This window comes from Tamandua tetradactyla, chromosome 2, assembly GCF_023851605.1.
Source record: "Tamandua tetradactyla isolate mTamTet1 chromosome 2, mTamTet1.pri, whole genome shotgun sequence".
Lineage (NCBI taxonomy): Eukaryota > Metazoa > Chordata > Mammalia > Pilosa > Myrmecophagidae > Tamandua > Tamandua tetradactyla.
In genome coordinates this window covers 142,874,910-143,163,267 of record NC_135328.1, presented here as the reverse complement: position 1 = coordinate 143,163,267, position 288,358 = coordinate 142,874,910, and the positions used below count along the sequence as shown (strand labels likewise).

Here is a 288,358-nt window from a genome sequence, read left to right as displayed (position 1 = left end):
ATTGCTGTTAAGCCGCTGAGCTTTGTGGGTTTATCTGTTATAACAGCACAACCACAACTATGCAATATATCACATTTAAAACAGAGAAAGCGGAAGCGCAAAAAAAAAAAAGATACACAGGTGATCCTGCAGGATTTATTTGAGAATATTAGAAAGTTATGAAGACTACATATAAAAGAAATTTATTATAAAATCATTTTTATTTTAAAAAGTCAAAAAATAAAACTGATTTGTATAGTGAGAATAACTAAAACTATCCATCCATGTAGATACATAGTTGGACAAAACATGAAGTGATAAAATATGAGGGGAATTATTTTTTTCCCTGAACCAGACACATAATACAACTAGCCCAGGAAGCTGTGGGGCCAGAAAGTATTCTGTCTGAAGGGACGCTAAGAGTCTCCATTCATCAAATAAGAAGATTTTGAGTGTATAGCTTCTCACAGAGAAGTTTCCCCCCTTTTTTTTCCCTTTGTAACACTTTCTTCCAGTGAATTTTATGGAAGCAGATATATGAAACAGGAAATTTGGGCACCACTCAGGGTAGAGTTGGGGTTGAGAACATGGCTCCAACTCCAACCTGTTCCTGGCAGTCCTGGAAAAACCCTAAATGAAATCCCAGCAGTTTGGGAAGCACACTCTGAAAGTCACTATTTACATTCATGCAATCTCAAAATTGGAGGTATGGCCACACAAACATCCCTACTTGTACTGGCCTTATCATCTAATTACTTAGAATGTAATTACTTACTATGTCCTTGCTATTTACCCGTCGACCTACACTTTCAGAAATTATTTAAATTTCCAACCTTCGGAATGTAGGTAAGAAATTCCATGTTCCTTTAATACCTTCTGCACTCATCTCTTTCTCCACCGTTGGCCTAGTCCAGGCCCATACAACCTGACTTCTTTGCCTCTGTTTCCCCCACCCTCCCAATCCATCCTGCTGGCATTCTCTTAGAGTCTCTCCTCTGACCAGCAGGGAGTGGTCTTCATGGATAGAAATCAAATCTAGTCAGTTTTTTGCTTGAAATCTCCCACTGGCTGCCTGTGTTGGTTTGCTAAAGCTGCCTAAATGCAATATACCAGAAATAGGTTGGCTTTTACGATGGGGATTTGTTAGGTTACAAATTTACAGCTCTAAGGCCAAGAAAATGTCCAAAGTAAGGCATCCAGAGAAAGATACCTTGACTCTGAAGAAAGACCGCCAGCGTCTGGGACACCACTGTCACATGGGAAGGCACATGGTGACGTCTGCTCGTCCTCTCCTGGATTCTAGTTTCAATGGTTTTCTCTCTCGGCTCCTGTGGGTCCTTGCTTGTTTCTCCCATGGTGTTTCTCACTCTAAGCTCTCTGGGCTTTTACTGTCTTTTATCCTCTTCACAAAGAACTCCAGCAAAGGATTAAACCCACCTTGAATGGGCTAGGTCACATCTCAATTGAATAGGTCTGCCCCCACAAGACTGGATTAAAAGAACGTGGTCTTTGCTAGGGTACATAACAGATTCAAACCAGCACACTACCCATCACACTTAAGAGCACAAATCCAAAGTTCTCACACTGGTTCCTGAGACCCTGCATGACCTGGTCCCTTATTCTGATCCTGTCTTGGTCACTCCCCTAAGGCTCTTTTCACAATGGCCTCCTTGCTTGTCCCTAAAGATGGCGAGCACCTCTCATCCCAGGGCCTGTACGTTCAGGGTTGCTTGGAGCTCTCACTTTCCAGATAGCTGTGGGGCTTCCTCATAGATTTCATCAGATTGCTTGTCAAACCTGACCTGCTCAGAGGCTTTTCTGACCTCTCTATCCACAACAGCCTCTTCTCCCTCCATTCTCCCACTCAGATCACTTCCTGACATTAAATCATATATGCATTCAATTGTTTGTCTCCCCTCACTAGATTATAAGCTCCTTAAAGATGGGGATTTTTATTTGGTTCATTGCCAAATCCTCAGCTCTTAAAATAGCACTTATTAGTCACTCCGAAAATAATTGTATAAATAAACAAAGGAATGAATTCACAGGAGAATTTGTAACAACTATTACTCTTTTCAGTTCAAAACCTTTCAAGTTCCCACATCATCAGGCCCCAACTTCGTATTATAGCCTATTTCTCTTTTCAGAGTCTTATGAGTATTGATACACAATGACATTGATAAATCTCAAAGCATTAGGCTGAGTAAAAGAAGCTAGTCTCAAAGGTTACATACTTGTAACCATATAATATGACTCCAATTATATGACATTCTTGAAAAGACACAACTGTAGAGACAGTGATAGACAGAGGTTATGGGTGGGGGAGGGGTGACTATAAAGGAATATTAGGGGGTTTGGGGATGATAGAACTATTTGTATTCTGATTATGGTGGTGGTACCTGAATTGATACAATTACATAGATTAGATAGAAAAGAAAAAAGTTAAGTTTACTGTATGGGTATTTAAAAGTAAAATTATATATATTTATTATTTTATTCTATATAATTGTATATAATAACTTAAGTCCTGTGGACCCTAAGATCCAGAAGTCTTTCGTTTTTGCTGTTCTCATACTTACTTGCCCGCTGCCCCTCTTCTAAACTCTCTTGTTTCCTTCTCTACCAGACTCTCTACGTTGAAAGTGTCCTACCAACAGAACTGCCAGACTGATTTTTCCAGAACATGGCTTTTATTATACAGTTTCCCTCCACAGCAAGTTTTGATGGTTCTGTATTGCCTACAGCAGCAGTTTGCAAGCTGTCTTCCTTTTAAAGCCAATGCATGTTTGTTCAGTGGAAGTCTTATTCAAGAGCTCAGTGTGCAAAACAGATAAATTTGGAGGTTCCTTCTTGGTTGACCTGGTTAATGTGGGGAGGGAGGTGTTAGGGCCCCACTAAAGTGCCTCCCTCTCCCTTCCTTACCCCTCAGCCCAGATGCCCACAGCACTCCTCAGAACCACCAGAGCTAAAAGCAGCACAGGTTGGAAATCTTTTTAAAGAGTGATATTTCTGATCTCTGGGGGACCTAACTTTGTCCTTAAGAATTCATGGGACCATAGAAAGGGCAGAGCCCTTGGAAGCCTTTAGGGGCAAACCTCAACCCAGCCACTTTCTAGTGTGTGAGTCTCTGATATCTCACGGGTGAAATTAGTATAATAATGTTTCTCTCTCATAGTGCTGATGTGAAGACATTCTCTTGTAAAGTATAAAGCATTTTTTCCAAATGTATGGTATAGTATGATTATCATGGAATGCAATGTAAGTGGTAGCAGAAAGTATGGATTTGTTATCTTCTACCTTAGATTAAATTCAGGCTCTGCCATTTGACAGTACCATTATATATGCCACAGGGAAGTGTCTCGATCTCTCAAGGTCTAATTCCTTGTGTGCAAAATGGGCCAAATACAGCATCATATCTGAATGCGAAAACCTCCCGAGGAAGAAAGTTGCCTCCTTCTATGAGCTTTTTAAAATTTTGGTAAAATATATTTAATATAAAATTTGACCTTTTAACAATTTTTAAGTGTGCAATTCAGTGGCATTAATTACAGTGTTCACAGTGTTGTGCAACTGTCACCATTATCTAGTTCTAAAACTTTGTCATCACCCCAAACACAAACTCTGTACCCACTAAACAGTGACTCCCCATCCTTCCCCCAACTCCCATCCCAGCTCATGGTAACCTCAAATCTACTTTCTCTCTCTATGAATTTGCTTATTCTAGATATTTCGTGTAACTGAATCATACAATATTTGTTCTTATGTGCCTTTCTGATTTCATTAAGCATAATGCTTTCAAGGTTCATCTATGTTATTGTAGTATATATCAGAATGTCATTCATTCTTACAGCTGAATAATATCTCATTGTATGGATGTGCCACAGTTCATTTATCCATTCTTCTGTTGATGGACATCAGGATTGTTTCCATCCTTTGACCATTGTGAATAGTGCTGCTATCAACATTGATGTGTAAGTATCTGTTTGAGTCACTGTTTACTTAGAGGTGGGATTTTTCCATAAGTTTTTTTTTTTTTCATGGGCAGCCACCAGGAATCAAACCCAGGTCTCCAGCATGGCAGGTGGGAATTTGCCTGCTAAGCCACTGTCACACCAGCCTTCATAAGCTTCTTTTTAAGGGCAAGGATCTTTTCAAGAAGGCGTCCAGCAATTTTGCCTCCCATTGGCCGGATAGCAGTCATTAGAAAGGGAATGGCACCAACACGGGGAAGAGCGCTCAAATAAGATGGCGGCTGGGACAGCAAGAAAGAGGGGAATGAATTTTGTATAATTATTCAACTGTGTCAGCCTCACAGACCTGTGTCCTGTTACGAAGCCAACTCTCCCCATAAATAAAAATATTCCTTCCTCCACAAAGAATTCCTTTAGCCTACAAGGTGAAATATTCCCGATGGATGTTTTTAACTGAAAATAAATAGTTTCTTTTGGTTCTTTCTTACAAATATAATATATTTGTATACTATATTCTATAATATATGATAGAATTGTATATATTCTATCATATATTATAGAAGCCATTTAAGATTTTCAAGATAGTTAAGCTTCCACAAGCATTTTATTATTTTTTTAAAGATACAAAAGACTGTCCAATTTTTTTATGGAATCACAATGGTAATTAGCCAATTATTCAATGCAGAGGAAAAAGAGTAAAGCATTCCATTAAGAAAAAATTACATAAACAAAGCAGGAAGTAGACTATTCTAAAGGTAAAATGCCACCTTGTGCAAGAGGAGTAATTAGGAGTGCCCTATCTTGGTGCATGGCATGAAACACAGGCAATTAGATCATAAAGTCATAGACATTTAGAACTTAAAAGGGGTTTACTACTTATATATAGGAACATTACATAGCAGAGTGATTGAAAACCAAGCTGATTAATTAATAGTTAATTAGTAATACAGCTAGCACTGGAATTCAGATGCCTTGACCCAAGTTACCAACTCTTTGAACAAAAACCTCATCGATAATGGAAGGAGCTGATGGACCTTTCCAAGGCTACAGTTATTAGGGTTTCAGCAGGAAATCCATTCCATTTGGGAACTGATGAGAAAGGACATAGAAATATTTAACTAAAGCATACATTTACAAATTAATATAATAAAATGAATTCTTATTTAGTTTTCTATGTTCTGTTAAATCAATTTATCAGTAATGCTATCAAAGATCAGGCAGGGATTGAAATAATTTATATGAACAGACTTTTGTATTTTACTAAAGTAGCAAAACACGATTTTAAATCATCCGTTTGATGGGAATAATCAGCCAGTTCCTCTTCATCAAATCACTTCCATCTGTTCACAAAAACAATTTCCCTTCAAAACAACCACCTACTGGTTTCCAGCTGCTTGGTGTCTTGAAACAATGAGGAGCATCCAGCCCTCTATTTCATTACTGGTTTTGCCGATGTACAACCCTCCACATGAATATTCTGAGAGAAGACTCCCCTCTCGTTATGGTGGTTACTCTGTTGTAACAATCTGTGAAATCATACGTGTCCAGTAATACTAAGTCTGATGATGGGCACAAACAATCCTCTTTTTCTCCCACTGCAGATCATTATTTTAAAACATAAAAGTGGTACCTAGCTGTTCATCTCCTTCCACTAAGTCATTAGCATATTAATGGCTCAAAATATCACTTATCACCCACAAAATCTCATAGCTCAAATTTCCATTGACAGCCAAAGCCACCTTGAAAAAGAAGAATGAAGTTGCAGGACCCATACTTCCCTATCTTAAAACTTACTACAAAGCCACAGTAATCAAAACAGCACAGTTCTGGCACAAGGACAGAGCATAAAACCAACAGAATCGAACTAAGAACTCAGAAATTAACTCTCATATTTATGGTCAAATGATTTTTGACAAGAAGGCAAAAACCTCTGAATTGGGAAAGAATAGTCTCTTTAACAAATGATGCTGTGAAAACTGAATCTCCATTTGCAAAAGAATAAAGGTGGACCCCTACTTAACACCATATATAAACTCCTAGAAGAAAACATGGGAAAACATCTTCGGGATCTTGTGTCAGGCAGTACTTTCTTAGACTTTAAACCTAAAGCACAAGTAACAATGGAATAAATAGATAAACAGGATTTCAACAAAATTTAAAACTTTATATCTCAAATGACTTTATCATGAAAGTAAAATGACAACCTACACAATAGGAGAAAATATTTAGAAACAATATATCCAATAAAAGTTTAATATACTGAATATATAAAGAAATCCTTTAATTCAACAACAAAAAGACAACCCAATTTAAAAATGGGCAAAAGACTTGAACAGATATTTCTCCAAAGAAGATATACAAATCACCAAAAATCACATAAACTATGCTCAATATCATTAGCCATTAGGGAAATGTAAATCAAAACCATAAGGAGATACCATTTCACATTCATTAGAATAGCTACTATTTAAAAAATAGAAAATTACAAGTGTTGTAGGAACAATCACACAGTGCTGGTGGGACTATAAGATGGTGTAGCCACTGTAGAAGATATTTTGGCAGTTCCTCAGAAAATTAAGTATATTATTACCACATGATCCAGAATCCCATTTCTAGGTATAGGCCCAAAAGAATTGAAAGCAGGGACTTGAACAGATATTTACACACCGATGTTTATAGCTGTATTATTTACAATTGCCAAAAGCAACCCATGTCAATCAACAAAAGAATGGATAAACAAAATGTGGCATATATACACACAATGGAATATCATTCAGCCATAAAAAGGAATGAAGTTCAGATATATGAGACAACATGGATGAACCTTGAAGAAATAATATTGAGTGAAATCAGCTAAACATAAAAAGACAAATACTGTATGATCTCACTGATTTGAAATAATTAGAATAAGCAAACTCATAGAATCAGAATCTAGAATATAGGTTACCAGGTGATAAGGTATGGGTAGGGGAAAAAATTCCATTGGTTGTATACTTACTTATTTTTTTAAAAGAATTTAATTACATGGCTACAAAACATGCTAAAAGCATAGTTATCTCATATGCAAAACCATAAATTGAGTACTGGAGTCCAGCAGATCTGAGTATAAATTCTGGCTATAATTGACTAGCCAAGTGGCATTATGCTGATTACTTGAAGTCTCTGAGACTCCCTTTCTTTATGTATATAATGGAATAAAAATATTTGCCTCTAGGATTTTTATGAGGCCATCATTCCACATTAAAAGTAAAGCACTTAGCATTGTGCCTAGTACATAGTACATCATAAATGGTATCTATTCTGATTACAATGTATCTGTATGTGCTTGGTATTCACTGATGATAAATAGCTATCATAAAAATTGAGAATATATGGGAAATAAATTTTGGGGAATTTTGCTTCTTACCTTTTTTTTTTTTAATTCTTTTGTAGGGTTAAGTTTCATATGAACAAACCCCAAGATTGGGGGCTCAGCCTATTGCTTTGGTTGTCCCCACTGCTTCTGAGAATATCAAGAATTCTCCACTTGAGGAAGTTAAATTTCCCCCTTATATCACCATTCCCCCAGGGAGACTTTGCAAATACTTTTTTATTCATTGTTCACATCCTTCTGGGATTTATTGGGGCAACACTCTGGACAAACTTACAAAATCTCATGCCCTACTCAAGGTTCTATGTACTATGGTGTTCAAGTAAACTGTCCACATAAGTTATATTAGTAAATGCACTAGTCAAAATATAAATTTTATATCAAATAAACATTTTTTACTTTAGTCTCACACATAAGTTAGTTTTAAAATATGAATTACCATCTATCTTCAACACCCTGCAGTATTGACATTCCTTTGTTCTTCCTCATGCAAAAACATTTTAAAATTTGTACATTTAGTCACTATCATTGTACACCCTAAGCATTCCTAGATTATACCATCTCAGTCTTTATCGTCTGTCTTTTCTTCTGATTTCATTTGTGCCCCCAGCCCTCCTCCCTCTATCATTCTCACATGCGGCTTTATTCAGTGTTCTAACATTACTGTATTATAGTTAGGTACTATTGTGGTATCCATTTCTGAATATTTACAATCAGTCCTGTTGCACAATCTGTATCCCTTCAGCTCCAATTACCCAATATCTTATCCTATTTCTATCTCCTGATGGTCTCTGTTACCAACTGAAGTTTTCCAAGTTCATTCACTAATGTCAGTTCATAGCAGTGAGACCATACAGTATTTGTCCTTTTGTTTCTGGCTAATCTCACTCAGCATAGTGTCCTCAAGGTCCATCCATGTTGTTACGTACTTCATAACTTTATTCTGTGTTACAGCTACATAATATTCCATTGTATGTATATTACCTTAATAACTCTCTCAGATCTCTCATTTTCAGAAGCTTTAAATTATTTTAGGATAAAAGATTTAAATAGAAAAAAAATCCAAATACTTTTGCATCAATTTCATTTTTAAAAATCTCCTAATGATAAAGCTAAGGACGACTAAAACTGTGTACACATGTGAAATCTTTTAATTCTTTTAAGGATCTTTGAAGGCACCAAGTTGGACAAGAGAAGATTAGTAGGGTTCAAAATGGAAAGACTACAATGTGTCTCTTCTATGTCTCAAAAAGCATAGAAATAAACTGTCATGTCATTTTATTGAAGAAAAGAAGGAAAATAGAGGGAAAAGGAGAAAAAGAATAAGAGCAGGTGTTCCAAAGGTTAAAATAAATTGAGTAGATTGAAATATTAGTGGTTAATGGGAGGAAGAGTTAAAGGGTATGGCATGTTATAAGTTTTTTCTTTTTTATTTCTTTTGCTGGAGAGATGCAAATGTTCAAAAAAATGATCATGGTGATGAATACACAACTATATGATATTGTGAGCCATTGATTGTAACCATATCAAGAATGTATATCAAGAAATCTGAGAATGAGCTGGGAATCAGCATCAAGGGATTGAGAAAAACCCTGGAATGAGCTGAGACCCAGCATCAAGGGACTGAGAAAATCCTCTCGACCAAAAGGGGGAAGAGTGAAATGAGACAAAATGTCAATGGCTGAGAGACTCCAAACAGTTGAGAGGTTATCCTGGAGGTTATTCTTACGCATTAAGTAGATATCACCTTGTTATGCAAGAGGAAATGGAGAGGCGGGAGGGAACTGCCTGAAAATGTGGAGCTGTGTTCCAGTAGCCATGTTTCTTGGAGATGATTGTATAATGATATAGCTTTCACAATATGACTGTGTGATTGTGAAAACCTTGTGTCTTATGCTCCTTTTATCTACCTTATCAACAGATGAGTAGAACATATGGAATAAAAATAAATAATAGGGGGAACAAATGTTAAAATAGATTTATTTGAAGTGCTAATGATCAATGAAAGGGAGGATTAAGGGGTATGGTGTGTATGGTTTTTTTTCTGTTTTCGTTTTATTTTTCTGTTGTCTTTTTATTTCTTTTTCTGAATTGATGCAAATGTTCTAAGAAATTATCATGATGATGAATATGCAACCATGTGATGATATTGTGAATTATTGATTATATATATAGAATGGAATGATCACATATTAAGAATGTTTATATTTCTTTCCTGTAATTTTTTTAATTAATAAAAAAATTTTAAAAAAGAATGTATGTCAAGAATGTTTGTATATTTGTTTGTTGTTTATAATAAAAATATTTAAGAAAATACAGCAGGTGTTCTTAACTGTTTTTGTGCAAAGGTCCCCTTCTCCAAAAAATGTTTAAATGGCTTAAATTATAAAGAGGAAAATTTACATTGAAATAGTTATCAAAACACTAAAATATAAATTTGTAATAAAGTAATATACTGTATGTGCTCATTTATTAGAACATTAAATAACAAAATCTAACAATGGGTGTAATACAACTCAGGGGAAAAGAGGAAACAATATTCAAGAGAGCTGATTGAAATGATAGTAATGTAAGAATATATGTGATTTCTACTAGTGACTATAGCACAGGTACTGCTAATACTGCTGAAGCTCGTGGCCCAGATTCAGAGTGGAAGGAAATGCTAAGTTTCCATTAGAGGTTGATGAAAATGTTTTCCCATCCATGTTTACAGGCCACCTGAATTTTATCTGTTGGTCCCCTTAGATACCAGTGTAAAAATTCCTGAGTTAGAGGCTTACAAATGCAATTTGTATCTTCTAAAATGTAAGATAGAATTGAAATATTAGTACATTTAAATCTTCTCAATCATAGTAAAAATTGGCTTGTTATATTACAATTAAAGAATTAAGGAAACACATATACTATTGCTTCTTTCCTTTAGTTACTTGTGTGCAATGTCCAAGACAATATTAAGTACATGGAAAGCAGTTATTTTTATTTTCTTACAAAGCTTTTTTTCTAGTGAGACTTTTCTACAATGCTAGCAGAATTTTATTTCTTGTTTTTCTACATTCTCTGAATTTTTATTTTATTTTCAACTTCACCCACTTTAGGATACACTTTTATGTTTTAAACCATGGTGATACTATGTTGGAAGAAAATTACAAGAAAAATTAAGCCAACAAATGAATGAGGACATAATCTTACTTTCATTGACTTTAGAGTGTGTTACTTTGGTAGACACCAGAATCCTAGCTCCAAATCAGTGTGTACAGTCAACAATGATAATATGCTCTGCCAGTTTTTCTTGCTGAAATCACTGGACTAAATAGTACAGAAGAAAAATCTGGTCTTTCCCTTGTGCCTAAACTTTGAATTATTCTCAAGCAGGGTTGAAAGTTATTGGCATGATTTGTGGTATCAATTTTTAAAAAATAAGGAGAAAAGTAATTCCCGTTCCCATATAAAGTAAGTACTCAATATTGAGGGTTTGGGTCTGTAAGTCTAAAGCAAACAATATTCTAGAAAGACTGGAATAATTGGGTGGCTTCAAATAATTAGCAGTACCTGAATCTTAATAGATATTAATCATCTGAAGACATCCATTTCAGCCTTTTTCATAATAGTAAAATTTTAAAATAATATATATGACAAAAGAAAATATATGGCCATACGATGAAATGTTTGCAGCCTTTAAAAATCACATTTCTGAAGAACTTTTAGCAAATGGGAAATTGATCATACTATAACATTGAAAAACTAAAATAGTATTCAAAAATGCATACATTCATTGGAAATCCCAACAGATACATTTCTTTTTTGATTCTGCAAATTCTAAGTGAGCTCTTACTTCATGTCACGCTTTCTGGAAGAACAGTGTCACCCTTCAGAACTCAATTTAAATAGCACCACCTCTGAGGTTTAAGGAAATATTTGAAATCCTGGATTTCATCATTCATCGGTGATTTGCTAAGCACTTAGTCTGTGCTCAATAGTGTGGAAAGCAAATCCCTAAAAGACAGCCCAGTCGGTGCCTGCCCCAAGAAATGTAGGTCTAATGGAATTCACACTTAAGAAGAGTCTCCCACCTGAACGTTATTCCCTTTTATTTTCTGACAGATCTGAATATGAAAGTGATGTTTTACTAAATAAACCAAAGAGGACAAATGTGATACACAAAGAAAGGCAGGCAGGAATGAATATGGCATAACAGATGATCTCTGATATGATGGCTCAGAGGATGTCAACAGAAACTTGGTAAGAAGAAGTATTTTCCTGTCTCTAAGGGAAAAGATAGGGTTTTATGGAATATTCCAGTTGCCACTAGGGGATGCCAGAATGCTAACATCTCTCACTATGACTCCAGCTTCCCCTGGGCTGGAGGTTAAATGTAGTTCAAGTTGACCAGAAATAATTTCTACTTTTCCAATAAAATCGGGAGAATGTGACTTAGGTCACACAGTTAATAGGAGACTGCAGACTCCAGGAACCACATTACGAGTTCCAGGCAATCAGATCATATTGCTATCCAAGAAAAAAAGTCCTCTATCCCTACAGCAGGAATTAAGTAGTAAACCAGAAAAACATTTTACAAAAGTAAAACGGCAGAAGCAAAAACAAAACAAAAACTTCAGGAGCTGGGAAAGTACTTCAAGATTTTTTTAATTTCAAACAGTATGATGTTGCTTTTTATATTTAGAATTTTTTTTAATGTCTATACATAGAGAAAACCTAGAAATACGTACATCAAAATCTTAACAGGGGTATCTGGTAGTGGTGGGATTTTGTTGTTATTGCTCTTTTGCCCCTGTTTTTTTCTTTTCTTATAATTTATGAATTTTCTACAATTTGAAGATATTACTTATTGCTTACCATAGGTTCAGGCATTATGGTGACACTTAGCTAAAAAGACATATATGTGTAGAAGCATTCAAAATCTACCCTTTTTCCCCCCCAATCCAGAAAAAAAAGAGAGAGAGAATGGAGAGGAAGGAAAGAAGGAGAAGACAAGTGGTGTGGAGGTGGGTTAGGAGGGAGATTTTGTGGATCACAGTTACTGAAAGTGTAAGCAGAGAAAGCTATGTAGGAAAATGGGTGGCAAAGCGAATTTTAATAACCCTGGATGGTGTTTTGGATCCCTGAGATTTGCTAGAAATGCAAATATAGAGTTTGAACGATGTTGATATTGCTTTTTGTGGCTGGTGTATATTTCTTTTATAAAGACATAACCCTGAGATTGAGCAGTAGTTCGTTTTGGCTTTATAAATGGTTCACAAACATCATTGCATTTTATCAAACACAAAAACTACCTTGAAATAGAGAGAAAAGCAGGATCACCCCAATAAATCTTGTCCATTTGCTGTTTAATAAGAAGGTAATGTATGAAAAAACTAAATAAATAAAAATTTAGGGAAAAAAAAACAAGATAAAAAATAGGAACATATTCTATACCGGACATACCAGAGACCCGGGTTCGATTCCTGGTGCCTGCCCATGCAAAAAAAAAAAAAAGAAAACATAAGAGGGAGGATGGCGGGAAGACAGTCTGACAGAACTGGCAAGAAATGTCTGAATAAACTATTTGGAAACTCTGGAGTCTAGTGGACCACTGTGCAGAAAACAAAGAACTGGAAGAAGCTGCTAAATTGTGGTGAATACCAGTGAATTTCACCTTCCCTGTAGGGGCTTCGTCCCGCATTTCCCGACCTTGTGGCAGGCAGCTACAGGGATTTCAGCTCTGAGTCTTGGTGCAGGCTTGCTGGTGCCACATGGGCTACAAGGACCCAGTCCTCCAGACTCCAGGAGGGTGTGGCCTGATCACTGATCATAGCTTTTGATCAGCTACTTCACACCATCGGAGGCCACTTCTGAGGGCAGCCATTGTTCCAAAACCCCCACACGTAAAAGCAGCAAAGGCATCTTAAAGAGAGTACCCTTTTCAAAACTATGGAAAAGAATTAAAAGACTGCAGTAACTGGTTTGAAATCAAGAAAATGACATTTCAAATGCCATAGCAGAAGCTCCTGATGCCCTTGCTGGCCCCTCCCCTACCCCTTACCTGGTGCCTGTGGAATTGACCTGTGTGAATCCCTGGCCTTGTACCAGAGGGAGCAGAGTAGCTCCTGTGCATCTACTGGGGTGCATGTATGCCAGTGCTCATCTAACTAGTTGAAGTCTGAGGAACTGAGGCAGGAAACTTGTCGGGGGCTTGCCCTTCCAGAGTTTGTTCTGAAGGCAGACAGTGGCTCGCAGCCAGCTGGGGCAGTGTGAGAAACAATGAAGCTGAAACAGCCTATGGAAAGGACTACCTGAATTAAGTCACACAATAGCACACACGGTAGTGGGCGAGAGTCTATTTTAAAGGAATTAAATAAGTCATTCCAACTCCTATAAGCTGTAAATGGGGGATTCATAGGATCACTAGCAAGCACAGGCTCAGGAAAGGAAACAGCGCCATAGCTCCACAGAGGCCCAGATTAGGAAGAGAGGACCCTGCAATTCACACTTTCCCTGGGCTATATAGGAAGCCTAAACGTTGAAGGAAACCACAAACCAATCCAGAGCCATTTGCAAAGACTGAAAGATGCTTTTTGCTTTGGTTTGTTTTGGTTAGCTCTTGGCACTCAAGATGATCACTCTCATATCATTAGCTGGATACAAATTTAAGGAACAGACAGCTCAGGGACTAAATCCGAGAGCTAATAGTTTAATATCAAAATGTGCAATGTACAACAAGTTATAGAACAAAGAAACAGGAAAGAAGGCCTGTCCAAAGGAACGAATAAAAATCCAGTCTGGTGAAAAGAACCAGACTTTGAGCATCTGACAGACTTAAAAAGAATGATCCTCAATATGCTCTAGGAGAGAAAGGAAAACACAGAGAAAGAACTAACAGAAATGATGAAAACAATAAATGAACAATATGGGAATGTGTTTGAGATTCTCTGTGTCCAGATATAGGTATGGATTTATCCTCCTGCTGTGAGAGATTTTATAGTCTGGTGGGAACCAGAGGAACCAAACAGAAATACTTGAGTTGAAGGCCACAATGACGGAAATGAAAAATTCCTCAGAGGGTTTCAACAGCAGATTGGGACTGGCAGAAAAAGAGTTAATGATTTCAGAAATAAGACAATTGAGATGATTCAAACTCAGGAGCAGATGAAAGATGAATTAAAAAACACAAACACAGTCACAGACACTTTGGGGACACCATCAAGCATATCAACATACACACTACGGGAGTCCTAGAAGGATAGGAAAGAGAAAGGGGGAGAAGGAATATTCACAAAAATAATGGCAGAAAACTCTCAAATTTAATGAAGGACAAATATGCACATTCAAAAGCCAAAGGAACCTCAAATAGGATAAATTCAAAGGGAATTTTCCCCAGACACACAGTAATCAAACCGTCAATGCCAAGGACAAGGACAGAGTTCTGAAAGCTTCGAGAGAAAAGCAATGAGAATTGTGTACACGGGAATCCTGATAAGATTAAATGCTGATTTCTCATCAAAAACCATGGAGGCAAGAAAGCAGAGGTATGAAATAAAGTACTGAAAGAAAACTATTGCCAACAGATTTTATATCTGGCAGGACTATCTTTCAAAAATGAAGATCAACACAGTAGAAAGGAGAGAAGAGAAAGCCATCCTGGGCAGAGGGAAAACTGAGGCTACAATGTAGCGTTATAGCCACAGGGAGCTAACATGGCCCATTAGATCCATACCATACTGAACCAGAACGGTCAGGACTACATACCCTGGCCTCCATGAATCACCCTGGGAAGGTATGACTTGTGGCATGTAGCTCTGCAGGTAAGGCAATCCCCAAATGTCCTGACAACTAAAGGACATTGTCAGAGTGTTGACAACACTCAGAATCTGGGCAGTTAGTTCTTCTCTTAAGGGGGATCAAGGTGGAACATCACCAAGGCCATCCAGTCCATCCTTTATCCCATTTGGATCGCTCTCCATACAGTGTGCTGGTTTGAATCTACGGTGGACCCAGAAAAACCATGTCCTTTAATCCTCATTTAATACTGCTGGGTGGGAGCATTTGGATTATTCCCATGGAGATGTGACCCACCCAATTGTGGGTGGTAACTTTTGATTAAATGATTTCCATGGAGGTGCGTCTCCACCCATTGAAGGTGGAGTTGCTTACTGGAATCCTTTAAAAGAGGAAACATTTTGGAGAGACTCCATTTTGGAGAGCCACAAGAAAGCCAGTAGACAGCACCATGTTCGCCAAGTGCCCTTCCAGATGAGAGAGAAATGTTGAACGTCACTGGTCTTCTTGAAGCAAGGAATCTTTCCCTGGATGCCTTAAATTGGACATTTCTATAGACTTGCTTTAATTGGGACATTTTCTCAGCCTTAGAACTATAAACTAGCAGCTTATTAAATTCCCCTTTTTAAAAGCCATTTTGTTTCTGGTATATTGCATTCCAGCAGCTAGCAAACTAAAACATACAGTCAGGGAGTAATTCCCCTGGGATTCCATCTGGTCTTTCTTTCTGAAGGAATCCTGCAAGAGTAAGCATATTGATACATAAAGCCACTACCACTCAGGTGGTCTTGGGGCCACAACTGATAATCATTATCTGCCACCTTATCCATTCTAGATTTCTCTCTACCCCACTTAGTACCTGTACTAATCTCAGGAGCTTACTAGGCAGAGTTTGCTGCTCTTGTCCATTTATTAACAAAGCTGGGCAGGAGAATATTGAGAGGTGTTGTGCTGATTTGAAGCTGTTATGTACCCCAGAAAAGGCCAAGTTCTTTTAGTCCATTCCTGTGGGTGCAGACCTATTTATTATAGGTGGGACCTTGTGATTATTTTCAATTGAGATATAACCTTCTCACAAAGGGCCCTTTGTGAGAAGAAAAAGGAAACACAGAAAAGGTCCAGAGAGCTTTAAGGAGCCCCAGAGAAGGTGAGAAACAAGGACACACCCACAGAAGTGGAGCGAGGAGGAAGCCAGAAGCTGAAAGCAACAAAACATGGGAGCAAAGGACCAGCAGATGCTGCCCATGCGCCTTCTCATGGGACAGAGGGGTCCCAGATGCCGGCAGCCTTTCTTCAGAGATGGTATTGTCTTATTGATGCCCTAATTTTGACATTTTCATGGCTTTAGAACTGTAATTTTGTAAGCTAATAAATCCTCATTGTAAAAGCCAAATATGAAAAATAAAAGGAGAGGAGTGACGTCATCAACATGGCAACATAAATAGCTACTGTAAACCTCTCCCCAGAAATTCAATGAAAAAAAGGACAATTCTTACTTGTTCAGAACTTTAGAGGAAAGTATAGACTGGAGAAGGATCCCACAAATGCTGCATCGAAGAAAGAAAAATATCCGATAGGAAACTACCATCCCGGAGTGGCCGGTCCTCTTCTCTCCCTGTCACTTGGTCCCACTCAGGTTAGGAATTTCCCACAGGCAGCAGACAGGATCCCTCCCACCTTCCACCAGACTATAAAATCTCTCACAGCAGTGACATAAATCCACACCTACATCTGGACACAGAGAAACAAGCCCAGAGGGACCCACAACAGGACTTCAGCTGCTGGGGAGGGCAAAATATAAAAGTGCAACAAGGAGGAATTTCCAAAATGGAGACTTAGGGAGGGAATGGCAGAATTTTTCCCCAAAGCAGCAAACAGGTCGAAGTTGTCTGAATCAACTGTTTGGGGACCCAGGGGACAGGGGAGGACATTTCAAGGCCCAGGTCAATGAGGGATAGAGTCTGAGAAAATGTGAACAAAAGACTGTGTTTCCAGCCCTGGGTCCTTGTGCTCATCCCCCACCCTCGAGGGAAACAGTAGCTGGAGGCCCAATCCTTGCCTGGGGGACAGCTGCAGACTGGAGCAGCTGGGGGAACCTCCACTGCAAGTGAAGTGAGGAACACAGCCCCACATTGAGCCAGACTTAGGCAGTGAAGTGAGACACAAGAATCTCACAGTTTTAGCCCCTCTGGTCAGACACTACAGAGATTCAGAAGGTAAACAGCTTCTGAGGATAAATAAGTAATGAAGAGCACCATCTGCTGGATAGACTGGAAAGTCCAAGGGAACTTCAGGGCTTTTTAGAGCCTCTCCAGACCCTATCCCAGCCCCATCTCTGCATAGACACCTGACCCTGTCATGGCAGAGAAATGCTGATGACCCATCAAAGCAGTGCTGAAATATAAATCCAGGCAAAAACTAAATCCTAGACAAGAAAGAAAGAAACTGACTTTCAGAACAGACCCACCAATAAAATCAGATGACCAAATATCAGCAAAATATCACAAGGCATACTAAAACTTGAGAGGAAATGGTCTAGTCAAAGGAAAATATCAAAAAGTCAGAAGAGACACAGAATCTGGAACAACTAATCAAAGATATGCAAACAAATCAAATCTTGAATCAATTCAAAGAAATGAAGGAAAATGTATATAAACGGACAAAGGATATTAAGAAGACATAAAGAAGAATTTGAAAGAATACAAGAATAACAGATATTATGGAAATTGTGCTAGTTTGAAAGTGTTGTGACCCCTGAAAAGCCATGTTCTTTAATCCTTGTTCAATATTGTAGGGTAGAAACCTTTGTTTAGATTGTTTCCATGGAGACTGACCCACTCAATTGTGAGTGTGACTTTTTGATTACATGGAGATGTGAATCTACCCATTCATGGTGGGTCTTGACTAGTTTACTTGAGTCCTTTGAAAGGGGAGACATTTTGGAAAAAGCACAGTTGGTTCAGGCTGACAGAGATGCAGACATTTGGAGATGCTTGAAGTGCAAACAGAGAAATCAGACACCTAGACAAAGATATATGGAGATGTAGAGTCCAGCAGATGTCACCATGTGCCTTCTCATGAGATGCTGAGCAGAAATGAGGGAGAGTTTAAAATACTCACAGATAATCAAAAGCTGAGAGAATTCATTAATACGAGACTGGCCCTACAAAAACTACCAAAGGGAGTGCTGCTGGCTGAAAAGAAAAGACAGGAGAGAGAGATCTGGAGGAAGGTACAGACTAGAAAAGTATTAATAAGGGCAACTTCAGGGTTAAAGAGAAAGAGAAAAAAAATAGATCTGGCAAACAAAATCCAAATTATAAGATGGTTGAATTAACAACTGTCTTTACAGTAACAATCTAGAATGCTAATGGATTAAATTCCCCAATCAAAAGATACACACTGGCAGACTGGATTTTTTAATTATGATCCATCTATATGTTGTTCACAAGAGATTCATCTTGGACCAAAAGATAGAAATAGTTTGAAAGTGATTGGATGGAAAAAGATATCCACGCAAGCAATATAAAAAAAAAAAAAAAAAGCAGGAGTAAACTATACTAATATTATATAAAATAGACTTTAAATGCAAAAATGTCATGAGATAAAGAAGGACACTATATATTAATAAAAGGAGCAATTCACCAAGGAGAAATAATAGCCATAAATATCTATGTTCCTAATCAAGGAGCCCCAAAGTACATGAGGCAAACACTGGCAAAACTGAAGGGAGTAATAAATGACTCTACCATATTAGTGGGAGATTTCAACACACCACTCTCTCTAACGGATAGACATAGAGGACCAATAAAGAAACAGAGGATCAATAAAGAAACAGAGAACATAAATAATATGATAAATGAACTAGACCTAACAGACATATATAGAACCCTGCACCCCAAAACAGTAGGATATACATTCTTCTCAAGTGCTCATGGAACATTCTCCAGGACAAACCATAGGCTGGGTACAAAAAGGGTCTTAATCCATTTTCAAAGATTGAAATTATACAAAGCATCTTCTCTGACAATAACAGAATGAAGCTAGAAATCAATGACAAATGGAGAACTGTAAAACACACAAATATATGGAGGTTAAACAACAAAATCTTAAACAATCAGTGGATCAAAGAAGAAATTGCAAGAGAAATCAGTAAATATCTTGAGAGGAATGAAAACAAGAACACAATGTATCAAAACTTATGGGATGCAGCTAAGGCAGTTCTGAGAGGGAAATTTATAGTTCTAAATGTCTACATTATAAAGGAAGAAAGAGCTAAAACCAATGACCTAATTGAATAACTGGAGAAAGAACAACAAACTAATCCCAAGCAAGCAAAAGGAAAGAACTAACAAAGATTAAAGTGGAAATTAATGAAATGGATAACAGAAAAACAAGAGAATCAATAAAACTAAAAGTTGGTTCTTTGAGATCAATAAAATTGACAAACCCTTAACCAGAATAACAACGATGAAAAGAGAGAAGCTGTAAATAAAGTCTGAAACTAGAGTGGAGTCACTACCCGAACCCCGAAGAAATGAAAAATGTCAGAAGAGGTTATTATGAAAAACTGTATGTCAACAAACTAGACAACTTAGATGAAATGGACAACATTCTAGAAAGAAAGGAACAATCTACACTAACTTGAGAAGAAATAGAAAACCTCGACAAACCAATCATAAGTAAAGAGACTGAATCAGTTATCAAAAACCTACCAACAATGAAGGGGCTTAGCCCAGACAGCCTGGTGGCTGTACTCTGGGGAGGGGGTGGTGGTGGGGGTTATTAGCAAAATACAGCACCGAAGGGCTGGCGGCCTCTACGTCCACTGCGGGACCAGGCCGAGGGACAAAGGCTAAGTTTTTCCATGGTTTGGCTTGGATATTGGTGAAACCCTAGTCAAACTGGTTTATTTTGAGCCCAAAGACATCACTGCTGAAGAAGAGGAAGAAGAAGTAGAAAGTCTTAAAAGTATCCACAAGTACCTGACCTCCAATGTGGCTTACGGGTCCACGGGCATTCGGGATGTGCATCTTGAGCTGAAGGACCTGACTCTGTGTGGACGCAAAGATAGGTGATCTTCGGCTTTGCAAACTTGACGAACAAGATTGCTTAATAAAAGGAATTTTCTATATTGACTCAGTTGGATTCAATGGACGATCACAGTGCTATTACTTTGAAAACCCTGCTGATTCTGAAAAGTGTCAGAAGTTACCATTTGATTTGAAAAATCCCTACCCTCTGCTTCTGGTGAACATTGGCTCAGGAGTTAGCATCTTAGCAGTATATTCTAAAGATAATTACAAGCAGGTCACAGGTACAAGTCTTGGAGGAGGAACCTTCTTTGGTCTCTGCTGCCTTCTTACTGGCTGTACCACTTTTGAAGAAGCCCTTGAAATGGCATCTCGAGGAGATAGCACCAAAGTGGATAAACTAGTGCAAGACATTTATGGAGGGGACTATGAGAGGTTTGGACTACCAGGATGGGCTGTGGCTTCAAGCTTTGGGAACATGATGAGCAAGGAGAAGCAAGAGGCTGTCAGCAAAGAAGACCTCACCAGAGCAACTTTGATCACCATCACCAACAACATTGGTTCAATAGCAAGAATGGGTGCCCTTAATGAAAACATTAACCAGGTGGTATTTGTTGGAAATTTCTTGAGAATTAATATGATCGCCATGTGACTTTGGGCAGATGCTTTGGATTATTGGTCCAAGGGGCAGTTGAAAGCACTTTTTTCGGAACATGAGGGTTATTTTGGAGCAGTCGGAGCACTCCTCGAGCTGTTGAAGATTCCTTAAGCGTTACCTGGGGAGGGGTTGCTGGAACCTTCCACAATGGGACCTGTGGACTTTTATTTTTTAAGAGACTTACTCAGTTTTATGATTGTGTACTTCTCAAATCAAAGTGAGAAAGAACAAATGTGTTTTTTGAAGTCATCAAAATAAATCCTTAATAATTCAGTCTAAACTAGTAACCAGAAAGGGAAAGATTAAATAACAAAAAAAGTGGACCATATCCATGACAGTGAGGATTTGCTGTATTTAAGTTTTTCTTCAGTATAGCACTGTTGACTCACTGTGTATTTTTAGAAGCTCAGCATCACTCATTGGAGCCACTGCAGGGGCGAGCTGTTCTGTATTCAGCAGCAAACTGTGGTTTTGTGTCCTGTGAATCTGCAATGCAACAAAAACTACTCTGTTATAACCTAATCAAAATTTTGTCAATATGGCTTTAGAGATAAAATCATCTGTGCATTACAGGTTTGCATTTTGCCTTTGGAAAAAAAAAAAAAAAAACCTACCAACAAAGAAAATCCCAGGACCAGGTGGCTTCACAGGCAAATTTTTCCAATTCATTCATTAGTTAATGAAGAATTAATACCTTTCCTGCTCAATCTCTTAAAAAAAAAACTGAAGAAAAGGGAACACTACCTAACTCATTCTATGTAGCCAAAATTACCTGAATACCAAAGCCAGATGAAGATACTACCAGAAAACATCAGTCCATCTCTCTAATGAATATAGATGCAAAAATCCTCAACAAAATACCTGCAGATAGAATTCAACAGCATAGTAAAGGAATTATACACTAGGTACACAAAAATGGTTCAACACAAGAAAATCAACTCATGTAATACACAAATTAACAAATTAAAAGGGAAAAAAACATATGATCATCTCAATTGATGCAAAAAAAGGCATCTGATAAAATTCAGCATCTTTTCATGATAAAAACACTTCAAAAAGTAGGAACCAAAGGAAACTTCCATAACTTGATATAGGGCATATGTGAAAAACCCATAGCTAAAATACTCACTGGTGAGAGACTGAAAGCTTTCCCCCTAAGATCAGGAACAGGATAAGGATGTACGCTGTCTCCACTGCTATTCAACATTTTGCTAGAAGTTTGAGCTAGAGCAATTAGGCAACAAAAAGAAATACAGGCCATCCAAATTGGAAAGGAAGAAGTAAAACTCTTGCTATTTGCAGATGACGTGATCCTATATTTAGAAAATCTAGAAAAAATGACAACAAAGCCACTTGAGCTAATAAATGAGTTCAGCAATGTGGTGGGATACAAGATCAACAAGCAAAAATGCATGGTGTTTCAGTGTAATCCAGTAGCCTTGATTCTTTGAGATGACTATGTAACTATATAGCTTTTATGATGTGACCATGTGATTGTGAAAACCTTATGATGGACACTCCTTTTATCAGTGTATGGACAGATAAGTAAGAAAAAAAAAGGCAAAAATAAATAAATAATAGGGGCAGCAGGGGGTATGGTATGTTTATTACTTATAGAGTAAATTAAAATGTTCAAAAATCAATTCAAGGACGAAGAACAGAGAAGGGAATAAAGCAAGGGAATAGGATGAGTGGCTCCCACGCTTGGTGGACAGCACATGTGTTCCCACTGGAAATCAAGTCTTCTACAGAAGCCTGTGAAGAATCAGGTGTCCAAAAGCAACCCTGTCAGACCTGGGAGAAATGAGAGCATCATTGGTCTTGAAGATGTCTAACAGAAGGAAATATTAAATTATGTGGGTGTAAATAACAGATGCCAGTATTAATTTTGATGGGTAATCTATATGTAATTAAAAAGCTCATTTTTCTGTGGATAAAAAAAATCAATTCAAAATCAATAGTGATGATGAACGCACAACTATATAATAATACTGTGAATCACTGACTGTATACTTTGGATGATTATGCAGTAGGCGAATACATCTCAATAAACTGCATTTTAAAATATCAATGGTGTTTCATATACTGGAAATGAACTATAGAAGAAGTAATCAAGAAAAAACTTCCATTTACAATAGCAACTTAAAGAATCAAATATTAGGAATAAACTTAACTAAGGATGTAAAGGACTTGTACACAGAAAACTACAAAACAATGCTAAACGAAATAAAAGAAGTCCTGGATAAATGGAAAGACCTGCATTCATGGACTGGAAGGCTAATTATTGTTAAATTGTCAATTCTACCCAAAGCAATTTCAGATTCAATGCAATCCACATGAAAGTTTCATCAGCCTTCTTTCCAGAAATGCAAAAGCCAATCATCAAGTTTATATGGAAAAGTAAGGGGCACCAAATAGCCAAAGCTGTCTTGAAACAGAAGAATGAAATTGAAGGATTCACATTTCCTCATCTTAAAATTTATTACAAAGCCACAGTAATCTAAACAGCAGGTACTGACACAAGGACAGACATATAAACCATGGAATTGAATTAAAAGTTCAGAAATCATTCTTCACATATATGGCCAACTGATTTTTTTTTTTTTTCACATGGGCAGGCACCAGGAATTGAACCCAAGTCTCTGGTGTGGCAGGCGAGAACTCTGCCTGCTGAGCCATTGTAGCCCGCCCTATAGCCTTTCTTTTATTTTTTTAAATAAAAGATTTTAAAAAATTCTTTTATTTTTTTAAATACTAAAAAAACACCAAACACTAACATTCCTATTTTGATCATTCCATTCTACACATATAATCAGTAATTCACAATATCATCACATAGTTGCATATTCATCATCATGACCATTTCTTGGAACATGTGCATCCATTCAGAAAAAGAAATAAAACGAAAATAGAAAAAAAAATCTATACATACCATATCCCTTATGCCTCCCTTTCATTGATCGCTAACATTTCAAACTAAATTTACTTCAACATTTGTTCCCCCTATTATTTATTTTTATTCCATATGTTCTACTCATCTGTTGACAAGGTAGATAATAGGAGCATCAGACACAAGGTTTTCACAATCACAAAGTCACATCGTGAAAGCTGTATCATTATACAATCATCTTCAAGAAACATGGCTACTGGAATACAGCTCTACATTTTCAGACAGTTCCCTCCAGCCTCTCCATTACATCTTTTTTTTTTTTTAATTTTTTTTTTATTAATTAAAAAAAATTAACTAACACAACATTAGAAATCAATCCATTCTACATATGCAATCAGTAATTCTTAATATCATCACATAGGTGTATGGTCATCATTTCTCAGTACATATGCATCGATTTAGAGAAAGAAATAGCACGACAACAGAAAAAGAAATAAAGTGATAACACAGAGAAAACACAAATAAAAATAAAAAGTACAAAAATATATAAGAGAAAGAAAAAAAAACAAAAAAAAACTATAGATCAGATACAGCTTCATTCAGCGTTCCAACATAATTACATTACAATTAGGCAGTATTGTGCTGACCATTTTTTTTTTAGACATCATACCATTCTACATATGCAATCAGTAATTCTTAACATCATCACATAGATGCATGATCATCGTTTCTTAGTACATTTGCATCGGTTTAGAAGAACTAGCAGTATAACAGAAAAAAATATAGAATGTTAATATAGACAAAAAAAATAAAAGTAATAATAATAAGAACAAAACAAACAAAACAAAACAAAACAAGAACCTATAGCTCGGATGCAGCTTCGTTCAGTATTTTAACATGATTACTTTACAATTAGGTATTATTGTGCTGTCCATTTTTGAGTTTTTGTATCTAGTCCTATTGCACAGACTGTATTCCATCAGCTCCAATTACCCATTATCTTACCCTGTTTCTAACTCCTGCTGAACTCTGTTACCAATGACATATTCCAAGTTTATTCTCGAGTGTCGATTCACATCATTGGGACCATACAGTATTTGTCTTTTAGTTTTTGGCTAGACTCACTCAGCATAATGTTCTCTAGGTCCATCCATGTTATTACATGCTTCATAAGTTTATCCTGCCTTAAAGCTGCATAATATTCCATCGTATGTATATACCACAGTTTGTTTAGCCACTCGTCTGTTGATGGACATTTTGGCTGTTTCCATCTCTTTGCAATTGTAAATAACGCTGCTATAAACATTGGTGTGCAAATGTCCGTTTGTGTCTTTGCCCTTAAGTCCTTTGAATAGATACCCAGCAATGGTATTGCTGGGTCGTATGGCAATTCTATATTCAGCTTTTTGAGGAACCGCCAAACTGCCTTCCACAGTGGTTGCACCATTTGACATTCCCACCAACAGTGGATAAGTGTGCCTCTTTCTCCGCATCCTCTCCAGCACTTGTCATTTTCTGTTTTGTTGATAATGGCCATTCTGGTGGGTGTGAGATGATATCTCATTGTGGTTTTGATTTGCATTTCTCTAATGGCCAGGGACATTGAGCATCTCTTCATGTGTCTTTTGGCCATGTGTATTTCCTCCTCTGAGAGGTGTCTATTCAAGTCTTTTTCCCATTTTGTAATTGGGTTGGCTATCTTTTTGTTGTTGAGTTGAACAATCTCATTATAAATTCTGGATACTAGACCTTTATCTGATATGTCGTTTCCAAATATTGATTCCCATTGTGTAGGCTGTCTTTCTACTTTCTTGATGAAGTTCTTTGATGCACAAAAGTGTTTAATTTTGAGGAGTTCCCATTTATTTATTTCCTTCTTCAGTGCTCTTGCTTTAGGTGTAAGGTCCATAAAACCGCCTCCAATTGTAAGATTCATAAGATATCTCCCTACATTTTCCTCTAACTGTTCTATGGTCTTAGACCTAATGTTTAGATCTTTGATCCATTTTGAGTTAACTTTTGTGTAGGGTGTGAGATATGGGTCTTCTTTCATTCTTTTGCATATGGATATCCAGTTCTCTAGGCACCATTTATTGAAGAGACTGTTCTGTCCCAGGTGAGTTGGTTTGACTGCCTTATCAAAGATCAAATGTCCATAGATGAGAGGGTCTATATCTGAGCACTCTATTCGATTCCATTGGTCGATATATCTATCTTTATGCCAATACCATGCTGTTTTGACCACTGTGGCTTCATAATATGCCTTAAAGTCGGGCATCGCTAGACCTCCAGCTTCGTTTTTTTTCCTCAAGATGTTTTTAGCAATTTGGGGCACCCTGCCCTTCCAGATAAATTTGCTTATTGGTTTTTCTATTTCTGAAAAATAAGTTGTTGGGATTTTGATTGGTATTGCATTGAATCTGTAAATCAATTTAGGTAGGATTGACATTTTAACTATATTTAGTCTTCCAATCCATGAACACGGTATGCCCTTCCATCTATTTAGGTCTTCTGTGATTTCTTTTAGCAGTTTTTTGTAGTTTTCTTTATATAGGTTTTTTGTCTCTTTAGTTAAATTTATTCCTAGGTATTTTATTCTTTTAGTTGCAATTGTGAATGGGATTCGTTTCTTGATTTCCCCCTCAGCTTGTTCATTACTAGTGTATAGAAATGCTACAGATTTTTGAATGTTGATCTTGTAACCTGCTACTTTGCTGTACTCATTTATTAGCTCTAGTAGTTTTGTTGTGGATTTTTCCGGGTTTTCGATGTATATTATCATATCGTCTGCAAACAGTGATAGTTTTACTTCTTCCTTTCCAATTTTGATGCCTGGTATTTCTTTTTCTTGTCTAATTGCTCTGGCTAGAACCTCCAACACAATGTTGAATAATAGTGGTGATAGTGGACATCCTTGTCTTGTTCCTGATCTTAGGGGGAAAGTTTTCAATTTTTCCCCATTAAGGATGATATTAGCTGTGGGTTTTTCATATATTCCCTCTATCATTTTAAGGAAGTTCCCTTGTATTCCTATCTTTTGAAGTGTTTTCAACAGGAAAGGATGTTGAATCTTGTCAAATGCCTTCTCTGCATCAATTGAGATGATCATGTGATTTTTCTGCTTTGATTTGTTGATATGGTGTATTACATTAATTGATTTTCTTATGTTGAACCATCCTTGCATACCTGGGATGAATCCTACTTGGTCATGATGAATAATTCTTTTAATGTGTTGTTGAATACAATTTGCTAGAATTTTATTGAGGATTTTTGCATCTATATTCATTAGAGAGATCGGCCTGTAGTTTTCTTTTCTTGTAATATCTTTGCCTGGTTTTGGTATGAGGGTAATGTTGGCGTCATAGAATGAATTAGGTAGTTTTCCCTCCACTTCGATTTTTTTGAAGAGTTTGAGGAGAGTTGGTACTAATTCTTTCTGGAATGTTTGATAGAATTCACATGTGAAGCCGTCTGGTCCTGGACTTTTCTTTTTAGGAAGCTTTTGAATGACTAATTCAATTTCTTTACTTGTGATTGGTTTGTTGAGGTCATCTATGTCTTCTTGAGTCAAAGTTGGTTGTTCATGTCTTTCCAGGAACCCGTCCATTTCCTCTAAATTGTTGTATTTATTAGCGTAAAGTTGTTCATAGTATCCTGTTATTACCTCCTTTATTTCTGTGAGGTCAGTAGTTATGTCTCCTCTTCCATTTCTGATCTTATTTATTTGCATCCTCTCTCTTCTTCTTTTTGTCAATCTTGCTAAGGGCCCATCAATCTTATTGATTTTCTCATAGAACCAACTTCTGGCCTTATTGATTTTCTCTATTGTTTTCATGTTTTCAATTTCATTTATTTGTGCTCTAATCTTTGTTATTTCTTTCCTTTTGCTTGCTTTGGGGTTAGCTTGCTGTTCTTTCTCCAGTTCTTCCAAATGGATAGTTAATTCCTGAATTTTTGCCTTTTCTTCTTTTCTGATATAGGCATTTAGAGCAATAAATTTCCCTCTTAGCACTGCCTTTGCTGCGTCCCATAAGTTTTGATATGTTGTGTTTTCATTTTCATTCACCTCGAGGTATTTGCTAATTTCTCTTGCAATTTCTTCTTTGACCCACTCGTTGTTTAGGAGTGTGTTGTTGAGCCTCCACGTATTTGTGAATTTTCTGGCACTCTGCCTATTATTGATTTCCAACATCATTCCTTTGTGGTCCGAGAAAGTGTTGTGTAAGATTTCAATCTTTTTAAATTTGTTAAGACTTGCTTTGTGACCCAGCATATGGTCTATCTTTGAGAATGATCCATGAGCACTTGAGAAAAAGGTGTATCCTGCTGTTGTGGGATGTAATGTCCTATAAATGTCTATTAAGTCTAGTTCATTTATAGTAATATTCAGATTCTCTATTTCTTTGTTGATCCTCTGTCTAGATGTTCTGTCCATTGATGAGAGTGGTGAGTTGAAGTCTCCAACTATTATGGTATATGAGTCTATTTCCCTTTTCAGTGTTTGCAGTGTATTCCTCACGTATTTTGGGGCATTCTGGTTTGGTGCGTAAATATTTATGATTGTTATGTCTTCTTGTTTAATTGTTCCTTTTATTAGTATATAGTGTCCTTCTTTGTCTCTTTTAACTGTTTTACATTTGAAGTCTAATTTGTTGGATATTAGTATAGCCACTCCTGCTCTTTTCTGGTTGTTATTTGCATGAAATATCTTTTCCCAACCTTTCACTTTCAACCTATGTTTATCTTTGGGTCTAAGATGTGTTTCCTGTAGACAGCATATAGAAGGATCCTGTTTTTTAATCCATTCTGCCAATCTATGTCTTTTGATTGGGGAATTCAGTCCATTGACATTTAGTGTTATTACTGTTTGGATAATATTTTCCTCTAACATTTTGCCTTTTGTATTATATATATCATATCTGATTTTCCTTCTTTCTACACTCTTTTCCATATCTCTCTCTTCTGTCTTTTTGTATCTGACTCTAGTGCTCCCTTTAGTATTTCTTGCAGAGCTGGTCTCTTGGTCACAAATTCTCTCAGTGACTTTTTGTCTGAGAATGTTTTAATTTCTCCCTCATTTTTGAAGGATAATTTTGCTGGATATAGGAGTCTTGGTTGGCAGTTTTTCTCTTTTAGTATTTTAAATATATCATCCCACTGTCTTCTAGCTTCCATGGTTTCTGCTGAGAAATCTACACATAGTCTTATTGGGTTTCCCTTGTATGTAATGGATTGTTTTTCTCTTGCTGCTTTCAAGATCCTCTTTTTCTCTTTGACCTCTGACATTCTAACTAGTAAGTGTCTTGGAGAACACCTATTTGGGTCTAATCTCTTTGGGGTGCGCTGCACTTCTTGGATCTGTAATTTTAGGTCTTTCATAAGAGTTCGGAAATTTTCAGTGATAATTTCTTCCATTATTTTTTCTCCTCCTTTTCCCTTCTCTTCTCCTTCTGGGACACCCACAACACGTATATTTGTGTGGTTCATATTGTCCTTGAGTTCCCTGATACCCTGTTCAAATTTTTCCATTCTTTTCCCTATAGTTTCTGTTTGTTTTTGGAATTCAGATGTTCCATCCTCCAAATCACTAATTCTATCTTCTGTCTCTTTAAATCTATCATTGTAGCTATCCATTATTTTTTCTGTTTGCTACTTTATCCTTCACTTCCATAAGTTCTGCGATTTGTTTTTTCAGTTTTTCTATTTCTTCTTTATGTTCAGCCCATGTCCTCTTCATGTCCTCCCTCAATTTATCGATTTCATTTTTGAAGAGGTTTTCCATTTCTGTTCGTATATTCAGCATTAGTTGTCTCAGCTCTTGTGTCTCATTTGAGCTATTGGTTTGTTCCTTTGACTGAGCCATATTCTCAATCTTTTGAGCGTGGACAGTTATCTTCTGCTGCTGGCGTCTGGGCATTTATTCAGATTACTCTGGGTGTTGGACCCAGCAAGGTTGTAAGATTTTTCTGTGAAATCTCTGGGATCTGTTTTTCTTATCTTGCCCAGTACGTGGCGCACGTGGCACACGTTTGTCTCAAGTGTTTGGAATGGGTCTCCCCCAGTCACCGATCTCCGTGGCCTGGGGATTTCAGATCCAATTCTCTCCGTTGGTTCAGGGGCCGCGCGTGGTGGGGGCGTCAGCTGCCGCGGCTTGAGGGGACCCTGTGGCTGGTTGCGGGCTGCAGCGGGCCTGGGGGATTCCCCCACCGGACCAGGAAGCCTCCCGTGGGGGGGGTTACCGCGGCTTGGATAGCCCTCCTATCCGAGACTCGTATCCGCGGACTCGAAGCAGAGCCTCGAAGCCGCCCGCAAAAGAGGGGTGCCGCCTGCCTCGGCTTGGGAAACTTGCTTCTCCAATACTCTCAGCCGGCCCGGAAAGGAGGGAGGGAGTAGCTCGGACCACCGCAGCTGCCGCTTGTGGAGAGCCGCCTCCCGGGTCTGGCCTAGTGGACACGCTGCGGCCTGCTCTAGAGTTCCCCCGCCCATCGAGTGAGTCAAGATGGCGCCCGCATCCTGTTTCCGCGTATGACGCACGCGCCCACCAACCCTGTCTTCCAATCACCTCTGTATACGTGGCACTAACCTATTGGGTTTGGGCACAGTATATAAGAGGTTACCCGGACAGGGTGGGTGGAGACGACTCACAGGGAGCCGTACCTGACGGCCGCATAGAGGTTGTCCCCCCGCGGGATATTTCGCCCGCACGGAATCTGCCTGAGAGTATGCAAGCTTGACTCCAGTAAAAGCCTGTGCTTACGACCGCCGTGTGTCTCGAACCCGTTTTTACCGCCCGAGTCGTTTTGTTTGTGCCCGTCTCTCTCCCCCTGTCTCCCTCGCCGGCCGGGGACCTGACGTCGAGAGGGACGGCTGCGGACAAGTGGTGGCCCGTACGGGGAACCTCTTCTGCTGCCTCTCCCCGAGCTGGTGAGGACGTGCTTCTCGGGTTCGCGGCGGAACCTCCACGCCTGATCAACGTGAGAGGGTAAGTGCTTTCTGCTACGTGAGAGTTAAGGGCTGTGGGCGTTCAGGTAGCCCCAGTGAATCGGGAGAGCTCCCCGATTAGTTAAGGTCCAGTGCCGACTGCAAGCATGGGGCAGTCAGGAAGTTCATGATTACAAACTTTTAAAAGAATTGAGGCAGGCCGTCCATCAGTATGGCCCCAATGCCCCTTATACCCTGAACATGGTTGAAAACCTCTCCGCCCTGAATCATACACCCGCAGATATTTTTCAGCTGGCCCGTGCTTGCTTACCACAGGGCCGATATATAGATTGGAAAGCATGGTTTGAGGAGCTAGCTGAGGAGCAAGCCGCGAAAAATGCAGCGGGGAGACATGGCGGATGGAATGTAGATATGCTGTTAGGGAGAGGTCTCCATTCCCAGAATCAAACAGGGTTCCCTCAGGAAGTCTACGGACAGATCTTTCGCTGTTTCGTGGGAGCCTGGAAAAAGTTAGCAGGCCAAGGAGAAGCTCAAACTTCACTTAGCAGCATACATCAAGGCCCCACTGAACCATTCGTGGAGTTTGTGGCCAAGATGCAAACTGCAGCTGAGAGAGTTTTCTCAGACCCAGGGGTAGCTGAGACTGTAGTTAAACAGATGATATTTGAACAGTGTAACAAAGAATGTAAAGTCATCCTGGCACAAAACAGAGGAAAAAGTCTAACAGATTGGGTTCGGCTCTGCAGGGACGCTGGTAGTCCGCTAACTAATGCAGGCCTAGCTGCCATGCTAGCCAGCTCCCTACAAGTAACTACTAAGAAACCAAAAGCCTTAGAGACAAGCTGCAACACACCACCCCGAGTCCTCCGCATAGAGGTCTAGTCCGATGGAAGGATGTCCTGTCAGGACAATGGCAAGGCCCTGACCCAGTGCTCAGCTGGGCCAGAGGCTCTGTTTGTGTCTTTCCCCAGGAACCAGGACGCCAGCCAGTGTGGGTTCCGGAAAGACTGGTGAGAACCGTGATACCGCCCGGGGGCGCCGAGGAACTGCTGCCTAACAAGTCAGCAAGTCTTCAACCTGAACCATCAGACCCGGTCTCCAGCTTTACTGATGCTCCTGGCGACACCCGCACCGTTGCCCTGTCCTCCCCCTCACCGTGTGACCCGTCTCGGCCACTCAGGGCGGGACGCTCGAAAGCAAGGTCTGCTGCAAGGCCCATGGCTGTGTCCCGGGTATAAAAGGCGGCACCAGCAGTCATAATTTTGGTCGTAGGCTGATCTCTTAGGCGAAGTCGCAGTCCTGGCCAGACTAGACTCCAGCCATTGCACAGAGACACCTAGCGACACTCTCGATTCTGGTTGCCGCTCTCCTGCCCCCCCTCATAACCCAGTTGCGAGGCGAAGCACTGCAGGGAGAGTCACGTGGTTTCCGGTTCACGGGCTCTCCGGTCTCTATATGAGGTGGCATTCTGGTTGGTGCCTAGCAAGCCTAGTCCAGACTCCCCAAAGCACCAAAACATGTAGTGGGCCACTCAGGCCCACGGGAGCACACTCATCAATGGAGACACTGGGTCAAAATAAATAAAAAAAGGGGAGATGTGGAGAGCCGCCTCCCGGGTCTGGCCTAGTGGACACGCTGCGGCCTGCTCTAGAGTTCCCCCCGCCCATCGAGTGAGTCAAGATGGCGCCCGCATCCTGTTTCCGCGTATGACGCACGCGCCCACCAACCCTGTCTTCCAATCACCTCTGTATACGTGGCACTAACCTATTGGGTTTGGGCACAGTATATAAGAGGTTACCCGGACAGGGTGGGTGGAGACGACCCACAGGGAGCCGTACCTGACGGCCGCATAGAGGTTGTCCCCCCGCGGGATATTTCGCCCGCGCGGAATCTGCCTGAGAGTATGCAAGCTTGACTCCAGTAAAAGCCTGTGCTTACGACCGCTGTGTGTCTCGAACCCGTTTTTACCGCCCGAGTCGTTTTGTTTGTGCCCGTCTCTCTCCCCCTGTCTCCCTCGCCGGCCGGGGACCTGACGTCGAGAGGGACGGCTGCGGACAGCCGCTGATCGGGAAATCGCGCGCCGCTAGGGGGTCTCACCGCAGCCGAGTCTCGCAGTCAGTCTAGCCAGCCTAGACTTTGGATAGCCCTCTGATCTAAGATTCGTAGCCGCGGACTCAAAGCCGAGACTCGAAGCTGCCCGCAAAAGAAGGGCGCCGCCTGCCTCGGCTTGGGAAACTTGCTTCTGCGATACTCTCAGCCGGCCCGGGAAGGAGGGAGGGATTAGCTCGGACCGCCGCAGCTGCGGCTGCTCGGCAAATCGCGCGTTGCTCAGGGGTCTCGCCGCAGCCAAGAGTCGCAGTCAGACTTGCCAGCCCAGACTTTGGATAGCCCTCTGATCCGAGACTCGTAGCTGCGGACTCGAAGCCGAGACTCGAAGCCGCCCGCAAAAGTGTGGCACCAGCCGCCTTGGCTGGGAAGCTTGTCTCTCCGAGTCTCTCAGCCAGCCCGGGAAGGAGGGAGGGATTAGCTCGGACCACCGCAGCTGCGGCCGCTCGGGGGGTCTCGCCGCAGCCAAGTCTCGTAGTCAGACTTGCCAGCCCAGACTTTGGATAGCCCTCTGATCCGAGACTTGTAGTTGTGGACTCAAAGCCGAGACTCGAAGCCGCCCGCAAAAGTGTGGCGCCGGCCGCCTTGGCTGGGAAGCTTGTCTCTCCGCGTCTCTCAGCCAGCCCGGGAAGGAGGGAGGGATTAGCTCGGACCGCCGCAGCTGCGGCTGCTCGGGAAATCGCCCGCCGCTCAGGGATCTCACTCACCGCAGCCGAGTTTCGCAGTCAGACTAACCAGCCCAGACTGGGTTACGCTGTGTGTCCATTCCCTGCTGTAGCCCCGGGAGCTGTTCTGTACTGTTTCTGTTCACCTATTAGTTGATTTGGAGTCGGAGGAACTAAGACGCATGTACCTTACTAAGACGCCATCTTGGATCCCCCTCTCCATTACATCTTGATTAACAAGGTGATATCTACTTAATGCATAAGAATAACCTCCAGGATAATCTCTCAACTCTGTTTGGAATCTTTCAGCCATTGACACTTTGTCTCATTTCACTTTTCCCCCTTTTGGTCGAGAAGGTTTTCTTAATCCCTTGATGCTGAGTCTCAGCTCATTCTAGGGTTTTTTTCAATCCCTTGACGCTGAGTCTGCTCATTCTAGGATTTCTGTCCCACGTTGCCAGAAAGGTCCACACCCCAGGGAGTCATGTCCCACGTAGACAGGGGTAGAGTGGTGAGTTTGTTTGCTGTGCTGGCTGGAGAGGGATGGCAACTGATTTTTGACAAGAGTATCAATTCCACTCAACTGGGAAAGAATGGTCTCTTCAATAAAGGCTGCTGGGAAAATCTGATGTCTGTTTACCAAAGAATGAAGATGGGCAGGCCATGGTGGCTCAGCAGGCAGAGTTCTCACCTGCCATGCTGGAGACTCGCGTTTGATTCCTGGTGCCTGCCCATGAAAAATAGAAAAGAATGAAGGGGGACCTTTACCTCACACCATATAAAAAAGCAACTCAAAATGGATCAAAGACCTAAATATGAGAAACCAGAACTATAAAACTTCTAAAAGAAGTTCTAAAAGAACACAGGAAAGCATCTTCAGGACCTTGTGTTACACAATAGTTTCTTAAACTTTAACCCAACTCATGAGCAACAACAGAAAAAGACGTAGATAAATGGGACCTCATCAAAATTAAAAACTTTTGCACAATAGCTGGATACAAGCTTAAAGAACAGGTACCTCAAAGTCTAATTCCAGCAATAATACATCAAAATATCAAAATATCCATGTTTCAACGAAAGAGCAGAAAACATACAAAGAATGAGGAAGTGATGGCCTAGGCAAGGAGAAAACTGAAGCATTAGGAATCATCAAAGACAAGGACTATACCTGGGACATACTTTTTAAAAATAGTCCTAAATATGCTCAAAGAGCTAAAGGAAAATATGGACAATGAACCAAAGGATCTCAGGAAAACAAGAGATGAACAGAAAGAGAATATTAAATGAGAGATGGAAATTATGAAAAGGAACCATAGAGAGCTGAACACAACAGAAACAGAAATTAAAAGTTCCCTGGAGGAGTTTAGCAGCAGATGGGAACTGGAAGAAGAAAGACTAAGTGAACTTGAAGATAAGCTTGAAATCATCTAGTCTGAGGAGCAGAGGGGAGAATGAAAAAAAGTGAACAGGGTCTGAGGAATCTGTGAGACAACATCAAGTATACCAATATACCAATATATGGGGGAGTCCCAGAAGGAGGAGGAGAGATAGGGGCAGAGAGACTATTTGAAGATTTAATGAAAAACATGAATATATACATCTAAGGTGCTCAACAAACTCCAGACAGGATAAACCCAAATAGACCCATTCCAAGGCATATTTTAATCAAACTATCAAATACCAAAGATAAAAACAGAATTCTGAAAACCACAAGAGAGAAGAAACAACATGTCACATGCATGCCAATTTCTTATTGGAAACCATGGAGACAAAAAAAAGATTGGAATAGGGCAGGCCACGGTGGCTCAGTGGCAGAGTTCTAGCCTGCCACACCAGAGACCCGGGTTTGATTCCCAGTGCCTACCCCTGCAAAAAAAAAGGATTGGGATGACAAATTCAAAGTGCTGAAAGCAAAAATCTTCCAAGCAAGAACTTTATATCCCACAATATTGTCTTTCAAAAATGAGTGAGAAATGAGGTCATTCCCAGATAAAGTGGAAGGAGTTCATCACTGCTAGACTGGCCCTACAAGAGATGCTGGAGAGTTTTACATGTTGAAAAGAAGGGACAGTAGATAATAGATTGAAGTCACATGAAGAAATGAGGATCTTCAGCAAGGACAATGACAAAAGAAACTACAAATGTCGGTATTATTGAATTTTTGGTTTGTAACTCTACTTTTTACTTCCTAGAGGATCTAAAAGGCAAATGCATAAAATGTAATGATAAGCCAGTGGTTGGGACTCATAATGCAATTTATAACTAACTCCACAAAGGTGGAGAGGAGAGGAGATAGGAATGCAATTTGTGGATGCCATCGAAGTTAAGTTGGTGTCTCAGCGAGTGAGAATGTCATAGATTTGGAATGTAAAATTTAAGGCCCAAGGCAACTACAAAGAAAGTATCAGAGAATATGAAAATTCAGAGACAAAAATCAAGAGTACAGGTTGCCAGGGGGAAAGGGGAATGGGGAGTTAAAGCATAATGGGTGTAGGGTTTCTGTTTGGAAAGCTGGGAAAGTTTTAGTAATGGAAGGTGGTGAGGGTCCCACACCGTTATGAATGTGAGTAATCTCAGCAAATGGTATACTTGGGAGTGGCTGAGATGGTAAACTTTATGTTGTATATAAGTTACCACAATTAGGAAAAAAAAGAGCAACTAAAGAGACAATGACAATTAAATGCAATTTGAGATCCTGGATGGGATCTATCAAGGGAGGAGAACAGGAGCATATGGGGACATAGGAAAAAATTGAAACATAGGCTGTACACTTTATATTCATATTAAATTTCTTGAACTTGATAACTACACTTACTTAAGGAGTTTACATAAGTGAATATCCTAGTTCTTAGTAAATATACATAGTAGTATTAAGTGTTCAAGGAGCGTGATGTATACAACCCACACCCAGATATTCAGCAAATGGTTAATATATATATACAGATAGATGGATAGACTGATGGACAAATAGAATGATACAGCAAAAGTAGTGAGATTTTAAAAACTGGTGGATTAGTGTATTTTATGGGGGGTAGGGAGACACTGAAGTTCTCTGTATAGAGTTTGTATTATTTTTGTAACCGTCCTGCAAGTTTGAAATAATTTCAAAGTAAAAAGTTTAAAATAAGAATAAAAGAAAAAAGAAAGAAAAGGAAATGCTTTTGGCAACATCTTTAATGCACAATGTTTCTTTATTAAATACACCTCATTTTTAACCTTCCATTCTTGACTTTCTCCCATTAGAAATATAAAACCAACAAGATTTTCAGTACAATTCATTTTATTATATTAATGCAGGAAAACATTTCCAGTTTATTTCCAATTGCAATTTGAGAACAAACTGGCCTAAAATTTATAATCTTTAATATTTGTGGTGATCACCAACAAATGTGTAAGAATATAAAAAATGAATTAACTCAGTAGTATCTCAAATTCAATGCACAAGAATCTTTTCTTTCTAAAATTTTCCATTTTTAAAAACTGCAGCGCAACCAAAAATCTGTTCATTGAAAACTCTTATGTGATAAAATAATATATTTCAGTTGATTAAAAATAGAATGCAAAAATATTACATTTCTCCAAATACCATTCATTTCATTCTGTTTTGTGTTTCCTACCATCCATCCACAGGTCAATCAAAATACAAATGCATGCAAAAAAAAACAATGTATTATTTGAAATGAAACAGAATTAAGAACAACAAAAGTCAGAGTCAACTTGAGGTAAGTTTTACTTTCAAGAGTAAACATCACAGTTGTAAGAAATGACTCTTTTTCCACAGTCATTAAAATGTGTATTTTCATGGAATCCTTATTTCAGGAGTCTAAAATCAAGTTAAAATTCCATGCTTTCTAGAATATTAAATACCATGCAGTATTAAAAAAAAAATAGGGTTAGCTAACTTTAAAAGCAGAATTCACTTATTTTTTGCTTTCTATCCAATTAAAAATAAGTTCATTAAAATCATTTGACATGATGCATTTATTCTGAAATGTTACTAAAACGCTAATATAAATGTAAGTATCTGTAATTAACTTAACCATTCATACCCAAATAATATATTGGCAAAATGTTCAAATAAAAGAATCATCCAGAGTATGTGTAGTACTAAGGAGCTAAGTTTCCCAGACCTAACACAGAGTAGGCCAAATAATGGAATTCACACAATGCTTGTCTGGGGAGGAAAAGTGTCATATCTTTCTCCAAAACTGAGAGTTCTTAAACTGAGTCAAAGTGGACCATCAAACTGAAATATGCCATATTTCCCACTGGTCAGCCAGCCAGGCTCAGAGGCTGTGAGCTTCTCGCCTTGCCCAGGCTGCAGGCCCACCTGAACCTCAGCCTTTAATGTTCTCACACTGCAGAGAGGGGCAGGATGGAAGCCATTCAGAGCCTGATGAAATGGAATCGTAAACTCCCACTTTCTGTCACCTGTCAACTTCCTATAATTCAAATCACCCTTGAATAAAATTAAATTGGCCTGCTGTAGTTCAGCATATAAGTCAGGGGCAACCTGAGCCATTGTAGAGTATTCATGAGGTAGAGTCCAAAACATGTGATCTTGGTAGACCCATCTACCTGTTCTGATATAGTTTTCCCATTCAGCCCCACACTTGGACATCCACTTATGGTTAGAACGCTTCATTTGTGCAATTAACCACTTAAAATCATGTATAGTAGTATCAGAAACAAACCATGGGATAGTTTTTCCATAAAAATGGATCTCAGTGGCCAGTTTAGAGGACAAGAAGAAGTCAGCTAATACTAAATCTGTAACAAGTTCAAACCCAGAATTATCCAGAACAATATCCACTCTAACAACAGATGTATTTTCTCTTATTTTCTTGCAATTGCTAAGCAATGACCAAAGATGTTCCACGTCATTCACTAAAACAAAAGGTTTTAGGTCTTCCAAAGAATTTATTATATTGTTCTTCTGAGCACTAGTTTCCCCTCCTGATAGTGATAGATCACACTTATTTCCCCACAGTGAAATCTGAAAAAGAAAAAGTACAAAACATTCACCCTTCTTTTGAATAAACAACAAAAACTCTATTTTGTATGGTGGGGGAATAAAGGGAAATGATCACTAAAAATATTCATAAAATTTTTTTCTATGAAGTGTTTAATATAAATGTCGACTAAATCTATACCAGCATTGGGCGAGCAACAGTGGCTCAGGAGGCAGAGTTCTCGCCTGCCATTCCGGAGATGCAGGTTGGATTCCCAGTGCCTGCCCATGCAAAAAAAAAAAAAAAAACTATACCATCTCTGATAATGCAAAGCCTGTGTTTACATGATACAAGATTAATGAGGTTAAAAAAAATGAAACTTTGAATTGCTCAGTTTGTAATGGACCTTTAAAAAATCGGTTTAGCATTCATATTGTTTAATCAGAGTTAAAGTTATTAGATATTAGAGCATCATCAGACACTGTGAAGACAGAGGTTTCAAAGATTACTTTATAATCCAGCAAGAGAGAAATAAACAGTTCCTTTTTTTCCTGCCCCCCCCCCACCATGCCCCAGTTTCTTTTACTAGCTTTCTAACAATAGGGCATGACAACCTGTGTGATATTTGGTGTTCTCACTTGTAAAATAAAGAAATAGAACAAAAGTACTTTATAAAGACCCTTCAAACCCTAATTATATTAATTTGTAGAAAATGGTATTGAGCTTTATTTTAAAACTATAACTAAAATTATATGTTTAGTACTGCAGGCTCTAGAGTCAAACAGACCTGAGTTCAAATCCTAGCACTTCCAATTAATGACCACTAGCTAATCTCTAAAGGTTCAGGTTCCACAAATGAAAAACAAAGACAATGACAGTATTTACCTCAGACCATTATTGTGATGATTAATTAAAATATGCACATGAATTACTTACCCAATTATGGCATGCAGTGAGAGCTCAATAAATGTTACCCAAAATAGCTCTATTCTCATGTTTGAATTAAAATGAGAGGAAAAGAGACCCGGGTTTGATTCCCGGTGCCTGCCCATGTAAAAAAAAAAAAAACAGAAAAAAAAATGAGAGGAAAAGGCATGTTTGAAACAAGAGTATTATTTAAAAAAGATAAATGAATGGATTTTTTAAAAGGTTAGTTCTAAATAATAATTAAAGTACCACTATAAAAATAATAGTAATAATAAATAAATAAATAAATAAATAAATAAATAAAATTTTTAAAAAAGAAAGACAAAAGTACCACTATAGCCAAGAACACAGAGCTCCCTTTCAATCAAAGGGCTTTCTTGCCAGGAGGAACAAGATGTCACTGTTTCTCATCTTGACCCCAGCTGTTGCTGAGACTAAGTCCAGGGTGACTGCGGTTAGGAGGAAGGTGGACTCCCTTCTTCCACCCAACCCCAAGGCTCTACCTTGAGGGAAGCACACTGAAAACACTGGGACTGCAGAGCCCTTCCCTTGGCTCATGAGGTGGTGGTTCCACGCAAGGAGAGACCAGCCAAGTAAACCTCAGACTGCTCCTGCCACACCTCTCCTTCCCCTAAGCACTCAGCTCCTGGAGTGGGAGTCTCACTCTGCAAGAAGCTTGTCATCACCTATGCTCAGTTCTGGAGTCTTGGCTCAGAGATTCTGCCTGGGATGGAGAAGCAGGTCATAAAACAGCTCCTAACAGCTTCCCAAATACAGAGTATGTTCTTCTGGCCACAATGGAATTGAATTAGAAATCAGTAGCAGTGAAAAATTTGGGAAACTCACAAATATATGGAAATTCAACAACACACTCCTAAGTAACCAATAGCAAAAGAAGAAATCAAAAGGAACATCAGAAAATATTTGAGATAACTGATGATCTCACCACAGCATCCCAAAATTTATAGGATACAGCTAAAGCAGTGCTTAGAGGAAATTTATAGTGTAAATGCCTATTAAGAATGAAAGATCTCAAATCAATAACCTAATCTTCTACAGCAAGGTACTGTAAGAAATGAGTAAAACAAACCTAAAGTAGAAGGAAGGAAGCAGTAAAGGTTAGAGTGGAAATAAATAAATTTGGAAAATGGGAAAACAACAGGGGAAAAAACAGTGAAACCAAAAGCTGATCCTTAGAAAAGTTGAACAAAATTGACAAACTGTTAGCTAAACTAACAAAGGAAAAAAAAAAGAGAGACCCAGAATCATAAATGAAAGGGAGAACATTAGTACTGACCTTACAGAAATAAAAAATATATATTATAAAGGGATATTATGAACAAGTGTACATCAACAACTTTGATAATTTAGATGAAATGAGCAAATTTCTAGAAGCACACAAACTACTGAAACTAACTTATGAAGAAACAGATGACTTGAATATAACAAATGAAGAGACTGAATCAGTAATCAGAAAACTACCTACAAAGAAAAGCCCAGATGAGTTCACCACTAAATTCTACCATTCATTCAAAGAAGAATTAACACTAATTCTTCACAAAATCTTCCTAAAAATAGAGGAGAGAACGCCTACCAACTCATTCTATGAGGCCAATGTTATCCTGCTAACAAAATAAAATACATTACAAGAAAGGTGAGCTGGTTTGAAAGGAATCAAAATTCCATTTCATAAAGGTAGAATAATCCTTATTCAATACTATATGTTTGAAACTGTAATCAGATCATTTCCCTGGATGATGTGATTTAGTCAAGAGTAGTTGTTAAACTGGATTAGGTGAGAACATGTCTCCACCCAGGGTGGGTCTTGATTGGTTTATTGGAATCCTATAAAAAAGGAAACATTTTGGAGAATGGGAGATTCAGAGAGAGCCAGTGAAGAATGACATAGCCACGGAGCCTAGAAGCCAGCGACCTTTGGAGATGAAGAAGGAAAACGCCTCCCGGGGAGCTTCATGAAACAGGAAGCCAGGAGAGAAAGTAGCAGAAGATGTGTTCACCATGTGCCCTTCTAGCGGAGAGAGAAACTGTGACAGTGTTCACCATGTGCCTTTCCAGATGAGAGAGAAACCCTGAATATCATCGGCCTTCTTGAAGTAAGGTATCTTTCCCTGGATGCCTTTGATTGGACATTTCTACAGACTTGTTTTAATTGGACATTTTCTCGGCCTTTGAACTGTAAATTAGCAACTTATTAATTCCTCTTTCAAAAGCCATTCCGTTTCTGGTATATTGCATTCTGGCAGCTAGCAAACTAGAACAAAAGGAAAATTATTTCTCTAATAAACATGCAAACAAAAATCCTCAACAAAATACATGCAAACTGAATCTAGCACCACATAAAAACAATTATACACCATGCTCAAGTACAATTTATCCCAGGAATGCAAGCTTGGTTTAACATCCAAAAATCAATTAATGTAATGCAGCTTATCAATAGTATACAGAGTTAAAATCATGTGATCATCTCTGCAGTCACAAAAAAAGCATTTCACAAAATCCAATAACCTTTCATGATAAAAATATTCAACGAACTAGAAATAGAAGAGATATTCCTCAATCTGATAAAGGGTATCTATGAAAAACCCACAGCCAACTCATACTTAATAGTGAAAGACTGGATGCTTTCTCCCTAAGACCAAGAAAACAAGATGTCCACTTTTACTTCTGCGAATCAACATTGTACTGGAGGTCCTAGTCAGAACAATTAGGCAAGAAAAAGAAATAAAAGGCACTGAGACTGGATAGGAAGAAGTGAAACTGTCTCTATTTGCATAAGATATGATCTTGGTATACGAAAATTCTAAAGAACCCACCAAAAACTATTAGAACTATTAAATGAGTTCAGCAAGGCTGTGGCATACAAGATCAAATACTATTAATATGCAAAAAATTAATAGTATTTCTATATACTTGCAATGAACCATCTGAAAATGAATTAAGAAAATAATTCCATTCACAATAGCATCAACAGGAACAAAGTACTTTAAAAGAAGCATGAAATTTATACTCCGAAAACTATAAAACATTGCTGAAAGAAATTAAAAAAGAACTAAATAAATGGAAAAGCATCCCATGTCCAAGATTAAATGACAACACTATTAAGATGGCAATACTGCTCAAACTGATTGATACAGTCAATGCAGCTCAGAATCCCAGCTTTGTACAAATTGGGAAGCTGATTCTAAAATTCATAGGAGATTTCTAGGGACCCACAATAGCAGAAACAACCCTGAAAAAAGAAGAATAAAGTAGGGGGACTCACACTTACCAATTTCAAAATTTACTACAAAGCAATGGTAATCAAGATAGTGTGGTACCATTGTGAATTGCTGAGTGTATGTGTTGGGGAGAGAAAAAAAAAAGATAAAAAGATAGTGTGGTACCAGCACAAGGACAGAGATACAGACAAATAGAATGAAATTAAGACTTTAGAAATAAAACCATATATCTATGGTCAACGATTTTTTTTTTTGGGGGGGGGAGTGGTACATGGTCCGGGAATTGAACCCGGGTCTCCCACATGGAAGGTGGGCATTCTAACTACTGAACTACCCATGCACCCTATGGTCAAGTGATTTCTAACAAAGATGACAAAACTACTCAAATGGGGAGAAAATATTTTCAATAAATAGTGCTAACAAACTAAATAACAACATGCAAAAGAATGAAGTTGGACCCTTATTTCACAGCATTACAAAAATTAACTCAAAATGGACCAAAGACTTAAATGTAATAACAAAAAACATAAAACTATAAGAAGAAAACACAGGACATGGTAAAATACTCTTAGATATGATACCAAAAGCATGAGCAGCAAAAGAAAAAATAGATAAATTGGACTTCATCACATTTGAAAACATTTGTGCTTCAAAGGACACCATCAAGAAAAGTGAAAAACAACCTACAGAATGGGAGAAAGTATTTGCAAATCATTAATCTGATAAGGGACCTATATCCAGAATTTTTAAAGAACTCTTACATGTAACAAAGTAAATTAAAAAATTTTTAAATTAAAAATGCACAAAGCATCTGAATAGACATTTTGCCAAAGAAGATACATGAAAAGTTGCTCAACATCACTGGTCATCAGGGAGATGCAAATCAAAACCACAGTGAGATCTATTTCACACCCACTAAGAGTGGCTAAAATTTTAAAAATCAGGTAACAAGTGTCAGTGTAGATGTGGAGAACTGAATGCTGCAGATGGGAATGTAAAATGGTCCAACCACTTTAAAATATACTCTGGCAGTTGTTCAAATGATTAAACTTTGAGTTACCAAATGACCCACCAATGTAGAAAGGAAGACTATGAGTAAAGGCAAATGACCCACCAATTCCACTCCTAGGTATAAACCTAAGGGAAATGAAAACACATAACCATGCAGAAACACGTACACAAATATTAATAGTGCCATTTCCACAACAGCTAAAAGATGGATACAATTTAAATATCTATCAATGAATGAATGGATAAACAACAGGTAGTATATCTATATAATGAAAGTTATCTGGCCATAAAAAGGAATGAAGTTGATACATGCTACATTATGCATGAATCTTGAAAACACTATGCTATGTGAAAGAAGCCAATGAGAATACTACTTGATTCCACTCTTATGAAATTCCAGAATAAGGAAATCTAGAGACAGAAAAGATGTTAGTGGTTTCTTAGGACTAGGGAGGGTGGGGAAGGATGGCACGAGAGAGGAAGAGATGGGGCGTGTTTGTAGGGAAGCACTAGCTAAAGGGTACAGGTCTTTTTTTGGAGTGCTGAAAATATTCTAAAAATTAGAATGGTGATGATGGCTGCATATATCTATCACTATACTAAAACCATTAAACTATACACTTTAAATGAGAAAATTGTATGGTATGTGAATTGTGTCTCAATGCTACTGAAAATAACATATTTTTTAAAATAAGAAATCAAAACTAAAATTTACAAGGTCACAATATTGATGAATAAAAACATATTATGTTCTATGTGATAGCATTCCCCAGATGAGATTAGGTTTCCTGTTGACCTGTTCCTTTATAATAACTATAGTTTGTAATTATATATTAATTTGTCCAATTATTGTTTTGTCTATATTCCCTCAACCTTACAAGTTCTACGATAGCAAGGATTGTTCTGTCTTCTATGCCTTCACATGCCTAGTACCTATAACAGTGCCTGACGCAAAAGTATGGAAATACTTGTATGTAAAGCAGTATATGGCTATGACTCCTAAAAACAGATCAACATTCCCAGCTGTTATAGTTTGCTAGCTGTGGGAATGCAATATACCAGAAACAGAACAGCTTTTAAAGGGGAGAATTTAATAAGTTACAAGTTTATAGTTCTAAGGCCATGAAAATCTCCAAATTAAAGCAAGTCTATAAAAATGTCCAAACCACAGCACCATTAAGAGGCTACCTTCACTCAAGTAAGGCTGATGAGTTCAGCATTTTTCTCTCCACTGGGAAGGCGCATGGCACAGTCTGCTGGTTTCTCCCCAGGCCTCTTGCTTCATGAAGCGCCTCGGGAGGCATTTTCCTTCTTATCTTCAAAGGTCGCCGGCTGGTGGACTCTGTGGTTCTCTTGTCCTTCTGTCGTGGTTCTGAGGCTCTCTCCCTGTTCTCAAAAGGCTCTCTCTAAACTGTCTCCTCTTTTATAGGGTTCCAGTAAACAAGGACCCGTGTAGTAATCAGGACCCGTGCAGAATGGGTGGAGACACGTCGCTATCTAATCAAGTTTAATACTCACAACTGATTGAGTCACATTTTCATGAAGATAACCTAATCAAATTTCCAACCTAGAGTGCTGAATAGGGATCAAAAGAAACCGTTGCTCCCAGAAGACTGATCAGGATTAAAATATGGCTTTTCTAGGGTACATAAATCCTTTCAAACAGGCACATTCCACCCTCTGGACCCTAAAAAACAATATGTTTTTCCATATACAAAATACATTCATTCCATAATAATATCAGAGAACCTTAAACCACTTCGGTAACAATACAAGTACAATACAAGGTTAAAACCAGTATAAAGTCTCATCAAATTTAGTTATAGGCATGGTCTGTTCTAAGGTAAAATTCTCTGGCTCTGGACCTGATACTCAAGCAAGTTATTTGCTGCCAACATACAAAGGAGGAACAGTCATAGGATACATATACCCATTTCCATAGGGAGGAACTGGAAGGAATACAGGGGTCATGGGACCCAAGCAGTTTCAAAAACCTGCAGGGCAAACTCCATTAGACTTCAAAGTCTGAGAGTAATTTTTTGGGGCTTTAGAAAGTGGCAGTTCCACCCTTTTCAAGAGCCTACACAGTGGCCCACTTCTCTCCAAATGCAACCTTGGGGGACACTGAGGAAACCATCTTTTTCTCAGCTCCACACTCTCCAACCATCGGGACCACACTTGGGCTCTCTGCCATCTCTGCGGCACATGCTCAACCCCTCCATTTGGTAGTAGCTAGGCTCTCCCCAGTCCCCAGGGAGTGTGCTGTATTCTCTCCAAGGCCTGAGGTAGCACTACTCTTCCACTGCAATGAGGTGAAACGCCCATCCTCTGCCTCTGGTGGAAACTCAGCCTCTCCATGTGCTTGGGTGGGTCCGCTTTCCTAGTATGAGTCTTCTTGACTTCAGGTCTCAGCCTCCATTGTTCTGCCTCTGAAGTTATTTTTCCTCCTATGTGTCCCTTCTCTGTCCCTCTCAGTCCTGACTGGCAGTGGTTTTCTTTATACACATCCTACAACACTCTAGTTAGCTTTCTATGCATTAGCCTAGGATTGTGCCCATCAGACATAAGGAGTTTCTACAAATCCTTCCTGGAGAACTCCATGTCCAATCCTGGCTTTCTCTGAAATGGTTGATGGGGTCCATATTTGGCCAAATCCTCATGTGGGGCACCATTCTCTGGGGCCTCCCTTCCTGGAAGTGAAGAATTTCCCAGAACATCAATTTCTGGTTTCTTTGTACCCATGGGCTCAGTTTTCAGGTTATCTCTTTCTTGTCACATTTCACAATAAGCTATGAGGAGAAACCAGACTGCAACATCCACATTTAATTTGGAAATCTCTTCTGCCAAATATCCAAGTTAATGGCTTTTAAAATCTGTCTTCCAGCTAAAGCCACTAGTCAATGTACCAGATTATCTGACATTTTAAAACAAGGATAGCCTTCCTTCCAGTTTGCAATAACATGTGCCTCATCTCTGCCTAGAGCCTCATCAGAGGTATCTTTAGAGTCCACATTTCTAACAGTCTTTTCAAAGCATTCTAGGCCTTCCCTATCAACTTCCTCACCACTCCTCCAGAATCTTCTGCTTATCCATTTAAAGATAAGAATCTTCTGCTTATTCATTTAAACAGTCGTTCCAGCATGTTTGGTATTTACAAGCTGCAGCAGCACCCCACTTCTCCAGTACCAAAATCTGTTCTAGTTTGCTAGCTGCCAGAATGCAATATACCCCAAACAGAATGGCTTTTAAAAAGGGGAATTTAATAACTTACAAGTTTACAGTTCTAAGTCCGTCTCCAAATTAAAGCAAATCTATAAAAATGTTCAAATCTAGGCACCATCAAAAAGTTACTTTCACTCAAAAAAGGCCGATGAGTTCCGGGTCAAGATGGTGGCTTAACAACGTGCGCATTTTAGTTCATCCTCCAGAACAACTACTAAATAACCAGAAACAGTACAGAACAGCTCCTGGGGCCACGTCAGTGACCGGACACACAGCGTACCCCAGTCTGGACCAGCTGGACCGGCTGTGAGCCCCCCCAGAACCGTGAGTTCCCAAAGCTGCAGCAGCCAGCGCCCTCCCCCACAGGCCACTTCCCCAAGGGGAAAGGAAAGGACTTTACCAGCAGCAGGGACTGGGCACAATCAAATGCCAATTGTGGAACTAATTAACAAATTCTGACTACTAAAAATAGGCCCCCAGCTTAGGTGAACCTGATCAAAGTGGAGGTTTCTCATTTTTGCCCCGGCGCCAAGGGGGGGCAATACTGACAGAAAAAGGGGGGAAAAAAAGAAGGAAACAGATGTTTTTGTGGCTGAGTATCTACAAAGGCTTGACTGCCTCTGGATACAGCAGCAGGACTTTTCAGGCTGCAACTGCCCCAGGCATAGGCAGAAGTGAGCTCTTTTGGGGGCTTATTTGGAGCCTGTGCCTTCCCCATGTGAGGGGTGAAGCCCCACCCAGGTGGAATCCCTCCATCAAGGAATTCAGACACCAGGGCTTGGTAATTTGAAGCCATTAAAACCAGCCTACAACCTCTCCTCTGTCCCCACCATGCCCCCAGCAGGGAGAGTCTGCCAAAATTAAAGGTACCGCATCATCTTAAGATGGTGGGACCTGCAGTCAGACAAATGCCACATACTGGGCAGGATAAGAAAAACAGAGTACAGAGACTTCACAGGAAAGTCTTTCAACCTGCTGGATCTCACCCTCAGGGAAAACCGATGCAGGTGACTCTTTCCTCCTGATAGGAGGCCAGTTTGGTCTGGGAAAATCTGGCTGGGGTCTATAATATCTAAGTAGACCCTCCTAAGTGTGTGTGTGGGGGGGAAGGCACCACACAAGCAGGGCAAGAAACAAGAAAACAAGAACTGAAAAATTCTCCTCTGTTAAACAAAACTTAAGCTAAAGGTCCAGGTAAAGCTGAACGGAATGTCAAAGAACAGACAGAAAACAAATCATCCAGCAAGAAAACCCTAGATAAAAGAAGTGAAAGCAATCTCCAGAATAAATTAATTAAGGTTATTAAATGCCTAGACACCAGCAAAAAATAACAAATCACACTAAGAAAATTGAAGATATGGCCCAGTCAAAGGAACAAACCAACAATTCAAATGACATACAGGAGCTGAAACAATTAATTCAGAATATATGAACAGACATGGAAAAACCTCATCAAAAACCAAATCAGTGAATTGAGGGAAGATATAAAGAAGGCAAGGAAAGAACAAAAAGAAGAAACTGAAGTTCTGAAAAAACAAATGACAGAACTTATGGGAATGAAAGACACAGTAGAAGAGATGAAAAAAACAATGAAAACCTACAATGGTAAATTCTGAGAGACAGAACATAGGATTTCTAAACTCAGGGAATTGAAAGACAATATGAAGCGCACGAATATACGTGTTGTGGGTGTCCCAGAAGGAGAAGAGAAGGGAAAAGGAGGAGAAAAACTAATGGAGGAAATTATCACTGAAAATTTCCCAACTCTTATGAAAGACTTAAAATTACAGATCCAAGAAGTGCAGCATACCCCAAAGAGAATAGATCCAAATAGACGTACTCCAAGACATTTAATAATCAGAATTTCAGAGGTCAAAGAGAAAGAGAGGATCTTGAAAGCAGCAAGAGAAAAGCAATCCATCACATACAAGGGAAGCCCAATAATACTATGTACAGATCTCTCAGCAGAAACCTTGGAGGTGAGAAGACAGTGGGATAATATATTTAAATTATTAAGAGAAAAACTGCCAACCAAGAATTGTATATCCAGCAAAATTGTCCTTCAAAAATAAGGGAGAAATTAAAACATTTTCAGACAAAAATCACTGAGAGAATTTGTGACCAAGAGATCAGCTCTGCAAGAAATACTAAAGGGAACACTAGAGACAGATACGAAGACAGAAGAGAGAGGTGTGGAGAAGAGTGTAGAAAGGAAGACTATGAGTAAAGGTAAAAAGAAGGAAAATTAGATAGGACATATAAAATCCAGAAGGCAAAATAGTAGAAGAAAGTACTACCCATGCAGTAATAACACTGAATGCTAATGGATTAAACTTTCCAATCAAAAGACATAGTCTGGCAGAATGGATTAAAAAACAGGACCCATCTATATGCTGTCTCTACTCAAAGGACACGAGGCCAAGGACACAAATGGACATTTACACACCAATGTTTATAGCAACATTATTAACAATTACCAAGAGATGGAAACAGCCAAAATGTCCATCAACTAGACGGTTGGCTAAACAAACTGTGACATTCACATAAGATGGAATATTATGCAGCTGTAAGACAGAATAAAGTTATGAAGTATGTAACAACATGAATGGACCTTAAGGACATTATGCCGAGTGTGATTAGCCAGAAAAAAAAGGACAAATACTGCATGGTCTCACTGATATGAACTGACATTAGTGAATAAACTTGGAATATTTCCTTGGTAACAGAGACCATCAGGAGATAGAAACAGGGTAAGAAATTGGGTAACTGGAGCTGAAGGGATACAGATTGTGCAACAGGACTGAATATAAAAACTCAGAAATGGACAGCACAATATTACATAACTGTAATACAATTATGTTAAAACACTGAATGAAGCTGAATGTGAGAATGATAGAGGGAGGAGGGCTGGGGCATAAATGAAATCACAAAGAAAGATAGACGATAAAGATTGCGATGGTGTAATCTAGGAATGCCTAGAGTGTATAATGATAGTGACTAAATGTACAAATTTTAAAAATGTTTTTGCATGAGGAAGAACAAAAGAATGTCATTATTGCAGTGTGCTGAAAATAGATGGTACTTAATAGTTTAAAATTTCAACTAATGTGTGAGACTAAAGCAAAAAATGTTTATTTGGTACAAATCTATACTTTGACTAGTGCATCTCCTAATATAACTTATGTAGATAGTTGATTGAACACCTTAAGTACATGGAACTTTGTATAGGACATGAGACTTTATTGGTTTGTCCAGGTGATGCTTTGATGAATCCCAGAGTGATCTGAACAGTGAGTGGAAAAGTATTTGCAAAGTCCCCTTCGTGGAATGGTGAGAACAGGGGAAAACTCAACTTCCCCAAGTTGAATTCTTGATATTCTCACAAGCAGTGTGGACAGCCAAAGCTATAGGCTGAGCCCCCAGTCTTGGGGTTTGTTCACATGAAACTTAACCCCACAGGGGATAGGTCAAGCCTACTTAAAATTAAGCCTAAGAGTCACCCCCAAGAGAACCTCTTTTGTAGCTCAGATGTGGCCTCTCTCTCCAGCCAACACAGCAAGCAGACTCACCACCCTCCCCCTATCTACGTGGGACATGACTACCAGGGGTGTAGATCTTCCTGGCAGTGTGGGACAGAAATCCCAGAATGAGCTGAGATTCAGCATCAAGGGTCTGAGAAAAACTCTAGAATGAGAGTTTTATGCTGAGACCCAGCATAAAGGGATTGAGAAAACCTTCTTGACCAAAAGGGGGAAGAGTGAAATGAGACAAAGTGTCAATGGCTGAGAGATTCCAAAGAGAGTCGAGAGGTTATCCTGGAGGTTATTCTTATGTATTAAGTAGATATCACCTTGTTATCCAAGATGTAATGGAGGGGCTGGAGGGAACTGCCTGAAAATGTAGAGCTGTGTTCCAGTAGACATGTTTCTTGATGATGATTGTATAATGATGTAGCTTTCACCATGTGACTGTGTGATTGTGAAAACCTTGTGTCCGATGCTCCTTTTATCTACCTTGTCAACAGATGAGAGGAACATATGGAATAAAAATAAATAATAGGGGAAAAAAATGTTAAAATAGATTTAGTTTGAAATGCTAGTGATTAATGAAAGGGATCAGTAAGGGGTATGGCATGTAAAATTTTTTTCTTTGTTATATTTTTCTGTTGTCTTTTTATTTCTTTTTCTGAATTGATGCTAATGTTCTGGGAATATGCAACTATGTGATGATATTGTGAATTGCTGAGTGTATGTGTTGGGAATGTGTGTGTTTCTTGTAATTTTTTTTTTTTTTTTTTTTTTTTTTCTAAAGGAAAGACAGAGAGAAGGAAGGAAGGATAGAAGGAAGGAAGGAAGGAAGAAAGGGAAACATCTTTAAACACTTTCTTGTTTTTATTGTATTTTGTTTCTCCGTTTTTGTTACATGGGCTGGGGCCGGGAATCGAACCGAGGTCCTCCGGCATAGCAGGCAAGCACTTTGCCCGCTGAGCCACCGCGGCCCACCCTCTTGTAATTTTTTTTTAATTAATAAAAAAAAAAAAGGCCGATGAGTTCAGCGTTTCTCTCTCAACTGGGAAGGCACGTGGCAAACATGTGACAGTCTGCTGGCTTTCTCCCCAGGCCTCTTGCTTCATGAAGCTCCCCAAGAGGCATTTTCCTTCTTCAACTCCAAAGGTTGCTGGCTGGTGGACTCTATGGTTTTTCTCATCTTTCTATCTTGGTTCTGCAGCTCTCTCCTTGTTCTCAAAATATACTCTCTCCAAACTGTCTCCTCTTTTATAAGATTCCAGGAAACTAATCAGGACCCACGAAGAATAGGTGGAGACATGTCTCCATCTAATCAAGTTTAATAACCACAACTGATTGAGTCACATTTCCGTGGAGATAACCTAATCAAGTTTCCAGCCTAGAGTACTAAATAGGGATTAGAAGAAACGTTGTTGCCAGAAGATTGATTAGGATTAAAACATGGCTTTTCTAGGATACATAAATCCTTTCAAACTGGCACACCTGCAAACTAAACCCCCCTGAGGCTTCATATTAGCCAGTTGCTCATTGTGAGCATTAGCAGGAGGCCACTTGGGCTTCCTGTCCTTGGGAGCATAGTGGCAGTTTGGGGTAATTTGCCAAATTAGGTGACAGAAAATTGATTTATATTCATTCTTCTTTGCAATTTATTATATTTATAGGACAAAGTCCATATTCATCCAAGAAGACTATTCACTAAAAGGGTCTGCTAGTTTGGGGTAAAGATCTGGCCTGCTCATTTTCTTTCCTTTTTTCTTAATTCCAAGCTAAGCATAAAGAACAGTTGAGAGGAAAAAGCAACAAGGTTCATTAGTTACAATATATTGACAATTTTTCTTCCAAATTCAAAAACACTTTTACCTCTTAATCACTCAGCTTACTCTGCTTGCCCTAATGTTTCATCAGGACTTTGTCACACACCACAACCCATCAGCAAATTCTGAGACCTCATACTTTCAAAGTACATCCAGAACTTGACCACATCTTACCACATATTATCAACTTGTTCCAAACCACCATCATCCCTCACATACCTGCCTATTTTCACCCTTGCCCCCTTCAGTCTATTTTCAGAAGTAATCCTTAAAATCAGCATATAGTGTTATACTGAAAACCCTCTAAAAGCTCCCCCTATTAAAAAGTCTTCATTTTGAATAGAAAGCAAAGTCCTTTCTATTTTTTTGCTTGTAAGAAGTTATGTGTCAGTTCTATGTGCTTAACCTTTCATCTCTTTTCCTATAGCTTTTCCTGGCACCTCAGCCTCAGCAGGAACATCCCTTCCCCAGATAAGCACATGACTCACTCCACCTCCTCCAGGCCACCCCTCAAGTCACCCTCAGCAGGCCCTTCTTTGGCAGAGCCCTACAGAAAACTGTAACCCCTAATGCTCTCCACTTAAACATTCCCGATTCCCCTTCCCTGCTTTAAATCTCTTCAGAGCACTTTCTATTAGGGCCCTGGGAAAGGGGAGTGCTGGGAATACTGTTATGTACTATACATTTTCAAATAATTCTGACCCTAATAATATATTTTAGAATGTTCTGAATGAGAATAAACTGAAACTTAAGGTTGATGAAGAAATGTACTAAAACTATATTAAAAAGTCCACCTGGGTCCGAGCGAGGACTTCGGGAGAAGATGGCGGCTTAGTAAGACACGCGGATCTTAGTTTCTTCTCCAGGACAGCTACTAGGGGAGTAGAAACGATACAGAACAGCGCCCAAAGCCACAACAGAGATAAAAAAGACAGCGTACCCCATCCTGGAACGGCTGGCTGGCTGAGAGAAGCCGCTCGGGTGAGATCGCCGAGGCGCATGGGCTTCACCGGGCGGGGCGGCAAGCGGCCGGAGTCACTCCCTTCCCCCTTTCCGGGCTGACTGGGAGAACTGGAGAGGCGGTCCCCTGAAACCGCGGCGGCTGGCGCCCACACCACGCTCCACCCCCCGGACCAACTGAGAGAATTGGATCGGAAATCCGCAGGCCGCGGAGAACGGTGACGGGTGGGGGAGGCCCCTTCCAAACCCGTGACTCCCCGGGAACGTGCACTCTCCCGGGCAGGCCGCTGCCGCTGGCGCCCTCCCGCCACGCTTGTCGCCCGGGCGACTAGGAAATTCGGATGGGCGCTTTCCCGGGCTGCGGCGGCCAGCAACCCTCCCCGCATTCGGACCCCGGGCCGGCTCGAACCCTTCCAAGCCGCTTCGGCTAGCGAACCTCCCGGACGGCAAGAGTTTTCCAAAGTTAAAGGTTCCACAGCACCTTTTACTGGTGGGACCCGCAGACAAACGTGTGCCACGAGCGCCACCTACTGGGCAGGATAAGAAAAACAGAACACAGAGATTTCACAGAAAAATCTTCCAAACTTTTGGATCCAATACCCAGGGAAATCTGTCTAAATGCGCAGACGCCAACAGAAGATAACAGATCACGCTCAAATAATTGAAAATATAGCCCAGTCAAAGGAATAAACCGATAGTTCAAATGAGATACAGGAGCTGAGCCAACTAATGCTGAATATACGAACAGAAATGGAAAACCTCTTCAAAAACGAAATCGATAAATTGAGGGAGGACATGAAGAAGACATGGGCTGAACATAAAGAAGAAATAGAAAAACTGAAAAAACAAATCACAGAACTTATGGAAGTGAAGGACAAAGTAGAAAAGATAGAAAAAACAATGGATAGCTACAATGATAGATTCAAAGAGACAGAAGATAGAATTAGTGATTTGGAGGATGGAACATCTGAATTCCAAAAACAAACAGAAACTATCGGGAAAAGAATGGAAAAATTTGAACAGGGTATCAGGGAACTCAAGGACAATATGAACCGCACAAATATACGTGTTGTGGGTGTCCCAGAAGGAGAAGAGAAGGGAAAAGGAGGAGATAAACTAATGGAAGAAATTTTCACTGAAAATTTCCGAACTCTTATGAAAGACCTAAAATTACAGATCCAAGAAGTGCAGCACACCCCAAAGAGATTAGACCCAAATAGGCGTTCTCCAAGACACTTACTAGTTAGAATGTCAGAGGTCAAAGAGAAAAAGAGGATCTTGAAAGCAGCAAGAGAAAAACAATCCATCACATACAAGGGAAACCCAATAAGACTATGTGTAGATTTCTCAGCAGAAACCATGGAGGCTAGAAGACAGTGGGATGATATATTTAAATTACTAAAAGAGAAAAACTGCCAACCAAGACTCCTATATCCAGCAAAATTGTCCTTCAAAAATGAGGGAGAAATTAAAACATTCTCAGACAAAAAGTCACTGAGAGAATTTGTGACCAAGAGACCAGCTCTGCAAGAAATACTAAAGGGAGCACTAGAGTCAGAACCGAAAAGACAGAAGAGAGAGGTATGGAGAAGAGGGTAGAAAGAAGGAAAGTCAGATATGATATATATAATACAAAAGGCAAAATGGTAGAGGAAAATATTATCCAAACAATAATAACACTAAATGTTAATGGACTGAATTCCCCAATCGAAAGACATAGAAAGGCAGAATGGATTAAAAAACAGGATCCTTCTATATGCTGTCTACAGGAAACACATCTTAGACCCAAAGATAAACATAGGTTGAAAGTGAAAGGTTGAGAAAAGATATTTCATGCAAATAACAACCAGAAAATAGCAGGAGTGGCTATACTAATATCCAACAAGTTAGACTTCAAATGTAAAACAGTTAAAAGAGACAAAGAAGGACACTATATACTAATAAAAGGAACAATTAAACAAGAAGACATAACAATCATAAATATTTACGCACCGAACCAGAATGCCCAAAAATACGTGAGGAATACACTGCTAACACTGAAAAAGGAAATAGACACAAATACCATAATAGTTGGAGACTTCAATTCCCCACTCTCATCAATGGACAGAACATCTAGACAGAGGATCAATAAAGAAATAGAGAATCTGAATATTACTATAAAGGAGCTAGACTTAACAGACATTTATAGGACATTACATCCCACAACAGCAGGATACACCTTTTTCTCAAGTGCTCAAGGATCATTCTCAAAGATAGACCATATGCTGGGTCACAAAGCAAGTCTTAACAAATTTAAAAAGATTGAAATCATACACAACACTTTCTCGGATCATAGGAATGAAGTTGGAAATCAATAATAGGCGGAATGCCAGAAAATTCACAAAGACGTGGAGGCTCAACAACACACTCCTAAACAACGACTGGGTCAAAGAAGAAATTGCAAGAGAAATTAGCAAATACCTCGAGGCAAATGAAAATGAAAACACAACATATCAAAACTTATGGGATGCAGCAAAGGCAGTGCTAAGAGGGAAATTTATTGCCCTAAATGCCTATATCAGAAAAGAAGAAAAGGCAAAAATGCAGGAATTAACTGTTCACTTGGAAGAACTGGAGAAAGAACAGCAAACTAATCCCAAAGCAAGCAAAAGGAAAGAAATAACAAAGATCAGAGCAGAAATAAACGAAATTGAAAACATGAAAACAATAGAGAAAATCAATAAGACCAGAAGTTGGTTCTATGAGAAAATCAATAAGATTGATGGGCCCTTAGCAAGATTGACAAAAAGAAGAAGAGAGAGGATGCAAATAAATAAGATCAGAAATGGAAGAGGAGACATAACTACTGACCTCACAGAAATAAAGGAGGTAATAACAGGATACTATGAACAACTTTACGCTAATAAATACAACAATTTAGAGGAAATGGACGGGTTCCTGGAAAGACATGAACAACCAACTTTGACTCAAGAAGACATAGATGACCTCAACAAACCAATCACAAGTAAAGAAATTGAATTAGTCATTCAAAAGCTTCCTAAAAAGAAAAGTCCAGGACCAGATGGCTTCACATGTGAATTCTACCAAACGTTCCAGAAAGAATTAGTACCAATTCTCCTCAAACTCTTCAAAAAAATCGAAGTGGAGGGAAAACTACCTAATTCATTCTATGAAGCCAACATCACCCTCATACCAAAACCAGGCAAAGATATTACAAAAAAAGAAAACTACAGGCCAATCTCTCTAATGAATTAGATGCAAAAATCCTCAATAAAATTCTAGCAAATCGTATCCAACAACACATTAAAAGAATTATACATCATGACCAAGTAGGATTCATCCCAGGTATGCAAGGATGGTTCAACATAAGAAAATCAATTAATGTAATACACCATATCAACAAATCAAAGCAGAAAAATCACATGATCATCTCAATTGATGCAGAGAAGGCATTTGACAAGATTCAACATCCTTTCCTGTTGAAAACACTTCAAAAGATAGGAATACAAGGGAACTTCCTTAAAATGATAGAGGGAATATATGAAAAACCCACAGCTAATATCATCCTCAATGGGGAAAAATTGAAAACTTTCCCCCTAAGATCAGGAACAAGACAAGGATGTCCACTATCACCACTATTATTCAACATTGTGTTGGAGGTTCTAGCCAGAGCAATTAGACAAGAAAAAGAAATACAAGGCATCAAAATTGGAAAGGAAGAAGTAAAACTATCACTGTTTGCAGACGATATGATACTATACGTCGAAAACCCGGAAAAATCCACAACAAAACTACTAGAGCTAATAAATGAGTACAGCAAAGTAGCAGGTTACAAGATCAACATTCAAAAATCTGTAGCATTTCTATACACTAGTAATGAACAAGCTGAGGGGGAAATCAAGAAACGAATCCCATTCACAATTGCAACTAAAAGAATAAAATACCTAGGAATAAATTTAACTAAAGAGACAAAAAACCTATATAAAGAAAACTACAAAAAACTGTTAAAAGAAATCACAGAAGACCTAAATAGATGGAAGGGCATACCGTGTTCATGGATTGGAAGACTAAATATAGTTAAGATGTCAATCCTACCTAAATTGATTTACAGATTCAATGCAATACCAATCAAAATCCCTACAACTTATTTTTCAGAAATAGAAAAACCAATAAGCAAATTTATCTGGAAGGGCAGGGTGCCCCGAATTGCTAAAAATATCTTGAGGAAAAAAAACGAAGCTGGAGGTCTAGCGATGCCCGACTTTAAGGCATATTATGAAGCCACAGTGGTCAAAACAGCATGGTATTGGCATAAAGATAGATATATCGACCAATGGAATCGAATAGAGTGCTCAGATATAGACCCTCTCATCTATGGACATTTGATCTTTGATAAGGCAGTCAAGCCAACTCACCTGGGACAGAACAGTCTCTTCAATAAATGGTGCCTAAAGAACTGGATATCCATATGCAAAAGAATGAAAGAAGACCCATCTCTCACACCCTATACAAAAGTTAACTCAAAATGGATCAAAGATCTAAACATTAGGTCTAAGACCATAAAACAGTTAGAGGAAAATGTTGGGAGATATCTTATGGATCTTACAACTGGAGGCGGTTTTATGGACCTTAAACCTAAAGCAAGAGCACTGAAGAAGGAAATAAATAAATGGGAGCTCCTCAAAATTAAACACTTTTGTGCATCAAAGAACTTCATCAAGAAAGTAGAAAGACAGCCTACACAATGGGAGACAATATTTGGAAATGATATATCAGATAAAGGTCTAGTATCCAGAATTTATAAAGAGATTGTTCATCTCAACAACAAAAAGACAGCCAACCCAATTACAAAATGGGAAAAAGACTTGAACAGACACCTATCAGAAGAGGAAATACACATGGCCAAAAGGCACATGAAGAGATGCTCAATGTCCCTGGCCATTAGAGAAATGCAGATCAAAACCACAATGAGATATCATCTCACACCCACCAGAATGGCCATTATCAACAAAACAGAAAATGACAAGTGCTGGAGAGGATGCGGAGAAAGAGGCACACTTATCCACTGTTGGTGGGAATGTCAAATGGTGCAACCACTGTGGAAGGCAGTTTGGCGGTTCCTCAAAAAGCTGAATATAGAATTGCCATACGACCCAGCAATACCATTGCTGGGTATCTATTCAAAGGACTTAAGGGCAAAGACACAAACGGACATTTGCACACCAATGTTTATAGCAGCGTTATTTACAATTGCAAAGAGATGGAAACAGCCGAAATCTCCATCAACGGAAGAGTGGCTAAACAAACTGTGGTATATACATATGATGGAATACCATGCAACTTTAAGACAAGATAAACTTATGAAGCATGTAATAACATGGATGGACCTAGAGATCATTATGCTGAGTGAGTCTAGCCAAAAACTAAAGGACAAATACTGTATGGTCCCACTGATGTGAACAGACATTCGAGAATAAATTTGGAATATGTCATTGGTAACAGAGTCCAGCAGGAGGTAGAAACAGGGTAAGATAATGGGCAATTGGAGTTGAAGGGATACAGACTGTGCAACAAGACTAGATACAAAAACTCAAAAATGGACAACACAATAATACCTAATTGTAAAGTAATCTTGTTAAAACACTGAATGAAGCTGCATCTGAGCTATAGGTTTTTGTTTTGTTTTGTTTTGTTTTGTTTTGACTTTACTATTATTACTTTTATTTCTGTCTCTATATTAACATTCTATATCTTTTTCGGTTATGTTGCTAGTTTTTCTAAACCGATGCAAATGTACTAAGAAATGATGATCATGCATCTATGTGATGATGTAAAGAATTACTGATTGCATATGTAGAATGGTATGATTTCTAAATGTTGGGTTAATTTCTTTTTTTCCGTTAATTAAAAAAAAAAAAAAAAAAGAGAAGGGGTCATTGGAGCTGAAGGGATACAGACTGTACAACGGGACTGGATATAAAAACTCAGAAATGGACAGCACAATACTACCCAATTGTAATGCAATTATGTTAAAACACTGAATGAAGCTGCATGTGAGGTATAGGTTTTTTGCTTTTTTTTTTCTTTCTATTAATGTTTTAATTCTTATTCTGTTGTCTTTTTATTTCTTTTTCTAAATCGATGCAAATGTACTAAGAAATGATGAATATGCAACTATGTGATGTTATTAAGAATTACTGATTGTACATGTAGAATGGAATGATTTCTAATTGTTTTGTTAATTCTTTTTCTAACTAATAAAAAATAAAATAAAATAAATAAAAAATAAAAATAAAAAAAAATAAAATAAAAAGTCCACCTGGGGGTGCACAGGTGGTTCAGTGGTAGAATACCTGCCTTCCATTCAAGAGACCTGGGTTCGATTCCTGGGCCATGCACCAAAAAAAAAAAAGTCTGCCTGACCATGCCTGGCTACCTCATCATGTCACCTGATGATGATAACAGCATCACAGTTTCACTTCATGTGCATGCATCTAGTTTAATTCTTACAGTAAATTATGAGGAATAGTCATCCTCATTTTACAGATGAGGACACTGAACCCAGAGAAATTAATTTGCCTCAGGCCCAACCACAAATGAACAGAGCCAGGCATCAAGCCTGTCAGACTGGGGCCAGATCAAATCACTATGAGGTATTCTATGAGGAATGGCAGAGATGAAAGTCAGGGGACTCTTGTGTTACTAAAATCATTTCCAGATGCACTAGAATAGACTTCAAAACTGGTTTTTATAGATAAATGGATTTTCATCTCTTGAGTAGCACTACTACCAAAATGATAAAAAGGAATCAGTTATAACCCACATGACAATATGCCCATGCTGTTAACTACATGCCAGTTTTTTAAAACTCTTTAAATAAACAAATAAATACACTTTTTAGATTGTCACATTTACCTGCAGAAATTTTAAAAACTCATTTTTCAGCTGATTTTCATCTAGGTCTTCAATGGTGCTCAACAACTCTTGCAGGTGAGTACATAATGCAACGATAGATTCCTGCGACTGAAAGAAACTTTGGTCTTTGGATTCTTTAAATACGTCAAAGTCATCGATTGGTGGACTAAAGCAGGAGAAAAAAATAAATAAAAACATAAGAGAAAAATGTAACTGAAGTACTGCTACAACCCTGTACTTAAGTATATTTGGGTAGTTGTAATTATTTAAAGGAAAGAGAATAATACCATCCAATCTCAATATTTAGTGGTAATGGGCAGTAAACATCACTAAGCATGACAGTACGATAGTCAAATTATTCAGGAATAAGTCCCCCAAACTCATTTGAATTATTTGTCAAACATTCTCTAATCAAATATCTTACTGAAAGAATTAAGTAGCTATTGTGACTATGTCCATGTTTATCTACTATTTTTCCCAGTAAACCTTCCAGGATTTTGAAGAAGAAAAAGAAGAAACAAAATTTCAAGATAAACACTTTAGTTCAACAAACATTTTTTGAGCACCTAATGTGGCAGGGTTCCAAGTAACAACCACATGAATATAAACAGCAATTCTACAACGCAGTGTTGTAACTGCTAACCATCAGACACGCAGTACCATGGGAACACAATGAGAATTTGAGATAATTCAGAGGCTATGATTATAAATTCTACTATAGTGATAAATTTAGAAAATTTATGTGTAAATTTTTTTGTCAATTTTTAATCCCGGGTTGACTCTGACCAAAGGTGATGTATGTGTCACTGTTATATCTTCATGCATAAGAGTTATTCATGCATAAATACTAATAATGGGTCTTTACAGAATCAAATATAAAAGACATTCAGGTGATCAGATCTTCCAAACTAACTACTTTTTCTGTGTTCCCTACATTAAGGTAAAAACAATATAAGACTGAAGTAATGGGATTTATTAAAAAAACAAAAACAAAATTAATTTATAGCTCCTGCCAGTCACTTGGGAAGATACTCCCTCATTTCACGATCGCTGCCATTGTAAAAGCACTTTGAAATTCCCATTGGAACTCTCTTCAGAGCCTGTGGCACACTACTGAATGTCCTCAGCAGTAGCCTATCTTCATCCTTTGGCATTAGTTTATTTTTGAAAACAGCTAAAAGTCACTCAATTTTTTCCTTGAATGAGGGGTGTAATCAAATTGAATAAAATATTTGCCCCAAAAATGAGTAATAACTGAAAAATAATTAGCCCAATTTTCTTTTAGAAGCTTGTAAACTGGCTCTGAAAGAATTAATAGATGTTTTCAGCGATGGCAGCACTGTTGAAACGAGTCAGTCTCTCAAGGTGCTTTAAAAGGGTAAAAATTAATTGGGTGCATAGATTCCAGCATAGGAGTCAGTAAATTATAGTTCAGGGACCTGATTTGGCCTGCCACTGCAAGCTAACAGTGATTTTTTATATTTTTAAATGGTTGAAATCAAATCAAAAGAAGAGAACTATTTTGCAATGGGAAATTCAAATTTCAGTGTCCTTTAGTGAATTTTCATTGGAACACAACCATGCTCATTCATTTAGGTGTGGTCTGTGGCGCTTTCCTGAAACAATGGCAGAGCTGAGGAGTTGTGACAGAGACCATCTGTCATCCATAAATCCTAAAATATTTACTATCCGGCCCTTTACAGAAGGTTACAGTGTTTTCATAACAAGTCATTCATTGGTTTAAAATCACACCTCAAATAAAAGGGGAGACTTATTTCTTGTACTTAAGACAGTAAATTCACATAGCTACAATCTCTCATTTTAAAATGTTTGCTATTTTAGAATCTAAGCTGTATAATATACATATAGTATGACCCAGTGATTCTTTCCTAGGCATATACTCCCAAAATATACACATGTATTTTCACCAAAACCATGTGTTAAAAATGTTTACAGCAGTATTCTTTATAGTCATAAACTGGAAACTACTCAAATCTTCATTAACAATAGAATAGCTGAATTCAACTGTGATACATTCACACAATGCAGTAAGGACGAATGATGTACAATTACATGCTATGATATGGATGAATCTCACCAACATAATGTTAAGTGAAAGTCAGGCACAAGATTACATACTACGTAGTCCCAGTTAAATAAAGTTTAAAATCAGGCAAAGCTAATACATGTCAGAATAGTGGCCATCCTGGATGGTGGTGATGGTGGTGACTGGACTGGGACATAAGAGGGGCTTCTGGGGTACCAGCGATGTTCTGCTTCTTGATCTGGGCACTAGGTTTATAGATGTGTTCTTATAAAATTGCACTGAACTGTACACTTAAGACCTATGTGTTTTTCTATATGTATATTGCACTTCAATAAGTTTTACAAGTCTGCTATTTTCTCCATTTTTATTATCTGAAATATATTTATGTAGCATATTTAAATTTCATATGGCTAACACTTTGAATCTTAGATTTGAATCTTAATGTAGACTTGTAGACTATTCAACTATTTAACACTAATAAATACCAAACAAACATCCTGACAAAGAAAATAAACAGTATGTTTCAGAATAAGCAGCAAAAATCATCAAAACATGTCTTAAAGCTAATATGTGCTTGCACGTCCTACAAGTTAAGAAGATCCTTTCTTGGTCACTTTAGAGTGGTTAGGAATCCCCCTACAAGGACCCTGACAAATTGGACATTTAAAAATAACTTCACCGCTGCTCTCACTATAAAATGGCTCTTTCTTTTACTGATCTAAAACCTACCTGAGTTCTAAAATAAGAAAACACAAATCCCCAGAACTCTAAATATCTGCCACAGATATCCTTTAGGAGCGTTTCATATCCATGAACTCTCTAAACATCCAACCCTCCCAGTTCTCTGAACTTCAAGCTAAGCTTTTGCTCTGTTCCTCTGAACAACCATTTTCTGGATCAGTGTTTTAACCCAGGCTGTAAAGCAGAATCTGCCTAAGGCACCTAAAGAAAAACTGATGCCTAGACTCTACCCTCCAGACTGATTAAAAATTATCATTTATTTATTTTAAAATAGAACTTTTAATGTTGTAATTTTTTTTAAAAACCTACCCTTGTCCCAACTAGGCTGTTAACACACAGCCAAATTTGTGAAGGTTCACCCCAGATTTTTACTGTGAACCCAACTCACCTAGAAGATTCACCTTAGAAACAGCATTCCTTTTACCTCCCCAGTGTTGAAACTTTCAACTTCCAAATCTGTTCAGTGTGCCACCCAGTCTTTCAATGCTTCAGAAGCTTTGGGTAATACCACAGATACTTTCTAAAATTATGAACCTGTCACCCAGTATGTGTTAACTACTCTTAAGCCCTTGACAGGCACCCAAATCTAACTCTTTCTTGTGGGTAGGCTGATGAGGGCTCTGATCTGGACTGACAGACCAGGGCTCCAATCCTGGCTCTAAACAGCTTAGGAATAGCTCTACCAGCTAACTCTGGGCAAGGTATCAGTTTCTCTGAGCCTTGGTTTCCTCAACTGTTGGATGGGAATCACAATACCTACAGTGCACTAGGCAGCAGAGTAATGGGAACAGAGCTAGTTTTCAACAGATGATAACTTTTATTACGAGCTAGTATTTTGCTGTGCTAGATTTCTATTAGTGTGTTTTGTTTCTGAGGCAAGTTCTAACACACATTTATTGAGCAAAAACAACTACAGCAAATTGTGATTTTAAAAGATATCTTCTAAAGACAAAGTTTACAAATACATATCTAACGTTATGCATGTTTCCCCAATAATTTTTTATTTTATTATTAGTGCTAGTTGATTGATCACTTAAGATTATTCTATTCTATTTTAAGAAATGGACACCAAAGGATCCCTCTTACTCAGCAGACCTGTATATTTGGAATCTGTGAGCTAAAAGGACAATCCACATTACCTTTTCTTTTGCTGTATAAATCAAACTCTATATCTAGATGTAAGGAAAACCAAATTAATATAAATAAGACTATAGAAAGTTATTTTTATAATGCTTCTTTTGAAACTTTAAAAGGTTACATTTTGAGATAAACACTGGTGGAAACCAGAATTCAGATCAGTTCAGCAAATATTAATAGCATGATTGGACATTTTGGTAAATGCAATAGATGCTTAGTAATTAAAACTCAATTGCCTAGATAGACATAAAGAGTGAATATCTGAAGTATGAACTAGTTATAAAGTTTCAAAAGAAACCCATATTTAACTTTTGGTGCCTTTTTCTAATTTAGCCATTAAAAAAAGGCTAAACATTCATTAAGATAATGCATAAAATAATACAGTGATTCACTGTTCTGATGATTCCAATTAATATAATATTAATATAATATACCAAATTAATTGGTATATTATATTAATACCAAATTAATTCTGATACATTACTTATTTTGATAAATAAAACATGCTTACTTTGTTTCATCTTGATTATTTTATACATGTAATTACTTCAAATTAACATTTTTGCTTAGTAAACATAATTCATTTTACTCCAGAAGAAAAATAAGCTATTTAAAAGAATTTATAACTAGTTCATATTTCAGATATTCACTCTTTATGTCTATCTAGGCAATTGAGTTTTAATTACCAAGCATCTATTACATTTACCAAAATGTCCAATCATGCTATTAATATTTGCTGAACTGATCTGAATTCTGGTTTCCACCAGTGTTTATCTCAAAATGTAACCTTTTAAAGTTTCAAAAGAAGCACAAAGTATTCTAAGTATTAGGTATTTTGATGGTTATATACTTACCTCTGGATAACTGCTTCATGAATTCTGCGATACATGTAGCATTCTACAAACAACCAAGGTGAGTGAAACCACCTTGGTTTTCCATCCCTTTCATTTAAAAGACTCTGTTGATAGTCTAGGTACTGATTCCATATGTCAGTATCAACAAATTTCTCAACCAAGGGGATAATTGGTTTATCTGTTTGTAATTCATTCCGTAGTTTAGAAAGAAGAGAAATAGCTTTCTTTTCAGCTTCCAGGCCTTTCTGGGGAAATATATAAAAAGAAAAAGAAAAAATTATAACTATCTCAAATACTCCTCTAGACAAAAGTAAATATAGCTTTTACAATGTGACCATGTGATTGTGAAAACCTTGTATCTGAAGTTCCCTTTATCCAGAGTATGGGCAGATGAGTAAAAAAACAAGGACAATAAATAAATAATAGGTGGGGAATAAGGGATAAAAAAAATGGGTAGATTGAAACATTAGTGGTCAATGAGAGGATGAGGTAAGGAGTATGGAATGTTATGAGTTTTTTCTTTTTATTTATTTTTTCTGAGTGATGCAAATGTTCTAAAAATGATCGTGAATGTGATTATATTGTGAGCCACTGATTATATACTTTGGATGGACTGTATGTGTGTGAAGGAGTTTCTACAAAAATAGAAAAAACAAATTCCTCTAGGGTGACACATTTTTTATGGACCAAAACATAAGAAGGACAAAAAAAAAAAAAACAGTTTAAGACTATATTTTATGTCTTTCACACACCATTACAAACATTTAAATTTATCATTTTTAAGTTGAAAATCAAAGAACACACAAACATCTCATATCAGCATAATCCTACTTTATCTACCCTCTGCCTTTCCCCCACCCCTTTTTTTTAAGTTTCATCTTATGAACTAGAGTATCAGCCTTTCCTATCAGGTGAGATGACCACTACTGCTAAGGTCATGTTTTTCATGCTTCCAACTATATCCTTTCACCAGGAACACTACTAGAAAAGGAACACTGGCCTTCCTAAGGTTTCTCTTGGCAGCTCAAAGTGTGTTTCTAATTCCTTTTTCTCCACTGAGTTGCAACTAGATGAGATGCCCTGACAAGCAAGGTGCTACATATCATCTCACCTAACAGGCCAGTTGGAGAGGGACAAATGATATGGGATCAGAATAGTATTAAAATGACACTGACCTCTTTCTCCGCCGGCCCGCCGCGCGGCGCCCACGCCCCGCAGCAGCCGAGCCGCCCGCCATCCTTCTCCCCTCTCTTTCTCCGCTGGCCCGCCGTGGGGCGCCCACGCCCCGCAGCAGCCGAGCCGCCCGCCATCCTTCTCCCCTCTCTTTCTCCGCCGGCCCGCCGCGCGGCGCCCACGCCCCACAGCAGCCGAGCCGCCCGCCATCCTTCTCCCCTCTCTTTCTCCGCCGGCCCGCCGCGCGGCGCCCACGCCCCGCAGCAGCCGAGCCGCCCGCCATCCTTCTCCCCTCTCTTTCTCCGCCGGCCCGCCGCGCGGCGCCCACGCCCGCAGCAGCCGAGCCGCCCGCCATCCTTCTCCCCCTTCCTCCCCCTCCTGCTCCGGCTGCTCTCCAACCACCACGGTGCCCTCTTCCCTCGCCTTCACTGTGCTCCTCCGCCACCAGCCTCGACAGCCTTGCCGCCCTCACCTTTCCTCCTCCAGAACAGCTACTGGGGGAGTGGAGATAATACAGAGCAGCTCCCGGAGCCACGAGGGAGATCAAAGGGACAGCGTACCCCATCCTGGAACGGCTGACTATCTGGGAGAACCAGCTCCGGTGAGATCACCAAGGGGCACGGGCTTTCCTGGGTGGGACGGCAAGCGACCGGAGTCCCTCCCTTCCACCTTCCCGGGCCAGCTGGTAGAATTGGACAGGCGGTCCCCTTAGGCCGCGGCGGCTGGTGCCCCCACCACACGAGGCCCCCCGGAACAACTGAGATAGTTGGGTCGGAAATCCCCAGACTGCGGAGAACAGTGACCAGGGGATCCCTTCCAAACACGTGACTCCCCCGTCGGCTGGGAACAGTGCACTCTCCCGGGCTGCGACAGCTGGCGCCCTCCCGCCATGCTTGGTGTCCCGGGCCGACTGGCTAATTTGGCCAGACGCTCTCCTGTGCTGCGACGGCCGGCGACCCTCCCCGCGTTTGGAACCCCGGGCCGGCTGGCATTCTTCCAAGACGCTTCGGCTGCCGAACCTCCCCTACGGCGAGAGTTTTCCAGAGTTGAGGGACCCACAGCAACTTTCGCTGGTGGAACCCACAGACAGGCGTGTGCCACGAGCGCCACCTACTGGGCAGGATAGGAAGAACAGAACCCAGAGATTGCACAGAAAAATCTTTCAACCTGTGGGGTCGAACACCCAGGGAAATCTGACTAAATGCCCAGATGCCAGCAGAAGATAACGGATCACGCTCAGAAAATTGAAAATATGGCCCAGTCAAACGAAGAAACCAATAGTTCAAATGAGATACAGGAGCTGAAACAACTAATGCTGAATATATGAACAGAAATGGAAAACCTCTTCAAAAACGAAATCGATAAATTGAGGGAGGACATGAAGAAGACATGGGCTGAACATAAAGAAGAAATAGAAAAACTGAAAAAACAAATCACAGAACTTATGGAAGTGAAAGATAAAGTAGAAAAGATGGAAAAAACAATGGATACCTACAACGACAGATTTAAAGAAACAGAAGATAGAATTAGTGATTTGGAGGATGAAACATCTGAATTCCAAAAAGAAAGAGAAACTATCCGGAAAAGAATGGAAAAATTTGAACAAGGTATCAGGGAACTCAAGGACAATGTGAACCGTACAAATATACGTGTAGTGGGTATCCCAGAAGGAGAAGAGAAGGGAAAAGGAGGAGAAAAACTAATGGAAGAAATTATCACTGAAAATTTCCCAACTGTTATGAAAGACCTAAAATTACAGATCCAAGAAGTGCAGCGCACCCCAAAGAGATTAGACGCAAATAGGCGTTCCCCAAGACACTTACTAGTTAGAATGTCAGAGGTCAAAGAGAAAGAGAGGATCTTGAAGGCAGCGAGAGAAAAACAATCCGTCACATACAAGGGAAACCCAATAAGACTATGTGTAGATTTCTCAGCAGAAACCATGGAAGCTAGAAGACAGTGGGATGATATATTTAAGTTACTAAAAGAGAAAAACTGCCAGCCAAGACTCCTATATCCAGCAAAATTGTCCTTCAAAAATGAGGGAGAAATTAAAACATTCTCAGACAAAAAGTCACTAAGAGAATTTGTGACCAAGAGACCAGCTCTGCAAGAAATACTAAAGGAAGCACTAGAGTCAGATACAAAAAGACAGAAGAGAGAGACATGGAGAAAAGTGTAGAAAGAAGGAAAGTCAGATATGATATATATAATACAAAAGGCAAAATGGTAGAGGAAAATATTATCCAAACAGTAATAACTCTAAATGTCAATGGACTGAATTCCCCAATTAAAAGACATAGACTGGCAGAATGGATTAAAAAACAGGATCCTTCTATATGCTGTCTACAGGAAACACATCTTAGACCCAAAGATAAATATAGGTTGAAAGTGAAAGGTTGGGAAAAGATATTTCATGCAAACAACAACCAGAAAAGAGCAGGAGTGGCTATACTAATATCCAACAAATTAGATTTCAAATGTAAAACAGTTAAAAGAGACAAAGAAGGACACTATATACTATTAAAAGGAACAATTAAGCAAGAAGACATAACAATCATAAATATTTACGCACCGAACCAGAATGCCCCAAAATACGTGAGGAATACACTGCAAACACTGAAGAGGGAAATAGACACATATACCATAATAGTTGGAGACTTCAATTCCCCACTCTCATCAATGGACAGAACATCTAGACAGAGGATCAATAAAGAAATAGAGAACCTGAATATTACTATAAATGAACTTGACTTAACAGACATTTATAGGACATTACATCCACAACAGCAGGATACACCTTTTTTTCAAGTGCTCATGGATCATTCTCAAAGATAGACCATATGCTGGGTCACAAAGCAAGTCTTAACAAATTTAAAAACATTGAAATCATACACAACACTTTCTCGGATCATAAAGGAATGAAGTTGGAAATCAATAATAGGCGGAGTGCCAGAAAATTCATAAATACATGGAGGCTCAACAACACACTCTTAAACAACAAGTGGGTCAAAGAAGAAATTGCAAGAGAAATTAGTAAATACCTAGAGGAAAATGAAAATGAAGACACAACATATCAAAACTTATGGGACGCAGCAAAGGCAGTGTTAAGAGGGAAATTTATTGCCCTAAATGCCTTTATCAGAAAAGAAGAAAAGGCAAAAATGCAGGAATTAACTGTCCACTTGGAAGAACTGGAGAAAGAACAGCAAACTAATCCCAAAGCAAGCAAAAGGAAAGAAATAACAAAGATTAGAGCAGAAATAAATGAAATTGAAAACATGAAAACAATAGAGAAAATCAATAAGACCAGAAGTTGGTTCTATGAGAAAATCAACAAGATTGATGGGCCCTTAGCAAGATTGACAAAAAGAAGAAGAGAGAGGATGCAAATAAATAAGATTAGAAATGAAAGAGGAGACATAACTACTGACCTCACAGAAATAAAGGAGGTAATAACAGGATACTATGAACAACTTTACGCTAATAAATACAACAATTTAGATGAAATGGACAGGTTCCTGGAAAGACATGAACAACCAACTTTGACTCAAGAAGAAATAGACGACCTCAACAAACCAATCACAAGTAAAGAGATTGAATTAGTTATTCAAAAGCTCCCTAAAAAGAAAAGTCCAGGACCAGACGGCTTCACATGTGAATTCTATCAAACATTCCAGAAAGAATTAGTACCTACTCTCCTCAAACTGTTCAACATAATCGAAGTGGAGGGAAAACTACCTAATTCATTCTATGAAGCCAACATCACCCTCATACCAAAACCAGGCAAAGATATTACAAAAAAAGAAAACTACAGACCAATCTCTCTAATGAATACAGATGCAAAAATCCTCAATAAAATTCTAGCAAATCGTATCCAACAACACATTAAAAGAATTATACATCATGACCAAGTAGGATTCATCCCAGGTATGCAAGGATGGTTCAACATAAGAAAATCAATTAATGTAATACACCATATCAACAAATCAAAGCAGAAAAATCACATGATCATCTCAATTGATGCAGAGAAGGCATTTGACAAGATTCAACATCCTTTCCTGCTGAAAACACTTCAAAAGATAGGAATACAAGGGAACTTCCTTAAAATGATAGAGGGAATATATGAAAAACCCACAGCTAATATCATCCTCAATGGGGAAAAATTGAAAATTTTCCCCCTAAGATCAGGAACAAGACAAGGATGTCCACTATCACCACTATTATTCAACATTGTGTTGGAAGTTCTAGCCAGAGCAATTAGACAAGAAAAAGAAATACAAGGCATCAAAATTGGAAAGGAAGAAGTAAAACTATCACTGTTTGCAGACGATATGATACTATATGTAGAAAACCCAGAAAAATCCACAACAAAATTACTAGAGCTAATAAATGAGTACAGCAAAGTAGCAGGCTACAAGATCAACATTCAAAAATCTGTAGCTTTTCTATACACTAGTAATGAACAAGCTGAGGGGGAAATCAAGAAACGAATCCCATTTACAATCGCAACTAAAAGAATAAAATACCTAGGAATAAATTTAACCAAAGAGACAAAAAACCTATATAAAGAAAACTACAAAAAACTGTTAAAAGAAATCACAGAAGACCTAAATAGATGGAAGGGCATACCGTGTTCATGGATTGGAAGACTAAATATAGTCAAGATGTCAATCCTACCTAAATTGATTTACAGATTCAATGCAATACCAATCAAAATCCCTACAACTTATTTTTCAGAAATAGAAAAACCAATAAGCAAATTTATCTGGAAGGGCAGGGTGCCCCGAATTGCTAAAAGCATCTTGAGGGAAAAAAACGAAGCTGGAGGTCTCGCGCTGCCTGACTTTAAGGCATATTATGAAGCCACAGTGGTCAAAACAGCATGGTATTGGCATAAAGATAGATATATTGACCAATGGAATCGAATAGAGTGCTCAGATATAGACCCTCTCATCTATGGACATCTGATCTTTGATAAGGCAGTCAAGCCAACTCACCTGGGACAGAACAGTCTCTTCAATAAATGGTGCCTAGAGAACTGGATATCCATATGCAAAAGAATGAAAGAAGACCCATCTCTCACACCCTATACAAAAATTAACTCAAAATGGATCAAAGATCTAAACATTAGGTCTAAGACCATAAAACAGTTAGAGGAAAATGTTGGGAGATATCTTATGGATCTTACAACTGGAGGTGGTTTTATGGACCTTAAACCTAAAGCAAGAACACTGAAGAAGGAAATAAATAAATGGGAGCTCCTCAAAATTAAACACTTTTGTGCATCAGAGAACTTCATCAAGAAAGTAGAAAGACAGCCTACACAATGGGAGACAATATTTGGAAACGACATATCAGATAAAGGTCTATTATCCAGAATTTATAAAGAGATTATTCAACTCAACAACAAAAAGACAGCCAACCCAATTACAAAATGGGAAAAAGACTTAAACAGACACCTACCAGAAGAAGAAATACGGATGGCCAAGAGGCACATGAAGAGATGCTCAATGTCCCTGGCCATTAGAGAAATGCAAATCAAAACCACAATGAGATATCATCTCACACCCACCAGAATGGCCATTATCAACAAAACAGAAAATGACAAGTGCTGGAGAGGATGCGGAGAAAGAGGCACACTTATCCACTGTTGGTGGGAATGTCAAAGGGTGCAACCACTGTGGAAGGCAGTTTGGCGGTTCCTCAAAAAGCTGAATATAGAATTGCCATACGACCCAGCAATACCATTGCTAGGTATCTACTCAAAGGACTTAAGGGCAAAGACACAAACGGACATTTGCACACCAATGTTTATAGCAGCGTTATTTACAATTGCAAAGAGATGGAAACAGCCAAAATCTCCATCAACAGAAGAGTGGCTAAACAAACTGTGGTATATACATACGATGGAATATTATGCAGCTTTAAGACAAGATAAACTTATGAACCATGTAATAACATGGATGGACCTAGAGAATATTATGCTGAGTGAATCCAGCCAAAAACTAAAGGACAAATACTGTATGGTCCCACTGATGTGAACGGACATTCGAGAATAAACTTGAAATATGTCATTGGTAACAGAGTTCAGCAGGAGTTAGAAACAGGGTAAGACAATGGGTAATTGAAGTTGAAGGGATACAGACTGTCCAACAGGACTAGATACAAAAACTCAAAAATGGACAGCACAATAATACCTAATTGTAAAGTAATCATGTTAAAATACTGAATGAAGCTGCATCTGAGCTATAGGGTTTTTTTTGTTTTTGTTTGCTTGTTGGTTTGTTTGTTGTTGTTGTTTTTTACTATTACTACTACTTTTATTTCTTTTCTTTATATTAACATTTTATATTTTTTTCTGTTGTGTTGCTAGTTCCTCTAAACCGATGCAAATGTACTAAGAAACAATGATCATGCATCTATGTGATGATGTTAAGAATTACTGAGTGCATATGTAGAATGGTATGATTTCTAAATGTTGTGTTAATTTCTTTTTTTTTCTTTCCGTTAATAAAAAAAAAAAATAAAAATAAAAAAAATAAATAAATAAAATGACACTGACCCTTCAGTTTCACACGAGCAAGATTCTTGCCCCATAAAAAAAAAGAAAGAAGATTTAAGACACATTTAAAATAAGATACAGGAAATGAACATTAAGCCAAACTGAACATTTAATCATTATTACAATGTTGGTATTAGGGTATTTAGTCCCTAATTTCAAACCTTATAATTTTCTAAACAGACATCTCTCCAACCTTTTCTTTTTTTTAAGTGTAATCTCTTTTGTTGCTAGAACGAAAGGCTGAAGCTTTATATATTCTGCAGGTTCAAAAATTGAGGAAAAGAAGCTATGAAAAAGTTATGGGAACTAAGCCCAAAAAGAGACTCCTAACATGGATGACTCTCTTATGAGGTAGTGCTCTCCCCACACAAATGTCTACCCTAAATTTTTATACCTTAACTGATTAACTATAAATTCCAACAACTGAGATACATTTGGGAATATAAGCATCTTCTTTTTTAAGAAGCAAATACCCACTAGGGCTAATGGACTCACAATTGTGTCAATGTCAGTTAGTCTGTTAATTTGCTTTGATTCAATCCAAACATTACTGAACCCTGTGACGTGGCAGACACTGGCACAAGGCCAGAGATGGCGTTGAAAGCCTACCTTCAAGGGGCTCACAATTGTCAAGTCAGGTCATCTAAGGAATGGGCATTTGACTACAGAGAAAGTTCCCTTTGGGGCAGGGCTAGTAGTGCTATAATTGAGAGATCAGGGAGGTACGAGCATACATGGGACCTAAGGAGAGTAACCTCAGATCTGAGAGGCACGAAAAATAGAAAGAGAAAGGGTACCAAAGGCAGACTTTACTTACAGCAATGTTTTATTAGGCCTTGTCCTCTACCCAGGAGAGTATGAAAGGGGGTGAGCAGGGTAGAGGAATAGACCCTTCTTTCTGCTCACTCTTGCCTATGACTGCACATAACCACACTGACGTGACGAAGAGCATAAAAGTGAAATAGCAATATAGTAAAACTTGATTAATTACTGTATTTTGGAATTCTCCAGTCAAAATACAAATGTGTTACGGCAATTTGCTTCAGTGTGTGACCAAATGCTCAAGTCAACTACCCACATTTTGTCAAATCATGCTTGTGTGATAAATGCATGCATTCATCAAAGCAAAATCATTGACGAACAATGGAACATTTATCAACAGAAGTGTCAGTGTCTAAGATGAGCTGGATCTTGGGAATGAAGAACAATAAGAGATCCCTTTATTATGCCAGGATTTGTGTCAAAGAAGATAATATAAAAGAAGTTGAATGAAATATGACATTGAGCTCAAATTGCCCATCTGCCGTCTTGCTCCATTTCAATTAGGCTAAGAAATGACCACCACTTCTCTAAATCTTTGGTGTAAACTGTGTCAAGTGTTAAAATGAACTGGTTAAAATGAACTGCACGGCTTTTTACAGTGATATGTACAACAGAAAGATTACTGGATTTGGAAGTTTAAAGGTCTGCATTTACAGAAATATAGTTCTCAGGATTTTTCCTCATCCTTTAACTGAATGGACCAAGTAATGTCTAAGATCTTTTTCTGCTCTAAGACCTAATGAGTTTTTCAAATCTTTAACTCAGCATAATGTGTCAATCAACATTCTCAGTCTTCATCTTTGAGTTTTGCACAGCAGCCTGAGCTTCCAGCACTCAGTTCTCAAATTAGTTACATAAATACTGCAATTCAGCTAAATTCAAATTTAAAAAGTTTTTCCTGAACAAGTCCACAGCCTAAACACCATTTATAACATTGTATATACTAGAGAACATGTCCTTGAAGTCCAAATAACTGACAGGATAAACTGTTGGGACCTAATTCTTTTGTAAATTGGAGATTGGCTATTTTACCCTTTATTACTGCATGACTGTATTTCCTCATTATATTACACTAAAAGCAAAAAACTATTCAATCCATGTATTCATTTTAGGATGAAAATCAAAACCTTCAATAACTGCTTTTTTTATTGTGTTTCTATTAAAGAGTTAAAAATTACTTAAAGCACAATTCTTACCTCTCCATGTTTCTCAAAAAATTCATTTTTATGTCGATGCAATGTATCAATAGCCTTAGTTAAGATCTGTGGTATTCTGTCTTTAATTGTAAGATATGCAAATGATCTAGAAAAGAGAGTCACATACATTGTATTACTCTTAGTAACATTAACTCTAGAAGAGTGCTATCTTTTAGTTTCTAGACTATCACATTTAAATTAAAATTCCCTTCCATATGATTTTTAAGAGACCAGAAAATGTCCACTATGATATTAAGACATGGGGACATCCGAAAACTTCTCTGTTGACATGGAAGCTAAGTAGTATTGTGCCTCTAATCCCGAATTCTGCCCTAGTCTGTTTAGCCATTCTTATGTTTCCCATTCTTTTTTTTTCTTTTGGTATTTTATTTTCCAGAATCAAAAACTAAAATGTGATAGGATAGTAAAAGGAATAGCTTAGAAATCAAATTGGTTCTAGACCCAAGTCTAGTAAGTAAACTCTACCAATTATTTACTAAGTGACCACCTACTTAGAAGGATGGGGCAATGAATGTAAAACTGTCTTAAAAACATTAATATGCTGTTGTAACACAAAGCATTTAAGATATTTTAAATGTTCTAAGAAATGATGAATATGCAACTATTGATGATATTAAGAATTACTGATTGTACATGTAGAATGGAATATCTTAATGTTTTGTTTGTTAATTTTTTTAATTAATAAAAAAAGATATTTTAAACTCACTTCTTTTTTTCTCTACATCTTAATTCTTACTCAATCTGAATTCTTTCAAAGATTTTGCTTGCCACCTTCTCTACCTGTACTCCTTCCATCCTATTCTACCCCCAAATAAAATGAATGCACATGAATCAAATTTTTAAGGAAATGCATGATTCAGTTAGGGGATAAATAGGTTTCATTAGGTGGTGAAATTCTGTGTTTTTAAATATAGAGCACTGATCTTAACTGATTGATGCCCCATATCTTCAGATAAACAGAAAAAATTAAAACCAAGAAAGTTGATCAAATACTTTTGAAAAGAATAGTTCTGACCAAATCACCTATTCTAACTTTAATTTTTGGGTCATCATATTTCTAAAAATGCCAACTTTTAAAATATTCTTTTTTCTTGCCTGCCATGCCAGAGACCTGGGTTCGATTCCCTACCTGTACACTACCCCCCACACACACACACCCCAAAAATTCAACAAATGGTGCTGTACTAATGGGATAGTCACATGGAAAAAAAATGAAATGTGACTGCCACCATATAGCATACTATTTATTTTACAGTGAGTATTTCCTCAAAAGATTTCCTCAAATGATAGCTATAAAACTTTAAGAAAAAAAAACAAAAACAAACATTAGACTCTACGGTGCCTTACGTATACTAAAAATAGTTATTAGTCGTTTTTTTTTTCTTTAGTTATTAGGTTTTAAAACGCATAGTAACTACTCTGACCAAATTCAATTTTCAAAAAAATCTCTACTAATTCCCTTGGGAGGAAGCACAGAATCCTTGAAGGAAGAGAAGAACTTAAACCAATTGACCCTCGAATTTTCCTAAAGCAGCAGATACAAAGAGAGGGGACAGTGCTTTGAAGTTTGGACCTTAATTAGGAAGTATCACTATTTTTTTTAACTTGTAAATTTCCTCAGCCAGAGGCCTGCATTTGCAGAGAAAGACCCAGAGCCAGGATTGCGTAGGGCCCCAAATTTAAATAGGTTCTCGGCATCCGCACCACCAGGAGAGGGAGTGAATGCATCCTGAAATTTTGGGTCCTGGGCGCCTCTCTTTCCTCACGCGAGGTCCCGGTCCCAGTAAGGTCATTTCTTCTAAGTGTTCCTATTTGGTGACTATCTCGGGGTAAGGACTTGTCTCAAATACAAACTTGGCCATTCATGCTAACGGATGTTATCTTCATTTTACGGTCATCCATAACTTTACCTGAAATCTAACACGATGTCTAAAACATTTCTTTTAAAAAACTACAAACATCGTAAAATTGTGGGACTATTAATTCAATACATTAAACAATGTTTCCATATACCTCAAAGTCCCAACATGTCTTACGGAGACTTTACCACCACCATCCCCCAAGTGCGTTTATTAACGCGAGGAAACATTAGGAAAGCCTCGCTCCGCAACAGCCCGAAAGGGGGCGGAAGCGGGTAAAGTCTCAAGGAAGGCATGCGGGCCAACACAGACTCCTACATGAGCGCGTTAGAACGCCGGAATGGGTCACGTGGCGGGTTTGGCAGCCGTTTGTCGTCCTTTGCGGTGCAGTCGGGATTGCCCCTGGCAGAGGGCCAGGGCTCACCGCCAGCCGGTCAGTCCTGACCAAGCAGCGGCAGCAGCGTCCACCCACTGCCGGGGGCCTCGCTGTGGCCTCCACGCGCGTCTGCGAAGCCGAGGGGCAGCCCTGCGAACCCGGCGGCCGGTGGGTTCCCGTCCCCACAGGTTACCGACAGGCCCGGTACGGCCGAGGAGAGACTGGATGGGAGAAGCAGACGAACCCTACGTCCTGGCCGGAGAGGGACTTCGGAGGCCCTGCCATCCTTCCGCGATCCCGAACCCACCAAGCTGGGTTCGCCGGCCGCAGCCAGAGAGGCAGGCGGTCCCGCCGTGAAGGAGTTGCTGAGAAAGGGAGGGATGCGACAAAAAAAAAAAAAAGATTAAAAAAATGCTTTTGAATGCAGAAACTTTATTCGGCGTCTTAAAGAAACCGACAATGGGCGGATCCGACAAGGCAGAGACTTCCGGGGACGAAAGCGGAACCTGGCAGCGGGCGGGAGGCGGAGCGGGCCGAGGCCTGGAAGTCTCAGGGACTCGGGAACCGAAGAGGACGCGACAGCGGACCTCACGTGGCCGGGTGGTCACGTGGCCGGGGCGGCTCGCGCTCCCCTGGGCCCGGAGTTCTATGCGCCTGCGCGTTGGAACGGCGTACTTGCGGGCGTGATCTTAGCTCAGCGTGTGGGCGTCTGCAGTGAGAGTCAGTTCTGTTCGCTGCGCTTCCATCTTTTCTTCCGGCGAAAAGGTTAGTACATTGCCTTTTGCTAGCCACTAGTGTGGTCCCGGGTGGATCTTTCGGCCTTTGATCCCTGCTGCCCTAGCCTTCTCACGTCGCAGGTGTCGCTGGGACCGCTCTATCCCCTCCCTCTTCCACCGATCTTTGGTCGATTTAGCTGGGAGCGGAAAGCACCCAATCAATAAACACTTATTGAACCCTATTTCGAGCTGTAAGGTAATTGCAAAGTTAAATAAAATAGTCACGAGCTTAAGAAACTTGAAAATATGTTCCTAAATATAAATGCCATTTGCCTGTTGAATCCTAGCCTGGCTGATAGCATTTTCTTCTTTTTAAAAATATTTTTTTATTGTAACAATAAATTTTTCCATTTTAACCATTTTTAAGTGTACAATTAATTATATGTGCAAGTTTGAGCTGCCATCATCACCGTCCATTAACAAAACATTTTCATCACCCCAAATAGAAACTGTACCCATTAAGCAGTAACTCCCCATTCCCTTTACCCCCAGTCCCTGGTAACCTCTAGTCTACTTTCAGTCTCTGTAAATTTGCTTATTCTAGATATCTTATATAACTGAAATCATACAAAATCATCACTGTCTTGATAATGCCCTTTGATGCACAATTTAAAAAAATTTTTGATCTATTCCTTTTTTGTTGTTTATGCTAATAGCATTTTCTTAATCAATGTCATTGTTGTTTAAAAGTTGACCTTGTGCCAGAGAACTGAACAGCTACCTTGTCTTTCATTCACAAAATATCAGTTAAGTGCTTACTCAAGTGTTAGGCCCAATTGGAATCCAGAGCAAAAAAAGACAAAAAAAAAAAATCCCAGTCTTAAAATAGTTTACAGTCTAGAGGGGAGAGACAGACAAAAGTCTCCTATTCTGTCCTTCCTATTTTTCCCCCTTAGCATTTATTCACGGTCCAATATATATTTTACTGATTTACCATGTTTATTGTTTATCATCCCCAATGTACTTCTTTAGACTCAAAAGAGAGGAACTTTTGTATATTTTCAACTGCATTATCAACAGCTAGGGCAATGCCTAGCACATAGTGCAAACTTAGTTCATATTTGTTGGATGCATTCATAAATAAAAAATACAAGGTATGCAAGTGATGCTAAATTCAATGGATATAAAGCGGAAGAAGAAAGAATGGATGCCAGTTGTGCATTTTAATTGACGTGATTGAGAAAGATACACTGAGTAGGAGAAACTGGAACAAAAACCTGAAGGAAGTGAGGGAGTATGAGCTTTACAGATACTGGAAAGAAAAGCCTGAGAATCAGTAAGGTCAAAGATCCAGAGGCCAGAGCACCTGGAGGAAATGAGCAGGAGAGAGAGCTGTGGGAGATGTCAGTGTTGATAAAGGGCCAGATATGGTAGGGCCACATGGGAGGTTGCTAAGGGCTTTGGCTTTTTTTGTAAGTGAAATTTGAGACCATTGTTAAGTTTTGAGTAGAGGAAAAATGTAATCTGACTGAAATTTTCAAAGAATCACTTTAGTGACTGTGTTGAAAAAAAGGCCGTGGTGCAGGCCAAGAACAGAAGCAGGGAGACAAATTAGGAGGCTATTCCTGTAATCCCTGCAAATAACAGTAACATGGCCAAGGGAGGTAACAGTATTGGCAATGAAGACTAGTCAGGATAAACCCAGTGGTATTTGCTAGCAGATTGAGGAATGAGGAACCAAGGCTGACTGTAGGTTTTTGGCTTTAGCAAACGTAAGGATATAACTGCTGTTTTATGAATGAGGAAAATTAGGTTTTGTAGGAAGAATCCTGAAGCTTGGTTTTGAGCATATTACACTTGAGATGCATGAGAGTGGCTTAAAGATAAATGTTTGATATTCATCACTGTATAGATGATATGCAAAATCATGAAGTTGGGTGCGATCATCAAGAACCTGAGAATAGAGCAGAAAAAAGGTCCAAACACCAAACCCTGGTGCTCACCTTTCTTACCAGGATGAGAACGAACTGAAGAGACCACAGGTGCAGCTGATGAAGTAGGAGGAAACTTAGCTGTGTTACACTGGAAGCCAAGTAAAGGTGTTTACAAGAAGAGTTGGCATGATTAACTGTATCTCGTGTTAAGTAGCGTGAAAATGACCATTGGGTTGAGAAATTTGGAGGTTTTTGCGATAAGGATGATGTGGAGTGTATGGGTATTCAATGCCAAAAACATTACATAATGCTGTTGGGAATTAAAAATCTGTTATACTTTTTACCTCTAAATTTAAGTTCACTTTGTACCACGAAAATTTAACTTTCTTGTTGATGTATGTCTTCTGGTTTGTAGCAAAGCCTGAAGAGTCTTGTGTATGTTTTGGACACCTTAAGTGCTACACCTCAGACTTCTTTCTCAGCAAAGAGATAGACAAGACATATTCTTGTTTTATCAGTGGCTTTTATATCCTCAGTAATAGTGCATCTTTAGAATTAAGATTAAGGCAGTCTTTAGAATTTCCTAGAAGACAATGAAAGAATCAGGTCTGTATTCACAAATTTCTAAAAATCTTTATAATTAAACCCATTGGTTTAACTGGCAAGAAATAGTGCTCATTAAGGAACTACAATAACTAATTGAATCAGAACCAGGCACAGAATAAAAGCTTTTGAGGATAGTTTCACCACTGGTAGGGATAGAAGAAGCCTGACTGAAATAGGTTAAGAGGAAGTTTGAGAACAGAGTTGGAGACAGTGAGTAAAACTCCTTTTAAAAAAGTTTTATTGAAAAAGAGCTCGGAGAAAAGGTGTGGCATATGAAGGGAAATGGAGTTAGGAGAGAATTTGATTTTTTTAAGATGAGCGAAATTAGAGCATATAATTGTATTCAATAACAATGTTCTGATAAAGAGGGAAAAATAAAAGACATGGGAGAGAGGACAGTAGTTTAGTCTATTCCTTCAGTTGACAGGAAGAGATGAGATTCAGTATGTAGAGAGAAGATTTGGTTCCACATAGGATTGTGGACAGCTCATCTGTGGTAGCAGGAGAAAGGCAAAGTACAAGGGCAGCTAGGTGGTAGTGACAGCTTGTGGAAGTTTTCTTCTGACTATTTCTAGTTTATCAATGGCAAAGGAAGCAAAGTCATTATTGAGAATGAGAAAGGAGGAGCCACTGAAGGGTTGCGAAGAGAGAGAGTAAGCTATAGTAGGACAATGTAGTAAGCTTATTGAGCAGCATAAAAGGCCCACCTGAGTTTCATCGTGGTGATGATAAAGTGAGACCAGACCGCATGGTTGGTTGGTCTGTCAGTCTTCTCCAGCCAAGTACACCTGCAGGAGTACAGGCACAAATCAGGTCGAGTTAATATTTGTTAGGGTTGAGGTTTTGCCCAGTGGGTAGGTATCTAGAAGAGAGGGGTACGAGGGATTAGGGATGTGTGGGACAGACAGATTATAATAGCAGACCATGGCATATAAACTGTGTGTGATGGAGAGTGAAAGGGTGGTTGAATCATCGAATTATAAGTCCTGTTGGAGTTGAAGAATTGTTGGAATTGGGTAATAGGAGTGAGCTGGAACTATAGAAGGTGGTATGTGGTGCAAATGTGGAAGTGAGATTATGAAGGGTGCCAGTTACTGGTGAAGACAAGGTCAAGAGCACCACCTTGCAATAGAAACATAATGTAAAGCCACATACATAATTTTATGTTCTAGAAGTCACATTGATAAAAGTAAAAGTGAAATTAGTCTAAATAATGTATTTTATTTAACCTGATATGTCAAAAAATATCATATCAAGAAATAATCAATAGAAAATTGAGAAATGTTATTTTCTTTTTTCTTTTTTGTGCTGAGTCTCAGTTTGTACTAGTATTGCCACACAAACCCAGGTAAACTGCCCGATGTCCTCAGTGATCAATCCTGAGACACCAGGATTTCAAAGAGAAAAAACCTTTTATTTCAGTTGTGCAAGGCAAGGAGAAACAGGAGGTTAATGCCTCAGTTCTGTCCCTCTCTGAATTGGAGAAACTTGGGTTTTTATGAAATTCAAACAGAGAGGTGGAGATAGTGACGTGGAGATACTGGGACACTTAGATTGATCTGCTCTTTTGAAAATGTGCTAGTGCAGCTATTTCAAAAGGCTAACATAGATCAAGGGTGTCAGTTATTTGTTAATACTTTTTTACATGGGCAGGCACCAAGAATTGAACCTGAGTCTCCGGCATGGCAGGCGAGAACTCTGCCACTGAGCCACCGTTGCCTGCCCTATTTGTTAATTCTTAATACTAGGTTTCACTGGCCACATTTCAAGTGCTCATTGACCACATGAGGCTGGTGCACAGTCCAGAACATATGACTGTGGTAAAGTCCTTCGGGAAGGGGTCAAGGAACTCAGGAGACCAAGGTATTGGAGGAATCATCCCCACCAGTGGTCTATGTGAATATAGAAACCATCAAGAATTACGATAAGGGTGATGTGGAGACTATGGGTGCTCAATGCCAAAAACATTACATGTTGCTATTAAGAATTAAAAATCTGTTATACTTTTTACCTCTAAATTTAAGTTCACTTTGTACCACGAAAATTTAACTTTCTTGTTGATGTATGTCTTCTGGTTTGTGGCAAAGCCTGAAGAGTCTTGTGCATGTTTTGGACACCTTAAGTGCTACACCTCAGACTTTTTTCTCAGCAAAGAGATAGACAAGACATTCATGTTTTATCTGTGGCTTTTATATTCTCAGTAATAGTACATCTTTAGAATTAAGATTAAGGCGGTCTTTAGAATTTCCTAGAAGACAATGAAAGAATCAGGTCTGTATTCACAAATTTCTAAAAATCTTTATAATTAAACCCATTGGTTTAACTGGCAAGGAATAGTGCTCATTAAGGAACTACAGTAGCTAATTGAATCAGAACCAGGCACAGAATAAAAGCTTTTGAGGATAGTTTGAAATACCCTTGCCGCTCATCCCATGTCTTTAGAGTTCTGAAGGGCGGCAATATAGAAAGTAGGTAAGAGTACCTGTGTTGTCTTTGGAATTGGAAAAACCTAGGTTCAAGTTTCATCTCTGTACCTTGCTATGAGCAATTGAATTAGGTTCTGTAAGCCTCAGTTTCCTCACCTGTAAACTACCTAGCAGGGTTATTGTGAGGTATAGCAGAGCACTTGGTATGTCAGAGGCACTAAGAAGCTTTTAAATGTGAGACACTAGATCAAATATATATTTAAGAAACTTGGCTTTGATGACAACAAGGAGGAGGGGTTGAGAGAGACTAAAACATAACTTATCACCTCCCCCTACCTATAGAAACTCTTTAATATTGTTTACAGATCTTTTGGTAATCTGCCCACTGATTCCTTTGCAGTCTTTTTCTCCTGTAGCTTGCTCCTATCTCCCCAAAGTTGCACATGGTTTACCAGGAAAAAAAAAGAAACAATACTATGTACCTGGGCTGTTTGAGGATACCTCTGCCTTTTTAAGACCCAGTTTAAATGTCACCTCTGTGAAAAGGCTCCATCTACCCCTCACCCCCACATACCCCCTTCTGTGGGCACCAAAGCAGTATGTATATTTCTCTGTTTTGAAACTTATCACATTATTCTATTTCCCTGCTAAATTTTAGATTCTGAGATTATCAATTCATATTTATATCTCCAGCACTGAACACATTATTATTTTTTTAATTATTATTCTTGATAGCCTGCTTTTAAAAAATAGATTGTGGTCCTATAGACCTACTCTTTTTTCTTTTTTTCCATTTAAACAAGTTTGTTTGTACAACACGATGCTTGACTTGAAGGGAAGACCATCTAGAATTCATTTCTTTTAGGATAATTAGTCCTACTTAAAGATTGTAACAGCTATGTACAGAAAAGTTGTAAACTTGTCCTTGGTTTTACAGTGATAAATGGGAAACAATTCTGCAATTGAACAAGGTATACACGGTTTCTTTATGTTGGTTTTTGTTAAACAGTGAGAGCAAAATAACTTACTGGCATATACAGCTATTAACTGCTGAGAATGCCACTTATGGGGAAAGAGAATATTTTTACAGAACCAGTATTTTTCCCCATCTAATCTCCATTTGGCATCAATCAAAACATGCCACTGGCCATTTTGTTAAAAAAAAAACAAACACTGGGTTTGTGCACAGACACCAGTTGCATTACGTACAGTAAAGCAGTGGAGAGGGGGAAGGTAAAAGAATAGAGAAAAACTGTATGGTTGTAGTCAGGATGTAGTGGAACCAAATTACAGTTTTTGTAATTGAGAATGAACTCCTAGTGTGTAGAAACAGAGTTCTGGAGTAAAGTAGCTGGCTCCCTTTTTAATATACACCTCCTGTCTGCTGCGGAAACACATCAAGTGTATCTTCCTCCCTTTCCAACTGTGCAGGTATCTGTGTCATTGATTAGCTGTCCATCAAGATGGAATCTGATCTGCCTCATTGATAAACCATGTCATTCACAGTGGGCTTTCATCAGTTCACTAAGTCGCCTATAACTCTTAAACTGCACCACAGAACTGTCCTGCCCCTTCACTCACCAATTAATATGATCATTGTACTCAGTCTTGACTCCTTCCTTGGGACTTTTATTTGGCAAGAGCCAAAGATTCCCAGCTGCCGCTTCATGGACGAGGTACCACATCCGCACTGACTTAGCACACAGCTGTACCAGGAGTATCAGAAGGAGGAGGTGGCAGTAGTCTATAACCTACTCTTAAAGAACAAGTGTTTTATGCTGTAAATAAGGGGGGAGTTATCTGTTTCCTTTGTCTGGAATGTGTGCATGTATGTGTGTGAGAGACAGAAAGACAACCCTTATATGCATGCTCAAGCTCAGCCCCAACTTGAAAAGTCCCTTCCCCGTCAAGAAGGATGGACCCTTTCCTGACTCTTGATTTAGGACAGGGTGAGCTCCTTGTGTGTTTCCTCAGCATCTGTACTAGAGTTCTGTGTAGGGTCCTGTCTGTGCACTGGAGTAAAGGAGCAGCTGAAAGCCTGCTTCTCCCTTGGAATACTGTCACATAGATCACAGGGACCCTGTCCTTTTCATGGATACATCCCAGGCCCCAGCGCATTGTTTATCTCATTGTAAAACCAAATAAATATTGGATAGAGGAATTAGCAAGTATAAATTCTAAAGGTAATTGATACACTGATGAAGTAAATGAGGAGACCCCATCACTTTATTTATGTTTTAATATCCTTGTCCTATCAACATCTTTGCACTCTTGTAGTCTTCCAGAAAGGAGGCTAAAGGTCAACTAAAGGAAAAGTAGAAGCACTCATTTAATTTTTTGATCTCGTTTTTTTTACTAGGCTTTAAGAGATAATGTGTCTAGCAAATATTTACTGCAGAAATATGCCTATTACCTAAGGGGAAATATTATATTTTATAACGGTGACAACAGCAACAAAAATTTGAACTTTGCCTTATTTTTCTTTCAGCTTGGAATGTGGTAATGACAGTCAGACTTCTCAGAGCACTGGCCGGATCTCACTCTGTATTATCTAAAGCTCGTCTTTGCCAAAGATTCATCCATCTAACATTAAAACCACCTAACAAATTTGAAAATATAACATGCAGCACTCTGACAATAAATCAGAACTTGGATTCATTCTTTCCAGCAGCCTGTGGTTTGTATAAATCTCAGATCCTGCAAATGGACCAGAAAATACCAAATACAAGTTCATTGTCTCCATTAACTGTTCTGCACTGCCGAGATGGAAAAGCATACTTTCTACCTGTGAAGTCTTTTGGAACTCACAGGAAAGTGACTCCCAGGCCTAATGTTTTGGGCTCAAAGTGGTTTATAAAAATACTGGAAAGGCATTATTCGTCTCTATCAACTGAAACTCTTGTTCCAAAACATGACTTTCCACAAATCAAGAGACCATTGAAACCATCCAGGACCAAGCAGCCGTCCAGGACCAACCTTCCAGTTCTGTCTGTGAATGAGGTAAAAATAGATGTGATTGTGGCACTTCCATTTAGTGATCATCGCTCACTCTCTAAACCAGTGGGCAGTGCGCCTCAGCCTTTTGCTAATGTGAGAGAACTGGAAACCAACTCAAAACCTTTTACTTCAGGATCTTTAAGGCTTAGTAGGAAAACATAATGTCCAAAGGGAATCAAAATCTTAATTTTTTAAAAAAAGACCAAGACTTAATGCTGGCAATAAAATATAGAAATGGAGTTTATGAAGGATTTGTTAGTCACTGCTTAAGAAAACTTCGAAAAGAGGACTAGTGTTAAGTCCCATCTAGCAATCTGCTGTTAAAAAAAAATCTTTTAATAAATCAAACTGTAGAAATTCTTTATCAGATTAAACAAAGGTTTTAAACACTATACAGAGAGGTAAATAAATATTCACTAGCCTGCAGTAACTGGTCATGGGATGGGATGATGAATCGACAGCTCAAGGTATAAAAAAGCAGCAGAGGGTTTTGTTCTTTTATCCTTTGAAGGTTAAAGGGAATATTTTTATTCACTATTAAGAGGTTTATGGGAATTCCCCAGCATTTCCCCTCTAAGTGATAAACAGTTTAAGGAGTAGGACCAAGACTTATTAACCGGTGTGTCTTTCATAACGCCTAGGACTGTGTCTTGTGCTTAGTAAATGTTGATTGAATTGGAAGGTTAAAAGGCAGTAAAGGAAGGGAAGGAGTCAAAGGGATGTCTGTAGTCATCAGCATTAGAAATAGGAACGTGGACTATTTAAAACTTAATTAGGCCTTCTGAATCTATCAGAACACAGGTAGGAATGAATATCTGTCTTTTTAAGATCTTGATTCTTAGATGTGGACCCTAAAAATGTTTAATTTGACTGCTTTTTTGCTGTGTGGTTGACTTCTTTGAAAAGCCCTTCATGACTAAGCTTCAGATTATGAAGTTAAGAGTTAATCGATGGTTTTTATTTTGGATTCTAGCTTTGTTGAAATTCTCACAGTTTTTCTGAACCCAGTATGTAAAAGCAGAAGTGTCATGCATGTACCATCTTACCCCTTTCTTCTTCCTAGCTCCTATTTTTTTTAATTATATTGTTCAGCTCATTGGTAGTCTGGGAAATTCAGTTTTCACATGACTAAGATGAAGTTAAATGTAAGTAGCTGACTCATGGCAGATGCAAAGAGGAGAAAGATCAACTCATTTTTAATTTTGTAATCGCCATCGGCATAGTGTATGGTCGAATTGTTACGGAGACACTGTAATGATCAGAGAATTTTCTTTTTGGTAGTTATTGGTTGTAAATTTATCAAAGAGACATTGTTTCTTTAGCCTGTCCTTAGACTTAGAAGCAATTTTCCTGAATTCTGTTTTGTTTTCCTTCAGAATTTCTTTTCTGATTCCTTCTAGTAAAGTAGATTTTCAAAATTCAGGACAGATTCAAATGAGATAATAAAAGCATTCACATTTAAGACGGCAAACAGTTGGCAGAAATGGAGAAAGAAACATGATTACGTACCTGCTATGAGTAATGAATCTCACTGAGCACTTAGTTCTAAGAAGCCCAATAATTAAAAAGTGGGTAGTTTGTTTCTCATCTGATAGGGGGTAAAAAGAAAAACATAAAATGTTTTAAGAGAAGTAACTTTTTCCAGTAGCCATGTTTCTTGAAGATAATTGTATAATGATATAGCTTTCACAGTGTGACTGTGTGATTGTGAAAACCTTGTGTCTGATGCTCCTTTTATCTACCTTGTCAACAGACGAGTAGAACATATGGAATAAAAATAAATAATGGGGGGGGGGGGTAAGAGAAGTAACTTTTTCCAGCACCAAATTTAAGAAACCATTTATTTCATGGGTTCTCACATGGAAGATATTTTGTAGCATTATAAATAGTGAATTCAGTTGGGATTTTGCAAAAAGCAAGAACAGTATGCTGTCTCTATAAAAGCACAGAAAAATCATGTGAAATCGTATGTTTGTGAAAGCATTCCAAAAGTTATCTGAGGTGATATCATTTTGAAACGTTTCTGAAACATTTTTGATGGCCTTAATTTCATAGGAGAAAACAGTCTTGAAGACAGCTTTTATTTGCCCCAAATTGAGGGCCACTCCATTTTCACATGGGCATCCTGAATCTTTTTTGATAGCCTAACCCCCTTTTTACCACTCTTGACAGAGACAAAGAAAGGGCCCTACTCTCTCTGTCAGAAAATGAGTGCTTTGTATGGTCTCCACACGTATTCCTGGGTCCATCCTTCTACCCTTACCTGTATGCACTCAGAGTTGGCTGAACGTGGTGGAAATTGTCCTCTGCATTAGAATTTCGTCCACAGAGATCAGAACCTACTGAATAGTCACTCGCATCCTTTTGGCCATAATGTATTAAGACCAGCAACTGTGCTTCCTGCAACGTGCCATCCCTCAGGAGTGCTGGAGGATGCTCATGGCTGGTCTGGGTATAGGGAGATGAGATGCAGGATGGCAGGCAGGGGACAGACCATAGCAAACTATCCCGTTGTTCATATTTTTGGGGGGAGGTGGTGCATGATCCGGGACTCAAACCCAGGTCTCCCACATGGAAAGCAAGCATTCTACCACTGAACTACCAGTGCACCCAGACAAAGAACATTTTTTTTGCAGGGTCCAGCAATCAAACCCAGGTCTCCTGCATGGTAGGCGAGAATTCTACTGAGCCACCCTTGTACTGCCCTCATAGTTTTTTGTTTTTGTTTTTGTTTTTTTGGGGGGGGGCATGGACAGGCTCCAGGAATCGAACCCGGGTCTCTGGAATGGCAGACAAGAATTCTGCCACTGAGTGACCGTTGCACCACCCCACCCTCATAGTTTTTTAAAGGTGAAATAGAATGGAAAATATATCAGAAGCATTGCTCATGGTAAAGGTAAATATTATTTTATAAAGTTTTGTTTCAGTTATTGGGTTAGTACATATACATATGTACTATGTATATGAAATGACTTCTCACCACGAGTTGTCCTTAAAAAAAGCTTGAAAGCTGATGCATTATATCAGTGATATACAGGGTGTCAGTGTTCTTTACCTTTTTTTTTTTTTTTTTTTTTTTTAAAGGAAAGACAGAGAGAAGGAAGGAAGGATAGAAGGAAGGAAGAGAGGAAGAAAGGGAAACATCTTTTTAAACATTTTCTTGTTTTATTGTATTTTGTTTCTGCGTTTTCGTTACATGGGCTGGGGCCGGAAATCGAACCGAGGTCCTCCGGCATAGCAGGCAAGCACTTTGCCCGCTGAGCCACCGCGGCCCGCCCTAACCAGTACATAGCGGGGAAAAAAAATACATTTTGCCCTTAGTAGTATAGAGGCAGCATTGCTGTATACATTAATTAAATAAACGTCTTGATTTTAAGAAGAGTGTTCTGTCAGAGTGTGTGATGCCATTAAAGCAAGAATCATACGTAGTAAAATGTATGCTGTTTCCCCTTTTCCATAGATATCTAGCCCCATCTGCTGGAACATGTCTTTTGTGGTTAGAAAAATGAAGCATATACTGAAACAGTGGTTTTGTCATCTTTTTTTTTTTTAAGGCTTTTTAAATAGGCTTAAATTTCAACCTAAGTTCAGTAACTATTTTAGGATAGTTTGGCATATTAAGGACAAGGTGTGGGTTCCCAACTTAAAACCAGAAATTAGCTTTCACAAAATAATTAATACTTAATTAGTAATGATTTACTTTAAAAATCCAGAAAAAGATATAAATGCAAATAGAAGCTTTTTACAAAGTACCAGCATCTTTAAGTAATAGGGAAAAAAATGCAAAGACAAGACACTCCATAATCCTCTTCCCTTTTACCAAATGGGCTTAAATATAACTTGATATTTAAAAGCAAAGGAAGTAAAACCAAAAGAAGAAATGTCAAAACAATTAAATTAAAAGACTTTCTGAATCTTTTATTGATAGAAGACATAATTTAAACAGAAATACATATTGAAATATTCAAGGAGGACACAGAAAGTAGTGTGGAGAGCCATATATGCTATGTGTTGAGTAGAATTTTGAGCCAAACTAAATAGGAAATGCTGAGAAGGAGAGGTGATTGTCATTAGAAAGTCTACAAAGAAGTTCCTTGGGATGGTTAAATAAAAACAGATTGTACTTGGGTGCATGGGTAGTTCAGTGGTTAGAATGCCCACCTTTCATGCAGGAGATCCGGGTTCTATTCCTGGGCCATGTACCCAAGAAACCCCACAGTAAAACAGATTGTATTTAAAATGTATTCTTAGTCTTACTGTGGTGCTCAGAATGCATTTTCTCACAGAAGTAATGATCGAATGCCTTGCCTTCTATTCTTGAGTACAAAAAAATTAAAATTTTTGAAAGGTAAATTCAAATGCCTTCATTGGCCTTGCCAGTAATGTAAATGTTAATGGGACAGGTGGCCACAGGCAATGCAAGAGCCAGAGACTGCGTGGGTCCAAGAACCCGAGCCCTCCGCCCCCCCCCCCCCCCCCCCCCCCCCATTTTCTCCTTGTCTGTTTTTGATCTTCTGATGAAAGGTAGTGGCCATCTGGGCGTAACTTGAAATCCCTCAATTTATTGTTTACAGTTAACTCAGATTTTCAAAACCCTGTGCAAGTTGGAGAGTTCTCTGGGCTGAGTCTAGCAACCAAGACAGCCTCTACCATATTCGGTACAGTTGTGGGAAGATCCTCCATTGGACTAGCTTTTAACCTCCTGCTTATCTCCTTCTTTTGGTGTCTCTTCCTCTTCCCACTCTGGCCCAAACCAAACATTGGCTGTAGCAGTCCCTTCAAGAAGTAATTCTGACATCTGACCTTTTATATTGTGGTTCTCCTTAACAAGCTTCAGCAAACTTGGGTGGTCAGGATTCCTTCCTTTCAGCCGGCTAAATCACTCTATTCCTGTCATGGAGCCTTGAAATAATAGATAATGCCTGCAGTTCTAAACCTTAAGCATCTTATGGGTTCCTATACTCCAGTTACCAACTATACTTGGACTTTATCAGTCCATATGTTTTAATTTTGGTGTATTCTTATCTTCATGTGTGACTACAGGAATTGGCTATCAAATCTGCAAAAGGAGGGTACAGCCTCCATTTTATCCTCATTTTCTTCATATCCTCATATTCTACTTGTCTGGCTTTTACCTTGGGTTTTTTGTTTTCTAATTAAATTAAAATTGTTTGCTTCTGAGAGGACATTTGCTTAATTTCAGATTTTTTTGGTTTGTCTATGTCCTTTGTTTATTCCTCTTCTTTTCTAGAGCCATATATTAAAATAGCCTATAAGATTGAGGAAAAGGCAGAGCAGGGTTTGGCTCTTTCTTGACAAAGAGCCAGGGATCAGGTAATAAGTGTTGAAGGAAATAAGGAATTCATGTACTGCTTCCAATGAGGAATTTCCTATGAAGATGCAACAGAAAGGGAAAGAATTTGGGCACTGAGATGGTAAGTCTGAGGAATAAATATTGATTTTAGTAATTCATAAATTTCTTTTGACCAATGGTAGACCAGCACACCATATTTACTAAAAGATAGTAGAATCACGGATATTTAACCAGGGTGTTAAAATGCAAAAATATAAACGTTCAGATATTCAGATGTGACTTCTAATAAACTTTTAAATCTCCCATAGATTTTGATTGTGTAAGCATACTTGCATCAGCACTGATAATGACTATTATCTGGCAAATGTTGGACATTTATGCCAGTCTCAGTCCTCAGCACTTTGCTTTTCTCAACTTGTTCAAGCTTCACAACAACCTTGTAAGGTAAATACTACTATCCTGGCTTATGAGAATTTTTTTATTCAGATTCTCTGCCTGGACTCTTAACTTCTATGCTAATAGTTTTCAAACTTTTTTGATCACAGCCCATGATGAGAAATACATTTTACATTGTGACACCCAGTATCCATACATATATAGACACATCTAAGTGACATATCTTTTGTAAAATAGTATTTACTCTTACTATAAATAGTGCACTGTAAGATTTTTCTTTTTTTCTTTTTTTATTAACAAAGGGAAAAGTTGGTTTTGGTCAACTACATTGACATCAAGACTCACTGGTGGTTTGGAAAAAATACAGTTCTGTGCCCTAACTGCTTGCTGTGGATGTATTGTAGCACATCAGCCAAAGCAATAACCCACATCCTCAGGTCTGCAGACTTTTTATTTAACATTAGCAAAAGTAAAAACACTGATTCTCTTTATAGATTTAAAGTAATTTTGCCTGGATAAGGCTAGTGACAAATTATAAAATGACTTCGAAGAATAATGTCACTGTGAAAAAGCTCCTTGTTTTAAATTTTGTTCTTCATAGGGTCTTAGAAGCTCAGTATTGAAGAGACTTTAAATATCGCTCCCTCCAGGCCCCATCAGGATGCCTTAATTCCCTCTGCATCTGTTGTTCAGCCTGTGCTCAAAAGATGCCAGTTGGGGAACAGCTTCCCCTTCAGGATAGCCCATTGCATCCTATTTGCTAGCAGTTGAAAATTCTTTCATAGATTGAGCCGAAATCTGTTTACCTTAACATGTTTCTGTTCATTCTTATCTTATCCCTTGGATCATCAGCCTTTGAGATGCTTGAAAAATCTCCCTCTGTGCAAAATTATGTCCTATCAAGTGAATGCAAGCTGCACGGACGTGACAGCCTTTTACTAACCCATGTGTGCCCATGTTGCTGAAACAGGACCTGATGCACTGCACAGCATTTGCAACAGCAGACGAGTATCATCTGGGAACTCTATCTCAAGATTTGGCCTCCCATGGTTATGTCGAAGTAACAGGTTTGCCTCGAGGTACATCTTGAACCTGGCCAAGTATGTTAACATGTGTTAGAGGATAATTTTCTTATGATACTGTCTTAAATTTATTTTTTCACTTAGTTTTTTAGTTGAAGAATTATAATATAAAAGTGGTATTGGATCTCTTCATATAAATTACATATACAAGTAAGAATCCAAAATGTGTTCACAGAGAATCTGGTTCTCATGGATTAAAAAAAGCACTATATATTTTTAAGCTTTATGTATAGGATCTCTATTGCTTGGGTGATCAGAGTCCTGTGTCATTTCATTTCTGCCATATTAAAAGGTCATTTTAGTATGGAATTGGTAGAAATGTTGAATAAAGCCTTTAAAAAAAATTACCAGTAAAATCCAATGCTTAACTAGCAAACTTAGTTTAAATATGAAATGAGCACAATGAACATTGAGAAGAAAATCAAAATGAACTTAATTGGGAATTTCAGGATAGGATCACTTTTCAAGAAAACAACTTGCTTTGCACTAATAAATAAATAACTTGAAACACTTCAATGGAAGATAATTTTACACTGAAACTCAATAACTGGATTTCCCAATACCCAGAAATTTATTAATTTAGCTCAGATTAACAAAAATAGCGGGGCGTAAACCTCCCTGCTACGGTTCAATGAGGTCTGTATTCCCATAAGATAACAGTGGAAATATCATGGTGTATTTTTAGACGTGATGGTCTGAATAGATTAATTTTGCTGTTTGATGCAAAACAAAGCAAAGTCAACAGAAATACAGAGCTGTGTCCAGAGTCCCTATGATGAAAACTTGATCAGTGGTGTCCTCAGACATGAAAGGCTGCCATCAGTATGGCCTGTGCATTACCTATTCGGGGAGCTTCCTATATTGTGATCACAGCCCTAGGTCTTTTCCATTACAATTTATGTTGCTTTTTTGGCTATGTAGGTGACCTCTGTCTTGTGTAGAGTGTAGTACTTAGGGAACTGAGAGTTCACCAACAGAATGTAGTTTAGGATTTGGTCTTTAATTTGAATCCCCTTCCCCTACCTCCCAACCTCTACCAAAAATTCTAAAGTTTTGAGGATCCTAATTTTCGGTTTAAAAATACATATATATATATATATATATATATATATATAACTTTTTAACATACTAATTTTTATGTACAAATAACGTATTTGTAATTTAAGTATATAATAATTCTGTACTATACTTCTGTGTATTAAGTACTTACTAATGAATATCTGTATACTTATATGTATTTTTAAGTTTATTTAATATTTAAATTGTTAAAATATTTAAGTAGTTATAGATGACTACAGTTTTCACAAATAACCTTGAAATCAGGTCTGTTTTGAAATGGCTAGAATCTTTATTTCTGCGTATTTTCTGTTGGGCCACAGTTTATATAATACACTTTAAAATGTAGCAGAATGAATAATCTAAGAAGTTCTCTTACAATTATTAATAAAATGATCTTTACAGGGAGAGAATACATTAATGTTTCTTACATCTTTTAGATTAATTTCATGGAAATAAGTTAATTCTTGAGCCTTAGTTATATGGAAACTTAGCTTTAATATTTATTAATTATACTAGTGATTACTGAATCAAACAGGTTGTGTTAGTGTTTTGTGAGGGTGATTTCTTATGGCCTTTTCATTTTCTTCTTTTAAATAGTTTCAGACACCTTAGCAAAAAGATAGGCATTGTGTCATTAAGCACTTAATAGCACATAGAGATGTAGTCATAAGTATTGAAATGTTTATTGGTAACTCTTGAACATGTGTCACCTTGTAACCTAGCTTTTCTTTCATTTATTTTAAATTGCAGATGCAGCAAATATTTTGGTGATGGGTGTAGAAAATTCTGCAAAAGAAGGTGATCCTGGAACAATGTTCTTCTTCAGGTAAGATAAGAAAGAAGCCCATTGGAAGGCATGTAATCGTGGTCTTGAAATGTACAGCATACCACTTTTAATAGGAAATGAGTTCAAGATATTATTTGTGGTTTGAAGTTTTGTCATTTGATTCTTATTTGATCTAGGAGAATTTGCCAGTTTTAGGAATGTTTCTGGTAAATCCTATTTCTTAATAAAGAATCATTAAAACAAGTAAAGAATCTTCTCCTGCTGTGTCTCTATTTGTGAATCTGGATTTTCATTCACTAAGTTTATGTAAAGCATCTTCAGTGCCCTTCATCAAACTCCTGTCGCCTCCCTTGCCATTTCTTTCCTTGCCTGTCTTCTCCGTCCGTAGCACTTTATCTAAAGCTAACCACCCCCCCACCCCCAGGGACTAGGACACTGACTCCACACATGCTCTTTCATTTGAAGGGTTTGGTACCAAATTCTACAGAGCAGCTGATGGGAAATAACAACAATGAAGGAAACCATTATTTTAAATAACCTCATAGTACTTGCACAATGACATTACTCTCACAGTGCAGCTGAGGGCCATGGGGATTAACTGGGTTACCCGTGGTCACGTGATCAGGAAGGGGCAGAGCTGGCCCATGTGGGGTGCCCATGAGAAGCCACCTTGGTGATGGCTGGAAGCCCTCTCTCTACCTTTCAGTGCCTCATCTTCCTTTGACCCTAAGGATAGAGATAACCAAGGTGAAAGCATTTAGTCCACATAGAACAACAGCATCCCCTTGAACCAAACAGGAAACTTGGATTTCTGAAGATCTGAAGACCAGCACTGCCCAGCAGCAATACAATGTAATTCACAAGTGCAAGTCTCGGAGGTTCTAGTAGCCACATTTAAAATTGTTTTAAAAAGCAACAAGGTGGGCAGTGCGATGGTGGCTCAGTGGCAGGATTCTCGCCTGCCATGCTAGAGACCTGGGTTTGATTTCCAGTACCTGCCCGTGCAAAAAAAAAAGCAGCAAGTTGATATTAATTTTGAACAGCATGAATACTGATTTTGCAGCTTGCCTGAAATTAATTTTAATAGTGTATTTAACCCAGCATATCCCAAATATTATTTCAGCATGTAATCAACATAAAATATATAAATGATGAGTTGTCTTACGTTCTTCTTTTCAAGCTAAGTCTTGGAATCTTGTGTGTACATTAGCCTACATTCATCTCAGTTTGGATGAGGCACATTTCACTAGCTCAATTGCCACATGGCTTCTGGGTCCCACAATGCACAGAGTAGCTCTAGACCAAAGGAGGGACAGCTCATTGGACCTCTTTTCTGCCTGGAAGTGCTTCCCTGTGCCAGTGCTCTGGCTGTGGCTTTAAATACCTCCACCTCCATACACTCAGGCTTTCTTGGACTATTGTGGCCATCTGCTCATGGGTCTCCCTTCCTGCCTTCTGACCTCCCACCAATCTGTCTTGTAAGCAGGGTCATCTCTTCTGCTTAAAATTCTATGATTTTCACCACATTCCTTATCCCATTCCTTCAGGGTCTGGCCCCTGCCTGCCTCACTAACCTTGGTGCCCACTTCTTACCCAGGTCCGCAGCTCCTCTGAGGGCATGACGTGGTGCCCTCCCATCCCTTCCATGAGCCCAGACTTTGAGCTTGCAACCGTGCTCTGCTGTGCCGTCTCCTCTCCTCTTCTCATTAGGTGCTCTGCTGCTCTTTTGGGATGGGTGTCACTCTCACATGCATCCTGTAATACTCATGGCATAATTGTCATAGCGTTCATCGCACTGTATTGTAGTCGATGGGATAATGTCCAGTCTCTCCTAGTTCGGGAGCTCCTGAGGAACAGGATCTAGACCACGCTTACATTTGTGTCCCATGGAAAAAGCACAGACCCAGGCACACACTGGGCTCTTTACTTAAGGGTGGGGCCACTGAGTTATACCTGCCATCTCCACCCCTCCTTCCTCCAGTGCAGTAGCCCATAGCTGTAACTCCTCTTTTTGTTTACTACCCAAGGGGCTTAACACGTCCAAGTTCAGAAATCAGATAAAACGTGTCCTATTTTGGTTTTTAGATCTTAAATTGTGCGGAAGCCAATATCAGATTCCTGGGGCTTCCTGCTGCCCCTTTCCTAAGCACTGAAGGGTGGGTACCGTTACTCCGTGGGTGCTTCCAGCCTTCAGAGGCTTCACTTCCCCTCAGGCTCTTCACTCCACAGTGACTACAGGCATGGTCTTTTACTCTCTTCCCATGGCAGAGTCTGCCTAATGAGAGCTAAGATGTGATCTCAGAATTTCCTTATTCTCATTTCTTTCTGTTCATCAGAATTGAATAAACCTACATAAATGTACAGTTTGACAATAATAGTTATTTACTCTGCAAACCACGTGAGAAGTCATGAATTTTGGAGAGGTCAGCTTTTGTCAAGAATCAGAAAGTTAGCTTTTATTTTAGCACATCCATCCAGAGACCATAATGTCAAATTAATAGATAAATTATACAATTATAATTGACTTCTGGGTAGATACCAGAAGTTACCTAAGCATGGCTTTATGTGTGACCCGAAGTAATATATTCTGCCTTTGACTTAGTTGATTCTTTCATTCTTTTAAATCAGGGAAGGAGCTGCTGTATTTTGGAATGTGAGAGACAAAACTGTAAGTATAAATAAAGTATAAAAATTCAGTATCCCGAGAGTAAATTACACATTGTTAAGTGCAAAATAGCTCACAACAATCTGAGCTATTGGGAGATAAATTAATAGATGGTTCCCGACTTATTTGCTCTATATTACATGATATTTATGTTAGCAATTTCATCTTCCAAAACATATTGTATTTTGGCTTATTTTTAAGTTTCCTACATTTTCTATCCTCTGGGCCCACACTAATTTGTAGGGCTCAGAACCTATCCTAGCTACAGTGCAAGCAGAAATATACTTTGCATTTTGTAATCTACAAAAGGATAATGTATCCCCAGTTACTTGGAGTGTATTGTACTGAGTATTCTTATAAATCAAGTTTCTAGAACTTTGACTCAAGGGAAAAATTTTCTTTAATATTCAAATAAGAATTTGTTTGATGCAGCCTCTTTAAAGGCAGTGTGATTTATATTAATCAAAAGCTTGGTATATAACTGAGAATATTACACCTAGAACACTATCCAAGGGAAATCATCATGAATTATGTTCTTTCCAGACATTACTTATAATAGCAAAAATTAGAAATAACCAAATATGCAATAATGGAAAGTTTATTAAATACATCCATAAGATAGAATATCCTGCATGTTGAGAAATTATGTGAAAAAAAATTATTCCTGGAAAATTGCTTATGTATATGAAATAGTTAAATTAAAAGAACAGGTTACAAAATATAACCAATATCATACCAATACAGGTTTAAAAATATGATTCATGTGATCCAGGTTTGACTAAAAGGAAATACAGGGCATGTACACATATACACACACAGGGAAAATGCTAAAGAAGAAATACAAATAACTGATAAATATAAGAAAAATTTGTTCAACTTTCTAATCAATAAAAACAAAGACGAAAACAAAAAATTGCTGTTTGGAGTGGCAAAGATTTAAATGGCTAATACCCAGACTTTTTTAAGTGTACTCTTAATAAATGTTGTTTGGCTTCCAAAACTGGGGAAAAAAAATACTATTTTAGGGAGCAGTTTTAATGTTTACCAAAGTTATAAGTGTGCATGTCTTTTGATCTAGCAGTTCTTAAGGAAACATTGCCATGAGGCCACAAGGATATGCCTAAGGAGGTTCATTGCAATATCGCAGCAGTGAAAAGTAGAAATCATCCCCAACCAATGGACATTTAGGATGGTTAAATAAATTGTGGTTCTTCCATTGCAGAGAATAATGCTGAAAAATGTTCATAAAGCATGATATGGTCCCATTTTATACAAAAAGCAAAATAAATATATGCACATATACACGTAGAAAAAAATGTCTGGAAAGCTATGCACCAAGTTTAATGATGCCTACCTTTGGGGATCAGAACTTCAGGAGAGCAGAGGGGGAGCTTTTCTTTCTACACATCTGAGTTTGATTTTTACAAGTATGTCACTTTTGCTTTTTTATTTTTTGAAGATTTGAAGAAAACAAACCAAAATATTACTGGTGCTCTTTGGGTTGTGGGGTAATGATGATTTTTATTTTCATGTTCATCTGTGTTTTTCAAGTTTAAAGACAATAAGCATGTCATCCTAATTAGCTTCATAGTATAGTGCTTAAGTTTATATTAAGTAATATTTAACTTGTATGTGTATTATGACAGTGAAATTGCCTATTCCTTAAAAACTAAGCAACAAAGAGGTATAATTAAATGTAGTGGAAAATGTTATGAGCATGAGCCATAGCCTGCTTTGTATGGAAGCATCAGTTCTCATTTCTGGTTAATTCTCCTTTTCTTTTAGATGAAGCATGTTATGCAAGTTCTAGAGAAACATGAAATCCAGCCCTATGAAATTGCATTAGTACACTGGGAAAATGAAGAGCTTAACTACATAAAAACAGAGTGAGCAACTTTTTACCAAATCTTTGAAAACAGCACTTGGGATGTTCTAAGAGGGCGTAGGGAGTGATCTCAGAATGGGGAATGATCTCAGAAAGGCACTTGTTGATGCATGCTGCCTGACACCATTCTGAGGGAAGATATATGGTAGGCTATGGACCAGCTGATTGCCCTCTTAATCTGTGTCAGCAAGAGACAAAAATGAAGAGAGATATTGGGGTGGAGGGAGAGACAGTATGAGCAAGCTAGAAAGGGCTTTTTTCTGTCTAATGAAATACAGAAAGATAAGTCTTTAAAGGTCTTAAGAAAGAAATTGATGAAAGCAGAGCTTTAGGAAAACTTGGAAAAGACACTCACCCTAGAAAAACCAGATGAACGAGGACGTCTGTAACCATGGCCAGTGCTAATTTGTGCCAAGCTGTCTAGTGGCTTCCATGCATTGTTTAAGTTTATCCTCACTAAAATCCTGCTTTTCAGATGAGGTTCAGAGATGCCGTACCTTGACTAAGTGCACCTGACTAGTAAGTGACACCCGGGCCCAGTAATGGTGGCACATAGAAAGCAGGGGTATGAGTCTCAGAGATGGCAGGAAGTGAGGAGCTAATGGAATTCTATTAATCTTATTAATTATTAACAGCTTGGCCTTCTGTTATGTTCCCTTGAGTTCCCCTCTCTACTTCTTCCTCTACATCCAGATGAAGCTATTGCTTAATAGGCTCTCCCACTGCACCCCACCCACCCTCAGACACAAGCGCACACTTGAAAGTCTGAAGAAGTACTGTCCTCAGCTCTCTGGGTCCTGGGGTCAGCTGTTTGGTTTCTCATCAAAAAGACAGCATGGCTGCCCCTTGCCCCACGTGGGGTGTGAGGGCTTTCTGAGTCCTGCCTGTGGTTTCAGGCATCTGCTTTCTCTCCCAGCTCTGGGCCATGGGCCAAGCTCACCCAAAAAGCATCTTGGCAGCTCTGCTCTTCTTTCTGTCTCTTCTTTGTTCTCCACCTGTGGTGGTCAGAGCAGATTCTGCCTCTCAGAAAACTCCCCACCCCAATCAGGCTTCCTTGTCCATCTCCCCGTATTTTCAACCCTGAATAATTCTTTTACCCTATATATTTTTTTCCGTCTACATGTGCCATTTGTAGTCACAAGCCTTTCTCCCATTATCAAGTCCATTCTGAATTCTCTGCATGTATTCCTTAGTTTTTTATAACTTTCAGCTTCTCTCCTCATCCCTACCTTATCAGCCTGATTTTAGATTACACTGTGAATATTTTTTTCACTTAGCAACTTGTTGCCAGCATCTTCTCTTTCTACTAAATATCCTTCTAAAACATGCTTTTTAAATTTTGTTTTGTGGGAAAAAACATCATTCAGCCCATATCTTAGTGAACATTTAATTTTTTCTTAATTTTCTTTTACTATTAAACATCTGCCCTTAAAATGTCATCTGTACACAACACTTCTTTTGTATCTGATTATTTCTTTAGGATAAATTTCTAGAAATGGAATTACTTGGATCAGAGGGTATGAGAATATGTATTTTGAAATAAATTGCCCAAATTTATGCCCAGATTGCCTCTGGAGTGATTATCAGGTAACTTTCAAAAGAAAAACTGAAGTGCTGTTTAAAATTTAGAATTTCTTTTCCATTTTTACAGGGGGCAATCAAAACTTCACAGAGGGGAAATCAAATTAAATTCAGAGCTAGATTTGGATGATGCCATTCTAGAAAAATTTGCTTTCTCAAATGCTCTTTGCCTTTCCGGTAAGTTACTCCTTATTAGAGATGGTATTTCAAAGTTTCATTTCATTGAGGGAAGTTTAAATGTTTAGTAATGGTTAGGCCATATTTTCACAGGATGCTTAACAAAGCCTTAGCACTCATTATCCTTTTTGTTTCTCGCTCCAAGAGAAAATTTAGTATATGATTTTAAAAAAATAGTATCTGTGGTGGAATAACTCATTCTTTATTAACTTTATAGATAAAAGCCTTACTCTCTCCTAAAATATTATTTTATTATTACCACCTTTGTTTCCTGCTCTTCTTCCTGTGTGGTTCTTATTTGTAGGTAGTCTGTAGTCCATACTGTATGTTTGGGCACAGGCCTCTGGTCTTCTCCAGGCCTGGGAGCATCACAGCTACTCCAGGTTTTTCCTGAAAGAACCATGTACCTGAATAAATCAGGCTAGGTGTCTCCAGGTCTGTACATGTTTCCCATGTGCCACAGCTCTGCATTGGGATGCCAGTGATGCAGCCCCGCCGTGTCACACTAGGGGGCGACAGAGGTCCTGAGCTTCCTCACAGCCCCATAAAGAGCAGGGCCAAAGTCCCACTTTTTGCTGGGTCTGCAGAGGAAACTGCCACTGGTGCCTGGACTGCAGAGCTGCAGCCTGTGGGTTTCTGAGATGTAAAATTAGACAGTTAAGGATTCCGCCAAGCATACTTTGAGTTGCAGCACGGCTTGGAAATCTACTCAGTTTCCTCTATTTTTTCCCCCATTTTGGTGCTGTCATTATAATAATAATAATAATTAATTATTGTTAAATTTTAGTTTAAAATTTTTAACACCTTGGCTTTGCTTCTTATACTGTTGTTGAAATGACAATGAAGATACTCTGCAATTCTGCATTTTTATATAAATATCAATATGATGATAAAACATATTCCATTGTTAATTCTGCCTCCCCAGTGAAACTGGCTATTTGGGAAGCATCACTGGATAAATTTATTGATTCTATTCAGTCCATTCCAGAAGTAAGTATATCAATTTTATGCTCATTTTCAAGGAGTGATTTCTATTTGGGAAAAAATACAAATTTCCCAATATAACAGTATGCTTAAGAGCACAACAATAAGACTAAACACTATGAAAGCAACACTGAATTAAAGCAAAATAGAATCTACAATTACATTTAAAATAGTAATTCTATTTCATATTGAATCTTTTGATTTTTAAAAAGTTAAGATTCAATTAACTACTTTTCTCTAATAGTGCAATATTTTTAATGTAACTGAATTAAAAGGAAAAAAGTGAAATGTTGCTTCTGTAAAGGAGATTATGATCACTTTTCTGGACTGAAAAAGTGTTTTGCTATATTAGAAACTTATTGGCTAGAAAAATACATATAGTTATATTGACATTTCAAAGTAAATAAAAAAATCTTTACTGTAATTAATGTTGCTTTTATTATGATGAATATTCTAATTATACTTGGGAAGAGAAGTCCTGCTCTTTCCAATAACATACTAGAAATGTGTATCATAGGAAATACTTGTGAGAAGGGATGTGAAAAACAGGGATTATGAAATTTTTGCTTAGTAAGATTTTTAAATCAGGGCAAGTTAAGAAATATATCTGGGAGGTAGACATCCAAGAGTATTATTTATATGGAATCAAAAGTAGATTGCTTTAGAATACTATTGGAATATTGAACACTTTTTTTTAATAGGCTTTAAAAGCTGGGAAGAAAGTAAAACTATCTCATGAAGAAGTTATGCAGAAAATAGGTGAACTCTTTGCCTTAAGGTAAAAATTTTTCTACAGATAAAATATTTTATAAATTTAATCTCAAGAAAACATTCCTTTAGTTCTGTAGTAAGAGCAAACATGTATACCTTTATGTGATTTACAGCTATTTACATTCCATATAAATGTAAATATGATGATAAGCTAGCAGAACTCTTGCCTGTTCAAAGCAATTGGGCTGTATTAAGACTCTATTGGAAGAAATTCTGCATTTACAAAAGAGGTCGTAATTAATCTACATTAAACTCACATCAGAGAGCACAGTTTATGTTTTTTGAAGGTAGAAAGATATGTTCTAGAATTTGGTTAATGGGAGTTCTCAGTAAAAATACATGTCTATACATCAAATGCTGTATAGACTCTATAATTATCTAATTCTCCTTTCCCCTCCTTCACCTGGGGAGGAGAGGGTCATTTCTCAGAGCTCAGGAGCCCTCCCATTCAGGGCACTGACAAAAATAAAAGGTCATCATTCATCAGGAGCATCCCGTAATTTTTCCTTTCAAAGAAATAAAAGCGTGAGCTCTGAAAAGTAAGGACAGAGATTCTTCTCTCTTCTGGGTAATGCAAGCAGATTCGGATATAGTGAGTTATGGTACTCAAAATTCAGAGTGTGCTTAATTTGGTGAATAGTTTCTTAGGCCTACTTTTCTGTCCTTAGTTTCTCTTTACCTTTGCAATAAGAACACTTATGGCCTGTTAAAATGAATGTGGTAACTATGAATAGTATCGTGACAATTTACAGTAGTTAAAAAGTTAAATCACAGATTATATATTATATTCATGTAAACAAAAAATTAATATTCACATCTATCTCATTATGTATACATGACACACGTGCATGTGTGTGCACACACATGCCAAGAAAAAGATCTGAAGGACACGTCAAGGTGTTCATAGGGCCCACCTTGGGGAGAGTAAGGGATTCGAGTTGTGTGGAGGGTGGGAGGGGCCACCACTTTTCTGTGTTCTCTGCTGCTTGTGCTTTAAGCTCCTTACAATGAATGCTATTTGTGGGTTACCTTTTTTTTTTTTACATTACTTAATTTATTTTGGGGGGGTACATGGTCTGGGAATCGAACCTGGGTCTCCCACATGTAAGGCGAGCATTCTACCACTGAACCATCCATGCATCCTTTACATTACTTTTACAACTTAAATTTTCATTTAATTAAATTTTTTCTACCATAAAAAAGGTAGAAATTAAGAATGTGTTTGTGTGTATATATTTACTTGTCCGGTATTTGCATAAGGAGGCAGAGGAAACTAGTAACAGTGGTTTTCTTTAGGGTGTGAGAGAGGAGAGATGGAGCCAGGAATGGGAGTGAGGTGTGTCAGTTTTGCCCTTTTTTGCATCTTTTTTACTTCTGAACCATGTGAATATATTATCTAGCCAAAACATGTATACATGTATAGTTCTTTAATGATTTCATGACAAAGAAACAGGCCTAGAAGTTTAATATAAAGTGAGAGGCATTTTTTTTTCTGTCTACCTAATAAATACTTGTATTAAAGATTGAATTACTTTGGTTGAGAATTTTGAGATTCTTTTATGAATGTTTTTATTTGCATGTTTTTCAAAAATATTGCAAAGATCGCTATTAAAGAATAAGTTTTCATAAAGCATCATGTAAATATGAAGTATAATAGATAATTTTTAAATTCAACCTAAAAAAATTTAAAAACAATGCTAATTTTCATCTTTGTTTAAGACACCGTATAAACTTAAGCTCAGACTTCTTAATCACCCCTGACTTCTACTGGGACAGAGAAAACCTGGAAGAACTTTATGATAAAACCTGTCAGTTCCTTAGCATTGCTCGGAGAGTTAAGGTAAGTATTTGCACTTTTATTGAAAAAGAAAGATATAGTGTTCCCCATAATTTCATAAAACTCTGTGGAGACAACTTTTTAAACTTATTTATTTAAATTAAATAAATATATTTAACTGCTTTGGGAGAAATACCTTGTTTGATTTCTATTTGGGTCACTTTATATTTCCCTTTCCTCTTCTTGTCCTGTACACAGACTGTTTTCAACTTTTCACATCAAAGGTTCTTCTGTTATCTGTTCTGTATACTAGATAAGATTGGTGAGCACTTGGAGGCCCCACGGTCCATTAGGAGGTTCTTGACAAGTCTCACGGAATCATGAGCTGTCATGGTGACAGTGGGAATGGTGACAGTGGGAATGGGGTTGGATTTAAGAAAGACAGCTATGGAATGAACTTCGGAGGCCAGGGAAAGAAAGGGCTAAGAATAGCTGGCGTTTCGCCTCGAGGCAGCGGGTGGAGAGGTGGCCCACATGAATGGGAATGGGGAGGCATGAGTGCATTGAGGACTTGTTGACATCAGGGTAGCAAGATATCCAAAGGAGGGTTGTATGTCGTTTCTGCTAAAGCTGTCAGAATGCAATATACCAGAAATGAGTTGGCTTTTCAGTGGGTGTGCCGGTTTGAATCCATTGTTTACCCTAGAAAAACCGTGTTTTAATCCTCATTCAATCTTGTAGAGGAGACCATTTCTTCTAATTCAGATTCAAAATTGCAGGGTGGAAACTTTTAATTGAATTATCTTCACAAAGATATGATGCACCCAATTGTGGGTGTAATCTTTTTTTTTCTTAAACTTTTTTTATTGTATGATATAACATAAATACAAAGCAAAGAAATAAAAAAAACAATAGTTTTCAAAGCACTCTTCAAAAAGTGGTTACAGGATAGATCCCAGAGTTTGTCATGGGCTACCATATGATCCTCTCCTATTTTTCCTTCTAGCTGCTCCAGAATATAGGAGGCTAGAGGGCTTAAATACTTTTTTATCATCACAATCCACTTTTTTTCCCTCGTTTTTTTGTGAACAATAACATATATACAAAAAAGCTATACATTTCCAAGCACAGCACCACAATTAGTTGTAGAACATATTTCAGACTTTAACATGGGTTACAGTTTCACTATTTTAGGTTTTTACTTCTAGCTGCTCTGAAATACTGGAGACTAAAAGATATCAGTTTAATGATTCAACATTCATATTCATTTGTTAAGTCCTATCTTCTGTGTATAACTCCACCATCACCTTTGATCTTTTCATACCTCTCAATGGGGTTGTTTAGGCTATAACAATTCTATATTTTTGATATTGGAAGGGTTTGTCACTAATATGGGATAGGGAGATGAAACTATCTGATGTTCTAGAGAGGCTGAACTAGGTTTCAGGACTTTTCTGGACCAGGGACCTATGTGGAGGTTATAGGTTTCTGGCAAGGTACTCTAGTGCCTAGAAACCTTGTGGAATCTTATAAATTGCCCTAGGTGTTCTTTAGGATTGGCTGATTCCTGGATGGGGGTTGGCTGGTTTTGATAGGTAGCAAGGTCTACCTTGTGTAAGAGCAACCTGCAGAATAGCCTCCTGACTCTATTTGAACTCTCTACCACTGATACTTTATTACAGTTCTTTTCCTCTATTTGGTCAGGATGGAATTGTTGATCCTATGGTACCAGGTCTGGATTCATCATTGGGAGTCCTCTCCGACGTCACCAGGGAGATTTTCACCCCTGGATGTCATGTCGCACATAGCGGGGAGGGCAGTGATTTCACTTGCAAGGTTGGGCTTAGAGAAACTGAAGCCACGTTTGAGGAACAGCAGAGGTCCTCCAGAAGTAACTTAGGCATTCCTGTAGGTAGTCTAAGTTCTCCACTATCTACATAAGCTTCACAAGAGTAAGCCTCATGATCAAGGGCATGGCCTATTGATTTGGGTGTCCCTAAAGTTTGATACATATCAGGGGATTCCCTGATGGTAACGTTTAATAGTTCCAGAGTCTTTCTCCCTTCCCTCGGGATTTTGCCAGTACTTTTGGGTGTAATCTTTTTTTTTTGAGGGTGGGGGCTGTAATCTTTTGATTAGATGGAAATGTTACTTCACCCATTTTAGGTGGGTTTTGATTAGATGACTAGAGTCTTTAAAAGGGGAAACATTTTGGAGAAACCTCAGAAACAACAGAACCAAAAGAACTTCAGAGCAGAGCTGACACAAATGCTGAGACTTGGAGAACAGAGACATAGATGTTTAGAGATACTTGGAGCCCAGCAGAAATTGCCATGAGATGTTAAACAAGCCATGACTGGAGAGAGCCAAGGGAAGCCAAGAGATGAAAGCCAGCCCTGGAGAAGCAAAGTGAGGAACCCCACAGGAACAGAGGCTGAAAGCAATGGCACCCAGGAGCAAGGGACCAGCAGGTGACAGCCACATGACTACCCAGGTGACAGAGATGTTCCTGACCCATTGGCCTATTTTGAATTAAGGTATCTTTACCTGGATGCCTTAGTTTAGACATTTTTATAGGCTTAGAACTATATACTTGTAACTTTTTAAATTCCCCTTTTTAAAAGCTGTTCCATTTCTGGTATATTGCATTCCAGCAGCTTGTAAACTAATACAGAGGGGACTTATTAGATTACAAATTTATAGTTCTAAGACCATGAAAATTTCCAAAGTAAGGCATCAATAAGTGGATACCTTTCCTGAGGAAAGGCTCATGGCATCTGGGGTTCCTCTGTCAAATGGGAAGGCACATGATGACATCTGCTGGTCCTTCTCTCCTGGGTTGGTTTCAGTAGCTGTCTGTCTCCTTCAGAGAATTTTCTCTGGATTTCATCTCTTAGCTTCTCTGAGCTCTCTCAGTTTTCATCTGTATTTTATCCTCTCCTGCAGGACTCCAGAAAGGAGATTAAGACCCATCTTGAATGGTGTCACATCTCCATGGAAACAAGCTAATCAGAAGGTCCCTCCCACAATATGTCTACACATACAAAAATGGATGAAAAGAACATGGTTTTTCTGGGGTACATAACAGATTCAAACTAGCACATACGCCAAGCTGAGAAGCAAGATACCTGTGTGCAGCTGAGAATGGAGGTCGATGAAGTCCCGTGGGAAAGGAACTTGAACAGGAGCACACAGTAGAAGCCAGCGGACAGTGTCTACAGCACAGAAGGGAGGGGCCTGGGAGAGAGGCAGAGAGGAAATGCAGAAAGGAAAGTACATTACACAAAAAAGGGTCACTTTTAAAGTGGGGTGCTCACTACCTGACTTTAAGGTGTATTAAGAAGCTACAGTGGTCAAAACAGCATGGTACTGGCATAAAGATGGATATACTGACCAATGGAATTGAATAGAGTGCTCAGATATAGGCCCTCTCACCTATAGACAGTTGATCTTTGAAAAGGCAGTCAAGCCAACTCACCTGGGACAGAACAGTCTCCAATAAATGGTGCTTGGAGAACTGGATATCCACATGCAAAAGAATGAAAGAGGATCCATTTCTCACACCCTATACAAAAATTAACCCAAAATGGATCAAAGACCTGAACATTAAATCTAAGACCATAAAACTTTTAGAAGAAAATATAGGGAAATATCTTGTATATCTTATAATAGGAGGCGGTTTCCTAGATCTAACACTCAAAGCACGAGCATTGAAGAAGGAAATAAATAAATGGAAACTCCTCAAAATTAAACATTTTTGTGCATTAAAGTGGGGTGCTCAGCAGTGTATGATGTCACAGCAGTTGTTGACAGATGGAAGTACTGTTGGGTTTGGTGGTTAAGACTATTGGAGGTCTTTGAGAGTGCTTTCTGGGGACTATTATGGAAATTAACAATTACAAGGGATAATGGAAGATAATCAAGTGGTGTGTGCAGGTTTTTAAAAGCATGGAGGTAGTAGATACAGACTTTTTTTAATTTGGTGGTTTGGAAGAAAGAGGGGGCTGATTTTGTTTATCGGTGAAGTGACATGGCCCAGAAAGTGTGTGGCCGCCATTGCCGCAGTTGTGATCGTTGTTTTAGCAGAAGTAAGGAACCCGTGAAGCAGCTGAAGGTGAGAAGTGCTGTGGGGGAAAAGAGTAGATATGGGATGGAGCAGGTTGCAGTTTCATAAAACGTACTCAGGGAAAGGTCTTCCCAAGAAGGTAAGGCACTTAAGACCGGAAGGAAGTTAGGGAACAGTCAGATGGCTTTCTGAGGCTGAGCTAAAGAGTGTTCTAGGAGAGGACATGGCCACTGCAGAGGCCCTGAAGCAGGAACCTGCTGGGCTGGTTCAAGTGTCAGTGAGGTGGAGCCATGGAGCCGAGTGTCTCAGCAGGAGCCTGCAGGAGGTCAAGCCGAAGTGCTAAGGGAGGCCAAAACACAGAGTGGGTGCGGGGGCCTTTGGGCCATTGTGAAACTTCAGCTTTTACTCTGATTGATGTGGGAAGTGATTGGAGAGCTTCGAACAAAGAAGTGAAACAGTTTGGATTAGATTTCTCGACCTCTATTGATAAATGATCCAGTTGAGAATTGGACATGGTGGGTCCAGGTGACAGTGGGAGAATTGGTAAGATGGGGTCAGATTCTGGATGTATTTCTCAGGTCTAAATTATAGAATTGCTGATATGTGTAGTGTTGCATTTCAAAGAGAGTAATTGAGGCTGAGAGTTCAGCCTGAGCAGCTGTCATTTCCAGGAAGGCTATGGGAGGAGTATGTTTTGAGGAAAGATTAGGAGTTTGTTTTTGGAAAAGTTCAGTTTGAGATTTTTCTAGACAGTGATGTCAAGGAGTGAATTAGATATGAGGCTGGAGTTCAGGGGAGAAATTAGGCTGAAGGTATAATCGGGGGCTGGAGGGTGGGGCTGTCAACATATAGTAAGTTTTTAAAGAGACAAGACTGCATGAGATCACCAGGGAAGTGAGTATAGGTACAAAGGTCCAAGTTCTGAGTTGTGAGCGCAATACCAGTATTTAGAGTTTGGAGATACAGAGGAGCCAGAAGAGGAGATTGAGAAGCAGCAGCCGCGGAGGCAGCAGGACAAAAATCAAGTGAGTGTGTTGTCCTGGAAGCCATATGAAAAAAGTTTCACCATGTTTGCTGTTTATTGTTGTCTAACAAGCAACCCCACATCTTATGGCTTAAAACAACCACTATTTGCCCACGATTCTGTAACTGGGACAGGACTCAGTGGGGACAGTTCATCTCTGTTCTACATGGTGTCTGCTGGGGTGGCTTCCTGAGCCATGTGTGTGGCGCCTCAGTTGGGATGGCTGGTTTGCTCTCCTCGTGGCCTCTCTACATAGCTAACTTGTGACTTCTTACAGCATGGGTGTCTCAGGGGAATTGGCATCCTTACAGGGCAGCTGGTTTCAGAGCAAACAACGGAAGCTGCCAGGCTCAGAATTCCAGAATGCAACTTCTGCCACATTATTCATCAAAACCTCATCAGAGGTCCATCCCAGGTTCAAGAGAAGGTGTGTTAGTTAGATTCAGTTGTCAACTTGGCCAGTGAGCATACCTAATCTTGTTGCTGCGGACATAAGCCAATGGTACGTGAACCTCATCTGTTGCCAATTACATCTGCAGTCAGCTAGGAGGCGTGTCTGCTGCAGTGAGTGACGTTTGACTTAATTGGCTGGTGTTTAAAGGAGAGAGTGCAATGTAGCACAGCCTAAGCAGCTCGGCATTCCTCATCTCAGCACTTGCAGCTCAGCCCAGGCCTTTGAAGATGCAGAAAGAAGTCACCCCGGGGAAAGTTGTTGGAACCCAGGGGCCTGGAGAGAAGACCAGCAGAGACCATCCTGTGCCTTCCACGTAAGAAAGAACCTCAGTGGAAGGTTGGCTGCCTTTCCTCTGAAGAACCAACAAAATAAATCCCCTTTTATTAAAAGCCAATCCGTCTCTGATGTGTTGCATTCCGGCAGCTAGCAAACTAGAACAGATTTGGTACCGGAGAGTGGGGTGCTGCTGTGGTTTGCAAATACCAGATATGTTGGAACAGTTTTTGGATGGCTAAAGGGAAGATTTTGGAGGAACCGTGAAGAGAATGATGGAGACGTCCTGGAGGGTTTGAAGAGACTGTTGGTGTAAATGGAATTACTACCAATCTTGACAAAGGAGGACACAAAAGGGAAAAAAATGGAGTTTGCAGAGTAAGAACCATGGAAGCTCGGGTCTGAAGCCAACAAACCTGGCCAGGAGAGTGGACCCACCCATATACAGGGAGAGGGTGAGTTTACCCTGAAGGGCGAGGATGAGTCTCCCCTCTCATTGCAGTGGAATAGTTGTGCAACCTCAGGCCTTGGAAAAGGTGTAGCATGCTCCTTGGGGGACTAGGAGAGCCTGGCTGCCACCATGTGGAGGGGTTGAGTGTGTGCCCCAGAAATGGCAGAGAGCCCGGGGTGGCCCTGATGCCTGGAGAGAGTGGAGCCCAGAAGTGGTCTCCTCGATGTTCCCCGAGGTTGATTTGGAAAGAGGCGGGCCACTGCATGGTCCCTCGGAAGGGGTGGGACTGCCACTTTCTAAAGCCGAAGGATGAATGACTTTCAGACTTTGAAATCCCACGGCACTTGCCCTGCAGGTTTTACACCTGTGTTTCATCCAGTTTCTCCCTATGGAAATGAAAATCTGTATCCTGTGAATATCCTCCTTTGCTTATTGGCACCGGACTTGTTTTGAGATTCACAGGTCCACAGCAAGAGAATTTTTTACATCTGTGTAAGGTGATGCTTGAAGTTGCCAAGTTGACAAGGGGTGGACATGTGTTAGATTCAATTGTCAGCTTGGCCAGGTGAGCATACCTAATCTTGTTGCTGCGGACATAAGCCAATGGTACGTGAACCTCATCTGTTGCCAATTACATCTGCAGTCAGCTAGGAGGCGTGTCTGCTGCAATGAGTGACGTTTGACTTAATTGGCTGGTGCTTAAATGAGAGAACGCAATCTCTCTTAAATGAGAGTTACAGCCTAAGCAGCTCGGCATTCCTCATCTCAGCACTTGCAGCTCAGCCCAGGCCTTTGGAGATGCAGAAAGAAGTCACCCCGGGGAAAGTTGTTGGAACCCAGGGGCCTGGAGAGAAGACCAGCAGAGACCATCCTGTGCCTTCCACGTAAGAAAGAACCTCAGTGGAAGGTTGGCTGCCTTTCCTCTGAAGAACCAACAAAATAAATCCCCTTTTATTAAAAGCCACTCCATCTCTGGTGTGTTGCATTCCGGCAGCTAGCAAACTAGAACAGAAGGGCACACAGTTTAAGATGGGGATGGCACGGTCATGCTGCAGAAGAGCATGCAGATGGGAGATTATGTTGCAGCTCTCTCTGAAAACACTCCCTAACACACCTGGAGAAGGGATGGTCCAGTGTTCAAGTGTGATGCCATAGGTCAAGAAGTTGAGGACTGAGAACTGTCCATCCGGTTTTGTAATGACTGTGCAGCCCTATCGTGGGAGTGAAACCCTGCCAGGAGTGGGTTTCAGTGAGAATGGGAGTAGAGGAAATAGAGAAAGCCCTTCTAAATGGTGCCACTGTAACTTGGGAGCTGAAAAATGCACAGGAGTTGGAGAAGGTTGTGGTCTCAAAAGGTTTTCTTTATTTTACTTTGGGAGAAATTGATAGTGTATCAATATCCTCGTGGCAGTGATTCAGAGAGGAAAAATGTGATGTTGCAGTATCTTTTGAGTAGGTAAGAGGATGGGCTCTAATGCCCATGTGGAGCATTTCCTCTTAACAGCTACTGCACTGTTTTGTGGATTTGAGCTCATCCATATGCCTGGCTGCCTATTGGATATCTCTCACCGGGTAGTCTATATCCCAGACCTGCTCCTATCTTCCCTGACTTTCTTAATAATGCTGCTATCTACAAAGTAACCCACGCCAGAAACCTCTGCATCCTTAAATCTTCCTCATCCATACCCCACAACCAGTTATATCTCATGTCCTATAATTTGACCTCCTAGAATAGTCCTAGAATATAGTCTTTATATCCTAGACTATTTCCTCTGCGTTTTCGCTCCCTCACTCACTCACCAAACACCTATCTGTTAGATGCTGGATGAGTAGTAAAAATAGATTCTGGTCCCTACCCTAATAAAATCTCCAGTCAAATGAAGGAGATGGACATTCAGTGTACACAGAAATGCCTGGTGAGTATGTGAGCATAGTGATTCGGATGGGAAGTGGGTTGCATAGATTGAAAGAGTTAAAGAAGACCTCTTTGAAGAAGTGACCTTTAAGTTAAGGTTTAACTTTGAAGCGAGTAGGATTTAGCCAGGTGCAAAGTGGGGGGAGTGTTTCATTTGGAAGGCCCTTGAAAAAAGGTTTGGTGCCAATGAGAAACTGAAAAGAAGACATAGTGACAAAGAAGACAACCATTGGAGTCGAGAGGGTTTAAAAGGCAGATTTATAAAGGACTTTGTAGGGCATTTTAAGGACTTTGGGTTCTAAGTTGTAGTAGAATGAAAAGCCCATTGAGAAGTTTAAGTCAGAGAAGAACATCCTTTTTTAAAGTTCTCTGTGCCTTCTATATGAAGAATGGCAAGCCCTCACCATCTCTTGCCTATGATATCATAACATCCCTTCAACTTATTTATTTTTATTTTTATTTTGAAATATAAATTTGCAGAAAAGTACAGAGAAGTTCTGTGTATCCTTCACCCACTCGTTCCCAATGCTTACATCTATATAACTGTTTTAAGATATCAAAACTGAGAAATTGAATTAGTACAGTGCATGTTTACAGTTCTAAGCCATTTTGTCACACCTGTAGGTTCAACTCTCCATCCCCCAGTCAGCAGTCCAGAGCTCATGATACAACTTACCATGTATTTTTGTGTTTATTGAACTATTCCATCACCTAAAGATTTCTCTAATGCTTCCCTTTTCTAGTCATACTCGCCCCCCTTCCTCTCTACCCCTTGGCAACCAGTAATCTGTCCTACATCTCTATAATTTTGTCATTTTGAGAATGTCATAGAAGTGGAATCATATAGTATGCAACTTTTGAGATTGCCTTTTTTTTCATACCACATAGGCCCTTGAGATCCATCGAAGTTGTTGCATGTAATCAATTCCTGCCTTCCTGTGGGTTTCCTGAACATTCTTTAGAATCCTTGTTTGATTTATTTATAGTGTTTTTGATGATATAGATTTTTTTTTAGTGGTCACTCTAAGTATTCCATTATACATACATAACTTAACATTGTCTACTGGTGTTGACACGTTAGCAGAGTCAGTGAAATACAGCAATCTTAACCGCTATGCCCCTTTACCTTCTCCCATTTATAATAAAATTGCCTTAAAATATTCCTTCTCCAGACACTGAGAATTATATCAGACAGTTATAATTTTTGCTTCAGCCATCAAATTTAGAAAATGTAGAGAATCAAAATTTTGATAAGAAAAGTGTTTACCCATATTTTTACTCTTTCTATTGTTCTGTCTGCTTTCCCAGTGTTCAAGATTCCTTACTTTATCTTTTGTGTTTCAAGAACTTTTAGCCATTCTTTAAGGGTAAGTCTGCTGACGCCCCATTCTCTTAGTTTTCCTTCATCTGAAACTCTAAATTTCTCCTATATTCTTTTTTTCCTTTAAGTCAGTTACTGCTTTTTATTAGCATTTGTTTTCTAGTCACCCTGAAATGCAAATTTTTAGGCCATCTACTCCCTGTATTTATTTTTTTTCTTTTTTAGAGAAGTTGTAGTTTTACCAAAAAAAAGTATAAAAATAGAGTTCCCATATTATTAACTCTTTGCATTAGTGTGATACATTTATTATAGTTGATGAAAGAATATTTTTAAAATTGTACTATTAACTATATAGTCCATGGTTTATATTATGGTTTACTGTTTATATAGTATAATGCTATGAAAGTTATTCAAGTTACATATATACAAACCTAAAAGTCTCCCTTTTAAACACATTCAAATATGTAATTCAGTGCTATGAATTATATTCACCATGTTGTGTGTCATCACCACCATCCATTACCAGAGCTTTTCCATAACCCCAAATAGAAACTCTGTATAATTTAAGCATTAACTTCCCATTTCCTACCCCCACCCTGCCCCTAGTAATTTCTATTATAATTATTTACTCTGTGAGTTTATTCTATTATTTCATATCAATGAGATCATGTAATATTTCTCCTTAGGTGTCTGGCTTATTTCACTCAACATGATGTCTTCAAGGGTCATCCGTCTTACTACATGTGTCAGAGCTTCATTCCTTTTTATGAGTAGTGTTTCATTGTATTTATGCATTACATTTATTTATTCATTCATTGGTTGATGTGCACTTGGGTTGCTTCCATCTTTTGGCAATTGTGAATAATGCTGCTGTGAACATCAGTGTGCAAATATCTCTCCCAGTCCCTGCTTTCAATTTTTGTGGGTATACACCTAGAAGTAGGATTACCGGATCATACTGTAACTCTATTCTTAACTTTCTGAGGAACTGCCAGTCTTTCATAGCAGCCACACTGTTTTACATTCCCACCAACAATGAACAAATGGTTCTATTTCTCCATATCCTCTCCAACACTTTACTTTCAGTTTTTTAATAGTAACCATTATTTGGGGTGTGAGATGGTATCTCAATTGTGGTTTTGATTTGCATTTCCTTAATGGCTAATGATGTTAAGCATCTTTTCATGTGCTTTTTGACCATTTGTATATCTTTGGAGAAATGTTTATTCAGGTCTTTTCCACATTAGTGAATTGGGTTATTTGTCTTTTGATAGTTGAGTTGTTGGATTTCTTTATATCCTTTATATCTTTATATATTCTGGATTTTAAACGTTTATCAGATAATGTGGTTTCCAAATATTTTTCTCCCATTGTATACATTTTCATTTTACTTTCATGATAAAGTCCTTTGATGCACAGAAATTTAAATTTTTGATGACCCATTTATGTATTATTTTTCTTTTGTTGCTTGTGCTTTAGATATAAATTTGCATGATATGTGGCCTTGAATAGCCAAAGCTATCGTGACAGTGAAGTTGGAGGACTTATACTTCCTGATCTTAAATAGTAAATCAAAACAGCCTGGTTCTGGCACAAGGATAGACACATGAATCAGTAAAATTGAAATGAGAGTTCAGAAATCAACCCCCACATTTATGACCAGCTAAATTTTTGACAGGGGGGTCAAGTCCACTCAATTGGGGAATAGTCTCTTCAATAAATGTTGCTGGGAAAACTGGATGTCCATTTACAAAAGGATGAAGTTGGACCCTTATCTCACACCATATACAAAATTCAACTCAAAACGTATCAAAGATGTAAATATAAGAACCAGAACTATAAAACTCCTAGAAGAAACATAGAGAAACATCTTTAGGACCTCACGTTAGGCAGTGGTTTCTTAGATTTCACTCCTCTATATTCTTGAAGGATTTTTTCACTAGATAGAAGATTCTGCTTGACAGTTCTTTTCTCTAAGCACTTGTAACTGCTGTGCTACTTCTGGCCTCTGTGGTTTCTGATAAGAAATCCACTGACATTCATATTGCTTTTCTCTCATTTATCTCATTGCTTTCAAGATCATTTCTTTGTTCTTAATTTTCAGAGGTTTGATTATGATGTCTTTTAGCATGGATTTCTTTGCATTTATCCTTTTGGGGCTTGTTTACCCTCTTGAATCTGTAAGTTTACATCTTTTGCCAAATTTAGGGATTTTTCCTTCTAGGTGTCCTGTGATATGAACGTTGGGTCTGTTGTTATGGCCCCACAGGTTTTTCCTTTTTGGTTTTGTTTTTTCATCTTCTGTTTCTTTGCTAGACTATCTGCTTTTTTTTTTAACTTTTTCTTGTGGGGAGGGGCGGAAGGGTGTATGGTCCATGATTCAAACCCAGGTCTCCTGCATGGAAGGCAAGCATTCTACCACTGAATCACCTGTGTACCACTTCCGCTTTTCATTTTAATTTGTTTCCTACATCTCCATAATTGTTTATTGAAGCACTTTATGATGACTCCTTTAAAATCCTTGTCAGATAATCCCAACATCTGATTTACTCAGTGTTAGAATCTGTAGATTGTCTTTTCCCATTCCCTCTAATTTTAATACCTCCATTTTCCTCATTTCCTAATGCATAATGTTCAAGTATTTTTCCTAGACATACAAGGCTTCTCATATTCTATCTTTTCAATGAGATTGAAAAAATGTCCCCCACATTTATCCTGTGCCCCATAAAAATAAACACATTCAGAAATGCACCATGGCTCTTTGGCTGTAGTGGCAGCTCTGATATATAGTCTCCAGGCCAGACTCTCTCCCCCATGAATAACTATGCTGAAGGTATCTGCAGTTGTCACTGATCTTGATACCACCTATTCCTGTGTGTCTTCCAGCACAGGAAAAGGGAGATTGTCAGCAGTGGTCAGGGAATGAGGGAGAGAATAAATCCCAAACTATGTTGCCCTTAAAAGACATAGAAAGATTGACCTATGATGCTGCAAAGAATTTAATTTCAGTGGACTTCATCAACACAGCTTAAGATACCAAATGTCTGATTAGACCCTATTTGACAAGTCATTTGTCTGGTCAGACATGAAGCATTGTACATTCATGGTTGTGAACTGTGCATACAGGGCAGGATCCAGGGTGATGTGAAAAGAAGACATTAAAAATTTATGTACATAGGAGGTGTCCCTTATGGTTGCATTAGCTAGCTATGCTGTTTAACACATTACTCAAAATTTAGTGGTTTAAAATAATACTTGTCCCACAGTTTTCATGGGTCAGGAATTCACGTATGGCATAACTGGCTTCTCCAGCTTTGGGTTTTTTATAAGGCTGCAGTTACCTCAGGGATCTATGAACTGGGAAGGATTCACTTGCTTCCTCACTCATGTTGCAGCTGGCAGGATTTAGTTTCTCTGATCCTGTTGGGTGGAGGCTTTAGTTTTTCGTGAGCTGTTGGCCAGAAGCTTCCCTCTGTTTCTGGACTCATAGACCTCTCCATAGAGCATCTCACAACATGGCAGCTGGCTTCAACATAAGCGAGAGAGCTAGCAAAATGGAAGTCACAGTGTTTCGAAGCCTATACACAGAAGGAGCATCCCATCACTTTTGCCATATTCTGTTAATTAGAAGTAGTCACTAGGCCCAGCCCACACTGGGAAGAGGAGATAGTACAAAAGCCTTAATCCCAGGAGGTAAGGTTCATGGAGAAGCATCTTAGAAGCTGCTTTACAGTGGTTCTGAAAAAGATGGAGAAAATGCTTGTGAACACTGACCCACACCCTCTTTACACCACCAAATTACTTGAATGATTCCCACCTTCTGGCCACAAAGAGAGTGGAACCATTAATGGCCTCATTGTCTTCAGAATCGTCCATGAGCCAACTACCACAGCCACTTTTTTTTTTTTTTTTTTTTAACTCTTCGGCTGAGCTGTGCTCTTTTTTGTAGGCCTGGAAAGGATCTGTTTCCTTGCCTTTTCCAGCTTCCAGAGGCTGCCCGCATGCCTTGGTCACGGCCGTTTCCTCCATCTAGCAAGGGCGAGTCCTCTTCACATTGCCCGCTTCTGCTTCTAAACAACTCTGCAATTACATTGGGCCCAACCTGATAATCTAGGGTTATTTTCTCCCTTTTTTTTTTAATCTCCCTATCTTGAGGTCAGCTATTGGCAACCTTAAATCCCCTTTACCACGTAACCTAATATAACAAGTTCTGGGGATCAAGCCATGGCCCACCATACTGCAATGCAGTACTTCTTGCAATCTCATAGAAACCTTTAACTTCACTTCTAAGAACTTCCTTTCAGGTTTTCCACAAGCCAGTTTTCCTTGCCTCCATGCTATTACCTCTGCTTGAAATGCTCTCCCCACTGCCCCCCAACCCCACCCCACATTTTCTTCTTGCCAACCACCTATGAAATCCTAATTATCCTTTACCACCCTGTGAAGCCTTCTCTTTCCTTGCTTCCTCACCTAGAGCCCTACTTCAGGACTCAAGAGCTAACAAAATACAGAGCATGGTTTAGGAAAGGTCTAATTCACACATGACAAGGACAGTTTGAACAGTCTTGTTTGTCACTTCTTACTGGCTTACATGACTGAGTAGAGAGGTCAAATGTGCTTAGAGAATGCAACGGGTCATTGGGACCGTTTCCTTCTGTTCTCTGGCCGCATCTTTTCCTTCTCTGCAGTGTTCTCTGTGGAATGGGGAGAAAAAGTTGTGGAAAAGGGGAGATCGAAGCTTACGTCTCATCCTGGCAACTTCAAAGGGCAGAGGACTTTCCTATTCAGTTAAGGCCAGGACTCCAGTTGCCCTGTCCAGCGGGACATGTGCCCAAGCTTTGACCAGTCACATGACAAGGGAATTAGGCATTATGGTTGGGAGTGTTGATACCAAGGTTGGCAGCATCACAGGGTTGGCAGTAGTGGAAGAGTAACCCCCCATAAGAAGTGGGGCAGGAGGGAAGAGTGCTGGGCAGACAACAAATGAATCTAAGGCAGAGTGAAATAAAGGCTAAAAAAAGTGCACAGGAGCACTGAGGGAAGAGCTTCATCCTTTGGCCTTCAACAGAGGCCAAAGAGGATACCAACATCTGAAGTGTGATTGAACTAATTGATTTGAGACTTGGACTTTATTTAATGGTAAGGCATTTAAAGTGTTGGAAGAGGGAGTGTTGGGAGCCAGCCTTTGTTCAGGATGAGAACTTGTATGCCAGTGCAAAAAAAAAAAAAAAAAAAAGGTTTGGGGGAAAAAAAAAAAGACTGACCATTTTTAGAAGATAATCAAAATAGCTGATGAAGGCCTGCCAGGTATTCTTAAGAAATAATAAGCAGGGGGTGGATTTAAGACTTTGTAGAGCAGAGGATAACTGAAGTGGCAGCGAGGTGGGACTGGACATAAAGTTTTCGTCCTGCTGATTCAGAAGACAGTGACTCGAGGCAGGGAACCCAAGCACAGGGATGGGTTTGAATATAGAATGTCAGTGTTAGTTGGAGAAATGCTTAATTTGAGGTGCTGGCAGAAAACTCATGAGATGTTTTGTAGGAGGTTAGAAATTCAGTCAGTGGGGAAGTCAGGACCAGGCATTTATATTTGGGAGTTAACAGAAGAGGGGGTAGTTAAAATTTCCCCCAAAACTGGCATATTTACGTACACTTATACAGGAAAGGTGTTTAGTTGACACATGGACCCTCAATTAAAATTGAAGGAAGTAATATTTCTGGTTACTGTCAAGAAGTACTTAGTTTGGCAATAGTGAATCTTGACCAGCCCTTTAATTTAATACTGTCTGATCCCCCACTTTAACAGGATCCTGCTTGGCTGTAAGAAGGCAACACTATTTCATCTCATACTGATTCTGCACTTATGGCAATGACAGTTTCCTTTTAAAATAAACATTTCCAAGTAAAGTTTTTTTTTTAATGATGTTAACAGTGCAGCTGGCATATTTGTATCACAGAGATAGTGATGATGGGAGGAAAACAACTGAAGCTTAGGAAGCAGCTCTGACACTCAAGAGGCTGAGATCATGCCAGGAAGACAAGGTTAGACTTGGGGACATGCCCTCTAATGGTGCAAGGAAGTAGAGAAGACTCAGAAAAAAATGATGGGGGGGAAAAAGGGAAAGCTGTTAGTACTTAGGGAAAGAAAAGCCAAAGGAAGCATGCACTTCAAGTTATTGTCAGCCACTTGGGTAAACGGAGATTTAGAAGTAAGCAAAGTCATTAGATTTAATAACTAGGTTTTTAGAAGTTCCAGGTGAACTGTGGCAATATATACAACTTCTAAAGGGTTAAGGAATAAGCTGGGTGATGAGGAAATTGTCTGTTCTTTGATCAGGGTTCAAAGTGAATGGAAGAGGATTGCTTCAGAAGCAAGCTTAAGGGTGAACACATTCATAAATGAAGATGGAGCAGGCAAGAGAAACAGAAAAGGGGAGGGAAAGATGAGGGAAGAAAAGAGGGAAAGAAGGAAAGAGGCACTGTTCTAAACATTTATACAGATGAGATAACTACTGGGTGACCATGAAGTCTGAAATCAATATGGTTTGAAGTGCTGAATCGCAGTGAATGTGGTACATTAACACATTTCCATCAACACGTGCCCCTGTGATACAAGCCTCAGATTGGTTTTCATTAAGTCACTCCAGTTTTCACTAAGCCTGAACCTTCACATACCCCAGAAATAATCAGCGGGGGTACAGAACTTTTTAAAACATGTGTATTTACAGGATTCCAATTTCCGTAGAAAAGTGAGATACATAGAAAGATTAAGGAGGTATAAATTGCCAGTAGTAAAATGTCTTACATTCAGAGGTTCTATTTCTATAACCCCCTCAACCAGCACTAGAACCCAGAATCTTCAGTTCATCTTAAAAAGCAGTGCCCTCTAGTGGTAAAAAAGCAGTAAGGCTAAGTGTGTGGGTTTTAGGGCAGTGAGACTTAAACCCTGCTTTTTTGGCAGAAGGTAGTAGTTTTTGTCATCTTCAGACCATGCTAAGAGAATCACGTTTTCAAGCTTGTCTTTTTAACAAGGCAGCTATCAAAAACTAGGACTCAAAAACTTGATCTTTAGCTCTTTAATAGAAATCTTATAAATACAAGAGCTTTAATATGCGTATCGTCTATTCTTTAGTCAGGGTTTTTGCGATTAAATCTGCACACCATACATCTATGGAGGGATGCACAAGAAATTAATACTATTGGCTGGTGGCCTTTGGGAAGCAGACGAGGGGCGAGAGTTGAAGGGATCATTTCCCACTTCCTACAGATTTAAAACCTAGAGAATTTTAAAGCATCTCATTTTAAAAACCAATTTAAAATTTTAAACATAAACATAGGCTGTTTTCTAAGCATTTTCTCATACAGGTCATGAACGAGAAGCTTCAGCACTGCATGGAGCTGACGGACCTGATGAGGAACCACCTGAACGAGAAGCGGGCACTGCGCCTCGAGTGGATGATCGTCATCCTCATCACCATAGAGGTAAGTCGGGACTGCCCGCCAATGGAGAAGCCATGAGAATGAGAAAGGCCATGTAAGATAGAAAACATAGGGGAAGATGGTTGGCTTTGTTCTAATTACTAAGAAGTTACGACCGTGGTAGTATCTAGCAAATGCATTAAGTATAATTTTTGAAAAGATTCCAGTTTTTTCAAGAGGGTATCTGGATGGGTCCCTGGACCAGGTAAGTCTTGAAATGCAGAGGCCAGCCTCTCCAACACATCAGCTAGTTCCATCCCCCTAGCCCATATTATCCCTTCCAACATGTAAAAGCTAGAATGCGCATAGTCCAAATACCCCTAAAAAGTGGAAGATCAAAGGTGATAGTGGAGTTATATTGAGAAGGTAGGGGTTTAACAAACAAGATTGCTGAATCATTATATTGATATTTTAGTCCCCAGTATCTTAGAGCAGCTAGAAGTAAAAACCTAAAATTGTGGAATTTAACCCATGCCAAACTCTGAAATCTGTTATACAACTAATTGTTATGATGTGCTTTGAAATTTGTTTTTTTGTATGCATGTTTTTCACAAAAAAGAAAAGTCAGTTGTTTGATAAATGCGCAGGTATGATATTATGAACCAATGATTGTACACTTTGATTACATGGTATGTGAATATATATTAATACAATAAATAGAACATCTGGAAAAAGTCCCAGCTGTAAGTGTATAATGTGTAGCCCATCATCAAGTACTTGGACCTCAGATTCATGGTTTATCATGTGGGAAGGGCAAATACTTCTTATTTTGGGAGAAGTTTTCATTAAGCACCATCTTGGAAAAGTCATTTTAGTTTGTACCCAATAATTTGTTTGCTGTGAAATGAGTAATTTTCACTTTTTCTTACCCTAAGGTAATGTTTGAGATGGGACGAGTATTTTTCTGATCAAGTGATGATATCCAAAGGAAAGTGTCATTTCAAGGTTCATTCAAGCTCTACAATCAAAAATAATGTTCACTGTTGGGTGATCTCTTATAAGTATTTAATTTTTAAAACCAAGAAACTGTTACAGTAATCTTTTTCTCAGCTCCAAACATATTGCTGCTTGAATAAAAATTATGAAGATTCTGTTATTTGGGTCTGTAATTCTCACAATTCAAAAGGAAGATCTTTCAGTCTTAAGAATTCTGGATAATCTTAGCACCCAGAAAATCATTGCAAAGATTCAACTCTTAAAGTCAAAAAAGCTTACCAAGATTTTAGATACTACCCTTTAATCCCTCTCCAGGGAGTTCCAGTCATGGCCCTGGCTAGGACAGAACCATAAAGGAACTCAGAAGTGTTCAAATTATTACATAAAACAAGCAGGCTTTTGATGGCAGAAGTGAATTTTATGCAGTTTTTGTAAGGCAGAATTTGAGTTTGACTCCTCACTGGTACTTTGCCTTTTATTAACCAATACTTTGTCTTTTCACCACTAAGTCAGTCAAAATATACTTCCTATATACATTTTTTTTAAGTTTTCCATGTATTTTAGGGAAATTAAAACATAGCAGGTACAAAAAAAATTTAACTTACATATACTTCTTAAATTGACAGCTTTTTAAAAGCAAAGCCCCATTTATGTTGAGCTGCCTGATTTCTGTGTGTGAACCTACTCACCCCACTCCCCTCCCCACTTGGATGAACTTAAGGGTATGTTTTTCTTTTATACATATACCCAAGAACACAACATTTTGTTCTAAAATAAGAACACTATCATTCTACAAATTGCTTTTCTAGTACATGGTAGTCCATCAAAAGAATATATATTTTTTCTGTAGCCTACTGACTTATACACACACACACACACACGTGCTAAAGTAATGCTATGGTGAACATCCTTGGTCTTTTTCAACATTATAGCAAGAGTTCTTCAGTGGCAATCGTCCATCTGAGGGACCTGTAAGATGTCCTTCCTTTTCCAAGGAGCATTTGGGCATGGAACATTCAAGAACCTTTTTTTCCACATAAGCACTTGTGTAGTGGATTAAGCCTGTCTTTCCCTTCCCACCCCCTTTTCAAACTTTGCAAATGAAAGGCAGCTCACCAGTCTTGAATCATATTTTGGTCCACCGCCCTAACTTAAAACCTTTGGGATTCTGAATAAAAATTATGAACAAGATACATGAACAAGTTGAAATACTGACCAGGGAACCCTCCTTTAATCAAGGGCAACCTACTGTCCTCTGTCCATTCAGAGGTGCAGTTCCAATAAAATGTTACTCCACATTTACTCATCAATGTGTACAATTTGTTGTTTGATCAATTGTATATTAATAAGAAATTAATAATTCAATTCAGAAAAAAACAGGTGCAGTAGTGCCTTATGGCCATGGCAAATTAAAATTTAACATTTCAATTTAAACACTTCAATTTGTAAAGTATGTATACATATATACAAATAAAAAGATAAACAATAAAAAGACTCAAGCATAAACACTAATTTATTTGATAAAATTAAGGGGGAAATAAACACAGCTTCCAAGAGAAAAAGGAACAATGTAAAATTTGAATAGTTATGTTTAAACAGATCATGGTGGACATCAAATTATGACTTTACATCCCACTAGATACAGTGAAAGTGGTATGCTTATTTTTAAATATCAATACAATACACTGGTAATTACAACTTTTTAAACTAAATTTATGATGAAAACTTCAACTTGTTATGAAAGAAAATTTTTAATTACTTTATGCATAACACTAGCAAAAGTTTCAAGACCAGCTCCATCTCTAGAATGGTTTCTCTGGGATGCTACTACATGTCCTTACTATACACAGGACAGCCCCCACAGCAGAGAATGATGCAGTCCATAGGTCAGTAGTATCTTTAGTTCTGATGCCAGGTATGTTTTACACTCATGCAATACATTAAACATTCAGACCATATATTAATACCATCCCACCTAAAACATTTAACTTATTTTTAGCTTTTTTCCCGTTTTAAAAAAAAAGTAACTTACATAAATATAAGGTGCTGTGAGGAAAGCACCTTACAGTATGAGGCATTCTATAGATTTATCAACAACTCCAAGAAAAATAAAAATGACAGAAATTCTACCATAATATTGAAAAGAGCCTAAAAAATTCCTATGTCTACCACTGCATCCCAAAACCCTCCTCAATGTGATATCAAATTTTTATCACTCGAGACTTCAGTGGTGGAGACCATCCTGGATTTAAATTCTTGCTCTGCCAATAGCTACATGATACTAGAGAGATCACGTGGGGCAAATCACTTAACCTCTGTGCTTCATCTGTAACTACCTCAAAAGGCTGACATAAGAATTCATAGGTTTAATGTATGTGAAGCTGTGTAACTACTACAATCCATGTGGGGAAGCCCATCATTACATGATTCTAAGGAGAGTAAATAGAGGCTGAATCATATACCCAGGAATTCCCCTCAAATCTGCAGTTTACTTGAGGTTTAGACTGCTATTTAACATGAAAAACTCAAAAGATTCTGGATAAGCATAAATATTTCAATACAGCATCTACACATAAGATTTTTTTTCTTTTTTTTACCAACTGGGAATGTGCTTCGTCTAACAATGTTTTTAAATGTTGCTAATATAAAAATATGGGCTCATCAAATGAAGACTTACACAGGGCAAACTAACAAACATTCATGATGTAATAACTCCAGTCAAACCTAAACTCTACCGCAAGTCCTCAAACTCAAGGTGTTGATTTTAATCTAAAAAGCCTCATGTAGTCTGGGCTCGCATGACCTTAGCGACTCTGACGCTAAGCACCGTGATGACAGTTGAGATCAGGGGAGACACCAACGATTCACTATGGGAGATGTGATGAACTAGAATCCTCTTCACTCCTACGGGCTCTCCTGAGACAGGGTGAACAACCCTCCAGGTGTACTTGGTCTGAGCTGGTTCGGGGATCAAAAGTTCAGCACTAAAACCAGGGCAGTTGGTCACCTTCTTTGCAGATCACATTTTAGAAAAGAATGATTTTTAAAATCACACAGTTCAACAGCCAGCCATCTTTTTAAACTCAGGACTTTGCTGAAACTCTACAGACCTTTAACGCTGGATAAACTACTAAAAACGAGAACCTCCTCAACCAGTGATAAATTATCTTAATAAAGAAAAACACAGCAAGTTCATACACATCACACAAATACAGTTATCATCAAGCAAGAAGTAGTATTTTTCCCCTATAAACTTCATTTATTTTATTTTTAACTATATAAATCCAGAGTCAAACACAAGCTGAAGAACTTTAAGCAGGCATTCTGATTCACGTTTCTTTTTTTTTTAAAGAAATGATGTACTGAAATAAAATATATGTCTTTAAAAATCAGATGCGAACTACTGATACAACAACTTGGATGAATCAGAAGGCATTTGGCTAGGTTAAAGAAGCTGCTCTCAGGAGGTTACAAACTGTAATGATTTCATTTATACAACATTCTAGAAAGGACAAAACTATAAGTGATAACAAACAGATCAGTGGTTACTCAGGGTTAAAGATGGAGGAGAGTGTGACTATAAACAGACAAAATAAGGGATTTAACTGACCATGATGATCACACAAATGTATACCTGTGTTAAAATTCAAAGAATGGTACAAATGAAAAGAAAGCAATTTTGCTATATTCTAAACATAACATTTAAAAAGCAGTGTTCATTTCAAAAACATATTCATGATCCCACCATGCTAAGCCCCTTTATATATGCTATCTTATTTTACATTCACACAACCCTATGAGGTAAATTCGAGTAAAACAAAAAAAAAATGAGGGTCAGAGGTTATTAAATAACACACCCAAAGCCACAGAGCTAGCAAGGGATGGAGCAGGATTCCAACCTAGATGTGACTCCAAACATGTTCTTAACCACTACAGTATAGTATAGTACAGAATACTCCCTCCCCTCTGTTCAAATACCAACCACACAGCACTGTTTTTCCAAATGGTATTTGTCAAAAGATTATTGAATTTCCTAATTCTATTCCAAACTCAACAATACAAATAAAATGAAAATTATTTATGAAGAAAAACAAAACATGATTCTAGTACAGCACTGTCCAGAATTTTCTGCAACAATAGATATTTATATAGTAGTATCTGCACTGTCCAAAATGGTAGCCTCTATCCCATGTGACTATTGAGTACACACAACAAGCATATCTGAGGAACTCAACATTTTTTCCTTAGGTTCACAATATCATTTTTTAAAAAATATTCTCATTAAGAAATCTTCCCCCACACACAGTTCAACCATATTATACAATCAGTGGCTCAGTATCATCACATAGTTGTATATTATCACCACGACCATTTTTAGAACATTTGTTATCACTCCAAATAAAAAAATAAAGAAAAAAGAACTTACATCCCATATCCCTTACCCCTCTCACTGACCACCAGAATTTCAATCTATCTAGTTTTTTTACCCTTTACCCCCCTATTATTTATTTCATTTTTATCCTTTTTTTTCACTCATCTGTCCATACCCTGGATAAAAGGAGCATCAGACACAAGGTTTTCACAATCACACAGTCACACTGTAAAAGCTATACAGTTATACAGTCATCTTCAAGAATTAAGGCTATTGGAACACAGTTCAACAGTTTCAGCTACTTCCCTCTAGGCATTCCCAATACACCATAAACTAAAAAAGGATACAACATGTAAGAATTACCTCCAGGATTACCTCTCGACTCTGTTTGAAATCTCTCAGCCACTGAAACTTTAGTTTGTCTCATTTCTCTCTCCCAACTTTTGGTCAAGGAGGCTTTCTCAATCCCATGATGCCAGGTCCTGGCTCATGCCAAGAGTTAGGTCACATGTTGCCAAGGTGATTTACACCCCTAGGAATCATGTCCCACATAGGGGGAGGGCAGTGAGTTCACACCTGCCAAGTTGGCATGGAAAGAGAGGCCACATTTGAGCAACAAAAGAGGTTCTCTGGGGGTGACTCTGGGGCATAATTATATGTAGATTTACTTCTCCTTTGCAGGAATAAGCTTCACAGGGGAAAGCCTCAAGACTGAGGGCTCAGCCTATAGAAATGGTTGTCCCTATTGCTTGTGAGAACATCAGGAATTCCCCAGATGGGGAAGTTTAATATTTCCTCCTTTCTCCCTAGACCCCCAAGGGGACTTTGTAAATACTTTTTTATTCTCTGCCCAAATTATTTTGGGATGTATCAGGGTTTCACACTAACCTGCACAAACCAACAAGATCTCACACCCTATTCAAGATTCCATGTAATTATGGCATTCATATAAACAGACCGTACAAGTTAAATTAGATAATTATATGCAAAATATAAATTTTGCACCAAATAAACCTCTCTCCTGTCAAGTTGAGATTTTAAAACATGGACCATATCATCCTTTACCAAGTATTCTGATTTACCTTAGTCCCATCCAGATCAGCTTCATTCATATCTCTAGCCAAAGTCTGATCATTTTTAGAGCTTTCTGAATAGTTGCTTAATGGGGTAATGCTGACTCTCATAGCTTCAGCACTATAACTCTGAGTCTCAGGTGTCACATAAATACCTCAAGTTTCAGGGAACGACCAAGTTATATACAAACAGCACAATATCTCAGAATTTAGAAATAACAGCTATAACTCCTAAATATATGTGACTACTGTTAAGAGCTTACAATCTAGGACCTTTAGATCTAGGACCTTTACCTTTATTGTAAAGGTACAATAGGCCCCAATCTGATAACCCATGCCTTTGACTTCAATTCTCTGAGTTTGTAGTTGGTTCACATGAGTGAGAAATGATAATACTTGTCTTTTTGTTTCGGACATTTCATTCACCATACTGTCCTTAAGGTTCATTCACCTAGCTGCATACCTCACAACTTCATTTCTTCTTGTGGCCACTCAGTAGTCCATTGTATGAAACTCTTAACTTCATTTCATTTTAATTAATTTAAATTTACAAAGCTATTACATATTACATATAGCTTTGTATATACATTAGCTATAGATTGGGTAACATAGTTCTAGAGAGATATAAGAACATACATGACACAGAAAGAAGCAACTTATCAAATTATAATGACAACTAGCCTACAATAAAAGGAGTAAAGCTGAGAAATGCAAACTATCATAATATGTCACAAAACTAAGTCTGCCTTTTAAACACGTATTCGCCCTTGAAGATTCAGCTTCAGTATAAACTTCATCTATACTACCCCAGCAATCAGCACAACTGTCGTACAAAACAACCTGTATATTAAATATCTGTGGTTTCCTTCCCTACTGGACTGGAAGCACCTGAAAGGAGAGATCACTCTTATTCAGATGTACCATCAGCACCTATGCTAGAGTTGTAGAAAATTAAAGCATTTTTCATTCTGTTCTACAGAGGAAAATTATTATCTCAGGTTCTTCAACCACAAATTCAACTCAAGTCTTCAAGCATTTGCATACCAACAGTATACATAAAAGAAGTCCCTGCTACCAAAGAGTTTACAAAGGGAATGGGACATACAGGCTATAGGTATGTATGTAACAAGAACAATCAAAATAAATTAGTAATAAACCTACTTGAGGTCAAAAGCCCTGGTAAAAGAAACTGGAAAGAGGTTAAGAAAAAAGCCATTATCCCACTCTAATGCCCAAAATACAAGATAACTTACTGTATCCCCACCTACTACTCAGAAAAGCCAAACAGATATAAATAAATAAATAAATAAATAAATAAATAAATAAATAAATAAATAAATGCCTTAAACATTATCCTGCCTTTGCTTACTTTACCAAGCAGGATCTCATACTGCTCTTTGGTACCACTAAAATAAAACTTGTCTTAGAACAAACTGTTCCAGATCCAGTTCTCCATGAAAGTTCACAGTAGAAAGTAGTGATGTGGTTTTCTGTACATGCAGGTCCTGATGGTCTCGAACTTGAAATCCTGATCCTCCTTGAACTCCTGGGTGCATGCTGGCTGGAATAACTTGCATAGTACAAGCTCATGGTGAGTAGATAGACCATACGTGGAACTAACAGTAAAGAGAGTAGTTCGGATTCATTTATTAGGTATATTTTCTATTTCCTCTAAAAATCAATTAGGCAACCCAAGTTGTCCATCAACAGATGAATGGCCAAAATGTAGTATATCCTTACAACAGAATATTATTTAGCCACAAAAAAGGAATGAAGTGCTGAAACATGTTACAACATGGATGAACCCAGAAAGCATCATGTTCAGAATGTAATTTAGACACAAAAGGACAGATATTATTTGATTCCACTTATATGAATTAACCAGAATATGCAAATTCACAGAAACTGAAAGTAGAGTTCAGGTTACCTGGAGTAAGGTGTGAAGGATAGAGCAGAAACGGAGAGTTAATACATAAAGGATCCAGGATCTCTGCTTGGGGTGTGGAAAAAGTTCTGATAATGGAAGGTGGTGAAGTTAGCACAACACAGTGAATGTTATAAATTCCACCGAATAGCATGCTTGAAAGTGCCAAAGATGGGAAATTTTATGTTATGCTACCAAAATATACATTTTTAAAGAGAGAGACAATGACGGTGAAATACAATACTCTGGACTAGATCTAATAATGGAGGAGAAAATGCCCAAAAGGATATTATTGGGAAAAAGAAAAAAGTAATACAGACAATATGTTTTATGACAATGTTAAATGTCTTGAATTTAAGAACAGGACTTAATGTGCACATACGTGATTCCATAAACGAGTATTCCTGTTCTTAGGGAATACATGTTGTCAAGGAGCATGGTATATGCAATCTTCTCAAATGTTTAGAAAACAGAGCACAACGGATAGATACAATGAAATAACAAACAAGGCAAAATGTTAAAAGTTGGTAAACCTAGGTATTGGGGTAGAGAATATATACTGGAGTTCTCTGTGTTGTTTTGTATCATTTTTACAACTGTCCTGTAAACTTGAAATTATTTTAAAATAAAAAGTATTTTTAAAAAAACACCAAACATGACAGAAGTGACGACGTGTGACTTCTGAGACTGGTTCTTGGCACTGTGGCTTCCTCCACTGGCTCTGGGGGAAGCTAGCCACCACCATGTTGTTAGGATACTCAAGCAGTCCAGTGGAGAGGACCTAAAGCCATCTGCCAACAGCCCGCACTAACTTGACAGTAGTGTGAGCCAGTCAAGTCTCCAAGACTGCTGCCCTAGCCAACATCTTGACTGTGACCTCATGAAAGACCCAGACTTGAAACTGTATGAGATAACAAATGCTCACTGTTTTAAGCTATTAAGTTTTGAGATAATTACTAATAAGAGAGAACTAACAGAACAATGTTCTTCAAATTCTGGCCAGTGACTGATGACATCAATTTAAGGCAACACAAACAGCCCTCAAAATAAAGATTAGAAAAGAAGATAGAGTAACAACGTACTGTTTGATAAACTTTTATATATATATGAAAACTGTTTCAGTTTTACATATATACGTGTACTGGGTAGCAATTTGAAATCTATTTTGGAATTACAGTCATAAAAAAAGTTTGAAACCCACAAGTCTAGATCAGTAGGTTTAAAACAAAAAGTTTCCTAAAGTCTAGGGAATTCCTTATGGAAATATGGTCTCAATAACAACAATTCTATAAAAACAAGTATTTTCTATCAATTTTATGGCAAAACCAAAGCAAGTAAGACACTGAAAATACAAACCTTCCTGATTTATATGTTAAGCTTGATACAAAACACAGAAGGCAAGGAACCAACCCAAATGAAGAGTCAAGCAAGTAAAAGCATGTCAGTTTCCTCATTGGAGAAGTTACTCAACAAGACAGCCTCCATAAAACAACTTAATGAAAAAGTTACTCTGTGGCTCTACCCACATTACTTACTTACCCCTCCCATTAGTTTTCTTATCAAAGTTAAAGGAAATTCATCCTCAATCTGAGCACACACACTCGCAATTTTTACAAAATTTGTAAGTAAACTCTAAGAAAACTAAGCCCCACCTCCCCCCCCAAATTAAATACAGTAATATTTAGCTATTTGTAGCCCACTGTCCAAACCTTACTAAGACCAGTCTTTTCAGAACACAAGCAAATATGTACTCTATGTGCCTCAGGATAACATCAAGCAAAACTTTCAGCAACACAAGACACTGCAGAATATTTATGTTTAAGTTTACTTTTGATGAATCCACTTATTGGCTTGTGCTGTGATTTTCTCTGAAGTAAAACATATGAAACTAATTTTGAACTCCTAATGTGCCACATTATTTTCAAAATACCAAAATAAATCAGCACATGAACACTAAACAAATGATAGAACATATTTTTCTTATCAGTTAAAAAAGGGCATTCATGGCTTTTACAACCAGACTTTAAGAACTGATGGCTTCCCCCAGCCCTACCTAAGGAGCCACAATTTCAGATTACTCTCTTCTCTGTAAAAGCTACTGTTTTCTCCTCAACCTTTATATATTTATTCATCTAAATGTTCCTACTTCAACAAAACATAGAAAGCAGATAAGGTCAGTATAGCTCTCTTTAAAATACTATTATTCAATGATGATGACTAAAAGTGAAAATAACTGGGATGTCTGGCAATATACAAGCAGGCATGCCCATGTCTTGACAGAACTAGCTGCAAAGCAGCCCAGTTCTAAATTCCACCGCAACAGTTCCTGAGGGATGAAGAGGATGCTCTTGATAGCACTTTCTCTAGGACTCAGACCCAAAGTTTCAGGGCTTACCCCTGAGTTTATTTCTAAAACCTACACAGAGAAAAATTCTTAGAAACTATTCACTGATCTTAAGAAGCATAGCTAGTTAGACTGAAGTCTGATTACTCTAGACATATAGACAAGTTCCTGCCCCATGGCTTCAGCCTAGAACTTTAGCATGAATTCTGCCCACTTTCCCTTTAGTTTCTTTTATATCAATTTACTCACCACATGACTACTCCATCAACATGATAAACTTGAGAAGGATGTAATCAGTATCAAGTTTCCCTAAGGGGGAGACCCAGCAGGTTGTCAGACTTTTCCATAAAGCCTCTAACCCTGTGCTTCTCCCATCTACATGATAAATATGAAATCTTTCTGAGGAAAGTCCAAAAGAATTAAGAGTCTAAAGATTTCTAATTTCCTACCAAACAATCAATATCACATTCATTTCCTAGTAAGATAAAAGAAATCTCAATTCTAGAACCAATCCAAGGAACCTGGTTTGCAAGCCCCCAGTCTGAAGGCCAACTTTGATGTTTTTGTGATAGTGCACTAGACTATTCAGATCAGGGTCAGAACTGGGTTTTGCAGGCAGACATTTATCCACTCAATGTATCATTTACCTAGCTGATCAAAGAACAAGAAAGTTCACGAGAAGTATATAATAAATCTATTATACACTTTTGAGACAAAGTTATACAGCTGCTTATTTCACCTTCAAAGAAGAAATAATTAGTCATCAGAGCCTTAGGTATAAATGGATTGCTAAATCAAACTCCAATTTTTAAGAGGGACATTTCTGCACATTAAATTGTCTTAGGATAGTAGCTTGCCTTAAATGTTTGGGAAATTAGATGCCAGGTACTATGGTAGGGTCTGGCTGAAGAAACCAAAATGTGTTAGAAGCAAATCAAAGATGATAGTATGCTTTAAAACCAGAGTAGTCTGGAAACCACTGTCTCCAATTTCCTTACAAATCAAGGCATACCCTATCTTAAGTCATCAAAATCCTAGATACGTAAAATCAAGAAATTATTAAACTCCAGGCCTCCAGGGGTAATACCGCAAAAGAAAAGATGTGAATAAAATTCTACTGAAATGGCAACAAACAAGCAAACTTAAAATGTTAAGAAGGCCCATCAAGAATTCTAACTTCCCTGCCATAATTACATCTCAGGGCCTCCCTGTTAAAACATTTTCAGGATTTCCAAATCCAGCAGAACAGCCAACTCTAAAATACACTCTAACAACACCTCAAAGACCAAAATGGTAGTCAACTGCTCTTAAATAACATTTTGTAGACTTTGCTTCACAATCAAAATCCAATTACTGAAATAGGCATATTCACCCCTAACAGAAACCTTACATCACACTCCAACAGCCTGTACGGAAAATACTTCACCTTTATACATGGCACACAGACATTTCTGCTTCAGTACGACTTTCAATTACCAGAGGCGATAAAAAAGTATTACTGACTTACAATATCTACAGTCCACTCAATTTCACGTTTTAAGATTAAAATGCGAATATGGGAGTCAAGGAACAAAGGCCAAGAGAGGTCAACCAGGAGAAGCCTGGAGAAGAATCTTGCATCCCTCCCCCGAGCATCTCCAGGATGTGTCCTACCTAAACACTTTCATGTAAACAAGGGGCCTGTGAGTCAAGCATCGAGCCCAATAGGTAGAGGAAGTTTCCTCGCCTCGGCTGCACATGGTTTGCAGAAGTTTGGCTGGGGCCGAGATGAGCCTGGGTGGGAGAGGCAGCAGAGCTAGCGCTGAGGGCGACGACGGCGGTGGCGGCGGCGGCAGCGCAGCAGGAGGCGGAGGCGGCGGGGGGTGGGGGGGCGCCTGCCGCCACGGCTTCTCACCGCCTCCCCCCCCCACCTCCGGCGGGAGCCGCTCGCAGCCTCTTTGCACTAGTCGCTCCGCTCTCTCGGTCATGTGACCTTAACGTAACCGGACAGGAAAAGCCCCGCCGCCGCCGCCGCGCCGGAGACACCGACCGCGGCGGCAGCGGCAGCAGCAGCTGCGAAAGGCAGGGGCGGCGGCGGCGGGAGGGAGGGCAGCAGGCCGCCCCGGCGCCCATCCACAGCTCCGCCGCGGGGCACCGGCGACAGGTAAGCGCGCTGCTCCGCCCCCGGCCGAGCCCACGTGCCACCCCCGACCCGTCCGCGCGGGGGGCGGGGGCATCAGGGACCCCGGCGGCCCCGGCTACAAAGCCGACGGCAGCCCGACCCGGATCGGTACGGGCGGACACGGGCCCGGCCGCCGGGTCGCTGTAGGGTAGAGGGTCTACGGAGCGGCGATGCCAGGCCTGGCCACCCGACAAAACCATCCCCGGGCCGGCGGCGGCTCCATCCGGGGCTTTGCAGAGGGAGGGGACGGAAGCCGAGAGGGCGGGCGGCGGCCGGGAGGGAGGAGGGAGAAGGAGGGAGGAGGGAGGGGGCAACCGCGTCCGTTCCCCGCCGCCGGTCCCTCCCTTCCCGCCGCCACCGCGAAGGCGTCCGATCGGCGGCGGCCGGCGAGCGTCCCGCGCTGGAGCCGCACGGCGGGCCCGTTCAGGTGCGTACTCCTCCGACGCCTCGCCGCCGCCCTGCTGCTTCGCCGCTGCCGCCCGGGCGGCGGGCCGCAAGCTGCGGAAGTGGGCTGGGGGAGGGGAGGGGGGAGGGGAGGATCCGGTCGGACCGGAGCAGGCCCGGCCTCCCTGGCGCTTCTCCCAGCGGCAGCGGCTCCCACAGCTGCTGCCGCTCCGCTGCGGCTCCGCCTCCCCGTGCGGGCGGGGGCGCGCACGCGCGCTTCCGGCAGCACGGCTCTCGCGCAGTCTGCGGCTCTCGCGCGCGCTCGCCCGCTCCCCAGCTTGCCCCCCCGGCGCCGGCGCCGGCGCGTCGCGCTCGGCGTAGGCGTAACCATTGTGCTGAGCGCTGCGGGTCTCCGGCGGGCGCGCGCTGGGCCGGGCCGGGCGCTCCTCCCTCCGGGCCTTCCAGTCTTTCCTCCTCCCCCTTTCCTCCCTCCCCTTCTCGCCTTCCCTCCCTAGGAGGGCCTGGGCGTGTCTCACGGCTGCGTTCCCCTCCACGGCCCCCTGCCGGACCCCCTCCCCCTCGAAGACCGTTGGGCCGGGACGCCCTGGGCCTAGCGCTCCCGCCAGTCGCCGGTCTTTCCTGTGGACTCGGGCGGAGGTCGCTTCCCCGGGCCGGACCTGATCCCTCGGGGTCACGACCCCAGGCCCTGAATTTTTAGACCGGGTTGCCGAGAATTGATAGTACAGAAGGTGCACGGGAAGCCAGGCTTTGGTCGCTTTTAGCTGGTGGTAAATGAGAGAGGCCATTGAAGAGGGAAACGGTGGCTGCAGAGCTGGCAAGAAGTGAACGGGTCGAGGGAAGATAGTGCTGGTTATTTCCCCGGCCCTGGCTGCCAAACTCCCTACTCTGCTCTACTAAGCCTCTGCTCTTTGCCCACCCACCCTGTCTCGTCCGTATTGTTCATTGCGCCTGCTTCACGTAACGAGACCCGATAGGGTGTCGATTTGATCCATTCTCACAGGTGGTTAATTGTTTTTAATAAAATAAAGCCTGAAGAAGGTCAGCGTTAGAGCCTCAAATTTTAACTCCAGGGTTCTGGATTTACTCAAACCGCTGCCCAGGCCATACCTCTTGACCCTGACAAAGGCTCAGGAGCTAGGTGTGTGCACATCATTAACACGTTAGTCTGAGAGGCTGAAATTTCAATAGAAAATCAGAACGAAAACATTTTAATCATTAAATCAAAAAAACTGATTTATCAAAATCAGATAATTTAAAATTAAAGTAAATTTTATTATTGCATTCTAAATAACTTCGTGGTGTGTATCCAGGATGTTTTCAGAAGGTCAAAAGGTGATGTTTTTTAAAGAAAGTGATTTTATACAACCTAGACATATATATACACACACATATAATACACATACAGTATTATAATTTCACATATGTGAGCTAGGATTTTCCATTTTGATCTGTCTAAAAATGAAGGGAAAGGTCAGGCCCAACAGTAGATCAAATGCACAGGTAGCATTGTCCACTTGCATTCTGTACTAGAATAAATTTATGAACAGGGGGAGACTTCGGCATTAGATAAAATCTTTCCTAATTTGGAAAAAAAAAGTAATTTGCCATAAATATTAAATTCCTCTAAACTCGGCAGTTCTCCTTTAATAAAATTGTGGTTTTTGTAAGTTTATTTTCTAGCCAACAGAATTGCCCTATTATTGTCTAAAAGGACAAGAAATGATTTGTTAATGGACAACGTGTATTAGGTGCCACCAGTAACCAACAGCAGAAGAGCCTATGAATGGGTGATACACAAACCATCCCTAAAACGTTGTTAAGGCCAAACACCAGATTTAAAGCTTCTCTTCAAAGAAGGTGTAAGATCAATTCGTACCTCACAAATTTTGCCACCTGTGTGCTCCAGCAGCAGAGGAGAACAAGCATGTCTTAGGTCATAGAAAAAAACTGCCGTTCTGACAGTTTCTTTTTTGTCATAAGAATTATTGTCAATTTGGAACTGTACTCCAAAATTTGCGGGTTTTTAGTATGCACATTTGTAAAGTAATATAAAAATATATTTACCCCAACCATCTAAGAAGATACACCCTGAAATCCTGTGACTTCAAGTTTCCTTTACATGTCCCTGAGCAAAGGGATGTGCTTTCCCCAGATACTGAAATAGAGTAGGAAGTGAAGTGAAAGGAAACCTTTGATGTGTCTGATATGTGGCATTGACTTGGGATCAGCTTCCTTGGACCTGGGGCTTCCTCTCTAAACCCACTCATTTTCCCTGTAGTAACTTAGAGAAATTGGACAAATTTGTGGTGCCAAACAATTATTATTAAGGAAGGTTGGAATAGCTGCTGGTCCACTCGAGATTTCTCCAATAAATTTCAGCACGCATCAGGCAAAATGATATTTATCACTTCTACTTATGCTCTTTGGGTCTCCAAAGAGCAAAGAGCATGACCCTAAAACTTGAAGGAAATTGAAAATTTTCATTTTCCTGAAAAAAAAAGGTAAACATTGTAAGCATTAGATCAAGAGCATTTTTACAAACCTTTCTAATGATGAAGTAGTTATAATTTCTATTAATAAATGAAACATTAAATAATAAAAATATTTTGAATTGTTAGGAAATAGGAGTCAGCGTTTTTACTATGCTGATAGGCCACCAAACCACAGAGCCATAGAACACTCACCAAGATTGAGCAGTCCAAGACATTTAGGACAATTTTTTTTATGGTACAGAAGCCACGTTAAAGTCTGATATTTAAGCTGAAACACATTGTCCCCAGGCCACGTACATGACGTATGCATCCTATGATTTTGATTCTCACTTCAACAAAGTTGGGTATACAAAGATAAGAACTGTAAGCACATATATCTGGCTAAGTACTTAAAAAACTACTTTCTCACATTATGGGAGGTTTTAGTGTATGGCTCCTTTATAATCAATAGTTCCTTTAAATAGCTCCCTAAGTTCTTCACCATGCAAGGTGAGTATCAGAATCAGCTGAGAATGATTTCAAAATTTATATTTGTTCTTCTACCCCAGACCTAGTCATTTAGGTTCTCTAAGTCCCCAGGAATGAGTTGAAGTGCCTTCCCTAGAACAGTGGTTATGTAAATGTAGTTGACAGTGCCTTTGCATTCCCAAGACCCTTTCAAAGTGCCTTGTCCTGAAACTAGTTTCATAGTAACTCTAATATGTTATTTACCTTTTTCACTATGTTGACAAAATACGTCATCATTGTGAGAGTCTATATAACTCAGTGAGCCATATGATCAATGGATCATTGATCCATTGTCCAAATGATCAATGGATGACATTTCGAAATCATGCAAAGGTGAAAGATCCATTCAAAATGCAAGCTAGGCCAGTCACTTTTTCCGTAATAAAGTAGGGAAAGTTCATTCAATAATATAATTTCAGATCTTACAATTAAGCTTTAGGAAACTACCACTTGTTGAGTTTAGTGCAGTATCAAGGAAGAATATCACAATTATTAGAAAAGGTTATTAAAATATTCCTCCCCTTTGCAACTATGTATGTGGGTGAGGCTGGATTTTCTTTATTACTCATGGCAGAGTAAATGCAGAATCCAATTGTCTTCTCTTAAAAAGTTTTGCAAAAATATAAAAAGCTGCCACTTCTGTTTTTGTTTTGTTTCTGGAAATATTTTTCGTTAACAAGTGATGTATTGTTATTTAAATAAATATTTTCTAAATTACTCATTTAATTTCAAATATCATTATAACAGTATAACAAATAGTAATATAACAGAAACTCTTGATTGTCTTCAATTTTTAAAAGCGTAAAGGGGTCCTGAAAACAAAAAGTTTGAGAACCCCTGCCCTAGAATATTGAAATATATTCTTCAATTAAGACTTTGAGTTAAATCACATTTGGAGCTCATCTCTGGCATAAACTGAGCTATACCTCAGTTTATATTTACTTCAGAATAATTTTGCTAATCATACTGTTTATAAAACAGGAAAGCAACCTCTACTTAGTAGGAAAGTAGAAGCAAATTAGATCAGGTTTTAAATTTTGCTGTGTGTAATCAAATATAGGTTTCCTTTAAGTTATGACATAATGTCTTTAGAATTATCACTTTGATATCAACTCTTTATTAGCCATAAATTTCTGATCTGGTTGTACAACTAAAGTGCCCCTGAACTACTTCCTAATCTCAATTTATGCTCAGAAGTTAAAAACTAATTTTAATATTAACCTAAGCAAAATATAATTTAAAAGACAAATTTTATATAAATGCAATGCTTTCCACAGTTACAATAGTGCTCTTGGCTACCTTATACCCCACCTTTTTCTCACTATTATGAACGAGAATTGACTAAGGAAATTTTAAGAAAAAATACCGGTCCGTAACCACGACTAAAGAAGGTGCATTTCCTGGCTTTGAAATCCAGTTTTTAAATATGTTAAAATTCAAGTGGCCAAACTCATTGAGGTTTACTTCATGGGACCTTAAACATTAATTATTAATAATACTAATTGAAAAAAAAGCAGTTTTTCATCCTGGTAAGTGGTCTAAACTACTTGAAAGAATCAATCTTACTTGTGGGTAGTGCTTTTTCTTGTTACTCATGCATTACAATATTCATTTCTGCTTCACTTAAATAATATCTAGGACTTCAGAGGACCCTTTTAGTGCCCTTGAAATGGGTAATCTAAGTGGTCTTTAGTGTCTTAGAAGAGCTATTATCTTTAAAAAGTGAACCATCAATTCCCAAATGCTAGTTTGGTCTCCTATCTTTATACTGAATGTGAAGGAAGAACTTCTATTAAAATGTAACGTGATTATATTGTCCCATTCAGCTATACCTTCAGAGAATGAGTAAGACAGTTACTTGTAGATCAGCCCAGTGTGTTTAGAAAGAAATGCATTTTCGCTTGTGATGGAAGACAAAAGCACTTGACAACTAGGTGTCCAATTATCAATTTGGGAAACAGTGGTGAGGATAACAAAGCATTGAGTCATCTAAAATATGGTTTACATTTGACTTTGGAAAGTGTGTTTTGCTTATTTCAACATGGATATGTCTTGACAGTGTCTGAATTTATAAAAAACGTTGTACACATATATAAAAAGGCATTCCTTGAAACCCACTTCTAAAGACTACCTCCCTTCTTCATCTCTACTTTTCTTCGGTTCCCCTTTGCTCATCATTCTGATTTAGGAAAGACAAATGATGTTGCTTTTGTCTGATTACTATTTATTTATTTATTTTAGTTCCATTGGCATGTTAAATGGTGGGGGATTTTATGAAGGTCTTCAATTTCATGTTTAATTATCCTCTCTGTGTCACTAGGACTGATAAAAACTGTCAGAAACAATCCATAGAACAGAGTGGTATCATGGAAGTACCATAAGATTTAGACCTAGAAGACCAGGGTTCATATCCTGACTCCTATTTGTTTACATTTTAACCTCTTCACTGGAGTATAGTGATTCAAGGGTGTGGTTTCTGGAGGAAGACAAACCTGCCTGACTTTCTCTAAAGCCTCCAACTTAAATCACCTGAGCTCCAGACCTATATATAGCCAATATGTGCTTACCCCATATCTCTCTTGGGTGTTTCAAAAATATCTCAAACCCAGCATGTTTACACCTAAACTCAGGATCTTCCTTGGTGGGAAGCCCCAAGATCTTTCAGTTTACACAAGTTGAAAGTCCAGGAGTCATCTCAAACACCTTTGTCCCGGCTCCTCCATCTAACCTACCAACCAGTTGTGTTGACTGCTGTTTAAAATATCTTTCCAGCACCGGCTTCATCATCACCACCTAGTCCAGCAGGTCTTCTGTACTACCACAGTAGACTTCTCATAGGTCTCTCCTTCATCAGCCTTACACCCCTGCCCCCCCCCCTTTGGTTAGTTCTGTAGCCACAGCCCTCTAGTCATGCCCATCAGGTGGTTTTCACATTTCAGGCAGCTGATCTTTTCCCCGCTGCTCAAAATCCCCTGCAGTGGCTTGCCATCACCCTTAAAATTTGTACTGAAATCCTTAGCATGCCCTGAGCCTTCAGCCGCCTTTTACCTCATTCTTCTCTGGTTCTTTGCACTGTAGCACATTGGCCTTTCAGACGCTGGGTTGCGTCTTTCTTCCTCCCATCTCAGGGACTTTTCAAATGTGGATCCCTTGGTCTGGGATACTTTTTCTCTACCTTTACCAAGTTAACACTTCTCATTCTTCAAACAACTGCTTAGTTGGCATTTCCTCACAAAAGCCTTCCCTGACACCCCCGATTAGACCAGTTTTTCCTGTTTTATGATTTCATAATTCTTTATTTTTTCTTTGATAGCTCTTATCAGAGTTGACTGTTACAAAATTGAATGCTTATATGATTACATCCCAGGGCTCTGTGTATTCTGCTCCCCATCAGAAGCCTGGTGCCTGACCCCTTAAAAAGCTCACACTAAATCCTGTATTTGTCAGGTGCTTGACTGCTTCCCCTGTCTGCCTCCTGCAAGCTAGTCCTGAGTGTGCCCCAGGTCCTTAACTTCTCTCGGTCTGAATTCCTTCATCTTGAAAAAAGATCATCATTGAGGGATTTAACTACCTGATGTAGACATAGCACTCCCTATATTCCTGGGCATATGATAAGTAGCTATTCATTAGGAATGCTATGGTTACTACTTAATACAATTAATAATGAAATAGTTAGAAAATATGGGTATGTGATGGTATGGTCAAGGATAAGTAATGTACAAGAAAAGATTATATAAACTATAAAGCATTGTTCAGACCTGAACTATTAATAGAAAGAAACATGAGGTAACATTTGAAACTAAAAAAAATTCTTCCAAAATACAGTACACCTTAAGTTGTGAGCATTTTCCAGGTCAATTTAGAATAAATGGAAATTGAACTTTTAGAAACTCCTTAGAAATCATTTGCTCTAACTCCTTAACCTTAATAGAGAGATGTGGAAACTCAGGCCTGAAATATTGCATTTCTCCCAAATCACCCTGCTGGTGAGGGATGGAGTCGAGACTGGAATTTAGCACTCTTCTCCTTCCACCATATGGAACATATATGATAATATACAGATATTATATGGTAAGTTACCAATATTATCAAATGCCAGACGACATGCTAGAAACATGGGAAAAAGCTGTAAGTGATAGCTGAGACTCAGTGCTGATTCGCAGGAATCATTGAGCAGGCAGGTGTTAGCTGACATTGGAGGCCAGGAGAGCCTCCTAATCCTGAGGGTCAGGGAAGTGTGCAGAGGACAGGTGGGGCTGGGGGGATGGGGCAGTTAAGTGAATGGAAAGTGGTTGTGCCTCAAAGGCCTATGGTATTTGTGGCTCCCTCTCCTGACCTGGTCTAGAGGTCAGGGTCCTGAGCCTCTGAGCTTTGAGAGAAGAGCAGGGAGTTTGGTGCCAAATAATGGCCTGCCTCCTGCCTTCAGGACCTGCCAGACAGAGGAAACTGCCTTTCCTCCACTTAGTTCCTCTGGAATTTCCAAAGGGAGTTAAAGTAACATTATTTTGTCTCGGTTATCATCAACATACGTAGATGAAACTGGCCTTCTGACCGTGCTTGGATTTCAGAATTTGGACACTGATCACTTCATAAAGACCACCAAACTGATGAGAACAGTGAGATGCAACTTAATATCAGAAAGCAGAATTTTATCCTGTAATTTTTTTTTTTTTGCATTAAAAAGAACTTATTCTTTTTCCATATATTGAATAAAGTGCCAACTGTCCTTTCTTGGGAAGGATTGTCCTTTATTCTGATGTGTTGTTTCTGCCTGTTTATGTTCAAAAGCTCCCATCTCTACTCCCCGTCCCCTTGAGGTGTGTGGATAGTTTATGCCTTAAAGAGGGAGCAGTACTCGTTGAAGCCCCAGTTTAAAGATCTGCTTGTTTGTTTTTAGTGGGTCTCTGAAATCCCAAAGTCTGGAATCCATTAGTGTACACGGTGGCGTGTAGTGCAGAGTAAGGAACAAGATAAGCTGTGCTAAAGAAGGTGGGTTTCATCCTAAAGGTAGCTGAGACTCACGGAAGGCTTAGGATCCTAATGTTGGGTTTGCCCTTTGGAAAGATCACTCTGGCTGCTATATCAGAGTGGACAGACTGGATCAGAGACGACAGACTGGAAGCAGGGTTAGGAGGTAGCAGTCAAGTGGGGATGGCGACAAGTGTAACTATTAGGGAAGGGTTGAAGAATAAAGTTGGTGGGTCTTGGGTAACTGGCTGCCATGATAGAGGACAGAGTGGAAGGCCTGAAGGAAGAACTGTGATTTCTGACTGGGCCAAGGGGTGGGTGATCGTGTGGCTAGGTGAGCAGGGGAACCCCAGGAGCAGGTGTGTGTTGGCTTTTATTGATCTTTGGGGATGGGTTCAGTTGTACGAGTTTGGGGTTCTGTAGGGCTGCATCAAGTGGGAAGTGGGTAAGATCACCAGGGTCTGCAGGATGAGGGCAAACACCCAGGAGTGCCAGCAAAAGAGGAAGCCTTGGCAGAGGTGAACACAGAATGGCCCAAAGGTGGAAGATAGGCAACAAAAAGCATGGCCTGGAGGCAGGGAGCGATAGTTATCGAAGCAGGAGGAAGGGGAGGAGGTGCTGCCACCCTGAGCTCCAGGAGGCTAGGATCAGAGCGCTGGGTGACCTTGCGAAAGCTGCCTCAGTGCACTGGGGCAGAAGCAGACTGGCGGGTAAGCATCGATGGAGCCAGCCTCAAAAGTGCTGCAAACTCAGCCTGTTGTGAGGGGCCATAAGGAAAGAAAGACTTAGAAAAGGGCAGTACTAGGGACATGAGGGTGGGGGGAGCAGGTGCCCATGATGCCAGGAATCCTGTCCCGGTGCCCTCTACCACCACTCGCACCGCATTTTCTCAGGCCAGTTCACATACATAAGCATCTAGGGGGTTGGGTTTTGTTTTTCTCCCTGACAGATGAAGTCTCTTGGTCTATAAAATACAATTTTTGCTGATCTGTGTGATTTTTTCCTTATATGAATTTTGACCATGTGACATTTTTTTTTCCTATCATTTGGTTTCTCCATTGCTCTGAGACTCATGTATATGAGCTTTTCTCTCTGTGATTTATATTGAGTTTATTTCCTAATTTAGGAGATATTCCTAAATTGAAACCCTAAAATTACTAGTAGTCACCCTTAAAATAGAAACAGCATTTTATCCATGGCTTCATTCTTGAGGACCCAATAAAATGCTAACATTGGTCCTTCTACGCAAAGAGAGAGAACCATACATTTTGCTGTATCCAAGGTGATGATCTATATCTGTTAATGTAAAAACCCCAAATTCAAAATCCTCCTAAAAGATATTGAAAAATTGATAGCATTAAAATATAAAATTTTATACCAGGATGGACAATTCTGGTATTTTGTGTTTCAATCTTTTATAACAACTATATATGCCTGAAAGCTGAAATAAAAATAAAGATTTCTTGTTAATTTTAAACAAACACACTTCCATAGGACATTGTGACAGATCAAATGAACTGGGTTTAAGCCCTCTTCTTGCACTCGTTGGTTCCATAATCCTGGGCAAGCTGCCTCACCCCTCTAAACTGTTTCCTCATTTTTAAAACAGGGCCTGCAATGCTTCAATAATCTCAAAGCAGTCAGAGTAAGAATTAAATGAATACTATATGGAAATGATGGTCAATAGTAAACACTCTATAAATAAACCACTCTCCTCCTCATTATCAAAGGACTAAATAGTAAGATATTATACTTGAAGCTCCTGGAGTGAGTGAGCAGTGGGACCGGAAACTGCCTAATCATCTCGTACCCGGATCAGAGCCACAGCATGTGATAAAGCAGCACATCACAGCCTAAAAGGATGTTATACTTTTTTGTAGGGAAAGGCTGGTTAGTGAGATGGAAAAGGAAGTATTTTACAGTGTCCAGTGATTCAAGGCAATCTTCTAAAGTGACATCTGGTGGAGGTGAGGTCAGAGGGATGTTTCTTTGTAATCCCCATTACTTTGCAACCTGGCAAGGGTCTCCGACTCTCCTCAACCCCCACCCTGCCTTTTCTGTTTCTCCCCTTCCTGCTCAAGTTGTTTTCAGCTTCTCTGGTGAACGCAATAAATATTGGGGAACTAAGTTACTTATTTCTGCCATTAGTTTTCTCATTTAAACCAGACTGCATTCTGGTCTTTATACCCAAATTACTTACAAAATTGGATGACCTCCCCTATCTCTTATACTTGAATATGCCTCTAAATAGAAAATATGAGACTTGGACATCCTGGATCCTTGCTCTGTGACCTTATCAGCCCATTAAACTATTATTCTACACTATAGTTTGTTTTCAGGTATACTTGTTAATTTCTGAATCTATCAAAATATCCCTTAGAGCAGGAAGGAGAGTGAGTTAAGAATTGCTGTGGGCCTTTTTTTTTTTAAAGCTCACTGATAATGTAGTCTCCTCAGTAGTTTCCCTTACTCTGAAGTTAATGCATATTATCAGTTGTTGTTTTTTTAATGAATTAATGTGTACTGGGCTTTTTCTTATGAACTTTTAAAATTTTGAGATAATTATAAATTCACATGCTGCTGTAAGAAATAATACAGAAAAATCCCATACACCTTTGTCTGTTTCCCCCAACAGGAAAATATTACAGAATCATAGTTTATCACAACCACGACATGGGCATTAACACATTGAAGACACAGAACATTTCCATCACCACAGAGATCTCTCACGCTGCCCTTTTATCACACCCACTTCCCTCCTACCCTCATTTCCCCCTTAAGCTGGAACCACTAATCTGTTCTTCATTGCTATAATTTTGTCATTTAAGAATGCTTTAAAAATGGAATGATAAAGTATGTAACCTTTTGGAATTAGCTTTTTTCATTGAGCATAATTCCCTGGTGATTCATCTAAGCTGTCGCATGCATCATTAGTTTGTTTCCATACCTGTTTAACCATTCACCACTTGGAGGATATCTGGGTGGTTTCCAGTTTTCAATTACAAATAAAATCGCTACAAACATTTACATACAGATTTTTGGGTGAACATAGATTTTTATTTCTGTGGGACAAATGTCCAGGAATGCAATTGTTGAGTTGTATGGCCATTGTATGTTTAAATTTTAAGAAACTGCCACACTGTTTTCCTTTGTGGCCATACCGTTTTACATTTCTACCAGCAATGCCCAGAAACTGATGGACCCAGTTTCTCTACATTCTTGCCAACATTTGGTGTTATTTATATTTATAATTGATGGGTGCTTGTTTGTTTGTCTGTTTGTTTTACATGGACAGGTATCGGAAAGTGAGTCGGATCTCCTGCACACAGGCGAGAACTCTGCCCGTCCTGTTTATTTTTTCATTAGCCATCCTGACAGATGTGTAGTGAATATCTCATTGTGGTCTTAGTTACTTTCCTTTGATGGCTAATAATGTTGAACATCCTTTCCTGTGCTTATTTGTCATCTGCATATCCTCTTCTGTGAAATGTTTCTTCATGTCCTCTGCTCATTTTCTGAGTGTTTGTTTTACTCTTAAGTTTTGAGAGTTTTTTTGATATACTAGATGCTGTTCCTTTGTCAGATCCAGGGTTTGCAGTTTTCTCTCAGCCTAAAATACATAGCTTGTATTTTAATTATCTTAGCAGAGTGTTTTCTGGAACAGTTTTTAATTTTGAGGTTGTCCAATTTGTCAGTTTTTCCTTTTATGGATCATGTTTTTGATGACATAGACCTAGTTCCCTCAGACTTTCTCCTATGCTTTCCAGAAGTTATATAGTTTCTGTATTTTACATTTAAGTCCATGATCTATTTTGGGTTAATTTTTGTATAAGGTGAGATTTAGGTCAAGATTTTTTTTTTGCCTATGGATGTCCCTTTGCTCTGCCACCATTTGTTGAAAAAGCTATCTTTCCCCCACTGAACTGTTTAGCACCTTTGTCAGAAATCAGTTGGGCATCTTTTGGCTTCTCATTTCTGCTCCATTGACCTGTGTGTCCAGCCTTCTGCCACTACCACACAGTCCTAATTACTGTAGCTCCCTAATAAGTCTTGAAATTGGGAAGAATAATTCTTCCTATTTTGTTATTGTTTTTCAAAATTGTTTTAGGTGTTCTAATTCCTTTGTCTTTACATATAAATTGTAAAATAGCCTTTGTCCATAGTTATGAAAAAAAATCCTGCTGGGGTTTTGATAGGAATTTTGTTAAATCTGTGTATCAATTGGGGAAAATTGACACTTTGCTATGTTGAATCTTTAATCCATGAACACAGTAGGTCTCTCCATTATCTGGGTCTGTTTTCTTTTATAAGCATTTCATAGTTTTCATCATATAACTCCTGTGATGTTTGGTTAGATTTACATCCATGTATTTAATTTTTTAAGTGATTCTAAATGGAATTACATTTTTAATTTGTGTCCACATGTTCATTGTTAGTATCTAGAAATATAACTGATTTTTATATGTTTATTTTGTATCCTGCAACCTTACTGAACTCATTTATCAGTTACAGGAGTTTTTTATAGATTCCTTGGATTTTTCTACAAATTCCATCTACAAATAGGGCAGTATTTAAAATTTCTTATTTTCCCATTTATACGTCTTTTATTTCCTTTTTGTTCCTTGTTGCAGTAGCTAGACTTTCCATTCTAAGGTGAATAGTGAGTGTAGACATCCTTGCCTTATTCCCATTCTTAGAGGGAAAACATTGAGCATTTCGCTATTAATACTAAGTATAATGTTAACCTATGTGTCGCTGATTTTTGTAAATGCTGTTTGACTATGGAAATGAAACATTCTACTAATTTGATTAATCCAGGCAATATCAGGCAGCTCTGATAATCACACTGGAGTGGTTTGCTAGGGTGAAGTGTAAGGAATAAATATCATAGATTTGTTTGGATTTTTTCAGATTTAATTTCGACTTCTCCACCTCTAGCTAGATGGTCTGGCCAAATTACTTCTACCTCTCCAAGCCCATTTTCTCATCCATAAAAAAAAGGAGGAAGAGCCCCAACCCTGCTTCCTCACTCATAAGAGTCAAAATCAAGGGAATTGGTATATGTATCCGTTACTATATCACAGGAGCTGAGCCAAACTTAGTAAAATCTTCACACTGCCCAGGTCTGATCCTTTCCCAGCACTTTCATTTGTCTGCCCCTATGGAAGATTTGACGACTTCTGATGAATCATTAGAGTTTGCATTTGGGATATTAAACTTGAAAGATTTAAAAGATCCAGGAATATTTGTAGACTCAAAGACTTGATGCTTAAAGGCAAAATATCCAGATTCATTTCCTGCTTCTCCACTTACCATCTGTGTAAGATTGGGCAAGTCGCGTAGCCCGCCAAACCCCAATGTCCTCATTTGTAAAAGGGGGATAATGCAGAATCACTTCACCGGACTGTTGTGAATTTATGTAACTTTTAGCATAGTGCTTTACAACTAATAATGCTAGCAATTATTACTGTTGGTCACTAGAAACGACACATACTTATTTGTGAATCACCTTACCTGAAAATTTAAAAAAAATTGTTTGCTTTGCAGATTTTTTAAAAAATGGATTTGGCCAACCATGGACTTATTCTACTGCAACAGTTAAACGCTCAGCGCGAATTTGGTTTCCTGTGTGACTGCACCGTTGCGATCGGCGACGTTTACTTCAAGGCACACAAATCAGTTCTTGCTTCCTTCTCCAATTACTTTAAGATGTTGTTTGTCCATCAGACCAGGTAACTAAAGTGGTTGATAATAATCTAATGACTATAGACTTCTTAACCTCCATGTGTCTCTTTCCCACGGAACCTGACTTTGCCTTCTCAAGGCTTTGGGGCTGTAGACCCTCCCTCCCCACCTAAGCCCCTAATTCCCTCAGGGCCTCACTTGCTTCTTTCCCACCTTGTTACCCCTGCCGGACTTTCTGGAGGTTCAGACCCCAAGCAGCCCCTCCACTTCCAGATATACTCACTGGGTATCACCTGTGCGGGCAGCCAGCTGCATAACCTCAGTGGACCCTTCTTTCATTCATCATTTGAGGACTTGAGCTCTAAGCCCTTTTTCTCACTTCCTCGCCACAGGCCCATAAATAGCCCTCTTATTCTTAATCTCATCCTTAGCTTCTACTCTAATGAGAAGCTTGAGGACATGAATTTTCCCGGTCTCCCTCTTTTCTATCTTAACATGTCTCTGTACCTTTGCTCCATTTTTTTTCCTTCCCATCATTCCTATCGTAGAGAAAAGGGCCTCTTGGTAGCTCGGGAAAAGGAGGCTCTGCCTTTCTCCCTCCCTCCTGCTCCACAACCCTACCCCTCCATTTTCATTCTGTACTTTTATTTTTTACTTGTCATCCTCCCCCTCAGTCTATGAAGGATCAAGGCTTCCTTGACATTGCTGTCTGCTTGAGTTATGGTGCTTTTCTCTTTTCTTTTCTCTGTTCATGTTCTTCTCATCCCACTGTCTTCCTTTCTGTTTGCAGTGTGGCTTCCACCCCCATCACTGCTCTGAAGTCATTTTCCCAAAGGTCACCTTTTCATCGAAACCACGCTCCATCTCGATCTTCATCGCCTCGTCCCTTGCAGCGTTGCTGCTGGCCACTTCTACCACCTCCCCTTGCTTTCCGCCCTCTGACCACGAGCCTGTGGGAGCTGCGTCTGCGGCTCTCTGTGCTGCTTTCCCCATGCACTCTCCCTCCCTCTGTCTGCTTATCTTTTCTTAGCTCTGGTCTCTATGGCCCACTTCCAGTCTACAGCTCTGACCTTGATCTTCTCTGCCTCCAGAACTCTATTCCCAAGGATCCCCCCCTGCTTTATCTCATTTAGCATGACTCTGATTCCAGTCTTTTCCTGATTTGCCTATTTTTTTTTTTAAATCTTTAAGTAACGCAAGCATAAAATCTGTTCTAAAAAATTTGATTCTTTGTCTCCATGTCTTACCAGTCCCCAAATCATGTCTTCGTTGAAATACCTTTCACGTTTTTCCATCCTTTCCCCTTCTTGGTTCCATTTCCTAATCCCTCATTCTCCATGTTACTGCCAGGTTAATATTCCTAACATGCTTTGGCTGTGTTGTACCAGTGATAGAAACCTAGAGGGTATCGCTGCATGAAATAACGCCCAGCGCCCACCCACCCCACCCTGATCCTTCATCCATGGCCCCCAGGGGCCACTCTCATCCCACCCTCTTGCCTCGGCCTGACCTGCTTCCGAGCTGTGGCTGCCCCAGAGGCTCTCTGCTGGAATTCTGCGGACAGCCCGCATCCTCACAGTTCTTCTGACTTCTTCCATGACCCCTCCCCTAAGCCTGCAAACTGAAGCTGTAAAGGGCGCCCTCTTCCTCTAACACTAATAGTACCTTAGGCCCTTTACAGCACCCACTCAGTTTCCCTGTGTTGCTGTTTGTGTACTCACCTCCCATCCTCATGTATAAAGGCAGAGGCCACATTTTACAAATCCCCATGAATGTGACAGTGTGGGGTTCAAGTGTGTACACATGGTAGCCACTTGGCAAATTCCGGATGATCAGAGTGAGTGAATGATAGAGGCTTCGTGCCAGGAGACGTTGCTTCAGCCTGCAACCCCATGCTGCACTCTTTTACTTCACTATGTCAGACTTCATAGCTAGTGGGAGTTTTGTTCTTAGAAGTATTCAACACAGTGAATTCAGATGTCTTGAAAGGGGAAAGATTTTCATTTGGAGGAGTGAAAAAAAAATACAATGTAAGGCCTTTTAATTAGATGCAAGAAACTTAAGTATAGTCAGTAACTAAATTACTTCTAGCCAGGGAATGTGATATTTGTGTAGCTAGAAATTCCAAGTTGAGGCAATTGGAATTGGCTCACCCACCCACCTTCACCTGCCTGCTCACCTCCACCTGCCAAGTAATGGCTTCTTGAGCCAGGCAGCGGGCAGAGACCAATCTCCTAGAGCCCTGGATGCTAGGCTGCTTGGCTCCTTAGATATAGACTGAGCGTGAGCATGCAATCAGAATGTTTTCAGGTTTAGCTGAGAGGCTAAACCTTTGTGGCTGTAGTTACCACTAGATGTCTCTGTCTTAAATACACAACTCTAATTATAAGTTCAAATCAGGGTCAGACCACAGGTAGTGAGCGCTCAAAATTAAAAATCCCGAGAGACAGCCTTTGCTAAGTACATCCTTCTGACCATATGTAACATTCTTTTAAAATACTTATTTTCAGAATCCTTTACAACCAGTTTTTATTTTAACAATCCAGTGAAGGGAAATTGAAAATGAAAATTATTGTGAAAGTTTATACCGAAGTTTTAGCTATCCTAAAACTATATTCATTTTCTTTCTGCATAAGTGTTCAGTCAAGCAGACACCTGCAGATGAAACCACTTAGATGTAATTATGTCATAAAGAGTATTCTCTTCCTGAAAAATTTGAAAATGACTTAAGTCTGGCCCATGGTAAGCTGAGGGACAAAGGAGGAAAGGCCAAGCTGCCTGGAAATAAAAGTAGTCAAGGACAGAAATGACTAAAATGATAAAGAACTTTTAAAAATTCTACCTCATTGCTATGTTTTGTTTTGTTTTTTAAATGTTTTTTAAGTGTGTGTGCACATGTGCTTCTGCTTTATGAAAAATATATTAAAATTTTAAAAAATCTAAATAAGTTGATGCACATAGTTTTGTTTTGTTTTGTTTTGTTTTTTTCTTTTTGCATGGGCAGGCACTGGGAATCGAACCCAGGTCTCTGGCATGGCAGGCGAGAACTCAGCCTGCTGAGCCACCGTGGCCCACCCCACATAGTTTTTTAAAATCCGAGAGGTGTTTTCCCCTTTCACAAGTGATAAAGGACAGACTATACAACAACCAGCAAGGTTCTTAAAGAAGGAGGCCCTGCTTGGTAGTTACCTTTACAAGATGCTGGAAAAAAACAAGGCTCTGCGGCGCCCCGTGGTGCAGTGGTAGAGTGCTCGCTGTCCATGCGGGAAACCCAAGTTCAGTTTCTAGACCATGAACCCCACCCCCAAGAAACAAAACCCTCTCCCCTTTGAAATTCTCCCCTTCTCTTTTTGTTTTTGTTTTTTTGTTGGGGGTTGGGGGGAGAGGTGGGACTCATTGACTCCGTCTCGTCCTGCCCTGAGGAGCATTCCATCCTGTGGTCTGTCTGACCTAGGAAAGACCCCTCCAGTTATTTCTTCACTTGGGTGTTGATTATTTACATTCTTCACCACTGACATCATCACTGATGCTTTTTGTTTTGAATATTGAACTTTACCAGAGCATCTAAATTATGTTATAATGTTCACATCATATTTTTAGACCTCATCTTGGGCTAAAAGGGAAGACAACCTGTATTTGCAATCCTGTTTCAAGATATGAAATGGGTGGAAATCCTCAAATAAAGATATGAATGGTCTGTGTGTCTTTAAAAAAATAAAAATACCCCTAGACTCTTCAAGGGATACTAATTTTATGCTTGATCTTTATTCTTTGACTGCCATGCTGTGTAGTTAAATATTTTTCAAATGATTATTTGTATGCAGTCATCTTAAAATAGGCATTGATTGTTCAGTAACTATTCAAATCAGTTCTTTCACTAATTACTGTTAAAGTCACTGTTTTCTCTCTTTTTTGCCAGAATGAAATGTTAAATTTATAATAACAGGGTTTACTGTTAATATTTTAGCATACTGAAAAAATATCAATGAGACACAAGATGATTGCTAAATGAGCCAAAAAGACTTATATTACCAAGAAGTTGCATAATAATCAAACATGACTATAAATCCTAAAGGCATTCAAAGAAGCTATGAAATTTATAGATTATCCTCACTCAGTGGTGGTAATACATACCTCATGATATGTAGATAAATATCTCATTGGTTTCTCATGTGTTAAAATTTCTCTCATTTTTGATGGTCTTTCTAGAGTTATTGGGAGCCTCTTTTTGCTGCTTGATCAGGATGCTTCTGGAATGATGCAAATACATGAGTCTAAAAGCTAGGAAGTCAACAATAAATGCTACCAACTACTCTCAGTCCTCCCAGCTAACTTTTGGGGGCCTCAGTTTCCATGTCTGTCAGATGAGAACATTGAAATCTCCTTGTCTAGGACACAGGACTGTTCTAATGACCTAGCAGATCTCGGTGTGGTAGCTTTGGAGTTTAACTGTCCGAGATTCCCAACCCCATTCCACCACTTACCAACCCTGTGATACCAGGCAGGGCCTTAACTGCTCTGAGCTGCTTCGGTTCATGGCAATTAAATAAGGTAAAGCCTGGAAAGTCCAGCAGCAGAGCTGCTGCTGCTGACTATAATTTATACTGTTTTCATTATCATCATTACCAGCACAACATTTGATAAGGAACTGAGTGGCCCCCAAAGCTGATTTTTAAGGCAAATGTGCGATACTGAGAAGGTGGTCTAGCTCCGTGAAAGCTCAGTGTGGCCTCCCTTCCCAGCTCTGCCCGGCTCTTTGGTACATCATCCTTCTTGGTTGGAATCAGAGAGTTGCAAAGCACCATCTAAACTAGGTGTATTCCTCTCTGTGTTGTTGTCTTGCACACATACCAGTCCAACTCCTCCATGTCATTTCACAGATGAAGAAACATTATGCCCAAATAGGTGGTTGGATTTACCTTAAAAGATACGCTGTGAGTGCACGGGTCGTTCAGTGGTAGAATGCTCGCCTTCCATGCAAGAGACCCAGCTTTGATTCCCAGACCATACCCCCCCCCCCCAAAAAAAAAAGATCTGCTGAGCTCTGAACAGCTTTAGATCTATTAAATTTTGTAGCTAACAGAACCTCTGGGATTCGTCAGGTCAGTGGTTTAGGACCATTACAAGGTCACAGACCACTTTCAGGCTGATGAAAAACAGTGGGTCCTTGACAAAAAACAACAACAAGATTTTGAATAAAGAAGCCCTGGAGCTCCATACAAGTAAAATTTTACTAATTTAATTTTACATTAGCTTACTAGAGGAAAACTGCTTCATGAGTCTTTGAGTTATGATACCATGTTTGTTTAACAGGAGCTCATTCTTTGGTTAGTCCTTTAAAATCTTTTTTTTTTTTAATTTCTCTCTGTTAATATAAAGCTAAGTTATACAGGTTCCAGTGTGTATTGAGATTATGTCAGGGTAACATGAAATCACATATAAGAAGTGTGAGAACAGTGCCTTTATCTTGAATAGTCCATCGCATGTTGTGAAACTTAACTGTGAAAAATGGGAAGTGTTCTTATTTTTTTTTTTTTTTACATGGGCAGGCACCAGGAATCGAACTCAGGTCTCCAGCATGCTAGGCGAGAACTCTGCCTCCTGAGCCATCATGGCCCGCCCAGGTTTCATTCGTTTTAACCAGTGTCCACTTTTTCTTTTCTTTTTTAACCTCAGGCTTAATGTTATCCTTTGAGACATAGATTAACATTTACTTACAGCTTTCTTGTTTCTTTCAGTGAGTGTGTCCGTTTGAAACCAACTGACATACAGCCCGATATTTTTAGCTATCTCTTGCATCTGATGTACACTGGAAAGATGGCACCTCAGCTTATTGACCCCGTCCGATTAGAACAGGGGATCAAGTTTCTACATGCTTACCCACTGATCCAGGAAGCCAGCCTCGCCAGCCAGGGGGCTTTCTCTCATCCTGACCAGGTGTTCCCATTGGCTTCCTCATTGTATGGCATTCAGATTGCAGATCATCAGCTGAGACAGGCCACCAAGATCGCCTCAGCGCCAGACAAGCTGAGCCGAGATCCAAGGCCGCAGACCTCCAGGATGAGCCAGGACCAGGTGCCTGAGGCTACACAGCTCACCCAGCTAACATCAAACCTGACTCAGGTGAATCGGACAAATCTTACTCCCTCTGACCCACTGCAGACCTCATTGTCTCCAGAACTGATTTCCACTCCGGTTCCTCCCCCTCCTCCCGGGGAAGAGACCAACATGGAAGCTTCTTCCTCTGATGAGCAGCCTGCAGCCCTCACCATCGCCCACGTCAAGCCAAGCATCATGAAGAGGAACGGCAGCTTCCCAAAGTATTACGCCTGCCACCTGTGCGGACGGCGCTTCACCCTCCGGAGCAGTCTGCGGGAGCATCTGCAGATTCACACGGGGGTACCGTTCACGTCAGGCCAACAGGGAGAGAGCCGTGGGCCCCTGTCTCTCTGTAGCAATGCAGCCGACCTGGGCAAAGATGCCCTGGAAGTGCCTGAAGCTGGGATGATAAGTGACAGTGAGCTGCCGCACATCTCGGATTCCCCGATCATCGATGGGCAGCAGCAGTCAGAAACCCCGCCCCCCTCCGACATTGCGGACATTGACAACCTGGAGCAGGCAGACCAAGAGCGGGAGGTGAAGAGGCGCAAGTATGAGTGCACGATATGTGGACGCAAGTTCATCCAGAAAAGCCACTGGCGGGAACATATGTACATCCACACCGGGAAGCCTTTCAAATGCAGCACTTGCGACAAGAGCTTTTGTAGGGCCAACCAGGCTGCCCGCCACGTGTGCCTCAACCAGAGCATCGATACCTACACCATGGTGGACAAACAGACTCTGGAACTCTGCACGTTTGAGGAAGGCAGTCAGATGGACAACATGTTGGTACAAACCAACAAACCCTACAAATGCAACTTATGTGACAAAACATTTTCGACTCCCAATGAGGTTGTTAAACACTCATGCCAAAACCAGAACTCAGACGTTTTTGCCCTTGATGAAGGGCGGTCCATTCTCCTGGGCAGTGGGGACTCAGAAGTGACCGAGCCTGACCACCCAGTGTTAGCTTCCATCAAAAAGGAACAGGAAACAGTGTTATTAGACTGAATGTTACTTATCTTTTTTAAAAAACAAAACTGTCATTTTTACAAAGACTATCTTCCTTTCCTTCCCCCAATTCAAAGCTATAACTGTCGTTCTCCATGGCATGCTACAATAGATCCCAGCTCCCTTTCGCCTTTCCCCCTTCTCTCCATCCCAGCCTCTGTAAAGGCTTCGTGCATTATAAACCTGGAATATATTTACTTTAATACAGGGGATATTGGAAAGATAATGATCTGTGGTACCTATAAACTCAAATAGATTTTGAGAAGTTTTAGATTGTTAAAAGTATACTTGGAACTAATGAAGAGTATATAACAGAACAACTAGAAAGCAATTTGGTAAGCTAAAATTATGACTTTCCCTGGGTAATAAGTCTTCCTTCTCAGAAAAAAGAAAAAAAAAAAAAACAATGTCAGAAAATATAGCATGCTTCTTAGAGATACAGCTGGGCTCTGTACTATGCAAAATCTAGAAGGTGTGGGAAACTTTAAACAAGAAAATGCTCTTAGGATTTATCCTACAGGTGTCTTATTTCAGACTGCATCTTTTGAGATTATGTCCAGTCAAGAAAATTCACTAGTTAAGAAATCTACTTTAACAAAACACAAAAGAGGAAAAAATAATAATAATGTGATGGCAATCTTAATTTTTGGATAAAACATGATGAGCTGTGAGTTTGTGTGTTTGTAAGAGGAACCGTGTGGCTACTTGCTATAAACAGGTGAATTAATGCACATGCCTTATCTAATTGCTGGCCTCTTTCAGAGTTGAACAACAACAAAATGCTGTATTTTTAGTTCCTGACAAATTTGTTATATTTTAAAAATCAGATTTTTAAATACTGTTCTACAAATTATCTTTCTGAATAGAAGATGACATGCCATTCTAGCAGTTGCCAATAGTAAATACATTTTAGCACCAACCAGATGCTTTTAAATCAGTGGATATACCACAGGGAAAAGGATCCAGGCTGTGAGCAGAAGAGGTAGTAATGTGAATGATTTTAAAAGTTCCTGCTAAGAGTTTACTGGCAACATTCATAAACACATCAAAAATGGCAAAGAGAAATCAGGACCGAAAATCTCATTGCTGTTTGGGAAAGAACTTGATTTTAATGTTTATTTTCCAATTTTTTTTTTCTTTTTAATGCCTGAAATTCTCTCCATTGACCTGAAAATAGTAAAAGTCGTCCATTATTCTTCTTTAGGCCAGTAACAGAATGGTCTCATGGGACAAAACAGGAGCCAGAAATAAGGACCGAAGGGGACAGGGAAGGGAGAGAAGAGTCAGTAGCTCCGCTCTATGTATATGTTGAAAACTGAATATCCCGTCATCCTATTTCATGTATAGTTGAGTTCTCAGATTTGTAAGTTTTTATACATCCTTTCATTGAATAAACATTTAATTAAGTGGGTATATGATTTTGTCTCTTTTATATTTCTTTGTCTACCCCAAATATGCAGGATGGAGACATAGCATTGCATGAGGAGTCCTTTTCTTACTCTGTCTCCTGTCTGCAGAACTTTGGGCAGGCCTCCTAGCCAGTTTGTAAAATGAAGACATTGATAACCATGAGACTCAAATGCGTAAATTATATGTGAAAATGCTATGAATAATAGAAGTTTGACCTGGAATGGATCTGGAAATTGGAGGCTGCTGTAAATTCGAGGATTTGGGGGAAAAAGGAAGGACCACTAGATGGCAGTAACATACAGCAAGCTTTATTTGGGGGCAGGTTTGAGTGGGAGGGGCAGTCCCTCACTGCAAGAGCCATCTCTAGAGACAGAGGCAGGAGGGCCACCACCCAGAAGGGGAACAGAGGATTCAGAGAGGGGGCTTCGTATCTTGGTGATGTCACTCAGAAGCAAGGGTCAAAGGGCCAGCAGCCCGCAAAAACCAAGAGCCTGAATGACCCACAGTTTGGGAATGCCTGGGAGTGGTGGGGAAGGGACTTGTTCTCCCCAGCCAGGGTTGCAGGGCCCTTCTCTCCTTGCTGGCCTCTCTGGGAAGATGGGTCAGCAGACTGCAAACGCTGAAAAGACAACAGGGAGAGGAGGAAAGAAACGAAGCATGGGTAACTCACAAATTGGGTATTTCTTCCCTAAATAAGAGCATGTATGGAAAAAAAAAATGTGCATCTAGATAACTTTAAGGAAGATCAGTGCCATCCGAATCAACCAAGAAACATATTTCAGGAAACAGCAGTTCCTCAGCAGTCACAAAATGGCTTCTAGTTGGCAGTTTTATTAAAAATCCCCTTTCTTTTCTAATTAATTCCTAATTAGTTAATTACTAATAATATGAATGTGTTGTAGTGAATTTTGCTTTCGTTTGTAATGCACTTTCACGGCAAGAACAACTTGTGAAGTATGCAGCTATTCATTCTGATATGAAGAAACCACTGCCGACCGGGAAAATGGAATCTAGATGTTCATTTGTGCATGAGATTTTAAGAAATCTCAAGTTGTGCATGGGAGTTTAAGATTTTAAGATTTTTGAGATTTTAAGAAATGTTACAGGAATCTGTGAGGATTCTTTTTCCCTAAGTGTGTCCTAAGAGCAGAAAAAGGGCAAAAGAGCTTCAATGCCTCTGTCCCCAACATCTCTTCTGTTTATCAGAGCCATAGCTCTACTGCCAAGCCCACATTTAACCTTAGATATCTCGTTAGCCCCTCAAACAACATTTCCAAAACTTATCCCTCCCTCCAGTTGCCCCCTACCCCCTATGTCAACTGGATAGAGTGACTCCTCTATCCCGAATCTTCATTTTTCACCGACCCTATTCCCCGTGACAGATAATTAGGCAGCATGCTCTGTCGTTCTGCCTCCTCTCCATTGGCCTCATTCCCAACTCCCAGAAGCTACATGCCATCTGCATGTTAGGTGGGAACTCCTTTTTTATGAGGTGCTGTCTCATGCCTTGCAGGCTGCTTAGCATCTGTAGCCCCAACTCATTAAATTCTAGAATACCCTAGTAATTGTGACAACCAAAAATACGGGGATGGGGAGAACCCATGAGTAGGTTAGGACAGTAGCACAACTCCAATACCCCCTGGAGAACCACTAAGGTAAAAGGATTACATCACTTCTCTAAAGGCATGATTTCTCAGGATAAATTCCAGTTCCTTAAAACGGGCCCCCTAGCCATCTCTGCAGTATCATTTCTGTAAGCTCTCTAAGAAGAATCCTACCTGTGCTAGAATTTCATGTTCTAGAGACAATCCCACCTGCTTCTCCAGGAATAAGGTAAGCCCTAACAAGGACATGAGAGGTCAAGCACAACATGGTTTTTAAAAATTTGCCTAATTTATCATCTTTCCTGTGTTGCCATTAATTATATGAAGTAATTAGAGATTGAGAGAATAGCAGCACCGGGTTGAGTTGAGGCAAGGCCTTACTACTCCTGATTCTAAGAAAATAACACACTGGGTTCCACTTTCATCATTTAAGAAATGTTACTCTACTTCTGGTCTCCAAACATGGGTGTTTAGTCAATCTTCTCCTAAAAGGTTAGATTTAAAACCACCTACCTCTCTAGTGTTAAAACTTTTCATGTTCACAAATAGAAGAGCGTGCACGGCGAGGAGACACCTCACTCATAAACATACACCATAGAGATGTCTGTTGTGTTTAGATATCAGAAAAGTAGTCCGCTTTCTAAGCTGTGACAGCACTTAAGAAAAAAAAAAGCATGAATGATTATTGGTGCAGTCATGCCATTCCCAAGTTCTGCCACCTTAGACAAGACCTGTGTTCTCATTACTTGAAAACCAACTGTCTTAAGTCTCAGCTATCTCCTGTAGAAAAGTAGGGTCCCAGTCATGTTCCCAGTCCCATGGTATCAGACTCTGGAAGCAACAGGGAATCTGGCAGGTACAGGGAACAAACTTGCATTTATACCGGAAATGTGCCAGGCTGCCCATTAAATCAATTTCCAGAAGCACATGGGCAGTGAGGTGTCATGTAGCCTTGGATTGATATGGTGTAGGTTTTGTGCTTGGGAGCCAACCTCTTACTCTCTGGGGACCCAAGGTCTGTGCCCATTTCCTTTCTTAACAGGGTTGGATAAAGTTTCTAACTCTGGATATCAGCTGGACTTTCAGAGTGGGTCTGTGTGACTATCCAGAAATTGCACATCAAACTGTGTTTATTTGGGGAAGTGGGGAGTAGGAGGTCAAAGCTTTAATGAGATTCTAATTAAAAGGGCCCCTGACCCAAAAAGGTTAAGAATCACTGGCAGAGATTTTTTGTACACGCTTCCATGATACTTTGTGGAAAGACAGTGGCACACAGATTGGCTAGGTGGATGAAAGTAGAACGTATGAAGATAATCCCCACGGTAAAGAGAAAGCAATCAAAACAGAACCAAGGTGAAATTACAGAAGGAAAATCCATGGCTTTTAATTAGATTGCATTTTATTTAGATAAATGAAAAATTGTCCCCGAACAGAACAAAGAATCAAATATCGTCTTGAACTAGAGGAAACTGCTAAGCTTAAAGCTTACATTGAAAGCTAAAAATTCCAGCCTTTGACTATCTGTACTTCCAAAAGATCAAAGGAAAAAACTGGAACAGTGTCTATGTACAGAGAGAGGCAACTCATGTACCATTAGCAAAATAACCTGAGGGGGGAACATTTTATATTCCTCATTACAAGAAATGGTGAGAGTTTACAAGTCTTGCATTGCTTTCTATTGCATATGGCTCTGCAGCAATGCAAAATAGCATAGCAAAATGTAGGCACTTGCTCAAACTTCTGCAGTTTACATTTGATTATTATGTACTTCACAAATTAAACAGCAGCTTTAGAATTATAAAACAGAATTGTACTTCATGCCACTGTTGATGTTCCTGTTGTGAATAAAAAAACAACTTTGTAATGGACATAGGTATAGAGCTTGTACAGAAATAATCAAGGGTACATTCAGACACTAGTACAAAAAGCACAGTAAATAAGCAACTACCACTGGGAAACGTATTGTGATGGCCAGAGAAACCCGGCCATGTGGAAAAAGACCAAACAGTAGTCAAATGTAGTGGTGGGATGTCATTTAAAGCAAAACTATCTGCTTTCCACAAACTGCACAAATCTTTAATCTATTGAAAACAGCACAAAGTTTCTCCCTGCACAGAGAGGAAATCTGTCAATATTCAGAGCTAGCATGAACTTCTTACAAATCGCTGTCGTGTCCAATACTTTTTAGTTGATCTTCAAATTTTGACACTAGTGCCTAGATTTTTTTTTTTTTCAAGTTTCAATTTGGCAAAAGAGAAATACTTACGTAAGAGAATTTTAATCAGGGGATTTTAAAGTTTCATAATTAAGCACAAGTAGCTATTATATACTTGAGACTAGCCCCTAAAAGGGGCTAGTTTTCCAACTACAAGACCATACACTGTTATCGTGAGATGAGGTGTCCCACTAGAAAGACCAATTTTTTTTTAAATTGTAGTCAGGTTTTTAACGCGAGACACGACTTTCCAGTTTTAATGGCAAATTTTCTTTCTGCTAAAAGTAAATTTTCTAAAACATTATGCTTTAAAATTACTAATTAGCAGTAGAAATAAAAGTTCTCTAACTGGAGTACTGAGTTTGTTCCACAAAATTTAAGAAGCATATATGATAGACCATTCTAAGTGGGAAGAAGTAGGGCTTTACAGCAGGTAGATAACAGACTGTTTGCACAGCAATTGCCTGACAAAAGCCCTGGTGTGTTAGTGTGGCTTATGACATTTTGATAATTAAAAAAAATTCCCCAGGATTACCTTTAGGCAGGTCTGATATCTTAAGATTTCTTTCTAGAGACATATATCATTGTTTTTTCCAACATTAAACTGACACAGAAATGGACTTCACTGGAAGGTAGAATTGTGCAAGTAAGGTCAGTTTGAAAAGCTACTGGTTTATGTCAACAGACACGTCTCTGCCATGAATTCCTCTGAACATGCAACTCAAACCTGTGTTAAGTGCTTTATCACATAATGACCAGATTAGAAAAGCTCAACCTTATCTGCTTTTAGAATGCAGTTTAAAATAGGTCCCAGACTTTCTAAGTTCTAATGAAACCAGCAAATCTAAGTGGAGCAAATATTTTATTTAAATCATTTGTCAAAACACAATTTATCCAAATGAACATAATGCAACATTGTTCTTAAAAGAAGTGGGCACAAATATGGCACGGACACAATCCAGGGTCTATCCAAATACTATCTTTAAAGAACCCACCTCATTTCACGCTGTGTTTGTAAATGTGGGCCAGATTTCAGAGTGAACCAAAAACTTACAACAGTCCATTCTTCTCTTCCTAACATTAAAAACACCTTACTACTTTGCTTAAAGATTAGGCATACTCATATGTCCAAACAACCATAACAATTAGGAGAAAAGGCTTAAGTTTATCTGCTACCGAAAAAAAAAAAAATCTTCCTCTCAACCTTCATGTGGCAAGAAAGAAAATTTCACAGTCTCTGGAACCTTCTGTACATTTCAAAAATGCTTATTTTTAGCACACTGTGAATATTAGGAAAGTGGCCAATTTCAGAGTCATACTAAACACTGACCTAATCATTAGTGAATTTTAAAGTCGGAATTATACCTACTAATCAGGAATGTCATGTCTTGGAAGGTCTGTGTTCACAGGTTGCAACTGAGGCGTGAAGCTTCCCAGAGCTTCCCATAGCCACGTGCCCTGTCATAAACTGTGTGGTACAAAAGGCATGGACTACACTGCACAATTCCATACACATCAGGAAAAAATATACAATAGATACGGAAGAAGGGTTAAGACATACACATATAAATACATAAAGACTGATACTCCAGTTTGAGAAGGAGAACTAGGTATTGTCAACTCCAGTTCCAGGTTCAGAATTTAGGACATTAATCAGAAACATTATATGGTATGAAGGGAAAACAACAAGGTGGTCTTAGGAGGAGGAAATGTTAAATGGATCGAGCTCCTGATGAAGCCTCAGGATTGTCAGGAGTACTCAGTTGATGGGCCCGTTCTTCGGTTCTCAAAGTTCTGAAATATTGGTCTTGAGTCGCATCAGCAGCATCTGTCGTCTTCCACCACCTGTCTTTACATTCTGGTCTTGCAAATATACGAGGAGTTTAACTGTAGAAGGAAGGAAGAGTCAAAGTAAATAAAACCTCCTTTTTCTCCTTCAGTCATTAACAGCAGAATAGTTGTAGAAAAACTGCAGCACTTGGAAACCCTAGTAATACCTGCTTAACTCGATCTGAAGGAAGAATGCTGAGGATGCATATTATATCATGCTAGGTTGCCCCAAAACTGGTAGCTGGAGTTCCCTAACACCAAGTCAAGCTCACCCTATGCACTGAGAAAAATTTTAAATGCTGGTACAAGTGCTGGAAAAAAATCCTGTTTTGTTTTGTTTTTCCTAGAGAGCTAAAAAATTAATGTCAAGTAGTATGATAGAAACATACTTTGGGCTTCTAGTTATAAAAAAATGCATTCAACAAAGTAATTGGTGTGGGGAGGGCACAATCTATTTCTATGTCTTTGAGCCCAACGCACGCCAACGGCCCTTTATTTTCTTCTAAAGCAAACACATTGGGGGTAAAAGGAAGCCATTGTTTTCATGACATCAGTAATACTCAATAGTATTTCAACAAGGGAAAAATGAAACTCTTCTAGATCTTCTTGTCAAGTTGATAGTTAACTCTCCAACTAAAGGCTCTGCATTCCATAATTATTCCAATTCCAATGTCCTTTATAACAAATTTGCTCCACACAGCATAAAGGAAACAAAAAAAAACGTTTTACTAGAAAAGGGAGCTTACTTACATGACGTTTTAGGATTCATGAAGTTCCGATTTTGCTGATTCTCTCTCTTGTTTATGTATCTCTTCCTGGCCTTGTATTTTAATTTCTTTTTCTGGCTCATTACTCTCCTGAAATTCGACTCCCTGGGCATCCTCTTTCTCTTTCAGTCCGTCTGTACCTGGGGACTCTTTGGTTAAGCCTCCTGAGGCAGCAGTATCTTCCAAGGTGGAGTTTTGGTGCTCAGGGTAATCAACAGTATCATCTTGTTCATCTTCTTTGGGTTCAAATGGCGACTTCTCTATATTTTCTCCTACTGTGGTACTCACGCCATTTTCTGGCATAGACGTCGTTTCAATTGCATCTGTCTTTTCCTCTGATGTCTCCTCTTCCAGCTGCTCTTCACTAACATGTTCACTGGAACTTTCTGCTTCAATTGTCATCTTTTCTGAAGCCTCCCTCCCATCTTTGGAAAAGCCAGGCTGTGCTTGGCCCACAGTGGGTAGCTCTGACTCCTCTTTAGCTGTGATGGTTTGTGTCTCATCCTGAGCAGAGGCCTGTAGCTCACTTACTTCTTTCATGGTTTTCTGTCCAGCTTCCTGGCCATCAGCTTTTGTCGGATGAGTCTGTGTCTCTAAATCAGATATAAACCTTTCAGTGGCTGCTTCTTCTGTACTTACTAACTGGTCAACAGCTGTCTGAATTATGTTTTGTACAAGTTTGTTGCTCTCAGTCTCAATTTCCAAAATTTTATTTTCAGCCTTTAAATCCCCCTCTTTTGTTGCAGTAGCTTTGACTTCCTGACAAACCATCTGCTTCTCATCTCCATCTAACTTCCATTTCTGTGATGTGGTTTGCTCTCCTTTCAGATCAGAATGTAAATCTTTCTCAGTAGTAGCAGATAGTTTTACTGGTACTGATTCTGCCTGAGACTCAATCCCTACGGGCACTGCATCTACCCCTGATGAAGAAGGAAAGTCTTCATCTTTTTCAGATTTTTCTTCAGGTACTAAGTGTGCATCTGCAGACTCCAAAGTCTCAGCTACTATTTCTATAACCTTGACAGTTTCTCCTAAGACCTTCTCCTCCACTGCTGCAGCTGTTAAAGTTAGTGATGCCTCAGAGCTTTGAACTTGAGTTTCTCTGGATACTACCTCCTCTTGAACTAGCCAGGAAGGAGAGCTTTCTTCAAAACTGGTAACCTCCTTTTCTCCATCTATGACAGTCACATTCACTGTCTGAACCAGGCACTTACTGACCTCTTCTGATACTGTAACAGCTAATTTTTGCTCATGTTTCTCTTCTCTTACTTGGGCTGGCTGTGGTTCAGTTTTCTCCCTTTCTACTTGAACTACCATCTCTTTCTCTGCAGGGGTTGAAAGAGATGTAGTAGGACTCTGGAGCTCAGTATTACCTGAGTGAGAAACATTCTTTCGAAATTCAGCTTCTTCAGTAACTTCATCTTTAAGTGTAACTTCCGTTATCTTTTTCTGACCAAATGCTATTTTTGGATCTGTAGACACCTCAAATCCTTCTGTAAATAGTATGTTTTTGGTTTCTTCATCAGCAAACTGGCCAGCCTCTTGAATCACTTCAGTTTTCAAAAGACTGTGTACAGTTTCTACTGATACCTCTTTATCTGTCTCTACTGATACCTCTTTATCTGTAAGTTCTACTTCTGTTTTTGACTGTTCTTTATTTTCTTCTTGGGATTGAAAATTAGAAGATACTGGAGGCATCTCTTTCTCTACAGGAACCACCTCAGCTTCTGTGAACTGTGACTGTATACCAGAATCAATCTCCTTATCTCCACAGATCTCTACGATTTTGTCCTGCTGTGTTGGCTTCAGAACTTCAAAATCTGATACTGGAGTGCTTCCTTTAGTTTCAACCGAGTCAAGGGTAACAGTCTGTTCCACAGTAATCTGTGATTCTACCTCAGCTTGAGACGTGGTTCTAAGATCACTGGACTCTACACTTTCTGTGACTTGGGGCACTTTTTCAAAGCTTTCTGGGGTCGTCTGTTCAATTATCTTTTCTTGTTTAAATTCCTCAGTTCTAGTTTCTTCGACATGTGCTTTCAAGACTCCACCCATCTCTTTCTTCATTTCTAACATCTGAGAATCTTCTTCTGTTCCTTCCACCTTCTCTGGCATTTCTAAGTTTTCTTTCTGGAGTGCGCCAATGGCGTCTTCTGGGGCACTGGCGATGAAGTGTGATTCGTCTTTAACTTTGTCTGCAGCAGCCTGTAGGACCTCTTGAGTCCGCCGCCCTAGGTCCTCCAGGTCTGGGATGCCACCTTCGACCTCCTGAACTGGGGTTGCTTCCTCTGTGGTGTCTGGAGAGTCAGTTAACTGGGAAACTGCTGAAACCATTTCTGTGGTCTCTTCGGCACCAGACGCTTCTGTCACTTCCTCAGCACAAAGAGGCTCTGTTATGTCTGCAGCCATCACAGCCTCTGAAGTGAGTCTCACCTCACTAACCACAGTGTCATCACTGGTGTCTCTGTGCTCTAGCAAAGCATGGGCATCAACAGGGGTTTCTTCTGCAATGACCTCTCTTTCAACCAGCTCCCCAGTAGATGGCTGGGCTGCATCTTCAGCTTGTTCAAGAGGTTCCACCACTGAAGTAGATATCCAAGAAGGAGACCTTTCTTCAGTGCTGCTGACTGCCCGGACCCCATCAATGACGGCCACAGTAACCGGATGAACCAGACTCTTACTGAGCTCCTCAGACACATAAACGGCTCCCTTAAGTTCAGATTTCTCCTCCCTTTTTTGGGCTTGCTGTGCTTCAATTTTCTCCTGTTCGACAGCATCATACTCAGACAGAGGTACTACAGCTGGGACGTCTGATTCATCTTCATTGGCTTCTGCTGAGCCTACATCCTCACTAGAGGCTTGCTCTTGTTTCCCATCTGTCCTTTTCTTCCTTCGTCCAGGAATAAATTTCTTAATCGAAACCCAAGATTCTTCTTTCCCAGGTTCAACATCTGAAGCTGAATGTTCTATGCCAGACCCAGTTACAGAGTCTTCATTCTTCTCTTCAAACTTTGATTTCGGCTTTTTTCTCGGGGTGACTAATCTTTTGAATGATTCCCAGGTGGACACGCCCTCCCCTTCAGAGGGGCTTCCAACTTGTTCAGGTGAGGAACTTCCTTGCCCTGGGTCAGGCTCTTGGGCATTATGGTCACTTCCCATTTCTTGGTCTTTTCCTGCTTCATCTGCTTTGTGGCCATCTCCACCCATTGGCTTTGGCCCTCCTTCTTCATCAGAAGATGATGCTTTTCTTGCTCTCTTCTTGGACGATCCCACACAAATTAAAGCTTCCCAAGATACTGACGTGTCAACCTTGCGCTTTGGCTCTTCTGGCTTTTGTTCCTCTCCAGTTCCTTTTATTTCTTCTTGCATTTCAGAGGCAGCACTCTCAGTGGAAGACAAAGTCGCACTCTTGGCCTTATCCAATTCATCTTCCTTATCACTCTCAGAAGGCCTTCTGACACGTTTCTTGGGTGTCACCATCTTTTTGAAAGAAGCCCAGGGAGTAACACCTTCTCTCTTTTTGTCTCCATCAGAAGTCGTTCCTTCTTCCACGTCCCCATCCTGTGGTACATCTGCGATGCTTTTCTCTAGGCAGGTAATCTCCTCAGGTTCTTCAGGGGACGAAGCAGAGCTCTCACCCTTGTGTTCATCACTATCTGGAGAATCTGCTGGAATGTGATTTTGTTCCCCTGACTCTTCATCGCCTCCTCTTTTCCCTTTCTGTTTCTTTCCCGAGAGCTTTTTTAAGCCAGTGCTAGTGAAAAGTTTCTTTAAAGGGCTTCCTTGTATCTTAATTCTCTCCTGTGATGACAGCATTTCGGCCTCACTTACAATGCCCTCAGGATGTTTCAACGATATTTTTTCATCAGGACTCAGTTCAATGAGTTGGGTGTGATCCTCTCCTGGAACACATACTTCTTTGGTCTTTACCAGTCCCTCAGTAGGTTCCGCTTCCTGTAGTTCAGCATTTGTATCAACAGATGTCTCAGGTGGCATGGACTCTACTGCTTCTACCTCAGCTTTTGGCTCTGTTTCCTCCTCTACAGTACTAACGTGGACATCTGCAACAATCTCTACTTTCTCATCAAACACTTCTGTGGCTAAAGGAGCAGATTTCTCTTCAGAAGATCCCTGCAAGTCATTCACCTGATCTTCAGAGGGAGGCTCTACTTTTTCATATTCAGCAGATAATCTGGCAACACTGACACTTTCAGTAGCTTCTGGTGGGTGTGGCTGTTCAGAAACTGTCAGTGTCTCAGAGGTAGCCTCCGTCTTTCCATTCTCTTCTGCGTCTCCTTTTTGTGGCTCTTGTTCCTTTTTCATCTCAGAAGCTTCCAGTTCATCCTCCTTTGGCTTCCTGAAACTGGTCTTTTTTCGCCAGCCAGCCCAACCTTGAGTGAAGAATTTTTTGAAGGAAGATGGCGTTTCACTAGTCAGTGGGCTGGCTGGAGATTCTGGGGATTTGCTTGGTTCTTTCTCTCGTATTTCTTCTCCTTCATCCTTGCCTTCTGTTGCTTGTCCAGACTCAGCTTTAAGAGAGATTTCTCTATCGCTTTGCTCACTTTTAACTGTTTCTTCGGTTTTCTCTATAGATTGTGTCAGTTCATTTTCTTTGCACACAACTTCTCCAATCTCCAAGCTGGTATCCTGGTGGTCACCGGCCCCATTTGATCCTCCTGCTCCCTCAGCTTCATCCTTTTTGACAGTGAGTAACTGGACAGTGTCAGACTTCTCAGACTTATCCTTCTTCACAGTGAATTTAAAGCCAACAAACTTAAACACCTTCTTAAATCCAACATCATTAGACTGGGACTCAGTAGGTTGTTCTAACTCTTCCAAATTGTTTTCTGTAGATGGAATCTGTTCAATTATCTCAGGTGTTTCCTCCTCCTCATCCTTGGTAATGTCTTGAACAACTGCTGTGCTGGCAGCCATCTCCTTTTCTGAGTCTTTTTCACTCACATCTTCAGAATCTCTCTGTCCAACTAGTAACAAAAGAAAAAAAAAGGATTGGAAGAAGAAGGGATAAAATTATTACAATTTAATAAATGTAAACTATTTTAAATACATGGCTAATAATTTCATTAATGTCTCACATACACACGTACCACACTCTCAAGGCAGTTCTCCCAGGATATGATAAAGATCTTGTTATTTGGTATTTGTTAATCTTAATAGATTAAGCAATGTCTGTTTCTTTCAAATGACCTTTAAAACATTCAGAAAACAAAGACACTACTCTGATCTTCGTTTCTTATAAAGGAAAAGTTAACTAACTCAACTAGCAAAAACTTAGTTGCACGGGAGTAGTCAGGAAGGATCAAACAAATACTGTTACTTCTGTTGCAATACAAAATAGAATTAAATATCAGACCCCTGATTTTAAACTGGAACTCATCAAGTTTTAGCTATAACTTCTACTTTATACAAAATCTAGGAATAGATGAATAAATACCACAAATAAGTACCAATGAGTAACAAGCCTGGTCTCTTCATCAAGTCCCCAAAAGGGACCAGAGCTAGTCTGGGACAGGCAAAGTGCAAGGAACAAGGTGCTTAGAAACTGATGGGGAGAGGTCAAAAGGACACAGGAGCTAGCTTGTACGGGGCTTCCACATGCCAAACTTTGAAACATAAGAGCCCTCCTGACAGTTATGGTTTATAACAATATTGAATAAGAAAAATAATCCATGAATTGATAGTGATACTGAAAAAATAAATGGGAAGCAGGGAACACTTCTTTATGGGAAAATAAAGATATAACTCCCAGTGTTCCTTAAAGTCGGTCCCCAGGATTTTAGATTTAGAAAGTCACTATTTACATACAACATTGTAATAACTCATACAGTTGAGGATCAACAAGAAATGCTAAAACCATTAGGTGAAAAGTTGTCAGTTCCTGAGTATCAATCCACAGAATATTTATTAAAATGCAAAAGGAGGGTGGGCTACTGTGGCTTAGCTGGCAGAATTCTCGCCTGCCAGGCCAGAGAGAGCCAGGTTCAATTCCTGGTGCCTGCCCATGCAAAAAAAAAAAAACTTTCCTTGTCCTTTTTTTTTTAAAATCACTATAAAATACATTTGTGACCAACTTTAGAATTTATGAACAAAAAAGAAAAAGTATCATATTAAACACAGGCAAACATTCAAAGAGAAAGAAAAATTCAGACACATGTTATCACACTGTCCAGAGTATTTTAGATTGTGAACACTCTCTTCATGGTATTTTTTTATTTTTATTTTATTTTATCTTTTTTTTCCAGTTGGGCAATACTTTATTGAAAGGCAATCTTCTTTGTACAGGAGCTCACGTACATGGATAGCTGAAATAAGAATATCTATTCCCCGTGACAAACCAAAGCAAATAAACCACATCTGAAAGCAGAAACCAATAAGCTCTCAGCATTGGAGAATGACATCCAGAAGCAAGACAAAAATTTTATAAAAGATATATAATGATTGTCTCCTCGGCAATTGCATCTGTCCAGGTATTTTTTTTTTAAATAAAATATATTATTTTAAGCTAGCTAAAGAAAATACTCTTGAGTAGGATTAGTTCATAAAACAATAAACAGAAAATAAATATATATATATATTTAATAAAATCAAAGAATGAAAGCATGATAGAGGTGAAAAGGATCTTGAGGCCAATGCTCCTTTCGTCCCCAGGCAATCGGCAGCTCTGAGAGTGAGTGCCCTGCCAAGACCAGCCAGGTGAGGAGATGAGCCAAGACTTGAAAACACCTCTCTCAGCTCCCAGTCCAAAGTTCTTCCCACCTTGTTATCCCACATATACCCAGCTCCCTGCCTCTATTACAACATAGGATAGAGCATATGTAAAAATTTAAAACAGCCTAGTCTTAGGGTTACAATTTGACTCTTATGGTGACCTGTGTTCTCTTTGCAAGGGCAGCTTGCCTTCTTAGAGCAAGCCTTCATGGTATTTTTTTAAACAGACATGTATAAACTTGTAATGAGAAGAAAATATATTACTGTCCATTTGTTCCTATTATAACACTGTGAAGAACTTTATTATAGTTAAATCTACCAAGTTCCTTAAATTAAATGCATTTCAATGAACTATGAAAATTTCCCACTTATATAACCATTCTCGGGGCAAACATTTCTAATGTGACACAAAAGTTAACTGTTTTTAAAAGGTATATAATATCTTTGGAAATACATTAAAGAAAGGTCAAATCCCAATAACAAACTATTCTAGCAAATATTTACTAGTAGTGAATAGAATTAAATTTCTAGCCAGCAAGCATGAGATTAAAAACAAACCTTTCTAGAACTAATTAGAAAATTCAGAGACATCCTGCTAAACACAGCAAGAGAAAGCAAGTGTTATACATACCATCCTTCCCCTCATTATTTTTCCCCCAGGCTCCTAAATCTGTTTCAATCTGAAACATTTTTCTGAGATGGCCAAAACGTTTACAGTAAAAAACTAGGGAGACAAATGATGAACAGCTGCCAACTGGCAACACAAAAAGGCTTTTGATAGTTACAGTGTGGCTGAGCTTTATAAGAGTGAAATACAGGCTGAACCCATGAAAAAAATTTTTACATATACACGATCACTGGGAATTCAGAAATCCTTAACTGGTCAACTAGCTTGTAATTTCTTTTGCCCTAAATAATACCGATGGATTAAACAGAACTGTCCTTCAGACAGGTCCCTGCCATCCAGAGGCTGCACAAATCCTGACTCTAGCATCTGCCCACAGAGACCCAGTGGAAGGATGCTTCCTAAAATTAAATATTCCTCCATCTTGCCCGCCAGGCTGCCAAACAGCTCTTGTGGCTCCAGGACAGAGAAAGCCCACAAAAGGACTGAGACTGGCAGGCAAGGCCGTTTATAATGAGGCTCCATCATAAAAATAGACTTTCTGAACTCAGATATTAGAAGTATGGTTCCTGAGCCCAAGTCACGTGGGCTCGCAGGGCTGCTGACTTGGCAAGGAACTGCAAGGAAACCAGCATGCTATTGTCATTTTCCATCTCACTTCCTATTACTCAGTTACATGTTCCCCAGGTTGAAGCCAAAGCAGCAATGCCTGCTGTCCCCTAGTCTACATCCCACCCTCTGCTCTCCTTCAGGGTGCCCTCTTGCATTCCTATGTCCTACTTAAGGCTGGTTCTTTTTCTGTCTCTCCTCCTGCCCACCTTCCCAGATGACCTTAGCCCACAGCAATCTCTACTCCAAGCCCCTGACTCCACCTCCTGGTCAGTCTTCCAAGCTGTGTCCTTTGTCTGACCAGAAATATGGTGTGCCTTTGGAGCATCCCTGGGGCTGCAGTTCTGTTATAAAATCTGATTGCACATTTTTGTCTCTTGGTTCAGCTAAAGTTCCCAAAAGCAGAGGGTTCCAGAGGGCCCAGCGTGCAGTGCAGCCAGACGCCAACCCTGTGGGGCATGGGAACCATAACAGCGCCTGCGGTACCAGGGTATCACCCACCCGCCCCCATCTGCAGGGCCTGACGCAGTAGTTTGCACCATCTGGACCTCAAACCTGCAGCGCTGGGTGTCATGGCCCAGCCTCAGGCCCGGGGCACTGGGTGTCACCTCCGCTGCCACCCGCAGAGGGTGTCACCGCCCCGCCGCCATCTGCGTGGCCTGCAGCCCAGGGTTCCTCCCGCAGCCGCCGAACCGCCTTGCACCTTCCTAACCCTTCCCTGAATGCTTCAGCTCCGGCCGACTGAGTTTTTAAAAGAAAGGGGCGAGGGTGCGGTGGTTCAGCGGTAGAATGTTCCCCTTTCATAAGGGAAACGCGGGTTCGATTCCCGGACAATGCCCCCCCCAAAAAAAAAGAATTAAAAAAAATAATAAATAAAAAAAAGGGGCGGCAGAGCAATGGAAGCCCACACCACATTCGGAGGGCCCCCCAAGGGAACGTTAGCGGCCCCGCGGGAGCCCGCCAGCCATTTCCCCAGGGAACGGCCCCGGGGCGGGGCGGGGTGGGGGCGCTACTCACGGCACAAGTTACTCCACCAGGGCATGGCGCCCGCGGGCCGCCGGGGATAGCTCTACCGAGGCCCGGGAGCCCCAGGCATGCTCTCCCGGCTGCCCCATCGCTGCATGGAGACTGGCGCCGGGCCCGGCCGCGCGCTCCCCGGCACTCTGGGGTCCGCGGCGCGTCACAGAGGGTGGCCTCGGTGGGACCGCGAGGCCCATGCATTTTCCCCCCGCCGGGGAGGCCTATGCATCACCCCAATCCGGGAGGTCCGTCCATCATCCCACTGGGGCGGGAGGTAAGGGTAGGAAGTTGCGGCTGTGGCAGAGGCCCGTCCATTCCCCCCAACAGGGGAAACCCGTTCATTAGCCGGATGAGGATGGGGGACTGCGGGAAAGGCCAGACATCACCCACCAGGGGCCTCTCTACTGACCCAAGCACAAACCAACCCTGGCCAAATGAGTACAAACTCCCGCTAACCATCACAGCTGGTAAGCTTGCCAACTGCTTCTCTTAATTATAAATACTACATCCTTTAGGATGGCATGGCAGCCACCTATGAATGAATTTGGCTTTAAGAGCTTTAACTTCGTGAGTACTAGAACAAGGACTGGTGACAATGGACACAGTCACACTACAAAGCCATCACCTAACGGCATAGAGCTTGAAGGGAAAGGGTTCCACGTCCTCCAACTGGTTAATGGGGGAACAGACTGACTTCAAATGCCTATAGGACTTAGCCAGGGCCAGAGTGTGCGTACTGTGGCATTTCTGGAGGGCCAAAGGCTGGCTGGGGAGTGCACTAAATAGGATCAAAAAGCAAAGATTGTTAATCCCATAACCTGTCAAAGCTAAACAATTCTAAGTTTCCAAAAATCATCATTATTTTTTACAATTCGTAAGTGCCACTTATGACGTGATCAAGTATTTCAACATGTTATTGGCTCCCACCCTTGAATGGGAAAGTTGCTATGTCTTATGTACACAGCAATTCAAATTCTCTTTCAGTGTAAAAAGGAAAGTTTTTCATGGTTGCAGTCATACTTCAAAAAGAAAAGAATACATACACAGTGGTAGTGATTCAAAAGATTTTTTAATTTTTTTTGCAACCATCATATAAAGACTGGATAAGGCAAGAACCAATGGGTTCTAAATAGAAGAGGAGGCTGGTGAGGTGCAAGATATGTTTATATAGTCTTAACGTGACTGTTTATTAATTGTAAGAAAGGGGGGGAAACCTTACTTACACAATGGAGAAACCAGGCAACACCTGAATATCAACCTGTAAGGGACAAGCTGCAAAACCTGAGGGCACATCACAACCTATGCAGTATTCTGGCTGAGAATGCATAATCTCATCAGAAGGAAACATCAGTTAAGCACAAAATAAGGCATGGGACGGGTGATGAGAAAAGTGAAACTTAGGTGGCTGGCATTTCAATATGTCAATGCCTAAGCCTCAGAACACCACAGTGTTTGAGGAGAAAACATTGCCCTGTTGATGCTTTGGCTTTTGTCTTCTCCTAACTCAAAACCATGACCAATAAATTCCTGCTGTTAAACAAAACAAAACAAAAAAAAGTCAGTGTCTAAAAGACAAAGGCCATAGAACTGTTCTACATTAAAGGAGGTTAAAGCTATCCACTCTATCCAAAGCAATATACAGATTCAAAACAATACCAATTTAAATTCCAGTAGCATTCTTTGCAGAAATGGGAGAGCCAATCACAATAATATTTATGACAGGTAAGACACCCCAAATAACCACAATCATCTTGAAAAGGAAGAACAGAGTTGGAGACTCACACTTCCTGATTTTAAAGCATATTACAAAGCTACAGTGATAAAACAGCCTGATATTGGCACAAGAATAGATATACTGACCAGTGAAATTGAACTGAGTTCAGAAAGAAATCCTCACATCTACAGCCAATAGATTTTTGACAAGAGTGCCAAGTTCACTTAAGTGGGGAAAGAATAGTCTCTTCAGCAAATGGTACTAGGAAAATTGGATATCCATAAGCAAAAGAATGCAGATGGATGTCTACCTCACACCATATACAAAAAACAATTCAAAATGGATCAAGGAACTAAATATAAGAACAAAAGCTGTAAAACTCCTAGGAAAAAACATTTGGAAACATTTTTAAGACCTTATATTAGGCAGCGGTTTATACCCAAAGCATGAGCAACAAAATAATAAATAAATGGCACTTCATCCAAATGGAAAAACTTTAGTGCATCAGAGGGCTTCATTATGAAAGTAGAAAGGCAGCCTACAGAATGGGAGAAAATATTATGAAAACTATAAATCTGATAAGCTTTGGATACCCAGAATATATAAAGAAATTCTATAACTCAACAACAAAAAGACAAACGACTCATTTAAAAAATGGGCAAAAGATATGCCCATGATCTTGATGCTTACTTTTTGAAGCTTATGTACATAGCAGAGAAGCTTAGCCTACCTATAAGTATGCCTAAGAGTTACTTCTGGAGGACGTCTTTTGTTATTCAGATGTGGCCTCACTTTCTGTAAACCCAAATCTGCGAGTGAAATCATTGCCCTTCCCCTTACATGGGACATGACATCCAGGGGTGCAAGTCTCCCTGGCGATGTGGGAGATGACTTCCAGGGATGAATTTGTCCCTGGCACCGTGGGATCCACAATCCCATCCCGACCAAGAGGGGGAAAAGAAGTGTAACTAATAAAGTATCAGTGGCAGAGAGAGTTCAAATAGAGTCAAGAGGCTACTCTGGAGGTTGCTCTTATGCAAGGTTCAGTTAGACATTACTACCTGTCCAAACCTGCCAAACTCCAACCAGGAACATTCCACCACATCCTAAAGAACACCTAGGGCAATATTTATGATTCTACAAAGGTTCCATGCACTAACTTCCCAGAAACAACCTCCAGATGGGTCCTTGGACCAGGTAAATTCTGAAACCTTTAGAGGGCCCAGCCTCTCCAGAACATCAGCTAGTTCCATCTTCCTACCCCATATTACTGACAGACCCTTCCAACATGAAAAAAGTTAGACTGGTCACAGCCCAAGCACCCCTAAACAGGGATAGAAAGATCAAAGGTGATGGTGGAGTTATACAGAGAAGATAGGATTTAACAAATGAAAATGACTGATGAATCATTAAATTGATATCTCTTTTAGTCTCCAGTATCTTAGAGCGGCTGTAAGTAAAAACCTAAAATCGTGGCATTGTAACCCATGTCAAATTCTAAAATATGTTCTACAACTAATTGTGGTGCTATGCTTTGAAATTTATTGCTTTTTGGTATACATATTATTTTTCACAAAAAAGAAATTTAAAAAGTTGACTATAGTGATAAAAAAAATTTTTACTCCTTCTAGCCTCCTACATCCTGGAGCAGCTAGAAGGAAAATTCTGAGAGGATCATATGGTAGTCCATGACAAACTCTGGGATCTGTCCTGCAACTACTTGTGAAGAGCACTTTGAAAACTATTGCTTTTTTATTTCTTTGCTTTGTATATATGTTATATTATACAATAAAAAAGTTAAAAAAAAATCCAGATAGATTTTAGATCTAAATATGCAAATGGAAAATAATAAAGCATTTAGAATAATAAGGGAAAAAATGGGCAAAAGACTTGAATAGACATTTCTCCAAAGATGACATACAAATGGCTAATAATAATAACCACATAAAAAGATGCTCAAAGGCACTAGTCATTAGGGAATGCAAATCAAAACCACAATGATTATTTGAGAGATTATCCTGGAGGTCATTCTTATGCATTAAGTAGATATCATCTTGTTATTCAAGATGTAATGAGAGGCTGGAGGAACTGCCTGAAAATGTAGAGCTGTGTTCCAGTAGCCATGTTTCTTGAGGATGAATGAATAATGATATAGCTTTCACAATGTGACTCTGTGATTGTGAAAACCTTGTGTCTGATACTCCTTTTATCTACCTCGTCAACAGACGAGTAGAACATATGGAATAAAAATAAATAATAGGGGGAACAGATGCTAAAATAAATTTAGTTTGAAATGCTAGTGATCAATGAAAGTGAGGGGTGAGGGGTATAGTAGGTAAAATCTTTTCTTTTTTCTTTTCTGTGTTCGTTTTATTTCTTTTTCTCTTGTCTTTTTCTTTTTCTGAATTAATGCAAATGTTCTAAGAAATGATGATATGCAACTAAGTGATGATATTGTGAATTACTGATTATGTATGTTGATGTTTTATTTGGTTTGTTAATTTTTTTAATTAATAAATTAAAAAAAACCACAATGAGATACTACTTCACACACTCTAGAATGCCCATTATTTAAAAAAAACTAAAAATAACAAGTGTTGGAGAGTATATAAAGAACTAAGAGAACTTGTTCATTGTTGGTGGGAATGTAAAATGGTGCAGCCACTGCAGAAGACAGTTTGGCAGCTCCTCAGAAAGTCAAATATAGAATTACCTAACCTGGCAATCCTACCTCTAAATTTGTACCCAAAAGAAATGAAAGCAGGGGATATGAACAGATATTTGTCCACTGATGTTCACAGTAGCATTATTCACAATTGCCAAAAGATGAAAGCAACCCAATTATTCATCCACAGATGAATGGATAAACAAAATGTGGTATATGTCTGTCTATCTATCTCTATCTATCTATATTATCTATACATACATACATACATACATACATAAACAGAGGAGTATTATGCAGCCCTGAAAATGGGTGGAGTTCTGAAACAGGCAATAACATGGATGAACCCTGAAGACATCATGTTGAGTGAAATAAGCCAGACACAAAAGAACAAAATTGCATGCTTTCACACTTTATGAACTAATTATAAAAAACAGACTCAGAGAGTTGGAATCTAGAATATAGGTGACCAGAAGATAGACTGAGGTTAGAAAATGGGGAACTGATGCTTAACTCATAAAGAATTTCTATTTAGAGTGATGGAAAAGGTGTGGAAATGGATGGTGGTGATGGTAGCACATATCGTAAAGGTAATCAACAGCCCTGAACCAGAGAGGTGAATGTGGTTAGAGGGGGAAACTTTAGGATGTATTCATTACTAGAATAAAAATTAAAAGATAAAACATAGGACTGTACAACACAGTAAACCTTGTTGTAGATGACGGACTAGAGTTAACAGTACAAGAATGTGCTTTCATGATTTATCACAAATTACTATCCTAAAACAAGGTATTAATAATAGGGTAGTATACAGGAAGAATACATCTAGTATAAATTATGGTGATCGATAATAGTATGATTTTAATAATCTTTCATCAATGGTAACAAAAGTAACTACTATTTAAAAAACACAATTATTTTTAAATGCTATCATTAATTGTAACAAATATTCCACACCAATGCAAGATGTCGGTGGTGGGGTGGTGTCAGGGAAACGTGTATTTTATGCATGATTATTTCGTAAACCCACAACTTCTCAAATTAAAAAACAAAAAGAATACAATGAAAAAGAAAAATGCATATTTCCTGGTAAGAGACAAGCAAAATATAGAGTAATAAAGTGGGACAAAAACAACATAAAGAGAGGAGACACAGGGATGTGGGAGTCGAGAACATGTATGCTGCTGAAGCTAAGGTGGTATCTTTTCTAATGAGCAGGTTATAGATGTAGGTTGCATAATATAAAACCCAGAAGGTATTTTTTAAACATACAGAAACAGAAATGAGAAAGGGATCAGGCAGATACATCATAAAATATCGATTATATAGTAAAGGAGGTTGCAATAAAGGAAAAGACAGATCAAAAAATAAAGATATGGAGTGCACAGGTGATTCAGTGGTAGAATGCTCATCTTCCATGCAGGAGACCTGTGTTTGATTCCTGGACCATGCACCAAAAAAAAAAATAATAATAATAATAATAATAAAAAATAAAGATACAACATACAAAAACAAAAGGTCAAACTGACTGAAGTACTGCCTTTATAGTAATAACACTGTTAACAGATTAAACTCCCCAACCAAAAGATACAGATGGGCAGAATGGATACAAAAGCATGGTCCAACTCATCTTAGACCCAAAGACAAAAATAGGTTAAAAGTCAAACGTTGGAAAAAGACATTCCATGCATACAGTAATCAAAAATGAGTTGAGGCAGCTATACCGATATCAGACAAAATAGACTTTAAGTGCAGAACTCTTATAAAAGACAAAGAAGGACCCTAAAAATTAATAAAAGGGGCAATCCATCAAGAAGAAATAATCAAAACATTTATGCACCTAACCATAGTGCCCCAAAATACATGAGGCAAAAATATGAAAGAACTCAGTATCTCTTCTACAATGATAGTTGGAGACTTCAATACACTACTCTCATCAATAGATAAAACATATAGTCAGAGAATCAATAAGGAAAACAGAGACCTTGAATATATTATAAATGAACTAGACCTAACAGACATACAGAACATCACCCCCCAAAACAGTGGGATATACATTTTTCTCAAGTGCTTATGGATCATTCTCCTGGATAGACCACATGTTGGGTCACAAAACAAGTCTCAATAAATTAAAAAAGGCTGAAATTGTACAAAGCATTTTTCTCTGATCATTAATGAAGTGAAGCTGGAAGTCAATAACAGGCAGGAAACTGGAAAATCCACAAATATATGGAAGTTAAATAGCACCCTCTTAAAAAATCAGTGGGTCAAATTAGAAACTTCAAGGGGAATCAGTAAGTATCTTGAGGTGAAAGAAAATAAGAAGAAAACTACAAGAAATTGTTAAAAAGAAATCACAGAAGACCTAAATAGATGGAAGGGCATACCGTTCATGGATTAGAAGACTAAATATAGTTAAGATGTCAATTCTATACAGATTCAATGCAATCCCAATTAAAATCCCAACAACTTACTTTTCAGAAATAGAAAGAAATAAAAAGACAACACAACACAACTTATGGGATGCAGGACTGGCGCTTCCCAGGCTGCACAGCTGAACTGGCTAGGAACTCGAGGTGACCAAAGCCACATAATGTCAATAACTTGCTCATCCGTCCATGCTAAAAGGATGGCGGGGGAGGTGATCGGAACAGCAATGCCAAAAACTGCTGAAGTGGGTCAGTGGCTGAGAGATTCCAAACAGAGATGAGAGGTTATCCTGGAGGTTATTCTTATGCATTATATAGATATCCCTTTTTAGTTTATGGTGTATTGGAGTGGCTGGAGGGAAGTACCTGAAACTGCTGAGTTGTCTTCTAGTAACCTGGATTCTGAAGATGATGTATAAAGATATAACTTTTACAATGTGACTGTGTGATTGTGAAAACCTTGTCTGATGGTCCTTTTACCCAGGGTATGGACAGATGAATTTAAAAAAAATTGGATAAAAATAAATAAATAGGGGGATAAGGGGTAAAATAAATTGGATAGATGAAAATACTAGTGGTCAATGAGAGGGAGGGGTAACGGGTATGGTATGCGTGAGTTTTTTCTTTTTATTTCTTTTTCTGGAGTGATGCAAATATTCTAAAAAAATGATCATGGTGATGAATATACAACTATATGATGATATTGTGAGCCACTGATTGTACACCATGTATGGACTGTATGTGTGTTTGTGTGGAGATTTGTCAATAAAAATATTTTGTTAAAAAGATGCCAGTTCTACCTAAAAGGATTTACAGATTCAACGCAATACCAATCCAAATTCCAACAGTCTACTTTGCAGAAATGAAAAAGCCAATTATCAAATGTATTTGGAAGGAATACACCCCCTGTGTCCACGGAGAGGGGCTGAGGTGACTGAGCTCCGACCGGAGGCACCGGGATGTCCAAGATGTTGGCTTCCTGAGTCCAGGCCATCGTCCTGGCTGTGAGCAAAAGGAACCTGCAGCCCACCTGGGCCACCCTCACCCTGACACCTTCAGCAGCAAACAAGATAAAGCAGCTTCTTAAAGAGATGCCTGAACATGTAGGTGTGACTGCTGGCGGCCGAACCAGGAGTGGTAGTGGCCTTTCTTGTATTCTAGATTATACGAAGACAAAAGGAGATACTGATGAAGAAGCTGTTCAAGACGGAGTCAGAGTGTCACTGAAAAGAAAGCACAACTAACACTGTTAGGAACAGAAATAGATTATGGAGAAGACCACTTATCCAGCGAATTTATGTTCAATAACCCAAACATCAAAGGAACCTGCGGTTGTGGAGAAAGTTTTCATATTTGACACCCCAGGACCCCTCTGTCAGCTGTAGGCTTCAGGGACGCTCCTGGAAGATTTGGGGCTTGCTAAAGAAATAATGCAACTGTCACGTTGTCAAGGTTTCTAATGTACGGCTGCCTTGTGAGAAAACAAAAGAATTTTGAAAACGAGGCCAGTGTGCTGAATTCTAGAAGTGATATTTATATTCTTTTTAGAAGATGAAAAATGAAAAGACATTACTCTCTTTGGATCATTTTTCTGTTCTGTAAAGAAAGAGAAAAATCCTACCCTATGCTAACTCTCTCGCATCCTTTCTGTTAGAACCTGTTTCACCGAAGCTGTCTTCATTGAAGAACCTGTTTCAATGAAGGAGTTCAGGTAGATCGCTGTTAAATGGCTTGCATTGTCCAACTCCCTCGGCATTTTACCAAACAGACTGCTGGCTCCTGAAATTCAGCGGCAAGAAATCCTGGCTGCTTATTGTAATGTGGAAGTGCACTGCTTTTCTGCCCAAATTTGTCATGTCCTTTTTATAGTTTAATTAAAAAAGGACATTGCTGAATGCCTCATTCGCCTGCCCTTTAACGGTACCAGCCATTAGATGAAAGTTTGGGGCAACAATTTCCTGGAACTGAATGATGGTACAAAAGATAGAAAATACTCCACTACTTTGTTTCTTAATCTATTTCTTTTACTACTCTAAGTGTCTGCTCAAAATGGAGTCTGGAGCTCACTTAGGTTCTTTTGGTTGTAAGATCTCTTCAAAGCCACCTAGCCCACTCTCCACTCAGTTCTATAACTAAGTGAGCAGAACCCCAAGGAAACTAAAAACTTGTCCACCTCAAGTCAGGGCAGCGCCAGGAGTCAACCTCAGGTCTCCTGTCACCATAAGTGACACATTTCTGGTGTTTTAGGCACTCAGAAAAGTTAAATGGCAATCTGGCTTCTCTGTCTGATTAATGTTTTGATTAAATGTTTTAGTAATTTGATGGAGATCATGAAAATTTGTGTGTGTGTGTGTGAATGGTAAGAATCTTATTTTAAAACCCATTTATGTCAGCAGTCAGAATTCTCGCCTACTGTGCTGGAGACCTAGGTTCGATTCCCAGTCCCTGCCCACGCAAAAAAAAAAAAAAAAAAGATTTATGTGAATTATCATCTTGTTTCTTCTATGAAATCAATGAACAATGGTTTACACTAAGCAGGGAAGATACCATGGCAGTCCAGAATTATTCTTTTAAAATGTAGTAGTAATTGTGAAGCAGAACTTGGGGTCTTTTCTTAAAATTTCCATGTGTTTCACTTTCTGGGTCTTAAATCCAATTGCTAAAATTTTAAATGTAACATTTTAATCTAAAATTTTGTCATCAAATTTTATTTCACAGTGTTCATTTTGTCATTTAGCCATTGATTTTCCTGGGTTTGACATAGTAAGTGGCAAATATGCATTTTTTGAAAGCTAATTCTCATGAATTGAAGTAGCACTCAAGTTTCTTTATTTGTCATAGTCACTAAAGTACCTGGTACAAAATGCACCAAACTTAGAACAAGCAGCTTTCTGTAAATGCTCATGATATATCGTACCATTAATGTAATTTTTAATCCACTTATGATTTGTGCAATATTGTATGTGTGTAGAGAATGAATTGTAAATAAAAACTTTTTGGCTTCTTTGTAATCATTAAAAAAAAATTATTTGGAGTGGTAAGGGGCCCTGAATAGCCAAAAATATCTTGAAAAAGAAGATCAAAGTTGGAAGACTCACATTTCCCAGCTTTAAAGCATGTTACAAAGCTACAGTGCTCAAAACATCATGGAACTGGCATAAGGATAAATATAATGACCAATGGAATAGATTTCAGAGTTCAGAAACAGATCCTCACATCTATGGCCAATTGACTTTTTGTGTGTGTGTGCTGTACGACGGGGTCACATTTCATTATTTTTCCATGTGAGTATCCCGTTATTGCAGCACCATTTGTGGAATTTTTGTTTGCTTGGTTGGTTTTTGTTTGTTTTACTTTTTGTTTTTTGGGAAGTGCATGGACCAGAGATCAAACCTGGGTCTCCCACATGGCAGGCAAGAATTCTACCACTGAACTACCCCTGTACCCCCACAATTGACTTTTGACAAATGTGCTGGTTTGAAGCTATTATGTACCCCAGAAAAGCTATGTCCTTTAATCCTCATTCAATATTGCTGGATAGGATCTTTCTGATTGTTTCCACAGAAGTATGACCCACCCAACTGTGGGTGGTAACTTTTAATTCAATGGTTTCCATGGAGATATGTCTCCACCCATTGAAGGTGGGACTGCTTACTGGAGTCCTTTAAGAGGGAACCATTTTGGAAAAAGCTTTAGAGCTACCAGAACCCATAGAGCCAACAGAACAGAGCGAGCCCAGGGAAAGACATTAAAGAGGCCTAGAGAGAAAGCTAGCAGATGTCTCCATGTGCCTTTCCAGCTGAGAGAGAAACCCTGAATGTCATCGGTTTTCTTGAACCAAGGCATCTTTCCTTGGAAGCCTTAATTTGGACAAGCCTATAAAGGCTTGTTTTAACTTGGATATTTCATGGCCTTAGTACTTGAAACTTGCAATATAACAAATTCCCCTTTTTAAAAGCCATTCTGTTTCAGGTGTATTGCATTCTGGTAATATTTAAGAAACTAATACAACAAGACTGCCAAGTCCCCTCAACTGGGACAGAATAGTCTCTTCAGCAAAAGGTGGTGGGAGAGCTGAATATGCATATGCAAAAGAACGAAAGAGGGCCCCTATCTCACTGGTGGGATACAAAAATTAACTCAAAATGGATCAAAGACCTAAATATAAGAACCAGGTGTTCTAGTTTGCTAGCTGCCGGAATGCAACACACCAGAGACGGATTGGCTTTTAAGAAAAGGGGATTTATTTTGTTGGTTCTTCAGAGGAAAGGCAGCTAACTTTCCACTGAGGTTCTTTCTTACGTGGAAGGCACAAGATGGTCTCTGCTGGTCTTCTCTCCAGGCCCCTGGGTTCCAACAACTTTCCCCAGGGTGACTTCTTTCTGCATCTCCAAAGGCCTGGGCTGAGCTGCGAGTGCTGAGATGAGGAATGCTGAGCTGCTTAGCAGTGCTACATTGCAATCTCTCATTTAAGCACCAGCCAATTAAATCAAACGTCACTCATTGCAGCAGACACGCCTCCTAGCTGACTGCAGATGTAATTGGCAACAGATGAGGTTTACGTACCGTTGGCTTATGTCCGCAGCAACAAGACTAGGTATGCTCACCTGGCCAAGTTGACAACTGAATCTAACTAACACACCAGGACTATAAAACCCCTAGAGAAAAATGTAGGGAAGATTCTTCAGGATCTTAGGTTAGACAATGTTTCCTTAGACTTGACACCCAAAGCACAAATAATGAAAGAAGCATAAAAACTTTTGTGCATCAAAACACTTTGTTATGAAAATAAAACAACAACCTACTCAATGAGAGAAAATATCTGGAAGCCACATACCTGATAAGGATTTAATATCCATAATATATATTGTCATTTGTATTTTAAAAAAAAAGTTAACAGGAATGCAGTGTGCTCATTCTCCCTTAGTAGCAAATCCCACTGTAAACAAAGCTGCTGTCTTACTGTCCTTTGTATATAATTCCTGTTACCTAGAGAAAATAATATTCCGAATATATAGAGAAACCCTATAACTCAGCAATAAAAGACAAACGAGGATATACAAATGACTAAAAAGCACATGAAAAGATGCTCATTATCATTAGCCATTAGGAAAATGCAGATCAAAAACAAGATACCATTTTATACTCAGTGGAATGACTAACTATTAAAAAAAAAAACATGTATCTGCATACCAACGTTCATAGCGGCATTATTCACAATTACCAAATGGTGGAAGCAACCTAAGCATCCATCAACCGATGAATGGATAAACAAAATATCATTATGTTATATAGTACATGTTATAACGTACCCTTGATCCCCAGAACCATTATTTTTAGTTAATTCCAAAAGTAACCCATAGAAATTATAGATTTTAAAATATAGATAATGGGTGGAGGGACTCATCCATAATGACCATGTCTAGAGAATAATCACTATTAATTTGCTTTATTCCGGATAAATTATTCAATACCTTCAAACTATGGCCTAATGGCTGCAAAATCTATTTTTACATTCCCCCGAATGTTAGACAGTTTACTTTACTTTCAACTTTTCACTATCACACTGGGCCACGAACATTCGCAGGTTGTCAAATTCCTCAACAACAACTTTCAACAGAAGAGGGCAGTATTGAACAGCTTTCAGCTCTGCCAAACCAGAAGGCTCGGGTTTTCTGGACCTTCAGAATCAAAACACACTGCAGAAATCCACCAGCACACAAAGTCTAGATGCACTTTCAAATTCTGTAAAGTTGAATGTCATATTGCAGCCTGTTTGTACCTCTTTGACTTCTAAAATAAACTTCTCAAGAGAAAAAAGTCTTGAGCTACCTTCCTGATCTTCTCCATTTTTCTTTATTTGCAAAAGTTAAGGACTTAGCCTAGATCCTTTTAACCCATTCTGGACCAAGTACAGGTCAAAGGAGACTGCAGCCCTTCTTTCTGTGTTCACCTCCCCTTCCTCTCTTTCTCCCACCCAACTTTCTTCAGCACACCCAAATCAGACCACATTTCCCAGGGTCAAGAGAATCACAATTTCCATCCACATTCTAGCCTGCGGCTAGCAGGACCATTTTACAAGGTGTTCTCTGTGCGCCGTCCACACTTACGATTAGACAAAGCTGGTTTTGGTGAGGACCCTGGGAGGCTGTTAAACACCTATGAAGGATGTGGGGGACAGGAGAGAGAGGATCCACCCAGTAGGTTTGGCTGCTGGGAGCTGGGAGGTAGGTGATTAAGTACACAGGTGTGAAATAATGATAATGATGAAGAAGGCTTTCCGAAAGATAGCCCCATGGTCAACTGTTTCGCCTTTGCAAAATAGAACCCATTCACAACTACACTTAGAAACTTTCAATTCCTTCATTTCCATTTAAAAGACTTCAAAACTTTCTCTGCTACAATTTTTGACACATCAGCTCCCAACAGAATTATTATCTGCCTTGGATTTGTCAAATCGGTAAGAAGAGACAAATCAGTTCAAAACCTTGATTATCTAAGCAACACCAGTTTGGGGATTCACTTTCATGATATTCAAAAGGCCCTTCCACAGAAGCGACTAGTTCTTAGAGTGGGCCCTTCTGATAACGTGTTAATTATCACTCATCCAGTACTTTGCATTATCCAACCATTTCAAAGAACACTGCTATTATACCATCGAGTCCAAACAATTCAAACTTATTCTCTCATCTAGGGGGCAAGTGGACACGCCATCATCTTTGCTAGGTCTCAAAGATGGTCAGAGCAGTTGGGAAAGGAGATAGGTCAGGATGACAACTGGAAAAGCCTTCAGGCTGCAGACTTGGCAGTTCCTTCCCTCTTCATCTGCTGTCCTTTGAGTCACAGGTTGGTACTTAGAGTGTGGGAGAAAGCCTGGGATACTTCCACAATCCCACCTGCACTACCCAAAGCACAGTCTGTGTGGTACATGCTTTGCGTGGACATGTTTTCCACATCAACCTTTAGTGCAAGCAAGATCACAAGTTTTGCTTTTTAAAAGACCATTAGCACAGAGACCAATTAATGCTATTACCTTTTTCTGGGCAGAGACTCTATAATGGTATGCTTATGTGAAAGAATGGCAATATGCTAAAAACACTAAGTGGGAAAGAAAAAAGTGATTTTTGAAATGAGCTAGAAAGAAGCTGTTCCAGTTTGCTAACGGCCGGAATGCAAAACTCCAGAAACAGAATGGCTTTTAAAAAGGGAAATTTAATAAATTGCTAGTTTACAGTTCTGAGGCTGAGAAAATGATGTCCCAATTAAAACAAGTCTATAGAAATGTCCAATCCAAGGTATCCAGGGAAAGATACCTTAGTTCAAGAAGGCCGATGAAGTTCAGGGTTTCTCTCTCAAGGGAGAAGGCACATGGCGAACACAGTCAGGGCTTCTCTCTCAGCTGGAAGGGCACATGGTGAACACAGTGTCATTTGCTAGCTTTCTCTCCTGGCTTCCTGTTTCATGAAGCTCCCCGGGAGGCATTTTCTTTCTTCATCTCCAAAAGTTGCTGGCTGGTGGACTCTCTGCTTTGTGGTGCTGTAGCATTCTCTGCTCTCTCCAAATCTCTAGCTTTCTCCAAAATGTTTCCTCTTTTTTATAGGATTCCCATAAACTAATCAAGACCCACCTGAATGGGTGGAGATACATCTCCACCTAATCCATTTTAACAACTGCTCTTGATTGAGTCACATTTCCAGAGAGATGATCTGATTGCAGTTTCAAACACACAGTGCTGAATAGGGATTATCAGAAACGGCTGCCTTTACAAAGTGGGATTAGGATTAAAACATGGCTTTTCTAGAGTACATACATCCTTTCAAACCAGCAGCGGAGCTTTCATTCACTAAACTTTCTGACATACTCTAGAAGAAGGGGTCCTTAGCATGGGCATATATTTTATAACATGCAGGAGGGATTAAAGCTGGACATGGAAAAAGCAGCAACATTCAGGAAGAAGAGATAAATAGAAGTTGTCCTATTATCACAGCCAAGGTTCTTGGTAATTTCCTGGATCTTATGTTTTTCAAAGACAAATGAAAGGTATCCTCATATTAAGCATTTAGAAAGTGAAAAGGAGAAGAAAAATGACATCCAGTAATAGATATTTCCTGGAGCAAAGTTCTCTCACTGAATTTTCATTTTTAAAAGTATAAACTACCTTCAATTGTAACATTATAGAAGCACATGTAACATTCCATAATAATAATTTCCTATGAAAAAAATGTCCTATGTGTTTTTGTTTTTTGTTTTTTTATATATTTTTTGTATTTTTTTATTTTTATTTTTTTCTCTATATTATCATTTTATTTCTTTTTCTGTTGTCTTGCTATTTCTTTTTCTAAATCGATGCAAATGGACTAAGAAATGATGATCATACATCTATGTGATGATATTAAGAATTCCTATGTGTTTTTAAAAATATTTTAAATAGCTTTGCCTAGCAAGCCCTCTCAAGGTTAAAAAACACCATGTAATACTAATGAGGTCAAATAAACTTGAAAATGTATGAAAAGTTGCATCTTTATTGATGCAGTAAGACAGCAAACCATGAAATCGTTTCACATATAGAAACCCCACTTTGAGAAAGAAATGTTAAAAGTTTTTCATATTTAGGTGTTATCTCCCTCTAATATATTTATGCCTAGACAAGTATTCTTTTAATCCCAATTTATAAAATGGGTCACAAGAGATCTATGAAGTGTATATGAAAACATACATTTCTCTTGCGAAAATATTTCTAATGTCTCCACCCTCCAAATTGCAAAGGCCCAGGATCCCACACTGAAGCCGCTGGATACTGCTTTCTGCACGGACCCTGCCCCTAATTCCTCATGATCCAATAATCCGTTGTTTCCAAAAGCAACAGGATGCCCTTTCTTTTTTCACTTTCAAATACTTAAGAGATTAAGAGACCAAAGTACAACTTCTTTTCTTTTAGTTTACCCAAAGGAGGGAAACGCTTGAGGAACATGTCATACTACATATTACAAAATGTTAATACTTTCATCCCAAGCTGGGTTATTGATTTCTGTGACACAACGACTGTCATTTTCATCACAGAACAAGAAGGGCGATAACTGCAAAAGCGACAACCGTGATGGTTTTGTGTTTTAGCCTATTTGTTGCTCTGCCCTCCCCAGGCACAGAGGACCTGCCTACAACCCAGAGCTGTGACATCTGGGCCTCGTTAACTTTTCCCCATAATCTGGAGCACTGTCTTGGAATTTCTCCAGGAATTCTTTGCATTCTAAATCCATCCTCCATCCTTCTGTCCTACACGCCCAACTCCCCTTGTTCTAAAACTCTGGAACCATAAAACCTCCAAGGGGAGAAGTATTAACTGGGGTGAAAACTCAAAAAGAAGCGAAACCCCGGAAAGAGCATGGAGACACCCGTCACTGTCCTGAGGTCTTGATGGTGATATTTAATGACCCCAAGTATATCTGAGTAGGAGTGCAAAAATATGGAGGGCACCACTAAACAAATGTCAGTATCTTTTACACAACGAGAAAGAGGTCTTTCAGAAAGCATTACACAGTTATGCTCTTTACTAGCTGTGAAACCTTGCATAAACCACCTAATCCTGAGAAACTTGGTTTTCATAATAAAATGCAAACAGTTTTTGTAGGATTATTGTGAGGAAGAAATGGTAACATCCACCAAGTACTTTTTGCTTTCAGTACCCGACAGTCTACTCTCGATAAATGGTAGTTATTAAATATCCTTATAAATCTTTCCAAAGGAATGTGTCAAGAGAGGCTCTTCTGAACCTTGATTTTATTATAAAATAACTTTTCTAGCAGTTGCAAGGGATCAATTTCTTATCTCACAAGTCACTTGACAACTAATCCACCTCCATGGCAGTAAGAAGCAGCCATGAGCAAGGATATATATATATATATTTAATCTCATAAATGATTTACATTTGGAAGGAAATTATAAATAATCCAGAACTTGCATGTATGGTGCCAGATTCTTTCTCCTACAGTTTACTTTAGAGATAAAAAATGTTACCCTCATTTCTCATGACTCTACAATTTGCAAAGTATTGACATCACCCAGTTCAACTCAGTAACATGTCAGGTGAGGAAGATAGAAAAGATATTTTTCTAACTTAAAAATTTTTCCCTCCACCACCAGCCCCACATACCATTTGGATGTGATTGGGGGAGGGAACCTCTTTCATCATGTCAAATCATATATTTTCTGGTTTCTAAGAGAAGTTATTGCTAGCATGATATGAGGGAGAGACCTCAGAGAAAGCAACAGCATGTAAAGTTGACTAATCATTTCACAGTTCACCTTTTCGGCTGCACTGATTTTGGTGGTGTGTGTGCACTGGGGAAGGAAGAATGCTTCGTATTAAGTGACAACTTTTCCTTACTTCAAAAATGAAAACTCATTCCTAGGCAGTTCCTACAAAAAAATGTCCTCACTCCTGTTTCCTTCCGATTAACTGTGAAATATAATTTTCTTCCACATTATTTAAATGAGTAATCCCTAAAATGCAAGAGAATTTTGAAACTGAACTAACCCTTAATGCTAATTTTAAAAGTCATCATTGCTTTTCAAGGTTCTGACCAACTTTTAAAGACCACTGATTTGTAAATATTCCTTATCAAGATAACTAGCAGAGGGGAAAAAAAAACCTGACAGCTGAAATCCCTTTTTATTTTTCATTTCCTCTACTATGAAATGTTTTATTTGCTGTTAAATTTGGGAGGTTAAGATTTTCTGTGCACTTCCTTATTACTTGAAAAAAAGTGTAAAAGTTTGCCACATCCTCCATCCCCACGCTGGAATAAAAATAAAATTCAGAAAGCAATAGACCAAATTACCTGAAGTTCCCTTAAAAATTAGGCAATCCCTCCAACTGTGGACGTTCATTTATTATTCCTTTGGGAATATCTGAACCCCCCTTTCAAGCCCCCCTCTCAAGCACTACAAATTTATAAATCCTTAATTACTGCTACAAGTAAAAGACTCACCTTTCTTTCCCACAAGAAATTCAGCATGTGATAAGCTGAATAGTGAATATCAAACCTCAAGGGTACACGCAAAAAAGTATGCAGAAAACAGATATGATCCTAAAGACTCCAACCCCAGCTGTGACAAACCACAGCCCAGGCTCAGGATGGGCTAGACATTTGTTTATTTCATTCACAGGCAAATTAATGATCCGGAAAAGATAGTGAATTTTGTGTGTTTTTAATTTTTAAATTTTTTATATTATACTTAATAATAGTTTCTGGGTATCATGTAAATTATCATCTGGGTAAATGGTAAAACAGCTGATTAAGTTAATGTGGAGAAGAAATTTGAAGGAAATCCCAAAGTAAACAAGCTAATCTCTAGGAAGTGAGAGATATTTTTAGTTTCGCTAAACTTTCACATTCATTTAAAATTCCATAGGAAGACAAGGCTTTGCAGAAGTAGTTATACAGAGAAAATGTTCTAGAAATTCTATTCAGCACTTAAAAAAAGAAAAAGGGATTTGGCAAGCAGTGGTTTCAAATATTCAAATAAAAGTTGTTCTTTAAAATCTAATTTAGTAAATGAAATTTAATTGAAAGACCAAAGGCTCTTAAGGTGTCAGACTACAAATGATATCCAATTAACAAACACCAAGTTAGAGGGGTTATAGGTACTTTCTAAAAGTTTGATATATGTTAACTTATCTGCTAGGGGTTGAAATGAAATAGTATGAGTCTACTTACAGTCAGTTTCCTAGAAAGCAAGCTTAAGAAACGTACACATTGACTATTCACTGCCCAAATGATGTTTCCTTCCGGCCACCGATTTTATAGCATTTATGCCTTTGTTACAACCACCATTTACACATGAGCTAAAAGTGCACCGACATCGCCAAGTGCTTTTATTGAAAGTTCCTAGCAAGCAAGCCAAAATGCCAAACCCTGGCAATTTCTCAAAAATAGGGATTCATTTCGTGCATAACAGCAAGTCATTCCACTTTCACGACCTTTTCCAAATGCACACAAATCTAGCATACAGCTGGCTGCTGCTGTTTCCCTGCCCCCACCCTTACCCTGTGACCCACTCCCCAAAGCGGATGGGTAAAACAGATTAATAAAATACACTAAATCTCCCATAACTCACTAAATCTCCGGACGATTCCTACATAAGCAAAAATAGAAAAAGCTGGGTCTGAGTTCTTGCTGAGCTGATTTAAAAAAAAAAAGTGCAGTACTCGAAGAGAACTGGTGTCTTTGGCGTTCCCACGCCCCACCCGTGGCCCCCCACCCAAACGCAGATGCCCGCCTCCCGGGGCCGACCCAGAGCTGTCCTTACCCGTGATGGTGATGGTCCCCCGCATTTTTTAAGAGCGCGTCTCCAAGGGGCTCGACCCGAAAGAACCAAGCCGTAAGCCCCCTCAGCAGACGAGGTGGCGGGGAGGGGTGTGTGTGTGTGTGTGTGTGTGTGTGTGTGTGTGTGGAAGCTCCCCTCCTCGAGAGCTGCGGCTAGAAGACGCCCGGGGCTGCCTCTCACCAGCTAATTATAGGAGGACCCCCGCCCTGCCGTGGCCCCTCCCTCGCGGCATTGCGGGGCGCCGCCCAGGGAAGCCCCTCTTCCTGCGCTTGGCACCGCAGGCGAGTGAGTCACGCGCGTTTCACCCTAACGGGGAGAAGCTCCCCCCCTCGCTGCAGCTGGTCGGCCACCCAGAGACCCGAAGCCCTGCTGAAAAGTCGCTGCAGCGAGTTAGACCCAGAGTCAGCAGCATCGTATCCAAACTGTTACTTCATTCCTGGCACCCACTTGCTCTGGGATCTCAGCTTCAAACGTTATTGAAAAGGAGTAACAGTACAGATATTCAGTTCTACCTCAATTTTTCCAACTGTGCCCTGTACGCTTGCGGGCTGGTGAAATGCAAAACCCTGTTCAGTTTTTCGCACCTAAGTATGTTTTACTTTTCGCCATCTGCTTCTGTGACACACACGCACCCAAATGTTGCCCTGGGTTGTGCTGGTCTGGAGAACCAAGAAAACGCTCAGAGAGCTGGCCCGTACTGCTCCTTCTGGCCACCCGGGGGCGGCAGGCACCGCGCTCCCGCCTAGAGTAAGCACAGTTACGGCCTCATCCTGGCCGGCCATCAGGCCCTCCTACGAAAACCAGCTTCGTCCTCTCGGTAGACCTGGCTTCCATCTTATATTCCACCGAAGCCCGCAGACTCCCAGCGTGACACGGTGAAATACTGCCTGGAAGTTGATCTCCAGACGCAGCAACTTAGCAGCTTCCTAAGCCTTTTATCTCCCCTAGAGGAATCCTCAAGTCAGCTCACCAATAGCTTCAGCTGCGGGCGGGGACTGGTCTCTGCGCTCTGCAGCAGGCACTAAAGGCCCTCTGCAGCCCGCAGAGCTGAGGGGTGGGGTGGGTCCGCCAGGCCTCCCCTCCCACTCCTAGACCCCCAAACCCAGCCCCGAGCGTCCTGGAATGTGAACGTGGATAAAGCAGGATCTGCGCGGTCCACAAATAGTCATAGCTCTCCTGGCATGTACGCTGTGTGCTCAGGTGGAGCCCGAGCCCCTTCCCCAGGGCTGTCCCGGAATCCGTGACCTACCACTGGGGTCTGCGATCTTGTGGCTGCCCCGTTTCTTTCCTTCCTAAAAGCCGGGAACCTAACATTGAGAAGACAAGCTATTTCACTAAGCAGGACAGGAAGAAACTTGGCAAGTTACAAATTGAAGGCTCCCCCAAAAAATATTTTAAAAAGTATTAACATGGCTGTTCAATTTTTTTGTAATAACATTATTTATTTACTTTAAAAATGTATTTATATATTTTAAAAGTTTAACAAACGGAATAAAACATTAACATATATAATCAGCAATTCACAATATCATCAGTTGCATATTCATCATTTCTTAGAATATTTGCATCCATTCAGAAAAAGAAAGAAAAAGACAATAGAAAAAGAAATAAAAAGAAAACAGAAAAAGAAAAAAAAAGATTATACCTACCATATCCATTACCTCTCGCTTTCATTGATCACTAGCATTTCAAACTAAATTTATTCTAACATTTGTTCCCCCTATTATTTATTGTTATTACATATGTTCTACTCGTTTGTTGACAAGGTAGACAAAAGGAGCATCAGACACAAGGTTTTCATAATCACACAGTCACATTGTGAAAGCTATATCATTGTTCAATCATCATCAAGAAACATGGCTACTGGAACACAGCTCTACAGTTTCAGGCAGTTCCCTCCAGCCTCTCCACTACATCTTGACTAACAAGGTGATATCTACTCAATGCGTCCTCTCGACTCTGTTTGGAATCTCTCAGCCGTTGACACTTTGTCTCGTGGCTGTTCAATTTTGGAACTTAAACCTTTTTTTTTTCTTTTTATGACGCTTGGCCCAAGTTTTAGTAAAGGCACTAACATCTGACTTGAAATTCTTAGAAGGGCAGTTAGAACCACAGGCAGAGTCACACACTGCGTTGGGCGTTGCTGGCTGTCCTGGCAGGATAGTTCCCCTTGATTTCTACCTCTAAAAGTAATCCAGAACAGGGCGTGTGGTATGGCTGCTCATTTAAGCCTCCATGGGTCTGGATCTACAAAGAAAATTTTATCAATCAGGATAAAAGGGGGAGTAAAGATAAGACACACGGTCACGGTCGGGGCCCAATGCAGACAACTTTCTTTTGTCATCATTTCCATTTCCCATTTGTTTGCTTGTGCTTTTGTTCAATCTGAATTTTCAGAGGAAGACATCATCACCTAAAGCAAAAATTATGGAACAATGTTTACCATATCATAAATAGGTGGATAACAGAAAAAGTATTTTCCCAAATCTTCACGGTTTGCTCAACGAATATTTACCAAGTCTTGCTCCATATTAGTTTTTCTGAGCACCTAGGGACACAATTAGAGACTGTCCCGGGCCTCAGGGAGCACAGGCTTGGACAGCAGACACACCCAAGATGGAGGGGGTCAGCTAGCCTCTGAAAGGATTGAGTGGGACATCCTTTTTGTTTTGTGTCTATTTTTGCTTGAAGAGGGACTATGTTTTATTAGTTAGAACATATCGTAGGGACGGCCATTGGTGGCTCAGTGGCAGAGTCCTTGCCTGCCATGTCGGAGACCCGGGTTTGGTTTCCAATGCCTGCCCATGCAAAAAAAAAAAAAAAAAAAATATTGAAGCTAAAGTGTAATCTAACATAAAGCATTATTAAAATCCACTGGATGATGCCTGGTCAAAATACAGATTATAAGCACTCAAGATATATCCCTGTTCTTCTGACATAATGATAGATCTGAGAACTGTGCTTTCCTCACTCTTTACGGCCAAGGCTGATTATTTAGCAAACTTGGTAACTGGGAGCACAGAGGAAGGAAGCAGAGGGAACAGATTGGGCCATCGTAGGCAGAGCAGGTCGCTCAGGGAATCTGGAGTGAGGGCCTTAGAGCCAAAGCTCAGAGACCACTAGGGAAGACCAGGGGCAGAGGTGACAAAGGACACTAGAAATATTAAGTTTGAGATTAGTTTAGGAAGGGTTTTAATGACATCTGATGAACTTTGTAACAAATAACCCAACTGAAAAATGGGTAAGATTACCAGGGGCAGGGGGAAGAGAGGATAAGGAGTTAAGGGATAATGGGTCCAGGGTTTCTGCTTGGGGTGATTGGAAACTCTGGTAGTGGAAAGTGGTGAGGATAGCACAACATTCCAAATGTGATTAATCCCACTGAATGGTGTGCTCAGGAGTGTCTGAGAACGCATATGTCGTATTATGTTTCCACAGTTAAAAAAAAAAACACACAGAGAGAGACTAAAGAGACAATAAAGATTAAATGCAATTTATGATCCTGAACAGGATCTAATTATGAAGGAGAAAAGGATCATAGGGAGATTGTTGGAACATATGAAAAAATTGGAATATTGACTTCAAATTTTAACCAGTTAAATTTCCTGAAATTGATAGCAATACTTAAGGTGATTACATAATTAAATCCTTGTTCATGAGGAAATGTATGGAAGTATCAAGTTTTCAAGGAGCATGATACAACCTACTCTCAAATGTTTAGAAAATAGAAATCAATGATGGCTAGATAGAATGGGGTTCAGTTTGCTAAAGCTGCCGGAAGACAATAAACCAGAAACGGAACAGCTTTTAAAAAGGGAATTTATTAAGTTGCAAATTTACAGTTACAAGGCCATGAAATTCCAAATTAAGGCACTAACAAGAGGTTACATTCACTCAAGAAAGGCTGATGCTGTCCAGAACCTCTCTGTCAGCTGGGAAGGCACTTGGCTGGCATGTGCTGGGTCTTTGGCTTCTGGACACCTCTCTCATCTAGGAAGGCACATGGTGAAGTCCGCTTGCTTTCTCTCCTCATTTCATATGGCTTCCCTGGGGGTGTTTTCCTTCTGCATCTCCAGAGATCTCTGGTGTGTGGGCTCTGTTAGTACTGAAGATTTTCCAAAATGGTTCCCTCTTAAAGGACGCCAGTAAGCAACCCCACCTGGAATGGGTGGAGACACATTCCACAGAAACCATCTGCGCTGGTCTGAAAGGATTACGTACCTCAGGAAAGCCATGCTTTAATCATGATACAATCTTGTGGGAGAAGCCATTTCTTTTAATCCCCATTCAAGAATGTAGGTTGGAATCATCTGATTAGCTCATCTCCATGGAGATGTGACACCTAATTGTGGGTATAAACTTTTTAATTAGATGGAGATGTGACTCCACACATCACAGGTGGGTCCTGATTAGTTTACTGGAATCCTTTAGAAGGGGAAACATTCTGGAGAGAATGACAAGAGCCGACGACAGAGCCACAAGAACCACCAGAGTACATGCAGCCAGAGACCTTTGGAGATGAAGAAGGAAAACGCCCCTGGGGGAGCTTCATGAGACAAAAAGACTGAAGAGAAAGCTAGCAGATGTTGCCATGTTCACCATGTGCCTTTTCAGTTGAGAGAGAAACCCTGACCTTCATCAGCCTTTCTTAAGTAAAGATAACTTCTTGCTGATGCCTTAATTTGGACATTTTTGTAGACTTGCTTTAATTGGGACATTTTCAAGGCCTTAAAACTGTAAACTTGCAACTTATTAAATTCCCCTTTTTAAAAGCCATTCCATTTCTAGTATGTTACATTCTGGCAGCTAGCAGACTAGAACACCATCTAATCAGAAATTACCAGCCACAATTGGGTGGTGTTTCCATCTCCATGGAAACAATAAAAAGACCCCACCCAGCAATATTGAATGAGGATTTAAAAACATGGCTTTTCTGGGGTCCACAACAGTTTCAAACCAGCACAGAATGATACAGGAAATGTGGCAAAATGTTAAAACTGGTGGAATTGAGTATCTGGGTGGCAGTATGTTGAAATTTTCTTATTGGGTTTTGTTTTATTTTTACAATTGTCTCTGTAAGTTTGAAATTATTTCAAGATAAAAAGTTTAAGGTTAAAAAAAAGAAGGGCAAAGGATCTGTGGTTGTCTGAAACTCTATGTACCCCAGAAAAGCATGTTTCTAAAGTTAATCCATTCTTGTGAATGTAAACCTATTTGTAAGTAGGATCTTTTGATGAGGCTGCTTTAGTCAAGGTTGACCCACCTTATTAATGATGGGTCTTAATCCTCTTAGTGGAATCATTTAAAGAGAATGAAATTCAGGCACAGAAAGAGAAAGCCCAGCCACAAAACCCAGAAGTGAAGGGAAAAATTAGCAGATACTGCCATGTGCCTTTTCTTTTGGAAAGGAGTCAAGGATTGCAGACAGCTAATCTTCAGAAAGAAAGCATCACCTTGATGATGCCTTAATCTGGATGTTCTTCTCAGCCTCAAAACTGTAAGCTAATAAATTACCATTGTTTAAGCCTACCCATTTCATGGTATCTGGCTTTTGGTAGCCTACTGTCATGGTCAGCTTCATGTGTCAACTTGGCCAGGTGGTGGTACCTGTTTGTCTGGTTGGGCAAGTGCTGGCCTGTCTGTTGCTATGAGGACATTTCACAGAATTACATCATCTTCACGTTGGCTACATCCACAGCTGATCCCATTTGTAATCAGCCAAGGGGAGTGCCTTCTTTAATGAGTCATACTTAATCTAATCACTGCAAGCCTTTTAAGGAGGATTCAGAAGAGACAGTTTCTCTTCCTGCTTCAGCCAGCAAGCCTCTCCTGTGGAGTTCGTCCAGACTCTTCATCAGAATCGTCAGCTTCACAGCCTGCCTTACTAATTTTGAACTCTATGTTCCAATAGTTAAGTGAGACACTTTTATAGATTTTATATTTACAAATATTTCGTGTTGATTCTGTTTCTCTAGAGAACCCTAACTAATACAACTTGGTACCAGGAGTGGTTCTTAAGAAACAGAATCTTAAAAATGGTTTTTATGAATGGTTTCCTACTCTGACTGGACTCAAAAGCACTAAGTCTGATTCCCGTAATCAGAATGACACTCCCAGTCCATGGAGTTGGCAAAAGAGATAGCCAAAATATCACATTTGCTTCTTCTAATGCTTCGCTTGTACAAAGCCAGACTCTGGGGGAAAATGTTTTTGACACCTTTATGGAGTTTTGTGGAAACAGGAAGTATAAAGAAGTTGGCTGGATGTTGTTAGATACACTGTATACATTAAGGAGTGACAGGGATGGGCTTAAGTCTTCAAATGAGAAGCTTAAGCACCATCTGACAGATGCAGACGTTTCTGTTGAGTGTCCTGAAGGGAAATCTTATTTTCCATAGCCATAAACTTGAGAGCTCCAAAAATCAGACTCAGAATCTTATTGTTAGAGTAGCAACTTCACAATGTAAACTGAAATCTCAATCTTGCATGGTGTCTGCCGTTAAGTGAGGGCACTGATTGGAAAGGAGTGGGACCCTGAAAAATGGGATGGTGACACATAGATTGATAATGATGTCGGTGGAGAGGTTAAAACCTTAGGTCATGCTGAATCTTCTCTAGATAATCCTGTAATAGTCTACCCTGAGGACACAGCTGCCCCACCTCCATCCAGTCTGCCTTGAGGAATTGGCCACCCAACCTCCACCTGAAGGGATTAGCCCTAGAGTGATTAATCCTGTTTCACCAGATGAAACTGCAAATCAATGTCCTGAAGACATGGCTTGGAAGATATTTCTAATTCTTTTCATGACCCACCCCCACCACCCCTCATTTCTTCCAAACCTATAACTAGACTAAAGTCCCAACAGGCCCCTAAAGGTGAGGTACGAAGTATCACACATGAGGAGGTACATTATACTCCAAAAGAACTGTGTGAGTTTTCCAATTTATATAGACAGAAATCAGGGGAATATGTGTGGCAATGGATTTTAAGGGTGTGGGATAACGGTGGGAGGAACATAAGACTGGATCAGGCTGAATTTATTCATATAGACCTACTAAGCAGAGATTCTGCATTCAATGATATAGCTTGAGGGGTTAGAAAAGGCATTAACAGTTTGTTTGGATGGATGGCTGAAACATGGATCAAAAGGTGGCCAACATTACCTGAGGCTGAAATGCCAGAACTGCCCTGGTATAATGTAGATGAGGGGGTCCAGAGGCTTAGAGAGATTGGAATGTTAGAGTGGATTTATCATGCAAAGCCTGCTCTTACACCCCAGGAATGTCCAGAGGATGCACCTTTTACCAGAACAGTGAGAAATAAATTTGTGAGACTAGCACCATCATCCCTCAAGAGCTCTGTAGTTGCACTTCTCTGTAGGTCAGATATTACTGTGGGAACTGCTGTCACTGAGCTGGAATCCTTAAACACAATGGGGATGACAGGATCCCGAGTTGGCAGAAGCCAAGTGGCAGCACTTAATCGCCAAAGACAGGGTGGATGTGGCTATTTTAATAGATAGCAAACTCAAAGCAGGAGTCAAAATAATCTGACTTGCAGACATTTGTGGCATTGGCTAGTAAATCAAGGGGTACATAGAAATATAATAGAAGGGCAGTCTACTAAATTCTTGTTTGAGATGTATAAACAAAAGAGTTCTAGGTCAAGTGAATAGAAGTCTAACTTAAATTACAAAAACACAGAGTCATGGCCCCTTAATCAATTTCCAGACTTGAGACAGTTTACAGACCCAGAGCCCCTTGAATGAAGGGGAGGCCAGGTCCCTCTGGGGGAGAACCCTGTTACACTGCCACAAATTTATACTGTTAATCTTCCTCCAGGCCTTCCCCAAGGAGACCGATGGCCTTTTACCAGGGTAACTGTGCATTGGGGAAAAGGAAATGATCAGATATTTCAGGGATTATTAGACACTGGTTCATAAATGACATAAGTCCAGGGAACCCAAAACATCACTCTGGCCCACCAGTCAGAGTGGGGGCCTATGGAGGTCAGGTGATCGATGGAGTTTTTGCTCTGGTCAGTCTCACAGTGGGTCCATTGGGGCCCCGGACCCACTCTGTAGTTATATCCCCAGTTCCAGAATGTATAATTGGAATAGACATACTGAGCAACTGGCAGAATCCCCACATTGGCTCTCTAACTCATACAGTGAGGGCTACTATGGTGGGAAAAGCCAAGTGGAAGCCACTAGAACTGCTCCTACCTAGCAAAAATAGTAAATCAGAAGCAATACCGGATTCCTGGAGGGATTGCAGAGATTACCACCACTCTTAAGGACTTGAAGGATGTGGGGGTGATGATTCCCACGACATCCCCAGTCAACTCTCCTATTTGGCTTGTGCAGAAAACAGATGGGTCTTGGAGGATGACAGTGGATTACCGTAAGCTCAACCAGGTGGTAACTCCAGTTGCAGTTATTGTTCCAGATGTGGAATCTTTGCTTGAGCAAATCAATACATCCCCTGGTACCTGATATGCAGCTATTGAGCTGGCAAATGCTTTTTTCTCAATAGCTGTTAGTAAGCACCACAAGAAACAGTTTACTTTCAGCTGGCAAGGTCAGCAATATACTTTCACTATCCTACTTCAGGGGTTATAGCAGCTCTCTAGCCCTATGTCATAATCTTGTCCACAGGGACCTTGATCGTTTCTCCCTCCCACAAGACATTACACTGGTCCATTATATTGATGATATCATGTTGATAGGACCTAGTGAGCAAGAAGAAGCAACCACTCTAGACTTACTGGTAAGGCATTTGCGTGTCAGAGGATGGGAGATAAACCGAACAAAAATACAGGGGCTTCCACCTCAGTGAAATTTCTAGGTGTCCAGTGGTGTGGGGCATGTTGAGATATCCTTTCTAAGGTGAAGGATAAGTTGCTGCATCTGGCCCCTCCTACAACCAAAAAAAGAGGCCCAATGGCTAGTTGGTCTCTGGATTTTGGTGACAACATATTCCTCATTTGGGTGTGCTACTCCAGCTCATTTCTCGAGTGACCAGAAAAGTTGCTAATTTTGAGTGGGGACCTGATCAAGAGGAGGCTCTGCGACAGGTCCAGGCTGCTGTGCAAGCTGCTCTGCCACTTGGACCATATGATCCAGCAGATCCAATGGTGCTGGAAGTGTCAGTGGCAAACAGAGATGCTGTTTGGAGACTTTGGCAGGCCCCTATAAGAGAATCACAATGCAGACCCTTAGGATTTTGGAGCAAAGCCTTACCATCTGCTGAAGATAACTACTCTCCTTTTTAGAAACAGCTTTTGGCCTGCTACTGGGCCTTAGTAGACACTGAACACTTAAGCATGGGCCACCAAGTTACCATGAGACCTGAGTTGCCTATCATGAGCTGGGTGCTGTCTGACCCAACAAGCCATAAAGTTGGAGTGTGCAGCAGCACTCCATCATAAAATGAAAACGGTATATACGAGATAGGGCCAGAGCAGGTCCTAAAGGCACAAGTAAGTTATGTGAGAAAGTGGCCCAAACACCCATGGTCTTCACTCCTGCCACATTACCTTCTCTTTCCTAGACCAGAGCTATGGCCTCTTGGGGAGTTCCATACAGTGAACTGACTGAGGAAGAGAAAACTTGGGCCTGGTTTACAGATGGTTAAGCATGATATGCAGGTACCACCCAAAAGTGGACAGCTGCAGCACTACAACCTCTTTCTGGGATGTCCTTGAAGGACAGTGGTGAGGGGAAATCCTCCCAGTAGGCAGAACTTCGAGCAGTTCACCTGGTTGTTCATTTTGCTTGGAAGGAGAACTGGCCAGAGGTGCGTTTGTATACTGACTCATGGGCTGTTGCTAATGGTTTGGCTGGACGGTAAGGGACTTGGAAAGAACATAATTGGAAAATTGGTGACAAAAAGGTCTGGGGAAGAGGTATGTGGATAGACCTTTCTGAGTGGGCTAAAAACATGATATTTGTGTCCCATGTGAATGTGCACCAGAGGGTGACTTCAGCAGAGCTATCAAGTGGATAAGATGACTTGTTCTATAGATACCAGTCAGCCTCTTTCCCCAGCAACTCCTGTCATTGCCCAATGGACTCATGAACAAAGTGGCCACGGTGGTAGGGATGGAGGTTATGGATGGGCTCAACAACATGGACTTCCACTCACCACAGCTGACCTGGCTACAGTCACTGTTGAGTGCCCAATCTGCCAGCAGCAAAGACCCACACTCAGCCCCCAATATGGCACCATTCCCCGAGGTGACCAGCTGGCTACATGGTGGCAGGTTGATTACATCTTGGGACCACTTCCTTCATGGAAGGGGCAGCGATTTGTTCTAACTGGAATAGACACATACTCTGGATACGGGTTTGCTTTCTCTGCACACAGTGCTTCTGCCAAAACTAACATCTGTGGGCTTACAGAATGCCTTATCCATCGTCATGGTATTCCACATACCATTGCTTCTGATCAGGGAACACTCTTCACAGCAAATGAAGTGCAGGAATGGTCACATGCTCATGGAGTTCTCTGGTCTTGCCATGTTCCCCATCATCCAGGAGCAGCTGGATTGATAGAAAGGTGGAATGGCCTTTTGAAAATTCAATTACAGTGCCAACTAGGTGGCAATACCTTGAAGGGCTGGGGTAATGTTCTCCAGGAAGCTGTGTATGCTCTGAATCAGCATCTGCTGTATGGTGCTGTTTCTCCCATAGCCAGGATCCATGGATCCAGGAACCAAGAGGTGGAAATGAGAGTCGCACCACTCACTATTACCCCTAGTGATCCACTAGGAAAATTTTTGCTTCTTGTCCCTGCAACGCCAAGCTCTGCTAGTCTACAGGTTTTAGTTTCAAAACAGGGAATGCTTCCACCAGGAGAACCAACAATGATTCCATTGAACTGGATTCTGAAACTGCCACCTGGTCAACTTTGGGCTACTCGTGCCCTTGGATCAACTAGACAAGAAGGGATTACATCACTGGCTGGGGTGACTAACCCCTACTATCAAGGGGAAGTAGGACTGCAACTACACAATGGAGGTAAAGAAGAGTTTTCCTGGAATATAGGAGATCCCCTAGGGTGTCTTTTAGAACTACCATTCCCTGTGATTAAAATCAATGGAAATCTGCAACAATCCAATCAGAATACCTCTGAATTGGTAGTTCAGAGGACTGCCAATGGCTCTGAAACTTCAGGAATGAAGGTTTGGGTCACCCCACCAGGCAGAGAACCACAGTCAGCTGAAGTGCTTGCTGAGGATAAAGGGAACATGGAATGGGTAGAGGAAGAAGGTAGTGATAAGTATGAAATATGACCACATGATCAATTACAGAAATGAGGACTGTAATGCTGTTTTGTTCATGTTATACTATTAAAGTTGTAAGATATCAAGTTTAAGAATGAATATTACCCAAGAAATTGCACCCTATTCTGGAGAGATTTAATGTATTTCCGGTTATATGCAGGACAGTTGAGTATTATTAGGTGAGGAAAAAATGTGTCTTTTATTTTTTTTATTTAGAAATTAGGTAAGGTTTAAGGTGATGAGTATAGTTGCCAAGTTGACAAGGGGTGGCCTGTCATGGTCAGGGGTCTGGTTCATGTGTCAACTTGGCCAGGTGGTGGTACCTGTTTGTCTGGTTGGGCAAGTGTTGGCATGGCTTTTGCTATGAGGACATTTCTTAGAATTAAATCATGATCATGTCAACTACATCCACACCTGATTTAATTTGTTATCAGCCAAGGGGAGTGTCTTCTTTAATAAGTCATGCTTAATCTAATCACTGGAAACCTTTAAAGAGGATTCAGAAGAGACAAGTTCTCTTCCTGCTTTGGCCAGCGAGCCTCTCCTGGGAGTTCGTCCAGACCCTCCATTGGAATTGTCAGCTTCACAGTCTGCACTACAGATTTTGGTCTGTATGTTCCCATGGTTACGTGAGATATTTTCTAAATTTTATATTTATGAATATTTTCTGTTGTTTCTGCTTCTCTAGAGAACCCTAACTAATACTAATACAAAGAAGATATACAAATAGCCAATAAGCACCTGGAAAGATGCTCAGCATAATTAGGGAAATGCAAATCAAAACCACAATGAGGTGTCACTTCACAACTAACAAAGATGGCTATACTAAGAAAACAGATAATAACAAGTGTTGATTAGGATATGGAGAAACTGGGGCTTCCATACACTACTGTTGGGAACTGAAATGGTTTAGGCACTTTGGAAAACCGCCTAGAGATTCCTCGAAAAATTAAACACAGAGTTACCATATGACCTAGCAATTCCTTTCCTAGGTATATACCCAAGAAAAATGAAAACATAAGTTTGCACAGAAACTTGTATATAAGCATTCAAAACAATATTATTCATATTAGCCAAAAGGTGGAAAAGATCCAAGTGTCCATCAACAGATGAATAAACAAAATGTGGCATATCCATACAATGGAAACTGATTCAGCCATAAAAAGCAATGAAGTTCTGATACATGCTACAATACGGATGATCCTTGAAAACATTATGCTGAATGAAATAAGACAGGCACAAAAAGACAAACATTGTATGATTCTACTTATACTGAATATCTAGAATAAGTAAATTCATAGAGACAGAAAGTAGATTAGTGGTTAGACTAGGGCTGGAAAGGTGGGTGAAAAGGAAGAGTGCATGTTAATGGATACCAAGTTTCTTTAAGAGGTGACAAAAATGTTCTAAAATTAATTGTGGTGATGGTTGTACAACTCTGTGAACAGATAATAACAGAATTGTTATTATTATAAGACTCATGAATTGTAAAGTTTAGATGGGTCAATTGTGTGACATGTTAATTCTATCTCATTAAAGTTGTTTAAAGAACAACAAAAAAGAGCTTTATAGTGGTATAGGGAAACAACAGAGGTTTTGGAGGAGGGTAGGTGGTACCTTATCCAAGCTGTGATTTAGAAAGGTAACTGGGCAGTAATGACAAGGAGGAAGATACTGTATAAAGGAGACTGCCACCATGGTGAGCTGATGGAAGGAGTCAAAGCTACTTCACCTAACTGAAAGGTGTCCATAGGCTGAAGCCATGCAAATCTAGGAGATGAGTGGTATATTAGTTTCCCAGCTGCTAAAACAAATGCCATAAAAGGGGTAGGTTTAAACAATAGCGATTCACTGGCTCATGGTTTTCAGCCTAGGAGAAGTCCAAAACTGAGGCATCAGCAAGGGATCTTTCTCGCAGAAAACTGTGGCTTCCTAGGACTGGCTGCTGGTGATCCTTGGCTCTTGATGACACTCCAGTGAACATGACAATGTACATTCCAGTGTCTTCTTTCTCCTCCAGGTTTCACTCGCTTCCGGCTTCTTCCTCAGCTTTCTCTCTATGCCCTCCAGGAATAGGATTAAGACCCATCAGATGTGGCTGATTCCACCGGCCACATCTTAACTAAAAATAACCTCATCAAATGTCCTATTTAGAGGTTATTCTTACGCATTTTATAGATAGCGCCTTTTTAGTTAAGGTGTAATGGTGAGGCTGGAGGGAACTGCCTGAAGATGCAGAGTTGTATTCCAGTAGCCATGTTTCTTGATGATGACTGTATAATGATACAGCTTTCGCAATGTGACTGTGTGATTGTGAAAACCTTGTGTCTGATGCACCTTTTATCTAACTTACTGACAGATGAGTAAAACATATGGATTAAAATAAATAAATAATAGGGGGAACAAATGTTAAAATAAATTTAGTAGATTGAAATGCTAGTGATCAATGAAAGGGAGGGATAAGGGGTATGATATGTATGAATTTTTTTCTGTTTTCTTTTTGTTTTTCTGAATTGATGCAAATGTTCTCAAATGTTCTAAGAAATGACCATGATGATGATGAATATACAACTATGTGATGATGTGAATTACTGATTATATATGTAGAATGGAATGATCATATGGTAAGAACGTTTGTGTTTGTATGTTGGTATATTTAACAAATAAAACAAATTAGGGTTTACACCCACAGGAATGGATTAAGGTTAAGAACATGTTCTCTGGGTTCTAAAATTCAATATCTGCCACAAATGAGATGGTATCTATGAAATAAGAAAAGGTCTAGAACCCTGAACTAAAGGGATCTGAAAAAAGAGGCTGAGAACAGACAGAGACTGGAGACAATCAAGGAGAAAGAAGCCATATGTGGAGAGGACAAAAAGATGGATAAGTGGTCAGCAGTCTCATATCCACAAAGAAGAGAAGCAGGGTGAGCTCTGAGGAGGCCCCCAGTTTGGCAATTTGCAGGCAAGACCAGTAAACAAATAACTGCAATAAAGACAAGAACTTTACTGCTTCTTTCCTGAAAGGGAGGCAACAAGGATCAACACACCAGAATTAGCACCAATACTGGGTTCATTAACTGCTAAATGCCAAAGAAGCTTCAGTATTTAACCCAAAGATGAAGGTCAGGAAACTGGAAAAATGGATTTACACCAAATCCCACCTCCTTGACCTCTTCTTTCATTTTCTCTTCAATTCAGCATGACACGCTAAGGAAAATAAGAAACCCAAAACTAATGGGGCCTCTTTCCTTTGGCTGGAAAAGGGAAGATGAAATCTATCCCGGAGAATATCTAAGCTACTGTTATTTGTTTAAAATGCTCCACGCTAAGTGAAAGTTGAATTATAAACTGCCCCAAAAGGAGAACCGTAAGAGATGAATATATACCTTAAATCTCAATGCCAGTGGTTAACTGGATGCAGGATTGACAGTTACTCCTGGGCTCAGTGGATTTTCAGGGCCCTGCCCATGGTCTGAGCATAGACAATACCAGCTAATTGAATATTACGGTCCACTTGAATTAACATGTTTGTACAGACATGGTGATTTCGACTCAAAATGCTCAAGACAAATAATCTGAAGAACAGTTCCTCAAAGGGGCTATTATGATACAACAGAAAAGCCAAAGGAGAGGCTGAAAATCACTTAGCAAGACAATCTACAAAAAAAAAAAATAAAAGTCAAAAATAAACATTAAGAAACTTAATCCCAGTAATAAATGATGTAAAATGAGTTTTATTCATCCCCTTATTGAGTTTATACATATTTATATTCTTTGACTTAGCAGTTCTATTTCTGTGAAATATGTCAAATGAATGAGAAGTAACAAAGATTTATGTATAAGAACGTTCACTGTCTGGAACTTATAATATTTAAAGAACCCAAGTGTCCCAAAAGTAGGCATATGGTATATCTACCTTTTCAGTGGGGTATTTGGCAAAAATTATGTGTTTGAATCATTTAATGACAAGGAAAATGCCCATGTTGACACATAAATCTGCCTATCTAGGCTTAGGGTAAAAGCAGATAAAAAAACCCAAGTTTGCTTTTGTAAATGCATATAAACTTGCACATATATAAGGTTGAGGAAAAGAGACCCCAGAAAGAGAAAGAACAAAAAGCTGATTATTGTGGAATTATGGGCAGTTCCTGTTTCAGTATTTTTGCATTTTACCCATCTTCTACCACATACTTTTGTTGCTTTTGTGATTATAAACAAATGTACAACTAACCCCCAGCCCTGGGCACACAGCATACCTGGGAAACACTGAACCCCAGCGTGGCCCTTACAGCTGTATCTTCAAAGTTTCTATCGAACCACAACTAGTATATATATATAGATCACGATTTTAAAACTCTCCCATCACTGGAGGATCTAAGTTAGAAGTTGAAAGGGCATTAAAATCAGAGTGTAATCTTCTAGAAATTATGAAACAATCATAATAAACCTTTCTTGACAGCCAGATTTCGTCAGGTATATGATTAGGAGCGAAATTCTGTTCCAAGTGCCTTGTGTTCAAATCCTTTTTTTTTTTTTTTCCATTCTAAGACGCCACACACCCCTTCCTCTAAAAGAGGACTCCAGAGTCTGAAAAGATAGCCTTAGATCTGGCTCTTCTGTTAGCTGTGTGGCCAGGGAAAAATTATTTAAGCCTCTGAGCCTCAATTGATGGGAGAGGAAATTGTAAATAAAGGTTAACAAAACACTATTAGGTATATTCTAGAAGCAGAATAAATATTAGCTGTTTTGTTTCTTATAAGCCATACATGTCTCAATTAGGTAAAACTGGTTTGTGGCTGGGCGGGGATGGGGAATAACAAATTTTACTCTTTTTGTGTATCAAGCATAGTATGCATACTGTACATAAACTGATATACAACATATCTGTGGTACTCAAGTTTCATGGAGAAAGGGAGCAACAAGGGAAAAAATGCTGAAAAAGGCTCCTTGGGGTGGGATGCTGATAATGAAAATAAAATTGAGAAATAGTGCTTTAAATACAGGTAAGCCCCATTTTAAAGAATCCTTTGGAAAATATTTCTGTAAAAAGCAAGGAGCCTTCTATATCTCTGCATTTAAATTATGATTCAATTTCTCAGAAATGCATCCTAATAGAAAATGGTACCATCTTGTGTAGAAGTAATCAGTCAGATTGAGAGTCCTCTCACCTTTCCAAAGAGGAAAGAGGTGATCTTTCATCTGCTTGAAGTTTTAATCAGAAGGAGAGGGAGAGAAGTGTTCAGCATTCACGTTCAGCAAAAGGGCTGCTCACTGAATTACATAATGGAAGCCCCAAGCAAACCACATAGGGGATTTTTAATTTTCTAGAAGAAAAAGAAACCACTGAGATTAATTTTTAATATATTTTACTTAGCCCAATGTATCCAAAATGTTACCATTTCAGTAGGTACTCAGAAAAATTATTAGTTTAGTGAGATACTTTACATTCTTTTACTTTTTGGTACTACATTTTGGAAATCCTGTGTGTATTTTATGCATACAATAAAATGCATGGGCAAGCTCAGATAGGCTCAGACAGGGGTCTTACTGAGAAATAAACTTAAGAAAAATCCTCAGAGAGGAAAGATAATGGCTGCGAGGAAAAAAGAGCAAATGGGTAAAAAAGAAATATTCAGAACAAAATAATCAGTTCTTGGAACGTAAAAGTACAGTGATGGAAATGAGATATAGACTTGATGCCATTTCCCCAGAAAACAGAGCAAAGGACAAAGGGATAGAATACAGGAGAGATGATTCTAGACGGCCCAAAATCTGAATAACAGTAATTTCAAAAAAAAAGAGAAAAAGAGGGTAATGGAAAAAATAATTTCCCAGCAGCAAAGCAGAAGAGTTTCTAAACTGAAAGTTCCTGAGAACCCAGCACACCTACTGGAAATGGATTCATTCTTAGGAGATTTTCAGGGGGTTGGGACATAAACAAGAAAAGATCAGATTCCAACAGTGAAATATCTACCAAGGTGACATCAACAGAATCGAAATGTGCTTGGCCATACCCAACAGGGACTAACAGAACTGGGGGCATGTTCAAATACCACAAGTTCCTGATAATTCAGTGATAGAAATATATACGTTGCTTTATTCTCTTCATTCTGTCAGACTTTAACTTTTTAAGCAACATCCCGAAAGGAGAACGCCTTCATACAACCAGTCATGTAATTTGGTATCAAATTTACTTTTATTTCCTCTAATCAATTCTTTCACTATTTCATACCTGGTTTAAAGCAAAAGAAGTTGTTAAGAAATAAACTGTCCTTAAAAAAAAAAAATTAGGACTATTGAATTGAAACCCAGTTATGTTTGGCCAGCTTCCATCAAGCACATTCATATTTGAAATATATGTAAGCCCTGGCATTTTTCTTTTAATGTGAGACAGCTTGTTTTCTCTGGAGATGTTTTGCCTAGAGAAAAAGAGATTAAAGGAAAGACAGGATAAATGTTTTCAAATACTTAGAGGGCTGCCATGTGGAAAGGGGGCGGGGGAAGTTTGTTCTGCTCAGTTCCAAAAGGCAGCCCTAGGAACAGAGGAGGGCTGTCAGGGGGAGACATATTTTAGCTCCAGGAGAATAACTGGCTTCCTTTTATGGAGAAAACTCCCCAAACCTTCAAGTGTGTAAGCAGAAGAGCTTTCTGCGCAGGGGCAGGAGCCTGGTTGAGACAGCTACCAAGGTCCCTTCTCCTGAAGCTCCTAATTTCCAACCCTGCCTTTTCCAGTTGGTCAGTCATAAAGGCAGGACAATGGCCTTGTGCTGGGTTCCTCTGTGAAGACCGCATGTCTCTGTGAAGCTTAGCACAGAAAGCAAACAGCTGACTCCACTCAGTAAATCTAGCACGTATCACCTTTCACCAAAATGATGATTGCCTGTGTCATAGATGTTGGCGGTTGGTGGGGAGAGGGAGCTGCTTGATATTGCACCGTACTGGTCCTTTAACTAACAAAGCAGTTTTTAAAACTTCGGAAGCATGGTGCCCAGGAGTAAAAGGACTAAAAAGTTATAGAATTTTAAGTCAGGAGACTGAAAGCATCCTTTTACACAACAAAGGGTCATTGAGCTTAAATACACCATTGCCTGAACCATTTGGGGGCTGACTGGCTTAGGTGAAACTGGAGCTGCTTCAAGGATGAAGCAGTCCTAGAGAAAACACTGGAAGGATTTTCATGAAATCATTGAAATGACTGAAATGACTGAATTTTTCATTTAGTGCCTTGGTTCACCACTAGAATCCCATCACGGACTGAGCCACGGACCACCTCAGCCCTCTCAAGGGGAGAGCTTGAGTCTTGCTTGGTACTTTACCTGGACAAGCTCACAAGGCGGCCTCACTTAGGCATCTACTTGAAGAGCATGGACGTATATAGATAAGGTTTTGGCGATAATTTAAGACTGACTGGCAGTCTCTACGGCAAGTAGATACTGCATTTGCCAATACCTTTCACCCACCCAAGGCCACAACCATCCCTATCATATGGGAACCCCAACCCTCCAGTAACTCAGCTGCTCTAATTCGCAAGCACATGAAGGAGAGGGGCTATGCCTTGGAGCCACATTTGTGAAGCTCCTTTCCTTATTCTTTGATATCAAAATGATTATGCATGGAGATGTTCTTGAATAGATTTTCCCCACTTGAACTTCTATTCAAATAATAATAAAATGTCAAATCTGGAAGACGGCTTTGACGATCAGCCGAAAAAATCATAAATAAATGAAAGTATTTTGATAAAAAGGCATGATGAAAGCAAGCAGATTCCCGCCTCTCAAGGTCACTTGTGTCTCTTCAACAGCAAGTTCATCATTTGGTTTTTAATGCCAGTGAAACTGATATGGCTCAGTCGTGGAATTTCGGAGAAAATGGGGATGCTCGTTTTAGAGATGAAAGTTGACTCTCGATGAGATAAAGGGATGTATTGTAGATCCTTGGAATTGTTTTAGTGCTCTATAAAGGGGGAAGGAATTGAAGTCTTACTCTCACTCTTCTCCCACCCCCCTCCCCCATTTTGGTTCTATCATTCAGAGGGTAGAAAAATCTCTATACAGACAGACCATGAACTACTAAAAATTAAACCTGCATTTCTTTAAGGATGAAAGCAGGGAAGTCTTTGTACCAGATAGCTGTCAAAAGACCTAAGTCATTTTAGAGCAGTCAGGCTAAAAATACTGCTGTGGAACAGGAGAACGAATTTCAACCAGCTCCCAGAAACTCTGTACCGCAGTGTTTTTGCCTAAGTTCAAGGTCTATTTTGTGTGTGTGCTCCCTGGTTTTCAAAACATTGCAAAACAGGATACAGCTTGAGAAAATGTCATGCAACAGTACTGATTTGAAATACCAAAGCAGACAAAAGCCCTCTCTCTATCTTTGGAGCATTCATCTTTGATAGCCTCACGGGGAGTCCTCGAATCACAGGCAGGTCAGGGTTTGATTTTGTTTCCAGGCAGCACCTGGATGACCATCGGTAAAATAGCTTGGCAGAGCCCCACGTGGTGAACTGAAAAGGATCCAGCTTTGTTAGGGCTGATGCCACAAAGGAAAGCGTAGCCTTGGATAGATCTGGGCTCTGGTATTTATGCAGGAAATGGATGAATACAAATGAAAAGCTTACAGATCTTCCCCACCCACATGACTAAAAAAAAAATTCATTCACTCTAACTGAAAACTTCATTTATTCAAATATCTGTTGAGTACTAACTGTGTGCCAGATCCTGTCCTAGGCTTGGGGGATTCAGCAAGGAAAAAAAATGGACCTTCTCCTTCTTCCTTCCAAGAAATCTCTGCCCTGGGGGTTCTTATATTCAGGGGGTGGGGTAAGTAGAGACAGATGGTATCCAATGCCAGATATTGATGACTGCTATGGAGAAAAATGAAGGAGGAAGGGAGGGTAGTAACGTTGTGTCTTCATAAAAATACAAACAAGGTACCAATTACATCACAAATTAAAACAGAAATGGAAATCAGTGGGGATTGACTCATGTACCTCACAAAAGACATTTTAAATCTTAATCATTCGTATATAGGACATTTTGAAGATGTTGTAATTAGTTAAGGTGTAGCCCAATTGAATCAGGGTGGCTCTTCATTCATATGACTGGAGACCTTACAGAGAGAGGAAATTCTGAGAGGACAGAGATGCCAGCCCCAGACTCTACTGGCTCCAGGATACATGGCCTTGATTTTGGATTTCTAGCCTCCAAAACCGTGAGACAATAAACACTTGTTGTTTAACACAGTCTGCTATTTGTCATAGCAGCCCTGGAAAACTAAGACATAATCGAACCATAAAAACATGTCTTCAGCCTCTTCCAGAAGCACAGTACTTTTTGGGGGGGAGGGGGTTGTCCTTTAACACAGACCCAGAGCAGTCCTTGAGGCACTCACTATATCCAGCACAGAAGAACTACTTTCAACTCCAGAATGGATTTTCTGTAAGTAGTAAGATGCAGAAGGAAGGCTGTGTTTACTTAGCAGTAACCCTCTAGCTTTTCCGTATCTCAAAGGAATTATATACCACGAGCTGATGACAGATTTAATAAAATCAAAGGTAGTGACATTAAGCACCATTAGAAAAATGAAATTTTCCACAGCATTGCAGGTTAAGCTTCTAGATAACTGCACAACACAGCCTCCATTTGTTATTGTGTCTGGGGGGAAATATGCAGATACAGAAAAGAAAAGTGAGATCCTGTGACATGCACTTCAACTTTGAACAATAACATTTGTTGCTTTTTTACTACGCCCGGGAGCTAGGGAGGGGGTTGTCCTCCAGGGTTGCCTGGGGGATCCAGGATTCCATTTTCATTATGAGAAGAGGATTCGTTTTGAATTACCAGTATTTCTGGTTTCAGAAAGAGCATGAGCAATTCAGGATAGGAAAAATATTTTTACTTATTGCTTTAGACAGATATTGTCTGTCACTTTAAAGGAAAAATCCTCTGGAATGAATGTCTCTTGTTTTAAGTTTTCTCCCCTCAGCCGATCCTGCCATTTACCTAAGCAGGACCAAATTCCAATGTTGGCGAAACTCAGAGACAGGGTCAGGCATATTCTTAATGAAGTGGATACTGGTAGAAACCTAAGTCCATAAAAGTCTACAGTTAAATTTTGACATGCCAAATTCATGCCTCCATCTCCATGACAGTAAGCTTCCAGGTAGAATTCTGATTTCCAGACAAAACTTCTAAAATCTAACCATGAGTCATTACTGATGTCAAAGGAAAGCTTGAGGGAAAAAAAATCTTGTTTAATAATTTAACGTGAAGTTTCTGACTCTATTTACATTACCAAGTATTTAAATGATCATCTGCCAGACTGATAAAATAGAAAAGAAGACGCATGTACCCTGGTGCCCCAGGGACCCTCACCAGCCAGTGGCATAGCAGAATTCAGCCTAAAACAGCACCAGCCCAGCCTCCTATAAAACCCAGCGGTGCACGAGCGTGGGCGGCTGCAGCCCTGGCTCATGTTGGGGATCACCTAGCTCCCCCTTCCTAGAAGACGAGGCCTCTGCAGGGTCTTTTGAAGGACAAGGGCTATTATGAGTGACCACTCTTCCTGCACAGAGCATCTGGCATTTGCTCAGCTCCCGAGTCCATGTCAGGAGCCTGGCGGGAGCAGGAGTCAAAGGAACAGTCCCAAGGCGAGCACAGGATCACTTTCTATAAAAGTCAGTGTTTACACCTGTGGTCAAAATGTGAAAGAAACCACATCTGGGCTACAGGAGGAGAGCCGGCAAAAATGCCACGGATTAGAGGAGACCGCACCCTGCCCGGGAGCTGCTATAATGCCCAGCCCTGCCCTAGGCTGCCTGTTCTCACTCATCCTGCTCATCGGCACCGGGGGAAGAGGCCTGCCTGACCCAGCCCCGCCTTGGCGGTGGGCTCCAGTGAGCCTGTGTTATCCATTAAATGCTTTCTAAACTGCACCAGGCTTTCAAAGCTCGATTAGCCAGCCCCCATCTTCCTTCCTCAGCTTTCATTCTGCACTCTTCATAAAAACCCTTTGCTTGGACTGCAGAGTCCTCCGGGCAGGCGCTCTGCAGAAATAGCAATGTGGTCCAGACTTTTAAATCTACTGATCTGGGTTTGCATCTGGGGATGATATGACCGAATGTATAAGACAGCTTTAACTAGAAAAGGTGATGGAGCACAAAACACCCAAGTCTTGGCCCAATAATGAGAGTGCCTCAAGGGTAGGCTGATACTCTCTCTTCGCTTTGGCTGGCATCCCTAGTCTAGACGCATCTAAGTTCAACACTCTTCAATCTCCAGGGCTTCTCCTCATGCTTGGGTGACAAATGATTACTCCCCCTAAACTCACAACTATCATTTCCATTCGTTCGTCCCTGGGTTTCCTTGTCTTCATAATTTTTGCTTTAACCTTCCACAGTCTAGCTTCTTTTCTCCCCAGCAGTAAACACCATAAGCAGAAGAAACATCTCTCAGCTTTCTTCACCTTTCCTGAAGCATCAAGCGCAGTGGCTTGCTTGGCCACAGTGAGCTCAAAGCTTGCTGTTGCTTGATTGGATTCAGGTTAGCCTGGGAAGGACGAGGTGTGGGGCTTGGGAAACTGATATGTTTGTGAACTCCCACTGGCAGGACAGGCAAATATTCGACTGCAAGACCATGCATGTTTCTAACTTTATATTGAGCCTGCAATGCTGATTCTAACTTTATATTGAGCCTGCAATGCTGCGTAAGGACTGGTATTCCCACCAACTTTAAAAGTAGCTCCCTGCTTGAAGCAGCTCCGTGGAGGCACTGAACAAGATAGGAAAAGGTTCCATCTGGTTGAAGAAGCTCCTCTAGACCCGACAGCATCAAACTGCATTTCATAAGACGTCTCCCTTCATGTATCTTTGTTCATATTACAATGAAGAGGAGTCAGTTTACTGTAGGCCAAATGATTATTGTCTATAGTTTCCATAGTGGTGATCAAATGGGCCCCATACCTTATAATTCAACTGAACAATGAGACGTGGACTCAGAGCAGAGTAAGGTTCATCTTTGACATGTGGTCTTTCACAAGAGACAAGGTGATCAGTTTGGAGCCTCGGGGACAGCTCTCCCCACCCGCATGGGCTGATATCAAAGCAGCGATACTGTGGGGAAAGCCTTGCTCTTTCTCCAATAACCCCCTTTCTAGGGTCTCCAGACTCAAGAGTTATAAACACATGCAGCACATCACAGTTTAGGCAAAGAGAAGTCACACCCGAAACGGACAATATCAGAAAACTCCGTGCAAGTGTAGCTGGCTTCTTTCTATATAATGAGATATATTTCAAACCTATTTTATTCTAAAATAATACTTCCCCTTTTAAAGCAACATGATTTCAGGGTTTCCAACAACAACTCACATTCCACACTAGACAAGTAGTTAGGGTAAGTAACAATCACCAAAACAAACAAACATTGAGTTCCAGCTAAGGATATCTTAGAAAAAGACCTAAGTCTAGGGGCTGCTCCCACATGGCCAGATACATGTTTCCTCTTGTAACTAATTGTGGTTTTGTCCTGCCCTTGTCCACTTTATCTACCACAAGGGTGTATTACAGCATATTTTCTCCCCCAGCCAAGTTTATGTTCTCCGCTGCTTGTGCAGGGGGCTCTTTTCCCTCCAACCCTAGATCCCCTGTGGGAGCATGGAAGGGCTGCTTACCATCCCTAAGGATGACTCCTTCCTCCTGGCCATTTGGCTCTCCTGCCTGGAGGCTGAGTTCTCCTTGTTCAGCTAAGCCATTGACGGTGGACAGCTGGCCATTCTTCTGTAAGACCTATGGGGAAGACAAAACCACGTCAACTTCATTTCAGTCCTCACAACTAAGTTACAAACAAGTATTTAACTTCAACAGTTAACTTTGCCATTCAAAAGAGACGTGCAGAGAAACAGAGGTTCTATAACAAAAAAGATGTGTTTTATTTATTTGAATGATTTGGCCTCTACAAAAGGAAGGGTGATGTTACTGTTACTGAGCAGCTAGGGCCTTAGATTTGGGTAAAAGCGTGTACCACCCATCCATCCACCCACCTACCATCCCATCCATCCATCCATCCATCCACCCACCTACTATCCCATCCATCCATCCTTCCACCCACCCACCTACCATCCCATCCATCCATCCATCCATCCATCCTTCCACCCACCCACCTACTATCCCATCCATCCATCCACCCATCCATCCACCCACCTACTATCCCATCCATCCATCCATCCATCCACCCACCTACCATCCCATCCATCCATCCATCCATCCACCCACCTACTATCCCATCCATCCATCCTTCCACCCACCCACCTACTATCCCATCCATCCATCCATCCATCCATCCACCCACCTACCATCCCATCCATCCATCCATCCATCCATCCACCCACCTACCATCCCATCCATCCATCCATCCATCCATCCACCCACCTACCATCCCATCCATCCATCCTTCCACCCACCCACCTACTATCCCATCCATCCATCCACCCATCCATCCATCCACCCACCCACCTACTATCTCATCCATCCATCCATCCATCCATCCATCCACCCACCTACCATCCCATCCATCCATCCATCTACCCACCCACCTACTATCCCATCCATCCATCCTTCCACCCACCCACCTACTATCCCATCCATCCATCCATCCATCCATCCACCCACCTACCATCCCATCCATCCATCCATCCATCCACCCATCTACCACCCCATCCATTCATCCTTCCACCCACCCACCTACTATCCCATCCATCCATCCATCCATCCATCCACCCACCTACTATCCCATCCATCCATCCTTCCACCCACCCACCTACTATCCCATCCATCCATTCACCCATCCATCCATCCATCCACCCACCTACTATCCCATCCATCCATCCATCCATCCATCCACCCACCTACCATCCCATCCATCCATTCATCCATCCACCCACCTACTATCCCATCCATCCATCCACCCATCCATCCACCCACCTACTATCCCATCCATCCATCCTTCCACCCACCCACCTACTATCCCATCCATCCATCCATCCATCCACCCACCTACTATCCCATCCATCCATCCATTCATCCATCCACCCACCTACCATCCCATCCATCCATCCATCCACCCATCCACCCACCTACCATCCCATCCATCCATCCATCCATCCATCCACCCACCTACTATCCCATCCATCCATCCTTCCACCCACCTACCTACTATCCCATCCATCCATCCATCCATCCACCCACCTACTATCCCATCCATCCATCCACCCACCCACCCACCTACTATCCCATCCATCCATCCATCCTTCCACCCACCCACCTACTATCCCATCCATCATCCACCCACCCACCCATCCATCATCTATCCCTTCACCCCTCCTTCATTTACCTGAACACCATACATGGTGTACATACACATCTACCACCCAGTCCTCTCTAAGATATAATCATGAATAAGCTAGTGTAGTTCTGCTCCATTGGGCTCACTTACTACTACTAAGGAAGGCAGATTTTTTTAAAAAATATGTTATTTTAAAATAATGTATAATGGTATAATCTAGGAATGCTTAGAGTATACAATGATAGTGACTAAATGTACAAATTAAAAAATGTTTTTGCATAAGGAAGAACAAAAAGAATGTCAATATTGCAAGGTGGTGAAAGTGGATGGTAATTCGTATTTTAAAACTTTCACTTGTGTGTGAGAAAAGCAGAGCAAAAAATGTTTATTTGGTAAAAAAAATTATATTTTGACTACTACTACTAATAATAATATTTCCTAGGGACTGAATTCAGGTTATCCATATTTGACTGGAATAACACATAAGTGGCAATGTGTTCTCAGGGTAGAAGGCAGACGTTTAAACAAATGTTAAATCATAGCTGTGGAAACTGCCATGAAGGAGGCATAACAAAACCAAATGACAGTAGACAGCGGGCCCTATCCTAGGCTGGGATGTTCAGAGGGCTTCTCTGGGCAGGAAGGAAAAAGCTGAGACTTAAAGTTCCCCAGGTGAGCTGTATGTGAAAAGAGGGTAAAGGAGATGCAGGAAGGAGAGGCAACTTAGAAAGTCCCATGTGTCCGAGGCAAATGAACAAAAAGAGATAAGGAGCACGTGAATTATTGTTGTTTTCTTTAAAAACCTTACTAAAATGGTCACTTGCAGTCATCCCCATACAATGACCAATGCAAATGATGTCAACAGTTGCAAAAACAGAAGGCATGGAGACACGCTCTTAGTCACCTTTTTTAATCCCAGAATATAGGTTAAAAGTTTCCAGTTGAATAAAAATGGCACTATAACCCTGGGAACCAAAAGATGTTGATAATGCTTTGCAGCTTCTATACATTCCTCACTTGTGTTAAAAACAATTAGGTACACAAGCTTTAGTTAGACATTGCTACCTGTCATAGCTTGCCAAACTCCAACCAAAACCATTCCTGATTAGAGAATAAACTTGGAATATGTCATTGGTAACAGAGACCATCAAGAGTTAGAAATAGGGTAAGATAATGGGTAATTGGAGCTGAAGGGATACAGACTGTGCAACAGGACTGGATACAAAGACTCAAAAATGGACAACACAATACTACCTAATTGTAATGTAATTATGTTAAAATACTGAATGAAGCTGCATCTGAGCTATAGTTTTTTTATATATATTTTTTATATTTTTTATTTTTATTTTTTTCTTTATATTATCATTTTATTTCTTTTTCTGTTGTCTTGCTATTTCTTTTTCTAAATCCATGCAAATGTACTAAGAAATGATGATCATACATCTATGTGATGATATTAAGAATTACTGATTGCATATGTAGAATGGAATGATTTCTAAATGTTGTGTTAGTTAATTTTTTTTAATTAATTAAAAAAACATTCCTGCCAGCCCCAAAAAACACCTAGGGGATTATATAAGATTTTACAAAAGTTCCATGCACTAGGGTAACTTTCCAGAAACCTACAACCTCCAGATGGGTCCTGGATCAGATAAGTCCTGAAATGCAGAGGGGCCAGCCTCTCCAGAATATCAAGTAGCTCCATCCCCCATCCCATATTATCGACAGCCCCTTCCAATGTAAAAAAGTTGGAATGGTCATAGCCCAAATGCCCCTGAAGAGTGGGAGAAAGATCAAAAGTGATGGTGGAGTTATACAGAGAAGGTTCAGTTTAACAAATGAATATAACTGCTGAATCATTATATTGATATTTCTTTTAGTCTCAGAGCAGCTAGAAGTAAAAACTCTGAAATCTTTTCTACAACTAATTGTTGTGCTGTGCTTTGAAATGTATTGCGTTTTTGTATATGTTATTTTTCACACACAAAAAAAAGTCGATTGTGATGATAAACGCACAGCTATATGATGACATTGTACACTTTGGATGGTTACATGATATGTGAATATATAATAAATATCAATAAAAAAATTAGAGCAGATGCTATTATTTCCTCTTTACAGATAAGAACACTGGGACTCAAAGCCATCTCAGAGGGACAGGGCTGGCTCTCGCACAGGTCCCACAACTCACTAGCGGGGACACCAAGGTCTAAAGCCCAGCCTTACCACCAGCCACTTACAAGAACTTTGCTGTGACACCATGAATTCTTTAACCCCCCCCCCAACATAAACAGAGGCACCAAATTTTGAAGGATTTATTACAATTATAAAAATAGCTTGGGAGTAGTAAGTGTTCAAAGAGCATGATGTATACTACAACCTCTCTCAAATGTTTAGAAAATAAATAGCCATATAGAGAGACGGATGGATAGATGGATGGACAGATGGATAGAATAAGGCATATGTGGCAAAATGTTAAAAATGTTACAGGTAGTAGATGTGGGTGTCTGGGTGGGGAGGGCATGCTGGAGTTCCCTGCATGGGTTTTATATGATTTTTACAACTGTTCTGTAAGTTTGAAATTATTTCAAAATAATTTTTTTTAATGTCTTAACTAATAATCCACAGTTCCAGACCTGCTGGTACAAAGAAATCTCAAAGTTTGACCCCCTGACATGCATCCCATCCTTAGAGGCCAATGGATCACACTGGCCAAGCCACCGATTAATTAGAGCCTTGAAGGGACTCAGGGTTCATTCAGTCAGTGAACCCAGAAACCCTGCACTTTGCTAAATTGATCCACCTGCCCAACAAAATTGTCCTTCAACTGTTTGGACTTCTGCCTGAAATACCACTGGCACTGTAATACTTATACTGCAGATGGAACACTTGGCTTTAAAATGCCCATACTGAGTCTATTTATTAAACAGAATACTCAGATTACAATTCCACTTAAAGTCTTCTCTTACCAAAATATGAACGATGGGAATTTTAAATGAAACCTAAAGATAAAAGTGGGAGGGGAGGAATCCCACAGTGCAACAACGATGTAAGGGTTTAAGAATATTTGAACTATCAATCAACAAAAATGTTAGGGTTTAGGAGTATTTTAACTAAATATCACTAGTTATGTACATAAGTTAGTCTTAATTTGATTAACAACACAAAGAGAAGCCAGGTGTGGAAAGCAGAAATCTTATATGATTGTGGGCTACATGCTAGCCCAATGAATCATAAACTCAAAAAATGTTGACTTATGATATGGAAGGTTAAATAGGGAACATAAGAAAGGGGTCCTAATACCTCAATTTCAACGCAATAAACTTCCGTCACCCATGCCCTTTATTTACAAACTAGAACTGCGAAGTTCTCTAGGGTGATTCTTACCAAAATATTTCTTGAAAAATTGCTCACAATCCTTTGCAAACTGTCCAATCCAACACACCTTCAGTCAGAACCAAACTGAGTATCCTTAACTGTGAAGTAGCTATCGGACATAGCCCAAACTTCTGTTGACTCTTCTAGAAATGTTACATATACAACAAAGCACATGACAGAAGATGAGGCAATCACATCAAATGTTAAGTGGAATAAACTGGTGATGCTCACTAAGGGGGGAAAAATAGCTTTTATATCACGCCTCCTTCTGGTAGATGGCTTATAAGAATGTTCTCCTTTCTCTATGTTATTTAGATGGTAGAATATGGAAAATGTATATACTTGTTCCTTGTTCTGTATACACTACTCAAATGTGCATCTGTAATATAAGCTCCCAGTTCTAGGGGAAATTTGTGGAATAAATACACGTCACCCCACTAAAAACAACAACAAATGAAACCAACTGCCATCTCTTTTCCTTATATCCATGGTATGATAGTAACATGCAGATTAGTCATTTCCAAGGAAGACAAGGCAACTTGAAATGTACATGATGCATGAACTTTAGTGACAGACAATTTATGACGGTGTTATTATTAAAACTGAGTTGTAAGCCTATTCAGCAGCTCAATTCCAACAAGCAAACCCAACTCTGACCCTAGCGTGCTCTCTGGGCGAGCGTTCGGAGCCTGTGACGTACCAACATGCCACATAAAAATGGGACTGGCTTTGTCCCAGCCATCTGCAGACATTCCAAGCCATCCTGTCCTTTCATTCTCAGATGCTTTTGCATCTCATGGGTTCTCATAGATGATAAGACACTTAATTTCCAGCCTAAATAAAAAAGTGTTTTGTTTCCTTTTCCTCCCCTCCCTTGCCCACCTAAACAGCACATTATATTATTAAAAAGTCCAATATTTCTAACAGTTATCAATAAGATAATGTCATCTCAAATCTTAAGAAACATAACCCACTCTTCCTGAACATTTGTGTATACCCCTTGGGTCTTTTCTGCTTGCACATAACTATTCACTTTTTAAAGCAACACAAAAATGGGAAATGCATGCAGTTTTATCACCCGATTTTCTCACCCATTATTGTGGACACACTTGTCAGTAAACATATTTCTTTCTTGTTCCCCAGACCTCCCTCTTTCCCCAATAACTGAAATGGTCACTGAGAACAAGGAGTACACAACCACGGCCAGAAACATCTGGAAAGACGCAGGACGAGAAGTGGTGGGGCAAGGTGAGGTACGAGGGTTACCTGGTAGCGTGGGGAGGGCAGCAGTGTCAGATTTAAGAGAAAGGAGATTTCTACCCCACTTTTTCACTCTGATACTTCATCAGACAGCATTATTCTGCCATCTTGTACTAGTTTTATAAGTATGATTCTTTCTTTGGAGGGGAGAACCAGACTTGAGAGGTGTGTTCCTTACAATTAAACCTGGCAAGCACCAGAAAACCCATTTCCCACTGGAAGGGTACTTCAAAAAGCATAAACGCCTCCTTTGAACAAGTCAAACCCTAAATGTTTTTTCAAGTGCGTATGCTTTCAGTAGGTCAACCAGAGTTTATTCCCGTAAAGCATGACCACATTGCAACTAAACAGGCTTGAAGAAAAAAAAAAGTCTCCAATGTTTCCAGCAACAGTATTTCCCTCCCAGTCCTGTAAGGACAACTGAGACTGTCCAAAATGTAGCAAAGGTATTGCAGAAAAACAACCAGGCTTCTCTTTTTCCCTCCCTACTCCCCAGGACTGCTCACAATTTGCAGTGAATCCCCTTTGCAGAGTAAGGGACTGGAAGGAAGATCAAACTCTTTCATGAATCTGCAAAACGAAAAACAAAGCTGTGCTCCGGACAGCTAGCCATGGGGATGGGGGAGGCAGGGAGCTGTGTCCAGAGGTGTGGCTACTAAATGAACTCTATCACAGAAGTGATTCTGCTCTACCTGCTCACTGGAGGAGCTGGAGTTCCCGCAGTTGCACCATCGCAATCCACCCCACTCTGGGCAGGAAAGCCCAAGAAGCAAAACTGTTCAATGGCCCCAACACGTGATTAGAATGAAAAAGGTTATGCAGAAGGAATTTAAAAACCCCATGGCAAAAAAAAAAAAAAGAAATATCCCATGGCAAAACTCCTCAACGCTTACTTCTACAAAATAATAGAAAGTGTTTTGAAAGTAAAGCTTTAAAAAAAAAATCAAACAGAACAAAACAAAAATCAGTATGGATCAGGGCATAATACCTTTGGAGAGCAGTTTGGAAACAGAAAAATTTTAAATACGCACACCCTTTTTTCCGCCACGTTATTCTAAGTTATAGCTACATAATAGTATAATATAATAATAGTATTATATAATATAGTATACACAATAATTTCCATTAAGATAAAACTGAAATGCCTGTCAGTAAAGGGAACTAATTAAATTATGAGACTACATGAAAGGAATGAGGTCAAGTAGACACACTGATGTGGAAAGATGATGTCCACCATTTAAGTGGAAAACAGCGAGCTGCCAAGAATGATGAACCAACCAAGCAAAAAAAAACAGCCACCAACAGAGAGAGACTGCAAGAGAGAACTCTGTTTGTTTAAGCATTTTTTAAAAGTCTGGAATAATATATACTAAACCTTAAACAATGGCTACCTCAGTGGAATTTTTATTGTTATTTGATTTGATACTTTGGGAGGGAGGTTGGGGAGAGACACGGTTTTCTTTTCTTTTTGTTCACTTTATCACTATAAAGGTGAAGACACACTGGATCCTAAAATCCTTAGATTCTGAGATCTTTTGCATGTTAATATCTTGGCTTCCATGAGTTCATAGATTTAAGTTCATGTAAGCCAAGGGGCCAAGTTGTCTGCAGGGAGCTTTAACCCCCCTGCAATTATCATCTCCAAATGGGATTAGCATGTTAATGTCCTCAGCCAAAAAAGGGGTCAAGACTAGGCTCCTAAAATAAGAATGCACATATTATGGATTTTGTACTCATTTTACAGATGTGTTTTATATGTATTGGCTGATTTAATCGTCCCCTTTATGGCAGCCACCAGCATCAACCCTATGCCACCAGTGAGGAAGCAAAGGCACTGAGAAGGACTGCACCGAGAGGCCTGACCAGGGAGCAGGGCAGATGGCACTCGGCAGGAAGTCTGGCCCTGTGGGTCCCCTGCCCACTGGATGGGCAGCCTCAATGCAAAGATGCTCTAAATCAGAAAACAGCCAGCCAGCCCATTTCGCACAACACACCAGCTATAAGAAGCCATGCTGTCACCATGACAGCACCAATTTCCTGTCTTGGTTACATTTTATGCTAAAAGTTTCCCCTCTAGTTTAGGTGGCATTTACAGAACACAAACAGAAATATAGGTTTTTGCTGTAAAACAGAATGAAGTTCTGACACCTGCTGCAACATGGGTGATGAACCCTAAAGACGTCACTTTGCATGAAATAAGCTCAACAAAAAGGACAAATACCATATGATTCCACTTACACGAAAGACCTAGAATAAGTAAAGTCATAGAGATAGAAACCAGATTACAAGTTAGCAGGGGCTGGGAGAGGCAGGGAAGAGGAGTTATTTAACTGGGTGTGGAGTTTTTGTTTGGGGTGACGAAAAAGTTTAGGTAATGAAGGTGGTGATGGTAGCACTATATTGTAAATGTAGTAAATGCCACTGAATCACGCACTTAAAAATGGTTTAAATGGGAAATTTTATGTTGGATATATGTTAACACCAAACTTTTTAGAAGGCAATGAGAGTGGAAGAACAAAGACTTGCTTTTGTTTTAAACAGAATGTTTTTATTGTAAACCAATAAAAGGAGAAAGCCTTATAAAATCCCAGTTTATCCACAGTACACACCCTTATGACAGAGACAGGACAGGATGATTTAACTAATTAAACGAAATTAATCCAATTCTGTCAGCTAGGATCACGGCAAAAACTAAAAATAAAGGAAAAAAAGCAAGCAAAAATAGCCTCATTAAGGGGAAGGTAAGCAAAAGATATTTTTTAAAAAAATTTACAACTGGAAACTATTCTAAATACCTCCGTTCAAGATACATGATATCTTATTGTTTTATTTGTTTGTTGTTAATTTTTTTTTTAATAAAGATACAATGCATCTTGTAGTCAATTAAAAATAGTGCCTACAAAGCATAATTAACAGTGTGGAGATTTGTTTCATATTGTGATGTTAAAATTTAAATGAAAACTATACAGTTATATTCATGATATGATTACAAATATATGCACAAACACAATGAAAAACTAAAACAGTATTACCAGACTGTTAATATCAACAATAAGCCAAATTATCATTGGGAACGAACTACGAATATCTGATTTCCTCTCTTTTTCTATTTTTCTATGTCCTTTTTTTAATCTGACAGACACGATTACTCTTACAATTGGGTGTTGTGAGGGAAAAGCTTTTCCCTCACTAGTTTCTGTGATTTAGTTCATTTATTGTTAATGGTGGAGAAGTATTTAAGAAAATATGGCTTTACAGGGAAGCATTTTGATTCTAATTTTACCAGTCACATGAATTTTCATGGGAAAATCTAATTGCTTTAAATTAGAAATTTGACAATAAAATCATATTGCAGGAGATTTTTCAGGCAAATGAAGCCAATACTCTCTTCAAACCTGGACGCTATGCCGGCTCCCTAGCAGTCCACAGATGCTAGGTATTTCCTGGCAAGATTAAATATTTAAAAGCTGGTACGGATAATTGCTACTGATAATAACAGCATGAATCAGCACTTCAGTCCTTGCCCCATGCTGATACTTAGTAAGTACAAGCCAGCAGACAGGGAGTGGGCAGTGAGCAGGGCCTGGGGTCTGGCCACGTGGGTTTGAATCTTGCTCTATGACCTCATCACCTCTCCTCCCCTTTGTCTACAAAATGGTTATTGATCTGTTTCAAAGGATACTTGGATCATCATCCAGCACATGTTAGGTTTTTAAAGAGTAAGCTGATAATATCTGTATTAGTTCGCTAAAGCTGCTGGGATGCAATATACCAGAAATGGATTGGCTTTTACAAAGAGGATTTATTAGATTACAAGTTTACAGTTCTAAGGCTATGAAAATGTCCAAACTAAGGTATCCAGAAAAAGATTCCTTGACTCTGAAGTTAAGACCGATGTTCTCTGGGGTTTCTCTGCCACATAGGAAGAAGAAGGCATATGGTTTTGTCTACTGTCCTCTCCTGACTTCTGATTTCAAACGGCTCTGATTTCCAGTGGCTTTCTCTCTAAGCATCTGTGGGTCCTCACTTAGCTTCCCCAGGGCAACTCCGGGTTTCATCTGTCAGTTTAGCATCTCCAAACGTCCGTCCCCTGATTCCGTCATGCTGCTCTCTGTGTTGGCTCTAACTCTTTTCTCTCCATGAGCTCTTTTAGGGACTCTTGTAAACTAAGACCCATCTTGAGTGCCTGGGGTCATAACTCCATGGAAGCAACCTAATCAAAAGTTCCCACCCTAGACAATAGGTTTGCCCCCACAAAAACAGATTAGGATTAAAAGAACATGGCCTTTCTAGGGTACATAACAGTTTCAAAGCAGCACAATCAGTTTCAGCTATTTTTGCCACACCATTTGCTCTCGAAATTATGTAGCGGGAGTCACACGTCCGTGTGCTTTTCATCTCTGAACTGAAGACACCAAGCACTGTGGCCTGTACACTGGCAAATAGTGAAGACTCCTAATTCTGATCATTTTCTAGTGGCCTGATGAGGAGAGAAGGGGTGAGATAGCTTACACACAGGTCTAAATGGAAGACAGTCATCTGGGTTTTTCTTTTTCTTCCCTTTTTAATCGTAGAAGATATGACAGAAACAGCAGACAGAATTCAGCATATATAAAATCTGGGTTTGAGTTCCAAGCAGCAAAGAACTTTTCTTCTGAACTTCAACTACAAATTGGAGCTCATAAGATCTCTGTTGCTGGATGGTTTCAAATTCAAATGCAATCATGTTTGGGGAAGTTCTCTCTTTAAATTGAAAGGCACCCTAAATTGGGTCTCAGTTGACTTGATTGAATTGAGGTGCTCTTTGTGTTCCAGTATTTTCCAGTCCTTACATCACAAGGGGGTCCCCTTATCAATGGTCCTCGTGGTTGGTTGAGTTGAGGAAGGTTTTGGAGGAGACAGCATTAGATCTTACTCTCCAAGGCAGCTAGGGAATCCACTCAATGGAGATATGGCTCTAGGGAATCCACCAACCGAGTCAAGGCTCTGTCTCACTCCATCCTGCTGGCTGCTGACCTAGCACAGGACACTGTGCAAGAACATGGCCATAGCACTCCTTGTGAAGCAGACCTGGTCACAAGGAGAGGAAACTTGACCAAACAGAGACAGCCTCTTTCTCCAGGACAACCAGACTTACTGGTAGCTGTTTATAAAAGAGCCACGGCACCTGCTGCTCCTGGTTAGGTAAGATGCTCAGGTTCCAAAAGCCAGTTATCCTGCTGGGGAAAGGGGCTGTGAAAGACTCCTATCTGCCACCCAGAACCCTGTAATGTGTATTCGTGAGCCTCCTCAATCAACACAGACTGAAGGTTTAACACCTTTATGCCTGAAGACGTACTTCATGCAAATCATAGCTCCAAACGGTGTTAACTTTTTTTCTTAACTTTTTATTGTAGTTACTTATATACAACTCAAAATTTCCCATTTTAACCCATCAGGAGGTGTAAGTTACATTCACAGTATTGTGCTACCATCACCAACATTCATTACCCAAACTTTTTCATCACCCAGTAGAAACCCTGCATCCATTAAGCAATAACACCCCGTTCCCCTTACTCTCCACCCCCACTTCTGACCCTGTAACCTGTAATCTACTTTCTGTGTCTATGAATTAGCCTGTTCTAGATATTTTATGTAAGTGGAATCACACAATATTTGTCCTTCTGTGTCTGGCTTCTTTTACCTAGCACAATATTTTCAAGGTTCATCCATGTTGTAGCATATATCAAAACGTGATTCCTTTTCATGGCTGAGTAATAATCCATTGTATGAATATACTACTTTTTGTTTATCCATGCATCTGTAGATGGGCACAGATTTTTCCCATCTCTTGGCTACTGTGAATAGTGCTGCTATGAACACTGATGTGCAAGTATCTGATTGATTTGCTGCTTTCCATTCTATCAGGTATATACCGAGAAATGGGATTTCCAAGTCATATAGTAATTCTGCACTCAACTTTCTGAGGAACCAAATAGTTCAATAGCAACCAGTTGACGGCAAACACAATTCATGCCCCCTTTTTATTTAAGCATACACACACAGAATTTTTCCGATGTATTTTTAAATTTCTAAGAATAGGCTGAAAATAAAATGTAAGGTAAATGTGGAAAATGATGACCCCACAAATGATTCAGATTTCTAAGAACTGGGGATAAACGACAGCCTAAGTTTTGCCACCAAACTAGGCTGAATTCTTTAATCCACTTCCTTATGCAATGCTTTCCAAGAAGCTTAGCCCTATGACTCTGTGTCTCAGTATGAAGCCATTGCATACCAAGAACAGTCCCTCTTTCAGATACAGAAATAAAATGTTATGACATCAGAGTTAATGCAATTTAAAAAAAAAAGTATTCTTTAAAATTCTAAAATACTATGGTTAATTCTGTAAATTGTGACAACAGTAATGTGGTGACATTATTATAGAAAGTCCTCAGCTGTTAGAAAAAAGTAACAAAGGGTCTTTAGATGATGTATCTTGTATTCACTTTAAAATAAAAATTATAGAGTTTAGACAAAGTAGGATTTCATTAACTGTTGATTACAGTTGAAGCTGGGTGATGGGTGCATGATATTATTATCAATTTTTGTGCATGTTTTCAAATTCACAAGCTAATAGAAAAAAATAACATTTTCTTTAGTGAAGTTTCTCACAGACTTTAACTTTGGGTGGGATATAGTCAATAAAATCCGTATAGTCAATAAAATGTCAATATAGTCAGTAGTATTTCAAAATTTTTATATTTCAAGCAGTAAAATATTTCATCCCTTGGTACTGATCTAATTTCTTATTAGCTCATGACAGAAAATAAGAAGTACTAAGCCAACCAGGAATATATATATTTATACTCCATGAATTTAAAAAGAAGATTTAATGCAATTTACAAAAGAAATACAGGTGACCTTTTAACCTGTGCCTTTTTTTTTTTTTTTTGAAGAGAGAGAAAATGAACTGTGTATCATGTTTCAGAGGTATTATTACCAAAACGTTGAGCCAAAAGCATTTTCAAACCACATGAAATTGAGAAGATTAGACATCCAAGATCAGGAGTGAATCTAATGACCTCTAAAAATACGAAGTCCTTATCTCTGAGAAGTTGACCTTTAGTGATCTCTTTCCAATCCCAATTTTCTTCATCAAAGAGGTAAAAAGGTAGGCAGAACTCCAAAATGAATCAACACCCTCTTATGAATGTGGTAGCAGTCTCACCTCTTAAAATACTGATGCCCTGCAACTTCTAATCATCAAATAAACCACTGCTTGCTTTTAAGTTTATGCAATCCCTCCCTACTAGCTTATTCAGCAACAGAAAACCAAAACCAAAAAAATTCCCCTTGCCAACTGATGACATTTTATACATAAAGAGTTTTTTCTCTTTATGTATAAATTTGAAGGACCCATAAAATGGGATAGGGGTCTTACACTGCCATTATCCAGAAACAATGTTGCTGCTTTGTAACATCACCCAATGAAAAATACCCAGTCCAGCTGTCAGGACCCCACACTTAATACTATTTATCCCTTTACTTTTGAGACTGGAGTTATAGTTCATGGACTATAGTTATAGTCCAATTAGGAAACATTACCCAACCGCCAAAGTAAAAAGTGTTCAACAAAAAACAACATCTAATCCATTTCAATACTTCAAGCAGTTTTGTTGGGCTGTGATTAATTAATTTAATCTAACTGGAAAAGAAATTCTAATTTTCAGAATAATAGGATTAATCTTATTTTGCTTTTGAAATTGCAATGCTCATTATTCAAGGACGTTTTCCAGCCCTTGATGGCATGGATGAAAGGTAGATCTACCAGTTAAAGTGTCCCTGGCCATTGTTAACAAACCCTTCATTTTCCTGTTTTTCATAATATTCAGTAAAAATTATTTAACTGAGTTTCAGGCAAGAATAGCCCAAACTCACAGTTGGGGTTGAGAAAGAATGAAAGCTAAAAGAGGGCCACTAAAACCACCAGCTTGCTTTTAGAATGTTTTATATCAATATTCAAATCCAGTTGTTGGATATCTTAGGGATCAAGGTATCTCATATTGTTTAAGTAAACCCCAAAGGACTTGGCTATTACAGGTGAACTCGTTTTATTAGGAATGTTGTCTCTATAGATTAGGCTGATACATCTCACAGACCAGCACTGCTCAGCCTGGTATCTGAGACTCTCAGTACACCTGGCACCTCTCCTAAGTGTCCCATGCTCAGATCAGTTTAAGAAACTCTGATCTAGGCAAATTAGTAACAGATTTACTTCGAATTTAAAGGCTCTTTAATGTGCAGTCTGAACTCCTAGGGAGGAAATCACTTGTAGCATTATTTGAAATTATATTCCCACACCCATCAGCATCCCTCAGAATAAGACACCATGGATGTATGTGCTTATGTTTTAATACAAAATTCCAGGCAAATCATCCCCTACTTTTAAAGGTTGTAGCTGTTTCTAAAAGTATTAAAACTCCTGGGTTCTCTGGGAAAGTATGTAAAAGAAAACAAAGAGCTCTAAATCTGGTTAGGTGGGCGATCAATCATGCTGACTTAATGCAGAGGAAATTCATAAGATCTCTGCTTGAGATGAGGGAAATAAAAAGCCCTGCCTACAAATGACAGCAATTCGCTGCGTGAAGACCGACTATCAGAAAGAATTTCATTATGTGAAATGCCAACCCTGGAATATTTGGAAACCCCCAAATGTTTAGATCTATAACTCATTTGGGTAAAGAGATGATCAATAAATACAACTAGAAGAAGACTTGTGAATCCTAGGCCAAGTCTCCAAGACCACAAAGCATCCCTTGTCCCCATCTTGATATGTGTCTCCTCCCCTGCTGGTGACCCTAGCACCCCTAGAGAAGAACCACTACTTGTAGTTTCACAAAACCAGAAAAGAACTCTAAGGATTGAACTTTGAGGACTGTACTCTTTTCTTCCAAATTCACCTTAAACTAATCAAGAAAATGCAATCCTTACCTACATCACGCTGAATCAATGATATAATCCATCTGTGGTGGACTGAATTATGTACCCCAATAAATACATGTTCTTAATCTTAATCCGCCTTCCTGTGGGTGCAAACCTTCTGAAGCTGTTCTTTTGGGTTAAGAGATGGTTAACTGAACTAGGATAAGACTTAGACTACTGGAGGCCTTTTAAAAAGAAAACCCAGGAGTCATAGAAGCAAGAAAGGAGAGGACATCCCCACATGATGGGAGGCAAGATGCAAACCAAGGAGAACTCCAGGGACCACCATCACCCAGCACTAAATACTAGTCTTCAGGGAGAAAGTGTCACTTTGCTGACACTTTCATTTTGTAACTCAAAGCCGTGAGCCAATAAATTCCTATTTAAGCCAACTTGTTATGTGGTACTTGTCATAGCAGCCTGGCAAACATCTAACATAGATCTTCCTCGAATGAACTGTGGTTGAAATGGGGGATCCAGCTGGGGAAAAAGACTAAGCAATGCCACAACTTAAAAGATTCTTGCCTAAAGGACAGGGACTAAAGCCCATTGATGAATTACTCTCTTCTTAAGCTTTAAGCAACGTTGAATTTCCACAGAAAACCAAGAAGCTAATACTTCCTGGTTAATTATTTGACATTGCACCTCACTGTCAAGTTAGGCACCACATAATACAGACCCCACAGCTTATATGTGAGTACCATGACATGCATCGTGCATGTCTAAGTTTTGTGGGCTTGTTTTTGTTCCCTTCCGAGCTCTGCACCTACAAAGAGCAAATCAACTGCTCCCTGACTTCAAATCCTGCAAACAGAATAGGCAAAATATTGTAAAGAGTGAGAGCAACAAAAACCAGCAGCCTCAGAGCTCGAGACGTTGTTGACGATTCTGACAATTCTCACTTGCCTACTTCCCTCTGAGGCTCTGGCCACTGAACCCATACCAGTTTTCATCAGTAACAGACAGAGAAATAGCAGAGAAGATCCCATATCTTCTTAATCCCTCTCCAGCAGCAAATCCAAGCAATTGCTCTCTCATTAAGTCACTACTTTTCTCAAAGGAATCTGCATTTGGTGGTAAAATAATTACAACACATCCTTGCTCAGGAATGTGGTAATAAAAAATGTTTTGAAATCCACCGCGTGCCGTAGAGACGCCTAATAGTTTCTTCGTTGCACAGAAAAACAATTTCAACAAAGAAACCAGTGTCATCCCAAGTAAACTTAGATTTTAAAGTTCAAAGACGTTTCAGATGCTGATGTTAGTTCTTCCGATCAAAGGTGTGTCCTAAAACACACGTCAGAAACCTCACCACAGGGCGAGTCAGGTATGAAAAATATACAGTGCCAAAACACTGGACAATAAACTCAAATATCAAAATGAGAAACACATCTGGGAGTGGGTGAGGGTTTAAAGTGATAGAGAGCCATCCCTTGTGTTTACAGGAAACGGCACACAGATGGGAGAGGGGGAAACACAATGGGCCTCTTCAAAACTCCTCTCCCATTCTGAGAGGTTTGCTTGTTCATTTGCTTTGCTTTTTTCTGTTTTGTTTTGTTTTTGCATGGGCAGGCACTGGGAATCGAACCCGGGACTCCGGTACGGCAGGCGAGAACTTTGCCTGCTGAGCCACCGTGACCCACCCCATTTGTTTTGTTTTAAGCAGCCTAAGCCAGCACCGACCACCAACTCTTGCAGCTCCTCCATGTTGATGGTTGCTTATAGGGAGATGGAAGGTTACTTCAACATTATGCCCAACAGAGGGAATTAGTCATTATTTAATCAGGAGGATAATTGAGATCACTGTCGATGTTAAATATGGTCATTATGCAAATGGAGTGGGTACACTGCCTTCGAGCAACATTGTTAAAAATTTTTTTAAATTTCAGTTCGAGTATACTCATTAATCACTCCATTGCCATTCCAATTCTGAGTTTGTGCTCTATTAGACCGAAAAAAAAATGAGCAAAATTGCTTGTCTTATTTTCAAGAGAATGAACTCAATTTGCAAAGATGGCCCATCTAAGATAATGTGATTTAACCAAGAATCAGCATTTGCTACCCTATAATCCTCTACTCTAAAGATTTCTAGCAAAATCACTGAAAAACTTAAGGTACAGAATAAAGAAGCAGCAAATTGCTAATCAACTTAGGGCCGTGTTGTGTTTACTAAAGAGCATTTACTGCTTCATATGCTGAATTCTAAACAACTTTTCAATTGATTAAACATCTCTGCCTCACATCTGCTTCCCTCTGAAGCCTGCTAAGCAGGGGGTCCTGCTGTTAGACCAGCTCTAGGATAGAAGAGAGTCAGCATGGAAGGAAGGGGCGGAGGCTGGAAGGTCGGGGAAAGCTATATTAAGTCATCCCAAGGGAATTTGAGAAATGCCTCTTTATATGTGAAGAAACTAAAGGAAGTTTCCTATACACTGTGGCATGGATTATTTAATAAAGTTATTAAAAATTTAACTCTGTTAATGGCCTTGACGATGCCATTTTAAAGAATCCATTTGGGCTTTGCGGATGGTTGATAGCAAAACGAAAATGATGAATTAAAATGGGTTTCTCTGACGTTGGTGCTTAGCTCTGTACTCCATGGAATCCAAACTGCCTGCTGCAAGCCAAAATAAAAGTGACGTGAATTCAGTCCTAAGGTTCCTTGAGCAAAACCAGGGTTTATCCATAAATTTGGCTGGACTAAAAAGCAAGGACTTCACCTAGATCCACAGATGCATAAAAGGCAGAACCGGTCCCTTAACTGGGGAAAATACTATGATGCGTCTCTAGACTCAGCGCAGAAAGAAAGAAAAAACATGTTTTACAGGTAAATGGGAGGGAGGTCCAGCTCAGCCACTTAGTGGCTCCAGCAAATTTCTCATCCTCTGAGCCCCAGTTTCTTCACCTATCAAATGAGGTTAGCAGTTTGCGGGGTGGTTGCTGCTGGCACAACGGAATGAGCACCTCTGAGGCGGGGGGATCCCAGACATGAGTGTTTCCTAGCCGCCCCCCACCCCCAGCCCAGCTGATTCCAAAGGGCAGTCACGGTCCCAGAGGCATGTCACTGACCAAAGGAACCCACAACTTGGCGAGTGGGGAAACTGGAGTAGGAACAGTTGAAACAACTGGAAACCAGCTCTGCTTTCTGACCAAAGGGAAGCAAATGAGAATGCAGGTGAGTTTACAGGTGGGAAATGGTAGAGGTCTGGAGGGAGACATCTTTAAGACAGAGGAGGGGAGATTCTTTGCTGAGTGAGTGGGATTCTGGAGGTGTGAAAACAAGAAACTGTTGAGGGCTGGGCAGGACCACTGAGGTGAATGGGAGAGGAAGGTGGCCTTTGCTAAGTCAAAAGACTACAAGGCTTGCAGTATCATCAGTTGTACATTCATCAACCACTGATTGTATACTTTGGATGGACTGTATGATGTATGAATGTATCAGTAAAATTGCATTGAAAAAAAAAAGACTGCAAGGAATCCTAACCAAGCCAAGCTTCAAGACCTCATCGCAAGGACCAATCTGCTTGGCTTGGGAGCATCCTCTGAGAGCATTTAACAATATGGATATAAAACTGCAAGAGGGTGCTACAGAGCTGGTGAGGGACACAATAGGAGAAATGGGTTGACAGTGTCCATGAAGTCCAAATAAAAAGTGGTTCCACACCAGCCTGGGTCTTGGTTCATTGTAGTGTCTAAATTATGGCAGTAGTGGAACAGCTGAAGGATCTTGGATTGCAAGTGCCCCCACTATTCCCCTCACCCCCAAACCTCCCTGTAGGGTACACAGCAAAAACAGCACTTGGGCTTCCCAAGCACTGCCTAGAGTTGCGGTCACCCAAATGGTTCTCATCAGGCTTGCTGAACTCAGTGGAAAATCAACGCAATAATACGAGTCCCTACAGGCACAAATAGATGCTAAGATACTAGTTTCCACAAAGTAATAGTGAATGTTCTAAGAAGAGATTTATGTTGGTCAACTATTTCTTTGGACTTAATGGTAAGCTTTCAAATCATGATTTTCAGGTGCCTCTCCAAGCCGTGCCTTTTGGACAAATGAAAAGTGTATAAAGACAAAACAAAACAAAGCTGATACAAGCATCAACATGCCAATTCCCACATTACCCAAGGAGTAAAGGATCATAGCAGCAACACCTGTGGGTTAAGCATCTCTCAGCCTTTGCTTGGAACAAGCCAAGGGTCAGCCTACTCCAAAAACCTCAAAAGGGGAAGCGACATCTGGGCAACCTACTACCCTCTCTGTATTGGTCAGGGTTCTCCAGAAAAGCAGAATCAACAGGAGATATCTATAAATATGAGATTTATAAAAGTGTCTCAGGCAACTACGGGGATGTAAAAGTCCAAAATCTGTATGGCAGACTGCAAGCTGGCAGCTCCAGTGAAGGTCCTCAACCAACTCCCAGGAGATGCTGGCTGGCTGAAGTGGAAAGAGAGATGGTCTGTTCTGAATTCTCCTTAAGAGCCTTCGGGGAACGCGGTAGGTGAACTCAGCCCCCTACATGAGACATGACTCCCAGTGATGTAATTCTCTCTGGCAATGTGGGACAGGACTCCCAGGATACACCAGGACCCAGCATCATGGGATTCAGAAAACCCTCTTGACCAAAAAGGGGAAGAAATAAATTAGACAAAATAAAGTTTCAGTGGCTGAGAGATTTCAGACAGAGTCAAGAGGCTATCCTGCAGCTTATTCTTATGCATTATACAGATTTCCTTTTATAGTTTATGGGTATTGGAGTGGCTAGAGGGAAGTACATGAAACCGCTGAACTGTGTTCCAGTAGCCTTGATTCTTGAAGACAATTGTATAACTATCTAACTTTTACAATACAACCGTGTGATTGTGAAAACCTTGTGCCTGGTGCTCCTTTTATCCAGGGTATGGACAGATGAGTAAAAAGATAAGGATAAAAAATAAATAATAGTGGGGAGATAAGGGGTAAAAAAAAAAAAATTGGGTAGATTGAAATACTAGTGGTCAATGAGAGGGAGGGGTAAGAGGTAAGGATGTATGAGATTTTTCTTTTTTCTTTTTCTGGAGTGATACAAATGTCCTAAAATGATCATGCTGATGAATACACAAGTATGTGATGATATTGTGAGCCAGTGATTGTACAGTTTGGATGGACTGTATGTGTGGGAACATATCTCAGTAAAAGTATTTAAAAAAAAAAAAAGCCTTCAGGTGATTAGATTAAGCATCACTCATTGTGGGAGACACTTCCTTAGCAGACTGCAGATGTAATCAGCTGTGGGTGCAGCCAACGTGCTCATGATTTAAGTCCATGAAATGTCCTCACAGCCACAGACAGGCCAGCACTCGCTTGACCAGACAGCAGGGCAACATCACCTGCTCAAATTAACACGTGAACCTGACCATCACACTCCCCTTACAATGTCATCGATGGTCACCATTCTTTGTGTCTCCTTCCTCTTGCAGGCCAGCCTAGATTTCACCAATTAACTCACTCTCACAGAGACAAAAGCCTTGATAGAAAATGGGAGGCTCCAACTTCTTTCCTTTCTTATCTTCCTGTTTTTAAAACATTAACAAAGCAGTTAGAGTGCATGTAACCCGAAATTCCCAATCAGGTCCAATTCTACATGAGGCAAAGTGTTTCTCAAGTAGACATTCGCGAGAGACAAAGTTATGAGAGACAAAATCGCATCAACTACAGGGTTTGTGTGTGTTTTTTTGTTGTTTTTATTTTTGTTTTTTTACTACCAGAGCTATTCCTTCTGCTTGTGGCACACAGAGATTGTTTAGAATATTGGCGAATATATAAGCAAACACTCCGAAAAGTATTGCCTAATTAAAACCACATTCAGGGCAGGCAATAGTGGCTCAGTGGCAGAATTCTCAGCTGCCACGCCGGAGACCTGGGTTCGATTCCCAGAGCACACACATGCACATTCACAGTCTAGCCAAGTATCATGATGAATTTGCAGGGGCCCTTGGAGCTGTATATTCATCTCTCTCAACATTGGGCAGGGGGTGGGGAGGAGGGGGCAGAGAAAATGGGTAGACCTCTTCATCTGTACTCAAAGGTGGCTGGTGTGACTACTATTGGGAAGGAAAATGATTATGAACATGCCATTAGTCTCTCACAAAACATGTTGAAACCAGAGCGTGGTTATTTGGGATGTGTTGCAAATTTTTTTAAAAAGGAAAACACAGATGCCCTGCAATGTCTAGTAAAAAACAATAAAAACAAAAAAATTCCTCCCGAAAAATACAAGCCTAAGAGAGGAAAGTGCTTGCATTAAGTATTTAATTATTACTTGAATATAAGTGAACTTACACAAGTGCTTTTCTCCATTAAAAAAGGAATCCATTAGCCTAATTCATAAATCATAAGTTATCAGTGTCAAAATAGCTTTTAGAGCTGCCAATTATTATAGAGAACATCTAAAATGCCATTAATACCTTAATTTGTAGCCTCATCAGTAATACACTGGAACACAGAGAAGCCATGTTCTTCACATAAACACGCTCAAAGAGTTCTGTCCTGATTTAGCAAGGAGAAGGCATTCATTTGGGAGAAACTGACTCCATCCTCCAAACGCATGACTTTTAACGTCTAAAGTGGAGTGGGGAATAACGGGGTGTGAAGGGCAATTCAGATGTACCCCAAACCCAACAAAAATATGAGTTTAATATTTCCAGAGCTCTCTATAAATCCTGGATCCAAACTCTATCAAACAATTGATTTTTTTTATCAACCTATTGTTTGAAAAGTCAATTTGAGTATGTTGCTTACGATTCTTTTTATTTTGAAAATGTTTATTGTGAAATATATATACATAAAAAGCAGTAATTTTCAAAGTACATTTTAACATGTAGTTAAAGAACAGATTTCAGAGTTTGATATGGTTTACCATTCCACAATTTTAGGTTTTTCCTTCTAGCTGCTCAAAGACACTGGTGACTAAAAGAAATATCAATATAGTGATTCAGTAGTCACACTCATTTGTTAAACCCTATCTTTTCTGTTATAACACCACCTTCTCCTTTGATCCTTATCCCAATCTTTATAGGAGTATTTGGGCTATGTCCATTCTAACTTTTTTTATTTTGCAAAGGGCTGTTGACAATATGAGATGGGGAGATGGAACTAGTTGATGTTCCTGGAGAGGCTGGGTCCTCTGGGTTTAAGGACTTATCTGGCCTAGGAACCCATCTGGAAGTTGTAGGTTTTTGAAAAGTAAACTCAATGCATGAAACTTTTGTATAATCTCAGGTAGATCCTTAGGTGTTCTTTAGGATTGGCAGGAATGGTGAGCATATCTAGCAGAAGCTTGCATAAGAGTAGCATCCACAATAGCCTCTAGACTCTATTTCAACCCTCTCAGCCACTGATCCCTTACTTTGCTACATTTATTTCCCCCCTTTTGGTCAGGAAGTCGTTGTTGAACCCACAGTGCCAGGGCCAGGCTCATCCTTCAGGTCCTATGGTGCCAGGGAGCTTTTCACCCCTGGATGTTATGTCCCAAGTAGGGGGTAATGATTTACCTTGCAAAGTTGGGCTTAGAGAGAGAAAGGCACATCTGAACAAAAGAGGTCCTCTGAAAGTAACTCCTAGGCATTACTACAGGTAGTCTTAGCTTACCTGCTACAGAAATAAGTTTCACAGAGGCAAGCCTCAAAATCAAGGGCATGACCTATTTTCTTGGGAGTCCCTAGTGGGATTTCCCAGATGGAAAATTTAATATTTTCCTATTTTTTCTTCAGTCCTTCAAAGGACTCTACCTATACATTTTTTCCAGTATGTCTTTTTTTTTTTTTGGCATCATGGGCAGGCACTTAGATTGAACCTGGGTCTCCGGCATGGCAGGCAAGAACTCTGCCTGTTGAACCACCTTGGCCCGCCCTACCAATACTTTACCTGCTTATGATTCTTTAACCTAATAGGATCCATCTACCCCTATTTCAACATCTCGGCCACCCCAAAAGCTGTGAGACCTTGTTCTTGCTATACTCCTTTGATCAGTAAAATGTAAGACCTGAGCCCTACCCTTAGCACATTCAAGACTCTGTCAAGCAGACAGATAAAACCTGTAAAGACGCTTGTTTAGTCCACAAGTGCTTCAATATGTTATCACGGCCATCCAAATGGACATGTTGACCTGTAAACAAACTAAAAGGTTTCAGGAGTCACGACGTGAGCCACTATTGAAAGAGTCTCCAATGCTCACACTGTAGAGACTAGAAGAAAATGTGTTTTTGTTTTGTTTTGCTTTTAAACAATGCAAACCAGGGCATTGCAATGGTGGCTTAGTGGCAGAATTCTCACCTGCCATGCCAGAAACCTGAATCCAATCCCTGGAGTCTGCCGATGTTAAAAAAAAAAAAAAAAAGGCAAGCCAACCCCTTGTCTCACTAGGGAGGGTGGTTCTGCACGAAGAGCTGTGGGCTTCTGGAAATCTGCGCCCCTCCCCCATCCCACCCCAGTTGCTGCTATTGGTCTTGAACCTTGAAAGTAAGCGAGGAAGAACTATAAATATCTTTGTAAAATAACAGTACAGGGTTGGGGCAGACAGTTGCCATTTCGCTGGCTAACTTCATTTGAAATACGAGCACAATCCTTTCGGCTGGATGCTATTCCCAAAGCAAGTCAGCTTCTCTGGAGGAAAGAGCTGTCTGTAAGCCGTGTCCCATATCATTTCCTGCTCAGAATGACTGTTGCCTTAACATGGGACAGAAATCCTAGAATGAGCTGAGACTCAGCAGCAGGGGATTGAGAAAATCTTCTCAACCAAAAGGCGGAAGAGTGAAATGAGACAAAATAAAGTGTCAATGGCTGAGAGATTCCAAACCGAGTCAGAGGTTATCCTGGAGGTTATTCTTACGCATTAAGTAGATATCACCTTGCTAGTCAAGATCTAATGGAGAGGCTGGAGGGAACTGCCTGAAAATGTGGAGCTGTGTTCCAGTAGCCATGTTTCTTGAAGAAGATTGTATAATGATAGCAGGTTTCACAATGTGACTGTGTGATTGTGAAAACCTTGTGTCTGATGCTCCTTTTATCTACCTTGTTAACAGATGAGTAAAACATACGGAATAAAAATAAATAATAGGGGGAACAAATGTTAAAATAAATTTAGTTTGAAATGCGATCAATGAAAGGGAGGGGTTGGGGTATGGTATATATGAATATTTTTCTGTTTTCTTTTTATTTCTTTTTCTGAACAGAAGCAAATGTTCCAAGAAATGATCATGATGATGAATATGCAACTATGATGATACTGTGAATTACTGATTATATATGTAGAATGGAATGACCAAAAGTCAAGAATGTTTGCACTGGGTGTTTTTTGGTATTTTTAAAAAAATAATAAATAATAAATAATAAAATAAAATAAAAATGACTGTTGCCTTAATATTCTTTTAGATTATCATCTCCAGAAGATGATCATATACTGAATGTGGAACCCAAAACCAAAAGCTGACTTACCAGAAGTGATTTGCTTTAAATTCACTGTACACAAAAATTATCTGGAGAACTAGAAAATATTTTTGGATTTTGGCTTTCTTTATCAGCTAGACTGTAGCAAGTATCACCCCTGCCCCTCATAACTCACCCAAAAGATAGACTGTAAATACTTTGAATATTTTTTTTGTTTTCTTTACATAATCCTTTTTTTTTTGGCATGAAACTGATTTTGTTTGTCTTCTATCATAATAGGAGATGAGGACTGGAGAACCAAAACAGAACATTGATTGTTTTAAAACTCATTTATCACAAACTTGCCCATTATTTTTCTGGAAAGCAATCCTCTTTTCATCTTTTCCATAAACTCTCCTTTGAGAATTGTACACTCTCTGGAAATCAGTGGCTTGAAAAAGACACACACACAAAGTGCAGCGCAGTTCTCTCTGATGTGCAATCACCTCCTGGCAAGGGAGAAAATTGTTCAAAAGGCAAAGTCAGTGCGCACTGCAGCCAAGACAAACAAAATATGGTTTGGTATCCACTCGTACTATAAAGGGGTAAATCATTTCAAGATTCAAAAGTTTTTATGATCAATGAAGTTAAAAAAGTGTCCTATAAAACTGCTTCTAGGAATTACCTCTGGGAGTGGAAGGGTAACAATTTCACTCTAATATAACAATTTTATGATGGAACATTAGCCTCGTTTGGTTCTAATACACAGAAATCACTCCCCACTCTGTGGCTCCATCAATTATGTTCTTCACCTAAACTATTCTTAAAATAAAGTCACAGAATCTTGCAACCCAGACAACTACCTGCTCTCACTATCCAACTACAGCTTATGTGTCATTTCCTTCACTGACCTCCTGGGTTCGCTCCCCAAAGTATCATTTTCCACAAGTCCCCAATTCTACCCGGTCTCCAAGTATTCCTGGACACTTGATTAACCCCCACGATGGGTCCCTGGGTCAGTCATTGAGTCCGAAGGAAATGCCAGCACAATCAAGACAAAAACAACTCGTGCTTCTCAACAGGGAGGGGTCTTGCGAGCTGCATCACTAAAAGAAAGTGGCCAAGCAGAAGTGACTTTTGAGCTTGATCTTCACAAGCAGAAAACGCCAGTGTCAGGAAGGAGAGGAAAAAGCCATCATCTGTGCTCTTTTGTATCTTTACGTCAGGCAATGACAAAGTATAGAAAACGGGGAGATAATGGGGAATATGGGGAATGAAATGATTAATTGCATACTTTAAAGATCACTGCACGTGCTAGTCAAGTCAGGCTGACAGAAGTCAGAACAGGGGACATCTTTTGAGAAGTAACAATTGGGAGAGATCACATGGAGACTTCTGGGGTGCTGGTCACACTCTACAAGCTCACCTGGGAAACCACCCATGCACGAGTTCACTTTGTAGTGATTCATCAAGCTCAAGATTCGTATGCTTTCCTGGACATAGGTTTACCTTGACAAGCAAACAAACCTATCAATTTGGCTACAGCGCAGAGAAGGGACAGAAGGTGGCAAGGAGGCAATGGGGAGGCTGCCAAAACTTAGATCTGGGGGAGAAAACCAGCGGGGGGACCAGAGACACAGAAAGAGCAGCTCAGAAGATAAGTGAGATAAGGCTCCAGGACTTGTCAACAAGAAAGGAATGACTCCCAGGTTTGAGGCTTGGTCTTGTTAGGGACTGTTTCTACGCTTCAAAAAAATTTGTCCGTGTTCATTTTAATCCCAGGTTTTCTGTCCTTATTGTAAATTCTAACTCTCTCTCTCTCCATCTCTTTCTCTTCCTCTGTGTCTCTCTTTCCTTCCATCTTTTTCTCCTCTGTTCATCTCTCTCTCTTCATTTCTCCCTTTTTATCTTTCTCTCTTCATCTTTCTTGACAGATAGATGGATGGATAGATAGATAATCTGTGGATTTCTGTTGGCTGGGCCAGACCATAGTCTCTGGAGCCAGAGTGCCTTGTCTGGCCAAGGGGATCTAGCTACATTGTTCCATAACCTCAGTGAGCCAGTTTCCTCTTTGGTAAAATGGGATTTGACAAATTAGAGTGTACCCAGTGCTTAGGACAGCTCCTGACACACCGTAGGCACTCAGCTAATGCCAGCTATTTGTAGTAGAAAGAAGAAATCACTGCTTTTGTCACTTCCCTTGGGTCTTGCTGGCTAACAGGGCAGGCACGTCTTTTCTTGATACCCTTCTTTCCAGGAAAGGAGGGACCTCATAGCTGTGAGAGCCCAGGGCTTCTCTGCTTCTTGTGTGACCCCATGTTTAAGGCACCAAAAAGGCTATCATTTCTTTTTGTTTTCAGTGCTATCTGTGCCCATTCCTGATTTCTGATTTCTCCCTGGTCCAGGCTTCAATATTTCACGTTGGTGAGATAAGACTGTCCCAGCCTCCCTGCTCTGTCTCCCCATAAAGCTCAATCGCTCAGGCCAGCAACCCCCGTTCCTCACTCTCTAGGTAATGGAACATGACCTCCTCATATGAGGGCCTCCATTCTGCCTAGTGCTTTCCTAGTTTGTTCCCTGACCCTCTTTCATCAAGGCTCAATCCTGGACTGACGAGGAAGAAAGAAATCCTCACGTTCTTTTAGAGCCACCTGTGAATTTCTTTGCCATGTGAGGTGAGTACGGGTTGGAGTGCGCCAAGCTAGCAAGAACTAAGTGGAGGTCAAAGCATAGGAACAGCACCCTTTGTACATCCCACACCTTACTCATTATGTAAATGAAGGTAGGTAATTATTAAAGTACAATTTGGCTAGCCTGGACCTAGAGAGTAATCAGAAGCTAGTAAGAGAAAGCTTCAGAAGGACAGCAGGGGAGGGATCAAACTGAAATACGGGATGCATGGGTGGGGAGGAGCAACTGTTTCAAATAACACCTGTGGGCCCCTCACTTCAAGAGCCCCATCCTAGCCCTCCTCTGGCTACACCCCTCCAGGGCAAAGAGGCTCTGGAAGCAAAAGGACACACCCAAACCAATGCCCCACAAGCCCCAGGGACTTGAGGTAGAGAAATTTCCAGAGTCTGTGGAGGCCTCTGCCCTGAGCAGCCCCAAGCCAGGGTGGCCCAGGGGCGTGGGTTTGAGTGGGAGAGGGCGACACAGCCAGAGCCGAGGAATTCTGTTCTCCTAGGTCATTCAAAGGTGCAACTGCTAAGATAGAGGGTGTGGTAGTTAGATTCAGTTGTCAACTTGGCCAGGTGAAGGCACCTAGTTCTGTTGCTGTGGACATGAGCCAATGGTAGGTGAATCTCATCTGTTGCCAATTACATCTGCAGTCGTCTAGGAGGCGTGTCTGCTGCAATGAGTGACGTTTGACTTAATTGGCTTGTGCTTAAATGGGAAAACGCAATGTAGCACAGCCTAAGCAGCTTGGCATTCCTCATCTCGGCACTCGCAGCTCAGCCCAGGCCTTTGGAGATGGAGAAAGAAATCACCCCGGGGAAAGTTGTTGGAACCCAGGGGCCTGGAGAGAAGACCAGCAGAGACCACCCTGTGCCTTCCACGTAAGAAAGAACCTCAGTGGAAAGTTAGCTGCCTTTCCTCTGAAGAACCAACAAAATAAATCCCCTTTTATTAAAAGCCAATCCATCTCTGGTGTGTTGCATTCCGGCAGCTAGCAAACTAGAACAGAGGGCTAGAACATTCACGTAACACTTGGTTGGCTTAATTTATAGCATTAAAATATATAGCCATGTGGTACGTGGATCTCCATTTGAACTCTTGGCCGGGGCCTCACAAATATTAGGGGTGAGTGTGTGTGATGGGTAGGTTCTGGTGTCAACTTGGCCAAGTGATGAGGCCCAGTTGTCTGGTCAGGCAAGCACAGGCCTGACCGTTGCTGCAAAGATATTTCGTGGCTGCTTGAGTAAATCACCAGTCAGTTGATTACATCCATGGCTGACTACATCTGCAATCAACTAAGGCGTGACTCCTACCAAAGAGATAACCCAATCAGTTGAAGGCTTTGTAGGGAGAAGAGAGACTCTTTCACTGCTTCTTCAGCCAGGAAGCCTCTCCTGTGGAGTTCATCCAGACTTTGGATCGGAGTTGCCAGCTTCACAGCCTGTCCTTGGATTTTGGACTCTTCCATTTCCACAGCTGCATGAGATACCTTTATAAATCTCATATTTACAGATCTCTCCTATTGGTTCCGTTTCTCTAGAGAACCCTGACTAACACAGTGGGTGTGAGAACCAAACTCATGTTGTGACCCACCAGAGACCTACTGGGAGAAGATAAGCCCATGTCCCTATAAAATAAGCCCTGTGAGGTAGGAGCACAGAATCTTCCACACTTTTGGGGGTGGAAGGCCAGGCCCCAGGTCCTGGAGCTGAGGGCCTCAGGCAGGCTGTGCCCCCTATCTCCCCATCTGTAAAATGGGGACTGTACCTGCCTCGCAAGGATCTTGCAAAGAGGATAACATAAATTAACAGGTGCAAGGTGCCTGGGTTGACCTCTGGCGCACAGAAGCACTAAGTAAGTGGCTGCTAAAGAAACAATAGAAAAAGCCACAGGAAATTGGGTCCCAACCTCACACAGAGCACTCCCCACTCACCAAAACCCAACCCTTAAAATTCTATAGTGCAGCCCTGAAAGTTAGCATAGCTGTATACAATAACAGTTAAAGTAACTGACAAGGCCTCAATTAGAGATAAAACAAAGCCAATCTGACTGGGACTAAGGTATACCAGAATACGGAGTAAAAGATGATAGTGTATGTACTCTAGACCGTCACCTACTGTATGAGACTGAAGGCAGAGAGGTTTATTGTGTCTAGAACCTAACTTTTCTTTAACACAATCTATATCAGCCTGTTCTGGATAGCTCATTCGGTATTGGCAGAATCCCTTAAAGGTTCCAAAGGGGGGGAAAAAAAAAGGAACCATTAAACTTTCCCAGCCGGGAAACTCCTGGTACCCTCTCAGACATTGAGGCTCACAAGAAAATATGCCAATGTATAAGTTTTTTCTTTTTTCTTTCTTTTGCTAGAAAGATGCAAATGTGAAAAAAAAAATAACCATGGTGATGAATAACAACTATGTGGTGATATTGTGAACCACTGATTGTAACCATGTCAAGAATGTTTGTATGTCTATTTGTTGTTTATAATAAAAATATTTAAAAAATAAATAAATAAAGAATATGCCAAGCCCTTGATGTTGAGGGCTTATGAAACTTATTTCTGCAGTGGAGAAGATCAGACTACCTATAATGAGGCTAAGAATTGCTTTCAGGAAATCTCTTTTGCTGCTCAGATGTGGCCTCTCTCTCTTTAAGTCCAACTCTGCAAGGGAAATCGTTACCCTCATCCCTACATGGCATTCAAGAATGACATCTCCCTGACAACATGCGGCTTGGCTCCTGGGGATGAGTGTAACCCTGGCAACTGTGGAATCAATGACATTTTCCTGACCAAAAGGGTGAAAAGAAGTGTAATAAAAATAAGATATCAGTGCAATGCAGGAAGCCTGGGTTCAATTTCTGGCCATGCACTTCCCAAACCAATGAGCAAACAAATAAGCGAAAAACCAAATAGACAAAAATTTAACAAATGGTACTACTTCAATAAGGGGATACTCACATGGAAAAATAATCAAATGTGACCCCCACCATACAACACACACAAACACACACACACACACACACACAGAAAAAGTCATCAGTGGCTAAGAGAGATCAAAGAGAGTCAAGAGGCTATTCTGGAGGCTACTCATATGCAAGCTTCAGCTAGATAGTGCTAATTGCCATGGTTTGCTAAACCCCAATCAGCATCACTCCTGTTAACCCTTAAGAACACCTAGGGCTTGACCTGAGATTCTATAAAAATTTCATGCACTAAGCATGCTTTTCTGGAACCTATGATTTCCAGAGGTTTTTCAGGCCAGGTAAATCCTGAAACCCTGAGGTACTAGCCTCTCTAAGATTATTGACTAATTATATCTCCCTATCCTCCAGTGTGGCTACCCCTTTTCAACATGAAAGTCAGAACTTTGAGTTGCCCAAAGTTCCCTATGGATTGGGAGAAGGATCAAAGGAGGAGGAGTTATAACAGAGAAAATAGGGTTTAACAAATGAGCATGACTGCTGAATCACTATATTGATATTTCTTCTAGCCTCCAGCTAGAAGGAAAAATCTAAAATAGTGGAATGGTAACACACAAACTCTGACATCTGTTCTGTAACTACTTATTGAAGTGTACTTTGAAAATTATTGCTTTTTCTTTTTTTTCTTTGAATATACGTGTATGTTCTAGTTTGCTAGCTGCCGGAATGCAACACACCAAAGATGGATTGGCTTTTAATAAAAGGGGATTTATTTAGTTAATTCTTCAGAGGAAAGGCAGCTAACTTTCAACTGAGGTTCTTTCTTACATGGGAAGGCACAGGGTGATCTCTGCTGGCCTTCCCTCCAGGCCTCTGGGTTCCAACAGCTTTTCCCGGGGTGATTCCTTTCTGCATCTCCAAAGGCCTGGGCTGAGCTGCGAGTGCTGAGATGAGGTAATACCTCATCTCAGTTCTAGTTTGCTAGCTGCTGGAATGCAATATACCAGAAACAGAATGGCTTTTAAAAAGAGGAATTTAATAAGTTGCTAGTTTACAGTTCTAAGGCCAAGAAAATGTCCCAATTAAAACAAGTCTATAGAAATGTCCAAACTAAGTCATCCAAGGAAAGATACCTGGGTTCAAGAAGGCTGATGAAGTTCAGGGTTTCTCTCTCAAGTGAGAAGGCACACGGCGAACACAGTCAGGGCTTCTCTCTCGGCTGGAAGGGCACGTGGCGAATACAGCATCATCTGCTAGCTTTCTCTCCTGGCTTCCGGTTTCATGAAGCTCGCCGGGAGGTGTTTTCCTTCTTCATCTCCAAAGGTCACTGGCTGGTGGACTCTGCTTCTTGTGGCTATGTCATTCTGCTCTCTCTGAATCTCTATTCTCCAAAATATTTCCACTTTTATAGAACTCCAATAAACCAATCAAGACCCACCCAAATGGGTGGAGACATGTCGTCCCCTAATCCAGTTTAACAACCATTCTTGACTAACACACATCACCTAGGGAGATGATCTCATTACAGTTTCAAACATACAGTATTGAATAGAGATTATTCTACTTTTATGAAATGAGATTTATATTAAAACATGGCTTTTCTTAGGGGGCATATATCCTTGCAAACCAGCACAGGTATGCTGAGCTGCTTGGGCTGTGCTAAATTGTGCTCTCTCATTTAAGCACCAGCCAATTTAATCAAACATCATACATTGCAGCAGGCACGCCTCCTAGCCAACTGCAGATGTAATCAACAACAGGTGAGGTTCATGCACCATTGGCTCATGTCCACAGCAACAAAACTAGGCACGTTCACCTGGCCAAGATGACAACTGAATCTAACTACCACAGTGTATTTCACAATAAAAAATGTTTTTTAAAAAATTCTATAGTATCAGCAGGATACAACCGGGTAAGTCAGAATTTGAGGGCTTTTCCTGGAAACCCAACTGCTGGGTGTAGGGAATTTTTAAGGGATGAAATGTTCAGTTATTCAACTTGTTAAAAATCTTTTGGAAAAACTGTTACCTGGAGGAATGCCTGCAAGCAGAGAATAAAAACAATGCATTCTGACCGCAATAAAGGAAATGGGCAATAAATACTGTCTTAATGTGAAATTAAATGAGTGACTCAACACATCTGGTTTAATAAACCACAGAAATGAAAGAGCAAAATATACTTAAGATACCATCCTTCCACCCGTCTAAATCAACTCTGTTATGGATAGCTCATTTGGTATTGGCAGAATTCCTTAAGGTTCCAAAGGGGGAAAAAAAAGCAACCATTAAACTTTCCCTGGTACCCTCTGAAACACTGGGGCTCACAAGAAAATATGCCAATAAATACGCTTATTTGTTAGCTCATTTTCAGTGATGCTGGGGTGAAACCTGAACACTCCTTCATTCCCCAGAGCATCAAAATTAGCGCAACTGTATGAAAACACCCTCCACCCCCACCCCTTTTCACAAGCTTGGATGCAGTTTGCAGAGGGAGGCTCACGGATTAAGCTACTTCTCTGAAGGAAGTAGCAGAGCTGGAGACTCAGATCTGTTTGCCATAAAGCCTGGGCTTTTACGCTCTGGAAATAACAGAAGGAAGAAGGCCCAGGGAGCAAAGCTGTGCCTGAAGAACAGAAACAAGCTGGCAAATACAAAGAATGGCTTGGTTAACTGTAATATACACTTTTTCAAATTACATGGAGACACGAAAAATGCTTATGCTAGAAGTGAAATCAAAATGCCAGAGTTTCAGGCTCAGTGAAAATTCATAGGCATATGAAATAAATGTCAAAATGGGCGAAGGGATTTTGAGTGTTTTATAAGTATCTAATATTATGACATTTAAAAAGGAAAGGAACATGGGGCACAATTATGGAACATTCGAGCTTGAAGGGCTCCTCCTGAAGACCATCTAGAATATCCCCCCATTATGCTACTGAAAGCAAGCCCTAAAAGCATACCTTATCTGGTGTGCTGGTGTGAAAGGATGTATGCCCTCTTGAAAAGCCATGTTTTAATCAAAATCCCATTTCATAAAGGTAGAATAATCCCTATTCAATACTGTATGTTTGAAACTGTAATCAGATCATCTCCCTGGACGATGTGATTTAGTCAAGAGTGGTTGCGAAACTGGATTAGGTGATGACATGTCTCCACCCATTTGGGTGGGTCTTGATTGGCTTATTGGAGTCCTATAAAAGAGGAAACATTGTGGAAATGAGAGATTCAGAGAGAGCAGAGCAAAATGACATAGCCACGGGAAGCAGAGTCCACCAGCCAGCAACCTTTGGAAATGAAGAAGGAAAATGCCTCCCGGGGAGCTTCGTGAAGGGAAGCCAGGAGAGAAACCTAGCAGATGATGCTGTGTTTGCCACATGTCTTTCCAGGTGAGAGAGAAGCCCTGACTGTGTTCACCATGTGCCTTCTCACTTGAGAGGAAACCCTGAACGTCATCGGCCTTCTTGAACCAAGATATCTTTCCCTGGATGGATGCCTTAGATTGGACATTTCTATAGACTTGTTTTAATTGGGACATTTTCTCAGCCTTAGAACTGGAAACTAGCAGCTCATTAAATTCCCCTTTTAAGAAGCCATTCCATTTCTGGCATATTGCATTCCGGCAGCCAGCAAACTAGAACACCTGGTCAAGGTCACAGACTTTGTTTGGAATGGAAACCACACTGAAATATTCCCAACTTTCAGGCCACTGTTTGTTCTCATCTCCCTCTCTCTATATCTATATTCAAAAAAATAAAAAAGCATTTTGTTAGAAAATTCCAGAGAATGAAATATTTTAAAACACTGGGCCACTAATGAGTGTCTTTGTAAGAGGCAAGATAAGGCTGATGGGTGAAGGGAGAGGACACTCAAGGTTGGATATTCTCAATTTCTTCCTGCAATTATCAGTTTATAGATTCATTTTAGGTAAGGAGGTAGGTAGGTAGATAGATAAGTAATTGGACAGACAGATGAAAATAGACAGGTAGACAAACAGACAGATAGATAATGATAAGGCAAATGTGCTGCAATGTTAAAAGCTGTTGGATCTGGGTATCTGAGTGGAGTATGCCAAAGTTCTTTGTATGGGTTTTACAACTGTCCTGTAAGTTTGAAATTATTTCAAAAATAAGATGTTAAGTAAAAAGAAAAACTAAAAAACTAAGAATTTTGTCAGGACGTTAAAAATATCTGAATTTAAAAAATAATTTTACTTAGGAAATTTTAGTTCCTAAGCATGAGGTAAATTTTCTAAGCTAAGTCATGAATTAGACGGTATCTCTTATTAATTGCTGCACCACTAACGTTGCAGAGAAACTATGTTCAAAGAATAGACCTTTGCAGAAACCAGTGTCTAGCTAGATTTATGATGCCTTGATTCTTTGGTAACAATAAACTACATTTAGACCTCTCTTTCATTATGTCTGTAACGTTAATAAGTTTTAGACCCACAGAATATCTTCAACATGGAAATTAACGTGAAATCAATTCATAAACTTCTCATATACTATCTTAAGTATTATACTTTCAGCATTGTAGATTTTAGATAAAACATGGATGAGAAAATGGAAAACTTCAATTATTTCCCTTCTATGGTAGTAAGAGAAAAGAAATACTTCTTCCCTGCTAGTAAGACATAAACACAGACACATACATATACAAACCTATTAGCTATTCCCGAAAGATCTGAAAAAGGAAGGCCTAGCATGTCTCATAGATTTCAGTGATGAACGTTTTTCTAAAAAATTAAGACAAACAACTGTACTAGGTAACCCAGCACAATTGAAGAATAAATTCCTATAAAATCCATATATTACTCCTAAAATTTGCTCCACTTTATACTCTTTATACCTTTTGTTCCTTCAAAAGAACAGAGGGGAAAAGCTAAATTAAAAAAAAAAAGGAGTTATAGACCTAATAAAATATTAGTCTACCAAAGAAAATGGTTAAATAGGAGGCAATATTCTACTTGCAGGTTTACCCCTCCTTGTTTTATTAAGGAAACTAAACTCATTGCTTTTAACTAAGGCCTAACAGTTAACTAATTTAATAAATATCTGCTGAGTGTCCATTATTTATTAGTATCAAATTTTGAGTAAAGGAATTTAACATGCATTGCTTCAAATTATTTCCTTTCTAGAAATTTCTCCCACTGTAAACATCCAGAATTTAGAAACACTGGTCCCGAGTCTCCTTTCCACCCATTTTGTATTTTAAAAACTAGTCTTAGAGAGGAGTAGCTTCAGAAACCAAGTTTTATCATGAGAATGCTCCACCTCCCCCAAAATGATAAAAATCCAGGCTTTCTTTTTAAATTAGGAGCATGCATATTACTTCCCAAAGCATTCCAGTCGATATAACATTTATAACTGACAAGACGTGCTGGCAGCCTCATTCATTAGTGACCACACTCAGGCATTTGTGCAGCATCTCCATCAGCCACTAGGAACTGGGAACCACACCTTCAAACAGCTGCAGAAGGAATCACCCCTAGGAAAGGACGGCTCCATTTTCTTCTTTCTCTTCACGATTTTAGGGGTTGCTTTATTCAGCAGCAAGATTCCTTTTAAACTGCTTAAATCAAGCATGTGCCTGTGGAAATGCACACACGAAGAATCCTGCCTCAAAACTGCCCAGAAAATTGCAATCCTACCATACAGAAAGGGTGGGCTTTCCAAGTTCAGTTCCCCATGCATTCTTTCAATTTAAAATTAATTAATTAACTAAAAGAACAAAGACATCATGGCTCTCTAAATCTTTCATAAAAGCATATGACTGTGATAAAGCTCAGTGATTTTCGAGGGTGGGGTGGGGTGAAAATTAACAAATAAAAGAAGTGTCTTTGAGTCTTGGTTTTTCTTGTTGCACTGTGGTCCTGAGACACCCCCAGCCCTGTTGGCTTCTCTTTGTACCGGCTGTGCAGTATTAACCACCAGGCAACAGTCAGGAGTTGGAAACAACCTCATCCCTTCCCTGGCTGGGACCACTGAGTAAGCAGTCAGTCCAGCAAGCCCATCTTTTCTCAGTCCCGCACAAGCGCCAAGCAAAAACAACGTGCAACTGAATGCATTGACACCCATGTAAATGTCTTAAACACTTTTAAACATGAAACAAATTCTCAGAGGGAAATAAAAACACATTTTCAATGCATTCCCTGGCTCTATGAACAAGCCTTTGCAACAAGAATTATAGCCGAGAAAACACCATGCTACTAGAAGTAGCTTTTACAGTTTCAGCTTTGCTACCTTTACTTTTTTGTTTGTTTGTTTCCTTTACATTTTATTCAAGTTTGCTTTTTTTTTTTTTTAAAGGTGTCCGGCAACATGAAGAGCTAAAAATGCATATAAACTTTACTGTTTTATATTGAGAATTACATCCAAGCTCTGTTTAGTCATGTTACGTTTACACACAACATTTTAATCTGGTACATTTGCTAGCCAGCAATTGTCAAGCAAACAAGCAATTTGCGCTGTCACCAATTAATAATTATGTAATTTTTTATTATATGCCAGTTATTTTCGTCCTGCAAAGATAAATGATAAATAGTGAAACAAAACCAGTCTAGATGTCTAGATAATGAGAACAATGCTCAAAGTCAATGAGGTATTCTGTTGATTTAATCAGCTTAAAGTCATTGAATAAAAATGAGAATAAAAGCAGCCCATCTGCAAACCCACCTTAGAGTGGAGAATGCAGGTAACTTGCCCAGGTGATGGGAAGAAAATGGAAGTGGTCCTGTAGGGGAGTTCCTGTTGGCAGATGGCAGGAAAAGAATACCGCGAAGCCTCTCACCTCCTGTGACAGTCTCATAGCATAAGATTTCTCATTTTTAACATCCAAATGATTAAGTCAATTTGTAACATAGCCTGATAAAAAAGACGATTGAGGGGGTGTAAGGGTGCTTCAGTGGTAGAATTCTTACCTGCATGCAGGAGATTTGGGTTCAATTCCCAGCCCATGCACTTTCCCCTCCAAAAAATTCAACAAATGGTGCTGCAATAATGGGATAGTCACATGAAAAAAAGAATGAAATGTGACCCCCACCATGCAGCCTACAAAAAATAAATAAATAAAAGGACTATTAATGATTCATTCAAATATCTTCTACAAAATAAGAACATCACAAAAGTGAAGTCTCCTCTAATGAGACTTGGGAGTAAGGGAAGATCCCATTGAGCTGTTTTGGGTATCAAATTCATGGAGGATAGATTCTTGTTTGAAAATTCTGTTCTTAAACGAGATAGAGTTTATATCCCTTTTCTGGATATAAACTATACGCGCACTCTTCCGGCATCATAACTCTGAGGGCTCAGCAGCCTGGAGGCAGACAGCATTCGAAAGCCCCAACTTTAACATAAGGAACGCCCCCCAGCACCTGTAACTCTACAGGCAATGTTTTCAGACACAGCAAGCTAAGAGGTAGGAGCAAAGAAACTTTAGGTAACCTTGTTTGGAAACACAAAATGGTGGTCAGGGTGATACAACCAGTGCCATTATTGGAATGCATTTGGCTGTAGCAGGTTTGGGAAAAAGGGCTCAGAATTCTAGCCCCCATTTCTATACCAGTGTTTCTGTTAATCTGTTGGGGACTGAATCAGGTCCCCCACCAAGAAGCATGTTCAGGTGCCAACCCCTACTTCTGTGGGTATGAACTCATTTGTAAACAGGACCTTTGAAAATGTTATTTTCAGCTATGGTATGCCAAACTGAATGAAGACAGGCTTAATCCAATATGTCTGTGGTCCTAATAAATAAAGGAAACTGGGCACAGAAGGAAACAATGGGGGGGCAGCTAGAAGCTGGAAGTAAAAAGAGCCCGGAAGAGAAAGAAGATGCTGCCATGTGCACTTCCATGTGACAGAAAAGCCAAGTAACTACAAGGGTTACTGGCCAGCCAGAAGATACCAACCCCAAAAGGAAGCAAAGTTTGTAGTCTCTGAAACTGCGAGCCAATACATTCTTGTTGTTAAGTCATTTTAATGGCCAAGAAACTGAAACAGTACCCAAGTTCTTTTTACAGTGCATCTGAAGTTAGAAACTGCCTATAAAATTGTGAAATGGCATAAAGTCACAAATATTCGTCTTTTCTAAGATCACACGAAAGCGATAATGGTCACATTAAGTTGGAACCCCAACTTTTTTCCTTCTACTCTTTAAGTATAATTTCAAATTTCTGTAATGTCGTTAAAGCTTTCGATTTTTTGCATTATATAATTCCACAACCTCCTTCAGGCAAAAGGGTAGCATTCCTTACAAAATATTTCCAATACATTTTAATGAAATTAAGATTTATTATTGTGGTCAACTAGTTCCCTGCTATGGTGTCTATGGCACATGCATTCATCTCAGAAGTCATCTTTAATGCTTGTCTTTTCTTTCGGGTATGAGAAGCATACCAGAGATTTAGCTCACGACATACCAAACTAGATCAACATCATTAGTCAGCAGAGAAATGCAAATCAAGACCCCCAATGAGATACCACTTCACATCTGCTAGGATGGCTATAATCAAAAAGACATAATGTCAAGGGTTATTAAAGGTGAGGAGAAACTGGAACTTGATGGGACTGGTAAATGGTGCAGCTGCTACAATCTGGTAGTACCTCAAAAAGTTAAACATAGAATTACATATGACCCGGCAATTCTACTTCTAGGTCAATATCCAAAAGAACTGAAAGCAGGGAGTCGTCAAATACTTTGTACACCAATGTTCATAACAGCATTATTCACAACAGGCAAAAGCTAGAAGCAACCCAAGTGTCCAGCATCAGATGAATAGACAAGCAAAATGCAGTATATCCACATGATGGGGCATTATTCAGCCATAAAAAGGAGTGAAGTTCTGCTACATATGGATGACCCTTGAAACCATTATGCTAAGTGAAAGAAGCCATCACAAAAGATATATAAATATGAAATGCCCAGAATAGGCCACTGTACAGAGAGCAAGTAGATTCGTGGTTGCTTAGGGCTAGGGGTGGTGACAGGAAATAGGGAATGCCAACTAATGGGCACAGGGTTTCTTTCTGGAGTGATAAAAAATGTTTTAAAATTGATTGTGATGATAGTTGTACAACTCTGAGTATACTAAAAGCCAAAAGCCATTGAATCGTATACTTTAAATAAGTGAATGGAATGTTATGTGAATTGTCAATAAAATTTTTTTAAAACTGGAACAATCAATACTTTTCCAGCAACTGTGATTAGGAAACATCTCTTAACGGGAAAGTGCTTTATATTTGACATTACCCACAGGTATCTTCCTGGAGTAACTATATTTCTGTTCAAGTGCATTCATTTCCTATTAAACACACGCAAGAGCTACAGTGCTGCTTGAGCAACAATAAAATGTCGCAACCAATGAGATTTAAGTGGTGCTGATTCCTGAAGGAAATAAAATACATTCTTGAAGTATGAAAGCCTCTCCAGATGTGTTGGCAAGTTCTTCTGATAGAAATAAGCTCCTTTTCCATTTAACTCAAAGACAGAATAGGAGAACAAACAGGTCTAAAGTGCTATTGAGTGAAATTCATCACTAAATAATAAAAATGTTAGGTAAGACATTTAAAAATATGTATAAAAACTTTCAAATCTTAAAATACTTGGGATTATCATCCATTCTTGAATTTGGTAAGGTTAGCTACGGCCGTCTTCAAAGAGATCCCAAAACTTAAGAAGAGCCATTTGTATTGTCTGTATTCAAGTGTTTCTGCAGGAAGCTTTTCCAAAATGTTTCTCCTAAAAACTGAAGATCTTTCATCTTGACCTTGAGATTTAATCATTAGACATTAAATGTTTCCCACACCTGGTGCTGAAGACTACAAAGACAGCGTCTTTACAGCATGAAGACAGTTAAAACATGACATTCATATGCTAACCTTAGATATGCCCAAATTTTCAATTTCCCTCCCATAATATTAAAACAAGGGTTTAATAGTTGGTGAAGTATCCTGGGAGTTAAAAACACAAGTCTCATTCTAGAAACCTACAACCTCCAGATGGGTTCCTGGACCAGACAAGCCCTGAGAGGCAGAGGGCCCAGCCTCTCCAGAACACCAGCTAGTTCCGTCTCCCTATCCCATGTTCTCGACAGCCCCTTCCAACATGAAAAAGTTAGAATGGGCCTAGCCCAAATACCCCTAAAGAGTGGGAGAGAGATCAAAGAGGATGGTGGAATTATACAGAGAAGGTTGGGTTTAACAAACGAATATGCCTGCTGAATCATTATACTGATATTTCTTTTAGTCTCCAATATCTTAGAGTAGCTAGCAGTAAAAACCTAAAATTGTGGAATTGTAACCCATACCAAACTCTGATATCTATTCTACAACAAATTGTTGTGATGTGTTTTGAAACTTACTGCTTTGTGTACATACGTTATTTTTCACAAAAAAGAAAAAAAATCCTTCTAGCCTCCAGCGTTTTGGAGCAGTTAGATGGACAAAGGTGAAATAGGGGAATGGTAACCCACAACGAACTCTGAAATCTGTTCTATAACTACTTGTTGAAGTGTACTCTGAAAATCATTGCTCTTTCTTTTCTTTGTACCTATGTTATATTCAACAATAAAAAAAGTCTGTCTTGAAATTGAAATGTTGCGCAGAATTGAAAGTCTTTACAGAATACAGGTATCTGGTTGAGTATCATGCCATCCGTTGCAAGGAAAAAGGATCCATGATATTTACAGATTCACACAGAACCTGTCCAGCCATCCTCCAAGCTGACACGCCTTCTCTTCCTCTCTTTCACTCAGTCCATTCTGCATACCATTAGCTTGTATCACAGGACAGTCTCCTCTTGGTCTGCCCCTAGCTTGGAGACTGCAGCGACAGGGAAAAGAGCAGAACGTACAGATTTGAGGTGGGTGAGCTCAGGTTGAAGCGGCAGGATGACAACATGGAATTGTCCTGGGCCGAGGTGTATGGCTTGGGGATTCCACAGCTCATAGATGTTATGGAAGCCCCAGCAGTGGGTAAGGTCTCCCCAGAGAGTGGGGGGAGTAGAAAGGACCGAAGACATACCAGTTTTAAGAGAAAGGCCCAGGAGAGAAAACAGAGGGAACTTCACATTTGTAGATGGATGTATTGATGGATGCTCTGCATAGATACAGGGGACAGATTTCTGAATTAGAGAAAGCCCCAAACTGCTAGTTCAGGAAGTAAATGGTAATTCTGCCATTTACATGACTCCAACTCTTAGGAAATCATCAGGCAAGTCAACGAGAAAATTTAAGGGACTCTGGAAAAGTCAAATGAACACGCTTTTTCATATATAAGAAAGAATGCCAAGAACTGACTCAACCTCGGCTAATAAACTATCTTTATACATAGGCAAAGAAAAAAAGTCTGGCATTCCGAAGTATAAAGGAACTGAGGCCCAGAAAACATGTTAAACCTCAGCCATGAAGTGGTGGAATGTCACTTTAAAAAAGCAATGTACCCAGCCTCTCCAGAACATCAGCTAGTTCCATCTCCCTACCCCATATTATTGACAGCCCCTTCCAACAAGAAAAGGTTAGAATGGCCATAGCCCAAATACCCCTAAAGAGAGAGATAGAAAGATTAAAGGTGATGGTGGAGTTATACAGTGAAGTTAGGATTTAACAAATGAATATGATTGCTGAATCATTAAATTGATATCTCCTTCAGTCTCCAGTATCTCAGAGCAGCTAGAAATAAAAACCTAACATTGTGGAACTGTAACCCATGTCAAACTCTGAAATATGTTCTACAACTAATTGTGGTGCTGTGCTTTGAAATGTTACTTTTTTATATATATGTTATTTTTCACAATAAAAAGTCGATTGTGATGACAAAATATATTTATTCCTTCTACCCTCCTATACTCTGGAGCAGCTAGAAGGAAAAATTTGAGAGGATCGTATAGTAGCCCATGACAAATTCTGGGATCTGTCCTGTAACTACCTGTTGAAGAATGCTTTGAAAACTAGTGCTTTTTTATTTCTTTGCTTTGTATATATGTTATACTATTGTACTGGTTAGGGTTCTCTAGAGAAACAGAATCAACAGGAAATATTCGTAAATATAAAGTTTATAAAAGTGTCTCACATAACCATGGGAATGTAGAGTCCAAAATCTGTAGGACAGGCTGTGAAGCCGACGATTCCAGTGGAGGATCTGGACGAACTCCACAGGAGAGGCTTGCCAGCCGAAACAAGAAGAAAACCTGTCTCTTCTGAATCCTCCTTAAAAGGCTTCCAGTGATTAGATTAAGCATCACTCATTGCAGAAGACACTCCCCGTGGCTGATTACAAATGGAATCAGCTGTGGATGTAGTTGATGTGATTATGATTTAATTCTATGAAATGTCCTCATAGCAACAGACAGGCCAGCACTTGCCCAACCAGACAAACAGGGACCACCACCTGGCCAAGTCGACACAGGAACCTGACCATGACAACTAAACAATAAAAAGTAAAAAAAAAAAAAAAAAATCCGGGGGAAACACCTAGGGCTTGAACTGAGACCCTATAAAGGTTTCATGCACTAGATTTGCCTTCCTGGAACCTATAATTCCCTAGGGTTCCTAGGTCAGATAAATTCTGAAACCTAGAGGGACCAGCCTCTCCAGGATTATCAGTTAATTACATCCGCTGTCCTTTAGTGTAGACACCCCTTCTTAATAAAAAAAAAAGTCAGAATGGGCATTGCTCAAAGATCCTTATAGAATGGGAAAAAGCTTAAAGGAGAAGGTGTAACAGAGAAGACAGGATTTAATAAACAAGTATGACCACTGAATCACTATATTAATATTTCTTCTAGCCTCCAATGTTTTGGAGCAGCTAGAAGGAAAATTCTGAAATGGTGAATGGTAGACCATAATAAACTCTGGGATCTGTTGTGTAACTACTTGTTGAAATCTGCTTTGAAAATTATTGCTTTTTAAAGACTTAAACGGACACTTTTCAGAAGAGGAAATACAAATGGCCAAAAGGCACATGAAAAGATGCTCAACTTTCCTGGCTGTTAGGGAAATCAAATCAAAACCACAATGAGATATCATCTCACACCCACCAGAATGGCCATTATGAATAAAACAGAAAATGACAAGTGCTGGAGATGATGTGGAGAAAGAGGCACACTTATCCACTGTTGGTGGGAATGTCAAATGGTACAACCACTGTGAAAGGCATTTTGGCAGGTCCTCAGGAAGCTAAGTATAGAATTGCCATATGATCTGGCAATACAATTGCTAGGTATCTACTCAGAGGACATAAATGGACATTTGCACACCAATGTTTATAGCAGCATTATTTACAATTGCGAAGAGATGGAAACAGTCAAAATGTCCATCACAGACGAGTGGCTAAACAAGCTGTGGTACATACATATGATGGAATATTATGCAGCTGTAAGACAGAATAAAGTTATGAAGTCTGTAACAACATGAATGGACCTTAAGGACATTATGCTGAGTGAGATTAGCCAGAAACAAAAGGACAAATACTGTATGGTCTCACTGATATGAACTGACAGTAGTGAATAAACTTGGAGAATTTCACTGATAACAGAGGATAGAAATAGGGTAAGATATTGGGTAATCGGAGCTGAAAGCATACAGATTGTGCAACAGGACTGATAGTAAAAACTAAGAAATGGATAGCACAATACTACCTAACTGTAATACAATAATGTTAGAACAGTGAATGAAGCTGAACGTGAGAATGATAGAGGGAGCAGGGCTGGGGGCACAAATGAAATCAGAGAGAAAGACAAACTGAACTAACAGGGTTTTGTGATGGGCTGGACAGTGAAAGTGAACAGAAGAGCGAGTCCCAGGCTTCTAACTTAGCCAGAGTAAGACAGTGACGCCATTCTGCAAAACGGTCAAGACGTCAGAAAGTGTTGGGGTTCTCTTTTTCTTTATTATTTATGTATTTGTTTATTGGGAGGCAGGCATGGCAGAGGAAACAGAAGAAAATTAATTCAGTTCTTGAGATAAACTAGTCCAGTGTATAGAGATATACCTGGGACTAAAACTTAGTGAGTGTAACTGACAGTTAAAACTCAGAGAGAAGACAAAATTCTCTAAGGACAATGTCTCAGTCTGGGCTGGTAAATGAGTACGGGATGATTCTCAGGAGGAAATTTGTTTAAAATGGGATGGGGCACAGATAGATAAAGGGATAAGCACACAGACTGATAATGGACAGACGGACGGATAGATAGATGGACTGACAGAATGAGATGACAGATGTGACAAAGTGTTAGAAGTTGGTGGTCCTGTGTGGGTGGGTGATACGTTGGAATTCTCTGTTAGGGTTTTGTAGGATTTTTTTACAACTGTCCTGTATGCTTGAAATCATTTCAAAATAAAAAGTTAAAAAAATAAAGATAAATAAAATGGGATGGGGATCAAGGGGGTACAGGTGGATGGCTGATGAACTGAGAGGGCGGGATTTCAGAATAGAACGAGAAGGGGGAAGATGGTGATTGTACGGACCTGGCACGTATTTAGACCCACATAAAAGGGAAAAATGAGCGGTATCGATATTTACTTAGGCAGAATGACCTGTTCCAAATTCAAAGAGCTATTCTATCCTGGCATCAGCTACCTCCAGGTCAGGATGGGGGTGGGAGGTGAGAGAACAGAGACTGAAACAAGTTTTGGTCAATAAAGATGAATCATTTAAGACTTACTTTACAGCAGATATGGTAATACAGCCTCATCCTAAAATACCTAGAAAGGCAAAGTGTGTTAGAATTTTTGGAGCTCGTAGTATTCCAACAATCGGTAAAATGAGTGACATCTTCTATTGAGTTTGACAGTCAGGCCCCATTACATGTTTCTGTAGTCTCGTTGCCGGCAACCCCAAAACTGGGTGCTGACCAGATGGGGCTGAGACCTCTAGTACTGAACTCAAGACCTAGGGTTCAAAACCTCCACCTACTTTGTTCAATTTCCATTTTCTTGGCTCATTTGTACAATGGGGATGATTTCACTTAACTTGTAGAAGTTATCAGATGTTGATAACATGGGGAAAAGCATGTTCAAGTGCCCCCCAAACTGTAGTACTCAAACCCACCAAATGTTAGTTCCCTGAATTGACAGGCATTCGGTGATAGGGCTATATTATGTATATTGCCTGACCCTTGAGAAACTGAAATATGTTCAGCAGAGTTCATTCTCTACAGGTTTCAACATCATAGTCAACACAGATGTACACAGCAAAAGAGCTAAGTTAGGAAGTCTTGGACACAGGGAAGAAAACAAAAGCTGGCCCATCAGATCCTATGCCTTTTCTCCACTTTGTATTAATGCCTTGTGTGAGAATAAGCAGAGAAAACTTCATCAAAGAAAAGAGTCAATAAATAGATATTCTAAAGTCATCTTTTAACATATAAAGCTAGTTTTAAATATAAACACAGTATCAGTAAATATTTATCAAGAAGTAGATAAATATCTATTTTATGCCAGATGGCCATATGACCTAAAGAAATCCTTACAAGAATACCCTACTTTGATTTTCAGGTTTTACCAAGGAATAACTTTCTTAAAGATTAGCTTAGTACAATCCCAGAATATAGTTATTTGTTTTTCTAGTGATGAAACTATGAAATAATCAGTGACCAGACTCAAGGAAAAAAATAAAACAGTGTCCTTCTCAACTTCTTAACCTAAGCTGAAATAAGCCAGCTGGTCAACTCACAGCAAAGGAATCATTAGCTTTGGGGATTTTTCCTTCTTCGTGACCATAAAAAGTAACAAATGGGTAACATTTCCCTTTATTCTTATTTGCTGGAGGAAGAATTTGCAACTCCACTCAAGAAGACTCTGGGTGACCTTCCCCTGATCTCCGTTCAAGTTCACATACACAGCTACAATTCCTCCAGTATTCACTGCAGGAGCTGAAAAGGGTTTGAGGAACACAATAATTTACAGCATTTAACTCCACAGTAGTCTAATTGTCTTTGGCTCCAGAAAATATGGTTAAGGGAAAGTTTGAAGGCATAATGTGGCTTGTTAGGATATTTAGCTCTAAGTGCAAAAAATTAAGTGCCACAGAAACTGAGTCTATAAACAGTTTATTAGACTGACTACAGACTGAAAATAAAAACGAAACATGATGCAACTGTCTGGATTATTCAAACAATGAAATTGAACCAAAATGTAACTCAATCCAAGCCATCTTAATTATCTTTCCTTGTTTCCTCAATTTTCTATTCGCCCCCACCATCCCACAAAATATCAGTAAGCCTAGGCATAACTTAGTAAGGATATAAAAAATATTAATTATATATCATCTCAGGATATTTCTGAAGCATTTTTCAGTTAATGCATACTAAAAAATATTTTCCATTTTATCTAAGGAGTAAGAATCACACTACATTTGGTTACTTTATTTAAATAAATGTACATACATGTACCCTTATATATAATACAATCATTTTATATGAAATGAACTGGAAATCCACCATCTCTCTTCCTCACCACCAAAAAAAAAAAAAAAGAGAGAGAGAGAGAACACATAAAGTTAAGTCTGAAAGTTCTCACTATCATCCCAAACAATATTAATTACTGGCTTCACACTGCCAATCACAATAAACGTAGGCATCTCACCTTACTATTTGAAATTCTCTTCAACAGAGTCATAAAATACCTCTGCATGCTACTCAATCACTTTCTAATAGGAGCCCACTTCTCAAGCCCAGAGTTTCCCACCTTGTGTTTAGTAAGTCTGCATATTATATTTCCCTTTTCGGAGATTCATAATTAATAACAGGAACATTTTAAAGCTTTTAAAAAGGACTACAGTAAAAAAAAAAAAAAGCAAATATATCTACTGAGCTCTACCTACTTTTCCTAGACTATTTTTCAATCAGTGTTTCTCACAGCGTGCTGAGGCTCTTCCTCGCCTCTTTATTTTGGTGGCTACTTCTCTCCAACATCTCTATACTTCAAACACTGACCATGAATGCCATTTCCTCCCTGGTGCCTTAACTGGTACTCCATCACAGGATCTCTTTCTCTTGTCTGAGCTGTGCACTGTCTGTGTGCCTCTTGTGTAGCATTCAGCTATAAATTCAGGGCAAAACAGGATTTCATGAACTTGGAATAAGTCCTCGATGGACTGAGGGCATCATGGTTTTGCAGGAAATCAGAGAGGTCCCCTGTAATGCTGAACACCGGCAGCCAAGAAAGAGTTCCAGGTGACAGGGGCATTTAAAAGGAACTCTCTAAGTTCCATTTCCTTCCTAAATACACTTACCCATCAACTGTGTGTTATGACTCGACTATTTACTCTTTAAAGTAATTTCTAGTCCAAGATCCTACAATAAAGAAAAAGCATTTATCAGATCTATGATTTTTCTATAGCCTTGCTTTTTTCCCTTCCCCTTTGGGTGGTAAGAAGGCAGAGGTGTATGGTGAATCTACTACATTCTTTTAGTCAAGCCCTCCTAGAGGCTGAGAAATTAACCCAACTTCCTAATTAGCCTAAAACTGCAGCCTCCAGGGTAAGGAATAAGTAGGGTTTCAAGGATCAGGATTGCTTGAGAAACTTTCTCTGACAAAAGTAATACTTTAAACTATGACCTACTTCTTTGAATACTTAAGCATTCTTTGCATTCCTCTCTGTCGTGGAGAGACTGTTCATCAGGCATAGTTCCAGAAATGACTTGAAATCTTTGGTCACTGTTGCAAATCTAGATAAAATTGTAGGTCCTCTTCAATTAGCACAGACTCTCCATATAGGACCCAAACCTTTCGAGCTATTTAAAGGCTTTAGGGCATCTAGAATTCGTATCAAAGAGTACCCAGTCTTCATTTTAATCAATAAAAATAAGGGTTTTTTTTATGTTATTGAAAAAAACATTTTTTTTATATTCTAAAAAGAAAACAGATCTAAATGGAGTTAAAAGTAAACTTTTTAGACTGAAAGCTTTACAAAGAAAAATATCACATACAACAGTTATAAAGCCCATTCAACTGGGTTTTTTTGCCCCCACTACAGTCACATATTTTTTGTTTAAATTTTATAAACTAGCTTTGGTCATCATTGGAAAAGTAGACAGTAATCATCATGACAGATTTCATAAACTTCAATGGTGACATTTTCCACAGCTTTTCAATAACTTAGTTCATATAAAACAGAGCAGAACAAGTTCAAAAATTTCCATTTAAATATTTAGATGAACAAAATAGGAGTCAGGAACTCAGGTCAAAATATCAACTAAACATGCGGCCTCTCAAATAATTTTCAAACACCCATCATCGAAAGATTGGATAATTCTCAGCAATTTCTCTAGAGTATAATCCTATTTCTCCCTTCCCTGCACTTATACTGCAGTGATGTGGTGGCTGAGAGCTATGCACCAGAAAAACAAGTTCTTAAATACAATCCATTCCTGTGGGCGTGAACCCATTGTAAGTAGGACCTTTAAATGAAGTTACGTCAGTTAAGGTGTGGCCCAACTCCATCAGGATGGGTCCAGTAATCCTATTCCTTTATGAGAGGAATGAATTTAAGACAGAGAGAAAAAGCCACACACAGAGCAGCCAGGAGCTGAACGTTACTGGAACAAGGAAGAGAGGGGAGAGGCCAAGAGAGGCCGCCATATGCATTGTCATGTGACACAGGAGCCCAGGACCAGGGATCTCCAGCAGCCAGCGCCAGAACACAACAGCCTGGGGGGGAAAAAGCATCGCCCTGAAGGTACCTTGATTTGGACTTCAAACTTAGCCTCAAAACCATGAGCTAATAATAATATATTCTCATTGTTTAAGCCAAACCATTGCATGGTATTTGTTTGAGCAGCCAAGGAAACTAAAACAAGTGGTACATCAATTATAAACTCAAAGTAGGTAGACCACACCCAAGGCTGACCTTTGCATAATATTTTTTTTTAGCCCTGCTTTGTGCTGCTACTGGTGTTGAACGAGACTGACACATATACCGATGTGAAGGATAATTTCACGCAAAGTTTTCTAAAAAGACATTCTACAAGGAGTTGGCTAAATTAGTGCAACGTTTTCAAGCAAGAACTGTATTGATAATGAGTGAGCTTCTTGTAGATTGTGCCACTCAGGGTAGTACGTGTTGAATGAAATGCTGTCATTTCAAAGCTTCCTTTATGATGGGTAAGAAGACAATAACTGAGGACTCAGTTGATGGCAATTGGCTGATCCAAAATTCTTGGTGAGGTAACCAGAAAAAATGTTCTCTCTCAATGTTCTGCCAATTTGAGATATCTGCATATAACAAACAGAAGATCAACCAAAAGGGTATAGTAAATTCCTCTTTTTTCATTTTGGCTTATCTCATTTACAAATCAAACATAGAATTGATATTTTACTAAAATTGGGATTAATATTAAGAAAAATGTAACCACAGCATTTCTCCTTAAAAAAAAAATCACTGAGAAGTAGTAGAGAAAACAAGCAACTTTGAACTTGAATGAATATTTGTATTTAAATGTATACCCTCACAGTACTACAACGGAAAAGGTAAAAAGGCTAAAAAACATAAAATGCATCAATAATCTTGTTTTATGTATCCCAACCACATATCCTTTAAAGAGTGGGAAAACTATCAAGGATGCAATGAACCATGTTTTAAATAAGTATGACCAATATCAGAGAGTGACGATAGAAAACTGACCATTGTGGTGGGAAAACCCAGAAATTGTAGTGGCTTGATTCAGTAAGAAACCATATGCTCAGATACGAAAAAAACAGCAAACCATCAACTGTCCTCTGAACTACATGCCAAAGGGTAGACACTAGAGATGAGCAAAATGGCAAAGAAAGCATTTTGAAAGTAAAGATATGCATTCCCCAAGCAACCTAGTTTCTTTACCAACAATGGAAGGAAAGCAAGCGTCCCATTAGGCTCTTTCATTTTCCAGGTGCACCTTGCTCTTATGGAGTAGCAGATTCCTGCTCTGTGGCAATTCTGTTTACAGTACAATCTGCTAATTGTCCAGCTCCATGGCGTTTGTTTGATTTCATCTTCTCGATATTCACCTTTGGTTCCACCTACCCTTTTCCATAGCCCACACCACCAGCCCCTTCAGGGTTCTCATCTCTCATCCCATGATACTGGACCACCCCCGTGGCTCCCGTGTCTGCCTCTCCACAAGCCTCCCCTCCCCAATGCCCGTGGAGCCTGCGGTGACCCAGATCACACTAGAGGCCCCTGCAGGCCCTCACTCATCACCTACAGAGCCAGCTGCAAACCTCTTCTTTGCCTTCAAAGTCCCTAATTGTCACTATCAAGTGATGGTCTCCCTTCTAAAGATTCCCTATGTGTATATTTCATTTTTGTTCTGCATGGTTGTTATACAGCGAGAGAAAACTGAGAATACCACCATGAAGTCAAAGTCTTTGCCTGACTCCTGGAAATCCTCAGGTACGCCAAATGCCAAGTCTTCACATCTCGGTTGATCTTTTAAAAACATTTTTTATTGTTCAGTATATGATATATACAAAGAAAAGAAAAAAAAAAGCAATGATCTTCAAAGTACACTTCCATAAGTACTTTGTTCTATTGAACAGAACAGATTTCAGGGTTTGTTATGGGTTACCATTCCACTATTTCAGATTTTTTCTTTTAGCTGCTCCAAAACAATGGAGGCTGGAAGAAATTTTTATTTTTTTTCTGTGAATAATAACATGTATACTGAAAATCAATAAATTTCAAAGCACATTGCAACAATTGGTGGTAGAACAGATTTCAGAGTTTGGTATGGGTTACAATTCCACGATTTTAGGTTTTTACTCCTAGATTCTGGAGACTTAAAGAAATATCAATATAATGATTCAGCACTCATACTCGTTTGCTAAACCCTACCTTCTCCGTATAACTCAACCATCACCTTTGATCTTTTTCCCGCTCTTTAGGAGTATTTGAATCATGGCCATTCTGACATTTTCATGTTGGAGGAGGCTGTCAAAAATATGGGATAAGGGGTGGAACTAGTTGATGTTCTGGAGAGGCTGGCCCCTCTGCATTTCAGGACTAATCTGGTCCAGGGACTCATCTGGGGGTTGTAGGTTTCTGGAAAGTTACCTTAGTGCATGGTACCTTTGTAGAATCTTATATATAGCTCTAGGTATTCTTAGGATTTGCAGGAGTGGTTTTGATTTGAGGTTTGGCAAGTTATGATAGGTAGCAATGTCTAACTGAAGCTTGTGTAAGAGTGACCTCCAGAGTAGCTTCTCAACTCTATTTGCTCTCTCTCAGTCACTGACATCTTATTTGTTCCACTTCTTTCTTCCCCATCTCAGTTATTTTTTACTGCCCCCATGCCCAACCTTATAACCTGCACCAAATGCCCCTGTCCCTGCTGATATCTAATACAGCACCGCACTGTGAAAATGTTTTCCTACACAACCTTCCCCAGCCTCCCCTCACCCCACCTCACTGGGGATGTCATCTCTGCCTTGTACAGTCTCCCAGGAGACCACCATCTACTCACAGGATGTTTCTGCATCCTCAGCTCTGTTCATATCACTCCCTTCAGTGGCTCTCTCTTGCCTCTGAAGCTCTTGGATTGATGGGCTGCAATTTTACTTCCTCTTTCCATCACTCCCTTAAAAATATTCAATCCTGTAATAGGCTTCCCGTAATAGGCTTTGAACTTTCCTCTTTCCTAGCTAATGGCTTTTTATCTGCCTAGAACACTTTTCAAAAATTTCCTTCTCTTTCTATAGTAGTCACCTGGGCAACTCACTGAGTAGCCATGTACTAACTAATGACAATTCTTCCATTGGCTGTCAAACTTATTTACAACTTTTATTGAATATTTCATCTCAAAATACCTTACCACACTACTCAGATTATGAGTACTAGGGAGCACTATTATATACTGTTATATCTCTATTTGCCGAAGCTTCTAGAACAGTGCCTTACATACGGTAAGTAATTAAAAACTATTTGAGTGACTATTTTGTATGTATAATGTTATTAAATACCAAGAAAACCTACATTAAGAAGATAATCAGCTCGCCATAGCCATGAGGGACTGGATAACACTCGAGACATACAGTATAAATATATTTTAAACCATGGATTTGCTATTAATCTTGACTATATTTTTAATGCTTTTAATTTACTGTACACATAAACCCAGAAACTAAAGTTTAAAATTAAAAAGGGTGGTTCAGTGGTAGAATACTTGCCTTCCATGCGGGAGACCCGGTTTCAATTCCCAGACCATGCACACCCCTCCAAATAAAACATAAAGTAAAAAGAACCCACAGTAAAATAAATTGGGTAGATGGAAACACTAGTGGTCAATGAAAGGGAGGGATAGGTGTATGGTATGTTTGACTTTTTTTTTTTCTTTGTATTCCCTTTTCTGGAGTGATAGAAATGTTCTTAAAAAGGATCCTGGTGATGAATACACAGCTATGTGATGATACACACACACAAGCATATATATGAAGAGGAGAACTTAAACATGTTTAACACTGAGTCCTTGGAGTTCTCGCCTCTTTGGTTCTCCCAATTCCCTGCAAAAGTTCTGAGAGTTCAGGAGCTAGTCAAGAAATGCTTATGGGACTTCCGGGTCAAGATGGTGGCTTAACAACGTGCACATTTTAGTTCGTCCCCCAGAACAACTACTAAATAACCAGAAACAGTACAGAACAGCTCTTGGGGCCACGTCAGTGACCAGACACACAGCGTACCCCAGTCTGGACCAGCTGGACCGGCTGCGAGCACCCCCTCAAACCGTGAGTTTCCAAAGCTGCGGTGGCCAGCACCCCTCCCCCATAGGCCACTTCCCAGAGGGGAAAGGAAAGGACTTTACCAGCAGCAGGGACTGGGCACAATCAATGCCAATTGTGGAACTAATTAACAAATTCTGACTACTAAAAACAGGCCCCCAGCTTAGGTGAACCTGATCAAAGCGGAGGTTGCTCATTTTGCCCCGGCGCCAAGGGGATAGGACTGACAGAAGAAGGGGGAAAAAAAAAAGAAGGAAACAGAGGTTTTTGTGGCTGTGTATCTACAAAGGCTTGACTGCCTCTGGATACAGCGGCAGGGACTTTTCAGGCTGCAACTGCCCCAGACATAGGCAGAAGTGAGCTCTTTTGGGGGCTTATCTGGAGTCTGTGCTTTCCCCGGGGGAGTCCCTCCATCAAGGAATTCAGACACCAGGGCTTGGTAATTTGAAGCCATTAAAACCAGCCTACAACCTCTCCTCTGTCTCCACCATGGCCCCAGCAGGGAGAGTCTGCCAAAGTTAAAGGTACCGCATCATCTTATGCTGGTGGGACCTGCAGTCAGACAAGCACCACATACTGGGCAGGATAAGAAAAACAGAGTCCAGAGACTTCACAGGAAAGTCTTTCAACCTGCTGGGTCTCACCTTCAGGGAAAACCAACGCAGGTGACTCTTTCCTCCTGATAGGAGGCCAGTTAGGTCTGGGAAAATCTGGCTGGGGTCTATAATATCTAAGTAGACCCCCCTAAGTGTGTGTAGGGGGGAAGGCACCACACAAGTAAGGCAAGAAACAAGAAAACAAGAACTGAAAAATTCTCCTCTGTTAAACAAAACGTAAGTTAAAGGTCCAGATAATGAACGGAATGTCAAAGAACAGATAGACAACAAATTCATACAGCAAGAAAACCCTAGATAAAAGAAGTGAAAGCAATCTCCAGAATAAATTAATTAAGGCAATTAAATGCCTAGACACCAGCAAAAAATAACAAATCACACTAGGAAAATTGAAGAGATGGCCCAGTCAAAAGAACAAACCAACAATTCAAACGACATACAGGAGCTGAAACAATTAATTCGGAATGTACGAACAGACATGGAAAACCTCATCAAAAACCAAATCAATGAATTGAGGGAGGATATAAAGAAGGCAAGGAAAGAACAAAAAGAAGAAACTGAAAGTCTGAAAAAACAAATCACAGAACTTATGGGAATGAAAGACACAGCAGAAGAGATGAAAAAAACAATGGAAACCTACAATGGTAGATTTCAAGAGACAGAACATAGGATTTCAAAACTGGAGGATGGAACATCTGAAATCCAACAAGAAACAGAAACTATTGGGGAAAAAATGGAAAAATATGAGCAGGGACTCAGGGAATTGAAAGACAATATGAAGTGCACGAATATACATGTTGTGGCTGTCCCAGAAGGAGAAGAGAAGGGAAAAGGAGGAGAAAAACTAATGGAGGAAATTATCACTGAAAATTTCCAAACACTTATGAAAGACTTAAAATTACAGATCCAAGAAGTGCAGCATACCCCAAAGAGAATAGATCCAAATAGACGTACTCCAAGACATTTAATAATCAGAATGTCAGAGGTCAAAGAGAAAGAGAGGATCTTGAAAGCAGCAAGAGAAAAGCAATCCATCACATACAAGGGAAGCCCAATAAGACTATGCGCAGATCTCTTAGCAGAAACCATGGAGGCGAGAAGACAGTGGGATAATATATTTAAATTATTAAAAGAGAAAAACTGCCAACCAAGAATTCTATATCCAGCAAAACTGTCCTTCAAAAATGAGGGAGAAATTAAAACATTTTCAGACAAAAAATCACTGAGAGAATTTGTGACCAAGAGACCAGCTCTGCAAGAAATACTAAAGGGAACACTAGAGACAGATACGAAGACAGAAGAGAGAGGTGTGGAGAAGAGTGTAGAAAGGAAGACTATGAGTAAAGGTAAAAAGAAGGAAAATTAGATATGACATATAAAATCCAGAAGGCAACATAGTAGAAGAAAGTACTACCCATGCAGTAATAACACAATGTTAATGGATTAAACTCTTCAATCAAAAGACATAGTCTGGCAGAATGGATTAAAAAACAGGACCCATCTGTATGTTGTCTCTACTCAAAGGACACGAGGCCAAGGACACAAATGGACATTTACACACCAATGTTTATAGCAGCATTATTAACACTTACCAAGAGATGGAAACAGCCAAAATGTCCATCAACAGAGAGTTGACTAAACAAACTGTGACATTTACATAAGATGGAATATTATGCAACTATAAGACAGAATAAAGTTACGAAGTATGTAACAACATGAATGGACCTTAAGGACATTATGCTGAGTGTGATTAGCCAGAAACAAAAGGACAAATACTGTATGGTCTCACTGATATGAACTGACATTAGTGAATAAACTTGGAATATTTCCCTGGTAACAGAGACCATCAGGAGATAGAAATAGGGTTAGATATTGGGTAATTGGAGCTGAAGGGATACAGACTGTGCAACAGGACTGGATACAAAAACTCATAAATGGACAGCACAATACTACCTAACTGTAATGTAATTATGGTAAAACACTGAATGAAGCTGCATGTGAGAATGATAGAGGGAGGAGGGCTGGGGACATAAATGAAATCAGAAAGAAAGATAGATGGTAAAGATCGAGATGGTATAATCAAGGAATGCCTAGAGTGTATAATAATAGTGAAATGTACAATGTACAAATTTTAAAAATGTTTTTGCATGAGGAAGAACAAAGGAATGTCATTATTGCAGGGTACTGAAAATAGGTGATAATTAATACTTTAAAATGTCACCTTATGTGTGAGACTAAAGCAAAAACTGTTTATTTGTTACAAAATTTATATTTTGACTAGAGCATTTCCTAATATAACTCATGTAGATAGTTTGATTGAATGTCATAAGTACTTGGGATCTCAGGTAGGACATGAGATTTTGTTGGTTTGTCCAGAGTGATGCCCCGATGAATCCCAGAGTGATTTGATCAGTAACTGGAAAAGTATTTGCAAAGTCCCCTTCAGGGAATGGTGAGAGTGGGGAGAAATTCAACTTCCCCGAGTGTTGAATTCTTGATATTCTCACAAGCAGTATGGACAACCAAAGCTATAGGCTGAGCCCCCAGTCTTGGGGTTTGTTCATATGAAACTTAATTCCACAAAGGATAGGTCAAGTCTACTTAAAATTTTGGCCTAAGAGTCACCCCCAAGAGAGCCTCTTTTGTTACTCAGATGTGGCCTCTCTCTCTAGCCAACATGACGAGCAGTCTCACCACCCTCCCCCTCTCTGCGTGGGACATGACTCCCAGGGGCGTGGACCTTCCTGGCAACGTGGGACAGAGATCCTGGAATGAGCTGAGACTCAGCATCAAGGGACTGAGAAAAACCCTAGAATGAGCTGAGAATTAACATCAAGGGATTGAGAGAACCTTCTCGACCAAAAGGGGGAAGAGTAAAATGAGACAAAGTGTCAATGGCTGAGAGATTCCAAGCAGAATTGAGAGGTTATCCTGGAGGTTATTCTTATGCATTAAGTAGATATCACCTTGTTGTTCAAGATGTAGTGGAGAGGCTGGAGGGAACTGCCTGAAAATGTAGAGCTGTGTTCCAGTAGCCATGTTTCTTGATGATGATTGAACAATGATATAGCTTTCACAATGAGACTCTGTGAATGTGAAAACCTTGTGTCTGATGCTCCTTTTAGCTACTATATCAACAGAAGAGTAGAACATATGGAATAAAAATAAATAATAGGGGGAACAAATGTTAAAATAAATTTAGTTTGAAATGCTAGTGGTAAATGAAAGCGAGGGGTAAGGGATATGGTATGTATAATCTTTTTTTTTCTCTGTTATCGCTTTATTTCCTTTTCTGTTGTCTTTTTCTTTTTCTAAATCGATGCAAATGTTCTAAGAAATGATGAATATGCAACTATGTGATGATATTAAGAATTACTGATTGTATATGTAGAATGGAATGATATCTTAATGTTTTGTTTGTTAATTTTTTCTTAATTAATAAAAAAAGTTTTAAAAAATGCTTATGGAATCAAAACTGAATAGCAAGTAAGTGATTGAGAAAGCCAGAGCCCTGTTTTATTCTGATCTTCAACTACTTGGTGAGGTTTGAAGATTTTTTTGACCAGCCCATTGCTACAGCTAAACCCTCGGCTATTGTCTATACAGTCAGCACAAAATAAATTTTGAATTGGCAAACAAGGCAAGAGTTTTAAGAGGCAACATCCTACAATGAGCTGAGAATTAACATCAAGGGATTGAGAAAACCTTCTCGACCAAAAGGGGAAAAGAGAAACGAGACAAAATAAAGTGTCAGTGGCTGAGAGATTTCAGAGTCAAGAGCTTATCCTGGAGGTTATTCTTACGCATTATACAGATATCCGCTCTTTAGTTTATGATTTACTGGTGAGTCTGGAGGGAACTGCCTGAAACTGTAGAGCTGTGTTTTAGTAGCCATGTTTCTTGAAGATAATTGCATAATAACATAGTTTTTGCAGTGTGACTGTGTGATTGTGAAAACATTGTGTCTGATGCTCCTTTTATCCAGGGTGTGGACAAATGAGTAAAAAATATGGATAAAAAATAAATAAATAATGGGGGGACAAGGGTAAAATAAATTGGGTAGATGGAAATACTAGTGGTCAATGAGAGGGTGGGGAAGGGGTATGTACATATGAGATTTTTCTTTTTATTTCTTTTTCTGGAGAAATGCAAATGTTCTAAAAAATGATCATGGTGCTGAAAACACAACTATGTGATGGTATTGTGAGCCACTGACTGCATACCATGTATGGACTGTATGTGTGTGAAGATTTGTCAGTAAAAAAACTAAAAAAAGAAAAAAAGGGATGGGGAAAGCAGCTCCACACCTTTAAAACTTTTGATGCGAATGCTCCGAAGAGGGGGATGAGAAGTGCTATTTTTCTTCATGATAGGAAGCCAAGACAGAGGCCAGTGCGTGTGGCCGAAGGACTGAAGGGGAGGTGCTGTGGACGTGGATGAGACCGAGGGCCCCAGTGGCAGGCTCCCTAGACCTTTCCCAGCCCCTCCAAACCACAAGGCACCAGTGTCTGCTGCCCTCCATTCCCCAGCTCACAGGGCCTCTGAGTCAGCGGCTGCACCCTCTGCCCATCATGTCTTTCCAGGGATATAAGAGCATAAATGCACCATAGCCAAGATTCCGGTCCTATGATATGGGGTAGGTGAGTTACCCTTCTACAACCAGAGTAGAAAATGGTTTTAATTATGGAAAGAGAATAATGAGCTTCCAGGCTTCCTTCGCTGCGGCAAGAGCTGCCCTAAACACATCCATCTTCAGGGGTGGCGTGACTGGTCTGTCATCACCACCTAACTGTGCAGCCACACCCAGGAGCAGCCAAGTAAGAAAATCACTTATCAGACCACCTTGGCAATAAATACCAGAAAAATAAAAGACACTGTTTTGAACTGAAAAAAAAAATAAAAGAAGCCAACAGCCTACCTGAATGGGATCATCTGGCGGTTTTATTCAAATCAGAACAAGCCTTTAACTTGCTCTGTTTATCGACCTTATCGACAGACGAGTAAAACATATGGCTTAAAAGTAAATAAATAATGGGGGAACAAATGTTAAAATAAATGTAGTAGATTGAAATGCTAGTGATCAATGAAAGGGAGGAGTAAGGGGTATGGTATGTATGAATTTTTTTCTGTTTTCTTTTAATTCTTTTCCTGAATTGATGCAAATGTTCTAAGAAATGATCATGGTGATGAATATTTAACTATGTGATGATATTGTGAGTTATTGATTATATATCAAGAATGGAATGATCACATGGTAAGAATGTTTGTGTTTGTATGTTGCTATGTTTAATAAATAAATTAATTAAATAAACAAAAATATTTTTAAAAAGAGGCAACATTAGTGGAAATCAAAAAATGAACTCTGACAAGCGACTCTTTCTCGGTCAGTATAGAAACAGCCTTTCATTCAACACTGATCTACCCTTGTAGATTCTTATACAAGCTACAAGAAGCACGCTTGTTTTCAATACCATAGAACAAAGGAAGGCAACTATGTAGGACAAACATTTTCCTTTAGTTTCTCTTTGAGATGTGTGGAGGGGAATAGCTACTCTCCCCAAATCATCTAAAAGCATCCCCCCCCCCCCCACGCCAATAAGCTTGTACCTCAATGCCTGTGTGGGTGAAGCGTCCTCCCCGGTCATCTGCTAGTCCATATACACACACACACACACACACACACGCACACACACCCTTCCCCATGGCAACGGGGATCACACCTGGCAAATGAGAATACCTCATGTGCAATTTAAGACAACAAATCCCAGATGCTGGCATTGCCTGGGATTCTGATTTAATAAATCTAGGAAAGGGCCCAGGGGTGTCTTTATAAAACGCTCCCCAGGTGATTCAATTGCACAGCTAGGTTTGGGAACCAGGGACATTTTAATCCTTCAATGCTCACACAATTTGCAATGTCTGCATACAGCAAACAGAAGATCAGACAATGGGTTATAGTAATCGCCCCTTCTTGAATTTTGGTTTTTCTCATTTATACATCAAACACAAAATTGACATTTTACTAAAACGAGATTGAGGTTAGGCAGAATGAAACTACAGGGTTTCCACTTTTTGTAAAAAAAGAACAAATCACCGATAAACAACAGTAGGGAAGACAAAAACCTTGGAACTTGAAAGAATATTTGTATTACGAGAACACTGACGGTGTCTGGGGAAAATGTGTAGTTTCCAGTGTTTTGGACACCTACATTTTTCTGGGAAAACACGTTTATTCCAGGTAACACAGTAGGCTATCATCTTTTAGGAGATGAGAACAGAGCCGGGCTGGAGGCCTTCAGCCACTTGTTTTCCTGGGAGATAAATTTCTGCTGCCCTGGTCCCTGATGCCAACATTTTATGGATCAGAAATATGAAGGAATTTCTGGCAACTGGATGATGTTAGATTGTTCCCAGAGGAGGAACTCAAAAGTTGATAGCCAAAGAAGTAGGTCATTGTCCAAACAAAATTAAAGAAAGTGCATTAATTTGGGATGGAAAAGGAACAAATAAGAGTGGAACTGTACCTTGGCTGACTTGTTTATTCTTAAACTAGCTTTTTCCCTCTTTTGAGTAATTTCTGGGGTGGAGGGGAATGTTTGAAAAGTAATTAATAATAAAACAAACCAAAACTTTTAATGCTCTGAAAGTCAAGTCCAGGAGGCTCAGAGAAGAAAAGCATATGGCCCCTAAACAGGAGAAGGCATTTGACTCCATAATCAAAAACATATAAAGGAAATGGAGGTGCCATTCTTTGCCTAGCTGATTGACACATATTAGAAAATCTGATATCCACCAAGGCTAAGGCACCTCCTTAGAGTGTTGCTGATCTCTACAAACGGGGAATGCAGAGTGGTAGACTTCCTTGGAAAGTAAATTTAGCAAGTGCTATCAACATTCAAAATGCATAAAAATACGTAAACCCAGCAATTCCACTTCCAGAAGTTTATCCTAGAGATGTGCTTGCACACGTGCAAAGACATCTGAACTGGAATGTTCCCTGGAACATTTCATTATAGCAAAAGACTGAGGAAATTTAAATATAAACACAGGGAATTGGCTAAATCAAATGGTACTTCCACCCATAAAATGGTAACTTACATAGCCAATAATGAGAATGGGGGTAGGTCTTTATAGCCTGAGATGAAAAGACATCCAAAACCGAAAGTTGCAGAATTTGTGGGATAATGATCTTACTGGTTAAAAATAAAAGATCAGGTTGTTGTTTTTTTCTTCCATGTGCATATGCAAGAAACTTCAAACACTGGTTTAAAACTATTATCAACTGGCAGGCCACAGTGGCTTAGTGGTGGAGTTCTTGCCTGCCATGTGGAAGACTGGGGTTCGATTCCCAGAACCTGTCCATGCAAAAAAAAAAAAAATTGAAAACTAAAACTATTGTCAACAGTGAGTCCCTCAGAGATGGGGGGAATGAGAGGCTTTCACTTTTGCCATATTCTAAAAATTAACCTTATTAAGGTTCCCAACTCTAACATTTCACAAAAATAAACTTTAAAAGCATTGTAAGAAAAGGAAAACAAATGCTTTTGATCATTCAAAGCTTTATGATTCAAGAGTGATGATATCAAATGTACAGTCTGTTTCAAACAACGAAAGTCAACTAGTCATGACAAAAATATAAGGAGGTATGCAAATTGAAATTTATTATAGATTATTAATATCGTCACCTCACCCTTGTTATGAAGCATGCAATGAGTAGAAAACAGGAAAGAAATGATCATAGATACAAAATCCTTCTCATATATTCTCAACTAGGATGCCAATTTTCAGGAAAATGTCCCAATAGCTAATTAGATGAGTCACATAATTATAGATTTCCAAGAACTTGTTGACAATAAACATGCACATTTTAAAGATACAGCATTTCTTCCTTCCCCAGCTTTTTCATAGTTTTCCACTGTATGATTTTTAAATGAAAGTTACTCTAAATTGCAGTTTATTTCTTTCTTTCTCTCTCTCTCTTTCTTTTAGGTCATGATAACTACGAGTTGGCTCGAGGACATTCAGCTTTGTTTTTTTTTTCAAGAGATAAAAGAACTTTATTTTCTCGGAAGACCACATGCTGCTAGTTCTCGTTTCTCACTTCATGAGCGGCTCCAGCTTATAGAAAGAAAAAGGCCAAGAATGAGGGTTGTTGAGCTTGATTTCGCTTTCAGTGGTATTCTACAAGCACTGAATGGATGTTAAAAATCTATTTCTGATGAAGAAAGTGATCAGACATCAAGTAGAAATATGAATGAAGCTCATCTGGACAGGACTAAGGTGATCAGAATACAAGTTAAAGGATGATAGCGTCCATATCTTAAAACTCCAATTTCTGTGTGAGACTAAAGGGAGAGATGTTTATTTGGTGCAAATTTTATATTTTGGGTAATGTATTTTCTACTTTAACTTGTATGGTCAGTTTAGTTGAACACCGTAAGTACAGGGAATCTTGAATAGGGTATGCGATTTTGTCAGTTTGTTCAGGTTAGTGTGATGCTCCAATAAATCCCAGAGGGATTTGGACAGTGAATAAAGAAGTATTTACAGGGTCCCCTTAGGGGGATGGGGAGAAAAGGGGAAAGATTCAACTTCCCATTGGGAGAATTTCTGATACTCTCACAAGCAGTGGGAACAATCAAATCAATAGGCTGAGTCCTCGATCTTGGGGTTTGCCTCTATGAAACTTATTCCTGCAAAGGATATGCTAAGCCTACTTAAAATTAAGCCTAAGAGTCACCCCCAGAGAACCTCTTCTGTTGCTCAGATGTGGCCTCTCTCTCTAAGCCGACACAGCATGTGAACCTACTGCCCCCCACAACATGGGACATGACTCCCAGGGGCGTGAATCTCCCTGGCAATGTGGGACATAAATCCCGGGATGAGCTGGGACGCAGCATCAAGAGATTGAGAAAGCCTTCTTGACCAAAAGGGGGAAGACAGAAACGAAACCAAATAAAGTTTCAGTGGCTGAGAGATTTCAAACAGAGTCGAGAGGTTATCCTGGAGGTTATTCTTATGCATTATATAGATATCCCTTTTCAGTTTGTGGTGTATTGAAGTGGCTGGAGGGAAGTACCTGAAACTGTTGAGCTGTGTTCCAGTAGCCTTGTTTCTTGAAGATGATTGTATGAAGATATAATGATTACAACGTGACTGTGTGATTGTGAAAACCTTGTGTCTGATGCTCCCTTTATCTAGGGTATAGACCAATGAGTAAAAAATATGGATAAAAAAATAAATAATAGGGGGAACAAAGGTTAAAATATATTGGGTAGATGGAAATATTAATGGTCAATGAGAGGGAGGGGTAAGGTGTATGGTATGTATGAGTTTTTCCTTTTTTCTTTTTCTGGAGAGATGCAAATGTTCTAAAAAATTATCATAGCGATGAATACACAACTATATGATGATATTGTGAGCCATTCATTCCATATACCATGTATGGAATATCTGTATGTTAAGAATGTTGTTTGTGTTCCACGATTTTTCATTTTTTTTCTAGCTGCTCCAAGACACTGGAGACCAGAAGAAATATCAATATATTGACTCAACAGTCATATTCATATGTGAAATCCTATCTTCTCTATTATACTCTTTTTTGGTGAAAAATAACATGTATACAAAAAAGCAATAAATTTCAAAGTATATTGCAAAAAAATGTTGTCGTGTAAACATGTTATTTTATTAATAAAAATACATTCTTTTAAACTGACAAAGAAAAAATAAAAAGGAATAATTTCATGGTACCTTTTTAGAGCTAAGCATTTTATTTCCACTTTATTAATTATCCTGTAGAATATCAAACTAGAACGATCCTTATAACATTAGTTTAACAGTCAACCTATGGTGAATTCAAAAAGGTGCACATTAACAGTAACAAATGTACCACACTAATACTAGAAGTTAATAATGGGGGGGCAATAAGGGGTATGGAATGTTTTGCTTTTTTTTTTCCTTTTTATTTCTTTGGAGTAATGAAAATGTTCTAAAATTGATTATGGTGATCAAGGCACAACCAAGTGAAGATACTATGAGTCACTGATAAGTCTCTGAATGGACTGTATGGTATGTTAACATATCACAATAAAACTGCATTAAAACAAAGATGCACACTTGAGTCCTGATCCTCAAAGAGGGACATATTTTGAGTGGAAATCTCCACTAAACCCACCGATCTATTAATCTAAGAGACAAAAATGGGAGTAACTGGAAGACATTCCAGTTCCCACAGACCACCCCCATCATCCTCATAATTACACGTCCAATTTTTGGTCCCTTTCTAATAAGAAAGCAGCACTTCTGGTAACCCGGGAAGAATCCTTAAGAATATAGGTAGTCAAACACACACAAACAGCACTCTATTAATCAACATAATTCTCCCCTACTCATCTTAAAATCTGACCCTTGGGCAGGCCACTGTGGCTCAGCAGGTAAGAATGCTTGCCTGCTGTGCCCGAGGACCCGGGTTCGATTCCCAGTGCCTGCCCATGTTTAAAAAAAAAAAAAAATCTGGCCCTTTTGTGTAAAAGCAGGTGGCATGGTCTCTTTAAGGTCACTTTCGTTCCCCAGTTCTATTTTGTGAACAGAGAGCAAATGGGAAGAAACCTCCTACCTTAGGCTGAGGAGGAATTGGCCAACTCAACTGTCTGTTTATTCACTGAGAGGTAGAAGCATCCTTAAATCTACAAATCAAAGGATTCTTCAGTTTGAGTCTACGTTCTGAGTGAAAATACTCTTACAAAGACATATTTTAAAAAGAGACCATTGAGTAGAGAAAGAAGATTTCAGGACATGTTAATGAAAAATGTGCTACCTGTTAATATGCTCACGTCGTAGAATACGTTCTACTGATGTAAGAAAAACATACGCAGTTATAGCTTCATGTACCTTAATACACATTATAAATATTCTGATTAGTTGATATACAGCCGATTTTTAGGGCCATAGGTTTTAATATGTTCTGGTGATCTAAGATTTTCAATTCTTGAAACAAACTAAGATTCATTTCAAGAAGTTAAAAAAAAAAAAAAAGAGAGAGAGAGAGACCATTGAGGAATAATAATGTGAGGCTTTATTTACCACTTGTGTCCAGGTATAATCTTCTGCTTCCTAAAGTGTCCAAAATGGCCCAGACTCAAATTTAAACCTAGCATATTTGAACAAGCAGTGTTCCCCAGAATTTACACATAAAGAATGTAAAAGAATGCCTGGAAGATAAACTCCTTCTGTTTTATTGAAATATGTTACAATAGATAAGAGACAATAGCTGAGACTTATCCGAGACTTCTGTCTCAGTACATCTAAATGTTAAGATTGAGTAATCAAAAGTTTAACTCTCCAGCGGCCAAGCAGGCAGAGTATTCGCCTGCCATGTCGGAGACCTGAGTTCGGTTCCGGCGCCTGCCCATGCAAACAAGCAAACAAACAAAAAAAAGTTTAACTCTCCATTGAAAGTTAAATTCTAATTGAGAGTGATAAGACAATTAGTGTGGCTTCTCTTCTGATGTGGAGACCTTATTTACTAGTATATAACTGATAACTATAATTAGCAGTAAAAAAAAAAAAGGAAAGTTAACTGGATTGCTGTATTTATAATATAAACATAACATAGGCAGAAAAAAATTTGAACACCCTTAAATTGTGATAAGCATTCTATCCAGGGAGGAAAAATTAATCTATTAGCCAAACCTCCCTAGAGCCAACCCTGCCCAGAGATCCAAACAAGAAAGCTCAAGATGCAATTTCTAACCAAATTCAATATATGAAGTAGTCTCATTTGAACTACTTGAATTTAATATCTTATCTTTGTCTATTTGAGATTAAAGGCAATCCGAAATTGCAACCCTAACAAGCCACAGAACTGCTAGAGAAAACAGAAACCTAAGTCCCCAAATTTGGCTATTTTTGTCAAAAAATGTACCTGATCTAGAGGTTGAGTATGATAGTGGGGTGGTCAAAGATTAAAAATTGTAAAAAAGGAGATAGCCAAAATGTTCCCCATTTTGCTAGTCTCCAATCAAAACTGAGTCATTATCGTATGTACCCCAGCAAAACATCTTAAAGTGAATCCATTCCTGTGGGTGTGCACCCATTGTCATAGGACCTTCTGATAAGGCTACTTCAGTTAAGGTGGGGCCCACCTCCATCAGAATGGGTCTTAATCCTTTTACTGGAGTCTTTTACAAGAGAATGAAAGTCAGACAGAGGAAAAAAGCCACAGAAAGCAAGAATCTGAAAGCATGGAAACCCAGAAGAGAAGGGGGACCCGTAGACACCTCCATGTGCCTTGCCCTGTGGCAGACCAGCCAAGGATTATCAGCACTGTTCTTTGGGAAGAAACACTGTCTTAATGCTGGACATTTTCCCAGCCTCAAAACTGTAAGCTAATACATTCCCTTTGTTTAAGCCACTCATTACATGGTATTTGCTGGAGCAGCCTAGGAAGTTAAAACGCCATCCTCTTCTTCTTTCCACAGATATTTACTGAGAAACTACAACATACCAGCAGCTTGCTACCCAGGGGCACACCTGTTGTGAGCAAAGCCAGATGTGGCCCCTGGCTTCGTGGTAGCTGTCCCAGAAGAGTGGTGGAACACTTCCCGGTCCAGTTATCAAACCAGTAACTGGGATCACTCCCAAGGCGCCATGAGAGCCCAAAGGGACAGGTGTGACTATTCAGAAGTCAGGAGATGGAGTTTCACAGGGGCTAGAAGGGAGGCTGAGTCATTCTTAATTGGGGCGCCCTTCTGAGAAAACACAGGTCTTCAAAACCTAAGTAATAAATTCTGCAAGTTGAAATGAAAACCTGCACATATTCCAAGGATATATGTAAGTGTATTGATTTGGCTCCAAATTGATAACTGGGCAGTATGCCAACCAAGTTCAATGCTATTCTGGATGTCACTAGAATAATTTTAAAGATGTCACTGACTATTTCAGGATGTCAGTGACTAAGAAAGAGGGAGAAGAAAGAGCACTAAAGGAGGACAAAGAGAAGGGAATGGAAGGAGTATTTAAAACAGAAGAATCCAAGTTTATTGGGAAGAGATTAAGAACCAAGTTCCAGGGTGAACAATTAAGAAAATCCAAAGGGATAATAAAAGCTCAAAAGAAAAGTGCTTCCCAATCTGAAAATGAAGCTTAAAATTACCTTCCCCACTGGAATTTAAACACTGGTTATGCAGCCATTTTGACAGAAGCTGGCATCAAAAGTGATGTACAACAATATGAAGACATCATTTAGTCACCAAAAGAACAGTGCTTTCCTTAGGCCCAAAGCTCTGGCACCTCTTAGAAAATCTACATATCCCATGCACAGTTAGTTCATATTAGTATCTACCCCTCTAGGGGCCATGGATTTCACAAAGCAGTTATGAGTTAACGAGGTAAACCAAGGGATGAAGAGCAGATTTTCAGCCTAAAGTAGACTAGGACAGCCAAAGGGGACAAGACAATGAAGGCAGAATTCCATGACATTTACCTAGACTTCGGTATTTTTTCACTTTGTAAACATCTACACCCCCTGAGATAACTCCTGAAGGCCCTCAAGTAGTTTCAGTCCTTAAATTGGACACAGGGTTTTTACATTAGATATGGTCGTGTACATCTTCCTATAAGGATATCCCAAAACCGGTGGGGATGAAACCTTGTTAGTAAACGCATGCGCTGGAAAATCGATCTGAAACACAGACACCAGGCCAAGTCACAATCTCGGCGGGCGGAGACTTAAAACTAATAGCAGTATTTCTGGGGCATCCGAGGTTCAGCTCAGCCTCCATAAGAAATACAGAGAATGCCTGCTAACGCCCCTGACCACTTCCTCTGACAACTTCCAACTAGTATTCCAGTATTTGTTTATCCAATTGAGTCCACAGGCAACGACCCGAGGGAGAGGGAGGGCGCTGCCTTGTTTGCAAAACCTGTTATTCCTTCTAGAAACCGAGCATCTGCCCAGGTTGTCTGGCCCCGAACGTGCTGCACCGCCCGTTCTTCTCCGCAACAGGGAGGCGGTGTCTGCTCGCGCGGCTGCCGCAGGAGAACCGAGGACCCACACCGGGTGTTTAGGCGCAGATGCCGCAGGGCTGGGTACCGACGCCAGGCGGGATCCAGTGCGGACCCGGGATATTCAGGGCGCGGCTACTGCAGAAGAACCCGGTACCCAGCCGGGGCAGCCCAGAGCGCTTCGGGCGTAGATGGCGCAGGAGGACAGGGTACGACTCCCTGCGCTCCAGACGCAGATGCTGTCAAGGGCAGCACGAGGGAGGAGCAGGGTGGGGCCCGTCGCCAGGTCCAGCCCAGGGCCAGGCCACCTGCTCATTTTGGCATCTGAGAAGGAGTAGGGGCTCAAGATGCCCAGCCTGGGTCGATCTCCACGGATGCACTCGTGGCTCGTCTGTCTTAGCGGGAGAGTGGAGCAGGGCGAGGGAGGGACACGGGGCGCACTCTGTCACTACGGATGGCGCAGTCGCCTTCCCTGGAGACCCACGACAAAGGCGCCAACCCCCACCGCGCGCGCTGCTGTTCGGTCCCACCCCAGCGCGGGGGACCCGAAAAGCCCATTTAGGGGTCGGTGCTCACGAGTCTGAAATCAAGTTGGTCGGACCGCCAAGTTGTCGTGCGTGGCACCACGAGGGACCCCTCCCCCCTCCGCCACCCAGCAGGTGGCCGGGTCTCGTACCTTAGTGGCGGTATCTGCAGCAGCGACCGCGGAGTCCGCGAGCGCGCTGGGCTCGGGCTCGGCCGGCGTCTCGACCCCCGCCTCGGGCTGCTCCGGGCTGCGCTGCTCCGTGGAGCTGCCTGCGCCCATGGCTCTCCCGCGGCTCTCCGCGCCGACTGCTGCGCGCCTTCCCAAAGTGCCGGGACGCAGGAACCCGCACCCAGACGCGCCTTCTCTCCCGCCTTCCTCTCCCGACGAGCTGCGCAGCGAATGAGGCCGACGCGCTCCCGCAAACTCCTTAAAAGAAAAAAGAAAAAAAAAAGAGCCACCTCTTTGCCTCCTCCACTCCGCCCCTTGTTTTCCCCTGGCCTGTCACATGAGCACAGCCCAGCCACGCCCTGCAGCCGCAGCATCTCCCCACCCCGGCTGCCAGGATCCGGGGCGCAGCCCGCCCGACCCCGGGACGCCTCGAGTCGCGAAAAGGGACAGGGGCTGCCAAGACACAAGTGTTGCAGAAGGGGAGGGAAAAGCAAGAAAGGGGGAACGTAGAAAGCCTCCGGGTACACTGGGTTCGGTGGCTTCTGTTAAATGATGGATCACCCAAGGCGGGGGGCTTCTGTTGCGGCGGACTTACAAATCTCTCAGAAGCGAGGCCAAATCCTCATTTGCTTTCCTTCAGATTGGGTTTTGTACCTGCCTCTTCCTCATCAGCAGGAGAAAGGCTAGCACTCCTTGTTCCTCCGGAGTCGGACCATATTAGGGCCGGCGAAAGGAACGGAGGGGGTTGATGGAGGCAAGCCACGGCGGGGTGGGCCAAGCGGCCCACACTCTCCCACCGTCCAGAACGAGTGAAGCAGCCGAGCCGGTGAACAGCACAGCCGCCCTCCTTCCTGGGGGAATGTAGGGAGTGAGGCTATCACCGCAAAAGCGCCCAGCCTCCCAGCGCCCGAGGCTGAAATCACCCCTCCAGGCCACTGTTCCATCAGATGATACTGAGACGTGACTGGCAAAATTCTGTTCGATACCATCGGTAGTTCTCCACGGATGAGGCTTATTTTTCCCTCTTCAGACTCCTGAGTTTAATATTTATTATATGAACATAGCTAACAGTCCCTAAATATTTGAACTCAATGAAATTTTTAGGCTGGAATATTTGGCATATAAGCATGGAGTAGTGGGGCTGACAGACAAAAATTATCCCAGTTCTCACTGGCAACTGAATGCCTTCGTTTTCACCAATAAAATCATGCATTAAAAATTAAGACTTTTGGAATATAGGATATTTATTTGGTGTCTAGTGCCAATATTCCAAAAGTGTACAACTACAGTAGACCACTGATGTAAGGGGCAGTTCAGCATCGGGCTATTTTGTGCCTGATTATTTGCAGGTATTTTAATGACACTTTGGGGATCATTATCAACTATTTAACCAGCATAAAATTTGTTTTCTGAATTAATTGTTCTTATTTGAAGGGGTACACAAATGCCAGTTTATGTGGAATTGATCACTTAGGAAACAATATATTTGCAAAATGCTTGGTCTTGGGGATTTATAAGCATTTCACCCATTTTTACTAAAATTGTGACTGTTCTGTAAATATTTGAGTGCTTATTCTGTCCTAGCAACTGTTCAAAGCACTTTGCATATAAGCCACCTTTATTCCTTACAAAAACCCAATGAAGTGAACATATTATTCTCAATTTACCAATGAGGAAATAGGAAACAGAGGCCCAGAGAAATGATGGCATGTGCTCAAAATCCCACAGCTACCGATGGGAGATCAGAGTCCACGCAGGTCTCTGACTTCAAAGCTCACCCTTAACCACTGCACAATACTTCATTCCCCCTCCATAAGCAGCTTTCAAATGTGTTCTCTGTCTCCTGCCCAGGGATGCTAGCAAGGAGAGGTCTTCCGATCTCATTTAGGATGGCAAGCACTAAAAAGGCTGTGAAAGCCTATTTGAGAACAATGAATATCAGCACATAGGAGAATGTATCAGTAAGTAGCACAAATGCTATCAAAATTTTCCCGTCCTGTGAGATAGTATTTATTCAGTTCTTGGGAAATTCTTAACAACGCTTTTCACATCTACTAGCCTTTAAATTTTCAGAAAGTATTCCAAGGTCAAAAAGATTTCAAGCGATCTTATCCCACCCCCATGCTGCAGGAGACACTGCAGGTCTGTTTAGATTAGCAACTGCTTGCTTTGTGTCTCCATTCCAGGATGAGGGGGGGAAAAAAAACTCATATTCTGACTTTTAAAAAGCAAAATATTAGTTTAAAAAACATGCACATTCTCCTATTCTGTATTCGGCCTGAAAGAGCTTCTTGATTAAGGGACTATTAAGAATAGCAGGCTTTTTTCATAGATTGACACAACCACACACATACTGCCTTTGGTTTGGGGGCTGACCAAAGACTGCTTCTCATCTTATTTGTAGACTGTGAAGTTACTTTTTTTTTTTTTAATGGTTATTGTGGTAACAAGCAACACAAAATTTCCTATTTTAACCGCTATCATGTGTATAATTCAGTGGTATTAATTGCATTCAAGATATTGTGCTACTATCACCACCATCCATTACTAAAACTTTTTCAACCCAAACATTTTCCCCAGCCCCCAGCCCCAGCAGCCCCTGGAAACCTATAAACTACTTTCTGTCTCTATGAATTTGCCTATTGTAGATATTTCATGTAAATGAGATCATACAATATTTGTCTTTTTCTGTCTGGTTTATTTCATTCAACAAGTCTTCCAGGTTCATCCATGTTGTTGCAAGTATCAGAACTTCATCCCTTTTTCAGGCCAAATAATATTCCATTGTATGGATGTGCCACTTAAGCTCGATCTGTCAACGACACTTGGGTTGCTTCTACTTTTTGACAACTGTGAATAATGCTATATGAACACTGGGGTTCAAAGGGGATTTTCTGGATGAGTTTATTTTGTTGAGAAACGTGCTTATATTATTATCCCTAGTAATGAGACATCCCAATCTTTCGAATATGCTTAATGCTTTAGAACGTTAAAAAGCTTGTTCAATTCATTCTTCCAGCGTGCATTTATTGAGTGCCTATTATATACTAAGCACAAAGTTACTGCCTTCTGGATCAAGGCGCTATATGACATTACCAAGTTTTATTTTTAGGGTCAAGAGATGCCTTCGGAATTGTTCAGATTGGGGTCCGTGATATAGGGGAAAACACCTGCTCTGTTTGACTCTTCTCAGTCCAAAGCTCTTGGTTACCCCATTTTGCACCTGCAGCCCTGTCTTTCTCCTCCAAACAGCAGGATGCAGGTGCCGTGACGTGTCTTTCCCCACGGGGCAGTTGGTGGTGGAGCCCGTTTCCCTGAGAGGGTTAGCACACTCACAAAAACAGTTTGAGATTTCTCAAAAACAAACACGCATTGCCTGTAAAGCAGGCTGAACTTGTGCTTCTCATGCTAACTTCTCCAGAAATACAGACCACATGAGATTTACCAGTAAAACTCCGAGTCATGCCTGGGTGTCTCGTGCACATACCAAAACATTTTCAAATATAGCATTAAAGGAATTCACACATGTGAAACATTTCACAGCTGGGTTAACACACCCCTCTTTAAAGAGCAATAATAACTGTAATGAATAAAACAGAATTTAAAAGCCACACAACTCTGCCTGGCAGATTCATTCTCTACTAGGCAATTTCACTTAGAACTGCCAGCTTTCACCCTCGAACGCCCACTTATCACTTCTTTGTTTTCCCTATATAAAAAGCTTACTCCTCCTGTGCCAATTATTTTTATGACACTATCCAGTCATCTAAGAACCCAACTCATACTCTTCTCTCTTTTATTTGTTAATTATAAACTAAAAAAAACTGAAAGAATTAACAAATTTCTGCATTCGAGTAAATAATAATCTCAGCATTTATATGGGAACAAACCACTGAAAGTTCAATTTACAGGTGAAAGTCATCTGTCTGTCTCTCTGACTATATATATATATATATATATTTAGAGAGAGACAGAAAATCATTGTTTTGTGGTTAAATACAAAGCCTACTATTTGTATATCACTTTCATTTACCAATACTTAAGATTGGCTCCTGACTCAAATCCAAGATTCCTCTAAAGTAATGGGAAAAAGAGGAGGGGAGTAGAGAGAAAGTCAATTTTTTCATCTGTATTTTTCAGGCACCATGGAAGCCATTATAGGAGCAATTATTCACAGAAAAATAATTGGGTATGGCTGCAGCTTGAACACATCCTTTGCTCAAGATGCACCTAAACAAAGTAAATAGAGATAAATACAAGTGAAATACAGTGACCAATAAACCAGCATACCTTTGGCTCCTTGTTTTTCTCTAGTTGGGCTGCTTTCCATCTACGTATGACAAGAACCAAGATATAGTAACTAATTTGCCCAATATGGAGAGAGACTCTCTTAGGATGATTTTGGGAAGGCACTTAGAGGTGTCTGGAAGTTAATGACACCGCAGTGTAGATCAAATTCTCATAATCTGCACAGTTTCAAATCCCTTCATAAATTCTTTGAAGAGTCCTGCAAGTATACAACAAATTTCTCAATATTTTAATAATATTTTTTTCAACAAACTTTTATTGAGTTAACTGTCAGGGAAAATACTTGGAATTTTTCAAAGCTGAAACTTTGGTTACATAAGTCAACATTACTTGTCCAAAAAAAGACATGCATTGTAAATTATGGAGAACTTTTATGTTCCTTTACTAACTTGAATCTTTTTGTGAATTTTAAATCTCAGATCTGCTATTTGCTGTCTTTGACATCAAAAATTGCTTTCATATATTTCATGTGTGATTAAGAATCCAATGAAAGGATCAGTGCTTAACCTGAAGAAGGGTCAGTAAAATCTTACACAAGAGAGAGCGATTATTTTATCCCATTTTACAGACCTCCTACCTAAGACTGGGGAACTTTTGCATTCCTTGGGACTGCCCTCATTTCTATTAGCTGCTGTTTTTTTTTTTTTTTCATTTTTAATGATTTCTTGACATTCCTACAAATACACTATCACAGTATCTATAGGAGGGATCGCTGTGGTAAGTCAGAATAAATAATAGGAAGTCAATAGTGAAACTGGACATCTTTCTCCTTCCCTCTCTCCTCTCAACACATTACTTCATTACAACTTCATTGGGAACATAATTAATCACATGAAAGAGACTCCGATGTCTGCCACTGCTTAAGCTCCCAAATCAATGAAAACTTTGGTTTGAAAGTGGAACGGATTGGGTGTGTTGTTTTTAATGTTATTGCACTCTAGAGACTTCTATGGAATTCTCTGAGTGAAATAGGTGAATTTTACTTTCTTAGGGAGAATTTGAAACAAGGGTTGTT

General features: G+C 39.8%; 4 protein-coding genes and 2 pseudogenes across 11 annotated transcripts; 4 read left to right on the top strand and 2 right to left on the bottom strand.

Moving 5' to 3' along the window:
- The first annotated feature begins 19,838 nt into the window (after window positions 1-19,838).
- LOC143662380 (pantothenate kinase 2, mitochondrial pseudogene) lies at window positions 19,839-21,291 on the top strand (annotated as a pseudogene).
- Window positions 21,292-36,550: 15,259 nt separating this feature from the next.
- DCPH1 (damage control phosphatase 1) lies at window positions 36,551-77,148 on the bottom strand. 2 transcript variants are annotated; one of them, XM_077149278.1, is made up of 5 exons: window positions 76,939-77,148; window positions 74,490-74,595; window positions 64,734-64,978; window positions 59,955-60,120; window positions 36,551-38,383 (listed from the first exon to the last, which is right to left on the bottom strand). In XM_077149278.1, exons 1-5 carry the CDS (start codon window positions 77,028-77,030, stop codon window positions 37,616-37,618), a joined length of 1,377 nt encoding a protein of 458 aa, XP_077005393.1. In that variant the 5' UTR covers window positions 77,031-77,148; the 3' UTR covers window positions 36,551-37,615. The 2 variants fall into 2 exon arrangements, with proteins under 2 accessions (XP_077005393.1, XP_077005394.1); XM_077149279.1 differs by having other exon boundaries at window positions 76,990-77,148.
- Window positions 76,736-121,989, top strand: RMND1 (required for meiotic nuclear division 1 homolog). Of its 3 annotated transcripts, none has more exons than XM_077149280.1 (12): window positions 76,737-77,510; window positions 84,916-85,427; window positions 92,105-92,213; window positions 94,026-94,101; window positions 96,691-96,730; window positions 98,513-98,613; window positions 100,264-100,370; window positions 101,296-101,360; window positions 102,056-102,132; window positions 103,845-103,965; window positions 120,757-120,888; window positions 121,761-121,989. In XM_077149280.1, exons 2-12 carry the CDS (start codon window positions 84,930-84,932, stop codon window positions 121,791-121,793), a joined length of 1,359 nt encoding a protein of 452 aa, XP_077005395.1. In that variant the 5' UTR covers window positions 76,737-77,510; window positions 84,916-84,929; the 3' UTR covers window positions 121,794-121,989. The 3 variants fall into 3 exon arrangements, with proteins under 3 accessions (XP_077005397.1, XP_077005395.1, XP_077005396.1); XM_077149281.1 differs by having other exon boundaries at window positions 76,741-77,510; window positions 120,772-120,888; window positions 121,761-121,988; XM_077149282.1 differs by lacking the exons at window positions 120,757-120,888; window positions 121,761-121,989 and adding an exon at window positions 119,744-120,750 and having other exon boundaries at window positions 76,736-77,510.
- An 11,564-nt stretch (window positions 121,990-133,553) lies between these two features.
- On the top strand, window positions 133,554-156,277 carry ZBTB2 (zinc finger and BTB domain containing 2). 3 transcript variants are annotated; one of them, XM_077149274.1, is made up of 3 exons: window positions 133,554-133,677; window positions 147,615-147,799; window positions 153,491-156,277. In XM_077149274.1, exons 2-3 carry the CDS (start codon window positions 147,627-147,629, stop codon window positions 154,860-154,862), a joined length of 1,545 nt encoding a protein of 514 aa, XP_077005389.1. In that variant the 5' UTR covers window positions 133,554-133,677; window positions 147,615-147,626; the 3' UTR covers window positions 154,863-156,277. The 3 variants fall into 3 exon arrangements, with proteins under 3 accessions (XP_077005389.1, XP_077005390.1, XP_077005391.1); XM_077149275.1 differs by lacking the exon at window positions 133,554-133,677 and adding an exon at window positions 134,043-134,122; XM_077149276.1 differs by lacking the exon at window positions 133,554-133,677 and adding an exon at window positions 143,149-144,034.
- A 4,657-nt stretch (window positions 156,278-160,934) lies between these two features.
- On the bottom strand, window positions 160,935-283,882 carry AKAP12 (A-kinase anchoring protein 12). Of its 3 annotated transcripts, XM_077149271.1 has the most exons (5): window positions 283,631-283,882; window positions 283,018-283,293; window positions 214,765-214,879; window positions 162,672-167,673; window positions 160,935-161,978 (listed from the first exon to the last, which is right to left on the bottom strand). In XM_077149271.1, exons 2-4 carry the CDS (start codon window positions 283,144-283,146, stop codon window positions 162,680-162,682), a joined length of 5,238 nt encoding a protein of 1,745 aa, XP_077005386.1. In that variant the 5' UTR covers window positions 283,147-283,293; window positions 283,631-283,882; the 3' UTR covers window positions 160,935-161,978; window positions 162,672-162,679. The 3 variants fall into 3 exon arrangements, with proteins under 3 accessions (XP_077005386.1, XP_077005388.1, XP_077005387.1); XM_077149273.1 differs by lacking the exons at window positions 214,765-214,879; window positions 283,018-283,293; window positions 283,631-283,882 and adding an exon at window positions 190,789-190,906; XM_077149272.1 differs by lacking the exons at window positions 214,765-214,879; window positions 283,018-283,293; window positions 283,631-283,882 and adding an exon at window positions 171,669-171,802.
- LOC143674024 (iron-sulfur cluster assembly 1 homolog, mitochondrial pseudogene) lies at window positions 179,448-179,983 on the top strand (annotated as a pseudogene).
- Window positions 283,883-288,358: the final 4,476 nt, after the last annotated feature.

Excerpts from the sequence above, each read along its gene's own strand:
- ZBTB2 (XM_077149274.1), top strand. The coding sequence starts at position 147,627 with ATGGATTTGGCCAACCATGGACTTATTCTACTGCAACAGTTAAACGCT. Across the intron at positions 147,800-153,490 it reads TTGTTTGTCCATCAGACCAG|TGAGTGTGTCCGTTTGAAAC; the intron begins GTAACTAAAGTG and ends TGTTTCTTTCAG.
- RMND1 (XM_077149280.1), top strand. The coding sequence starts at position 84,930 with ATGACAGTCAGACTTCTCAGAGCACTGGCCGGATCTCACTCTGTATTA. Across the intron at positions 94,102-96,690 it reads GGAACAATGTTCTTCTTCAG|GGAAGGAGCTGCTGTATTTT; the intron begins GTAAGATAAGAA and ends CTTTTAAATCAG. Across the intron at positions 102,133-103,844 it reads GGTGAACTCTTTGCCTTAAG|ACACCGTATAAACTTAAGCT; the intron begins GTAAAAATTTTT and ends TCTTTGTTTAAG.
- AKAP12 (XM_077149271.1), bottom strand. The coding sequence starts at position 283,146 with ATGGGCGCAGGCAGCTCCACGGAGCAGCGCAGCCCGGAGCAGCCCGAG. Across the intron at positions 214,880-283,017 it reads CTGCAGATACCGCCACTAAG|GTCTTACAGAAGAATGGCCA; the intron begins GTACGAGACCCG and ends TCTTCCCCATAG. Across the intron at positions 167,674-214,764 it reads AGGAGTCATCCTTAGGGATG|TTGGACAGAGAGATTCTGAA; the intron begins GTAAGCAGCCCT and ends TTTTGTTACTAG.
- DCPH1 (XM_077149278.1), bottom strand. The coding sequence starts at position 77,030 with ATGGCAGGGCCTCCGAAGTCCCTCTCCGGCCAGGACGTAGGGTTCGTC. Across the intron at positions 74,596-76,938 it reads CGGCCGTACCGGGCCTGTCG|ATCATTTGCATATCTTACAA; the intron begins GTAACCTGTGGG and ends TCTCTTTTCTAG. Across the intron at positions 60,121-64,733 it reads CATGAAGCAGTTATCCAGAG|TCCACCAATCGATGACTTTG; the intron begins GTAAGTATATAA and ends CTCCTGCTTTAG.